Source organism: Pinus tabuliformis, chromosome 4_1 (assembly GCF_031772625.1).
Source record: "Pinus tabuliformis cultivar Carrire ecotype Pingquan chromosome 4_1, CPIR1, whole genome shotgun sequence".
NCBI classification, from domain to species: domain Eukaryota; kingdom Viridiplantae; phylum Streptophyta; class Pinopsida; order Pinales; family Pinaceae; genus Pinus; species Pinus tabuliformis.
In genome coordinates, this window is record NC_142303.1 from 956,308,057 (window position 1) to 956,596,414 (window position 288,358).

A 288,358-nucleotide genomic window follows, 5' to 3' on the forward strand; every position below is an offset into this window, starting at 1 on the left:
GATCGATGATAATTATAGAGAGAGATAATTTTATTGTAATGGGGCATGCCTTCAAACTATAAAGAGGGAGTGGAAACCATATAAGGCTTCCATTTACCAATAATACGCAATAGATGGTGCAATATAATAGATAATCATCTAGTGTAGTGGCTAATATGATGCCCATGATCACTAACCATATCATATCCCCATGTAACATCTACATTCTCGATACTCGGTAGAAGGAATAAATATAAAGGTATTAATGATGCCTTGACCACAAGTAGTGCATCTATGAACTACCATATGAATACCCAACACAAGAATCTTGACATTGATGTGTATCCACAACCCCCCCCACCAACCTTATCATCCTTAATCTTCACAACTCTTAATACTATAAATTATCCCCAAAGACAAATGACATCATATAAAACCTTGGATTTTGGTCCTATCTGATGTTGTCACCCCCAACAACCATCCTTTGGATGCCAAAACTTGAACATATTGAACCATCAATCAACAAAAGATGACATAATCTATGTAATATTACACTACCATGTCTACCTTTTGGGTATGTACTAAAAGGAATAATACAACGATTCTAATGAGGCCACAATTGTTGGCACTATATTTTTCAACCACAATATGGTTACCTAACATGTTTGAGTCTAAGATCATGAACACAAACATACTAAAACGCCACAACAATACTACTTTGCATAGTGGAAAACATAAAACAATGAATCAACTAGTGCACATGACAATTTTTAAATTTTTAACCCACAACTTGTTATATTACAAACTTTAATACAACAATCTTAAGGCTCCCATACTAGGGAACATGGTCCTTACATACAAACCTGATACAAGGACACAACTAGGGCTTGGTTTCAACAACTATGACCACCGATATGCCCTGAACAAGATACACTTGACCTACTTTTCATGTAGCACTCCACATCCCTTTCAGTCGACGTACCTTGATCACATCCGACAGGTACTTTTCCTTCCCATTTGTTAATCATGCAGCTCCTGCCACTTCAAAACGCTTGCATCTTCAACCACATAATCTTCCACTATTAGCTCTCCTGGATACTCCAAGAGTGACTGAACATAGGCCCACTAATCTTCCCACTAAGATGTCTACTCATAGGGTCTTCACAAGTTTCCCACTAGCATTGATATGGCTACTCCATCATCACTATCCTTAGAGACTTCATATTTGCCATCTTATCAACCATTTGTCTCCTTACATTAGATGAACTAGGGCTCGCGTAAGTCTACTTCCTAACATCCCATTGGATCCTCCAATGAACAATGTACATGAGATATTCCATGTTTCCCACTTTTCAACATTCTAGCTACTCCAGAATGTTGCTACTAGTGCACAATAGATCTTCCCTCTTGTTGTCTCTTGGAAGCTCCAAGAGTGACAAACCTAGGGCTTGCACAATCAACCCTCTTATATATTAAATTCCTCTCGCATTCACTGATCTAGGGAGCCATAATCAAGATTCCCACTAATAGTCCTTTACCTCATTGTAAAAGTCTAATCTTAGGGCTCCACAAGAATACCCACACACGATGACAAATTAGACCCTTTGTCACTCTCCTTAGGGCATCCAAAATAAGCCTCTTAATTGTCACAAGTTTGTTACTTGTTGACAATATTAGGGCATCTCTTCAAAAAATCTATTCTCACCCAGAAAGACCTCAAAAATTCTGATGATCACTGCAATCATCAACAACAAGACACCTTATGTGCAACAATATATATGCTCCTCCTCGACCCTATTAGAATTCTTTGTGGTGACCTCAAGATAGCCCTAATGTAATGTTCCAAAATAGGAAAAATAGTGATATGTAAGCAAATAACAATTTTTATCACATGAATTTCAAAACAATTAGAAAATGCCCATAACTATTAGAAATATGGAAGCAACTGATCCATTTTATTATAAACTGGTGCAAGAGTACAAAATATGGAAGGAATTCACATGGTCTTGCCTCAAAGGAAAGTGGATAAAAGCCCAGGTTAAGCAATGACAAACCAGAGCTACAATCAACTAACCAACTGCTGCATTGTGCAGTCCCCAACAATTCAGCACTATTTGCTGCAAATATATGGTTGAAAACCCCTCCTCCGGTGCTCAGAAAATTCTACAAATTTATATCTAAGCTCCTCAGGAAAAACTTAGAAATGGTTTTCCCTGGTTTTGACCTCCCAAAATCGACCCCCAAAAGGCATTGCATAGTCCGCAACAATTTTACACTGTCTACTGCAAATATATGGCTTAAAACCCCACCTCCAGTGCTCAGAATTTTTTGCAAATTTATAGCTAGGCTCCTCAGGCAAAACCCACAAAAACCCAAAAATGGTTTGGCTTGATTTTGACCTCCCAAAATCGACCCCCAAAAGCCCTACGATTTCCAATAGTCGTTGAACCACGTTGTCTGTCAAACCACCAGCAAAATCCTCCCTAGACACTCCTGAAATGGACAATCAACTCCACTAATACTTCCCTTATTTCTCTCAGCAAGAAATAGCCCCAATAGCTGAAACTCTATCTCCCACGTATTCCCAGTTTATCTCTTCTACGCTGGCCACAAAGTCTGCAAAATCACTCCTGAATATTGTTTCCACTTCTAGCCCTCAAACTCACCCAATATCCAACAAATACATTGAGCCTTATTCTCCTAATTTCTCTCATAAATAGCCCTCCATAAGAATGTTGCAGTGGCCACACTAGATCCACTACTGCGTCCTCCAAAAATATGCATTGTTGGGGCGAACTGAATACAAATGTTGGAAATATCTCTACAAATCTCCTCCGAATGATAATGGATGAACCTCTTTAGGGTGGCACTCGAAGTCCCCCGAAGAAAGGGTGAGTTCTCCCCTTGTAGAACTCTTGCTAAACAACAAGTGACATGGCTAAACAGCTCAAGGAACATAATCAAATTCAATAAGCCAAGAATGCCAATTGAAGTGTGTTTCCTTCCTTTTATAACTTTCGTGGAGCCTTTCTTCTCACCTTTTCTTCCCTCTCATGCATTTCGAATAATTGGATTAGGGAGTGTGTATTTCTTATGTGGGTGGTCCCCACATATCATTAACAAAGAAAAATAAAATAAAATTAACTTGCCTCTAACTCCTAAGTCTTCTATAAAAAATCAAATGGTCCCTGTCTTCACCAAAATTGGCCCCCAAAATGTAGAAATTAATCATGTTCCAAAATAATTTAGGAAAGGACATTACACCTGAACATCGGCCACTACAAACCATACAACCTTGTTTGTACCCTTATCCTAGACCCAAATCTCTCATGCTCATCCTTGAGGCAATTCAACCTTCAATCACAACCCTAACTCATGTCACATGACCATCATAAAAAAAAAATAGGGACTCAGCCCTTCCTTAATGCGCAGTCCTCAAATGGACCCTAATAAAAGGAATAAACCATACCTCTATGCACATAATATTAGCCCAAACTCTTGTCCAACCTGCACATAAAATCTCCCCTCAAACACAGAGAATACTCAGCCTCACCTTCGACAATTAGCACAAAAAACTAGAGATACTCCTCTTCAAAATTTGTGGCCTTTTCTCCTGAGGTTAGATATCCACTTTAGGATTGTCTCACATATGATGAATTTCCTTGTATGTCCACCAACGAGTTCTCCTATATCCCTTCTTATAATGTTCCTTAGTGTTGCCTTTTCTCACCAAGATTATGACTTATAACTAAGCCAACCTTAGTCAATTTGCTTGAACAACATTTCATAAGGAATAAAACTTATTTATTTGGTATTTTCACCACTCCATCAAGTACATAGGTACCCCTTTGCCCTTGAAGGGTACACCACATGCTCTTAATGGTAAAATCATCCAAAACCCCACTTGATTTCATGACCACAACTTTGGGTGCAAAACCATATGCTTGGGTACACTTTCCCACAAAGCTTGTGTGGGTCAAACTTGTCACAAACCCAACACCTAGGGTTATGGAGTACCTCCCAAGCTACAAAAATAACACTCCCTCTTAGCAAGATATGTATTCCTACTACATAGAAGTAACCATCATCATCGTCAACAACACTAGCTAAATCTCTGGTGTTCATCACTACAACATACCCTGTAGAATGAATGACACTCTCGTCGGTAGTGTCTCTTCCTCATATCGTAAGAACTTGAAAATTCAAACTTCCATAGGGAAACTCCCTTTGAGTCTACACAACCTCCACTGGCTCACACTACTACTAAACTTGTGCCCTGCAAGGTTAGTCTGATCTATGGTCAAACATAGGCCACATCACTACCCCAACTTAGCCTTGCAAGTAATCTCATCCTCCTGTTAGTGTCAGTCTTTGCAGCCTTCCTCCAGTGATCAAACATGCTCTTACAAAGTGATTTTAAGGTGTCAAGGTCAAATTTTGTCATTTCGGTGAGTCTTCAAGCAAAATTTGGTCACTAGGTATTAGGTCTAGGGTTTGCTTTTACTCCTTTCAAAGTTGTCCAAATGTCAGTCCATGTCACCATTCAGTTGAGTGTACCATCATTCAGAGGGTTTTCATCATCATGTCAAGTTCCACTGGGTCATTTTACACCTTGTTCATGCTTCAGCTGTGCCTAGGTAAGGTTCATTTCCCTCTCCTAGGGTTTTGAAGGTAATTTTTCTTGGATGGTCAAATCATCAACAAAACTTGTATCCTGATGTTCATACACCTTCCACTATCCTTAATGTACCTTATTAAACACTTCCCATCACTGAAATCCCCCAAATTCCTCATTTTCGTACAAACCCTAGTTTCTTGCTACAACTTGACAATTTTCTAGGCTAGGCCTGTGTTTTGCCCTTTTGGACCCCTTCCCCTCACTCAATCTTTGAAATTCCACTTTCCCCTACTTCCTAACATCCCTCCCTACTTCCCAAAATTTTCTCAAGAATTTAGAAGCCCCTTATCCCCTTCATTTTGCTTCATTTCGACAAATCCCTTGTTCCACACATCGGGATAGGTTTTACTCCAATGATGTTTCTGAGCAATAAAAGATGAATTTTGGAAAACTGAGAGAGGTTTTTGTCCAAAATAGGCCAAGGACGAAAATTTTCCTTCACTTTTTACACAGGTGTCATGGTTTTAGAGAAATGTCAAAAATACAGTTGCCTTGGGAGAATTGATGCACTTCTGAAGTGACCTTGGGAGAATCAAGTTTTCTCCTAGCTTGGTTGGCCAAATGACTTTCTTGATGAGTCAAATGATAACTAGACACAAATATCTTTCGAATGAGATATCATGAGCTCAATTTGGGGTTGAGTAAGACCTTCAAAGGTTGATTGCAACAGCACTTTGCCTTTAGGAAACCTCATTTCGCATATTTTGACCAGTCTTGGGAGATTTGATTTTTTGACAGTGAAAATGAGCTCAAAATTGAAAGATTCCAGTTGGGTTAGAAAGTAGACTCAATAATATTTCCAACGCGCTATCCCACGCCCAATTTGGACACCAGGAAGGCCTCCAAAAATCTCCTGCAAAAGCATGACTAATTGGGTCTCTGGTGCGGCACATTGGGCCGCCCTCCAGAGTGCAAAAAATACACTGGCGCGGCGCATTGGGCCGCCCTCCACAGTGCAAAAAATACACTGGTGCGACACATAGAGCAGGCACGGTGCGTTGGGTTTGTGGTGCGGCGCATACAGCTGCAAACCTAATTTCACCCACGAAACTCATCCAATTGCCAAATTTGCTCGGTTGCCACCTGTCCAAGTAAGTCAAACGTTCTTCTAATGCCAATGAATGTGTATCTCTAGATGTTTATGATTATTTAGTAAAAAAAATTCAAAACCCTACCTCGCAATTTTTGTTCAAAACATGATTACTTAGGGTTTGTAAATTTGTCTTTGTTGCCATCACTCCCTCACCTTTTATTCCCTCACTTCTTTTCTAGTTTCATTAACCCATTTTGTTGTCCCCCATATCCCTAAATTCATTCACCCCTATCCCCAATTCCCATTATCCTAAACTATAGTTGAAAAATCCCCAAACCCTAATTTCTATCCCATAGCCTAAAAACTATCCCTAAAACCCTTCTATTCCATCAATTCCAGTCAGCAACATTCCCAAGCCCCTCTTACCCTCTCCCTTCATAGTCCCTCATATATTTTCATACACTTAGAAGCAAAAGATCAAAGACACCTAAAATCTCTTCATACTCATCTAAGACAACACAAACATTTGGAAAACATGGAATTTGATCCTTCATATGACCGACATGAAGAGACACACAGTGACTCTCCTACAAAAATGCATGCACCCAGGAGACCCCACAAGGGTGGAAAACATATACGAGAGGAGCCCACTTCACTTGCCGAGTTGCAGCAGCAGCAAAACGAGTACTATCTCCACCCGGGGTGGAAGGGGTCTCGTTTTCACCATCAGTAGAGTAGGTACAAGACAAGGGTAAGAAGCCCTTGCATGATGAGGGACCGTCAGGAGGTCAAGAGGCAGATTTCATCCTAATTCAGGATGATGACACAGATTTGGGCTCACAAAGCTCAAAGCTCAAAGTAGTCATTCAGGAGCAGCAAGATGACATTCATCATTTGTCTCTCAATCTGGAAAGAGCCAAGTGGATAATTAACTATTTGGAGTAGAGGAACAAACAACTAGAAGATCAGCAAATCATCATGGAGCTCCAAAACATGAAGGCAAAACAGCAAGCTGCCAAAAGGAGGAAGGTCAAGTTCACAACACTTGAACAAGAAATCAATGCTGATCGTGAGTCTTGGTTGGAGAGGACTAATATCCACTTGGAGAGGAGGTTAGAGAAAGCCATCAATGAGAATAATATGTTGAGAAACATGGCATATCATTATTTGTCAAGGAATATGGTGTGCCAAGCTAGAATCAGGAGCTTGAAGGCAAAATTGAAGAAAAGATCGAGGAGGAAAAAAGCGCAAGATAAACTTCAGATCTTGGCTGAGGCTTCCTTGGCCCAACATAGCTCTTGATGGAGGAGACTCAGCCCAAATTTCAAAAAATTTGGGGCACTTTTTGCATTTTTGGATTTTTTTGCTCAAAAAACAGGTTTTTCTGCTCTATGCGCCGCGCCACTTGGCGCTCGCTTTTGATGGGAGCCTCCAAATGACAAAAACTTAGCATTTTTGGATTTGGCATGGAAAAATATGCTTTCCTACCAATGGCCAAGAAATTTTGACAGGTTTTGAGCCCTCAAAAAGGTAAAAAACACTCAAAAAATGACCTTACTGCCCCTATTTTGACACACAAGAAGAAATGTTGGGAAAACTGAATTTTGGAGGGGAAAATGGAGGCCAAATCCAAAAATTCTACTTGGGTTGGAAAGTAGACAGATATACCTTTCCAACAAGCACACTTGGAGCAAATTTGGACACCAGGAAGGCCTCCAAAAGTAGCTTCAAACAGGCACTACGCATAGAGAATTTGGCGCGATGGATAGAGGAAATTTGGCCCATTTTGACCAAGAATGCTTTGTTTTTCGCCTAGCTTTTGCCAGTTTGACTTTTTCTCCTTCTTAATGTCAAATTTGTGATGTAATTTAATGTAAATTGATGGATATTGATGTAATTATGTCAAATTTTCACTCATGAAGGTAGATTCATCCATGAAAAGTTAGTTTGCAACTGAATGAATCAGTTCCCTAGTTTTTAGAGGCATGCTGTTCCACTGCCTAATTTGTAGTTCTCAGTTTATAATTAGTTGGAACAGCTCCTAAACTCATGAGCTCGACCCCTAGAGGCTAGGATGAGTTGTTGTTTGCCTATATCTTATGTTTTTTCAGTCATTAGCATGGTTGGACTCTAGAGAAAGCTTGGAGCTTCATTGTATATTCATATCAGTAGTTTTGGCTAAGGAATAGAGACCAGGGTTTGCAGCACTCTTTGGGATCCATGTGGAATTTTGCTTTGGTACAATTCTTTCTTCTGTAATTGTGAATTTACTTATGTGTTATGTATGTCATTATCCATATTGCTTTCTTCTTAACTAAAACAAACAAGGGAAAATGTAGAATCCATTGAAATTGCAGTGCTGTACCTAGGGTTTGCTTTAGCTTTTGATGTTTTCAGTTGTTTGAAGAGGATCCATGGATTTTCTTGCCCTCTTAAACTCCTCACCTGTCTAATCTCTCCATCTCATTCGATTTGAAGTGCCAAATCAGTTGCCTACCTTGCCCCATTGATATCTCTACCAGACTGAGCCTCATTCCCCGCACCCAAATGCTGCCTTTCCATTTGAGCCAACAAAAACATCATTTTATTCAATCAAATTCTTCCGCACACATACCTAGCCTAAAATTAGTCAGCATATCAGTCATCTCAAGCCCTTCTTGATCATATTTTTGCTGAGATTGACCCGGAGAGAGCCCTCTCCTGACTTGGTAGGGCTAGCTACCAGGTTAAGCGTGGTTTGATGTTGTCCTAGATCCTACCTTTCTCAGCCTGAGGTAGATTTAGGCACTAACATAGTGGCGACCATACTGGGTAAGAAAAGTTTATTTGTTTATTACTGTTCTTGATTTATAAACTACAGACGGAGCCTAAAGTTATGCCAAGAAGCCTTCGAACTGCACATTGCTTTGCGAGTGCATAAGTAGATAAAAGCAGCTTTAGTCAATCTCCGGTCTAGTATTATAAGCTGGACATGTGACTTGCAAATTTCCCTAGTACATGAATCAAGTTAGATCTGATTGTTGATGGTGGAAAACAGTTAGACACATATGGAGGTTGAAATCATTCACCTGGCGATTCCAAATTAGTTTTGAGATCAGATCCAAAGACTCCACTGGAGGATGAACCTGACCAACGGAAACATGAAAGGATAATATGGACAGATCAGGTATTCAAGTTGGAATTTCATCCAAGACATTTTGTTCTTTGTTATAAATTGTTTCTTCTCTTTTCCCGAGAATGTTAAGAAGTCTTTGCAAAGTATATTGTATTTGAGAAAAGATCCTCAGCCTGCATTTGATTCCTTCCCTTTGAAGTTTGTGAATACCAAGGAATTGCATGCCTTTGAGCTTGATCAAGACCCTTTTTCTGAATCTTGTGATGACCATCTTCAAACTGATGAACCTAAAGAGACCAAGACTGATTCTATACTTTTTGTACATACCCCTATACTTTGTAAAATTCCAGATCGATACAAGCCTTTGATTTTACCTCCTATATCCCATGCTTTCCCTAAAAATCATGACCTATATCTACCAAGATTTGATGGTGAGCACGACAACATCACTGCTAAGAGACATTTATTGAATTTTGAGTCTTTTCTTAACCTTTTTGAAGTTGATGAAGAAGATGTTAGTATTAGGATTTTTGCTCTTTCTTTGCAAGGCAAAGTCAAGAGTTGGTTCAAAACCCTGCTTGATGCGAGCATCTCAGATTACCAGCAGTTCGTCAAAGTTTTCCTCGACAGGTGGGTGGTCAGACAAAACCTTTTCTTGATTATAGAAGAGTATAACCAGCTAAAAAGATTGCCAGGGGAGACAGTACAGCAATTTTCTTCCATATTTAACCAAGTTTATTATTCGATGGCTGTTGATATAAGACCTCCTCCTGGATCTGCTCTCTTGCACTACCTAGGTGCCTTTGATCCGGAAATGGAGTTTCAGCTGAGAGAAAGGAACCTTGCAACACTTGAGGAGATGCAGAACAGTGCAGTAGATGTAGAGGCTCATTTGCTGATCTGAAGGGAAAAGTTGAAGGAAGAAGAGATGAAAAACATTGATCCAGAGGAATCAAAATATTTAGAGGTAAAGCTTGACATTTTGGTAAGTGCAGTGGAAGAGATGATGCAAAGGATCATCATAAGAAATGAGTATAATTTTCAAGCCCATGGCTCGCTGATTGAAGAGCAACAAGTTGCTGACCCAAAACATCTTCTTTCTTATCCTAGTTTTCATAGATCTGATAATGATTGTTTTGTAGATCATCTTGGAGAAGAGAGATCTACTGATATGACATGTATTCTTGATGATGTCTTTTATACTGATGATTTTCCTCAGTTTTATCAGTATGATGATGATTACGTTCTCCAAACAGAAGCTACTCTTGCAGACAAATCAGCAGCTAGTTTGTGGAAGGAGGAAGTTCACTTTCAGCAGCTCGAATATAGTGATCAAACGATGCATATCATCTATGACAGTGAGGAGGAAAGTGTAGCAAATTTTGAAGTAAGTGAAGGATCTTTGCCTTTTTGTTTTGCTTCGTTTTAATTCATCAGAGACAACATTCATGCAATCAGAAATCAACTGTCGACAAGTCTTGATCTGAACCTTTTTGAGGGCAATGAAAACCTTGTACAAGACTTCTCATATCCAGATTTGCAGCCCCCGAATGCCATGGATTGTCAAGTTGCAGATGAGGACTTGGAAGCTGGCACATACGATCATATGATACAAGATGATTCCGTACCTTTCCGTTTTCAATCATTTCAGTTTTTGAAGGGAAAATTGCATAGTATATCTTCAAATGAGTAGCCTGTAGGAAATCATGTAATCTCATCGAAACCAATAGAAAATGGGTTGCAACAATCTTTTCAGGTTTTTCACGATCCAATCGCTGATTTGTTGGATGATGTTTGCAGCCAAAGTCCTTCTCCATTGACTACATGTGAGATTGAAACGTGTGCTGATATAAACTTGACCAAACAGCTGGTTTCTTTGTCATTTTTAGCAGGAGTCTCATCACAAAGCTTAGATGAAAGTTTGCATTCATGGTATGAGGAGAAGAGAAGTAATCCATTGGATGAGCTAAGTCCTAGTGTGCATGAATTTCAAGATCCTTATGCAGTGTTTTTGGAGGCGGATAGAGAATCCATATTATTCAACGGATCTGTTCACAAGTTTTCATGGAAGTTGCCTTTCAGTAGTTCTCTCTTGTTGTACATAAGAAAGCACTTGCAGAGAATTCAAACAGCAGCTAGAATGCTTACTTTGTTGCATTGGTTGTTTCATTTCACTTGATTAGGTGATGAATGAAACTGTTAGAGTAGGTTTTGATAAATAAGCTCTACTTTGAGCATCATTTCTAGTTTGCCGGTTGTGTTTAAGTATCGAGTCAGTTTTTAGTTGAGTGAGAGTTAGTTTGTGTCATCAAGTCGTCAGTTTTCAGTCATGCATTTCAACTTGAGTTCTTGGCACCTTGTTGTTGGGAAAAGTATCCAATACGGAATGACCGTATCCCACTCTAAGGGTGATAGTTCCTTAGCAACAATCAAAGCAAAGCTATCTGAGATTACTTCTTTATGAGATGTAAAAGAGGGGAGAAAGAGATCCACTAACCGATGTCTTTCACTAATGGTTGATCCAATCTTCTCTCCTTGCTGCTTGCCCCCAGCTCCTTGCTCTTTCACTGGCCCAGCTACACCAAGATCATGCAAAATAGCAAGAGAGGGAAACTACAAGAAGCATACATTCATAATTGATTCAAGGATTAGAATAAATCAAATACACAAGTATAGCAATACACCATTGAGACACATGCATATAGAAGAACCTCAAATGCTTTATTAATGGAAGAAGTAAGGTTTAGGAAGTGATACAACCATAAGAGGCCCAATCCAGCATCACCTTCCCAGCAGAAAGAAATCTCCTCTTCACCTCCTTCAAAGCAAATCACCCAATAGTTCTAAACTCAAACCAACAGCAATTCTTTACATTCACCAGATTCCCCTCCCTAGAACTCATGAGAGAGATCTATATATAGGAGTTTTGGAGAAAGGATGAGTCAACTTGAGGTTGGCATGAAGCTGACTAGTGTCCTCTCCCACTTCAGTTCTTTAGTCCACTTGGAGGTTCTTGCTTCCACTTGGAGATTTGGAACCTCTTACTCATCAGCAGTCGAATTCCCTGATCCAAGTGTCATTTTGGAAGCTTCCTGGGCACTGACACCTTGAGGAATGACTCTGCCACATGTCCAAACTCGCTCAGCGCAGGTAGCCTTCTTTGCAGTTGACATTCAACGCAGGTAGACAGTGGAGCAGTTGACATTCAGCGCAGATGCTCAGTGGAGCAGTTGACATGATCCAGAATCGCCTTGTTTTTGAGTGTTTTCAGGTGGAGAACTTTTATTAAGTGCTGTGGTTTGCTGGCCTTGTTCCTCTAGGGGTAGGAACAACATGTTTAGGGACTTTGGATCCCTTAGATTATGGACATTTCATGCTTCATGCTGTAAGGCACAAAAATGTCTATAACACACCTCCAAGGAGCTACCATCCCCATTGGAGCTAATGTTAGTGTCAGTCTTTGCAGCCTTCCTCTAGTGATCAAACATGCTCTTACAAAGTGATTTTAAGGTGTCAAGGTCAAATTTTGTCATTTTAGTGAGTCTTCAAGCAAAATTTGGTCACTAGGTATTAGGTCTAGGGTTTGCTTTTACTCCTTTCAAAGTTATCCAAATGTCAGTCCATGTCACCATTCAGCTGAGTGTACCATCATTCAGAGGGTTGTCATCATCACGTCAAGTTCCACTGGGTCATTTTACACCTTTTTCATGCTTCAGTTGTGCCTAGGTAAGGTTCATTTCCCTCTCCTAGGGTTTTGAAGGTAATTTTTCTTGGATGGTCAAATCATTAGAAAAACTTGTATCCTGATGTTCATACACCTTCCCCTATCCTTAATGTACCTTATTAAACACTTCCCATCACTGAGACCCCCCAAATTCCTCATTTTCACACAAACCCTAGTTTCTTGCTACAACTTGACACTTCCCATCAGTGAGACCCCCCAAATTCCTCATTTTCGCACAAACCCTGGTTTCTAGGCTAGGCCTGTTTTTTCCCTTTTGGACCCCTTCCCCTCACTCAATCTTTGAAATTCCACTTTCCCCTACTTACTAACATCCCTCCCTACTTCCCAAAATTTTCTCAAGAATTAGAAGCCCCTTATCCCCTTCATTTCGCTTCATTTCGACAAATACCCTGTTCCACACATCGGGATAGGTTTTACTCCAATGATGTTTCTCAACAACAAAAGATGAATTTGGGAAAACTAAGAGAGGTTTTATTCCACAATAGGCCAAGGAAGAAAAAAATCCTTCACTTTTTACACAGGTGTCATGGTTTTAGAGAAATGTCAAAAATACAGTTGCCTCGGGAGAATTGATGCACCTCTGAAGTGACCTTGGGAAAATCAAGTTTTCTCCTAGCTTGGTTGGCCAAATGACTTTCTTAATGAGTCAAATGATAACTAGACACAAAGATATTTCCAATGAGATATCATGAGCTCAATTTGGGGTTGAGGAAGACCTTCAAAAGTTGACTGCAACAGCACTCTGCCTTTAGGCCGCCTCATTTTGCATATTTTGACCAGTCTTGGGAGATTTGATTTTTGACAGCACAAATGAACTCCAAATTGAAAAATTCCAGTTGGGTTGGAAAGTAGACTCAATAATATTTCCAATGAGCTATCCCGCGCCCAATTTTGACACCAATAAGGCCTCCAAAAGTCTCCTGCAAAAAGTGCGACGCATTGGGTCACTGGCGTGGCGCATAGAGCTGGCGCGCGCATTGGGCCGCCCTCCACAGTGCAAAAATTACATTGGCACGGCGCATAGAGCAGGCGCGGCCCGTTGGGTTTGTGGCATGGCGCATAGAGTTGCAAGCCTAATTTCACCCACGAAACTCATCCAATTGCCAAATTTGCTCGGTTGCCACCTGTCCAAGTAAGTCAAACGTTCTTCTAATGCCAATGAATGTGTGTCTCTAGATGTTTATGATGATTTAGTAAAAAAAATTCAAAACCCTACCTCCTTGCAATTTTTGTTCAAAACATGATTTCTTAGGGTTTGTAAATTTGTTTTTGTTTCCATCACTCCCTCACCTTTTATTCCCTCACTTCTTTTCTAGTTTCATTAACCCATTTTACTGTCCCCCATATCCCTAAATTCATTCACCCCTATCCCCAATTCCCATTATCCTAAACCCTAGCTGCAAAATCCCCAAACCCTAATTGCTATCCCATAGCCTAAAAACTGTCCCTAAAACCCTTCTATTCCCTCAATTCCAGTCAGCAACATTCCCAAACCCCTCTTACCCTCTCCCTTCATAGTCCCTCATATATTTTCATACACTTGGTAGCAAAAGATCAAAGACACCTAAAATCTCTTCATACTCATCTAAGACAACACAAACATTTGGAAAACATGGAATCTGATCCTTCATATGACCAAGATGAAGAGACACACAGTGACTCTCCTACAGAAATGCATGCACCCAGGAGACCCCACAAGGGTGGCAAACATATATGAGAGGAGCTCACTTCACTTGCCGAGTTGCAACAGCAACAAAACAAGTACTATCTCCACCCGGGGTGGAAGGGGTCTTGTTTTCGCCATCAGTAGAGCATGTACAAGACAAGGGTAAGAATCCCTTGCATGATGAGGGACCAGCAGGAGGTCAAGAGGCAGATTTCATCCTAATTCAAGATGTTGACACAGATTTGGGCTCACAAAGCTCAAAGCTCAAAGTAGTCATTCAGGAGCAGCAAGATGACATTCATCATTTGTCTCTCAATCTGGAAAGAGCCAGGTGGATAATTAACTATTTGGAGTAGAGGAACAAACAACTAGAAGATCAACAAATCATCATGGAGCTCCAAAACATGAAGGCAAAACGGCAAGCTGCCAAAAGGAGGAAGGTCAAGTTCACAACACTTGAACAAGAAATCAATGCTGATCTTGAGTCTTGGTTGGAGAGGACTAATATCCACTTGGAGAGGAGGTTAGAGAAAGCCATCAATGATAAGAATATGTTGAGAAACATGGCATATCATTATTTTTCAAGGAATATGGTGTGCCAAGCTAGAATCAAGAGCTTGAAGGCAAAATTGAAGAAAAGATCGAGGAGGCAAAAAGCGCAAGATAAACTTAAGATCTTGGCTGAGGCTTCCTTGGCCCAACATAGCTCTTGATGGAGGAGATTCAGCCCAAATTTCAAAAAATTTGGGGCACTTTTTGCATTTTTGGAATTTTTTGCTCAAAAAACAGGTTTTTCTGCTCTATGTGCTGTGCCACTTGGCGCTCACTTTTGATGGGAGCCTCCAAATGAAAAGAGCTCAGACTTTTTGGATTTTTCATGGAAAAATATGCTTTCCTTCCAATGGACAAGAAATTTTGACAGGTTTTGAGCCCTTAAAATGTCAAAAACACTCAAAAAATGACCTTACTGCCCCTATTTTGACACACAGGAAGCAGTGTTGGGAGAACTGAATTTTTGAGGGGAAAATGGAGGTAAAATTCAAAAATTCCACTTGGGTTGGAAAGTAGACAGGCATACCTTTCCAACAAGCACACTTGGAGAAAATTTGGACACCAGGAAGGCCTCCAAAAGTGGCTTCAAATAGGCGCTATGCATAGAGAATTTGGCACGACGCATAGAGGAAATTTGGCCTAGTTTGACCAAGAATGCTTTGTTTTTCGCCTAGCTTTTGCCAGTTTGACTTTTTCTCCTTCTTAATGTCAAATTTGTGATGTAATTTAATGTAAATTGATGGATCTTGATGTAATTATGTCAAATTTTCACTCATGAAAGTAGATTCATCCATGAAAAGTTAGTTTGCAACTGAATGAATCAGTTCCCTAGTTTTTAGAGGCATGCTGTTCCACTGCCTAATTTGTAGTTCTCAGTTTAGAATTAGTTGGAACAACTCTTAAACTCATGAGCTCGACCCCTAGAGGCTAGGATGAGTTGTTGTTTTCCTATATCTTATGTTTTTTCAGTCATTAGCATGGTTGGACTCTAGAGAAAGCTTGGAGCTTCATTGTATATTCATATCAGCAGTTTTGGCTAAGGAATAGAGACCAGGGTTTGCAACACTCTTTGGGGTCCATGTGACATTTTGCTTTGGTACAGTGCTTTCTTCTGTAATTGTAAATTTACTTATGTGTTATGTATGTCATATCCATCTTGCTTTCTTCTTAACTAAAACAAATGAGGGAAAAGGTAGAATCCATTGAAATTGCAGTGCTCTACCTGGGGTTTGCTTTAGATTTTGATGTTTTCAGCTGTTTGAAGAGGATCCATGGCTTTTCTTTCCCTCTTCAACTCCTCACCTGTCTAATCTCTCCATCTCATTCGATTTGAAGTGCCAAATCAGTTGCCTACCTTGCCCCATTGAGATCTCTACCAGACTGAGCCTCATTCCCCGCACCCAAACGCTGCCTTTCCATCTGAGCCAAAAAAAACATCATTTTATTCAATCAAATTCTTCCACACACATGCCTAGCCTAAAATCAGTCAGCATATCAGTCATCTCAAGCCCTTGTTGATCATGTTTTGCTGAGATTGGCCCGGAGAGAGCCCTCTCCTAACCTGGTAGGGCTAGCTACCAGGTTAAGCGTGGTTTGATGTTGTCCTAGATCCTACCTTTCTCAACCTGAGGTAGATTTAGGCAGTGACACCTCCTATATCAAATACTCACATGCACATGGATCCAATCTTGGATGTGTAACACCACGACTATAACTTCCTCCTCCCACATTTACCCAAGTTAATTGGTCCGTTGGGGTAAACATGTGACAAGAGACTACTACAATCTGATTCAACTCCCTATGTACAGTTAAGGAAGTGGAACCAACACAACACAACCAACCTGACCTTCTACACATGTCACAAAACCTACAAGAGCTAACCAACCCTTCCAGGTGATCAACTCCTGAGACAACTTGAAACTTCAATGCCCTAGGGCCTCAGTGGCTCCCATGACATGGACATGCATGTGACTAGGGCCCTCCAGTCACTCTCACGGTTTGGGCATGCAAGAAACTAATGTCTTTTTCAACTAGTTTTGAGCCTACAACCCTATATTTTGTGCCACTTTTTCAGGGCCAGGACTCGGACCACTACCCATAACTCCATGAAACCTCTAGGAATGAAAAGTATCATCGAGACAATGATACAAATGTAAATACTTGAACAAATACTTGACTGGACCCCTACTAGAAATGACTGGAATTTTGTCAAACATATCACGAATATGAAATTTATAGGTCATAATAATAGATCTAAGCATAGAGGTCTCATGCTTATTTGAGAATCATTAAGAAGCATTGATGTCTTATCACATCAGCTGCATTATCATCTATTAGGTCATATATTCATTGTTCATTCATTTATAAATCCAAACATGATGAGAACCATACATCATCATTGTCATAAAACATACTCATAACCAGCATATAAACAACATAAGTAATAAGGATACATTAGCCATAAATCCCACATATGAACCAATGTTTTTTCAGTATAAAATACCAAGGAAAGTAACTCTCATTAATGAATGCAAAATCCAACCATGTATGGAACTTCCACGAACCACTCGACCATAGATTGGCTGAACCAAATATTTATTTTAGCCAATCACCCACATACCATATTCCAAGAATGAATGTGGGACTCATAACCAAAACTCAATGAGGGATTCCCAAGGCTACACCACCTCACACTCATCAATAGAACCAGGATTTAACACAATCCTCACTAGATCACTAGGCCAAAACAAGCATGGATGCCATCCGATTTCTCCACCTACACCATGAGGAATTTTCCTATCTCCTAGTCTCTAAGCTTTGCCGTATATCCTTCCATTCACTGGTCAAGGATTCCCAGGCCTAATCGAGACACTACTCTTTGGGATTTACCGCAATCCACACTGGATCACTAGACCCTGACCGAGACTTCAACCTCTAGGATTTATCGTATATGAACAATATCATATATATTCTGACATGTGTTTAATCAATATTTATAGTGACAAGATATGGTTTTTGAGATGAACAATATGTAGTTTGGTATTCTCATGTATGGGTATATAGTGATATAAGTTGGTTTGGTTGTTTGAATAGGTTATTTCAATATTTTGTGATCCAGTTGGTTCAATGACTTGATATAGTGTCGATTTCAGTATTTCTATATGATATTTGGAATGGATCCAGTCTGAAATAGTCTGAAAAGTGATCCACAAAGAACAAAGGATAAGGGGGTTGTAGCTCCCTTCTAGTAGAAGTTGGAGATCAAGAGAAGGTTGTAGTATTCTGCAAGTGGGTACCTTCGTACTGGTTTGAGTCTGCGCCAGTACAATATTGTAATAAATTTATATTTATAATAAAAGAAGAAGACATAGATGACAACAACAATGGGTTTTTCCCACATTGGGTTTCCACCTAAAAAACTCGGTGTTCATGAGTGTTGATGTGTTGCTTATGTGTGATGGTTTATTCTGTTCTTGCTATACATTGCTACTATTTAATTAATGTCTAATGAAGTACTGATACACTGGTTCAACTTAAATAGTTGATGAATTAACTGAAAACTTAGTTAAATGGATATACGCTACTTGTCTTCATTATAGTTGCGTACATACGCAGGTTTACTTCTTAACAGTAGCAGACATAAATTTGAATGTGAAAATAAAAGGTTAAGTAGTTTAAAAATACTGATTCAACGGTGGCCACCCCCCCCCCCCCCCCTCTCAGTAATTTTCCTAACAATTGGTATCAGAGTGGGTCCTTCAGAATAAGATTGATTAGTTAAAGGAAGATTCATCAAGATGAGCAACCAAGAGGGAGCAACATCTATCAGGCCACCATTGTTTAATGGATCCAATCTAGTTTTCTGGAAATTAAGAACAAGATCTTACGTACAGTCACTTGGAGCATATTTTTGGGGAATCGTTGAAGGAGGCTATCAATATCCATCCTCCATTCCCACAGATGAAAAAAAGAAGAAAAATTATGAGACCAATGCAAATGTTGTCAATGCTCTATTAGGAAGCTTGGCATAATTAGAATTTGTCAGAGGCATGCAGCTGAATACCGCAAAGGTTATATGGGACAAGATCATCCAAAGTTATGAAGGCGACACCAAGGCAAAAAGTGCCAAACTTCAAACTCTTAGAATTCAATATGAAACTCTTAGAATGCATAATGATGAAAGTATTGCAAGTTTCTTTCTTAGGGTAGATGAGATCATTAATTCAATGAGAAATATTGGTGATGAAATAAAAGAATCATCATTGGTTGAGAAAATCTTAAGATCTCTAACCCCAAAATTCGATTTGAAAGTCTCTGCCATTGAAGAAATGTAGGATTTGAAGAACCTTACTATTGAACAACTTCATGGGATTTTAATAGCCTATGAAATGAGAAAAGGGGGTCCCTCAGATATTAGAGAAGTTGCATTCAAAGCTACTTCTAAAGGAAAGGAAAAGGAGGAGATTAAGGAATCAAGGTATGTATCAGATGAAGAAGAGGCAAACTTCATAAAGAAACTCCAAGTAGGCATTGGCAGATTTAGAGGTAAGCTTCCTTTCAAATGTTTTGCTTGTGGAAGAGTTGGTCACTATGCTGTTAAATGCCCTTATAAAGAAAACCATGAGAAAGGGAAGAATTCAATAAAAATAAATTTTAGAGGAAGGTTCGAAAACAAGAGAAGATTCTACACACACGAAGATAGTGATGGTCTTTCAAATGGTGCAGAAGGTGAGTTTGATCAAGAATATCAATCACTTATGGAATTTGAAGGTAAATTTATTGATGAGTCTGATGTTGTTTTTATGGATTCCATAGAAGAAAAGGATAATCTCATAGAAGAAATAACTCAGCTTAAAATTCATTTATATGAAGCTAAACTAGTAGAGGAAGATTTGAAGAAACAAATCCTAGAAAAGAGAGGCATAACGAAAAGTTAGAACTAGAAGTTGTAAGTCTAAGGAAGGAAATTGAGAAAGAAAAAAGTATAAATCTTAGATTTGCTAAAGGGTCTAAGACATTAGAAGAAATCATCAAAGTACAATGCTCTCCTCTTATAAAAACAGGTCTTGATACAATGGAGAATCATCAAAGATTGTAAAATCTTTTGAAACGGGTACAAGAAGTTATCTCAATACAATAAAAGGAAGCAATCAACAAAATTCCAGCTCTCAGGAAAGGAATAAGGGATCAAATGTTTCTTAGGTGAATCACCCTTATCAAAATCAAAGGGAAAGATACACAAGAAGGTACTACACTTCCAAGAAATTTTACTTTAATGGTCAATGCTTCACTTGTCATAATTTTGGTCATATGGTTGCTCAGTGTGTTTCTTATAAAACTATCACGACTAGTGATGAAAGAAAACAAAAGAATGAGACAGGGTTAAAGAAATCATATTACAATACCTTCTCACCTCTTCAAGATGAATCTAAATGTTCCTTTTTCAATAAGTTTGGGCATAGAGAAACTGAATTCAGAAGCAAAATACGATAAACTCTTCAGAATGAACAAAAAGCAACAACATCTAAGGGATGGAAAAACAAAACCATAGAATCTTAGAATTGTGGTTTAGCTTTATATGTAGGAGATCAAGAAAATCTTTGGTACATTGACACTGGATGTTCAAAACATATGATAGTTGATAAAAATAAGTTTATGCCCTTTAATGAAATAAAGAAAGAAAATAATGTAACATTTGGAAATAATTCACCTGTTGCTATCAAAGGAAAAGGAATTTTTTTGCTGAAAGAAAAGGTTAAAGATGGAAATGTTTTTTTTGTTGATGGATTAAGACATAACTTGTTTAGTGTTAGTCATGTGTGTGATCAAGGGAATGAGGTGGTTTTCAGATCAAAGAATTGTGTGGTATGAAATCTCGATATAGGTAATATCATAATAAAGGGAATGAGAACTTTAGGTAATGTCTATTTATTGTAAGGTGGTTTAGAACATTGTTACTTGATCAAATCAGAAGAAATTTGGCTCTAGCACAAAATATTGGGACATCTAAGCTTCAATCAATTACTTAAGTCAAGCAGCATGGGAGAAGTTCGCGACTTGCCTAACACATCTCTACCATAAAATACCATATGAAAATCATGTCAATTTGGTAATGAAACCAGGGTGCATTTTAATGGCAAAGAAGGTACTTCAAGTAATCCACTTGAACTTATTCATATTGATTTTTTTGGTCCTATGAGAAAGAAGTCTCCTTGAGGGAAACAATACTTCATATTATTCATTGATGATTTTACTAGTATGTGTTGGATTGGCTTATTAAAACATAAAGATGAAACATTTGATAAATTTAAAGTCTTCAAAGCTCTAGTAGAGAACAAATTATATTTGAAAGACAAATGTCTTAGATCTAATAGAGGAGGAGTATTTGGATTAGATGAGTTTTTCAACTTTTGTGAACAACATGGCATCAAGAGGCAGTTTTCCATAGCTAAAACTCCTCAACAAAACTGAGTGGAAGACATAATGAACAGAACAATCCAACAAATGGAACACGCCATGCTTGGTGAGTCCAGAACAGTTCATACCTTCTGGGGGGAAGCGTCACATACAATAGTAAATATTCTCTACAAAGCTCATATTCGGGTAAATAGTGACAAAAATCCTCATGAACTATGGTTTGTTAAGCCTCCAACTGTCAAGCATTTTTAGAGTCTTTGGAAGAAAATGTTACATAAAGACTAATGATGATAAACTTGGATTTGAAGCTATAGCCGATGAAATAATTCTCCTTGGATACTCCTTTGGAAGCAAAGGATATAAATTCTACAATAAAAGAATTCAAAATATTGTTGAATGCATTGACCTTGTGATTGATGAAGCATCCACAGGTACCAAAAGGGAAGCACCAACAGATGATGAAAATACTCCTACAAAAAGCTAAAAGGATGTAGGAGAGGGAATCAATGAAGCATCCGAAGAAGGAATTGACAACGCAGAAGCATCAGAAAAGACCATATCAAGGTATGTTCCGAAAAATCATCTAGAATCTCAAATTCTAGGTGATAAGGAAGTTGGAGTACAAATTAGAAGAACTCTTGTTGGAACTTCTAGTTATCTAGCCTTGCTGCCCACAATTGAACCACAAAATGTAAATCAAGCTAGCAAAGATGAATGTTGGGTTAAGGCTATGGATGAAGAACTTGACAAAATAAAAAAGAACCATACATGAGAATTAGTACCAATACCTCATGATAAAAATGTTATTTGGAAAAAATTAATATTCAAAAACAAACTAAATGAAAATGTAGAGGTAATTAGAAACAAAGAAAGACTTGTATGCAAAGGCTATGCACAATGAGAAGAAATAGACTTTAAAGAAACATTTGCACCTATATCCAAACTTGAAGCCATAAGAATGTTCCTTGCATTTTTATGCATTCATAACTTTAAAGTATATCAAATGGATGTTAAATCTACATTTTTGAATGGAGACCTAGAGGAATAAGTTTATATTGAACAACCTAAAGGGTTAATTCTAGGAAATGATAAAAATCTTGTTTGCAAACTCAAGAAGGCATTATATGGGTTAAAACAAGCTCCTCGTGCATGGTATTATTGCCTTAACAAATATCTTCAACAACAAGGTTTCACTAAGGGATCTACAGATAGAAATGTATATATAAAGATGGATGATGGTAAACTTTTGATAGTTGTTGTTTACGTAGATGACATCATATTTGGAAGCAATGAAGATTCTATGAGTCAAAGTTTTTGCTCAGTCATGCAAAAAGAATTTGAAATGTCATTACTTGGTGAACTAACATACTTTCTTGGTCTTCAAGTTCAAAAAACAAAGAAGATATCTCTCTCATAAACTAAGTACCTAAAGTAGATTTTAAAGAAATATGGAATGGAAGACTGCAAGCATGTATGCACACCAATGGTAACAGGATGTAACCACATTTCACATGATGATTCTCCCACAGTAAATCAAACATAATACATATATATGATCGAGAGCCTTCTCTACCTTAAAGGCACAGGACCAGACATCATGCATGCAGTTGGGATTGTTGGACGATTTCAAGAAAATCCTAAAGAAACTCATCTCCATGCAGTCAATACAATATTCAAGTACTTACAAGGAACTCAAGATTATGGTATATGGTATCCCAAAGATGCATATTTTTCTCTCCATGCTTACATAGAAGAAGATTGGGCTGGTAATATTGATGATCGAAAGAGTACTAGTGGAGGGTCATTCTATCAAAACATATACAAAAAAAATTCACTCAACTAACGAATATGGAAGGATACACAGCCTGCATCTGATCCACCATCTCCCATGTAGCTTCATCGGACCCAAAGTGCTTCCACTACACTTTAACTTGCTCGATTGCTCGGTTCCAGAGCATGAGAATTTTTCTCTGCAATATACACTAAGGTTTTGGCTGCAATTCTCCATTTGGCTCCACTTACATACAGACCAGTCAATCACATGATCAACATATTTAACATATTTTTTAAGAAATGACACACGGAAAACATCATGGACTTTCATTGTTGGAGGTAGTGCAAGTCGATAGGCTACTGGTCCAATCCTTTCAAAAATATTGAAAGGTCCACAAAACTGAGGTGCAAGTTTGGCACATGACCCAATACACAAGGAACTCTTTTTAGGCTTGATATGAAAGTACCCCTATTCCCCAACCTAAAACTCCTTAAACAACCTATTTTGATCTGCTTAAATTTTTTGTCTATCTTGTGATTTCTTCATATTCTTCTTTATTACCTGCATTTATTGTTCCATTTCTGCCAACATGTCTGGTCCAATCAACACCCTGTTAACTGGATCACTCCAACTTATGGGAATAATACAACTCCGCTCATACAATGCCTCAAACAGGCTCATCCTTAGATATTCCTAATACTCATTGTTGTAAGTGAACTCAACCAATGGAAGATACTCTTCCCACTTCCATTGTTGATGCATCCTCAACATATCCTCCAATATCATGTTGACCCTCTTAGTCTATCCATATGTTTGTAGATGATAAGTTGTATTGAAGGAAAAATCTATCCCTAAAACTGCAAACAACTCCTTCCAAAACTTGGAAGTGAACTTAGAATCCTTGTCTAACACAATCTTCTTCGAAACACCATGCAATTTGACCACATCTTTGATGAAAACCCGTGCTACATCACTAGCTGAATAATTAGACTTCACTGGAATGAAGTGCGCTACCTTTGTCAACCTGTCCACCACAACCATGATGGAATCATGCTGTCTAAATATCCTCGAAAAACCTGTGATGAAAGCCATGGAAGTGACCTCCCATTTCAACTCTGGAATCACAATTGGATGTAGTAGTCCACATGGATGCTTACATTAAAACTTTACCTGCTGACAATCCAAGCATCTAGCCACAAACTCTCCCACATCCTTGTTTAGATTCGACCAATAATAAAAATTCTTCACTGTTGTCAATGTAGATTGATATCACGGGTGACCTGAATACGACTTAGCATGAAATTCCCTCAAGATGAGCATCTTGAGTTCACTGTTGTCTGGCACATATATCATGTCCCTAAATATGATCAAGTCATCTACTATAAGACGATAGTCCACATCCTCATCCCCTGTACCCTGTTGTAACTTGTGCATAAGTTCCATGTACTTGTCATCCTACTAGCTTGCCTGTAATATTCGATCCTGTAAGTTCGTCCCATAAGAACTCATAGTTTTTATATGATTCACCTATATCCACTTGCTAAGAAAATTTGTAACCATGTTCTCCTTACCCTTGATGTGCCTGATCTCAAAATTGAACTCACTGATCATGGCCAACCATCTAGCTTACCTGTCATTCATATTCAGCTAATCAAACAAGTATATCAACCCAATGTGATCACTCATCAATAAAATCCTTCTTCCAAGAATATAATGCCTCCATATTTTCAATGCATGAATGATTGTTTCCAACTCAAGATCATGTGTCGAATAATTCTTCTCGTGCTCATTCAGTTTTCGTGATTCATAGCATACCACTTGTCCTTCCTACATAAGAACTCCATAAAGTACTATCTTGCAAGCATCTATGCATACCACAAACTCCTTGTACGGATTTGCAATCTTTAACATTGGAGAATTTGTCAATAACTCCTTTAACTACTCAAAAACGGATTTCACATTCCTCTGTCCATTCAAATTTCTTACCTTCCCTTTGCAATGATGTAATAGGATATGCAATCCAAGAGAAGTTCCTGATGAACCTCCCATAGTAACCTGCTAGCCCCATAAATGATCTTACCTCTTCCACATTTCTAGGATTTTCCCACTCGATGATAGCCCTCATCTTCTCTAGATTGACTGGTATACCTTCCTTAGAGACTACATGCCCCAAGTAATGTACCTTTTTCTTAAAGAAACTACATTTTCTAAGCTTAGCATACAACTAATGCTCTCTCAACAATCTCAAAACTGTTGCTAAATGCTCGGCATGTTCTTCCTCATTTTTAGAATATATCAAGATGTCATTAATGAACACAATAACAAACTTGTCCGGATAAGGATGCAACACACTCTTCATCAATCACATAAAGGTATTTGGAGCATTAGTCAAACCAAATGGACTACAACAAACTCATAATGCCCGTACCGGGTTCGAAAAGTTGTCTTGTATATGTCCTCTTCTTTAATGTGTACCTAATGATATTCGGATCTCAAATAAATCTTTGAGAACACTGCTGCTCCCTTCAACTGATCAAACAAGTCATCAATCCTCGGCAACGAATATCTGTTCTTGATGGTCACCTAGTTCAACTTCTTGTAATCAATGCATAACTTGAGAGTACCATCCTTCTTCTTCACAAATAATATTGGTGCACCCCAAGGTGATACACTTGGCCTAATGTATCCCTTGTCAAGCATTTCCTTCAATTGTAAATTCAATTCTACTAACTATGGTGTGCTCATCCTGTAAGGTGCCTTTGATGCTAGTATTGCCCTTAGTAACAACTCAATAAAAAATTTTACTTCCCATTGAGGCGACAAATTTGAAATATCTTCTGGAAACACATCTTGAAACTGTTGCAAGATCGGGTACCTTCACAATACCTCCGCATCCTCAACATCCTTATGTTTGTTACTAGAAATATGCACTGAAAATAATACACACCCTTTTGTGCGACTTCCCTACTTGCATAGCTAGAACCATTCTAACTGATGTTGCCTTCTTCTTACCCTGTAAGATTCTCTGTTCTCCATTATCATCCAAGCACTCAATGGATTTGTCATAAAAATCCACTTTGGTCCTATGAATATATAGCCAGTCCATACCCAATAACATATTATATGACCCCAACGACAATACATTCAAGTGTGTTGATGTAGGCATACCATTCAACTCGAATGCACAAGTTCTTACCCAGTAATATACTCTCTTCTTTGTACCAATAACCAACTGGATTAATGGAGATTATGCATGCACTTCTTTATTCAAACCACACTTATCCACCAAGTCAGGACTAACATAACTATAATTAGATCCAGGGTCAATCAAAATGGAAGCAACTTGATCACAAATCTTACCTTCCATATCGATAAAAGTTTCCTAGTGCTCTTCTTGCCTGTTATCCAGCGTTGCATAGATACAAGGAATGATCTTCCTAACATCCCCTACAGTATACACCTCTTGTGTATTATAGATATGAGGCCTACCACCCTGATTCTGTGGACAATCTCTCTTAAAGTTCCCTACCACACATCCAACACTCCAATCGTCCTGTACCATCACCTTTATTCTGTTGTTGTGACCCATGTCCTTGTCTAGCTACGTTGAACTTCTTGTATGCTGGAACATTCTCTTTCTCTTTTGCATTTTGAGGCCTTGTTCTTTTCAGTTGCCATTTAACTTTATCTTTCCCTTTCCATCCTTGTTTAGATTCATTGTTATGCTTTGACTGCTCATAACAATGCTTCTATTTCCCAATAACTTCCTCAAGTGACCGAGGCTCATCATACCTAATCTAATCTCTAAAAGCTAATGGAAATACATTAAAAAATCTTTGAACTTTAGCCTTTTCATCCTTAAGATATGATACATACCTCAATAGCTCCAGTAACTTAGTCATATACTCCTCATCTGTCATCGATCCCATCTTTAGGCCATAAAATTATTTTGCCTTATTGCCGTGATACCTTTCTGACAAGTACTTCTTCTTGAAAAGTATTTCAAATTCATTCCAACTCAACTCATCCATCTTGATGTATCTAACCCGCTTTACATCTTCCCACTAGATGTCTACTTTCCCTTTGAAGCTGAAGATAACTATTCTAGCCTTCATATTCTCTGTGTACTCATGCAACTCAAATAATTTCTTCATCCCAAGTAACCAAGCCTCTACATCCTCCGACTTCTTTGAATATCCATCAAAATTAGGTGGCTTATATTTCTTAAACTCATCTAGAAAATATCCCCTATCACTCCTCCTATAAGGATGATAACGATGACAATCATAGTGTCTATCAGAATGAGAACTATAATAGTACCTGTGTCCATCACCTCTCCTATACGGAGTGTCCAAGAACCTTCCATCTCTATCCATGTGATCCATATCCGACATGTGCCCACCATGAGATCTACTTCCATATGCCTCATTAGTTTTGTCCTCCTGTCCATGGTTGATCTGAAGGATTACTGTATCGACTTCTGCTTGCTTCTCTTGTGCCTGCATGATTTTGTCATTATCTACTTTGCAACTTCTTAATTTTTCCTTCAAGCTTCTCAATGTGTCTACTAAGTCAGAAGAGTGCCCAAGACCATGCTGCTAGATTGATCCATAGTAAGAGTCTCGTGAATTGTAGTCTACCATCTTGCTAGTCATCTTGATCTCTTTCCTGCCAAACATACCATGTGAGCTAAACCAAAATATAAACATAATCAACATACCTTAGTGTAGCTCCGGGAGGATATCTCGCTTGCAAGATCAACTAGATTAGAAAAGTACATGTATAAACATAATCATAACAACATATAGATATCACCTTAACCAGATTCTAGTCCTTAATGCATGACCCTATCAACCACACATCATGACCTCATACATGACAACTACAACCATGTCAATGTATGCATAATAAACATATGTACAACCTGTATGCACACATGATACATACAAACAACGACATGCATAACCAATGTATAACTGACCTATACTCATGATAAAGACATCCAACAACACACCATCAACTTCCACGTGGCAACACAAACACAACCATGACCAACACAATGCATACACAACAAGTGCATACAAGATGAGTATAAGGAAGACATATGAAACCGAAATGAATGCATGACCAACACATTGCCCATCCAGTCCAAAGGGGTGAACCATGCTCTGATACCACTCTGTAACACCCTCCTCCCACATTTACCCAAGTTAACCAGTCTGATGGGGTAAACATGTGATGAGAGGCTACTATAATCTAATTCAATTCCCCATGTACAGTTAAGTGGAACCAACAAAACACAACCAATCTGAACTTCTGCACATGTCACAGAGCCTATAGGAGCCAACCAACCCTTCTAGGTGATCAACCCCTGAGACAACTTGACACTTGTTGACCCCGCCAACATCCCACTTCATTGGCTCCGCCAACATCCGAATTTGCTAAGCCAACATCCGTGATGGTTCCGTGATGGTTTTTAACCTTTTTTGCTCGACCCATCACTACCCTAGGGCCTCAGTTTCTCCCATGACATGGACATGCATGCGACTGGGGACTTCATGTCGCTATCACAACCTGGGCATGCAAGCGACCGGGGTCTTTTTCACCTAGTTATGAGCCTATGACCCCGAATTCTAAGCCACTTTTTCGGGGCCACGATTCAAGCCACTGCCTAGAACTCCATGAAACCTTTAGGAATGAAAAGTAACATCGAGACATTGATACAAATGCAAATACTTGACTGTACCCCTACTAGCCATGATGGTAATTTCATCAAACTATCATGAATATGAAATCTACAGGTCATAACAACATATTTGAGCATAGGAGTCTCATACTTATCTGAGAATCACTAAGAATCATTGTTGCCTTATCACATTAGTTGTATTATCATCTATTAGGTCATATATTTGTTGGAATTATGACTAATGTGTTGTCCTTGATGGAAACCTACTTGATAAATTTGTCAACATGATGGTAGAAAAATGAGTATACAGGCCAGTACATATGTGACAAAGAGATTGGACAAAGGAATATCAGTTCAAAGATAGAGGAAGGATAAAGGTGATTCTTTAAGAAGTATACATTGGTCTTATGAACAAAGGCCACATATATACGCAGGTATGGTGAAGAAAGTCGTGTACAGTTTCTGCACCATAGTATTCTCAATGCCAGGGGTCTTTACCATAGTATTGACCCATAGTAATGAGCGTGACAACGAATATTTTATCTCGTTAGAGAATACCATCAACATAACTATAGAATTGGCCTAAGGTGTTGGCTATGTCTTAAGGTATTGGCTAGGGCCTAAGCTATATAAGGAGATGGAGATCAATGTGTTATGTGTGCATGTATTGGGTTATTGATGATTGACTTGATCTAAAATAGGTGTGCACCAAGGAGTATGATAATGTATAAGATCTATTAGATCTGAAATGACTATATATTGAATATTCTGCTTATGGTTTCATAAATATATGATGATGATTTTATGATGTGTATCTATTATGGTGAATGCCGAGATTTGGGTTGACAGGTGTTTTGGTGTGCAACGAAGGTTTGACTCAGTAATTACAGATATGTACATAGGTTTTCTTCAGAAAGGTCACGTACATACACAAATCTTCTTTTGGGTAGTCACGTATATATTATGTAGTATGGACAAATATGTACGCGAGTGCCAAGGATGAAAGGCACACATACATAGAAATAATTTATAAGGGTCGCGTACATCTGCTAGGGTTTCGTAGTATGAGATGATGATAATGATTGATTTGTTTTATTATGCTTGTTGTTGTCTGTCAATGAAGTCTTACATGATAATATGTGTTGGTTGGGTTGAAATGATGAATAGTAATGATGCTACTATGTGATTAGTTGTATGTGGTTCAAAGATCTGTGATGGGGTCAATATAAGTTTTAGTGTTTGTTTCAGTAGTGCAGTAATTCAGATTCAGATTTATGTGTTTTAAGATTTGTACGCAGGTCTTCCGAAGGGAAAGCACAAATATACGCAGGTAGGCTTCTAAACAATAGCATTGATATTTTGACATGTGTTTAATCAAGATTTGCAGTGACAAGATATGGTTTCTGAGATGAACAGTATGTAGTTTGGTATTCTGATGCATGAGCATACAATGATATAAGTCGATTTGGTTGTTTGAATAAGTTATTTCAATATTTTGTGATACAGTTGGTTCAATGACTTGATATAGTGTTGATTTCAGTATTTCTATTTGATATTTGGAATGGATCCAGTTTGAAATAATATGAAAAGTGATCCACAAGAACAATGGATAAGGGGGTTGTAGCTCCCTTCTAGTAGAATTTGGATAATGAGAGAAGGTTGTAGTCTTCTGCAGGTGGGTACTTGCATACTGGTATGAGTTTGTGCTAGTACAAGATTGTAAGAAATTTCTCTTTATAATAAAAGAAGAAGACAAATATGACAACAACGATGGTTTTTTCCCACATTGGGTTTCCACCTAAAAATCTTGGTGTTCATGAGTGTTGATGTGTTTCTTATGTGTGATGGTTTATTCTTTTCTTACTATACATGGTTACTATTTAATTAATGTCTAATGAAGTACTAATACACTGGTTCAACTTAAATAGTTGATGAATTAACTGAAAAGTTAGTTAACTGGATATACACTACTTGTCTTCATTATAGTCGTGTACATACATAGGTTTACTTCATAACAATAGTGTATATAAATTTGAATGTGAAAATAAAAGGTTAAGTAGTTTAAAAACACCGATTCACCCCCACCCCCCGCCCCAATATTTTTCCTAACAATTGGCATTCGAACGGGTCCTTTAGAAGAAACTTGATCACTTGAAGGAGGATTCATCAAGATGAGAAAGGGAGAAACATATATTAGGCCACCACTATTTAATGGATACAGTCTGGTTTTCTGGAAAGTCAGAACAAGAGCTTACCTACAGTCATTTGGATTGGATGTTTGGGGAATCGTTGAAGGAGGTTATCAACATCCATCCTCCATTCCCATAGATGAAGTAAAAAATTAAAAAGTATGAGACCAATGCAAAGACTTTCAATGCTCTGTTAAGAAGCTTGGAAAAATCAGAATTTGTCAAAGTCATCCAGCTGAATACCGCAAAGGATATATGGCACAATATCATCCAAAGTTATGAAGGCAACACCAAGGTAAAAAGTGACAAACTTCAAACTCTTAGAATTCAATATGAAACTCTGAAAATGCATAATGATGAAAGTATTGCAAGTTTCTTTCTTAGGGTAGATGAGATCGTTAATTCAATGAGAAATCTTGGTGATGAAATAAAAGAATCATCACTGGTTGATAAAATCTTAAGATCTCTAACCCAAAAATTTGATTCAAAAGTCTCTACCATTGAAGAAATGTAGGATTTGAAAAACCTTACTATTGAACAACTTCATGGGATTTTAACAACCTATGAAATGAGAAAAGGGGGTCCCTCAGATATCTAAGAAGCTGCATCCAAAGCTACTTTTAAAGGAAAGGAAAAGGAGTAGCTCAAGGGATCGGGGTATGTATTGGATGAAGAAGAGGCAAACTTTATAAAGAAACTCCAAGTAGGCATTGTCAGATTTAGAAGTAAGCTTCCTTTCAAATGTTTTGCTTGTGGAAGAGTTGGTCACTATGATGCTAAATGACCTTATAAAGAAAACCATGAGAAAGGGAAGAATCCAATAAAAGTAAATTTTAGAGGAAGGTTCGAAACCAAGAGAAGATTCGACACACACGAAGAGAGTGATGGTCTTTCAAACGACGCAGAAGGTGAGTCTGATTAAGAATATCAATCACTTATGGAATTTGAAGATAAATTTATTGATGAGTCTAATGATGTTTTTATGGATGCCATAGAAGAAATAACTCAACTTAAAATTTGTTTACTTGAAGCTAAATTATCAAGGGAAGCTTTGAAGAAACAAATCCTAGAAAAAGAGAGGCATAACGAAAAGTTAGAACTAGAAGTTGTAAGTCTAAGGAAGGAACTTGAGAAAGAAAAAATTCTAACCTTAGATTTGGTAAAGGATCCAAGACATTAGAAGAAATCATCAAATTACAACGATCTCCTCTTATAGAAACAAGTCTTGGATATAATTGAGAATCATCAAACACTATAAAATCTTCTAAAATAGGTACAAGAAGCTATCTCAATGCAATAAAAGGAAGCAATCAACAAAATTCCAGCTCTCAGGAAAGGAATAAGGGATCAAATGTTTCTCAGGTGAATCACTGTTATCAAAATCAAAGGGAAATATACACAAGAAGGTACTACACTCCCATGAACTTTTACTTTAATGGTCAATGCTTCACTTGTCATAATTTTGGTCGTAAGGTTGCTCAGTGTGTTGCTTATAAAATTATCATGTCTAGAGAAGAAATAAAACAAAAGAATGAGACTAGGTTAAAGAAATAGTATTACAATACCTTCTCAACTCTTCAAGATGAATACGAATATTTCTTTTGCAATAACTCTAGGCATAGAGAAACTGAATGCAAAAGACAAATACGATAAACTCTTCAGAATGAACAAAAAGAAACAACATGTAAGGGATGGAAAACAAAAACCATAGATGATCTGGATTTAAATAGGAACGCAACAAATTACAGAGATAACCGTAAACACAAAGATGCAATGGAAATAATACTTCATTTCATTAATGTAAAATATTGAGATATGCTTACAAACAGAAAATGGAAATAAATAGCTAGAGCAATGGTAGCTTATCTCTGAGAAGAGATGTGGTGGCTACATGCCTCTAAATTATGTTAAAATGAGGCTCGAAGGCCTATTTATTGTTGAGAAACAATGGAAAACCCTAAACATCCAAAAACCTAACCCTAGAAGATGAAACGCTAAACTGTGGGCCCCGTTTGGGTAAATTGGTACATCAACTTCCCGGGGTCGTAACTTTGGCATATGATCTCCGTTTGACGCGTACAATATCTCGTTAGAAAGATCTATTTGAGAACTACAACTTTGGGAAGAGAAACATCAGTCCATGGACCCATGTTTCTCCCAGTTTTCCCAAAAAACGTCGTTTAGGGCCTCAAAATGGCTCTGGAAGTTCAGGACTCGAAAAACTGCTAAAAATAGTAAATTGTGCTATAATTAAGAAAACTGAAAAGCTGAAAGAAACCATGGTGGGGGTCCAAGTGGACTTGGCGGGTGGCCACCAATATCCACCTGGATCATTTCTCCCCCATTAGGAAGCAATGGTTCCCATTGCATTTAGTTCCTCATGAGATGAGGAAACTTCTGCTGAACTTGGTCCCTCTTGAGTCACTTGCCCCGGTGAAGGAGTTGGCCTGCTTTGACAACTCGATACAGTTGGATGTTCTACTGGCGAGTGTGCTTGATCTATGTGTCCATGATCCGATTAGTTGCAGCTTGTTCCATGCAATCTGGATTTAACTCTGTGGGTGTGAGCTGTTCTGCAATGTCGGATGTGTCTAGTAATGGTGGAAAGTATGGCCAAAGGCGGTCCACATTGAACACTGGGTGTAGACTAAGGAATGGGGGAATGCTGAGCTCAAATGCATTGTCTCTGGTAAGGCGTTCCTTTTGCAAATGCAACCAAACTTTGTTGCCCACCTGAAACTTGTGTGGCACCCGATGTTGATCATGTCGCTGCTTATACTTGGCATTTGATTTCTCCAGAATGTCATGGAATTGTTGTCGAATATGTTGGATGTGCTCAATGAAGTTGTTTGCCTTATCTGTTTCGGACTGGACATGAGCCAAACCTGCATGAGTAGCTGCAAATGGCATGCCACATCAATGGGACATAGTGGCTAGAATCCCAAGCCCACCTGAAAAGGGCTGTGGCCAATTGAGCTATGGAGAGCTCGGTTTTAGCTGTGCTGAACATAGGGGAGGCTCTTGTCCCATGTGCGTGGATGCTTTGAGTTGTACATGTGCAGAATGTGTACAATCATCTTGTTGACAACCTCTGTCTGGCCATCAGTTTGAGGATGGAAGGCAGTGGACTTAGTGAGTTTGGTGTCCAACACCGACCACAGAATAGACCAAAATGTACTGGGGAACCTGCTGTCCCGATCTGAGATGATCGACTGTGGGATCCCAAAGTGTACCCACACTCATTCAAAGAAGAGTTTAGCAGTGGCTTCTACCGTGATATTCTTCTTGCAGGCTGCCAGAATGGCCATCTTCGAGAACTTGTCGATGACCACAAAAACACAGTCGTTTCCATGCTTAGTGGAGGAAAGGCCTGACATGTAATCCATGGAGATGGATTCCCAAGGTCGACTAGGGGTAGGCAGCAGGGTATAGAGGCCTTGCTTCTTGATTGTCGGTTTGGCAACGACGCAGGAAGTGCATGATCCGATGTACTTCCCGACATCCTGTCAAAGATTTTGCAAATAGAAATAATTTTGCAGTACTGCCACCGTTTTCTCGACCCCGAAATGCCCAACAACCTGACTGTAGTGTGCTTCCCAAATCATCTTGGCACGCTCGCTTGAAGGAACACAAAGGTGACCCAGGTGGCATAACAGGGCATCCTGGAGGTGAAAATCCGGAACATACCGACCCTCCAAGAGTGTTTGGTATGTGTGGCCAAATTCTGGGTCACTTTTGTAGAGAAGTGGCCAATCAGCAGTCTCGTGCCCACAAGAGTTGAGCAAGGTGGTTAATGACATGATCGGTGGTCGACTAAGGCAATCTGCAACATTATCGGTACTGCCCTTCTTATACTTGGTATTCAAATGGAACTATTGCAGATATGTGGACCACTTCTGATGGCGATCATTCTGCAGTTTCCCTTGGGTCTGTATGAACTAGAGGGGTCGGTGGTCTGTGTGGATGACCGTTTCCTTCCCCAAAATGTAATGTTTCCATTATCGGCAAGCCTGCACAATGGAATACATCTCTTTGTCATAAGTGGGATACTTCTGGACTGTGTCTGAAAGTGTCTCACTGTGATATGCCATTGGATGCCCGTGTTGAGTAAGGACTGCCCCAATAGCATAGTCAGAGGCATTTGTCTCGACCTCAAATGGTTGTTGCAAGTCTGGCAATGCAAGCACTGGTGCCGAGCAGAGGCGATCTTTCAACTCTGTGAATGCCTTTTGTTGAGATTCAGACCAAAATAATTTTTCTTTCGCTCCTCTTTTGGTGACTTGACTCAAGGGCCAAGTGATATGAGAAAATCCCAACACGAACCTGCGGTAGAAGTTAGCAAGACCTAGAAAGTTGCGGAGCTTCGTTAGAGTGGTTGGAGAGGGCCAATCCCGAATGACTTGGATCTTCGCTGGATCCACATGCACCCCTTGTTCATCAATAATGTATCCTAGATACTGAACCTGGGTCATGCCAAAAGTGCATTTCTCCAAATTGGCACATAACTTGTGTTGTCGCAGTGTTTGGAGAACCTGTTGGATGTGGTGGAGGTGCTCTTCCCAACTCTGGCTGAAGATCAAGATGTCATTCAAGTATACCATTACAAATGTGTTGGTGAATAGCCGCAAGATGTCATCCCTTAGCCTCATGAAGGTTACAGGAGCATTCGTCAATCCGAAAGGCATAACCAACCATTTGAAAAGGCCCTCCTTGGCTTTGAAGGCAGTCTTCCACACATCGGAGGGTTCAATTGGTACCTGGTGATATCCTGACTTCAAATCTATCTTGATGAAATACTTTTCCCCCTTCAATTGGTCTAGGAGGTCATCAATCCGTTGGGATAGGGTACCTATTATGGACAGTGATCTTGTTCAACACTCGATAGTCAATACAGAGTCTCCAAGTCCCATCCTTCTTCTGTACCAACACGATCAGGCTCCCACATGGTGATGAACTTGGAAGGATGTGACCTCTCTGTAGCAGCTCCTGAATTTGCCTCTTGATTTCATCGTTCTCCAAAATGGAGCGCCGATAGATTGGTCCATTGGGTAGCGGTGCACCTGGGGTTAGATCGATGGAGTGCTTGACTTGACAGTGCAGAGGAACCCCTGCGGGGGAGGTGAAGGTGTCCTCGTACTCCTCCACAACCTTGTCCATCTGGAGTTGTCATGCGGAGGGGCCCTGTCTAGAGGTTGTGGCCACCGTCTTCTTCTTTTCTTGAGGGTGTATCATCAGGAAAACAAATTTCCCGGTTTTGGAAATGAGCTTACTGCATTGTTTTGCAGTAACCAAAGAGATGGCGGTAGGCAGTGCTACCTTCGGTATCCTGTACAACTTATTTCCCAAAGTAATAATAACAGCACAGAGCCTTGATTCATACACAGCATGTCACTTCCACAAGTATGGTTGGCCTAATAATACATCACAAACTTCAAGGGGAGAAATGTCACACAATACCTCATCCATGAAGGGCTTGATGTTGTATGGAAGGCGACACTGCTGGCTCACGCGAAGATCCCGTCCTTGGTGAAGCCACCCGATGGTGTATGGTTGTGGATGTGCTATGGTCGGTAAGCCCACCTGCTTCACGACCTCTGCTGAAATGAGGTTCTTTTGGCTCCCGTTGTCGGCAATGAATTGCAGCGGGGATCCCTTTACCCATATCTGGGAGTGGAAGAGACGCTCCTCCTCCTCTGGATATTCGGGTTCCTCTTTCTGGATCTTCGTGGTGGCAACGGTGGCGTTGGGCTTTGCATCGATAATCTACTTCCCTTTGTCATTCCCCTTGTCGGGTTCTGACTCAGAGTCAGAACATGCATCTAATTTTGAAACCTTTAGCTCAGCCACCAGTGACTGCTTGGCTTGACACTTGCTTGTGTTGTGAGTAGAGCTCTTATGGAACTCACACCATTTTCCTGTGTTCTTTTTCGGCTTTGTGGCATTGTTCTTTGGTTACAGCTTTGGCAGGTTGTCCTGGGCCACCCCACCTTGGTTTTGTCCTTTGTTCTGCAGTTTGGGGGCACCTTTCCCTTGCTTCAGATTCACAGATCCAAAGTCTCGCTTCTTCTGTTTAAGCTTTTTCTCGACCCTGACGGCATATTGGTATGCCGTGCCAAGCAAGGAGATGTTTAGGAAAACTATTTCTTCCTAGACGTACTTGTGCAGGTAGCCGCGGTATTTGAGTATCAAATGCTGCTTTGAATCCTTGATACCCAACTTTGTGCGAAGGGTATGGAAAATATTGGTAAACTCCGGCATGTCTTGGTCCCTTCCTTGCTGCAGCGTGGTCCACTTTATGTATTGATCCTCATAGCTTCCGACAGGGTAGTACTGCTCCTTGATGGAATCTTGGAATGAATTCCAGGTGGGTGCGGCTGAAAACAGTGAGTCGGTATTTTCATCCTTCTGCTCGCAGTAGGTTTCCCACCAGTCCTTGACGTGGGGGGCTGCTTTGAGAAGAGCGAAAATAATCTTTTCCCGATTGGAAAAATCATGAACAGAAAAATAACCCTCTATCAGATTTAACCATTTATCGATAGTAGCTATATCTATCTGACCCTCGAATATGGGGATTTCAAAATTAACTTGTACCTTAAATTGTGTGGCGTTTCCAGAGTAGCTATGGGATGCCGATGTGTCGCCCCTGGGTAGCCGCTGAAGGATCTGGGCAAAGTTGTCCATCATCGCATTCCTTTGTCACTCGAGGGCTTCTTCGAGCAATATTTTGCTAGGATCTCCTACCCCCTCATCTTTCTTTTCATCCGCCATGGGAGGCCATCGGGTTTTGCGAGGCTGGTCTCGCAAAGGTTTGACCAGTTCAAGCCCTAACTCCTTATATCCTGACCTTGTTGGGGACATGCAAAGAAAAACAAAGAAAAAGAAGACCGCTCTGATACCACTGATCTGAATTTAAGCAGGAACACAACAAATTACAGAGATAACCATAAACACAAAGATGCAACGGAAATAATACTTCATTTCATTAATGTAAAATACTGAGATATGCTTACAATCAGAAAATGGAAATAAATAGCTAGGGCAATGGTAGCTTATCTTTGAGAAGAGATGTGTTGGCTACATGCCCCTGAACTGTGTTACAATGAGGCTCGAAGGCCTATTTATTGTTGAGAAACAATGGAAAACCTTAAACATCCAAAAACCTAACCCTAGAAGATGAAACACCAAACTGTGGGCCCCATTTGGGTAAATTGGTACATCAACTTCCCGATGTCATAACTTTGGCATGTGATCTCCGTTTGACGCGTACAATATCTTGTTAGAAATATCTATCTGAGAATTACAACTTTGGGAAGAGCAACGACCGATGTTGCTCCCAGTTTTCCGAAAAAACGTTGTTTAGGGCCTCAAAACGGCTCTGGAAGTTCAAGACCTGAAAAACTGCTAAAAATAGTAAATTGTGCTATAATTAAGGAAACTGAAAAGCTGAAAGAACCCATGGTGGGGGTCCAAGTGGACTTGGCGGGTGGCCACCAATATCCACCTGGATCAATAGAATTTGAGAATTGTGGTTTAGCTTTATATGCAAGAGATTGTGGTTTAGCGTTATATGTAGGATGTTCAAAGCATATGACATGTGATAAAGATAAGTTTATGTCCTTTAATGAAATAAAGAAAGAAAATAATGTAACATTTGGAAAAAATCACCTGTTGCTATCAAAGGAAAATGAATTGTTTTGCTGAAAGAAAAGGTTAAAGCTAGAAATGTTTTGTTTTTTGATGGATTAAAACACAACTTTTTGAGTGTTAGTCAGATGTGTGATCAAGGGAATGAGGTGGTTTTCAGATCAAAGAATTGTGTGGTAAGAAATAACGATACAGGTAATATCATAATAAAGGGAACGAGAAATTTAGGTAATGTCTACTTCTTGGAAGGTTGTTTAGAACATTGTTACTTGAGAAAATCAGAAGAAATTTGGCTCTGGCACAAAAGATTGGGACATCTAAGCTTCAGTCAATTACATAAGTCAAGTAGAATGGGAGAAATTCGCGACTTGCCTAACATATATCTACCAGAAAAAATCATATGCAAATCATGTCAATTTGGTAATCAAACTAGGGTGCATTTTAGTGCGAAAGAAGGTACTTCATGTAATCCACTTGAACTTATTCATATTTATTTGTGTGTACCTATGAGAAATAAGTCTCCTAGGGGGGAAAAATACTTCATATCATTCATTGATGATTTTACTTGTATGTGTTGGATTGGCTTATTTAAACATAAAGATGAATAATTTGATAAATTTAAAGTCTTTAAATCTCTAGTAGAGAACAGGTTATATTTGAAAATGAAATGTCTTAGATTTGATAGAGGAGGATTATTTATATCAGTTGAGTTTTTTGAATTTTGTGAACAACATGGCATCAAGAGGCAGTGTTCCATAGCTAAAACTCCTCAATAAAACGGAGTGGAAGATAATGAAAAAAAAATCTAATAAATGGAACGTGCCATTCTTGATGAGTCTGGAAAACCTCATACCTTTGGGGGGGGGAAGCATCACATACAATAGTAAATATCCTCTACAAAGCTCATATTCGGGTAAACGGTGACAAAACTCATCATGAACTATGGTTTGGTAAACCTCTAACTGTCAAGTATTTTAGAGTCTTTGGAAGAAAATGTTACATAAATACTAATGATGATAAACTTGGAAAGTTTGAAGCTATAGCTGATGAAGGAATTCTCCTTGGATACTCCTATAGAAGCAAAGGATATAAATTCTATAATAAAAGAATTCAAAATATTGTTGAATGCATTGATCTTGTGATTGATGAAGCATCCAGATGTACCAAAAGGGAAGCATCAACAGATGATGAAGATACTCCTACAACAAGCCAACAAGATGTAGGAGAGGAATTAATGAAGCATCAAAAGAAGGAATTGACAACGCAGAAGCATTAGAAAAGACCCCATCAAAGTATGTTAGAAAAATAATCCAGAATCTCAAATTCTAGGTGAAAAGGAAGCTGGAGTACAAATTAGAAGAACTCTTGTTGGAACTTCTAGCTATCTAGCCTTACTATCCACAATTGAACCACAAAATGTAAATCAAGCTAGCAAAGATTAATGTTGGGTTAAAGTTATGGATGAAGAACTTGACCAAATAGAAAAGAACCATACATGGGAATTAGTACCAAGACCTCATGATAAAAATGTTATTGGGACAAAATGAATATTAAAAAACAAACTAAATGAAAATGGGGAGGTAATTAGAAACAAAGCAAGACTTGTATGAAAACATTATGCCCAATGAGAATAAATAGACTTTGAAGAAACATTTGCACCTATAGCCAAACTTGAAGCCATAAGAACGTTCCTTGCATTTTCAAGCTTTCATAACTTTAAAGTATATCATATGGATGTTAAATTTTCATTTATGAATGGAGACCTAGAATAAGAAGTTTATATTGAACAACTTGAAGGGTTCATTCTAGGAAATGATAAAAATCTTGTTTGCAAACTCAATAAGGCATTATATGGGTTAAAACAAGCTCCTCGTGCATGGTATTATCACCTTGACAAATATCTTCAACAAAAAGGTTTCACTAAGGGATTTGTAGATAGAAATCTATATATAAAGATGGATGATGGTAAACTTTTGATAGTTGTTGTTTACGTAGATGACATCATATTTGGAATCAATGAATATTCTGAGTCAAAGTTTTTCCTTAGTCATGCAACAAGAATTTGAAATTTCATTACTTGGTGAGCTAACATACTTTCTTGGTCTTGAAATTCAACAAACAAAGAATGGTATCTCTCTCTCACAAACTAAGTACCTCAAGCAGATTTTAAAGAAATATGGAATGGAAGATTGCAAGTCTGTATGCACACCAATGGTAACAGGATGTAACCTCAGTTCACATGATGATTCTCCCACAGTAAATCAACCATAATACAGATTTATGATTGAGATCCTTCTATACCTTAAAGGCACAAGACCAAAAATCATGCATGCAGTTGGGATTGTTGGACGATTTCAAGCAAATCCTAAAGAAATTCATCTCCATGCAGTCAAGACAATATTCCAGTACTTACAAGGAACTCAAGATTATTGTATATGGTATCACAAAGACACAGATTTTGATCTTCATGGTTACATATATGCAGATTGTGCTGGTAACATTGATGATCGAAAGAGTACTAGTGGAGGAGAATTCTATCTGGGACCTTGCTTGGTATCATGGTTCATCAAAAAACAAATCTCCATCGCTTTATCTACTGCTGAGGCAAAATATGTTGCTGCTGCATCTTGTTGTACTCAACTTCTATGGATGATACAAACATGATAAGATATTCAATCACTTGTCCTTAACCTATACCTATTTTGTGTGATAATACTAGTGCCAAAATTATTTCTAAAAATCATGTCATGCACTAAAAAACCAAGCATATTGCAATCAAATATCACTTTTTGAGAGAACATGTGCTTGAACAAAAGGTCAAACTAGGATATGTTCCCTCAAAGGAACAATTTGCAGACATATTTACTAAATCACTTCCACGTGATTCCTTTGAATATCTCACACAAAAACTAGGAGTGATCTTTGCTTCATCACTTTGTTAACTATTCTGACAAATATTTCATGTTTAGGGACACCTGAGTCTGAAATTACTATTGTTTACTTTCTATACGCATATCCCATGAAGGATAGTCACGTATATACGCGGGTTTGGTTCTTGACAATAGCATATGTTTCTCTATGAAGAAGAAACTATGGAATAGAATCAAGGAGAGGTTCTGGTATACTTCAACTAGTGATTCTTTGGCCCTCTGCTTTTGATATTGACTGGTTACAATATTTTTTTTGCTCAAATGAAACTTAGAAATAATATTGGCTTATGATGATTGCTAAATGACATTGTTGCCTTGACAACTTTTCTAATTGATGAAATTGCTTTGATGACTTTACTGGTGAATATAATCAGTCCTGACAGTGAACAAATGACACATGATCAGGGGGAGCATTTTCTATATCTCTAATAGTGCACATTGTTGGCATTTGATTTCTTGAGCATTCCTTGTTGTATAATGATGATCATATTCCTGCTGACAGCTTCTCATCCTTATATGGTAAATGATGGTTACTAATGACTATCATGGTCTTGCTACCTCCCTATTGAGGTCTTTGGTTTTGGTTATAAATGTCATATTTGTCTCTTAATGTGAAGGTCATATAAAAACCTTGTTATCACCAAGCCATTTCTAACTAGGTGGATCGAAATACACCATGCAGATTTAATTTACCATAGTAAAATCACTTTCACTGTGGAATTTTTTTGGTAAAACACTTTTATTAAATTATTTTCTGATTTAAATAAAAAAACCCCGTGAGAATAATTAGATAAATAATTATTTATTTTAATTTTCTCTAGGAATAATTATTAAATCATTATTTAAATAACCATTCATTATCACATTTGACTAAATCTCTTAGGAATATTTAAATAAATCATTATTTATTTAATTTTCCTTATTTTTGTTATTAGAATAATTATTAAATCACTATTTAATAATTATTTTGATTTCACACCATTCTTAGTTCTCGCGAAATAATTAATAAAACATTTTATTTGTTAGTTATTTCTAAATAAAGATATTTAAACATTTTAAATATTTTTTCCCTCTCTAATAAATATAATAAAATATTCCAAGCAGTTAGATCTGAATTTGGTTAATATTATTTTATTATTCTCCATTTTCGATACTAACTCCATACTTTTTTATAAATCGGAGGGTTTTTCATTCATTCTTCACCATGATCATAATCATCGCCAACATTATTGTCTTTTTTCTTTGAGCTCCCATTTTGAGTTCTCCATATTTTGTCTGGGTTTTTCACATATTGTGAGAGAGAATAATTTTCTGAAGCATCAAGGACATCAAAAGACCCATTCCATAGAGGGGGATTTGCAAACCCATCTCTAGATCTCCTTCACCAGGTGCTATTAATAAAAGATATATTCATTAAAAGTCTTTCCAATTAGGTTATTGCATTTGATATTTTACATTGTTGCTTTCTATTTTGGTTTGTCTCTACTTTTATTGCAAGTTTTCTATTTTTATTACAGATATGAATCGATAGAAGCCATCAACTTGTTTTTAGGGTCACTTTTCATCTAGTGACTTAAGTGAAGTGTTTTTAGCCTCTCAATTTCTATTTATATTATTAAACCTTATTTTGTCAAATTTTCAGATTCTGGTGGTTTTCTGGTCTTTTTCGCAGGTCACAGAGACCAGCCGAGCAGGAGACGGAAACATGTGTCTGAGATATGCCGACCAAGAGTCACGGAATAAAAAATCACTTTTCATCCCCTTAAGTGAGTTACAAAGCGCACTTTTTGGCCCACAATCTACGTTTTCCACTGTTTCAGGTCGGTACCTACTTTTTGGAAATTTTCCAGAAATTTTCCATTTTTTTAGGGTTGTCGAGAGTGTTTTCTCTAGATTGGTTTGGGTACTTCACATCTGTTTTCAGTGTCCCTTAGGCATGGATCCACTTTATTTTTCTCTTTTAGGAAGGAAAAATCCCTTAGGGTTTAGAGTACACCTCCACATTATTAGGAAGAGATTTGTTAAATGAGGAGTCTAGGGTTTTCAACATTTTCAACCACTATTTTTCAGATCTGATACATTAATTTTTAGATGTTTTGGATAGGTTTCTTTTACCTTTTCTCCCTTTAGAGTTTGGGTTTTCCTTTCCCCCCTTAGGATCCCCTTGAGCATCCTAGGTCTTAGAGCTTCACACCTATCCTTTGCAACATTTTTCACCTCTGGTTTTTGTTGTTTGTCTGCGTCATTTACAATAGATTAGGGCCTTTAGATCCAAATGCCTTAACATTAGATATTTTTGGTCTCTTTATGTGTCTTTGAGTAGCTTGTTTTCCATCTCTTTCTTAGCTTCTTAGTAGCCCTTGTGGGTGGGGTTTTGTGTGCTTGATTGGCTGTTTATTTTTTTGTCATTTTCAAATTTATTTACAATATTTCAGCATTTTATTTTCAGTAGGATGTGGCATCGTGAAACATGCTTAATTAACTCATCCACTTGACACATTATTTTCAAACACTCACACCTTAAACGAATGTGAGCTTGGTTAACACCGCCAAGCCAAGACTTGAAACACTACACCTTAATAAATCAACATACATAGATTAAGCCCACTTGGGCATCATGGCCAAACAATCTTTGTAGTGTTGGTGTAGCTTCAGTGGGATAGGCTTCCAATAAAACCTATCGGTCGCTTTCATTGAGACATATAAGTCAACATATTAGGAAGCTTAAAATCCTCCACCATCCCATGGTCAAAGCCAGAGTGCATCAGAAACCCGATTTAGAGTGGGTTAGGCTAGGTCATCGTGCAAACAGTTCTTCTCGGGTCTACCCAACCCGTGGAAGGGAAATCTGTGTGGTGTCTGACTGCCACGAAGCTCAAGACTTGACCACCCCCATGGGACGAATGTAACTGTAGTGACCAATCTTAGGGAAACACCCTATAGGACTGGCTGTGGGAACCAGTTGGTTCTCTACCCCACCTTTCTTTGAACAGATCTGCTCGCGGGGATCAGAATTCGTCAAGTAAGAAATTATTTGGAAGGCAATATGAAACAATAAATCTATGATTTTTTGAGGATTTAGATCACCTATAGGCTAGAGGTATTTTTCTTTGATAGGACGTGTTTTCTTATATTAGAGTAACATCGTTAAAATATTAGATCTAAGATTTTTGTGATCCATAGTGTATATATCAGTCTTTCAGATTAATCACATAGTTGAGATTGGGTCTTAAAAAGACATTTCGAACGAGCTAATGTGGTTCATCTTCAGGACAAGGTGAGAAATCAGTATATCTGAGGTAATAAATAGCAAGGATGCATCACTACTCAGAGTTAGCCGTTAGGTAATTTGTTAAATTGTTTAATAATTTACACTTGGCACCACTACACTAGGTGTTTGCTTGCTATTTGTCACTCTTTTATTCCTATCATAACCCTTTATTTCTTAGATTGTCATTGTCTAGACATCATTGCACCCCCAGGGCGTTTGTCGTGTCAAATTCGAGGTCTTCACCCTCAATTCCCGTTAGGAGATATTACTCCTCCTTGTCGAGTTAGAGTACATCCTCCCCGTCCTCCATCGAGTCATCGTTATGATTCTGTTGATTCTTCTAGTTCATCCTCTGATTTTGTGTCTTCTCAACCTCATATCACCACCATTTCAGGTACTAATGTGGGTGCGAGAACCCAGGGTGGTAACCCAGGTGCTAATCACGGTACCCCCACTAGTGTGGTCATTCCTAGTCCCTTGCTTCCTTTTATGGCTGGTTTAAGTCTCCCATATTTTAGCTAGCTTATCAATGATCTTGTTCTCCACGATCCCACATGGCCAACAATGCTTACTAAACTCCCTTCAGATATCCCAAAGTTTGAAGGTAACTCTGGAGAAGATCCAACTAATCATGTTCGCTCATTCCATATGTGGTGTTCATCAAATTCCATTATTGAAGACTCCATCCGTCTTCGTTTGTTCCAACGCACGCTCACTAAAGCTACTGCTAAGTGGAATGTCGACCAGTCCAGAGAAAGCGATTCCACTTTAGCAAATCTTACCACAACCTTTCTTTTGTATTTCTAGTTACCTCTCCGTTATGATACCGGTACCAAACTTTTGACTTATTTCTATTAAACCTCTGACACTTGCCTTTCCGACCATTTTTAAGGATGTCGTAGAAGGGTGAGCATCTGTAGAGTTATTGACTTCGAAGAGCGAGCCTATATGGATTGGTTCCTTAGATCATTGTTGGCCCCCATTGCTAAATATATCGCGTCACACTTCCCCCAGTCTAAGGAAGAGGCACTCCAAATAACTTTAAAATTTTATGTTATTTACGCCCAATTAGGTTATGTTTACAATATCATCGTCGATCTGCCTTAACCTAGTGCGGGTAATGCACTGGGGGAATCTCATGTCGTGAATGGCATAATTGGAACCATATCACACCCTCAACCATATGTTCAACCTTAGATGAGTTATGGTCCACCTTAGGGAGGGACCAATTCCACTTACAATTATCCCTCCCCTAATCCCCCTCAGGGAAACTCTTATCCAAGTCCCAGCACACCATATGCATATCCCCATCTGCATCAACAGATTCCAGGGCCAACTATTGCAAAACCTGTTTATATCAATGTTTACCCATCTCCTTATTATTAGTATGCACATCCTAGTGCTCCAGCTCCTCCGGCACTAGTGCCCCAACCCCCATGCCTGCTCCCCCTTTATCACAACAACCACCTCCTCTGCAAGGAAAAGTGTATGCTTAGCATAGTGGACCCAATCCCCCTAACCCCAAGAAAAGGAATAAGGGGAAGGGTAATATGAATTAGCTGTTTCTAGGTAACAAGGCAACCAGGGTCTTCCACCCAATGCCCCTTAGGGTCCTTAACCTAATCCTGCAACCTAGCAAAAGGGCAGTCAACCCAAGCAGAAAAAGGGTCTTTGTACGGACAAACCTTGTGCCTATTGTAGCGTATATGGTCATTATACCCATGAGTGTCCTCTTTTAATTCATATGTGACAAGTATGGGAAGCTACTTCTCGAGGATCGCAACCCACCATTCCTCCTCCCCCTCCTGCTTCATCTCAACCGACAATGCTTACCAATCCTTTTCCCCCACCAAGGATACATAACTTCCCAACCTACACAAGGTCAGGAAGCTCAACCAGCTCCACCATCTAGTCACCATGATTATTAGATTCTTATGATGAATTCTGATGAGGTAAATACCAAGCAAGTCAACCTTCAGACTCAATCGCGTAGTATGAAAAGCCACTCGCTAAGTCCCAAACCAAAGTTTCCACCGAGCCTCTATCGTCACCCAATGGTACCTTACAGATCCCTCTGCCTAAGGCCAAGGTTACTCCCAAAATCCCTAAAGGTCTGTTATGTTGAAATGTTACTTCTGTTAAATCCGCCCATACATATAACAAAGTAGATGACTTGGCGTAGTCTCCCGCTGCCATGTCAACGCTGGAAGTGCTCCAGATGTGCTCATCAAAATGAAAAGCTATACTATCTGCTATGGGTGTCATGGATCCCCAATATGATTAGATGATTGTCTTTCATGTTGACAGGTCAGAAAATCCTCCCCTACCTTCATCTGTTGCATTTCAAATACTAGTCTCCATTAGAAACGCCATTGTTCAATGGTGTATCATCAACGAAGGTGCCTCCACCTGTGCGATGGACACTAGTGTTTGGAAGAAACTTGGTTCCCCTGACCTATTCCCATCCACCATCACTCTTCGGGCCTGGGATGGTCATCCTTCATAACCCCTTGGCTTATATCACAACTTCCCAGTCACAGTTGCTGGCAAGACTGTTTGTATTGAGATTGAAGTCATTAATGCTCCCTTAGACTATAACATCCTTCTGGGTCGTATTTATACTTATTCCATGTGAGCTTTCACATCTTTGGTTCATCATAATATGTCTTTTCCCCACAATAGAAAGATCGTTACCATTGATAAGTTGATGTACTATGATCCCAAAGTCCAAACTTCACCTCAGTCCAACATTTCTTTTGTGTTTTCCAATAAGATCGTCTCATCTGTCTCTCCAAGAGTCTACAAAGATTCCAATTTGCTTGGTGCTTACTATGGTCCACTGCCTACCCCTTTTGAGCCTAGCTCGTCTAGTGTTTGTATGCTCCAAGCATCACGGGCCGCCCACAAATGGCCTGGTATGCTTTCATAGCAGACCGCACCTCCACACTGTTGTGCCTAACTCAACCCAGCTCACCAGTATTATTCCTCAAGGATCATTCCCTTCTACTGGTGTCTCTCCTAATCCATTTCCACCCGGAACCATTCCCCCAAGCCATAGCCATTGCAGAGCCATTCATCCTTCTAGTCAGATACTGTTCTTATTTCCACCTCCTGGATTTTATTCTACACCTGTCATGCCTACGTTGAGTTTACCCAACATTACCTTGGGTATCCTAGTGTGGTACATCGGTTCCCCCCACAAACACTCCACCCAACCAACTCAAACCTTACACTTATTTGACCCTGGTCCAACTAATTGTTCCTACCCCTGCCTTTGCTTCAGTTCCACAACAACCTCAACAGGATCCTACTCCTATTGTGAAAGCATCTAGCAAGGGGGGAAATCCTAGAAAAAGGGAACCAAAGACAAGGCTCCCCCAACAACTCCAGCCCCTCCTAAGCTGCCAAAGCCTATTCGTCCTTATGCTTTGTGTGATGTTGTCGGTCATGCCACCAATAATTGTCCTGAACTCCCTCATGTTAAGGATGTGGTCGCTAATACCTTTCCTGATTCTAACATTCCTGAGTTCCATGTCACCTTACCTGAGTCAGCTAAGAATAACAAATCGTTACGCACAAACCACCCATGCACTTTGTGTGATAACTATGGCCACTATTATCATCACTATCCCTGTCTCAAAGATTTTCGCGATACACTTCAAGTGATTTGTGAATTAGAGGCCACTCATAATGAGTCCACCTCTCCTTTACCTACAGATTCTGGTCCCACTCTTACACCAGAATAGGAGGTCTCTCAAACACCCATTGTGATCCCTCCCCCTGATGTTGAGATGACGGATAGTACCGCTCCTATTCTCTACCTGTCATCATCCATGCAATCAATTCCTTAGAACTCATTTGATGTCTCCTCTTGTGATTATGTTGAACCTTCTTCGATGAACACCTCAGTCTCAACATCGGTAGATATTCCATCTACTAGTCATATGTCTCCCAACCTTGACAATGCGTATGTGAACCTTGTCTCTCATGAAGATGCTTCAAGTATCTCTTCACCATCATGTGGTATTTCTCTCTCCTGTCTACCAATCTTCCATTCTAATGAAGATATCATGGAAGTTATGTCCACCCCTGATTATTCTTGGGATGATATGTACCATCGTGCATACTTCCTCCCATAATAGACCCATGACCAATATGCTGTGGCGTCTAAAGACTTCATTCATGGTGAAGTCGATTGGTTCAAAAGTCCCATTCCTACACCAAATGCTTTTGAAAGAAGGAAATATGGCTAACATTTCCCCCACCATCAAAATAAAAATTTTGAACAAACTTAGGGTCGAAGAAAACATTGTCTTGCGGGCACAGTGCACCCTAGAAGAAATTGATGCTTACACCAAGATATTTAAGGAATTTCGTGATGCTTTCACCTAGTCTTATTATGAAATGCCCAGACATGATCCCACCATTGTTGAACATCACATCGAAACTTGGCATGATGCCATATCCATCTGCCAAAGTTAAAGGCCTCTCCATCCTTCCAAACGTGAAGCTATCAAAGCTCAAATCGATAAGCTCAAGCAGGATGGTTTCATATATCCCATTGAATACATCACAAGGGTGTCCAATACCATTCCCGTTCTCAAGAAACAAGGCACCATTTGTGTTTGCACTGACTTCCGCGATTTGAACAAAGCTTGTCCCAAAGACAACTTTCCCACACACTTCATAGACTAGGTCACTGATGAGTGTGTGAGGCACAAGGTTCTATCCTTTATGGATAGATTCTCTCGATATAACCAAATACATATCTATTATGCCGATCAGTTGAAAACCACTTTCACTAGTCCGTGGGGAACTTTTGCTTATAAGGTCATGCCTTTCGGTTTGAATAATGCTAGGGACACTTTTCAGCATGCCATGCCCTATTTCTTTCACAACTTGCCTCATATTATCCTTGCATATCTCGACAATCTCACCGCTCGTTCCAAAATTTGGTTACAACACCTTCATGACTTGCGTATTATGTTTCTACGATGTCGAAAGTATAACATTCACCTTAATCCCCTAAAGTGTGTCTTTTGCATTCCTGTCAGCCACCTTTTAGGCTTTATTGTGTCCAAATACGGTATCACTCTTGACCCACTTAAAGTTCAAGCCATTCTTGAACTTCCTTCTCCTCATACCCTTCGCCAATTACAAAGCCTCCAAGGCAAAGCTAACTTCCTTCGTCAATTTTTTCCTGATTATGCCACCACGGCTCATGGGTTCTTTATACTCCTTCGATCTACCGTTCTATTTGTTTGGGATGACCAAGCTCAACAATATTTCGATGCCCTAAAAAGTTCTCTCCCTTCTACTCCCTTGATTAGTCCATCAAAATTTGAAAGGGATTTCATCTAGTACATCTATGCATCCACCTATTCAGTTGTTGGGGTCCTCATACAAGAAGATTCTATAGGAATTGAACATGTCATATACTATGTCAGTAAGAACCTTAATGTCCCCCTTGTGTCCTATTCCCACAAAGAAAAGCTAGTGCTGGCTGTTGTGTTCTCTGTTTAGAAACTTTGTCATTATATCCTTACGCATACCACCAAAGTTGTGCTTTCTTGTTGAGTCGATGGATCATTAGTGAGAAGTATGGTTGTTGGATCGTTATCCTTCAAAAATACAATCTCGATTTTGTCACACCCAAAAGTAATAAAGGTTTGGCCCTCATCAAACTCATTCCCGAATTTCTCACTGGTGCGCCTGATCCACTGGCTAATGACGATCTCCCAAATAAACACTTGTTCACCATCACCTCAGATGATCCATGGGATGGTGACATCCTTACATATCTGCGAACCCATAAATTCTCCCCCCACATTACTTGTGATGATCGATGACGTATTCGACATCAAGCCCCCCGCTACCTCCTCATCAATTATGATCTATATCATCGCAATTTCGATACTATCCTTCGTCGTTGTCTCAACCATCCTTAAGTTGAGCAAGTGCTCAATGCCTGTCATGGCGGCGCTTCTAGTGGTCACCTCTTTGGAATGGCCACTGCCTAGAAAATCATGCGTGCTTGGTACTTTTGGCCTTCTCTCTTTAGTGATTGTATTGAGGAAGTCAAACACTATGCCAATTTCCAGTTATAATCCCCTAAGGTGCAAGCTCCACCTTCTTCCCTCCATCCAATTGTCGCGGCCGGTCCTTTCTGTAAGTGGGCTATTGACTTTATGGAGTGTCGAACCCCATCCACTAATAACCACAAGTATATTATTGTGGTTGTTGACTATTTTACCAAATGGGTTGAAGCCATGCCAATGTTAAATAACACCATGCCTACTGCAACCCTCTTCTTTTTCAACCATGTTATCGCTCGATTTGGGGTTCTGAAATAATTGGTCTCAGACCATGGCCGACACTTTGAAGATGAGATATGGTGTGAGCTATCCTCTTTGTTGGGTTTTGAACATCAATATTCATCGTCTTAGTATCCCAAGTTGAATTTTTCAACAAGATCCTTAAGAATATCCTTCAGCATATGGTGAATAAACACAAGACCAATTGGCATTTAATGTTATTCCTTGCTTTGTGTGCCTATAGAACTTTTTTCAATACCGCCACCGGGTTCACTGCTTTCCACCTTATTTTTGGATAGGAGGCAGTTTTACCAATCGAGTGCGAAATCCCTTCCCTTCACCTTGCCTTTGAACTCCTCCAGGAAACCCAACCCTTAGAATAATGACTCATCATGCTTGAGCATGCCACTAAAGACTGTTGTGTTGCATTTCAAACCATCGAAGAGGCAAAAAAGCAAACCAAAGCTCAGTATGACAGCAAAGTCCACCCTCGTATCTTCCATGAAGGTGACATTGTTCTCGTGTATGACCAAGCTCATGATGTCCTAGGGCATGGACAATTTGAACCATTATGGCTAGGGCCTTATATCACCCATAAGTGTTTTGGCAAGGGGGCATACCTATTAAAGGATACAGAAAGAGAAATCCTTCCCAATCCTCGAAATGCACTCTACCATTTCAAATAACATTCTAAATTTGCATTTATCACATGTAATAAGACATCCATAAAAAAACTGGTGAACCACAGTCGTCACACAAAAGACGCAAAATCATAAATATGTATTGTCATACAATGTTTTGAGTCCACTACTCTAAATAAATATGACATGCTCACTAGCATGTTATCATAAAACAAAAATGGGGACCCACATGTCCCTATGCATAATCATTATCGTCTAGAGATTCCCGAGCCAATGGCTCCATTCCCCCAACCCATAGATCTTGTATCCCCTGATCGACCATCACCATGTGCTGCATGATTCCTGGCCACTTCGAGGGAAGACCCATGCACTCATCTGTATACCAATGTTATAGCTCATGCCACCCTCACTCTATCACCTCGGTCAGTAATATGTTTCATCTATGTCGACGATCCTCCAGTAGAGCACCATTATCTAGTCTCTGTCGTGATGAGGTACCACCCTGATTTGCTGCCCAAGCATTGCGACACATTCCGTGTATCTTGCCGACCTCACCGATGTTGTATCTACATACCAACAAGTTTAGAAATCAGTACCGCATACACATATTTATTAAACTATAAATGCATCAAATATATAGAAACTTTCACTTACCGTTTGAGCCCCATTCTCGTCTTGGTGGAAGTGGTAAGCCAAGATCCCCTGATAGTTCATGTTGTTGTATGGATAATTGTCTATGTATAGTGGCATCTTATCCCAATGAAAAAAAAATCATGTCGGAACACTCGTCTGGCTCTCCCTACACCTCCTTGTCTCAACAGCTGCCCCCAGTGGCGCATCCTGGGCTCCCATAAGCCCCCATCACGAATCTGAACATGAGGTCGCATAATGGGGATGTTCTCAAAGAAGAGTGAGCATAAAACTGTCCCAAATGAACATCATTGGTCCTCTGTCTGCATAATGTCAATTGTCATTTCAACGACGACAACATCATTGGGGCCCACCCATAGTAGGTCCCTCCCAACACACTCTCCACCAACATCATCTACCCTCTAGTGATATGGTGGAGGGCATGGCTACCACATATTTGTAACACCATTGGGGATGTAGCTCGCGTCTCAAGCCTCTCCAAGTCATTGATCTATATGGTCGTGCCCTTTGCACGACTAACATAGTTACCGATCAAACGATAAAATGAACTGGTACCCATTTTTTTGAGGTAGCAAACAATCACCCGATTTTGAAAAGTGGTGAAGCTAGAATACACTTTTTTAGCATATTTTTGGCACTTTAAATTTTCTTATATATCAAGTATGAACATTTTCTTTTAGATGTTAGTGATTTTCATGCTGATTTTGAAAAGTGCTGATACAACATCAAGCCCTTGTTTTTAGAGGATTGATTTTTGACACTTTAAATTTTTTAATGCCTTCTTCTTCCTGTAAGATTTTTTTTTTAAGTGTATTTTTTGTGCTTGTGTGTTTTCATTTTTCTTTTCAATTTTGTTTGTAATGAAATCTTAATTTTTTCGCGTAGTTAAAAAAATAAAAAAATGGTCAATATTTTAAAGTTAGTATTTTCTATATGTTTATGTAATGTTAATTAATATTTTAATGGACATCAAATAATTGTCACTAAGACACAATAATTTTAAACATTTGAAAAAAAAACACATTTTCTATATAAATATAATGAAAAAAATACACATTTTTAGAAATTTTGTCAAAAATGACATGTCAAATAAATGATTTTTATGGGAAAATCCTAACAAAAAAACTTTAAAAAATAACATTTTTATGAATTTTATGTTAAAAAATAATAGTAATCACAAGTTTTTACAAAAAAAAATGATTCACATAAAAATTAAAGTGAAAATTAGATAATACAAATATTGAACATATAACAACAATAATCAAATGTTCATTCTTCTCATAAAATCTCAAAGTCAAAACATTACAAGTAAAACTAATTAAGATCTCTCAAAATTGAGTTTGATTTGCAATCATAACTTAAATGTCATCAAGAATATCATATAATCCATGTTTATCGTCTTCTTCAGCTTCATTATTTTCTTCTTCCACAATATTTCCTGCTTGAGTTTCCTCATTTTCCTCTTCTAATAGATCTTTCATGTCTGCAAATCTCCCAAAGTGTCCTTTTCCAATCATTTCATATAATGGTGGTTGAGGTTCCTTTGCCTTTTTTTCCAGACGTGATTCATTAAAATCTCCTTTCCTCAAACCAACTTCTTGCATTGCATCTGGAAGAAAATGTTGCCTACAAAGAGGAAGAAATTGCATTGTGATTGAAAGAGACCCACTACAATGCTAGTGTTGTACCTAATCATCAAGCACAAAAACAATAAGTAAGTAAATTAGTATGAACACATAAAAACAAAAAAACAAAATATTAAAATTCAATTTTATATAATAAAACTTATGTGAACCTAAAAATAAATCCAAGATAGTTAATCAATGTTTGTGGTTTTTGATAAATGTTAACTATCTCTCCTTTTGCATCTTTATCCTCATATGTTAACTTTTTTACGACAGCATCATGAACACGTACATGTCTATGACTCTTTCCTTCTACTTGGTTCAAAAGAATGGACTTATAGCTATCATCTTTTGCCCAACATTCAACATGGATGAACTCACATTCACTTGAAATTGGTTGATCTCTTAAAGAAATAAGATTTGGCTTTTGCCTGTAACATGACATAGTAAAAGTCCAATCCACTTGTACATAAAAAAAATTACATTAATCAAACATACAATTTCAATGTCTTACCATGTAAGTTGCATCCTTGAGTTTGATTTTCCCTTGGAGCTTGTTAATAACATTGCAAATTGTGTGTCTCAATGAATGTCACAAATCTCCAAAGTGATGATGTTGTGAATTCTTGAAAGCTTATAACCACTTTATTAAAAGCTTGATAAGTGTAAGGCTCACTATCATATTCAATGTTTGGGAAATTGAAACCATGAGGAATGTCTGCAATAACTAGGGCATATTCCCTTTTAGGTATGAGTTTTGCAATGTCTTGACAGTCACTTTACATTATTTGATATTGGATAGTGTCCAACCCATTCCAAATGAATGAGTAAGAGTAGGATCAAGTTCAACATTCCTAAGACGTTGCTTTCTCAACCTTTCCAACTTAATTTTTTCAATGAAACTTTTGAAAGTATTTGGTACTCCATTCACATCCTTCTTCGACATCTTTAATGAAATAAATAAATATAAGTATAAGTAATATAATAAAATAAAAAATTATATGAATAAAATGAATGTAAAAATCAACATACATTTTTGAATGCAAGATAAAAATCTTTAAGTGTTGCTATAGAACTTGATTATGGGTAGTTGAGTACAACATCATTCCAACTCTCTTCATTCAACATTTTAACCATATGTTCTTGTATTTTCATATAAATATTATGACTGAATAAATAAAGTAAAAATTGTTAATATAATGATATGTATAACAAATAATACCAACAACAATATGTTATATTTAAAAGAAAATTATAATTCAAGAAAAAGTAAAAGTAATTCAACAAACTTACTTTTGAAATTTCGAGCAAATTTCCTCCAATGAAAATTCACCTGACTTCACACGAAATAATATTGATTTGACTAGTTTGTCATCTTTCACACCTTGCAATGTTCTCCAAGGTGTGATAGTCATATCATTTAGAAGTTGCTTCATTTCAGGACCAGTCTTACTGTTGGTACATATTATGGGTTTAGACCTTTTAACCTTCTCATTTTTTATGGCAGTATTCTCCCACATTTCGAAAATGTCATCAATCAATTCCCATATCTCCCCTGTTCTAAATTCCAACTGGAAAATGTTATCTATTCCTTTGAATAGTTCTGAATTTATTTTTCCACCTTTTGATTTGATTCTATCATCAATTTGATAACTTGTTTCCGTACAACATTTCTTCCGAAAGCTTAAACTGACCTTTGTCTTATCCCCACCACATCTTTTTAAAAATTCATTATGAATAAATCTGACCTTTTGAACAAAAGTCATAGATATTCTATACTCATTATTTGCATTATGATCCCATGCCAATAACTTTGCCTCTGTTTCTGTTAAACCAATATAAATGATGCATTTCACTATTTCAAAAAGATAGCTTCCAGGATATTCCTCGATCAATTGTCTTTTGGCCTCTGTTGAATGGTTCCATCCAATTACATAATATTTTTAGTCAAAACATTGTGTCCTATCAAATGCCTCCTTATTGGGAACTTGATTTGGATCAACAAGAACCACATAATCCACCACATGTGCATATGGATTGTACCTGAACAATGTTTTCAAATTATGGACATGTAGGTGATGTGCCTTTCTAATTTGATATTGAGATTGTCCTTCATTTGACCTATAGAATTGGGTGACATTAAGCTCAAATGTTTTGCCACCATTAATTAATTTATTCTTCCTCAAGTGATTCTGAATGACATTTTGTTTTGTTTTCATAATTCCATCATTTAAATCAGCACCTGGTGTTATGATTTCTTTGCTGCTTTTAGAACTTTCACTTTGTTCTTGATTGTTACTTATATTTTTAACAGATTCACCAATTTTTGATTTCTTCCTCTTACTAGTTAACATATCTTCTTCTATAGAAATATTCTCCTCATCATCAAGTGGAAGAGTGACATCCATGGGCATTTTTTTCGGTGTTTTATTTCTTTTCTCATTTTCAACAACAATTCTAACCTCCTCCTTACTAATGGAAACCTATTTCTGAGCTTCATCTTGAGCTACAACTGCCACATCTTCAAAAGAAACATGTTTACCTTTGTTAGATTGACCCACCATATGGATTCTTTGTTGATCCCTTACATGTACCATTGCAGTGTCATGGATGATTTTTGCTTCATTCTCTTTTCCTGTTTTGACTCTATATGGAAATTGTTGATCACATGCATAATATTTGGTTCCATATAATAAATACCCTCCAACATCATTGAAAGACTCTTAGAAAAATCCTATCAAATAAAATACAATATGTCAATGATTAATCATTTATAAAAGAATTAATGATCATTACAATAATACATTATACATAAATATAAATAAGCATACTTACAATGTTATTTGAAATGTTGGATGAGATTTCTTCACACAATGGTGTAGACTATTCATCTGTGTCATACTTGTTCTTTGAAAGACGATATCTAATATTTTCATGTGACTTGGGCAATTTTGCAAGAACATAAACAATGTTTGAATTCCGCACCAAACATATGTCTCATACTCTGGCTGTCGCCTCATACGGTTCATCCGTGTAAATCATACTACAGTATAGATAGAGATGTGTACTATCATCAAATTCAACATCTTTAATGTGTTGTCTATGACAATGCAGCTCCTTCGTAGTTCCTCTGCAAAATCGCTTCAGTCTTTTTAACAAGACCCAGAAGACTTAATGTGATGTGATGAATAGAAACGATGAATTTTATTTTATAGCGATGATTGTGGGATTGATTTATTGTTACTTGAACGTGGGATTAAACATAAAATTAAAAATAAATAAATTATAGTTAATATTATAGCTTTAGGTTAGTTTTCATTCATTACGGGATAAAAAAAAATATTAATTATAAAAATTAATTTACTTACATAGTCAATGTTAAATAATTTAAATAGAAAAATTATTTTTAGTTTCTATCAATATTTTAAATAGAAACTAGGGTGAAATTTTCTAAAACCAAAAGTTTAGTAATATGTTTTCAAGTAAATTATAGATGAAAATTTTGGAGGGAAATATTTAAAAACAAAATTTTTGGAGGGAAAATTTTCAGAGAAAGTTTTTGGGGGCAAACTTTGGAGGGAAAATGTTTGGCGAAATTTTTTTGGCAGGAGGGGGGGGCACTTTAGAGGGAAATTCTCAATCTCTAATTTATATATTGTCATTGGGAGAGAGTGCATTTGTGTCATTCGACATCTTCTAGTTGAAGGTCATGTATTCTTCTGATAGTGAAGTTTTTCTTTCTTTAGCATCAACATCTTCATCATGCAACAACTCTATTCATTTTGATGAATGTAATAGGAATTATTTCACTATGAATAGAGAGAGACAAATTTTCCACTTGGTCTTAATCCTAAGGATGATGAGAGCAACATTGATGAAGGGCAGCAAAAAGAATTTCCCGTGAATAGAGAGTCAATTTTTCCACTTCCTCATAATCCTAAGGATTATGAGAGCACCACTGATGAAGGGGTATGAAGAATTTCCAGAGTCAAAGTTTCCACATTGTCCTAATCCTAAGGATTATGAAACCAACACTGATGAAGGGGGTGATGAATAATTTCCCGAATCAAAGTTTCCACTTCCTCCTAATCATAAGGATTACGAGAGCAACACTGATGAAGGGGGGATAAAGAATTTGCAAAGTCAAAGTTTCCACTTCCTCCTAATCCTAAGGATTATGAGAGCATCACTGATGAAGGGGGGGATGAAGAATTTGCAAATTCAAAGTTTCTACATAGTCCTAATCCTAAGGATTATGAGAGCAGCACTGATGAAGGGGGGGATGAAAAATTTGTAGAATCAAAGTTTCCACATATTCCTAATCCTAAGGATTATGAGAGCAGCACTGATGAAGGGGGGGAAGAAGAATTTGCGGAGTCAAAGTTTCCACATATTCCTAATCCTAAGGATTATGAGAGCACCACTGTTGAAGGGGGGGATGAAGAATTTGCAGATTCAAAGTTTCCACATCTTCAATTCATAATCCTAAGGATTATGAGAGCACCACTGGTGAAGGGGAGGGTGAGGATGAACAATTTCCAGTAAATAGAGATTCAAAGTTTCCACTTAGTCCTAATCCTAAGGATTATGAGAGTACCACTGACGCAGGGGGAGGATGAAGAATTTCCATTAAATAGAAATTCAAAGTTTCCACTTGTTCCTAATCCCAAGGATTATGAAACCACCATTGATGAAGGGGAGGATGAAGAATTTCGTGCAAATGATAATTTTACTATGAATAGAGAGTCATATTTTCCACTTAGTCATAATCCTAAGGATTATGCGAGCACTAGTGATGAAGGGGAGGATGAAGAGTTTCTTGCAAATGATAATTTTAGAGGCACAAATGTCAATAATGCATTTTCTCTAAGTGAGTGTTTCAAAGGTATTCATGGTGATGATGAATTGAGTCCTCCAAGGAAGGTTTTCAAAAGTAGGGATGAAGATGGTGAAGAATTTCGTCTGAGTCAAGATTTCAAAAGCGTAGATGTTGGTAGTGAAGAATTTTCTTCATGTGAGGATGGTAACGAATATTTTCCAAGCAATGATGATGATGAATTTTATAACTATCTTCGTCAGTATAATATTCCTCCCACTGATGATGAAAATTCTTCTGCAGATAATAATGAAAAGAGGGAGACGTTGCAAGAAAATATTGTATCTAGGAGTAGGATTAGGCCTTTCCATATCAATCCAAAATATTTTAGTTATACAAGGGCTAGGATGGAATATCTCACAAGTAGAAGTTCTGTCGGTGATTTGATTCCAAGTGAATGTTGTCGAAATGATTGCTTGAAACATATGGATTTCAATTTTGCTTTGGAGAAAAGGAAGAAATATTTTTCAATGAATAAAAGCATGCAAAATTCATTTTTAGTGGGTTTCATGCAACCTACACTGGCAGGTTATGACTATCATATTAGGAATGTATTGATATGTAGAAAGTCTTTCAAAATGTTGCATTCAGTTGGTAATTTTTGTTTGTCAAGAATCCAAGAAAGATTGGAAAAAGACCCTACATATAATTTATTCAGAAGTACGTTATAAAAGAGAGGTTGGACCATCAATAATTACTACAATGTCATGGATGAAAGACTTTTTTTCAAAGCATGGAGAGTGTATGCCAAATAAAGACACAATACATATTCTAGATAATTTCTCAAGACGAGAAATCTACAACTTATACAAAGAATATGCAGAAGGTGTTGAAGGAGATGGTAATTTTATTACATATTCATATTTTACAAGGATATGGAGGAACAGATTCAAGAATGTTTGTATTCCTAAGAAGACAAGGATGGGGATTTGCAGTACATGTGCTTCTCTTAAATAAAAAAAGATTTAAATTTCAAGGGGCAGAAAGAGGTATGCATTCATAACATTATTTTTAAAAATTGGATAGTTATCAACTATGAAAATATATTTATTAATAGATTTCTTTTATTTTATGTGCAGATTCCATTGTCAAAGCACTTCAAGAGCATCACAATCAGCAAACAAGTGAAAGACAAAAATTGTATAAACATAGGAAAAAGTGTTATGATAATCCAAATAACTATTTGGGTTTGATAATTGATGGTATGAACCAAAAGAAAACACTTCTGCCACATTTTGTCTGCACACCAAAAAATTTATGGGAAGAAAATTTTATTCAGTTTCACTTGGTTGGCTGTATGGTCTTTAATGGGAAGATGTTTCCAAGGTTTTACTTCACAGCTCCAAGTATTCATAATGATGCAAATATTACCATAACTATAATCCATGATGTGCTTTCTCATTGGTCTAGTATTCTTCTTGAAGTTTTGTATCTGCAATTAGACAACACAAGTTGTGAAAATAAAAATCAAGTTCTTTTTGGATATCTAAACATGCTTGTTCAATTGGGAATTTTTAAAAAGGTAAAGGTTGGTTTCCTTCTTGTTGGGCACACTCATGACCATATTGATCATATGTTTAGTCGTTTTTCAGTAACATTGAGGAGGAAGAATGTTGGGAGCCTTCCATCATTAATTGAATGTATTAAGAAAGCATATATTCTAGAGCTTGTTTTTCATGTGCTGGAAGAAACTATTGACATGCAAAGGTTTATTTTGGGATCGCATGGTGAGGAGAAATGCATTGAACAACTTAATGACATTAGCTTCCAGCATCAATTTTGTATCAAAAAAATTGATGGCAAAACACTTATATGGGGCAAGAAGTATTCAACTGTTGCAGAATGGGGGCCGTCATTAGGTTTAGCATTTTTGAAGTTCATTCCAGATCATCCAATATTTGCATCAAAGATAATATTATTACAATCAGTTGCTGAACTCAATAATGCACAAAGGCATAAGGGAGAGATAAATTATTTCTAATGTCTAGAAGAAATAAAAAACGTATTAGGGATACATATGACTACTTTGATGTTGTTGATTCAGTTTGGTGGGAGTATTTTTTCAATGATCAAAGTGATATCATCTCAATATCAGGAAATGAATATACACTTTTGAAGACTCCATTTATTTGGCCTCAAAATATGCCAAATGAACAGGAGGAAAGACACATTGTTGAACAACAACAATCTCAAGGCATTATTAATTCTCAACAGGAAGAGGAAAGAGAAATCTATATTGGTTCTAGAAGATCGTGTGCACAACGTGAAGCCATGGAAGACCTTTACAGGGGTTCTACGTAGGATGTTAAGGAGGGTTGCATGATAGCATTATTAGTAGATGGAGATCCACTTGGCTATCCATTTTGGGTTGCAAAGGTTATAAAAGTCATTAAAGAAAATGAAGATATTATAATTGTTGAGGTACATTGGTATGCCACAAATACCCACCCATTCAATGGTGTGTACAAGCCAGAGATGGTAGTTGATAAACAAATTCACAGAAAGAGAAAAAGAAAGGGTACAAATATAAATCGTCACCGCACAGACCTATTAAAATTGGAGGATGTTGACATACTTGTCTATGACTTCAATTTAACAAAGAGAGGAACTCTTCGCTTCAAGACCATAGATATTTTGAAGAAGTTGCTACCAGAAGGAACAATGTTGAGATGGGAGTCTACTGAACCTAGTCATAGATCTAGAAGACTTTTGAAACCTGAAATGGTGGGCATGCATGTTGACTCAGATGGGGCTCTAGTTGATGAAAGAGAAGAATATGGGTCATCTTCATCTGCATCTAGTCATTCATATGAAGATGTAGATTCTGATGGTGTGCCAGATCCTATGGATGATTTTGAATAAATGTCTAAGACATTTTATGTAAATGAAGTTTGCATGGTAACTTGAAATAAATATTTTGACATCCATATGATCTTACATGAATTTATGAGTCAATTCTATGTTGGATTTAATGTTTTAATTAAAAGAAATTCATGTCTTTAGAAATGTTTGCATGGTAATTTGAAATAAATATTTTTGACTTCCATATGATCTTACATGAAGTTATGGGTCATTTCTATGTTTTTTGGATTATATGCATTAATGTATGTGAAATTCAATCTACGAAAGTTGATATTTTGATTAAAAGTAAATAAATATTAGAAATTAATGTTGATTTTTAAAATTATACAGTGATATTGCCATGATATTATTTATTGTTATCATTTGGCATAAGATAGTTTTAAAATTGTTGAAATTTTAATGCCTCATTAAAAAGAACACTTCATTTTAATGGTTGATTTTTAGGTTTTTCTTACAATAGGATAAGTTGTCTTAGGCTAAAATTTGAAAAGAGCTATAATTTTATCCTTTGAAATAAAAATTACTCTTCGAATAATGAATCTTTTATTTACTTGTTCATTTTAAAAAATTGTTTTAGTCATATAAATTGTCCATAATTTCATGGTTGAAATGTGTTACAAACTGAAGGTTTTTAATTACAAGGTTGAAAATTTGTCAAAATGTTAAGGTGTTTCTGAATTATGATATTTTATCATTAATGCTATGGTTGAAAACATTTACAATTTCAAGATTTTTTAGAGTCGAGATATTTTATCTTTAACTCCATTGCTAAAATTTACCCTTGGAATAATGAATCTTTCATTTACTTGTTCATTTTAAAAAGTTGTTTTAGTCATATAATTTGTCCATAATTTCATGATTGAAATGTGTTACAAACTGAAGGTTTATAATTACAAGGTTGAAAATTTGTCAAAATGTTAAGGTGTTTTTGAATTATGATATTTTATCTTTAATGCTATGGTTGAAACAATTACAATTTCAAGGTTTTTTACAGTCAAGATATTTTATCTTTAACAACATGGATGGAAATAGTTGGAATTATGATTCGAGACATGATATTTTATCTTTAACATCATGCCAGAGAATTGTTGGAATTTTACAGTTTTTCATAGTTCGGATATTTTATCTTTAACCCCATTGCTAAAAATTACTCTTAGAATAATGAATCTTTCATTTACTTGTTCATTTTTAAAAATTGTTTTAGTCATATAATTTGTCCATAATTTCATGGTTGAAATATGTTACAAACTGAAGGTTTTTAATTACAAAGTTGAAAATTTGTTAAATTGTTAAGGTGTTTCTGAATTATGATATTTTATCTTTAATGTTATGGTCGAAAACAATTACAATTTCAAGGTTTTTTAGAGTCAAGATATTTTATCTTCAACAACATGGATGGAAATAGTTGCAATTATCAAGATTCGAGACAAGATATTTTATCTTTAACATCATGTCCGAGAATTGTTGGAATTTTACAGTTTTTCAAAGTCCGGATATTTTCTCTTTAACTCCATTGCTAAAAAATGTCAAAATTGTAACCCAATTTTTTTTTTTGTTATTCCATAATAAACATTTGTTTTAAGGGTTGTTTTTCATCTATTTTTCAAAACAAAAATGATTTTTACTTCCATTTAAAAAAAATGTTGAAAATTTACCCTAAAAAAAACAATTGTTCTGGCATAACCAATTTTCATTTTTGGGTTGTTTTTTCATGTTTTTTTAGGGTTTTTGGGCTTGGGTACCCGTTTTGAGGTAATAGTTCCCGTTTGATCGGTAACTAGGTTGACTCCCCGGTACATAGTGACGATCAAAAAACTCATCAATATGCCTCCCACAAGGCAGCGCTGGATGTATCCATGGAAACGTTTAGGGGCTAATATTCACAAGTGGGCTAATTTTCCATAGTTTTTCCAATAAAAAGATTCACCAATTTCCATTATTTTTTCAAAAAGATTCGCCCAAAATTTATGATAGAAAATTTGTTTACCTTGAAAATTGCCAAAATTGTATAAAGGCTATATATAAAACTATTATAAATTTGCATGTTTTTACAAAGATATCAACAAAAATTTTATAATTTTCAATTTTGGGACTAGTAAGATTCGCTAAAGTTTCTAAACTTTAAGACTATTTTTTATCCTTAAATTTTTCCTTGGATGTATCTCCCCTACCACCCCCAAGGGGCGTAGTCCTATCAGAAAATATATGTGTTGGATCGTGAGCTCGATTCTATGCCCTTGTACTACAAAGGCCTCTTGATCTAGGTCCTAGTAACTCGCTATCCTCGACATCAAGGGCTCACCATCCCTCATCAAGGGGTTCTCTAAGAACTTCAATATGCCATATTGTGCCAACATCCCTCTCACTGCTTGATTCCCCTGAATCTCAGCACCTAGGGACTCAAAATTTCGTTCTCGCCATAATATCTTTAACTTTGCCATACCTACAAAATGCCATTATGTTTTGTCAGCCAAGAGTCAAAGACATTCATTACCAAGACTTAGCTTCAAATTTCAACATACCACTAGTCTTGCCTATCCTCTCAGCCTAGAACGCAGTTTTTTCCCTCAAAACTGCGTTGGACGCACTTGTGGGCCCCATTTCTGCGCTCTAGAGCATAGATCATGCCCCCAAAAGTGCGTTGTGACCATGAGGATGAGTAAGAGTCCCACACAAAGAGATGAAGCCCTAATCTGAAAATCTAATCCACCAAAAATGATGAGTATGGTTAGGCCATCTACCTCCAACTTTCAGATCTTGATTTCGATGGTCGGTTTGTCCCCTATGATCTCCATAAGATTTAGGGCCTTCTCCTCCTCTCCAAATTCTCCACAACTCACTATGCAAATGAATTAGATTTGGAGGCCAAAAACCATTTTATAGGAAAAAACCTAGTTTTTTCGTCGCCCATTGTGGCCAAACCATAGCTCTGTTTGATGAAGTGTCAACACCATTGGAAAGTTCTCACCAAGTTCTATAATGTGTCTCTCTTTGTTTTTGGTAATTTGAAACTTCACCAAGAAGCCATTTTTTCCACGAGGTCTCACTTTGCCACCTCTTAAAACTGAATCTATTCATTTGAGCCACCCTTACTTTGGTACCACTTTACCTTTTTACTGGTTGACTCACGTGATGATTTTCATCATGATTAACAATCATTTACTCATGTTTTCTTGGTCCCCTCTGGGCCTCCCCAATGTGGCAACATCATCGAGTCACCCTTATTCAGAGCATCTAAGATGTGTCACCCTTGTTTTAATGGAGTCTATTCCGCGTCCCCTTGAGTCCAATTATAATGTTTCATTCATTGTTGTGTCACATCCCTTCCATTTTACTCATCTATGGCCTCCAGTTCTTTTTCTCCATCTTTTTCGAACCCCTATTTGAGTCATTGACCATCCCCTCTAGAATCGAGGCAGTCACTGCAAGTTCAACCATTTTTATTATGCTCTGACAAGGGAAGTCATCAGTTCACCACCCATTTTGTTTCCTTCCATCATCATGCTTGGTGTCATACCATCAGTCACTCTACTATGTTCCCTTGTGCCTTTGTTGAGGATTCCTCATTGCCTTAACTTTGGCGGGCTCTCTTCTGTCGACCTCAGCACATTTATTCCAAAAGAGTAGTCTAGAGGGTGGTGTACCCTAGTTCCAACTTCCATCTTTATTCGGCGTCTCATATTAAGCAAAGGGACTCATTATTACCCTTTTACTTAGTTGTTTCTCACGTGCTCAACATCAGCTCCTTATCACACGATTGAGATTCGTACACTTGACTGTTCAGTGATCCAGACGATTGTCCCAGTGATTCCCGGGTGTGTGTGAGATTTTTCAATCCTCATGAGGGAGTGGCCCTTCAGGTATCCCCCCACATTCCCGAATGACCATAGATGTTGATCCAGTCTCAGATGCAGTTAAGCAGATGTGATGGGTTTGGTTTTCGTCGCTTGCAGCGCCCACATCATGCAAGTCTCCTTCAGATGATCCATTTAGATCTTCAGAGCCCTTTCTTGTTTAACATGGATTCCTTGGTTGTGATCCCCTGTCCCCATGTTGTAGGTTTTAAACTCGTATAGAAATTACCTGCATATGAATTCTAAAAACATAAAATAAGCAATGGTGAGAGAATAAAACATAAAACATATATACACAAATATTTTCTCCTGGATCCCAAAATCGGGACTACCAGATTGATTTTTCATTATATTCCTCTCAATATTACACTACACATATATACATGCCGAAGCATCCATAAACCACAATCCATTAACGCTGGATAAGAACATAACCGTAGTTCCCTTGACTGGATCTACAAAATACCATGGGACAAAAACCATCATGCTCAAAACCATGTGCGAAAACCATGCACAAAACCATAGGTAGGTCTGCCCGATGCATGGGGCTAGTCGTGGAAAGAATATAACACACACCTAACACATGTCATCTTGAGGGGCATTATGTATCATGTACTCAAATGTTATTGTATTCAGTCCTTCCCTATGTTTTTCGAGGCGCATTATGTATATGGGATCCATTGTATTATTTTTTGACCCATTGATGCTAGTGTATCATGTATCATGTATTATGTACTTTGTAGCTTAGTCCCACATTGATGGGCTTATCATTATTCTTTGTACACAGTCATATCGATGGGTATGGGTATGCCTCCCCCACCTCATTTGAGATCATGTACTACCACATAAAAGGAGACTTATATAAGTTTAGTAGGTCTTGCCCCCTCCATTATTCGTTCGTCCTTGACTTGCTTCAGTTATCTCTCTCTCTCTTTGACTCTCCTTTTGGTGTCTCATGGAAGTGTAATCTACAATGTATTTAGGTCATATGATTTTCTCCTAATAGCCATACACATGGGGGCAATCTGTTATCACCAAAAAAAGATCACCTAACCGTTTCTAACTAGGTGGATCGAAATACACCATGTAAATTTAATTTTACCATAGTAAAATCACTTTCATTGTGGAAAATAATTTCACAAACCACTTTTATTAAATTATTTTCTGATTTAAATTAAAAAACCCCATGAGAATAATTATATGAATCAATATTTATTTAATTTTCTCTAGGAATAATTATTAAATCTTTGTTTAAATAATTATTCCTTGTCAGATTTGACTAAATCCCTTAGGAATATTTAAATAAATCACTATTTATTTAATTTTCCTTATTTTTGTTATTAGAATAATTATTAAATCAATATTTAATAATTATTTTGATTTCACACCATTCTTAATTCTCGCTAAATAATTAATAAATCATTTTATTTGTTAATTATTTCTAGATAAAGATATTTGACCATTTTAAATATATTTTCCCTCTCCAATAATTATAATAAAGTATTCAAAGTGGTTAGATATGAATTTGGTTAATATTATTTTATTATTCTCCATTTTTGAGAATAACTCCATACTTTGTTATAAATAGGAGGTTTTTCATTCATTCTTCACCACGATCATAATCATCGTCAACATTATCATCTTTTTTCTTTGAGCTCCCATTTTGGGTTTTGCATATTTTGTCTGGGTTTTTCACATATTAAGAGAGAATCATTTTTCTGAAGCATCAAGGGCATCAAAGGACCCATCCCACAGAGGGGGACTTGCAAACCCATCTATAGATATCTTTCACCGGGTGCTATTAATAAAATATTTATTCATTCAAATTCTTTCCAATTGGGTTATTGCATTGGATATTTTACATTGTTTCTTTCTATTCTAGATCGTCTCTACTTTTATTGCAGGTTTTCTATTTTTATTGCAGATTTAAATCAACAACAACCGTAAACTTGTTGTTAGGGTCACTTGTCACCTAGTGACTTAAGTGATGTGTTTTTTGTACACCTTCTAAGAAATTTCACACTAACAAAATCATGATGTAAAATTGTTATATTCAGTCATGATTGGACTATTGAAGTCAAGTTCATTATGTATGTAATCCCATTATTTTGGGCATTTGATGTAATGTTGACTCAAATATGTAACCCCACTGTGGTGGGTAATTGATGTAAGCACGAGGCGTTGGTGAAAATTCGATTGAGTAATAGCATCATGTACTTCTTTGTATATCTTCTATAAGTTTTAGCATATGCCCAGGGGGAGCATGGTTAGTGCTCATCCTCAGCAGCATTAGATCTATAGTGCTCATCGGCATTGGTCAACCCTTTGCCCTTGATGTCAAAGGGGAAGAGAAGCTTGGTGTTTGGGAATTCTTGGTGACTTGGGAGAGAAGCTTGTGTTGAAAATAGCAACAAGAAATGCTAAAAATAACATTCCTATAGATAGCATTTCAGGATACATTCCAATTTTAATTAGTCCCTAAATTAAAATTGTGAATTAAAATTCGAATTTGAGCTCAGCAGCTGTTTGTAAAATAATTAATTAATTCATCTTGAGTTAATTAGTTAGAGAAAATCAAACATGAAGTCTATGTGAAGACATGCAACAATTATCCCTTTGATTGAGGAAGTTATCCCTTAATTAAGGAGATTAGGATGAGTTGTACTTTGAGTTGTAATTAGTTAGCTCAGTTAACTGAGTTAAGTCCAGTTAGATTAGTTCCAACAGTTTGTGGAACTAATTGTGAGTTCAGTTAGTCAACGCATGCATGCATGCAACTAGTGTATTTCATATAACTAAATATTCTCTTATAAATAACTCATGCATGTCAGTTCAGACAGAGACCCAGTTCAGATCAAAGGATGGGACAATGTACTACCAGTTGAAGGAATATTCCCATGAGGATATCTCTTGCATGCAGAAGGAATTCTTTCCTTGAGGATTGCGTAGTTATTTATGAGTTTGGTGAGCAATGTGTGAGGTAATTACACAAAGGTGGCAGCTTGAGGACCTAGGAGAAACTGCACAAGGAAATAAGAGGCTTGGAGGACTGAAGGAAGGCATATGTGTTGTCTATTCTGTTTATGAGCAGCATTGAGGGATTGTACTAAGAGCTAGATAGCTTGTGAGCTAAAGCTTTGTTTAATCCTGAGATATTTCCACTTGTATGACAATACAGATAGCGGGGTTTTTAGCTAAGGATTTCCCCAGAGTATTTTTTTGTGTTTGTGTGTGATTGTTTCTTCTTCATCTATTATATGTGTTCTATTTGATCTTGCTCAAAATCGATTAAGCCTCCCCAAGTTTGTTTTTAGAAGTAGATCAAGTATTTTTCTTTAGTATATTGCATTATCAGGTGATCTACAGTGAGAATTTCAACATGGTATCAGAGCAAAGGTGATCAAAGTGGAGAACAATCTACAAAGAAGGGAGAAGTTCGAAGGTTGAAGTTCTTGATTATAGAAATCGAATTCTTATCACATCTCAAAGTTCACCAATGGCGTTCAATGGTTTGAGACTCGAGTATGCGCTGGATGGCAACTCGAATTATATAGCCTGGAAGGATCGCATGGAAGCGGTATTAGAGGACAATAGTTTGAAGGTCTTCATTGATCAAGAAGTCCTCAAGCTAACAGCTGCTAATGCACAAGAATTGGCGGAATGGAAGAAATGTGTGGCTAGAGCGAGGAGGATTCTTCTGGAGGGAGTTCGAGATCACATTGTCTCGAGTCTCCATGGGAAGGAGATACCATTTTCAATGTGGAAAACATTGAAGGATCTATATTAGAACAATAGCGATCAGAGGAAGCTGGTGCTAAAAGACAAGCTTCGGAAAATCAAGTGTGAAAAGGGCGACACGATCTCTACATATCTGAACAAGCTCACCACCTGCAGGGATAAGCTTGGAAGTGTAGGAATCACGACAACCGATGATGACATGGTGAGTCTTGCTCTCCTCGGTCTTCCTAAGAGCTGGCATAGCTACCAAGACTCAGTAAATGGAAGAGAGAAACTGCCAGATTGGGAATGACTATGGTCGGATTTGATGTAGGAGGAGATTAGGAGAAGAACCAGAGATGGTTCTTCATCAAAGCATGATGATGAAAAAAATCTAGCCTTAGTGAGTAAGGTGAGGAAAGGGAAAGGGAAGGCTTCCCATTCCAAATCGAGTTCTTCCCAAGGTGGGAAGAAGATTGACAAATCTAAAGTGTGATGCTTTAATTGTCATGAGGTGGGCCATTATGCTACAAATTTTCCACAAAAGAAATCCAAAAAGGGATCCTCGAAAGTATCAGATGGTGAGGCACTGGCCTCATAGTTCGAATTGGATTTCACCCTCATCACATGCATGGTTTCATCGATGGTGGGTTGTGTTTGGTACCTGGATAGTGGAGCCTCATTCCACATGACCAGCGACAAGAGTTTATTCAGTATCTTGGAGGAGAAGGACCTCCAAATGCACATAGAGATGGGTGATGATGGAAAGTACCATGTTTCAGGTGAAGGAACGGTTGTGTTTCAGAGTGAGCATGGAGCTCCTCTCACCTTGACTGATGTAAAGTATGTGCCTGGACTAAAGAAGAACCAGGTATCCGTTGTAATGTTGGAAGACAAAGGCTATGATGTAGTCTTTAGTAAAGGAAAGGCATTCCTGAGACATATTGGCATGGGAAAGACCAAGAGGATTAGGATTCGAGTGAAGAATCTCTACAAGCTAGAGGTAGATGACTGTGCTGCATTGAGTTCCAAAGCAGAGTTGGTGCAAAGCCAAGATATTGGCGAGCTATGGCATAGAAGATTGGGCCACTTGCACCATGGGGCCTTGAAGATCATGCAACAGATTTCTACCAGACTTCCCAAGGGTAAACTTGAGCAAGTGGATACATGCAAAGGTTGTACCTTGGGTAAGTATGCAAAATATTCCTTTCAGGATCGAGACAGTCGAGCTGGAGCAATCCTGGAGCGAGTTCATACAGATGTGTGTGGACCATTCTCGACAGCCTCCACCACTAAACAAAGGTACTATGTTATTTTCATTGATGATTTTTCTTGTAGATGCTGGATCTATTTCATGCAAAAGAAGGATCAAACCTTCTCAAGGTTTTGTGAGTTCAAAGCCTTGGTTGAGAAAGAATCAGGAAAGAAGATAAGGTCCTTGCGAAGTGACAATGGTGGAGAGTATGCCTCTCAAGAGTTTAAGGACTTCTATGCAACAGAAGGAATTAAATGGGAGTTGATGGCACCTCATAACCCATAGCAGAATGGGGTGGTCGAAAGGAAGAACATAATGATTGTGGGAGCAGCTTGGGCGATGCTGCATGACCAAGGCCTACCACTTCATTTGTGGGTTGAGGCATGCAATACAACGGTATACTTGCAGAATAGAAGCCCACATCGCACACTGGGGATGAAGACACCAGAGGAGGCTTTCTTCGAGAAGAGACCAGATGTGAGTCACTTCAAGATCTTTGGCTCATCGGTATTTTTCCATGTGACCAGAGATGCCTAGAAGAAGCTAGAGCCAACAACAAAGTTGGGGATATTTGTGCGGTACACTGATACACCCCACAACTATTGGGTGTTCTTGCCTATCAATTAGAGGACAGTGGTACGCAGAGATCTGAAGTTCAACGAGAAAAAGGCCATGTGAGTTTCCCTTGAGAGGGAGCTCAAGTTACATGGAGAGGAGGAACTTTTGGTTCCTAAGGAGGAGGAGCCTCAGACTGAATGTAGAGGATCCAGGAGTGGAGACATCCACTCTTGCAGAGTCTTCAAGAGATGGGTGGAAATGCTCAAGGGAAGCTGATAGATTGTTGACGGATGTGAGAGAGAATGTGGGACAACCATCCTCTCAGCGCAGATAGAGGAGGTCACCTGAGCGGTACACTGGGTACATGGACCTGGTTGGGGAATGTATAGAGACTGAACCATCTTCCTTCAAGGAAGCAGTGCATTAACCAGTCTGGGTTGATGCTATGGTGGAGGAGTATGACCCCATAGTTGAAAATAGTGTTTGGGATGTTGTTACAAGACTGGAGAACAAGTCAATGGTGAGTTCTTGATGGCTTTACAAGGTAAAGCAAGTAGCTGATGGTAGTGTGGAGAAACCTAAGGCAAGGTTTGTTGCCTGTGGTTTCTCACAGGTCGAGGGGATCAACTATGATGAGACTTTTGCTCCTGTAGCAAGGTACTCATCTATCAGATTGATGTTGGCACTATCAGCATAGATGGGTTGGAAGATCCATTAGATGGATGTGAAGACTGCATTCCTCAATGGCAAGATTGAGGAAGAGGTGTACATAGAGTAGCTAGAAGGATTTGAGACCTTCAATCATGAGTTGCATGTGTGCCGACTCAAGAGAGCTTTGTACGGGATGAAGTAAGCACCTTGTGCTTGGTACACCAGGATTAATAGCTATTTCACTGGGTTGGGCTTCACAAAGAGTGAAGCGGGTGCGAACCTATACCACATCATGGTATAAGGTAAGCCATTGATCATTGTTCTTTATGTTGATGATATAATATTAACAGGTGATGATTAGTTGATCAAGTCTTGCAAGGAGGACCTTGCAAGAGAGTTCGAGATGAAAGACATGGGTCTCATGCACTACTTTCTAGGCATGGATGGCAAAAGGATGGGGAAGTGTTTGTGTCTCAAGGCAAGTATGCCAATGAGATACTCAGGAGATTCCACATGGAGAAGTGCAAGCCCATGTAGACTCCTCTAGCAGGTTACTGGAGGAAGGAGGATGCTACTTCAGGTGAGGTAGTAGCTGCTACTGTGTATTGGCAGCTTATGGGCTCACTGATGTATTTAGTGAACACACGACCAGATTTGTGCTTTGCGATGAACCAACTGAGTCAAGCTATGGTTCAGCCTACCAAGTTGTTTTGGAAGGTAGCAAAGCATGTGATGAGATACCTTAGAGGCACATCTCAGTATGGATTATGGTACAGATGGATAGAGGGAGTGAATCTTCACGGCTTCATAGATGTAGATTGGGCAGGGAGTCCATCAGATTGGAAGAGCACTTCAGGAGGAATTTTCAACCTTGGTTCAGCTGCAATTTCTTGGTACAGCAGGAAATAGAGGTCAGTTGCACTTAGCTCAGCAGAGGCTGAATACATGGCTGCAAGCTAGGCAACATGTGAGGCCATTTGGATGCGGAAAATTCTAGTTGGATTGTTTGATCAGAGGATGGATCCAACTGTGATCTATTGCGATAATCAGAGTTGTATCAAACTCTCTGAGAATCCAGTATTTCATGACAGGTCCAAGCACATCGATATCTGGTATCATCATCTTCGAGACTGTGTGGTGAAGAGGATCATGTTGTTGCAGTATGTTTCGACCGAGGAGCAAGATGCAGATATTTTGACTAAGGCATTGTCAAAATGCAAATTCGAGTTCCACAGAGACAGGATCGGGGTGACAGATAATCCCTTTCTTGTTGAGAGGGAGTGTTGAAAATAGCAACAAGAAATGCTAAAAATAGCATTCCTATAGATAGCATTTCGGGATACATTCCAATTTTAATTAGTCCCTAAATTAAAATTGTGAATTAAAATTCAAATTTGAGCTCAACAGTTGTTTGTAAAATAATTAATTAATTCATCTTGAGTTAATTAGTTAGAGAAAAGCAAACATGGATTCTATGTGAAGGCATGCAACGGTTATCCCTTTGATTGAGGAAGTTATCCCTTAATTAAGGAGATCAGGATGAGTTATACTTTGAGTTGGAATTATTTAGCTCAGTTAACTGAGTTAAGTCCAGTTATATTAGTTCCAACAATTTGTGGAACTGATTGTGAGTTCAGTTAATTAATGCATGCAACTAGTGTACTTCATATAACTGAATATTCTCTCATAAATGATCCGGGAGGATCCATCGATCCAATTGTACAGATGTTCAAAGTGTCGTCATCAGTGTTCATGGGTGTCGTTCAGTGTCGTCTCTTCAGTTCAACTTTGACAAATCGACAATGTTGGTTATGATCAGGTTGTTCAAGTAATGTTATGGTTTCATGGCATTTAGTTGATGTGGTCTTGTATCTGGCTGTCGACTTATGTTCATCGACAGTCCCGCCAGGATTAGTCGACGACATGTGTTTTGTCGTCCGACTTTGTAGGTTTGGTGTGTCGACATCAGTTTCGTCAGTGGCATAGATTCATCATCCGAATTGTTGTTGCAAAGATAGTTGGAGTCGACGATGTGCCTGGGTTGTCGTCGTGGTAGAGGATCGATATCGTCGTGTGTCGATGATCAACATGGGTTTATTGTTGTCATGTGACGAAGTTGCAAACGTCGCATTATGACAATGTTTTACACATGGGTTTTTAAAATAAATCCTAAATATGTGTATTAATCCTATGCTACCTAACCCTAAAATCTACAAACCCTAACATATGCTAAACCATTTAAACCTTAGTCCTAAATCTATGAAACACATTAAAATGTATTTTAAATACATTAAACCTAAGCCTAACACCTAGCACTATAATGGTGGAAACATAAACCTAGGTCCTAACCAAAACCATGAAATAATCCTAACTCTACATAACCCTCGATCTAAATGTAATTACCAAAAACATTACAAACAATTTATAAACACTTTCCAAACTACGGGGTTGCCTAAACTGCATCGGGGAAGCATGTGGCAGAGTTTGGATAAGACCGACGGGTAACCACAGTCACTTGACCGTGTCGAAGTCATAACTGCAGTGGACAGGTAGGATATGAATGCTACAGGGGATTCACGTCAGTGTTAGCCTCAACGGGTTTGGTGGGCAGTTAAAGTTAGGTGTGGCACCGCTATGTGAATGCTAGGATAACCGCCACCACAAACCATTACGGTGAACGGTCAGTGAAACTACCAGACTCCTAACTGGAATTATGACCTATTCACATACACAGTCAATGACCTCTGCCCGGTTAACTGCCAACTAACGGTTTCAGGCTATTCTAAAGTGAAAAGTGGGTTTTTAGTGTTAATTTGTTTGAAAATTAATTAAAGAACCATGACTAAGCCCTAAGGTGGCCAAAAATAAAACCAAATCAACCTTGGAGTTAGCACATTCATCCCTGAGTTTAGCCCAAGTGGTTTTATGCATCTACAGGCTTATAAAAGGTAGGTTTTCTCATTGAGGAAAAGAGAGTGGTTTTTGAGTTTTCATGTGCAGATTCTGGAGGAATAGAGGCGATTTTGTTTTCAGGATTGCAGGAGCATCGAGAGTTGGATTTGGAAACCGTAAGTGGCGTTAGAAAGCTGGTTCAGAGAGATATCTGATGATAGAGGTTAGAATTTCTTGTGTGCAAGTTAATTCTATCCATTTCACTTTGTAACCGACTTCTTCTCTCTCATTCCTAATAAAACGGTCGCCCATCTTGAAAGCGGACCTGGAGACGTAGTCCATCAGGGACAAACTCCTTAATCAATATTGCTTTATGGTATATCTATGTTTTCACTGTTTTCACTTCTATTTTTCATCTTACTTATGGTTTATTAGTTTTCGTAAAGTGTTCTGATCCAACAATTTTCCTCGATTTCTGCGCTTTCAGTTAACATTCAATTCTAAGATGGATAATCACTTCTACATCAGTTTTTATATATGGTCATTTCAAATCATATAAATTGGTATCAGAGCAGGTTTCATTTGTAGAATGTGTCATTGAATGTTAACCAGGTCTAAGTCATAACAAGGAGAAGGAATCCTTGAGTAGATCAACCAGAGATTGGAAAGCAACGAGTAATTCAGAAATCGGCCATGTCAAGACTTGATGCAGGTGAAAACACTGAGACTAAGATGAGTGAGGAACAGTTTCAGCAGGCTTTCTTAACTATGCAATAGATGTTGGGAGAATTGTACAAAGACAAGAAAGCGAGAGATGCAACTTCTTTTTTGAAGGCGTCGAAGAAGGACAAAGTTAAAGGCAAGGAAGATAAACCTCCTTCACCTCCATCATCTCCATCATCCTCTTCTTCTTCTTCTTCTTCTAGTGAGCATTTGAAATGGATAAGAAACCTAAGAAATCATCTCTTTTGACACTTGATGTTAAATTTGAGTTACTTGTTTATGATGGTGAAATGAATCCTGAAAAGTTAGATAACTGGATAAAGCAGTTAGAAGTGTATAGTCACATTCAGAACATTTCTAAAGACAAAACTAAAATTCAGTTAGCTACACTTAGAATGGGGGGAAAAAATTTAATTTGGTGGGAAAGTAAAACTCAGATAGATGTAAAGCGTAAAGGAAAAGTCATGTCTTCGTGGTCTAAGTTTTTGAAAGCTCTTAGGAAATAGTTCTATCCTTTAGGATACATGCAGCAAGCTATTATTGATTGGTAGCACTTGAGGCAAGGTAAAGGGCAGAGTGTTCAGGAGTTTACTTAGGAGTTAAGAAAGAAAGCATTGGAGCTTGGTATTTCATTGGATACACATGAAACTTTGTTAAAATACATTGGAAGTTTACATTCATATTTGCAACATACTTTATTAATGTTTAATCTTGATGATTTTGACGAGGTGTGTGTTCAGGCCATACATATTGAATCAGGTGGCAGACCATTCAAGTTGTCATCTGAGTCATCCAAAGAGATGGAAACCAGAGATTCCAGTAACAGTAAGGGGAAGAACATTTTGAAGAGAAAGAAATCAACGATCGTTCAGAAGGAATGACCTACTTGTTGCCATTGCTAGAGAATCGGTCACGATGAATTGAAGTGCTGGAAACTTCATCCAGAACTTAAGCTCAAAAAGTTCCTTAAGGCGAAAGATGAAAAGAAGGCCATTACAGTAGTCCAGCAGGATCTAGGTTTAGATTCACGTGATGAAAGGAGGATAACTGCCATGGTTACGAAAGGTAAAACTTCTGATACTGGTTCAAGTTCGAAATCTAATGTTTCTTCTTCAAACATAAATCCTCCACATGAGGATAAATGGGTTGAACTCTTCCACTTAAGGATAACTCCTAAGCATACAAAGATTGACACAATGTTTGATAGTGGATAACAATCAAATTTAATATTTGAACATATAGTTAATCAATTGGGATTGGAAACACATAATCATCAAAGACCATACCCATTAGGTTGGATTAATAAATCAACTCAGATACATGTCACAAAGCAGTGTCAGTTAAAATTTGCAATTACATCTAAGTACATTGATGAAGTGGAGTTAGATGTGGTCCTAGTAGACATATGTGGAGTTGTCTTAGGAAGTCCTTATCTTTATGATAGAGATGCAATGTTTTACAGAAGAGAACATAAATATCACCTAAAGAAAGAAGGGGTTGAATTTATTGTTAGGGCACATAAAGTCAAATCAAACTTGGATTTAATTGTTACAAATCAAGTTAAGCAGTTAATAAGTTCAAGTAAATATGTACTCATGTTTATTAAGGAACAACATAAGGATGATTGTTCGAGATGCGAGATTCAATTTATAGATCAATTGGTCAAGGTGGTTAATTATTCTCCAAGAAATATTATTCATAAACATGATAAGAAACATGAGATACATTTAATGTCCTATGAACATATTTTTAAAGATAGAATGAATTTGGGGGTGGAGGAAGCGATGGCGGTATAGGGTTTTTGTCAGACCCTGCAACGGCAAACCTGCACAGACCACGACATCACTGTAACAACTCTCTAGCAATACGAGCAGTAATACATGACAAAGAATAGAGTACAAGTCATGGATAACCTCCAGGAGGAGGACACAACGCCTCCCCCCAATGATCAAGAAAATACTCAGATGCACACGGAAAATGACGGGAAAATCCCCAAGAAGAGGCGAAAACGATTCCTTTTGCACATACAGATAATACATGAATAAATGAGGTTCCAAAAGCAACATCGTCCACCTGTAAACCTATTGCAGTTGAAATACCTAAGATTGAGCTACCAAGTCAAAGAATCAACTCCCAAATCCAATACATGAAGGATCATGCTTTAATAGGGAAATTTATTGGCTTCTGGCCCATAGAGAAAGCCTTGTATGGTTGGATCGCAACCAAATGGAAACCAAAAGGGCACATCACCTTGCAGATGGGACCAAAGGGCTTTTTCACAACAGTTTTCAACTATATAGAAGACCGAAATAGGGTCATCGATAGAGGACCATACTTCTTCAATGCAGCTGGTCTTTACCTGAGAGACTAGATTGAGAGATTCAACTCGGACAAAGAAGACCTAAGCTGGGCACTAGTATGGATCCATCTTTATTCCCTTCCATTGGAGTACTGGGATGAAGATTCACTGAAAGATATTGGAAATGGATTGGGGGACTTCATTAAAATTGCGGAGGAGACAAAACTCAGAAGATATACTTCCTACGCCCGCATTTGTGTCTATATGCATCTAAGCAAAGCTCTTCCGGATGCGGTAAGTTTATATCATGATGATTTTGAGTGGATTCAGTTAATATATTATGAACATGTCCCATTTCGATGTAGAAAATGTCATGCCCTTGGCCATCTCTTTCGTGATTACCTGTTAAATCTGAAACCCCCGACTTATACCTCAGAAAACCTGATTTTGAAGGTTTCACCAAGGTTAACAATCGCAAAAAGAACCACAAAAAACCTGCATCAAACCCTAAAAAGCCTTCTACCAACACTTCAATGCCATCCACCAGTAATAGATTTTAGATCTTAGCTCAACCAGAGTCGACCACCAAGGAGTTCCCCTTACCCTCTGAGGAGCCTCTTAAGGCACCATCCAAATTCAACCCCTCAGGCTCAGGGAAAACCCAAAAGCATTCGCAATCCATAGATCTAACCACTTCCTCACCTAGTCTGATACCGATCTGGAAATCTCATGGCATGGATATAGACATTTTGCAGCAAGAAACCACCGTTGCAACAGAATTTGCAGAAGAAAATAGCGAGGCTAAGCATATGGAAGAAGAGCATGAAAGTATAGATATAGGAGATCTGGACATATTAGGATTGGAACAAGCTTGCAAGAAAAAAGAATTTGACAGGATCCCAAAAAGACAACTGGAAAACTTGGAAGTCATCCTTTCTAGAGCACAACAGCAAAGATCTCTAGGCATTCAACCCTAAAGTCAATGGGATGGAAAAAACATTCCTAAAGATAATAAAAAATGGGGGAGGAAAACAAACCTCCAAAGAACCATTCGTATTGGGGAAATGCTAGTGGAATCAGGAAGATACTCCAAGCTTACAAAATATTACAGTCCCCTACCCAATAATGAAACATGAAGCTCACATCTTGGAATATAAGAGGGCTAAATAGCCTTGGGAAATACAGAATGATAAAAAACATGATTCAGTAGGAGAAACCCCAAATATTCTTCATGCAAGAAACAAAATGTAACTCTACCACACTTGGTCAAACCCTTGCAAAAGCATGGCCAGGCAGTCAAGCAATAGCAATGAATGCCTTAGGAGCTTCAGGAGGACTAGCAATAGCCTAGGATGAACAAGCTATCACACTTACTAATATCCATGCGAGTAAGCATTTCATTCAAGCCACCTTTCATATAATAGGGACAAATGTGCGTGGTCACCTAACCAACGTATACTTTCCCCAGGAGGAAACACATAAGATAGACATTCTGAATACATTATCTTTGATCAACTCCACCAAAACACATCCACTCTGGATCACAGGAGGAGACTTCAATATGATTACTAAACTGGAAGAAAAAAGTGGAGGTAGGAATAAACTGGATAGTGAAAGCATCCATTTAAAGAATTTCATCCAAAATAACTAGCTTATAGATATGCCACTCAATAATGGAATCTATACTTGGAATAACAGAAGAGCTGGCAGCCGACAAATTGCCTCTTGACTGGATAGATTTCTGATTTCAGACAATGCCATCCATCTTGGAGGAGATTACTCTGCCTCGATCTTACCTCTTATAGGCTCAGATCACTGGCCTATCTCGCTCTAATGGCAAAGACCCAGGAGAAACACACAGAGACCCTTTCGCTTTGAAGCTTTCTGGTTGATGCATGCAGACTTCAACAACCTGATAAATACAGTTTGGAAAAGCTTCAACCCCCCGGAAGGTTCAAAAATGTACCAATTCCAACAAAAACTCAAACATCTCAAAAAGAACATCAAGCAATGGAATCAAATGACCTTTGGAAATATCTTCCAAGCTCAGAACGCTTTAGATCAGGAAATGAAAAGAATCTAGCAAACGATCATTACTAAGGGAAGAATTGAAGCACTCTCAGAGCAGGAATAGCTCCTTCAGACACAAATATGAAAAAGAGAAAAGCAAGAGGAAATACTCTAGAAACAAAAATGTAGAGTTAGATGGCTTAAGGAGGGAGAAAGAAATACAAATTTTTTTCATCGCACTACTATACAGAGAAGAATGCACAACAACATCACTTACATCCAGAATCAGCAAGGAGAATGCTTGGAAAACCATGAGGACGTAGAACAAGAGCTTCTTACTTCAAACAGGTGCACCAAGAACCACAAGTCGATCGACAGCCAACTATAGAGAAGATTATAAAGAACATTCCGAAAATCATAACAGAAGAACACAATCAGCTCCTCCTTCGCCCGATATCTTTACATGAAGTCGAGTATGCTATGCGACAACTCAAGGAAGGAAAGGCGCCTGGCCCTGATGGTTTTACCTCTAATTTCTTTCACAACTACTAGAATCTCATTAAAGAGGAGGTATGGCAGGTTGTTGAGGAATCTCAGACTACTCGATGGATGCTTCCCTCTCTGAACGCGACTTTTATTGCCCTTATCCCCAAAGAAGCGCAATCTCTGACTCCGGACAAATTCAGGACTATTGCTCTTGTAATTTCATTTACAAAGTCATATCTAAAGTTATTGCCTCTTAATTGAAGTCGTTGCTACCTTTACTCATCTCGCCAGAGCAATCAGGGTATGTGGAAGGTTGGCAAATCACGGATGGCATCATTCTCACCCATGAGATTATACATTCCCTGAAGCAGCTCAAAAAAGCAGGTATGCTCCTAAAAATTGACCTTTCAAAAGCTTTCGATAAATTAAGCTGGACTTACATTCAAAAGATGCTGATAGCCTTTGGATTCTCCCCTCCTTGGGTTAGATGGGTTATGAGTCTTATATCCTCCACTTTTTTCTCCATTCTAGTTAATGGCATCCCTTCCACTCCCTTTCATCCTTCTAGAGGAATCAGACAAGGAGATCCTCTTTCCCCCTTTCTGTTTGTTTTAATGGCGGAAGGGCTTGGATGAAGTATCAAAAAAGCTCTTCAGTCCTAGCATCTCAGAGGTCTCTCCTTCCCCAACACCCCTGCTTTTACCTACCAACAATTTGTGGATGATAACATGTTGTTTGGCCATCCCTCGGTTCAAGAAGCCCTCAAAATAAATCCCTTCTGAATGAGTTCTCTGATACCTTTGGTGGCAACATTAATAACGCTAAATCCCAAATCTTTTTCTTTCATACCCCTTCCATCACTCAATCTTCCATAGCTCACATTTTTGGATTCACGGTTGGAACTCTCCCCTCTAAATATCTGGTGCACCTATGACTGACTCTACTTTAAAGCATTCTACCTAGCAACTGCTCTTGGAGAAATTGGAAGCTCACCTTTCCTCCTGGACTTATAGAGCCCTCAATATGGCTAGTCGTCTAGTATTAGTCAAAGCTGTCCTACAATCCATGCCTCTTTATCTTTTTTCAGTACTAGTAGCACCAAAATGGGTGCTTAAGAAAATCAAAATTCTTCAGAGGGATTCTTTATGGGGATCCTCGGGACAAAATAGAAAATGGGCACTAGTCAAGTGGGCTACGGTCTGCCTTCCAAAAATTTTAGGGGGCACCGGGCTCCGTGATCCTCAACACAACAATGCAGTCATGGGAGCATGTTTATGGTGGAATTGGATCTCTGCACCACATGCTCCCTGGGCCATCCCATTGACAGCCAAATATGCAAATAAATGACCAAAAAATGAGTTAATTTGACTCACAGAAGCAAGAAAAGGGTCCTTAATTTGGAACGCGGCTAGTCAGCACAAAGATATAATCCAACAACACAGTTTCCGAGAAATAAGGGATGGCAACAATGCACGTTTTTGGGATGACTCATGGCAGCAAAGACCCAAGCTGAGGGACCTGATCAGACCCCACAAAATACAGGAATGGGAAGAGCATTAGATGGATAGGGTTAGTAAGCACTGGACACCTACTCTCATGCAGGGATACAGACAATGGATAAACACAGCCCACATCATCAGGCAAGGCACAAAGTCCATTCAAAAAAATTTGGAGGCAGAGCTTCTTAATAGAAAAATTTGTTTTTTTGATAAGAAGGATATAATACGATGGGGTTATAATGCACGAGTAACTTTCACCACTCAAGAGGCTTACAAACTAATAATTGGCAATCAAGCAGTCAAGGATCATCTATGGGACAAAGTATGGTCCCCCAACATATGGCCAAAAGTCTCTACTTTCCTCTGGTTGTTATGTCAAAACAAAATACTCACTTGGGACAATCTAAGGAAAAGAAGTTTCCACAAGCCCTCCATTTGCCCCAACTGTAAACAACAGGAAGAAACCATTTTGCATCTCATGAACTCCTGCCCTTCGGCAAACAGACTCTGGGAAAAAGCAAGTTTAAGATGCCAAAAAGAAGGAAGAATTAAAGAGGACATTACCAACACCATATGTAGTTGGGCAATCAATCCGTATAAGAGTAAACTGTTAAACTCTTTATGGACAATCATCCAAGGTCTTCTCATGTGGACTATATGGAAAGAAAGAAACCGCCACATCTTCAAAGACCAATCTACACCATTAGAAGTCCTATGGAACAATGTTTGCAAAAACCTTCAAGAAACATTAACGCTCCAAACTTGGTATGAAGAGGACTTTCCTTCCCTTCCATAGGAGCAGAACATATGGACAAACTGGAATCTTCGGCTGAACCAGGTACAGGCAAAACATAGTAAATTCTCTTTACACCACAGTATACCAAACAAATGGCTCCCTCTGTCCCATAATGTAATCCAATTAAACTTCAATGGAGCTTCCAAAGGTAACCCAGGCAAAGCAGGCTATGGAGGAGCATTCAGGGATCATATGGGCAAACCTCTTTTAATTTTCCTAGGCTCAATTGGTTGGGATACGAACAATTATGCAGAGATAGAAGGGCTATGGTAGGGGTTTCTTTTAGTTCAACATCACAGTTTCTTCCCCCTAATAATTGAAGGCGACTCTCATATTCTCATTAACATGGTTAATCAGATTCTGCAGGGGACCCCGACATACAAAGTGGTCAACAGCTGGAGATTGGAAGAAAGAGTAGAGCTCATCGAACAATGGCTCTCCACCAATAGAGCAGTCACCTTCAAACATATTCGAAGAGATTGCAACAAAGTGGCTGGTCTCTTGGCTAATATAGGGGTTGATAGTGATTAGACTCTACATACAGGTTCGCTCAACAGTATTGCCACCACTTCCGAGATATAGGATTACAATGAATTGGTATAGAGTGAAGAGGCACACCTGGATGTGGGTGATCATGATGAAATTAATGAATATTATACTGAAGGACGACAGGCGGCTTGGCCACATGGCCACCTGCATCCCCTTCCAGGCCAATTTATGGCAAATTATTGTTGACTTGCAGGCACCATTACTTTGGTGCTCAAGTTGAGAAATCTGGAGCAAGCATATGGCTATGGCCTCCACAAGCCACAATTCATCCTTCCCTCCCTTGCTAAACTACTCATGCCCCCCTCAAGCTGCGGAGTCGAGCTCTCGTACCATCACTGGTAAATGTTGTTGGATACTCAGCTGTGTTGATTTGGGAAATGGTTATCACTTCTCCCAACCGACTCACTGTGAGTTGAATTGCGCTAAGAATCCCTCTATTTTCCTTCTGAACAGCCACTCTAGTCCCAGAAATACCTCTACCTCCCCAATTGATAACTCTGAAATTAATACAGTCATGGCGCGCACTCGCCACCGAATGCACAGTAGAAGAGGGGGTAGTCGTGGTGGAAGCATTCCCCCCTGCTATGCCCAGCCCTAAACCTACTTCTCCTTCCTCTTCTCCTTCTATTACTCATTCCCATGGTCCCTTCTCTGGAAGATACCCCGATACTCACAGTGGCAGAGGACGGCCACGGGCCCATGGTGTCCGTAGAATGAATGTTGCTACCCAAACTGCCAATCTTCCCCTCCCCCCTCATCCCTCTCAACATACGGCCCAATTCCGCTTCCATAGTTCTCTGCCTTGGCCAGTCATCATATCCACTGTTACCATTACCTTCAATGAGGAAATCAACCCGCAGGAAGCTTAGACAAGGAATAGTGGTGAGTAGCAAAGGGCCGCTCAACGGAACAGGGATGATCGAGACCCAGGCAAGTAGCAGATGGTAGAGAAAATTGGCACTCTGCATGGCGAGGAGCTAGCTGGAAGCAAGCATGCCACCAAAGGCAGAGCGGGTGGCACGAAGGCAACTGGTGGTGACCCGGGCGACACGTCAGGCAAGCACGCAGCTGAGGGCAGCTCAGTAGGCATACAAACAGTTAGTGGCATCCCGCACGGCACGTCAGCATAGGATGATGAATGGTACGAGTACACGTGTCACATTGTAGAAGAGCCCACTCCAGACAACATCCAGGGGTCCATCCTGACTGAGGACCTGGCTGCCAGGTGTCGCTTTGCCACTCGTTGAAGGTTTCAAGAGTTGTTGTCTGAGGTTTTTCTCTTGTGTTTTGTTTTTTTATCATTCCTTCTGGCATGGTCTGCTTGCTTTTAATCTAGGACCCATGTGCGGGCATTTTTATGTTAAAACTCGAGACCCCTGCGTGGGCTTTTTCTTGTGTTCACTCGGACTGGTTTCCCCTCGTTGGGCAGTCATGTTTAGGCTTGTGATATTTTTTGACAAAAACTCTGTTCAGTACCACAGAGGCCGACGCCTCACTGTATTTTTATTTTGTTTCAGATTAATAGAATAATGTTACTTAGAAAAAAAGACAGAATGAATCTCAATTCATTCATTCAACTAAATTCTAGAAGCTATCAACATCAGCAATGTATTGCAGGGAATGGTACATGTGTCTAATTAGAGACTTGTTTCAGATGCAATGTTTATTTTCAGTTTCAGGGGTGCAGGTCAGTATTGGGGAAGTCAGTGTTACATTTCTTTGGTAATGCATCATCATTTCATGCTTTAAAAAGTAATGAAGCCTCTTTGCAAGTGGAGAGGAAGTCTATAAGTTTTCATGACAAAGAATTTTCAAAAGTAGATCTAAAGTTTCCTTACCATGGTTTGAAAACTAATGCATTAACTAAAAGTGTTAGTCAATGGAAATATCAGTTAATAGACGAAGAAATAGTGATTCAAGTAAATCAACAATTACTTAGATACTTTCAAAATCAAACTAAGTTGTAGCGTGTTTACATCACAACTCGATGAGTTCTGTGCAGCAAGTTCACTTAGTAATGAGTCAACAAGAAAGTAAATCAAGTCAAGTAATTGATATGAAGTCAAAATCAAAGGAGTCTTTGAATATTTCAGTTATTCAGGAAAGTAGATTGTCAATACCCATAAGATGTATTGAACAAAGTTCTACAAACACTGTTTTCAAAGATGTTTTTGAATCACTAACTCATGATTCTTTGTGGAAAGAATACAATTGCCATGTTGATAACCGGTTGTTTGCTCATCGTCGCAAGTTGTTCATACTATGGATGGAAGAAACAGGTCACCGAATAAAAAGGTATCATGGTCAACATCATCAGGGTCATCACATGCAGGTGATTGATCGAATGCATTGGTACATCATCAGGTCAAGGTGGAAAGAGAGGGAGTTCTACCCTCATCAACTAATTGATTAGTCAAACTTTTGTGGTCCAAAAGCTTTCAAGTGGAGAGGGATGATCCAGGAGGATCCATCGATCCAATTGTACAGATGTTCAAAGTGTCTTCATCAGTGTTCATGGGTGTCGTTCATTGTCGTCGCTTCAGTTCAACTTCCACAGATCGAAAGTGTCGGTTATGATCAGGTTGTTCAGGTAATGTTATGGTTTCATGGGATTCAGTTGATGTGGTGTTGTACCTAGTTGTCGACTTATGTTCATCGACAGTTCCACCAGGATTGATTGACGACATGCGTTTTTCGTTTGACTTTGTAGGTTTGGTGTTTCGACATCAGTGTCGTCAGTGGCATAGATTCATCGTTTGAGTTGTCATTGCAAAGATAATTGGAGTCGATGATGTGCATTGGTTGTCGTCGTGGTAGAGGATCGATATTGTCGTGTGTCGACGATCGGCATGGGTTTATTGTCTTCATGTGACGAAGTCGCGAATGTCGCATTCTGACAATGTTTTACACATCGGTTTTAAAATAAATCCTAAAGATGTGTATTAATCCTATGCTACCTAACCCTAAAATCTACAAAATCTAACCTATGCTAAACCATTCAAACCATAGTCCTAATCTATGCAACAAATTAAAATGTATTTTAAATACATTAAACCTAAGCCTAACACCTAGCACTACAATGGTGGAAATGTAAACCTAGGTCCTAACCAAAACCATGCAATAATCCTAACTCTAAATAACCCTCGGTCTAAATGTAATTACCAAAAACATTACAAACAATTTATAAACACTGTCCAAACCATGGTGTTGCCTAAACCGCATCGGGGAAACATGTGACAGAGTTTGGATAAGACCGGCGAGTGACCACAGTCACTTGACCATGTCGGAGTCATAACCGCAATGGACAGGTAGCATGTGAATGCTGCGGGGGATTCACTGTCAGTGTTAGCCGCAACGGGTTTGGTGGGAAGTTAAGGTTAGGTGTAGCAACGCAATCTGAGTGCCAGGATAACCGCCACCACAAACCGTTATGATGAATGGTCAATGAAACTTCTAGACTCCTAACAATAATTATGACCTGTTCACATACACAGTGAACGACCTCCACCCGGTTAGCTGCCAGCTAATGATTTCGGGCTATTCTAAAGTAAAAAGTGGGATTTTAGTGTTAATTTGTTTTAAAATTAATTAAAGAACCATGACTAAGCCCTAAGGTGGCCAAAAATCAAACCAACTCAACCTTGGAGTCAGCGGACCCGGAGACGTAGTCCATCAGGGACAAACTCCGTAATCAATATTGCTATTTGGTATATTTGTGTTTTTGCTGTTTTCACTTTTGTTTTGCATCTTAATTATGGTTTATCAATTGTCGTAAAGTGTTCTGCTCCAACAGTTTTCCTCGATTTTCGCACTTTTAGTTAACATTCGATTCTAAGATGGCTAATCACTTCTAGATCAGTTTTTAGTATATGGTCATTTCAGATCAATAAATAACTCATGCATGTCAGTTCAGATAGAGACCCAGTTGAGATCAAAGGATGGGACAATGTACTAGTAGTTGCAAGAATATTCCCATGAGGATATCTCTTGCATGCAGAAGGAATTCTTTCCTTGAGGATTGTGCAGTGATTTTTGAGTTTGGTGAGCAGTGTGTGAGGAAATTACACACAGGTGGTAGCTTGAGGACCCAAGAGAAACTGCGAAAGGAAATAGGAGGATTGGAGGACTGAAGGAAGGCATATATGTTGTCTATTCTGTCTATGAGCAGCATTGAGGGATTGTACTGAGAGCTGGATAGCTTGTGAGCTAAAGCTTTGTGTAATCCTAAGATATTTCCACTTGTATGATAATATAGATAGCGGGATTTTTAGCTGAGGCTTTACGCAGAGTATTCTTCTATGTTAATGTGTGATTGTTTCTTCTTCATCTGTTATATGTGTTCTATTTGATCTTGCTCAAACTCGATTAAGCTTCCGCAAGTTTGTTTATAGAAGTAGATCAAGTATTTTGCTTTAGTATATGCATTATCAGGTGATCTACAGTGAGAATTTATACAACTTGGTATATCTAAAGATGTGGTTACATGTATCTACAGGTGGTGGTGACCAAACACCAAAGTGATTTCCATCAAATCTATAGGGGGATATTGTTGGCATTATGACTAATTTATCATCCTTCATTGCAACCTACTTGATAAAGTTTTCAACATGATGGTAGCAGAATGACTATACATGTTAGCACATATGTGATAGAGATATTGGACAAAGGAATATTATTCCAGAGACATAGGAAGGATAAAGGTAATGTTTTAAGAATTATACGTGGGTCATGTGAACAAAGGCCACATACATACATGGGTATGGTGAAGCAAAGTCGCAATTTCCGCACCATAGTATTATCAATATCAGGGGTCTTTACTATGGTATGGGCCCATAGTAAGAGCGTGACAATGGATATTTAATCCAATCAAAGAATACCATCGACATAACTATGAAATTGGTCTAAGGTATTGGCTAAGGCCTAAGCTATATAAGGAGATGGAGATCAAAGTGCTGTGTGTGCATGTATTGGGTTATTGATGATTGGATTGATATGAAATAAGTGTGCATGAAGGAGTATGATATTGGATAAGATCTATTAGATATGAAATGACCATATATTGAATAATCTACTTATGGTTTGATAGATCTGTGATGATGATTTTATGACGTGTATATGTTATAGTGTATGCCAATATTTGGCTTTGACAGGTGTTCTGGTGTGCAACGAAGGTTTGACTCAGTAATTACATATCGGTATGCAATTTTACTTCAAAAAGGTTGTGTACATACGTGAATCTTCTTCTGGGTAATTGTGTATATATTCTGCAGTATGGATAAATCTCTACGTGGGTGTTAAGGATGAGAGGCACGTACATACGTGGAAATAATTTCTAATGGTCACATACATCTTCTATGGTTTTGCAGTATGAGCTTATGAAAATGATTGATTTGTTTTATTATGCTTGTTGTTGTTTGTCGATGAAGTCTTACATGATAATATGTGTTGGTTGGGTTGAATTGATGAACAGTAATGATGTTGCTATGTGATGATATGTATGTGGTTCAAAGATTTGTGATGGGGTAAGTATGCGTTTCAGTGTTTGTTTTAGTATTGCAGTAATTTAGATTCAGATTTTTGTGTTTTGAGATTTGTACGTGGGTCTTCGAAAGGGAAATCATGTATATACTTGGGTATGCTTCTAAACAGTAGAATATATATTTTGACATGTGTTTAATCAGGATTTGCAGTGACAGGATCTGGTTTCTGAGATGAAAAATATGTAGTATGGTATTCTAATGTATGGGAATATAATGATATAAGTTGGACTGGTTGTTTGAATAAGTTATTTCAATATTTTGTGATCTAGTTGGTTCAATGACTTGATATAGTGTTGATTTTAGTATTGCTATCTAATATTTGGAATGGATCCAGTTTGAAATATTTTGAAAAGTGATCCAAAAATAACATAGGATAAAGGGGTTGTAGCTCCATTTCAGTAGAAGCTGGAGAATGAGAGAAGGTTGTAGTCTTCTGCAGGTGTGGGCCTGTGCATTGGTATGTGTCTGCGCTAGTACAAGATTGTAAGAAATTTCTCTTTATAATAAAAGAATAAGATAGATATGACAACCGGGAAAAATTTAAGGACGGAAATTTATTTTAAAGTTTGGAAAGCTCAGCGAATCTTAATTGTCCCTAATATGCAATCTATAAAATATTTGGTGATTTATATGTAAAAATATTCATATTTCTAATGATTTTGTATGTAGTGTCTATAGAATTTTAGCGATATTTAAGGTAAAATAATTATATATAAAAAATTTTGGTGAATCATTTTTAGAAAAATTGAAAATTGGTGAATCTTGTTTTTGGAAAAAGCATGGAAAATTAATCCACTTGCGAATATTAGCCCCTAAAATTTTCAATGGAAACCAACAACGGTGGTTTTTTTCCACATTGGGTTTCCACCTAAAACACCTGGTGTTCATGAGTGTTGGTGTGTTGCTTATGTGTGATGGTTTATTCTATTCTTACTGCACATGGTTACTATTTAATTAATGTCTAATAAATTACTGATACACTGGTTCAAGTTAAACAATTGATGAATTAACTGAAAACTTAGTTAACTAGATATATGCTACTTGTCTTCATTACAGTCGCTTACATACACAGGTTTACTTCATAACAATAGTGTGCAAAAATATGAATGTGAAAAGATAAGGTTAAGTAGTTTAAAAATACCGATTCACCCCCCCCTCTCATTATTTTTCCTAACAATATTAATTGTTCATTCATTTACAAATCCAAACATGATGAGAGCCATACATCGTCACTGTCATAAACATGCTCATTACCTGCATATAAACAATGGAAGTAATAAGGATACATCAACCATAAATGCCACATATGAACCAGTACATTTGCTCATAAAATACCAAGGAAATGAACTTTTATTAATGAATGCAAAATCCAACCGGGTATGGGAATTACACGAACCACTCGACCATAGATTGGTTGAACCAAATATTTATTTCAACCAATCACACTCGTGCCATATTCCAAACATGAATGTTGGACTTATAACCAAAACTCAACCAGTGTTTCTTGAGGCTACACCACCTCACCCTCATCAATAGAACCAGGCCTTACTGCAATCCTCACCAGATCACTAGGCTAAAATAAGCATGGATGCCACCAGATTTATCCACCTATACCGTGAGGAATTTTCATGTCTCCTAGTCTCTAGGCTTTACTGTATATCCCACCATTCATCAGTTGAGGATTCCTAGGCCTAATCAAGAAACCATTCTCTGGGATTTACCACAATCCACACTGGATCACTAAGCCCTAACCAAGACTCCACCCTCCAGGATTTACTATATATCCCATCCCAGGATTCCTAGGCCTGATGGAGAACACCCACCTTTAGGATTTACCATATATCCTGCCATTCACCTGTTGAGGATTCGTAGGCCCACCAAGGCAACACAAAATCTGGCTTTACCACAAACCATAATTCAGTTCAGGGATCACTAGGCCATGGATTTACCGCAATCCGCAGTCTGGTTCAGGGATCATTAGGCCATGTGTTCTTCCTTTCATAGATCCACCTCACTCAGCTTCGAATCCATGCGACAATCCAACTCAACCAAAAACATGAGAACTCATCACACCATGGGTATCCGGAAATGGAAACACAAGGCTGAATAACACTATCACACCTGGAAAAACCCATGCCCATGACAAAAAAAGAACCAATAACACACATGCATAACCATGCATTCCAAAACTAGCAAGGAAATCACATATGCAAATCGGTACCTGCAAATAATCATGATGTAGTTGCTTGATCCTGCTCTTCCTTGCTTGATCTTTTCTTCCCTTTTCCTTCTTTTCTCTTCTTGATCCAATGCTAGAGTGATTCAAGAAAAATGTAAGTGTCCAAGAATGTGAGAGAGAGAATAAATAAAGATTTCCAAAACTGAACTGAAAAAAAATGTACCAACTGATCCTCATAAGCCTTTTTATTAACGAGGCCTCTATTTTCTTCAATTTTCCATTATTTTCCTTCATTTTCCTCTTCACATGCAACCTGTGCCCTTTCACCTTCCTCTTCTCCTAATTTCCATTATTTTCATAAATAAATTGCCAAAAATGCCATTTTTCCTTTCCAAAGCCTTTTACATTGCCTTTTCCAATTTCCTTAGCCATAATAAACCAAAGGAACACCCACACTAAGATGTCTTTCCCAACATTCAGCTTGGAATACATGTCCCATAATCGTGGTTGTTATTTTTTCTTTATTAACTTTAGTTACATGGAATTTTCACGAGGGTTGATACAACAACCCAATGACCAAACTAATCTACAATCATCTCATCAATCACACGAAGCCAACTTATCCATGCCAAAGAAACCCATGAGCAGTCCCAATGATCCATGAAAAGTCATTGAAAGTCCACGATCAACAAACTACCACACAACAAATTATTGTTCACCAAAGTTTACCACCAATCCACTAGAACTCCTAGGCCATCTAGCCACCTAGCCAGTCAAGACCACATCTCCATGTCTTCAGTTGAATCTCCTACTCCATGCTCTAGACAATTTCTCATCTCCATTTGAGTTGCTTTGTTGTGCACGCTTTAATCCAATGTCCCTTCAAAGTAGCTCTAAAACCATGTTGAATTTTCCATGACACTTCAGAATGAGGTTTGAGTCTAATATCATGAATATAAATACACTAAAATGCCCCAACACTACTACTTTGCACAACATAAAACATATAGAATTGAATCAACTAGTGCACATGACAATTTTTAATCCTTTAACCCACAATCTGTTATATTACAAACATTAATTCAACAACCTTAGGGTTCTCGTTCCAGGGATCATGGCCCTTACATACAGCCCTAATACAAGGATGCAACTATGGCTTTATCTCAACAAGTATGAACACCAATCTGCCCTGAACAAGACACACTTGAACTACTTGTTGATGTAGCGCTCCATAAGCCTTCTAGTCCACGTACCTAGAACACATATGGTGAGTACTTTATGTTATAGACATATTTGGGCACTTCAACCCCAATATTATATGTCGATAAACTAGGGCTCTTTAATCCCTAAAAGTTTTGTTTCATACCCTAAAAGATCATGGTCAACTGATTACATCATTCCCCAAAAGTTCCACCTGAAAAATGATCCAGAACTAGCCTAAACTGGACCATACTGAAAGCTCCACTATCAGGGTGCGATGCATACTGACTTCTACACTATCCAGGTGTGATGCATACTGAAGAGGCCTTCTGTGAGGTGTGATGAGTGAGAATGGACAAATGTCCGAGACAGTTTTCTAAGTGGATGCTCATGGAATCTACTAGAAACTTCTCCGATGACACTTGTTTCTCTGAATTCGCCGAGGGATGAGTAAGAGATCCAATAAATCTCCAAGTGGAACCAAAAACAACAAGTGGAATGACACTAATAAAAAACCCAGAGATGACTCACAACCTTGCAGACATCTATAAATGGATCCCTCATCTAAGAGATCTCGAGGTTGGAATATTGTAATTTGTAAGGAAGTGCTGATAGTTTATATCTGAGAAAGAGCATTGTATTGTTGGGTGATCTTGCTTTTCATGAGGTGAAGAGGGCTTTGATGTTGGGAGGATGATGCTGGATTAGACAGCTAGGTTGTAATTCTCCCTTCTATTTTAATAAATTTCTTTGAGTTTTCCTCCATACAATTGTGTATTTGTGAATGCTATTGTATGTTCATTGTATTTCTAATTCTGCAATGCTTATGATATAATATATCAAGATGCTTTGATGGTGTTTTGTTACAGTGTTTCTACAAGTACTCTCTAAGCGGGATAAGTACGGAGAGGAGTTGCAAGCTCTGTTAAGGGGGAGAGAGATCAAACAAGGAGTTAAGCAGAAGATCTAGGTTGGTTCCTTTGCCTCTCTCTTATCTATCATACATAGAGGAAATCGCAAATTGCTTTAAACTATTTGTTTCTAGGATAGCTGCCAATCCTAGAGGGCTAGTCAATCAAAAAGACACTAGTTTTCCTGGAAACAAAATGGCAACTCCACTGGGGATCAAATAGATGTCTGTTGGTTATTGTTGTTTGTTTTATAAACTATATACGGAGCCTGAAGTTAGCTAGATAGCCTTCGAACTACTCTTGCTATGCAATTGCATAGTAGATGAATGTTGCTTCAGTCAATCTCTGGTTTAGTTTATGAACTGAACATCTGAATTACAAACATTATATATGCCCTTGTGGTAGCTCAATAACCTCCCAAGATCATACCTCTGTACTTTGCTTTTTACTGTCTATCATAGCTCAGTTTAACTCACTGAAATCAGCTGCAAATTTGAGCCAAAACTCATCTCAGTTGCGCTCCTTGGCCCATCGCACTGTTTGTCACTGTCTGCCAGTATGCATCGCTCCTTGTGAGTCTGAAAAGTGTGATGCATCCTTGTTTCTGTGAAGCCCAGGTGCGATGACTAACTGAGTCTATTTCCCTTCTTGAAATTTGGGGATTTTGTCCTTGTTTTCAGCTCTGTTTAGTTGTTTGCTGCTTATGAACAATACCTCATTACTGAAGCCTCCTTGCATCAGATAGATCAGCCTCCATTGATTAGGATTAGTAAATATTTTTATGTATTTGTCCATAATTTACGATCCTTTGTCAAAAAGTTTCTTAAATCGAACTGTCATTTTGGTGCAAAAAGTGTCATAACTGTCGTTTTGTGTCAAAAAGAGAAGTGTCGTTGAGTCTTCCTTCCTTGGATAGTCGATTGAACTTTTGTCATGTATTTGATTTGTTTTGTTGATATTTGAAGTCTCGAAAGCATTTTATATTCGAAATCGAAAAGTGTCGTTTAGTCTTCCATTCTATTTTGAAAAAGAAATTGTTGAAATGTCGCTTTGAGTAAAAATATTTCAGATCTTTACTACATTTAGTTTTCTTTTTTGGCATTTTCACATTAAAGAGAACGAAAAAAAATACATGCATTTGCATTTGCATTTAGACTATGTGCGAAAAATGATCTAGGAAAAGTGCATTTAGTGTGTGCTCTTTGCTCTTTGTTTGAAAGAAATCATAATCTTCTTTCCTTAGTAGCTAGGATTTTCATTGATCAAAATAAACAACGATTGTTTATCATTGTAGATTTCATATTTAGGAATTTTTAATCGACATCACGCGGTGAACCATTGAAAGGAAAACTTTTAAACAAGATCAACTCTAAAATAAAATTCAATGAACTCAAGAACGCTTTGGAACCTAACACAACACATCTAGAGGTCTAGGCTAGAGACGTGTTCTGGCATTGTAAAAACTAGTAACTATCATTTTCATTGAAGGTTGGGTGATTCCTCCTCTTTGAAACGACAAGTGCAAGCATGGACTTGTGCTCCCCGTACCGTCGAGTATATATTGGAAGACCACAATAGGCTTATATCATTTATCCATAGGAAGCCATGTCTGATGCCCTATCGATCGTAATGCACTGAACACAACATTTGGGAAGATTGACTGCCGTACATAAATCCTTGGTAATTTCTCTTTAATTTATCACCAAGGTGTATTTTGCAGTTTTGCGATTGGTTTTGTAATCCCTTTGTCTAGATTTCCATAGTAGTCACTTTCGTTCCTTTTCGACTCTTTAAAAGAAAAGGTCCATCTGAGCACTTGTCACTTCAGGCTCATTAAAAATCGAAGGGGACTAGAGTCATCTTTAGCTTTTTCTCGACTCTTAAAAATTTAAAAAGCAAAGTTCTGTCAAAGCATCATTAAAATTTATTAAATTCAGAATAACATCCCTTTTCCTTCATTGATCTTAGGTTGAGATAATGGAGTCCACCAATCATGGAATCCCTTTTGAGGGGAATCCTAGTCCTTTTTCATCTTGGGGAAATATTGGTGCTCCTCATATGGCCACATTGTCCCTTCCGGGACTTACTATTAGCCTACCAGTATGGCTATTCTCAACCTCTATGGTTCAAAATAATGTGATTCTTCAGTAATCTAATCAGCATCCAGTTGATACTAAAGTTGACTGTGCGCCTTCTTCTTCGTTTGTTCCTCCTTCCCCTTTTTCCTCTTCACTTGGTGAAAGTAGTGATGCTAATAACCAGGTGGCTAAGGAGAAGAAGAAAGGTAAGGAGAAGAAGAAGAAGCCAATTCAGCGAGGGGGCAACCAAACAACCATACATTTGGATGCATCAACTGGTGAAAATCCACACATTAAAGCTCCTAAACCCAGATTTCTGTGCGTAATCTGTAGAGGAGATCATTTTCATCGAGTTTGTCTGTGTTTTCCTTGGATCTTGAAAGAATGGTCTTCTCGTTCGCACTGTCCGGTGTCATCAACCTTTGATGATCATGTTGGTAACACTCCATCAACTAGTAATAGTGAAGTTCATGGACAAAAAGGAAAGGTCAAAGTTCCATGTAGGTTATGTGAAGGGAACCATACCCTTCACCGTTGTTGTTTTTGGATGAAGCCAAAAGAGTCTTGGATAATCGTCCTGCTTCACCACAACGACTTCCATCTAGTTACTAGAAACTCTCCCCAAGTCCTTTATTAGTTAAAAAACCGACTGAATTAACTCAACCGTTGGTCGAAATGCCTATCACTGAAAGTGAATCCTCTGAGTCTATACCTGACGAAAGTCAATAGATCGAGATGATAGTTGACCTAGTTTTACCTTTAGAAGATCATACACTTCCTGAAGAGAGTGAAAACGATACCACTCAAGTTCTTTCTGTTACCTCAGATTCAAATGAGCTTGGGGGCAGTCCACATGCTCTAGCATGACAGGAGGAAAATCCTCCAGTTCTCATAACTCAAGGGGTTAATTCTCTCGTTTCTATGGTACCCCCTCCAAGTAGTCTAGTTACTTCCTTCGATTGGAATCAACTGGCAGGATCCCGCCTTCCTTTTTATGTGCCTTTCCAGATCATAGTACAGGTTTGTAATATGATTGTATCTGGCACTATTATAGATGAAGGTGCATCTGTGAGTATCCTTTCTCAACTTCTTGGCAAGCGCTCGGTTCGCCATCGCTTGTGCATGTTACATAGAATCTGTTGGGCTTTAACAAAGGAACCAATCGATCGTTAGGGATCCTTCCTCAGTTACCTATCACTTTGGGAAGAAAAACCGTTTATCTGAATGTGATGGTAGTCCCAGGACCTTTATATTACAATTTACTTTTTGGGCGTGACTATGTTTATCGCATGGGAGCTAGTGTTTCAACACTCTTTTGAGTGATTTGTTTTCCGCATGAAGGCAAGATTGTCACCGTTGACCAACTTTCATTTCCCGGTCCAAATATAGCTCCTAGTCAGCCATCATCCCTAAATAGTCCATTTATACCAATGGTATCATCCTCGCCACGGGTTAATTATGTGGCAACCTGTTCCATACCTACATTAACTGACGATCAATTCAGTGATTTTGTACATTATGTACTGGGAGCATTGGAACCGGATCTGCCTTTCATGACCACTTATGAGTTATAATCAGAGTCTATAAGGATAGTTCTTTTGTGTCAACCTCATTAAAAAATGAAACCAAGGATATGAGCAGAGTTCCTTGTCTTGTGTCAAGCTCGTTAAAAAATGAAACAAGGACCCCTGGAGCAAAGTTCCAAGTCGAGTCATTCACTTGATCTCGTAAAGGAACCTTCATTCCACCCACCTGATAGCCATGAGTAGTCTACTTAGGTGAATGTAATGAAGCTTGGGGGGCATGCACCCTTGTCTATTCTATAGACGAACCCAACTGAAAAGATAGGTTTCCCTGTAGGTTGTGTGATTGGTCTAAGACACCACTCACCTTTGTCTATTTGGCAGACGAAGCCAAGGAAGTGTTTTGTCTATTTTGCGAATGAACCCAGCTAAAAAGATAGGTTTCCCTGTAGGTTGTGTGATTGGTCTGAGACACCACTCACCTTTGTCTATTTGGTGAACGAAGCCAAGGAAGTGTTTTGTCTATTCTGCGGACGAACCCAGCTGAAAAGATAGGTTTCCCTATAGGTTGTGTGATTGGTCTGAGACACCACTCACCTTTGTCTATTTGGCGGACGAAGCCAAGGAAGTGTTTTGTCTATTCTACAGACGAAACAATCCTACATAACCACAGTGATTTCCATATGGTTACTGGATACTCTCATTTTCATTATGATGGGGGCATGCAAACCATTTTCAATTTTTAGTTTTGTCATTTCTAGCTTGTGTAAAAATGAAACTAAAAACTGAGCATATGTTTCCCTAGAGTTCAAGCTTGTTAAAAAATTAACCTACCTTCTGAGCATATGTTTCCCCAGAGTTCAAGCTAATTAAAAAATGAACCTATCTTCAGAGAATATGTTCCCCCAGAGTTCAAGCTCGTTGAAAAATGAACCTACCGTCGGTAAATAACCTTTGTGATTGCCATTACATCAGCCTTTTGAGCCTTGATTGTGTTCCTGCCATCACCTCCATTCTTTTGGCCGATCATATGCTTCCACTTGATTGTTTACCTTTTTGAGGAACAACTGCGACAAGTGGTCCTATTAGCCACCCTCTTCACACCACCATGTTTTGAGAAGTTCCAAGCTTACCCGGAACCAGTTGTTATCTTAGACACCACTCGTTCCTAAAAAATGAGTCCTCTTTAAACCCTTTTCAGACTCGTTAAATATGAAAAGATTGTCGAGCTATTGGCCTTTCCAGCTTGCTAAAGTAATCGAAAGTGCCATCCCTCATGTAGATTTTAATATTTTTCGGACCTGAGGGATTATCTCACGAAAAAGTTCGAGCGTTTGTCTATTTCGGCTCGCTAAAGTGATCAAAAAGTCATCCCTTTTGTATTATTTTAATCTTTTTCGGACCTAAGGGATTATGCTATGAAAAAGAACTACTGGAGTTTTCTTTTCGTCCCTTTTCAAACTCTCTAAACATGAAAAGGACCGAGTTATCTTTGTCGTTAAACTCGTTAAAACAATAGCGACAAACTTGTCCACCAAGACAAGAACGAGTTTCACTGTCGCTAGACTCGCCAAGAACATAGCAACAGGTTTGCCCGAAGGGGAAATTATAGAACAAGCATATGTTATCCTCCTTAAGCTTGAAAAAAATAAAGAGGTACTGATCAGCAATGACTGGGGAAAAAGGGAAGAAAACTTGAAGAATTTTATGGTTGCAGGTCGCTCTTGAACATGACACTTTCACTCCATCACCATGATTGAGTTGGGTTGGGTTTTATTGTTCACGGTCATTTCACCATTGGTCTTTCACACCATCCATCTTTGGGGCTAACGCTACCAATCCATCTCAGTGTTGCCGATATGTTCAAGAGAAGTCATTCAATTGAGAATTCACCATCCGGTTAATGCCTCATCCACTGCAATACCTTCAACTTCATGACCACCATTCCTGAACCTTGTGTCGTCGATCGTTTTCACCTCCAGAAAATCATTTGCTTCATTTCCTGTCGTAGATGTGGGATACATTAAGGCCCTCCTATGAAGAGTCACTTCTTTTCGACATCAACTCATTATCCAAGAAGTTGACTTAGAAACAACCCTTTTAATACTTTGAAGTTTGCATGCCTTAATGGCAAGTTTCTCACTTCCGGCGACAGGTTGACATCAATAGCCTTCGATCGAAGGATTTTGCGTGGTGTTCGACATCGGATCATATATTCACACCACGTGAATTGTACTGTAGTACCTTGAGGGTCATTATCATTATCGGTGATTCCTCTCGCGTCTGTTAACAACTCACATTATTGGCTGGTAATCAGGCGACGTCTTTCCATGTTCGACTTCAAAACATCTTTTCACATGGATTGAATCGTACATCAGGCAAAGATTGAACGAGTTTGAAGACCCCAGATCTAGTCTCATCCATCCAGGCTATGATATATTCAGGAATATAAAGACATCAAATGTACACAGAAGCTACACATATGGTCATCCAAGCCAGGGACGATGACCCTACATATGAAGAATCACCAGTCTGCAATTGCAGACGATTATCTGTTCTATGTACATGAAATGAATTTATAAAGCTGAGCATGGGAATGCCCGCCTCAGCTAGATCATGAAAATTATATGATGATGATGTATTTTATTGTATCTTATACAGGTCACCTTCCAATTTCGAAAACCTCGGATCCTCATGTTAAAGCATTTCACCCGACATCAAAGATTTACGACTTCATGATTTAGGGGGAAACTGTTATAGACATATTTGGGCACTTCAACCCTAATCTTATATGTCGATAAACTAGGGATATTTAATCCCTAAAAGTGTTGTTTCATACCCTAAAAGATCATGGTAAACTGATTACATCATTCCCCAAAAGTTCCACCTGAAAAACCATCCAGAACTGGCCTAAACTGGACCATACTAAAAGCTCCACTGTCAGGGTGCGATGCATACTGACTTCTACACTAGCCAGGTGCGATGCATACTGACTTCTACACTAGCCAAGTGCGATGCATACTGAAGAGGCCTTCTGTGAGGTGCGATGAGCGAGAATGGACAAATGTCCGAGACAGTTTGCTAAGTGGATGCTCATGGAATCTACTAGAAACTTCTCCTATGACACTTGTTTCTCTGAATTCGCCCAGGGATGAGTAAGAGATCCAAGAAATCTCCAAGTGGAACCAAAAACAACAAGTGGAATGACACTAATCAAAAACCCAAAGATGACTCACACCCTTGCAGACATCTATAAATGGATCCCTCATCTGAGAGATCTGGAGGCTGGAATATTGTAATTTGTAAGGAAGTGCTAATAGTTTATATCTAAGAGCATTGTGTTGTTGGGTGATCTTGCTTTTCATGAGGTGAAGAGGGCTTTGATGCTGGGAGGATGATGCTAGATCAGACAGCTGGGTTGTAATTCTCCCTTCTATTTTAATAAAGTTCTTTGAGTTTTCCTCCATACAATTGTGTATTTGTGAATGTTGTTATTTGTGAATGCTATTGTATGTTCATTGTATTTCTGATTCTGCAATGCTTATGATATAATAGATCAAGATGCTTTGATGGTGTTTTTTTACTGTGTTTCTACAGGTACTCTCCAAGCAGGATAAGTACGAAGAGGAGTTGCAAGCTCTGTCAAGGGGGAGAGAGATCAAACAAGGAGTTAAGCGGAAGATCCAGGTTGGTTCCCTTGCCTCTCTCTTATCTATCATACATAGAGGAAATCGCAGATTGCTTTAAACTATTTGTTTCTAAGATAGCTGCCAATCCTAGAGGGCTAGTCGATCGAAAAGACACTAGTTTTCCCGGAAACACTTTGCCTCCCCATTTTCTGATCACATAACTTCTGCCACTTTAGAATGCTTGCATCTCCAACCACACAATATGCCACTATAAACTCTCGTGGCTATTCCAAGAGTGTTTTAACATAGACTCACTAATCTGCCCACTAGCAACCCTCTTACTCCACCAAAATGTCTTATCTTAGGGTCTTCACAAACTTCCCACTAGCATTGATATAGCTGCTCCAGAATGTTACTCCTTAGGCACAATAGATCTTCCCTCTTGTTGTCTCTTAGCTGCTCCAAGAAAGACAAACCTAGGGATTTCATAATCAACCCTCTTATTTTTGAAATTCCTCCTGCACTCACTAATCTAGGGAACCACAATCAAGCTTCCCACTAACTATCCTTTACCTCACTACAAAAGTCTAATATTAGGGCTCTACAGGACTACTCACACATAGTAACAAATAAACCCCTTCGTCACTCTCCTTAGGGCATCCAAAACAACCCTCTTAATTGTCACAAGTTTGCTACTTGTTGATAGTACTAGGGTATCTCTTAAAATAGTCTATTCTCACCTAGATCATACCTCAACACTCCAACATCACCTGCAATCATCAACAACGAGACACCTTATGTGCAATTGTATGTCTGATCCTCCTCAACCCTATCAGAATTCTACGTGGTCACCTCAGGATGACCCTCACCAAAATCCACTATAGACCATAGAATTTTACCCCAATCCTGGATCAATCTCTTGTTCTTATCCTTGAGGCAATGTAGCCTTTAATCACAACTCTGACTCATGTCACAAGACCAACATCCAACAACCAACATGTACTTGACCCTTCCTCAATGCATAGTCCAGCTCGACCCTAATAAAAAGAATAAACCACCTTTATGCACAAAATATTAGCCCAAACTCTCATCCAACCTACATAGAAAATTTTCCCTCAAACATAGAGAATACTCGGCCTCACCTTCAACAATTAGCATAGAAAACCAGAGATACTCCTCTTCACAACTATAATCTTTTCTCTTGAGGTTAGACATCCACTTTAGGCATGTATCACATATGATGAATTTCCTTGAATGTCCATCGACGATTTATCCTATATCCCTTCTTATAACGTTCTTTGGTGGTTCCTTTTCTCATTAAGGGACATGGAACTACAACCCCGCCCCTTTTGTCCTTCATTATTCATAAATCTCAATACTAAAATGACCCCAAAAGATAGATGCACGGACTAAGATTCAACATTTTGGTCCTATATCATGTATTTATCCCCAAGAACCACATCTAAGACACTGAGCCTTGAAATGACCTCTATATCAACCTTGTGCGCAAAGAGTCTCTATTTAGGACATGTGTGGTGGCATGGTGGCCCTCACTTGGTACATGATTACCACACACAAATATTATGTCATAAAACATTATATTTTAGCCATAAAGCATGGAGTGGATACCAAGAGCCATCTTTGGTGTGCTGATCCTTAAAATGATGAGCACATCTCACTTGTAGTGTAAAGATTCCCTAGGTAGAGCTTGTGTGGTTTCCTAAGGCATTTCACATAGACCATGAATCAAAGGAAATTGTTTAAGTCGGACAATAGCTATTGATATTAAAGCATGGCCTAAGGACCAAGAACCATCCATGGTGTTATAAATATTGACATGGAAATAGTATTCCATTTGTAGGTGAAATATTCTCTATAGGGAATGTCCGATGAATTAGGACCCTATGTATGGGCCACAAAGACACATCATGTCCCTAATCCACACACGTAATAAACACACATAATGATCCGGATTTAAACATGAATGCAACAAATGACATATATAACCATAAATACAGAGATGCCACCGAAGTATACTTTAGTTTATTAATATCAAATACTGAAAATAAGCTTACAAGTAGAAATGGAAATAAATTAGCTAGGGAGATAGTAGCTTATCTCTTAGAAGAGATGTGGCAGCTACATGCCCGAAGGCCTATTTATTGTTGAGAAATAATGGAAAACCCTAAAAATCCAAAAACCTAACCCTAGGAGATGAAGCGCCAAACTATGGCCCCCGTTTGGGTAAATTGGTACATCAACTTCCAGGGATCGTAACTTTGGCATAAGATCTTCGTTTGATGCGCAAAATACCTCGTTAGAAAGATATATCCAAGGAATACAACTTTCGAATGGCCAACATCAGCCAATGACTCATGTTAACCCCCGTTTTCCCAAAAAACACCGTTTAGGGCCTCAAAACGGCTCCAGAAGTTCAGGACCCGAAAAACTGCCAAAAATAGTAAATTGTGCTACAATTAAGGAAACTGAAAAATTGAAAGAGACAATTGTGGGGGTCCAAGTGGGATAGGTGGGTGGCCACCAACATCCACCTGGATCACATAAATAATACACATGGCCTATGCACATAAGTGATGATAGAATTACTGTTAAGTTTAGGTATGTTCTATGCTAGAGCAATTTATTTAATTTCTTTTCCATATGAGCAATCACATCAACATAAAGTAAACTGCAGATAGAACATAAATATAAATTGCAGAAGACAAGCTAAGACAAGAGGACACAAGATGTGGCGCAAGCCAGGGACAAACCCCACCATATGTGGGGAAACCCTTCGATCAAATCTTCTTTTATCTTCAAAGTTCAGCAGAGAAAGAGAGAGAGAGCACATTTACAACAGAAGTCAACACTTTGACTTATCTAGATCTAGCATAGATCATTTCGTATAGCAATGAGATCAGTTGAAGACATTTTGCTTCAACTAATTCTCAAGGTGACTCCTTCACCTATCATCGTGCTGCATTTGGTCCTCTAGTTGCACCACTGCATACTGCACCATGCTGTACTTAATCATGGTTATCATCATGCTACCCATGTCCATGATCTTATCCATCATCATGCTGCTCACACTAATGTGCATCATCATGATGCTGCTGCCTCTACTCCATGTATCGTTGTGCTGCCCATGCACATATCATCATGCTGTGCTGTACCCAAATATCACTGAGTTGTTCTCAACATCATGGATCTGCACCCATCTGATGTATACTCAATGACTGTTATGCTGCTCTCATCATACAACATTACATTGCTACCCCAAATATGCTGAGAATGACAGATCCGGTCTTCTCATTGTAATATACTCCTATGCTGAGTTAGTACTGTTGTAGGGTTTCATAAATCTTCTTTGTCACAGGAATACGTTGATTACATGTGCCAAGAATTTCCTCATCGAATCCTTATCTCATCATAGAGTCATAGCAAGACAGTAATACTTGATGCCCTTAGACAAGTTTTGTTGTCTTCTTCCAGCAGCTTCAAGCTTTGACTGCGGCTCGATGTCTATGGTCTCATTACATTGATTCCCCTTTAGTGAAATTTTAGAACCACTTGAATATTTTCATGCATGAGATCTATGCTTTTATGGCTGCATGAACAGATCTTCTGGACAGCGTATTAGAGCTCCCGTGACTGCATTCATAACTGTTCCATTGACTGCGTGTTATGACCCTTGACTACGTTCACAACATGACTGCGTGTTTTGGGCAGTGTATGACCGTGTCTCATATATGACTGTGTGAATACAGTGTATCACATTCACACGTTGACTGTGTCTCATATATGACTGCGTGAATACAGTGTATCACATTCACACGTTGACCTGCGTGTGAATATGAAAACGTATAACCCACACGTTGACGTGCGTATATCATATGTGACTGCGTGAACCCAACGTTAACTTCCACACGTTGACTGCGATGATGCAGTCCACGAGCAACGTTTATCATTGACTGCATTGCGTTGATGCGTTCATTGCCTGCATAACGTATAGGGTTTCCATAGCTGTGCGTATATTATTTTCATGACAACATGTAATCCATTTGTGAATTGTGTTGCATTCCTCTCATGTACAACGTGTAAGTCTCCATCATGTTTTGCGTATAAATGGTCACCATTAACCAAGGTCTAGCATATAAGGTCTTGGTGTGCATCCTCATAAGCCTGCGGCTTATTGCGGCTAGGGTATTATAGCAGTTAGGGCATCATAGTGGTTAGGGCATCATCTTTAGTCCAGTGTATCTTTTGGTTCTCTCCTTCCAAAAACCTAGACGTGGAGAGGAGATCACCTCAAGAATACATGTCCAAATGACTTCAAATCCTCACCAATTTATACTAAAATGTGGATGATGAATAGACACGTGTTATTGGGATTTTGAGCCTACTCAAGTGTTGGTTGGCTTGATAATAATTACATAATCAAAATAAATTCATATCTCCATAAATACTTATCAGAATCGGATGATCTTAGGATCAATCCTACACCTCTCAATGAGAGGGATCCAATAAAAATATCAGCTGCCATTAATAAGCTGACCCACATGGAGTTTGGCTCTAGTTGCCAATTTTAACACTCCCTCTCAACTAGGGATAACTACATTCGCTGATCCATATGTTCGACTGTACTATCTCTGTCATTAGTGCCTTGCACTGCTCTGCCTAGCTCTGCTCAACTTTGCTGGCTCTGCTTAGCTTTGTTGGCTCTACTCAACTCTGCTTAGCTCTACTGTCTCAGCTGGCTCTGCTTAGCTCTGCTATGCTAAACTATGAAGAAGAAGAATTGATCGAGAATGTCTCATACCATTCTCCATTGACCTGAAGTCAGTCTCAGAGTGCGTACCATTGGTCCCAGACCAGTCTCAACCGACCCAAAGTTAGCGTCATAGTGGGTACCACTGGTCCCAGACCAGTATCACACTCTCAGAGAGTGTACCACTGGTCCCAGACCAGTCTCAACCGACCCGAAGTCAGCGTCATAGTATGTACCACTCTCATTGGTCCTAGACTAGTACAACACTGACACGAAGTCAATCTTAGAGTATGTATCACTGGTCCCAGACCAGTCTCAACCGACCCGAAGTCAGCGCCATAGTGGGTACCACCCATACCACTAGTCCCAGACCAGTATCGCAGTCTCAGAGAGTGTACCACTAGTCCCAGACTAGTCCTAGTCGACCCTAAGTTAGCGTCATAGTATGTACCACTCTCACTTGTCCCAGACCAGTACTGCACTGACACGAAGTTAGTCTTAGAGTATGTACCACTGGTCCCAGACTAGTCTCAATCGACCCGAAGTCAACGTCATAGTATGGTACAACTCCTACCACTGGTCCCAGACCAGTATCATTGATCCCAGATCAATGGAGGTCATCCTAGCGTAGGGAGTACGATAGATACAACGATGCATCCATCGGTACTACTATGGTCCCTAACTTCATTTCCTTGCTCATTGATCAGATGAGAGGTACTTCCCATGAGTCCCAGACTACATGGGTAGGATGCCTCGACAGGAGAACTAATCAATCCTGTCCTCACAGGAGAACACATCAATCCTGGTACAATCGCCATGGAGAACACATCAATCCAGGCTGCCATGGAGAACACATCAATATAAGCCTCACAGAAGAACACATCAATCCTGCTACAATCGACATGGAGAACACATAAATCTAGGCCTCACAGGAGAAATAGTCATCCTGCTACACAGGAGAGTGAATCATCCTGTTCCAAAAGAGAGCGAATCATCTTGCCTCACAAGAGAGTGAATCATCTTTTCCTAGTGCACACCACTAGGGGAGGGTGAGTCACCCTATGGTCGTACGTTGCTCCAGTAAGAACTGGAATCCCCTAGAGCTCCTAGAGCTCAATGTATGCAATATGCAGGACCCTTGTACAAGGGTCTCTTGACGACTCCAAGTCGTTCGGGAAAATCATAGATTTGATCTTCCCCCCTAGGGCTTTAGCGACCTGTACATCATCTCAGTGCGATGGAGCCTCCTTGCTCATCGACTTACCACATACTCGATAAGGTAGTATCTGATGTCTATCTACTGGAGCAATCGTCAAATACGGGATTCCTCAATAATCAAATCCCACCTCTAGTTGTCACAGAGAATCACAATGGTATTCATCATGTGTACAAACAGCTCACTGAAGAGCTTCCGTAACCAGACTGCCTCTCAAGTAGCCATGCTAGCAGCAATATACTCTGCCTCAGTGGTGCTCAAAGCCACCGACTTCTGCTTCTTACTCAACCAGTATATCGAAGCAGATCCCAAGGAGGACCAGCACTGAGAAGTGCTCTAGTGATCCTCTACACTGCCTGCCCACTCAACATTTGAAATATTTCGGCAGTGTATCTCAATCCATGAGAGATTGTGCCCTGAAGATATATGATAAGATTATAGGCACCAATCCAATGAAGCTCAACCAAATATGAGCTCACCATACTAACGGCAAAACATATGTCCGGACGGAGGTTCACCAAGAAAATCAACGCGAATGAGTTTATGATACTCAGAGGCATTTCCCAAATCTCATCCGACATCATTACCATATAACTTCTGAAAGTTAAGATCCTCGACGTAGTCACAGGCTTGCAATTTATCTTTCCACATTCAGAATCCAACTCCCTCTGTCTTCTACAAATGAGAGGGTTTGCACCTGTTAGACATAGGTGCCAGTATGAGAGGACTGTCATCCACAACCTTCGGATGGTTTGGATCGATGAATCTCGGCTTCATCATACAGCTGTTGATCCTCTCATAATATGCCCAGGGTGTTTTGCTTCAAGCCATAGAGGGCTTTCTACCACCTGCATACGTGAGATTCCCGATCATGAATCTCAAACCCCCCGAGTTGTTTCAAACCTGTGGACCTGTGGTATGAGGGGAATGGTCCCCTTATAAGATTTTCCTTCGGTACATCTCAGACATGTACCTTCATGCTCTTTTTGAATTCAGGCATCTTGGTCACAATCTGACTCATAGACCTCCGATGTTGAGTCAATGGACATGGTCCCCAGTGGACTTGATACAACCATGAACTCTAAAATATCTTTGAAAAATCTATTTTCAAACATGTACCTTTCCATCGACGAATGCCACCTTAAAACCTTCGACTTCAATTCCTGGGGTTCCTTGCTTCCATGAAGGGTTGGCCATGTCCTTGATGACCTGCATCTCTACCATTCGGACAGTCCTACGCATAAGGGCCGAATTTATAACCAAGGCATCTGCCTTTCCTTCCACCCTTAGATCCGAACTTCCCAATGAAGTGATCTTTAGGTAGGCCATCAGAAATTCCGCTGCACCATTATGATAATATTCTCTGCTTCGACTTCACACTTAGTGAAATAGAAGAGGGATGAGGAACCCATTGATCCTTTTGTCTTGTCCCAACTGTCTTTGGTGATTGCTCTTACACTCTTGCTTGGGAATTATCTTCACCTCACCTCCGATACCATGTTAAGTTTTGGTATGTTCTGTGTTAGAGCAATTTATTTAATTTCTTTTCCATATGAGCAATCACATCAACATAAAGTAAACTACAGGTAGAACATAAATATAAATCGTAGAAGACAAGCTAAGACAAGAGGACACAAGATGTGGCGCAAGCCAAGGACAAACCCCACCATGTGTGGGGAAACCCTTTGATCAAATCTTCTTTTATCTTCAAAGTTCAGCAGAGAAAGAGAGAGAGAGAGTACATTTAAAACAGAAGTCAACACTTTGACTTATCTAGATCTAGCATAGATCATTTCGTATAACGATGAGATCAGTTGAAGACATTCTGCTTCAACTGATTCTCAAGGTGACTCCTTCAACTATCATCGTGTTGCATTTGGTCCTCTAGTTGCACCACTGCATACTGCACCATGCTATACTTGATCATGATTATCATCATGCTGCCCATGTCCATGATCTTATCCATCATCATGCTGCTCACACTAATGTCCATCATCATCATGCTACTGCCTCTGCTCCATGTATCGTTTTGCTGCCCATGCACATATCATCATGTTGTGTTGCACCCAAATATCACTGAGTTGTTCTCAACATCATGGATCTACACCCATCTGATGTATACTCAATGACTGTTATGCTGCTCTCATCATAGAACATTACATTGCTACCCCAAATATGCTGAGAATGACAGATCTAGTCTTCTCATTGTAATATACTCCTATGTTGAGTTACTACTGTTGTAGGGTTTCATAAATCTTCTTTATCACAGGAATACGTTGATTACATGTGCCAAGAATTTCCTCATTGAATCCTTATCTCATCATAGAGTCATAGCAAGATAATAATACTTGATGCCCTTAGACAAATTTTGTTGTCTTCTTCCAGCAGCTTCAAGCTTTGACTGTAGCTCGATGTCTGCGGTCTCATTACAACGATTCCCCTTCTGTGAAATTTCAGAACCACCTGAATATTTTCATGCGTGAGATCTATGCTTTTATGGCTGCGTGAACAGATCTTCTGGATAGCGTATGAGAGCTCCCGTGACTGCATTCATAACTGTTCCATTGACTGCGTGTTATGACCCTTGACTACGTTCACAACATGACTGCGTGTTCTGGGTAGCGTATGACCATGTCTCATATATGACTATGTGAATATAGTGTATCACATTCACACGTTGACTGTCTCATATATGACTGCGTGAATATAGTGTATCACATTCACACGTTGACTGTCTCATATATGACTGCGTGAATATAGTGTATCACATTCACACGTTGACCTACATGAATATGACAACGTATAACCCACACGTTGACCTGCGTATATCATATGTGATTGTGTGAACCCAATGTTAACATCCACACGTTGATTGCGATGATGCATTCCACGAGCAACGTTTATCATTGACTGCACTGCGTTGATGCGTTCATTGCCTGCACAGTGTATAGGGTTTCCATAGTTGTGCGTATATTGTTTTCATGACAACGTGTAATCCATTTGTGAACTGTGTTGCATTCCTCTCATGTATAGCGTGTAAGTATCCATCATGTTCTGCGTATAAATGGTCTCCATTAACTAAGGTCCAGCGTATAAGGTCTCGTCATGCATCCTCATAAGCCTGCGGCTTATTGCGACTAGGGTATTACAACAATTAGGGCATCATAGTGGTTAGGGCATCATCTTTAGTCCAACGTATCTTTTGGTTCTCTCCTTCCAAAAACCCAGACGTGGAGAGGAGATCACCTCAATAATACATGTCCAAATGACTTCAAATCCTCACCAATTTATACTAAAACGTGGATGATGAATAGACACGTGTTATTGGGCTTCTGAGCCTACTCAAGTGCTGGTTGGCTTGATAACAGTTACATAATCAAAATAAATTCATATCTCCATAAATACTTATCGGAATTGGATGATCTTAGGATCAATCCTACACCTCTCCATGAGAGGGATCCAATAAAAATATCAGCTTCCATAAATAAGCTAACCCACATGGAGTTTGGCCCTAGTTGCCAATTTTAACAATTACACACTCTTAATACATGCTCATAAGTGATGTGCTTAATGCACACCTCACCCTCACTCTTTAACAAACTTAAATGGGTTTGTTGTAGTTATCTAAACCTTTATCACAAACTTTCTATTCCTTAAAATTGCATGTTACACAACATCTACACATCCATATAATCTTGGTTGTAAGAATTTAGGTAATGTTGGGGTTGTTGATATATGTTGTGTTACCATAATTTGTGATTGTAGATTCCTTCATGGATATAGTTCAATGTGATATCACCATAGTATAGTTTATGTATCTATCATAAAACACTATCATCTACATCGTAATAATAATAAGGTTTATAGCCTTATCTTTTCTTATAAATGTGCTTTAAAGACATGTTGATGAGTGGAGATTTTGTGCTTCACTACAAGCACCCTCAAATCTCACTGGGATGGTGCGATAATGGAACTAGGCCTGAGATTTAATGCCCAAAAGTTATGATACAATTATTTACAGTAACTTCTTACAAGTCAAAGAATGAAAATTATCTATGGAAAATTTGTACAACAAAATCTGAGAAGATTGATTACAAAAGCATAATAAACAGAAAATAATCTAAATAAATAATCACATATTATGTTGCAAGTTAATCAATTAAAATTAAAGCGAAGAAAACAAAAAATAAATAAGTTACTTTGCAAATAGATTCCTTAAAAAATCATACCCTCTCGGCCATAAGACTATACAAGTATGTGTTTTAAATCTGATATAAAGTTTAATAATAATTTTCTATCATAAATATCAGATAAATCTACCTCAAATAATGAGGAAATATACAATAAATTCACTGGAGTTCAACATACTAAAAATATGAGCTGTAAAAAATGATGAATTTATTGACAAAATCTAAGTACAACTTGTTACTTAAGTTGATTTATGTGAAAATTAGGACCAAAATCCACTTAAAAATGTCTAAAATGCAACATAATTTATACAATAGACATCAAAATGTTAAACAATAAAGCGAGATATAGTGTTGGGAAGCATGGGCTCTTTTTTATAAGGTTGGACAACAAAGTTTCTGCAAAAATAATACCAATTAGCACTCATATAAAGAAATATTTGACCTTCTAATAGAAATAATTGATGCAAAAAAATAAAAATTAATAAAAACATTAAGAAAAAGGACCATAATTAGATGAACTCCCTTTACTCCTTGTCACTCCTGAAAGGATTTCTACTGTAACCAAAACAAGTAAGCTCTACTAGTTTTGAAATAATAAATCAAAGGAAGAAATGACAACTTTCAGATTTTATGCATACCTCTCCTCACTAGTTTTTTTCCCTTCTTTCCTTTCTTGCCTTCAATCTAGTTTTATACCTCCTAGTTTTTAATTAATTTAATTTCATAAAGTAGGTGGGGTCCTTGACTATGTCAGTGAAGTATTAACATTGGCCTTGTAACTCCATAATAAACATATTAAATACATCATTTCCACTACCACTACCACCACCATCATCATAATCATGTGTGTGAAGTGAACCATCAACTATATATATATCTATATCTATATCTATATATATATATATATATATATATATATATATATATATAATCATGACAAAGTGCTATCCCAACATATACCAATGTCAAAGTCTGAGATACTGCAAGTAAAATAAGGTAAAACCATATTAACACAAAAAAACTCAAAATAACTCAAGATCTCTGCTTGGACCAACCCAGTAGGGAGGTCTTTTCTCTTCCTTTTCTCTTTCTCCTTGTGTCTTTGGATGCATATCAGTGAAATAAATCTCCTTACTTTTCCCTCCTTCAACTGTTAGGGTGTTAGAACGAGTATGGGATGAGGTGGCCTCACAAGGAAAGTGTACATGAATAACAAACACATGCAATTTTCCTACTACCAAATATTTATGAGATTTGACAGGTTGTTGTGCGTGAAGTGACAGAGCATGAGATAGAGCAGAGGATATTTGAGGGGGAGCAATGACAGGATGCACAAAGTGATGAGAGAAGGTGGGCCAATGAGAAAATCCTGAGGCGAGATTGACAAGGTTAGCTTCCCATTCATCATTCTGAACTAGCTATTATTGCGGAGCTTGAGGTTCAAGAAATTATACTATGATTGGGTGAGGCAATGCCATGTTTTGAGATGTATGTGGTGTGGGAGGAGGGGGATCTCCAAGGTACAAAATATCATCCTAATTTAATTGGTTAAACACCTATGAATCTACATCGAAATGGGTAGAAAATTTGATCTTCTTATTTCTACTTTCTCTTTAAATGTCATGTTAGTTCTTTTGTTCTATCCCACGTGTGTGTATATATATATATATATATATATGGACTATTTGAAATAATATTTCACACAAATCTTGGAGTATTTGTACACACTAGGGAGATATACAACAAAAGGAAAGGATATTGTACATGCATGTAAATAAGGCCAATTAGATGAAAATATGTATATGATGTGGCAAGATGAATGACACTATTTTGCAACTACTGATAAAAAAAATATGTTATAGCATGCAACAAATATATTCCATAGATAGGAAAAGGTCATATATAGAGACCATCATGTAAAGGAGACAATAATACTTTATTTTTTATTTTCGTTGCTTTATGACCATAATTTCTGGTGTCACTATAAATGCTACTTATCTATGAGACCATATATATATATATGATCAGCAAACATACGAGGAAAGAAGATCCAACCTGGCATTTTCTTGAATGGTAATTATGAAAGGGACTTGAAATGAGATGGAAAGTGGAAATATAATATGGAGTGACTTTATCGTGCACACATATGTATCTCAGCTTTTTATGAGAGAAATTTGTCTGGCTAAAAGTAGAATAAAAAACATTTTAAACCCTTTATATGTAACAAAGAAATGTAATTTTATATATTGGGATAAACAAGCATAGCACACAATAGTTACAAATTTTAAACAAGAATATGTGAATTAGTCTACAAGCATGAGATAGACCATGATGCTTGAGCGTACGCCATCTGGAAGAACACAACTTATGTGTTTAAATAGGTATTTGAATAGTAGCATTCTGTTGACCTAGGCCAAGAAGTGATTTTAAGTGAGAGGTTCTAATCATGAATAGTAACTGACAAGGGGATGGGTATTACACCATGTTTTTCTTCTTTTGCATTGTATGGAGCATGTCCCTCATGGAATCGAAAATGATAATTTAACTATTGAGGGAATAAAGACGAGTTCAATATGCACTAGCAAAGGGAGATTGAGCACGAAGATGTGCATACTGAATGCTAGGGAGATAAATAAAATATGTGCCAACTATGTTGTGAGAAATATTATGCGAATTGGGAACAGGTAAAATCAGAGATTGATTAAGAGATAATGAGTAATGGTAGTATTTTTGTGCTTCTTGTATATGATTATAAAGGCCCTTTGAAATAAACAATGTTCTGTCCTTTATAATGGAATGTGTTAAAGTGTTGAGGTATACGGTCAGATAAGCTGATCAAATCAATAGGGATGTGAAAAAAATAAATTAAAAACGAAATGTATAGTTCATTTATGTCCAGACTCGATTATTATACATTTTTCTCCTAAGAGATATAGTAGTTGGAAGGTCGGGCACCACAACAAACTTATTCAAACTAATACGACATCAAGTTGAGCGTTAACTCACTTTACAAATTGAATTTGTATGATGGTCAATAGAGTAAACTCAAATGAGAAATAGTCTAAGTGAGACTTATTTAAGGGGTAGGGCTCGAATGCTTAATAGCTTAGGGGAGGGTGGTAAGATCATGAGTCTTTTATCATAGTTACGAGAGTGTATCCCTCAAATATTGTTTGTCAATAAACACTTCTTGAAATTTGACCTTAGGTCACGAGAGCAAGGGATAAGGCAACATGTAATATTTTATGTTTGACGAACAAGGTTGTGGGTTGAGTCATTCATCATCATGAATCCATAGTGGGATGTCTGTGTAAAGTAGGAGACATAATAACATGTGGAGCAACAACCCAAACCAAGTAGATTCCTTCTGTATATTGTTGAAAATGGCAACAAGAAATGCTAAAAATAGAAGTGCTAAAAATAGCATTGCTATAAATAACAGTTCGGGTACCAGTGTTAGGCATAGCAACAAGGAATGAAAAATGGAAGTGCTAAACATAGCACTGCTATAAATAGAATTTCGAGATACCTTCCTATTTTAGTTAGTCTCTGAACTAAAATAGAGAAGTAAACATTCGAATTTGATCTTACCAGTTGTTTGAAAAATAATTAATTAATTCACCATGAGTTAATTAGTTGTAGAAAATCAAACATGAAGTCTATGTCAAGACGTGCAATAGTTTCTCCATTGATTGAGGAATTTATCCATCAGTTAAAGAGATAAGGATGAGTTGTATTTTGAGTTGTAATTAGTTGGCTCAGTTAACTGAGTCAAGTCCAGTTATATTAGTTCAAATATTTTGTTGAGCTAATTGTGAGTTCAGTTAGTTAATGCTTACATGCATGTAAATACTGATCTCCAGATAATTGAATATTCTCTCATAAATAACTCATGCATGTCAGTTTAGTCAGAGACACAATGGAGATCAGAGGAAGGGACATTGTACTATTAGTTGGAGGATTTTTCCTATATAGGAAACTCATCCATTCAGAAGGAATTATCTCCTTCAAGTTTGTGTAGTTATTTTTGAGCCAAGTGAGCAGTGTGAGGTGGGAATTCACACTTGTGGAAGCACTGGACCCTAGGAAAAACTGCACAAGGAAATAGGAAGCTTCGAGGGCAGAGGAGAAGGTTTGTGAGAAGCCTTTGACTGTCTATGAGCAGAAGAGGGATTGTACTGAGAGATGGATAGCTTCCGAGCTAAGGCTTTATGTAATCTGAACATATTTCCACTTGTATGATATTACAGAGATTGGGGTTTTAGGCTGAGGCTTTCCCCATGATTATTCTTCCGTGTTCATGTGTGTTTGCTTTCTCTTCATTGGTTATATGTGTTCTTATTGATCTTGCTCAATTGATTAAGCTTCCACAAAGTTTATTGTAGAAGTAGATATAGTATTTTGCTTTAGTATATTGCATTATCAGGTGATCTACAGTGGGAATGTCTACATGTTTTCGGAGCAAAGGTTATCAAGGAGAGAACAATATACAAGAAGGGAGAAGTTTGAAATTTGTGGTTCCTGAATATAGAAATCGAGTTCTTATCACATCTCAATTTCACCAATGGCGTTCAATGGTTTAAGGCTCGAGTATGCCCTTGATGGCAGCTCAAATTATATAGCCTGGAAGGATCGCATGGAAGCATTATTAGAGGATAACAATCTCAAGGACTTCATTGATTAAGAAGTCCCCAAGCCTGCAACGGCTAATGCTACTGAATTGGCGGAATGAAGAAATATGTGGCTAGAGCAAGGATACTCCTTCTGGAGGGAGTTCAAGACCACATAGTCTCGAGTCTCCATGGGAAGGAGACACCATTTTTGATGTGGAAAACATTTAAAGATCTATATCAGAATAGCAGTGATCAAAGGAAGCTGGCGCTGAAAGACAAGCTTTAGAAAATCAAGTGTGAAAAGGGCGACAGAATCTCTACATTCCTAACAAGCTCACCACCTGCAGGGATGAGCTTGGAAGTGTGGGGATCATGACAGCTGATGATGACATGGTGAGTCTTGCGCTCCTCGGTCTTCCTAAAAGCTGGCATAGCTACTAAGACTCGGTTAATGGAAGAGAAAAACTGCCAGATTGGGAACGACTTTGGTCGAATCTGATGCAGGAGGAGATAAGAAGAAGCACCAGAGATGATTCTTCATCCAAGGAGGATGAAGAAAATTGCGCCTTAGCAAGTAAGGCGAAGAAGGGGAAGGAGAAGGATTCTCATCCCAAATCGAGTTCTTCCCATGGTGGAAAGCAGTTTGACAAATCGAAAGTGCAATGCTTTCATTGTCATGAGGTGGGCCATTTTGCTACAAATTTTCCACTGAAGAAATCCAAGATGGGATCCAAGGAAGGATTTGAAGGTGAGGCATTGGGCTCAAAGTTCGAGTTGTATTTCACCCTCTTTGCATGCATAGTTTCATCCATGGTGGGATGTGGTTGCTTTCTTGACAGTGGAGATTATTTCCACATGACCAGAAACAAGAGTTTGTTCAGTACCTTGGAGGAGAAAGATCTCCAGATACTCATAGCGATGGGTAACGATGAAAAGTATAGTGTCTCAGGTGTAGGCACGGTTTTTTTCAGAGGGAGCATGGAGCTCGCATTACCTTGATCGATGTCAAGTATGTACTAGGACTGAAGAGAAATTTGGTGTCGATCACAATGCTGGAAGAAAAAGGCTATGATGTAGTCTTCAGTAAGGGAAAGGTTTTCCTTAGACACATCACCACGAGATAGGTGAAGCAGATCGATTCACGGGTCAAGAGCCTGTATGCTCTTGAGGTTCAAGATGCATGCAAAGCCTTGAGGAGCAAGGCATCTGTTGGAGACTTAGTGGTTGAGAGGGAGAGTACATTACCTCTCAACATGCAGTGCTAGAATAAGTCTGAGACAATTGTGGAGGAGCCATGATCGGTGAAGTAGCTTCAGGAGGTTGTGGAGCAGCCACAACTGGGGAAGTTGAGAGGAGACAAAGTGGAGGCATCCACTCATGTAGAGACATCTAGTAGGGGGAAATTTCGAGCCAAGTGAGTAGAGGGATCAAATGCATCCATACCTCCAGGTTAGAGGTGGGGCAATGTGGAGTGATAGTCCCAAGAAGGTTGGAATAGGGGCAGGATCATTGAGGTACCCAACCTCTTTGATTAGACCTTGCTACGGGAGCCCCGATGAGGAGTAGCAAGACTGGCTGAGTGGGTAGAGGCAGATGCAGATGGAGCGATAGAGAGAGATATAGTGCAGGAATCCCAAGACAGTGTAGAGCTAGCAAGCTACAACAATGCGAGAGGCACAGGAGTGTTGCACCAGTGCAAGATGGCACAAAGAGGTGTGCAACAGTGCAAGATGCATGGAGTGTTGTAGCAACTCAGAGGTCAGAGAGGGAGCACTTGTTAGTGGCAGATGGAGCTTCAACATCAGAGGATGTTTCTAGCCCAACAGAGAGGTCAATTGGGAGTTTTTTTGTTTCTAGAGTTGCTGGAGCAATAACACTTGGGAGAAGTGTTGCATGCAGAACATTCCAAAGGTTCAGGATCGGGTTCAAGTTGAATGCCTTTCTTGTTGAGAGGGAGTGTTGAAAATGGCAACAAGAAATGCTAAAAATAGAAGTGCTAAAAATAAGACTACTATAAATAACAGTTCGGGTACCAGTGTTGGACATAGCAACAAGGAATGAAAAATGGAAGTGCTAAAAATAGCACTGCTATAAATAGCATTTCAGGATACCTTCTTGTTTTAGTTAGTCCCTGAACTAAAATAGAGAAGTAAAAATTCGAATTTGATCTTACAAGCTGTTTGAAAAATAATTAATTAATTCACCATGAGTTAATTAGTTGTAGAAAATCAAACATGAAATCTATGTGATCAGAGGAAGGGACAATGTACTATCAGTTGGAGGATTTTTCCTATATAGGAAACTCATCCATTCAAAAGGAATTATCTCCTTCAGGTTTGTGCAGTTATTTTTGAACCAAGTGAGCAGTGTGAGGTGGGAATTCACACTTGTGGAAGCACTGGACCCCAGGAAAAACTGCACAAGGAAATAGGAGGCTTGGAGGGAAAAGGAGAAGGTTTGTGAGAAGCCTTTGACTGTCTATGAGCAGCAAAGGTATTGTATTGAGAGTTGGTGTTGGGTCCCTATAATACTAGTGATTACCCCATTACTATTGTAGTTATACCCCTTATTTATATTGTTGTGCCCCTATTACCCACATATTGTTATTTCTGTGCCCCATAGAATCCCTCTATTATTATTTTTGTGGCTTTATATTATTATTGTTAGGTCGGCTGGATTATATTGTGACTCCTTAGACTCCTATATATAGAAAGGAGGTTTTGTCATTTGTATCATCCAAGAATTGTTCATTTATGTAATGTAAAGGAGGTTGCCCCCTCGAAGAGGCTGAATCCTAAGGCGTTGATCTTTCTTTTCTATCTTTTCTTGAGCTGGTTTCATAACATTTGGTATCAGAGCTTTGGATTCTAGGGTTTCGCTGCTCCAAACAAGTCATCGTGGAATTTTCGCTATAACTTTTTTTCTGTGACGTTTCAGAAGTCGCAAAAAAAACCCATTTGAGAAGAAATTGCGTTGAACCTTGGGTCCGAATTTCAGATTTTTGCGCGCGATAGTTTCGGAGATATGATCTGAGGAATTTGGTCTTTTTGCAGACTCCTGAATTACACTCAAAACAGGTGACCTGGGGAAATCGTCATAACTTTCTTTCTGAGCATCGGATTGAAATTTCGTAAGAAGGTACAGAAAGAGGACGGACTTTAGTTTTCTTGTATATATTTTTCAGAGTCAAAGGTTGAAACAGTGACACGTGGCACGTCGTACAACTTCACTCTACTGAACTAGTCTATAATCAAGTCAGTGTGGGAGATTTCGCATAACTCTTCCTTGGAGAATCCAATTTGGGTCAGACTTGTGGCATTGGAAAGAGGACACAGAGAGCTACTACAGGTCACAAATTCAGAACTAGATAATCAGAAAGTACAGAGATACATCGGAGGCAATATCGAGCTCCTACAAAGTGAAAAAAGGTGTGTAGATTTTCTTTAATTTTTGCTTAAGCTTGGTTTGAAAATTTATTTTGAAGGAATTCAAAGGGAATATTAGAGAATTATTATCAGTAACTGATGCCCCGAGGAAAGAAAATGCAAACACCTAGTAAGGAGCCTGAAAGCTCTAGCATGACTCATGAAGAAGAAGAAGAAATGCTATATGATATATGAAAATTACAAGAACAAGTGCAACGAGTGTCACTTGCACAAAAAGCAACAAAATCTAAAATGGATGGTTTAAGGAAAGATGTAGAAGCTAAGATGGATGGTTTAAAGAAAGGTGTAGAAGCTAAGATGGATGGCATGGAAGCTAAGGTGAATGGCATGGACGCTAAAATTGATGGCATGGATGATAAGATGGATAAGTTGCTACAAGAAATAGTCACTAAGGGTGAAAGAGTACTAAAGGAAACTCATGATGAGAACAAAAGAAATGTTAATCATGATTCCATAGACTCTAATGTTGGATCGAAGACTCACCATGTTCCAAAAATCGATATGAGGAAGTTTGATGGCAAGGATCCCGCCACATGGATGTTACAGATGGAGCAATTCTTCGATCTCAATAATGTGCAAAACACACAAAAGGTACGTATGGCAACTTTATATTTGGAACCAAATTAGTTTGTATGGTATCAATGGCTTTGTTCTCGTAAACAGTTTATCACTTGGGCAATTTTTACGGAAGAATTGATAGCACATTATGAGGATACAAAAAGCAACACTTTTTTTAGCCAATTGATAAGTCTCAAACAAAAGGGTTCAATAATGGAGCACATTGAGGAGTTCCAAAAATTGAACATAAGGGTAAAAGATATTCCAGAGGAGCATAGGATTGATGTGTTCATAGGGTCTTTAAAGGATAATATCCAACATGATGTGCGCCTTTGGGAACCTGATTCATTAGAAAAGGCATTCAGGTTAGCAAGAAAAATGGAAAGCAAAATTATGGCAACTAGGAAGCATACCATTCACAACTATAAAGACGGAAGTGTTGTTGCCCATAGTCTTCCACAACCTACAAGGTTGACACCACAACAATTGGAAGAAAAAAGAGCAAAAGGGCTTTGTTACAATTGTGATAGCAAATACACAAAAGGTCATAAGTGTGCTGAGAAGAAATTATTCTACATAGATTGTGAAGAGGAAGAAGAAAAGGAGCAAGAAAGGTCAAAAGAAGAGGATATATTCCAGGAACAAAGCCTAGATGAAGAACAAATAAACCCAACCATATCTTGTAATGCATTGGCGGGAATTACCACTCCTCAAACCATCAAGATAGAGGGACAAATCAAGAAGAAAAAGGTAATAGTGTTGATTGATTCAGGAAGCACCCACAATTTTATTCATTGTAGGGTAGCAAAAGAATTGAATTGCTTCCTATATCCAGCACCAGAGTGTCAAGTGATGATTGCAAATGGAGGAACAATAAATTGTTCTGGAAAGTGCCATAATATCAAGCTATCCATGGGAGAATATGTATTGACTAGCCCAATGCTTTCCATTCCAATGGGAGGTGCTGATGTTGTACTAGGAGTCCAATGGCTACAATCCTTGGGTACAATAGCTTTTAATTTTCAAGAACTTTTCATGAAATTTTCTATGGAAGGAAAGGAAGTTGAATTAAGGGGTATTGCAGGGAAACCAGGAAAGATAATCAGCTCTAATGGCATGACAAAGCTTCTAAAAAAGGAGCAAAGAGGTGTAATTGCACAATTATGTTCGCTAGATGTTTCCACATTGGAATCATCTATTTCTCCAGATCTCCAAAAAGTCCTGGACAATCATTCAAAGGTATTTGAGACTCCCAAAGGTCTCCCACCTATGCATGATCATGATCATGCTATTCATCAGATTCCAGGAAGTGTTCCTCCAAACATCAGGCCGTACAGATATCCATATGTCCAAAAAAGTGAAATTGAACGTATGGTTGCAGAAATGCTAGAGGCTGGTATAATTCAACCGAGTCAAAGTTCTTTCTCAGCTCCAGTAGTATTGGTGCACAAGAAGGATGGATCATGGCGCATGTGTCCAGATTATAGGGAGCTCAACAAGCTCACTATTAAAGATAAGTTCCCCATTCCTGTCATTGATGAATTACTGGATGAATTGCATGGATCAATTTACTTCACCAAGTTGGATCTTCGTTCGGGATATCATCAAATCAGAATGAAGATTGAATACATTCCGAAAACGGCATTTAGAACTCATGAGGGTCATTATGAATTTTTGGTCATGCCTTTTGGCCTTACCAATGCACCTTCAACATTTCAAGGTTTGATGAATTCAATTTTCAAACCATTCCTTAGAAAATTTGTGTTAGTATTTTTTGATGATATACTAATCTACAGCAAGTCTTGGAAGGATCATGTTGAACATGTTGACAAGGTGCTACAACTATTGGAGGAGAAACAATTATATGCAAAAAGATCCAAATGTTTCTTTGGAGTCCAGGAGGTGGAATATTTGGGTCATATTGTATCTCATGAAGGAGTTAAGGTAGACCCTAGAAAAATTAAAGCCATTAAGGAATGGAAAATCCCCACATCCATAAAGCATCTGCGAGGATTTCTTGGGTTGACAGGGTATTATCGCAAGTTTGTTAAGAATTATGGGAGAATAGCAGCACCTCTAACAACATTATTGAAGAAAGATTCATTTTCATGGACTCCGGAAGCAACAAAGGCCTTTAAACATCTTAAGGAGGCAATGTGCCAAGCACCAGTCTTAGCTACACCGGACTTCACAAAAACCTTTATTGTGGAATGTGATGCTTCAGGAAATGGAATTGGTGCTGTTCTAATGCAAGATGAAAGACCCATTGCTTTTGAAAGTCGTCCAATCAAGGGAAAGTTTTTAAGCAAAGCTATTTATGAGAAGGAAATGTTGGCAATACTCCATGCACTTAAGAAATGGCGACCCTACCTAATGGGAAGACACTTCAAGGTAAAAACGGATCATGATAGTCTTAAATACTTTTTAAAACAAAGATTATCCTCTGAAGAGCAACAAAATTGGGTCACAAAGATGTTGGGTTACGACTTTGAAATCATCTACAAAAAAGGGAAGCAAAATGTGGTGGCAGATGCACTCTCAAGAAAGGATGAGGATATGTAAGCATTGTTGTGTGCCATTTCTATTATCCAACCAGATTGGATAAATGAAGCAAAGGAGGAATGGAAGAATGACAAAGAAGTGTGGGCACTTATTCGAAAGCTACAACAAGATTCAAGTACTTCTGATACATTTAGCTGGCAAAATGATTCGTTATGGTACAAAGATCACTTATACCTCTGTAAGAATTCCCAGCTAAAACAAAAGATTCTTATGGAATTGCACACTTCTCCCTTAGGAGGGAACTCAGGATTTTTAAAAACTTACCACAGGGTTAAGAAGGAATTTTTTTGGGATGGCCTTAAATCAGATATTCAAAAGTTTGTAGCGGAATGTTTGGTTTGCCAACAAAATAAAGTTGAAACAATTAAGACACCGGGTCTATTACAACCTTTATCCATTCCAAGCCAACGTTGGGAGGAGGTTTCAATGGATTTTATCACAGGTTTACCCAAGTCTGAGGGAAAGAGTGTCATCATGGTGGTAGTTGACAGACTTACCAAGTATGCACACTTTTGTGCATTATCACATCCATTTAAAGCCAGTACAGTTTCGACTGCATTTATGGAAACAGTTCAAAAGCTACATGGAAACCCAAAGATTATTGTAAGTGATAGAGATCCCATTTTCACTGGAAATTTTTGGACAGAATTATTTTCTTGTCTTGGTACTCAGTTAGCTCATAGCTCATCTTATCATCCTCAATCTGATGGGCAAACTGAGATAGTAAACAAATGTTTGGAAGGATATCTTCGTTGCTTTGTATCTGATAAACAAACACAATGGGTCAAATGGTTGCCTCTGGCTGAATGATGGTATAACACTTCCTTCCATACAGCAACAAAAATGACCCCATTTATGGCACTTTATGGGTACCAACCACCATCAATCACATCATATTTAAGAGAAAATTCTAAGGTTCAGGCAGTGGAACATCACATCAAACATCAACAACAAGTCCTCCAACTCTTAAAGGATAACCTCGTGTTGGCACAAAATAGAATGAAACAACAGACAGATCAACATCGCAGTGAAAGAAGTTTTGATGTAGGTGATTGGGTATTCCTACGGCTACAACCATATAAGCAAATGTCCCTAAAGCAAGCTAAGAAGGATAATAAATTATCACCAAAGTATTATGGTCCGTACAAGGTGTTGGAAAAGATTGGTACTATGGCATACAAATTGGAGCTTCCTGCAGCTTCTCGATTGCACCCAGTTTTCCATGTTTCATGTTTAAAGAAGGTTATAGGCGACAAGCTCCCAGTTCAAACAATATTGCCAGAACTTGACGAGGAAGGAAAAATTATATTGGAACCGGAAGCAGTCACAGAAACAAGAACTCGACAGCTACGAAATCGATCAATTTGAGAGTATCTTATCAAGTGGAAGAACTTATCCGCTGAAGATTCCACATGGGAGGATGAGAATTTTATGCAGAAGTATCCAGAACTGCTCAAGCGTTGAGGACAAAACTTTTTTGAAGGAGAGGGGCATGTTGGGTCCCTATAATACTAGTGATTACCCCATTACTATTGTAGTTATACCCCTTATTTATATTGTTGTGCCCCTATTACCCACATATTGTTATTTCTGTGCCCCATAGAATCCCTCTATTATTATTTTTGTGGCTTTATATTATTATTGTTAGGTCGGCTGGATTATATTGTGACTCCTTAGACTCCTATATATAGAAAGGAGGTTTTGTCATTTGTATCATCCAAGAATTGTTCATTTATGTAATGTAAAGGAGGTTGCCCCCTCGAAGAGGCTGAATCCTAAGGCGTTGATCTTTCTTTTCTATCTTTTCTTGAGTTGGTTTCATAACAGTTAGATAGCTTCTGAGCTAAGGCTTTATGTAATCTGAACATATTTCCGCTTGTATGATATTACAGAGATTGGGGTTTTAGGCTGAGGCTTTCCCCAGGATTATTCTTCTGTGTTCATGTGTGTTTTCTTTCTCTTCATCAGTTATACGTGTTCTTATTGATCTTGCTCAATTGATTAAGCTTCCGGAAAGTTTATTGTAGAAGCAGACCTAGTATTTTGCTTTAGTATATTGCATTATCAGGTAATCTACAGTGGGAATTTCTACATAAATGCTCTCGAAATCTATAGCTATAACCAACGTAGTGAAAGGGCAGTAAGAATCAACTAAAAACAACAAGCCTAGAAGCTTGAGTTAGAACTTATCAAAACAACACTTTGACCATGTACATGGATGACAAAGAATAAGCACAAAGGGGAATCATGTGAAGGGTAATTTTGGTGAGGCTTAACTCCGAGAAAAAGGCTTAATTTAAAAAAACAATCTAAAATTTTGCAATAAAATTACCAACAATGAAAGCCAAGATTAAAATAGTGCCCATACATGTGTTGAAATGGTTTTGTGTTTTCTAGGAGCGGTTATTTTCAGTTCCCTTCGGCCATTGCAAGTGCATATGGGGGAGTTCTTAGCAAGGCTCTAAGTTGGTCCTCCTACAATAAGTAGAGTGAATGGCAACCACCATTGTTCAATTACAACCAAGACATGCCCCTTGAGAAATAATGGGATAAGCTGAAGTCATGTCCAATAACTCTGACCAACACCCAAATCTCACTTTTTATGATCTAATTAGTTACTCTCGTAGTCTAGTGTTTACGAACTCATAAATGTCAGTAACACCAAGTGTATGCAAAACAAATCCACGTAGTAAACCTCCAATGGTGTTGTTATATGTCAAGTTTTTTGCAGTCATGCATTGTATGTGTTTCATTATGGCCACATGCATGACATTGACGATTATTGCATATTTTATATTTACATGTAGGTTTCGATACATAACGTGGTGCATTGAGTGCAATCCTACGTAGAGCCGAGTTGGCCCCAACCATGACATATAGGTTAAGTCGTATATACATTAACTACTTTGATGGTGTTGGGGATCATGCCACAAAATTAAGTGCCACAATCAAATTTTGTTGACAATTGTTTTATATCACTATACTTGCTTGAGGTCATAATTTACATTACCACATTTATTTTATATATGTCTTTGGTGCATTGGGAGGGCACAAAGGAGGAAATACTCACATTAGAAAATATCAATATATATGTATACATTCTCTTGGTCCAAAGCATAAACAATCACTTGAGGAATGATCCTATTATGCAATTGATGATGAAGACAATTAGTGGAATTGTAATGTAGAAAAAAAATACATATGATGGAACTATTTTCATCACCCTTATAAATATATCAATATTTCCATAATAATCAAATCCTTTTGAACCACGTGCGAAATTGTATATATGTATATATATATATATATATATATATATATATATATATATCATAATTTATAATATTTTTGTTATGCTTTGAATTTTCATAAGAATATGAAATGAAGGTAACACTTATTTCTCAGGGGGACCCCACCTACCTTATGTTTTAGGCTATTAAATGAGCATTATCTTATTAATTTTTTATAGGAGGAGAAATCATAATAGTAGTGCAATGGCTTGCACAAATTTTATATGAGTGGCTCAATAAGACAATGAATTGTTACTGCCCAATCTATGCTAACTAGTATACATGTCTTTTTCTATACTGTTAAAATTTAAGTGGTTGATAAGTTACCACCTTAAATGAGGGAACACTTACACATATATCTTGATATATTTAAGAAGCTAAAAGTTTCAATCTTTGTTATGTGTATAACATTAATCTATTAAACTAAGTCTAATATTTAGTTTTGAATAGAGTTGTATATTATGTTTGCACTAAGAGCTCACAATGGTGGAATATAACCTATGCACATAATCTATGCATATAAACACCACATCTAATTACACACACATAAATGATGCACTTAAGCCACACATATAATCGACACACTTAAACCATATAAATACATAATGCACCTAAACCATACATATAAATGACACATCTGAACTACACACAGTAATGTACTTGAACACAAATATAAGTGATGTGTCTAACCCAAACACATAAGCAACATGCATAACCCACATACGCAATGTGTGAACACACACACACATAAGCGATACACTTAACATATGCACATAAGAGGTACACATAAGAGATCACCCAACCCACACTTAAGCAACTCATTTAACCCACAAAAAGAAATGATGTGGATACCTGATAAGCATGAAGGACACACATAAATATAAATGATGGACTCACCCACACAAATAAATAATACCCATTATAAACAACCCACCTACTACCCACATATAAACTTAAATGATGTATGTAAATATAAGCACCTAAAGGATACATGTGAAGCATATAAACCAAACACTAATCCACCCAAATAAATAAAACATGCAATTATAATTGACACACATAAATTAATCACATATCCCATGATGAACATAAATGATGCACATAAGCAACACAAATAAATAATGCACCTTTTAATCCGTGCACACAAGAGATGCATCTATATAACTCGCATAAAAAAACACAATTGGAACATGAACATAAGCAACACAACTAAACTATGCACATAAAAAAAATACACCTAATACACCCCTAATAATTGACACATATGAATGACTCACTAACTCATATACATATGAACCCAATAATGCACATACAAAACACGCCTAACTGACACATTGGAGCACCAAACCTACTTATATAAAAGTTGCGCCTAACATACACATAAACAATCCAAATATTAAACAATGCATCTAACTCATGCACTTATCCCCACACATAAATGATGCATCTAATATATGAACCTAATCAATTAACATAAATAATGGTACACTTATGCACACTTAAGATTCCATGCACATAAGTGACATGCTCATGTGCAATGAACACACAACTAATAAACTTAAATAAATTTCTTGGAGTTTATTTTGCCAGCATTCATCATTTATTATTGAGTGCTTAAAGTTTCATTATATATGACATTTAGATCCATCTCATCTTGGTTAGCTTAAAGTTTTTATTTTTTTTTTGGGAAATTTGGAGTTTTATAAGTATTGTTGTGTTACCTTTGTGATTGCACATAAGGCATCATAGATATAGCTAAATGTGATATTTCTCCAATCAATCACTATGACATTATATTAAAGACTCCATACAAATATAACCATACAGATAATAAGATATGTATATTTGAGGTATTATCTTTATAATACATAAAAATTGTTAAACTAGTAAAAATAGATAAGTATACATGATTCTTTCCATAGTGTTATAAGTTCACTAGATGGTAATTAGATTACCTCCTAAACAATCAGAAAGTGTTTACATTGATATTATAATATTGATATGTTTGAGAATGTAATTAAAGGTCTCCATCTTATCTAGTCTAAGATAAAAATTCCATTGATTGTTATATAAGTTTATTTTTTATTCACGTTGTATATAGTGTTGGCTTTAAGATCTTACAAAATATAACATATATGAACATAAGTGGCCCATGTAAATGACACACATAAATGACACTCTTAAAACACACATATAAACAATTAATTTAATCCATGCACTTAAATGATGTACACAGCCAACATAACAAACATCAACATAAGTGGTACATGTCAATGACACACATAAATGACACTCTTAACCCACATATATAAATTTAACCTGTGCACTTAAATAATATATCTAACTAATACCCACAAGTGAATCTCCTAATCTATGTATATAAACAATACTTAATTCACACACATACATGATAAACATGATCAATATATCTAACATATAAATGATGTGTCTAACTCACAAAATTCAAAATACATGTATAAACAACACACCTAAGTGACACACCTAACCACACATAAATGAAAAAAAAAAAAAAACAAACAAAAACAAAAACAGCTAACCTGCAAAAATAATCAAAATACTTCATATCCTTGACGAACTACGTTTTCAATTCAAACTCAACAACCTTAACCATTATAACCTTAAATACATAATTACTAAATAATAATAAATTATTAACTTAAAAATGAAATATAGTGAAGCCACATTGAGTTATTAAAAACTCGCTCCAATAACATCATATATGTGCAGATCGGGAAAAAATATTATTACCAAAAGCACAATTGTAGAAAGGTATTTGTGTGGGCATTAATGTAATGTCCCAAATTTGACCTCCTAATTACTTTGTAATTAATTAATTAGGTTTAATATTGGTTTTATTTTAGCATGGATATTTTATTACTATGCATCCATGGCGATATGAACCTATTGAACATTATATATTTCATTTTTAGTTATTAAAAAAATTTGTTGACTCAAAATGGGAATTTATAAAGGTCATGATCTCACAAATGGGGAAAAGTGAGGTGGCCTAAAAGGGGTTTTACATGTCAAAAATTCCAAACCATCTTGCTAAACTATTTTTGTGATAAATTATTTAATTTTTTTTTTGACTTATCCCTAACTCAATTATTGAATGCATGTAAGAGGTTGGCAGGAAAGTTATCTCACCTAGTTATGTTATATGTGCAAATAACTCTCATGACGGGAATTGTGCCATTCAATGCATGTAAGATGTGGGTGACAAAATTGACTCACCTAAGTCAGGTAGATATGGGCTTAATACAATCAATTTGGGGAATTATGAAAGCCAAACATGCATGGGAAAACGGGAGAGGAAATTTGACTAAAGCAGAGAAATGAGTTTTTAGAAGGGAGGAAGTAAGCAAAATAGAGTTGATGGAGAGAAAGGAAGTCAACCATAGTGTGTGAAGAAGAAAAATTGTGGAAGCAAGTGTTTAGAACCTTGAAAAGATCAGGAAACCAATATAAACTACTATTTTATAAGGCCCCAGTTGGGACCTTGCTAGGCACACACTAGAGACAATTGGACGGGGGAGTCTTCTAAGGGATTGTGGAGCATAAAAGGGGGTTTTCTCGTTATGTTGTGTGGGGTAGGCATTAAAGGTTCCCAATATTTGTTTTTTTTTCCCTAGGAATTGTAGTAAGAAAATTGACCAATAAATCCTTTCTTTGAGTGATAGAGGCTAACTACAAATCCTTGAGATTGCAATTTTTCCCCTTCTATTGTAGAGAAAATGACATGCATTAGACTCTAAAGTCGGGTAGAAAATCACTCACCCTTATTCAATTATGTGGTTTTCAATTCATAAACAGATAAGTCCCTCCTCTATAGTCTATAATTTCATATGAATGCTTAGTTTAAGAAATTTATATGGTTTATGAAGAGAAAATCAAGGTAAGAATTGAATGAATTTGTTTATGAGTTTACTATGTGTGACATTGAATCCTCTTGTTGGTCATTTCTCCTTGAAGGATAGGCTACAAGAAGACTTAGATTGGAACTTGAAAAATCACATTGTTTAAATATTTAGAAATGAGGAAATTGATGCTTTTTCTCTTATTGAAATTGAGAAATTATTTAAATAATTTGCGATGTTTCTCTTTATGAATTTGCCATTATTTTGGGTATGTTGTGTTGATTTATTTATTTTATTTTATTTAGAACACATAATTAATTATGATTCTGTGTTTTGCATTTTTAGCACTCATCCTTTATTTTAACCTACAAGTTCGAGTTCAACAATAATTAATTTCAATTCCAATTCGAATTCGAATTTTCTAATAAAATTCACATTAAATTCATACATATACATAATTTATTTACCTTTAATATATAACCTAATATAATATTCTTATATTAATTTTTTTTATATTTTTAACGAAAATAAAATAAAATTGCTACTTATAAACACACATATTCTCATTAACTTAACTTAACTTTCGCATAAAATTTAATTAAGCGTAAACTGTAACTCATATATATATAAATTATAAAACTATCTTAACCATATTCAAAATAAATAAAAAACTATGAACTTTAGTTAAATTCAATATATAATTCATTATAATATTAATATATTATTTTTTTAACATATAACAAAGACAGTGTATAAAGCAAATTATACAACGATTTCAATATGATTCAATTAAAAAGCGATAATACTTATTGCTGCCAAAGGGACAATCCTCTTTATTCGAGTGCAACTCCGTCGATTTTCTCAGGGAACACACTTTACATACAATGCTTTTATTTTGGAGGCATCACGGCCCTTCGTTGGATGCCTACGCTCGTTTTCATTACATTGATGGCTATGCATGTTTTCGTTTTCATTATAGTGGTAAAATTTGAATAGATATGACTACATTGGCTATCATAACAGCCCAAATTGAATTATTGGGGTGAACTAAGTTTGAATTTAAAGGAGACTTTAAAATTAGAACACATTAGAACACATTTGAAGTAAAATTAAAATATTGGAGACATGTAACATAAAATAAAAATAAAGTAAAAGTAGAAGAAAAAGCAATTTAGTCGAATTTTATCAAGCGTAACTTGAACTTGAAAATATTTTTGAAGTGTGGGGGACTTCTTTGGATGTGGTCCTTTTTTATTTTCCCATCATGAAGTTTCAAGATGAGTTACCTATTAATGTATAGTTATTCTTTTTGTTTCTTGAGTATGATTTGGCATCCTTAGTTGTCTATCTTAGGTTCCAATTACGTGATTACAGGGGGGAATACTTATAGTATCTCAGACAAACATTGCATCACCATTATAGTTATCCTAGAGGGTTCCCCATGAAGTGAGGGTATTTGGACTAGTAAATGTCATGTTTGGAGGTCAGTGTAACTATTTCTCAAACCTTTGTTGGTAGATATTGGGCCCTAGTTATATCAAACTTGCCTATTGAAGGCCATTTTCTCGGCTCTTATCTACTCTAGTATTAGGCCCTAACCACCTCAGGTAGAATCTAGCAGAGTAATTTGCTTTTTGATTATATTTAGGACATTTTTTTAATAGAGTAGTGTGATCATTATTTCTAGTATAGCCTAGGGAGTCTTTGAATTGCCACTTTTGAGTCTTTTATTGAAAATGGTTGAGAGACTGCTCCATCAGTCTAGAAGGGTATATTGCCTTTCTCTTGAAAAGATGGAGTCACCTCCTCAAAGGCACAAATTGGATGAAATTGGTTCATCATAGTTAGTTCAACCAACTCAGGAAAAAATAAACCCTCATGTGGAGGAGACATGGAGTGAAGAAGATCTTGAAGCTCAATTTTATCTTCACGATCTAAATGGTTATATCCCTATCTCTAGGCAAGCTATAACCAAATTCTAGGATGATCTTGTACGAATCAAGATTGTTGATATCCTTGGCAATAATGGGCTAAATTTCAACTCGATCACTGGGCCCAATATGCTAGTTGTTATGTTCATTAGGCTTACTTAGGATCCAACTCTTCTTCATGCCCTTTCTTTTTAGTGGTCTAATGTGAAATCTTTTGGTAATTCTTTTGGGATGGTGGGAATTCAAGTTCCCTATTCAAACATTAGTGGGGGAAAAGCTAATCCTCATGTCCTAACTTCTTAGGCTACTACTATAGTTGCTCTTGTGGTCGATACCACTTCTATTTCTATATTGTATCAGAGTGGGGGCACTCAAACCTCTACTTCTTATGGTGGGAATTCCTTCTCTTTTGGAATGTCATTTGTTTGGATTGCAATTATTTATTTGAATTCTTCCTACGTTTCTTCTAGTTCAGGCTCAAATGTCAGGATTTCATCAACTCTCGTTCAAGCTTTCCGATTTTTTTTTTTTTTGGGGGGGGGGGATATTCCTACTCCAAATCCTTCATTAGGAAGTGGGAATTTCCTATTTTCCGGTGTATCAATGGGGGAAACTTCTTTCCCGAGATTTGGAATTCAAATGGGTGGAAACGTTCCATATTCTAGTGCACCATTTAGTAATATTCTTTTTTCAATATTTTGATAATAGGGGACTAATGTCTTCCCTTATTTTGGGATGTAAATAGTGAGAAATCACTATGCTTCTCATGGCCCCCCTATGTATGGTGCTTTAACACCTTATAGGGGTCAGTAGGAGGAAATTTATTTTATTCGCTTATGAACCCAATGAGTGGAGGCTTTCCTCATTTCAACCAAGGGATACCAAGTTAATTCAAACCCTAGGGCTCCATGACTGGAAGTGGGAACTAGATTTCTCACTATAAAATTACTTTCTTGGTTATGTTAAATATCCCTAATTTGATGAAGTTAAATAATGATATGATCATGCATTACCCACATTGGCCCCCAATCACAACCGAATTTCCTTATGATATACCAAATTTTGAAGGTAAACTTCGTGAGGATCCAGGGAATCATGTGATGACTTTCTACTTATGGTGCTCTTCTAACTATGATAAATGATTCCATCAAGTTCAAAGTCTTTAAATGGGCTCTAAGTAGATTCATTGCTAGATGGTAGATTGATCTTAACTCTACTTCTTATCACAACTTTAGTGTGTTAGCTAACACATTCTTAAACCATTTCTAGTCACTTATTAAACATACAATGAGCACCAAATTGCTTTTGTCACTTCAATAGGATAATGCCACACACATATCTAATAACATTTAGTGGCATTGATGCCAAATGATCAAGGCTTTGATCCCAAAGGAATTATTATTGCAATGGTTGCTAAAATCATTATTTCCACAAATATTGAAAGATGTGGTTCTAACCAGAGTCTACTCATAACAAGCGACGATATTTCATGCTCAACAATTTGATCTAGTCTACTCATAGTAATGGGTTTTGTACAAACCTTTTCCAAATGTGCCCATGTTGGATATTGATCCATCCAAGCTAAATATTACAACAATCAATGGTGTAGTTGGTTCTATTTCTTCTACTAGAGTTACTCAATTAACGAGTTAGTTAGAGTAGAATTTTTCTACAAATCATCTAGCTTTGATACCATGTAGAAATTCCCACCCGTAGATCACCTGATAATGCAATATACTAAAGCAAAATACTTGATCTACTTCTACAACCAATTTAGCGGAAGCTTAATCGAACATGAGCAACATCAATAAGAACACATATAAATGATATGGAGAAATCAAACACACATAACACAGAAGATATAACCAGGGGAAAGCACCAGCCTAAAACCCCATCTTTGTATTATCATACAAGTGGAAATATAGCTATTATTACAAAAAGAACCAGCTCAAAAGCTATCCTGCTCTCTTTGCAATACCTCTGCTGCTCATAGACAATCAAAGGCCTCTCTCAAACCTTCTCCTCTGCCCTCCAAGCCTCCTATTTCTTTGCAAAATTTTGATTGGGGACCAATGCAACCACTTGTGTGAATTGGCCTTTTCACACACTCACTAACCTCTGATCCAACTACGCAGTCCTCAAGGAGATAAATCCTTCTCCATGGATGAGCTTCCTTTATAGGAAACAATTCATCCAATTGATAGTACACTGTCCCTTCTTTGATCTCAACTAGGTCTCTGTCTGAACTGACAAGCATGAGTTATTCATGAGAGAATCTTTAGTTATCTGAAGTGCAACAGTTATATGCAAGCATGCATTAACTAACTGAACTTACTTAATTTAAACAAACTGTTTAAATCAATCTAACTGGACTTGACTCAGTTAACTGAGCTAACTAATTACAACTCAAATTAGAACTCATCCTTATCTCTTTAACTGATGGATAAATTCCTCAATTAATGGAGAAACTGTTGCGTGTCCCCACATAGACTTCATGTTTGATTTTTCACAACTACTTAACTCATGGTGAATTAATTAATTTATTTTCAAAAAGCTGTTAAGTTCAAATTCGAATTTTACTTCACTATTTTAGTTTAGGGACTAACTAAAATAGGAATCCATCCTAAACTGATAAAAATAACAATGCTATTTTTAGCACTTCCATTTTTCATTCCCTCTTGCTCAATCCAGCACTGGTACCCAAACTGCTATTTATAGCAGTGCTATTTTTAGCACTTCTATTTTTAGCATTTCTTGTTGCCATTTTCAACACTCCCTCTCAACAAGAAAGGCTTCAACACGAACTGGATCTTGTACCTTCGGAATGTTCTGCATGCAACAAGTCTACCAATTGTGGTTGCTCCAGCAACTCTCGGAACAAAAAACTCCCAACTGACCTCTCTGTTGGGCTAGAAACATACTCTAATGTTGAAGTTCTACCTACTGCTGACAAGTGCTCCCTCTCTGACCTCTGAGCTGCTGCAACACTCCATGCATCTCGCACCGTTGCACACCTCTTTGTGCCATCCTACACTGATCCAACACTTCTATGCCTCTCGCATTGTTGTAGCCTACTAGCTCTACACAGTTCTGAGACTCCTGCACTGTAGCCTTCTCTGCCGCTCCATCCACATCTGTCTCTACCCAATCAGTCAGTCCTGCTACTCCTCGTCGGGGCTTCTGTAGCAAAGTAGAATCAAAGAGTTTGGGTACCTCAAGGATCCTACCCCTCCTCCTTGGGATAATCACTCCACATCGCCCCACCTCCTACCTGGAGGTATGGTTCCATGTGATCCCTCTGCCCACCTGGCTCGAAGTTTCCCCTTATTGGAGGTCTCTACATGAGTATATGTCTTTACTCGATCTCCTCTCACCTTCCCATGTTGTGGTTGCTCCACAACCTCTTGAAGCTGTTTCACCAATCGTGGCTCCTCCACAATCGTCTGAGACTTCTTCAGTGGCTGCATATTGAGAGGTAATTTACTCTCCCTCTCAACCACCAAGTATCTAACCTTTGCTCCTCAAGGCTTTGCATGCATCTTGTACCTCAAGTGCATACAGGTTCTTGGCTAGCACACCAATATGTTTCCACTTTCCTGCCGTCACGAAATTTTTTGGAAAAGAGCTGATTTTAAATCAGCGATATCTCCCTCATCTGAACTTCGATTCAGTTGTTTTTTTTTTTTTGAATTTGGGTCTTTTTCGGCAAGGAATCCAAATCTGCTATTTGTTTCTAAAAATTTTGTACAGAAATTTTTAGATATTCTCTGCAAACTCTCGGCCCAAAACTCAAAACTTTGAAATCTCCTCTTATTATATTGTTCTCTCCTTTGATCACCTTTGCTCAGATACCATGTAGAATTTTTCCTACAAAACCTCGCTTTCATACCATGTAGAATTTTTCTACAAATCAGCTAGCTCTGATACCATGAAGAAATTCCCACTTGTAGATCACCTGATAATGCAATATACTAAAGCAAAATACTTGATCTAATTCTACAACCAATTTAGTGGAAGATTAATCGAACATGAGCAACATCAATAAGAACACATATAACTGATATGGAGGAATCAAACACACATAACACAAAAGATATAACCAGGGGAAAGCACCAGCCTAAAACCCCATCTTTGTATTATCATACAAGTGGAAATATAGCCAGTATTACAAAAGGAATCAGCTCAAAAGCTATCCCGCTGTCTCTGCAATACCTCTACTGCTCATAGACAATCAAAGGCCTGTCTCAAACCTTCTCCTCTACCCTCCAAGCCTCCTATTTCTTTGCGCAATTTTGATTGTGGTCCAATGCAACCACTTGTGTGAATTGGCCTCTTCACACACTCACTAACCTCTGATCCAACTACGCAGTCCTGAAGGAGATAAATCCTTCTCCATGGATGAACTTCCTTTATAGGAAAAAAGTCATCCAACTGATAGTACACTGTCCCTTCTTTGATCTCAACTAGGTCTCTGTCTGAACTGACACGCATGAGTTATTCATGATAGAATCTTCAGTTATCTGAAGTGTAGCAGTTATATGCAAGCATGCATTAACTAACTGAACTTACTTAATTTAAACAAACTGTTTAAATCAATCTAACTGGACTTGACTCAGTTAACTGAGCCAACTAGTTACAACTCAAATTAGAACTCATCCTTATCTCTTTAACTGATGGATAAATTCCTAAATTAATGGAGAAACTGTTGCATGTCCCCACATAGACTTCATGTTTGATTTTTCACAACTAATTAACTCATGGTGAATTAATTAATTTATTTTCAAACAGCTGTTAAGTTCAAATTTGAATTTTACTTCACTATTTTAGTTTAGGGACTGACTAAAAAAGGAATCCATCTCGAACTGCTAAAAATAACATTGCTATTTTTATCACTTCCATTTTTCATTCCCTGTTGCTCAATCCAACATTGGTACCCAAGCTGCTATTTATAGCAGTTCTATTTTTAGCATTTCTTGTTGCCAATTTCAACAGTTAGGACAACTCTCATTGTAGTCATTTGTGGCCCTATAATCAAATGCTTAGAACTCAACTCTTCTCCAACCTTCCAATGTACTCACGATACAAACTTTGAATGATAAGAGACACCAACAACCTAAAGGGAATAAAAGAGGAAATATAAATAAGATGAAAAATACCAAAGGTAATAATAACAACAACAATAATAATGATCTCGGTGGGTTGAAGAAGGATAAAAATATGTTCAAGTTTCTTTACAAGTTATGTAAGGTTTACCATCTTATTCATCAATCCGATGAACTTGAGGAATCACAATTCATGTTAGGTTAGAAGTATGCTACTTACTAGTCAATTTTGTTAACAAATCATTTTCCTCAAGGCTAGCATATGGTTGTTGGTTTGATTAGTAACGTTACACCTCTGTAAAGGCATAGTTGGGGTTAGCCCTAGAAAGGGAGCATAATTCCATCAAATGTATATATGCGTGACATAGAAGTGAACCTTGAAACCAAGCCTCATAATTAAGATATTCTTGAGCACTCATTAGGAAAATAATATAACAAGTCTCTGGAACACTTACATTTTGAAAACCCTTCATATAGCTAGTGCCATGCATGCCTAAGGGTGTGCTCAAGGTGATATGAAACCATAGTGCATGAGTAGCTCAAAACTACTCCATTATAGAATATATTACTCATAAACCTTGTGTTATTTTGGAATTATAATCCTTTAAATCTACGCAATGCAAATAGGTGTACTAATTACTGCGATTAGAGTCATAGATCCTACTAGTTCTGAGGTTATTGTGCTTGACACTATCAATGTAAAACCAAATCTCCCACCTAAATATCCTTCCCATATTTTTTCCATTTCCTTGGAGAAGAATCTATTCATGACATTAGTCAGAAAAGAAACCACCACATACATCATGTCCAAAGAAAATTGGGAAATAATTGTGTCTCATGAGATTGTTCCTTCTCCTAGCATGTTAACTTCATTTGATAGATATTCTTTTTGGTATCATGGAATTATCCCTTCATTTTTTATCCAGTTAAGTGGTAAAATGGTTTCAATTGTAGTTGGAGTGGTTGATGATCTAGCCAACTACAATTTATTGCTAGGATGCAATTGAATGTATGCTATGATATTAGTCATATCCTCAATCTTATGAGTCCCTTGTTTTCCTCACTAAATATCACAATTAAACAATTGCCTTGCATGCCTCCATACTTGTCTCTCTTGAAGGAACCTAATTTCCCTTTCATTGATAATCTTGATAAGATGTTGAAAAGTATGGGTCTTGGACTATATCCATCCATTATGGGAACATTTAGCTTCTCCTCACCTGTAAATTATATCTATGTTACTCCTATGAACCCCACAGTTAGCGATTCCATGACCTAACCTCATATTTGTTACTTTTGAACCTATTATTTTGAGGACCCACGGATTCTTCCCTCTCCTATGGAAGTGCCATAAGAGATAAGGAATGAAGGAATGATTGTACCTCTATCTATAACTAATATTTCTTATCAAGAAATTCAAGTAGGATATGTAAACCCTAATCCAAATCCTCTTAGATGGAAGAGTTGGAACATCTAAATACCCTTGTGTTTTCTTTCCACTCCAACCACACCATCAATTTTTTGGACTTAGTTTTACCATATCATGAGGCAATCATGGAGGTTATGAGTGGTCCTAAACAACCATGGGAGGATTTTCATCATTGATCATATTTCTTCCCAAAAACTAAAAAAGTCGAAAGCAATGAGTTCAAGGGTACTTTGGAAAATGAGATGGTATGGCCTACAAACCTTTTAGAGAAATAGGATATGTATGTTGAAGGGAATATGTTGAATATCTCAAACGCCATTCAGATCAATATATCAATTTATATAAATGTCATTGTAAATGTCTTCATTGGGGAGGATTGTACTCCTGAAGAGGTTCAAATTTATACCAATCTCTTTAAGGAATTTCACGATGTTTTTCCTTGGTCATGCAAGGAAATGTCTGGGATTGACCCTAGGATTATTGAACATGAAATAAAAAACTACAATAATGTCAACCATGTTTGACAAAGTTTCATCAAGTCAATCCTAGGAAGGAAGTAGCAATAAAGGTTGAGGTGGAGAAACTTCTCAAGGTGGGTTTCATCTTCCTGGTTCCTCTGACATAATGGGCATCAAACTGTGTTCCAACTGATGACTAGCAAAAAATTGTTTGCATATGCATGCACTTCCATAATTTGAATAAGCCTTGTCTAAAAGGAAATTATTTGACCCATTTCATCAATAATATTATTAGTGAGTGTGCTAATTATAATATATTTTCCTTTAAGGTGGACTGTTTGGATACAATCAAATTCAAATCAAGCTTTAGGACCAACATAACAAAACATTCATATGTCCTTGGGGAAGCTTTGCATACAATAAAATTTCTTTCAACCTTCAAAATGTTGGTGCAACATTGTGGTGTGTCATGTAGTACATCTTCCATGACATGAAGCAGATTGTTGAACCATACTCGGATGACTTGGCTACTCACTCTTGCAAGATGATGGAGCATCCTGCATCTACCTACAATATTTAAAAGATGCATGCATCAAAATACCAAGATACATCCTCACAAATGCATCTTTGTTGTCATATCAAGACATTGTTGTGGTTACGACAACCACCCCTTTTATTTTTTCTTTACGAAGTATAATAAAATGGTTCCCTCATCCAATATTTTTAATTTTAATTCCTAATATGAGTTTACTATTTATTCTTTGACTACATTTAATTTTCAAGTTTGAATCTTTGTGAAGTTTCATTTCATGTCACAAGAAACCGAATGTTTGATTTCACATTTCCTTTTTTCACATTTCACTTCTTTATTTTTATTTGAATTTTATTTTAGTTTATTATTTTGATATGATAACTATTATCAAACTTCTAATTTTCTCTATTTTTGCTTGTTTGGTGTTGAATTGGATATATAAATTTTCAATTTTTTTTTCTACTTTTATAACATTCATTATTTGTGATAGGTCATAAATTGGTGTGAAATTTAATTTTAATGCACTAAGTAGTATTTGCTTTATCCATTAGTTCATTTATCCAAAATCCATTATAACACACACATTAGTTCATCTTGTGGAGTTAGAGTATATAAAAATTTTGCTTCACTCAATTTTATTGTTTCCTTATTTTGAAGTCATCATCATCTTCTACTCATCTAAAACTTTCTGGATATATAACGTCTATCTCATTATGAGTTCGAGATACAAAGGTATAGCCCCATATTTTTTTTGTACTATCGCCATATTTTAGTGATGTATCAAATGACATGTCTCCGAAATCCACATTTCATTACAAGATTATTTCTGGGTAAACATAAATGCCATGTGTAGTTAAAAAATTGGTGGTGGTAGATGATGTGTCTTGTGATGTGTGTTGTGTTCATCTTACTACATGGATGAGTCCACCAATGGGTTGAAAATGTTTATTGGTATCATGATATGGATGTATCATGGATTTCCCAGGTCCTAGGTATATCCAGATCCAAATTTTCAAATTTTATTACTTAATTTTGATTTTGTTTTTCTTTGACATTTTTTAAAGATTTTTATTTATTTTTAGAATTATTAGACATCCAGGCATCCAAACCTTTTCCCACTACATGACATCTAAATATTTGAGATAATTATGTTTTTTGGAGGGATTCGATGATCCAATAATCCAAACCTTCTCACACTGCATGACATCTAAAGGTCCCATGTGTCTGGATTTTCTAGAGGTGCTTGAGCATCTCAACATCCAAACATTTTCACACTGCGTGATATCTAAAGGTCTTGGCTATCAAGATTCCCCAGAAGTATTTAGGAATTTGAGTATCGAAGGTTGTCACACTTGTGACATTTTTGGGTTTTCTAGATATGCTAGCTTATAGATTTTATGGATATCAGATGTGCACATGTGTGTATTTAGATAAAAATTTGGCAAATGATCCACATTCCATACTACCTATTGCTTCAAATACAAATTACTACGGGCAACAAAAATAATATAAGCACTATGTAATGTCTTTCCACAATTCATTTTCAAAAAATAATAAGCCTGCAAATCATTAGTCCAAAATTAATCTAAGGGAAAAATCAACAATTGCTTAGTGTCAACTTGCATGAGCCATTTCTTGAGTTTTAGACGACCAAATTAAGGAAGAAATGACTTGTTAGAAAGTTGAGAACGTGAAGAACATTTTGAATAAATAATTTTTTATAAATCTACCATAAAAATTCCTAGGAAAATTAAAATAAAAAGGGCCATGAATTTACTTTATCAAAATTAGCAAATAAAATACAAAGAAGCAGGGTTGAATTTTCTATATATTAGAATATGAATGTAACTGCTATATCAAAACCATTAAATTAACATGCAAAGAAGAAAATAGTGAAGGTTATGGGAAGATTTTTAAATTTTAATCATTATACTTTACTTTTCATAATTATTTTGTTTTGTATTTTGAATAACAAATTGTATTAGTTTTACTTATTATTTGATTTAATCAATATATAGGTAAGTTCTATATGATATAAATTTATTTTATTGATATTATAGTGATTATTTCAGTTATTTAAGGAAAATAAAAGCGATAATTCTAAAGTAAAGGAATAAGCTGGCAAGAAGGTTCCTCATATTAATTTATTTTCTTCCATAAATATTTATTTTAAATATAAATACAATTATTATCTCAAAATTGTTTAGTGTAGGGGATAAGGAAATGAATTAAAAAAGAAAAAAAAAACATGCTCACATTGAAATAAAAGAAAGTACAAGTTCAACATCCTCAATCATGTGAGGTCACATGTATAACATATTGAAATTTGTTATACAGTAGGAATCCTTGAATTAGAAAATAAAAAAGATTATAACAATTTCATTAATGGAAAAAACATTGTACCTATTTCGTATATTGTTCCAACTATTTTTAGTAAAATTATCAAAGCATGAGATGGAATATAGAGGCAAATGTAACCAACAAGGAGACAAAGGAAAAAGTGGTTGAATTTTCTTACCCCATGTTTGGACTCCTCAGAATATGCTTGTATATTTGTATTAAGCTAAAAGGGAGGAAGAATAATAAATCCTTTATATTTTTCTTGCATATTACAAGAGAAAAAGGGGAGTTTTGTCCAATGGGAAAAGTTCTTACTATCAAGAATTCTTAAGGCTGGAAACCTTTGGATTGAGTCTTTGTAATTTTTTTTATCTATATTAATAGTAAAGAGAAAGCCATATATCTCTTCCATAAGATTATTTAATCTACATTTTTTAAGTTGAGATGTATACATGTTTTTTCTTTTCATGATTTTTCTTTCGTAAATTAGTGATTTATTTCATATATATTTATTGGATATAAAAATACTTATTTATTTTTTAATATCTATTTATTCAAAAAATAGAAATATATGCATATGCATATGCATGTAAGTCTTTAATAAATGAATAAATTTCCTATATTTAATTATTAATATTTTTTCTTGTGCTTGATTTGAATAAACTAATTACACACATATATATTAGAAAAACATACACAATATATATGATAGATATTAAGCTTTTAGATTAGATATATTCTCATTTCGATTGATATTATATAATATTCAAAATCTTTTTTGGTAGCAATCGGGTCCATATATTGCTGAATATCATTGCACCAAATGAGAATGGGTCTAATTAAGGTCTGTCATGGTGATCCTCCCTCATGATTGTTGGTAGATTTTTTCCAAGTGTTAATAGAAAGATTTACTATGATTCATAGTTTCGAACAAGGGGATCTTGGTAGATACAATTAAAGTGGAAGCAGTAATTCAGTTCCCTCCCTCGCTTAACATTCGTTAACTTCGGAGTTTACAAGAAAAGGTTAATTTATTTTGGTGTTTTATCATCAATTATGTTGAGCATCATGCACCTTCTTAAAAAAGAGACCCTGTTTGTCTAGAACAATTTCACCCAAAGATTATTTTATGCCTTGAAAAAGGAGCTTATATACTTATATCAGTGTCTCTACTTAGTTCTCCAAATTATGGTAGAGACTTTATTTTGTATCTCATATCATCTAGTCTCACTATTAGAATTGCACTAGTTCAGGAAGATGACATGAAAGAAGAACATGTCATGAACTTAACTATTCTCATGCTATGAAACTAGCCTTAGCTTTCATTCATGTGGTACAATTTCCTTGTCATTACATTCAATAAGAAAAACATTGGTGGTTTGTAAAGTCAATCAATTTCATTATGTCTTTACTAGGTTATTGGCAGTAAATACAATAAATGGATTTTACTCTTCATCTTTCAAATCCATCACATTGAGATATTTATTGCCAACATTTTGAACCAGCCAATGTGGTTCATCATCAACACTAAATGATGAGGTAAATTTGATCATGCCAGGGAATAAATAAAAGAAGAAACATGGAATTAAAAATATAAAGTCCAAATGTAAAAAATATACCTATTAAAAGTAAAAATAAATGATAAGATAAAAACCAAACAAATCTCATTAAAATGAAATACCATAAATAAAAAATCCAGTGAAAAAATAATAATTAAATTATAATTATAGCTAAATTAATATATATATATATATATATATATATATAAATTATAAACTATTGAATTATAAAAATTAAAGTTATAAAAATCCAAAATAAAATAAAAATTAATATCCAAAGGGGATGGAATTATATAGAAACTAATAATTAATAGAATATTAATGATTAGGAATCCAATATACATGCCTATTATTAATAATAATTAATTGTTACTATAATTATTAATTATTATGTAGAGAGGGATACGATAATTAATAATTATATAGAGAGGGATACGATACATTACGCAATAAATATAATAATTAATAATTAAAAAATTCCTAAATGATGACAGTAAAGAAAAGAAATGAAATTATAAAACTAAAATATCAAATAATATGATAAAGATTTATATATAAAAATAAACATGGATGAAAATCCAGATCAATGGATCAAAACCAAGAAACAAGGAAAATTAAAGATGATTCAAGATGAAACAAACTTGGAGGTGAGAGCATAAATACAATTTTTGCTAAGTTCTATCCAACATCCCTGTTAATATTATTGGCCTACTTCTCAACTTCAATTGGTTCCCTAAACATATAGTGATGGTAATTATCTACTTTCACTTGGACACTAGAATCTTCAATACAAATGTGGTGCCTAGTTTTTGCAGAATGTTCGGAAAGGGTTGAGGAGCAATAAAGTTTGTGTTTAATGTTAGCAAAGTTCTCCTGAATTCAACATTTAATTGACTGGTTGGTTCACATATATAAGGTTTACCACATGAACACAAGACAAGGTAAACACCTTTCATGCTTTAGAGGTCAATGGGGTCTTTAACATACTTAAGGGTGGCATGTAAAGTGCATAATGTTTTGAAGGTAGCATGGATGCTATTCTTTCTCAACATGTGAGCAAGCTTGTTAGAAGTTCCTTCGATGTATAGAAGATGAAATTTAGTGATGGGACCAACAAGGTCTGGTTTTTCTTTAGGTCCATTAAAATCCTTTTGGAAGGCTTTAAGGCCTTGGAATTTCATGTAACATTTGTTCTCAAACACCTTCAAAAGATGAGCTTTCTCGGCATCAAGGTGATTATTATAAGAAATTATTAGGGCTCTGGTGGAAAGGGTGTTTAAGGCACACCATTTTTGGGTAGGATGATGATGGGAGGTGGCATGCCGATATTGTTCAATATGAATCTTTTTCCTGAAGACCCGATGGGAGATGTAGCCATATCCATTCCTGGTGATGAGTACATCAAGGAACGACATACTACATCCAATCTTGACTTGCATAGTGAATTTGATGAAATCGGATTGACTATTAAGATTATTTTTGAAAATTTCTAACTAGTCAAGGTCATGGGGCTAGATGATGAAAGTGTCAGCAACATATCGTTTCCATATTTTAGGGTGGAATGGATAAGAGTCTAAGGCTTTGGTATAAAATTACTCCATTAAAATATTTGCTACAATTGGGAAACAACAGGGATCCCATGAAAACTCCACAGGTTTTCTCATAGATCTCATTTTGAAAGATGAAAAAAATATGGATTTTAAGCAAATGCTAACTAATTTGGCAGTGTTATGGTTGGTGATATTGTTAATGATATCAATAGCTTCATTAATGGGGATATTTATAAAAAGAGAAACAACATCGAAACTAACCAAAATATCATTAGGTTCTAGTTTAAAGTCTTTGATTTTATTGATGAATGAGGATGATTCATTGATGAAGGAGTCAAAATTACCAACTAGGGGTTTAATCTTGTGAGATAAATATTTGGCTAGAGGATTTGCAAGCCAATCGATTGATAGTGTTAATTACTATGGTTCTAAGGGGAGCACCACCCTTATGGATATTTGGAAGGCCATAGATTTTAGGGGTGAGTGGGTTTCTTTTGATGAGCTTCTTGCTAATAGTTCAACATTCATTATAAGATCATATGGAATCAAAAAATTCTTCTAAAATATTCATTAGGCACACATTTTTGTTCAATTTTATGTAGTTTTCATTGTTTAGATGGTTAAGCATCATAGTGATCCGAACTTAAACAAGAACGCAACAAATTATAGATATAACCATAAATACAGAGATGCAGCAGAAATATCACTTCATTTCGTTAATAGAAAAATATTGAACTATGCTTACAAACATAATGGAAATAAACTAGCTCAGGTGATGGTAGCTTATCTCTGAGAAGAGATATGGTGGCTACATGCCTTTGAACTGTGTTACAATGAGGCTCAAGGGCCTATTTATTATTGAATAACAAGAGAAAACCCTAAAGAACCAAAACCCTAACCCCAAGAGATGTAACACCAAGAGTTTGTGGGCCCCATTGGGGTTAGTTGGGAAACCAACTTCCTGAGGTCGTAACTTGGTCATATTACCTCTGTTTGGTGCGTACGATACCATGTTGGAAAGGACTCTCCGAGTGATCCAGGTGGATATTGGTGTCCACCTGCCAAGTCCACCTGGACCCCCACCATTGTTTCTCTCAGCATTTTCAGTTTCCTTAATTATAGCATAACTTACTATTTTTAGCATTTTTCGGGTCCTGAACTTCTGGAGCCGTTTTGAGGCCCTAAACGACGTTTTTTGGGAAATCTGGGGGCAACATGGGTCCATGGACCGATATTGCCCTTCTCAAAGTGGTAGTGCTCGGATAGATCTTTCTAACGAGCTATTGTACGCGTCAAACAGAGATCGTATGCCAAAGTTACGACCCCGGGAAGTTGATGTACCAATTTACCCAAACGGGGCCCACAGTTTAGCGTTTCATCTCCTAGGGTTAGGTTTTGGAATGTTAAGGGTTTTCCATTGTTTCTCAACAATAAATAGGTCTTCGAGCCTCATTTAAGACAGTTCAGAGGCATGTATCCACCACATCTCTTCTCAGAGATAAGCTACCATCGCCCTAGCTGGTTTATTTCCATTTCTGGTTGTAAGCATATTTCAGTATTTTCCATTAATGAAATGAAGTATTATTTCCGCTGCATCTTTGTGTATATGGTTATCTCTGTAATTTTCTGCGTTCCTGTTTAAATCCGGATCACCGAGTACTACATGATTTGTGGAAAGCCCTTGCTTATGACAATGGGCTTGTAGCGGACCTCAAAAAAACGTCGTTTAGGGGGTCAAAACTGCTCCAGAAGTTCAGGACCCAAAAAACTACTAAAAATAGTAATTGCTGAAATAAACAAGGAAACAAATGAAACCAACTGGAGGTCTAGGTGGAATAGGTGGGTAGCCACCAATATCCACCCAGATCACACAGTGATGTAATCTTTTCTATCTACGATTATGAAAACTCCCCCTTTGTCTAATTTTAAAAGAGTAATGTGCTCATTATTATTAAGGGCCTTAAGAGATAGGAATTCCTCCTTGGTGATGTTGCTCTTAGGGGTTTTAGCTTTCCTAAGGATAATAGCACAATATTGCCCAATTTCTTCTTTGAGGTTATTAGGAACGTCCTTGATACCAAACTCAATATTACACATAATATCCTCAATAGGGATTTTACGAGGGGCGATGGTAAAGTTCAACACTTTCTCAAGAAGACACAACAAATAGGAATCAATATCAAAGCTAGAAAGGTTATCAAACTTCTTCTTAGGAAATTCAGTGCAGATGGTAGGGGAGGGGGAAGGGAGAATGGAACTAGGGTTCAAAATTAACAAAGTTAAAAATGGAGAGGTCAAAAGCAAGGGATTGGAAAGGGTAACATTGTTGAAAGAATGAAAGGAGTCAAAAGAATTAATACAAGAAGTAGAAATCCTTTAGCTTTCAAAATAAGATCTATGAGAAAACTTGTGGAGTTGTCATGGGATTCATGTTGTCTCCCATTGTGGCAAATATTTTCATGGAATATTTTGAAACCAAAGCCTTAGCCTCTTCTCCATTTTTCTCTAAAATCTGGAAACCGCATGTTGATGAAATTTTCATCATCTATACCCATGGCCTGGACTAGTTAAATTTTTTCAAAAATCATTTTAATAGCCAAGTAGATTTCACAAAATTCATTATGGAAGTTGGTGGGCCCCAGTATTGTAGCAATAATGCTACAACTCCTGGAACTCCCTTCTTTAATTTTATCAACCCGGTAGTTCGTAACAAACTTGGAAGCGACGGTGCTGTATGCACAAGTACTAGCTCTTGCCGCAGCTGTCACTTGGTCAGCTGGCACAAGTCCGCTAGGGGCTCAAGCCAACTTCTATGAGCTCTTAGAAGAAGCTTTTTAACTGATGGATGAAAGCTAACTCGAAAGAAGCTAATCTACTTGCGAAAAGAAACTGAAAGCCAAAAAGAAACACAAACCCTAGCAAACCCTAATTCTACCAGCTAGTCCTACTGATGCAAAAATGAGAATGCAAACTACGAGAAGAGATGCCATTACTTCTAGGAAGGTAAAATGCATGTGTCTAAGTTATCACTATCTGAAGAAAACATCTTTTTGTATTTTTGATTAAGTTATTAGAATTATCATGCATGTGCTTTTAACTATTTTTGACTGTGCAGAGGTGGATCAAGGAGGAGAAATGCTTGGGAAAGTTTGGGAAGGTTCAGAGAGGGTCTAAGGGGTCCTAACACCCTTCCAGAGAGTCTCACAAATTTTGGCTGCCACGAAACCGTGTTTATGAGCTTCTACAGGAAGTCTGCAGGGGTTCTACAGGATGTTCAGAGATTTCTACAGGATGTTCTGAAACGAGGATTTTGGAGAATGGATGGAGGGAAAAAGGTGGATGAATGAGTATGGAGGTGAAATATGGGTGTGAAGAGGCCTAGGACTTGGTGGATGAGGCTAAGGAGCGATTGGATTTGTTCAAGGATGGAGGAAGTGATGATGCACAAGAATGTAGTAATTAGGGCAAGGTGGGGAAAGTATGGCAAATGAAGGGTACGAATCATGGGCTAAGGGTTGGAGCAGATTATCAGATGGATTATGGGTAGATAGAGAAGGATAACAGGTACTCTGCAAGTGGTTTTTCAAACTGGACAAACAAAGACATGCAAGAAAACAAAGATCTAGTTATGCTACCCTAATATGACCTAGCTAACAGTAACAAGAATGGACAACAGCTTATTCAAAATGAAATGCATGAACTAACTTATGCCACTAAGAAATCATCAACTGAAGCATTTAACACTACTAATATTAACATCTACAAACGAGGATTCCAACACTAAGAATTGCATGGCAAAGCAAAATAGCGTTTTTGTTGGCAGCAAAGTCACATTGGTCCCAACTCATGATTCCACAAAGGGGGAGGTGAGATCCAAGGTGTTTGGAAGCCTTTTTCTAAAGATCTTCCCTGTGATTAACCTATCAAGCAAATCTAAACATTAAAAACCTTTTCTAATCATCAAAAGCAACCTAAACAACAACACAACATTTAAATCTAAATAGCAGATTTTATTATGAGAATGCAACAAAGACACATAAAGATAAACAAAGGAGGTACTGGGCGCTTGAGATGGGCCCAAACGCAAGAGCTACAACCTCCTAAGAAAGATTTAGAGCTGGTGCAAAGTTGGATTCATCTTTATTAATCAAGAATGAAAAGTTACATCAAAACTGTCCACAAGGAGAGCTTGAGAATGAACTGAAAGAAAAGCTAATCTATTGCATAAAAATCGAACTACAAACTAGCTAACTAATGGCTAAAACAAAATGACTAACTGGCTACAAAATGACTAACCACTAGCTAACCAAATTGACTAACTGGCTACAAAATGACTAACCACTAGCTAACCAAATTGACTAACTGGCTAACCAAAATGAGGCCCTAAGCCTTCTTATTTATACAATTTGAGGACCCAACAGTCCTCCTAAAATTTAGGGACTTGGCTGCCCAAGACTTGTAGTTAACAACAATCCTACTTGACTTGCTTGGCTGCCCTTGTGCTCATTGATTTGGTGGCCTTTGAACTCCGAGCTGATGGTGGAGAATTTGAGGTAAGGGCCCATAAATGAGGGGGACACCTTCCTACAAATCCTCTAGCTTGTTCTCCCACGAATTTGGCTGCCAAGTGCTCATTAAGACCTTCCATTTTGTCTCCAAGTTGACCAAAAAGGCTACACAAAGCACCCATTAGACTTGTTGGCATAATGACTAACCAAATTCACTCTATTAACATAAAAATAATCAAAAACATGCAATAAACAACTGAGAATGGTGGACTAAGCCAAATTAGGAGGTTGAATGAGCCCAAATAATTGTCCATTTTTGGGGCTCATCATCACCCCCCTACTGAAAGTGTTGCTCAGAGGAACCAATCTCTCTCCTCGTCTTTGATGGCCCTGGTGGCTTCTTTGGCTAACATCTCGGCCGATTCCTCCTTTGGCTTCCCTCTTTTCAAACTTCCTGTAGAAACAGTTCGCTGTCTTCCTGTAGAAACAGTCTGCTAGCTTCCTGTAGAAACAGTCTGCTAACAGTTCTCTGTCTTCCTGTAGAACTGTCTCTGTCTCTATCTCTGATCCTGTCCCTAAAGTGATTTTCTCGAGCAAATGTGGCCCTTGATGACTTACTCTTTACTTCATTCACTCTTACAGTCCTCCCACCAATTGCCTTTCCATCCATGTCATTGATTGCATTAACTGCAGTTCTGGGATTAGTAAAAGTGACAAATCCATAGCATTTGCCCCCAAACTCTCGGTCATTCACAATCATCAGGCTCTCCGCATAGAATTTATCACAATCCAGACAGTAATGATCATAAACAATAAAGCTTGACAATTAGGTCTACTGCCCAAGTTTTCCTGAAACATTGGCACCTTGATAATTTCTTATAATGCAGTGTATGATGCCTCTGTTATTAGGTCTGGCACCAGGGACCACTAGTGGACCTGACCAATATCTGATTAGGTCCAACAATAACACCGCTGCACTCTTCAAGCCGAGAATAGAGTCCCAATAATGCGCAATTAGAACAGTAATGAAGTATACATATATCGATGAAAGCCCAGAAATACCACGTTTCAAATAAAGATAAGCCATATGTTGCCGGACTAAAAGTGATATTAGAGCAAAAAATTCCCGTTGATAAGCAATGATCGTTTTGAGAAGAGATGTGTATTGATGTCAAATTCACATGTGTAGAAGCCCAACTATCTCGGATAAGGATGCATGATGAGGCAAATCTGGAATATGAATATCTGGATAGAGCCTTTACTGCAATAATAGTGCCATAAATCTCAAAGGCCATTTGAATGGAATCTTCAGTAGAATCATATGGAAGGCCACCAACATATACTGAATTTTCATCATCAACCATCATCTTTCTAATACTTTGGATGCTTGATAACCGGTTTTTCACTTCAAACTTGAAACATCGAAGAACTTAAAGAAGACCAAACACTGGACATCCTCGAATTTTCAGCATCAAAGGTGCAAGAATGCCTTCTTATGAAATAGGAAGTAAAGGAATTGAACTTGTGATATTTTTCTTGAAAAGGAAGTGATAAAGTTCCCAAAATGTTAATAGGCCATTTGTATTTGTTGGTCCCGCTGAAATTAGTCACAACATCTAAAACAAGCCAACAATATGGTGATAGATCCCTTTCTCAAGGTCATCCTCCAATTGATATCAAGGTTCTGCAACCCAAGCTTTCATGCAGACAATCACAGTGTCTCGTCTGGAGCTCCAAATTCAATGAAAATTCTGGGTTTTCCTTCCGCAGAGCTGTTCTCTGCCTTTCCTATAGACGCCTTCCTGTAGGCGGCTCTCGTTTCCTATAGAACGAAACAGTGCTCCCTGTAGAATGCCGATAAGCCGAAGGGTTCTGAAAAATGGCCGAGAAAGATTGGTGGAGGATGAAAAGTTAATAGATTGTGGAAACTTCAGTTGACGATGTGGCAAGTGCAGATGACCAGCAGTTCGTGAGTTTCAGCTGAGCGCTCAGATTTCTGCGTGATTTTTGGAGTGAGGTGGCACATACGTGTGCTGGCTTATGCGACTGTTTTGCAATCATGAACTGCAGTGGTCACTATTTGTTCTCTGCTTGAAATCTCATCGATTCAGTTGCACTGGAGTTAGACTGCCCATACTGTCCGTTTTTTTGACTTTCACGTGCATGGCTGACCCATGCATGCTGCGTGACTTGCTAGAGAACTGGACATCAAGTGAACCTTCCTAAATTCGTGGCTTAATTCCATCTCTCCATTCGTTCATGCAGTTCTTGAATTAGATTCATGCAATAGAGGAATAGGTTTTGTCACGTACCTGAAGCCAAACGGCTGCTTGTGAAGCTTCTTGCTGCTGCATGCTTGGATCCTTTGATTGCATGAGGCTTGGCTAATGATTTTTGATTTCTTTTCCTTGTGCAGGTGTCCTCTGGCCAGATCTGAGCTGCATGCAATCGTTTCCACGCTCAACTCTGCCCGTTCAAGCTGCTGCTGCTGCATGGTCACAAAACCAGAACTTCTTTTTGCCATTTCTCCCAAACGGTAGATTGGATTGATCTGAAACTCGGTGAGCATGTTCCTACCATCATTATGCATCTGCCATAGAAAAAGCGTGATCAATGGATGCACGGATTTCGAGAAAAATGGAAAATGGCTGAAGATTTCAGAGCTCGATTTCTCGGAAACCGTGCATCGGAATCGGCTGAAACTGCTTGGATAGGCTACTATCACCCATGCGCATCTCCCCATGAAACAGGTTTTAAAACGGATGCACGGATATGGAGAAAATGCAAAAATGGCTGATGGTGATGGAGGCTGATTTCTTGGAAACCGTGCATCAGAATTGCATGAAACTGCTCAGGCATGTTGTCATCAACCTTGTACAATTCCCCATAAAATGGTTTGTCAAATGGATGCATGGTTTTCAAGTTATGGCATAAACAAATTCTTCTCTATGTGTTTTTGCTTCAAGGCACTTTGCATTTTGGTTGCATGGTATGACAAAATGAATTTTGGCTGTGATGCAGGTATGGAGATGATGGAGGAGGAGTTGGAAGATTGCATGAGGGCTTCTGAACCCTTGAGGAAGCTACCATGCTCGCCAAACCACTTTTTGAAATGCATGCCTAGTTTCCCACAATTTCTACAGGAAGTTCGTGTAGAAGCACAATGAGAAGCACAAGGAGGTGGAAAAATGATGGAGAAAGGCAAGGGATGGACACACAAGTGCTTGTAGGCCTAATCAACAGATTCCCAGCATCAGATTCACTTTTGAAATTGGATTTGGCTCGTCCAAAGGTTCTACAGGATGTTTCCTGTAGAAATACAGAGCTTCCTGTAGAAGGCACAAGAAAAATTACTTTGACCTTGATTTGCATGCTCCTCCTTTCATGAAACGTCCTTCTTGCAACCTGCAATGTCATTGCTGCAACATGAAATTATTCAATGGAGATTAGCTTTATTTTTCTTTTTCTTTTTTTTTTTTCTCTTTTTTTTTTTTTGAAAAACAACTAGGGCGCCTCATGGAGGTTTTCACCCTAATTGCCTGCCCTGGGCGCCTCCAAGGGAGGTTTTCACCCAAAGATCTTATTCTCTTTTCTCTTTTTTCCCTACCCATTGACCGCCTCATGGAGGTTTTCAATCAATGAGCCAATCTAAGGCGCCTCCGAGGAGGTTTTCACCTTAGATTTCTATTTTCCTCTTTTTTCATTTTTTTTTTTTTTTTTTTTTTTTCTTTTTTTTCTACCCTACCCTACTTGAAAAACAAAATCATTTTCAAGTATAAGAATACTTCCAATGGAGCCATGTGCACATCGAGATTAGAGAAAAAATGATGTGAAGGCTCGAAATGCATGCTTGGACAAGTATCCAGATCTCAGAGACCAAAGTATCTGGCTTTGAAGGGATCAAACGAAGTTGAGGAAGAAAGTACTGCTGCAACTTAGTGACCTTCTGAAACCATATCTCAATATAGCTTTGATATCCTTGGTTCTTTTGCTGATCTGGATCATTCTTCATGTCACCTTCTATCATGACCTTCTGATCTTCCTCTTTTTGTTGATCTTTCTCTTGAATACATGGAAGATTTGATGGTAACCATGAAGGAACTCTCTCGATCTCTGATTCTGATCTCTTCTCTTCATTAAGTGCAGCCCATGGTTCTTTGATCTCCTCTTTGGAATCTTCTTTTGCTTTTGGTCCTTCAATGTTGTCAATAGATTCTCTCTTTTGCAACACTCTTCTTGAGCTTTGGTGAACATCATTGAGCTCAAAAGGAGTCATTTGCACATGTTGTGCCTCAGCTTTGCAATTGGGTTGAGCTGCTCCATTGCAGGGTTTTGGAAATGGAGGTACGGGTAGCTGAGTGGGGGTGTGAAATTGAGATGGAGATGGATGGCATTGTGGTTGGATAGGAATTTGGGGTTGCCTTGGTGGAGGAGGAGGCGATGGTTGTGGATGAGCAGGTGGTGGAGGAAAACAAGTGGGATGAGAGTTGTACTGGGGCCTCCACTCCTGATAAGGTGCATTCCACTGAGGCTGTGGCTGAGCATAAGAGTGAAACGAATGAGCAGCTGGTTGGGCATAATATGGATCTGTGAAGGAATAAGGAGGAGGTGTGAACCAGGAAGGATGAGCAGGGGGACCCCAAGAAGGCATGAAGGTGGCTTGGTAAGGGTCATAATAGGTCTCGGGTGTCCCTTGTAGTTCCTGCTGGTAGGGTATGAGTCCATGTGGCCTCCTTTGGTTCATATAACAGAGTGATTCAGTGGCTCCCTTGGCTCTTTGATATGTAGCTTTGATTCTGGGCAAGGAAGGGCACTGATCTGTAGGATGGTATTCTTCACTGATGAAACACACTTCTAGAGGGTGCAATGGACATTCGTTCCTAGGATGCTTTCTAGTGCACCTAGGACAAAAAATGGCCAAAGCCCTCTTGGCTTCTTCTTGCTTCTTTTGGATCCGCAAGGCATCCAGTTGCATGGCAAGAAACTGCCTCATATCACTCTTGAAATCTTCGATCTGATTTGCAAATTCATCTTTGGACAAGGGACTGCTCCCAACAGTTCTGCTTGTAGCCATTTGCTTCAAAGGAATGTTTTCTTCTTCTTCTCCCCTAGAGGTTCTTCAGATATGTCTTGATGTCCACCCAAGGGTTCTTTCATCACAGCCATCGAAGAAGAACGTTGGCTGTGTGAAGCAGTGGGGGTGTTGTGCAATCATTTTTCTAACTTATCTCTACTCCTACAAAGCATGCAATGAAATCTTTTTGGTTGTTTTTTTTCTTTTTTCTACTTCTACTTGCAAAACTGAAATAGATTGAACTGCAACTAACTGTCTTGCTAAAATGAAAATGCGGAATTGAAATGAAAGCAGGAAAGGACTAATCTATTTTGCTCAAATGAAATTGCAGGAATGGAAAGGCTAGTCTACGCTTGCATAATTGAAATACTAATCTACGCTTGAAGGAATGGAAAGGATAATCTAGGAAAGCAGGAAATGCTAATCTATGAAAGCAGGAAATGTCTATGCTACTTTTGCAGAATGAAAATGAAATAAACTACTGAGCAGAAGGTTGTAGTAGAAAATAGAAGAATAGCAACAATCACCAATACTCTGCCACTTCCCCAGCAACGGCGCCAAAAAGATGGTGGGCCCCAGTATTGTAGCAATAATGCTACAACTCCTGGAACTCCCTTCTTTAATTTTATCAACCCGGTAGTTCGTAACAAACTTGGAAGCGACGGTGCTCTATGCACAAGTACTAGCTCTTGCCGCAGCTGTCACTTGGTCAGCTGGCACAAGTCCGCTAGGGGCTCAAGACAACTTCTATGAGCTCTTAGAAGAAGCTTTTTAACTGATGGATGAAAGCTAACTCGAAAGAAGCTAATCTACTTGCGAAAAGAAACTGAAAGCCAAAAAGAAACACAAACCCTAGCAAACCCTAATTCTACCAGCTAGTCCTACTGATGCAAAAATGAGAATGCAAACTACGAGAAGAGATGCCATTACTTCTAGGAAGGTAAAATGCATGTGTCTAAGTTATCACTATCTGAAGAAAACATCTTTTTGTATTTTTGATTAAGTTATTAGAATTATCATGCATGTGCTTTTAACTATTTTTGACTGTGCAGAGGTGGATCAAGGAGGAGAAATGCTTGGGAAAGGTTGGGAAGGTTCAGAGAGGGTCTAAGGGGTCCCTAACACCCTTCCAGAGAGTCTCACAAAGTTTGGCTGCCACGAAACCGTGTTTATGAGCTTCTACAGGAAGTCTGCAGGGGTTCTACAGGATGTTCAGAGATTTCTACAGGATGTTCTGAAACGAGGATTTTGGAGAATGGATGGAGGGAAAAAGGTGGACGAATGAGTATGGAGGTGAAATATGGGTGTGAAGAGGCCTAGGACTTGGTGGATGAGGCTAAGGAGCGATTGGATTTGTTCAAGGATGGAGGAAGTGATGATGCACAAGAATGTAGTAATTAGGGCAAGGTGGGGAAAGTATGGCAAATGAAGGGTACGAATCATGGGCTAAGGGTTGGAGCAGATTATCAGATGGATTATGGGTAGATAGAGAAGGATAACAGGTACTCTGCAAGTGGTTTTTCAAACTGGACAAACAAAGACATGCAAGAAAACAAAGATCTAGTTATGCTACCCTAATATGACCTAGCTAACAGTAACAAGAATGGACAGCAGCTTATTCAAAATGAAATGCATGAACTAACTTATGCCACTAAGAAATCATCAACTGAAGCATTTGACACTACTAATATTAACATCTACAAACGAGGATTCCAACACTAAGAATTGCATGGCAAAGCAAAACAGCGTTTTTGTTGGCAGCAAAGTCACATTGGTCCCAGCTCATGATTCCACAAAGGGGGAGGTGAGATCCAAGGTGTTTGGCAGCCTTTTTCTGAAGATCTTCCCTGTGATTAACCTATCAAGCAAATCTGAACATTAAAAACCTTTTCTAATCATCAAAAGCAACCTAAACAACAACACAACATTTAAATCTAAATTGCAGATTTTATTATGAGAATGCAGCAAAGACACATAAAGATAAACAAAGGAGGTACTGGGCGCTTGAGATGGGCCCAAACCCAAGAGCTACAGCCTCCTAAGAAAGATTTAGAGCTGGTGCAAAGCTGGATTCATCTTTATTAATCAAGAATGAAAAGTTACATCAAAACTGTCCACAAGGAGAGCTTGAGAATGAGCTGAAAGAAAAACTAATCTATTGCATAAAAATCGAACTACAAACTAGCTAACTAATGGCTAAAACAAAATGACTAACTGGCTACAAAATGACTAACCACTAGCTAACCAAATTGACTAACTGGCTACAAAATGACTAACCACTAGCTAACCAAATTGACTAACTAGCTAACCAAAATGAGGCCCTAAGCCTTCTTATTTATACAATTTGAGGACCCAATAGCCCTCCTAAAATTTAGGGACTTGGCTGCCCAAGACTTGTAGTTAACAACAATCCTACTTGACTTGCTTGGCTGCCCTTGTGCTCATTGATTTGGTGGCCTTTGAGTTCCGAGCTGATGGTGGAGAATTCGAGGTAAGGGCCCATAAATGAGGGGGACACCTTCCTACAAATCCTCTAGCTTGTTCTCCCACGAATTTGGCTGCCAAGTGCTCATTAAGACCTTCCATTTTGTCTCCAAGTTGACCAAAAAGGCTACACAAAGCACCCATTAGACTTGTTGGCATAATGACTAACCAAATTCACTCTATTAACATAAAAATAATCAAAAACATGCAATAAACAACTGAGAATGGTGGACTAAGCCAAATTAGGAGGTTGAATGAGCCCAAATAATTGTCCATTTTTGGGGCTCATCAGAAGTCAAGGTTGAATGTAGCATGTTTTTCCTTGATTTCCTCGTCACCGAGAATGGAGATGGCTCCATATCCCATCAGGTATTCCAAAAAATACTCACACTAAACAATATATTCATGCCAAATTCCATCATCATCTTGCCTAGAAATTTGGCGTCTTAAACACCCTTGCCACCAAAGCCCTCAGAATTTATGATAATAATCACCTTGATGTCGAGAAATCTCATCTTTTGAAGATGTTTAAGAACAATGATTTAAATAAATTATAAGGCCTTATAGCCTTCCAAAAGATGTTTTATGGATCTAAAGAAAAAGTGGACCCTATTGGTCCCATCGCTAAAGTTCATCTTCCATACATCGAAGGAACGCCTGACAAGCTTGCTAGCATTTTGAGAAAGAATAACATCCATGCTACCTTCAAACCATTAGGAACTTTAAGTGCCTCCCTTAAGTATGTTAAAGACCCCATTGACCCCTCAAGCATGAAAGGTGATTACCTGGTCTTGTGTTCGTGTGGTAAACCTTGTATAGGTGAAATTGACCAGTTAATTAAACACAAAATTTAGGAGCACTCTGTTGACATTAAAGAAAATCATTCTCACACCTCAACCCTTTATGAACATTCTGCGAAAACTAAGCACCACATTTGTATTGAATATTCTAGTGTCCTTGGTAAAGTAGATCATTACCATCATTGTAATTTGAGGGAAACTATTGAAATTGAGAAGTGAGCTGATAATCTTAACAGGGACTATGGATGGAAAATTAGCAAAGATTGGATTCCTACTCTCACCTCCAAGTTTGTTTCATCTTGAATCATCTTTACTCTTCCTTGTTTCATGGTTTTAATTTTTTGATTTGGATTTTCATCCATGTTTATTTTTATATATAGAGATTTATCTTGCCATTTGAATTTTTAATCTAATAATTCCTTTTCTTTTCTTTACTATCTTTATTATCCATAATAATAATAGGCAATATTTTTAATTGTTAATTACTATATTTATTTTGGATAAATTGTGATATCCACACACATATATATGGAAAACCTTTCATAATAATAATAATATTACAATTATTATTATATTTTTACTATTAGCATTTATTATTATTAGTATAGTAATAATTAATTATTAATAACAATAGGCATGTATTGTTGAAAAAGGCAGCAAGAAATTCTCAATTTGATTTTGCCTTGATTAAATTGAGAAAATTCGAATTTCCGCATTGAAAGACAACTGGGATGCAGTTAACTAAGGTGACATGACTCTTGTCACTCAGTTAGCTTAGTAAATTCAAGTTAGAGGAGTTAGATTTCAGTTAAGCATGTGTGATTACCAATTTGTAGCAATCAAATTCATTTATTTCAAGTTGTTTTTAGTTAAACTAGTGCTAACTATTCGAGGAACTAATGGAAGGTCAGTTGTGCAGTGGGAATTCAGTCAAAATCAGTGATCATCTAGTTAATTGATCAATCAACCCAAAATAGATAGTGCATGTAGAGAATTTGAGTTCCCCAATTATGGTGGAGATTCGAAGACAATGTAACTTGGGAATTGCACAATCATTTTGGAGGAATTTCCTAGATAATAGGGGCCTCATTTCTCAATGGATAGTGAAAGGAAATAGGGGATCAAGCAGAGGTAGAAATTGACTAAGTCTAGGTCATACATTCTTAATGAGCAGAGAGACAGGTTATTCACTTGCAAGTTGTGCTCAGTTGAGAAAATAAATTGTAATACATTTCTATTCATTAGATTAATACGAGCAGGCAAAGGGATTTTTAGCAGATTGCTTTCCCCTGGAAAAATACCATGTGCATGTGTGTTATCTCTCATTGCATGTTTGTGATTGATGTTCTAAATTGTGAATTGAATTCTGCAGAGTAGTAGAGTAGGTTTGTGTCTTGTGATTTTGATTAAAATTTCATGAGCATTTGCAAATCTACATCATAATTTCTACATTGTATCAAAGAAGGATTCACATTAGAGCAGGAATTTCAAAGTTGTTTCTCAAGAGGATTGAATTTTCAATTCAGTGTAGCAGGATCTCTATAGAGTTAGGAAGATGACCTTCAATGGGCTGAGACTAGAGTATGCCTTGGAAGGAAACTATAATTTCATTTCATGGAAGGATCACATGGAGGCGGTATTGGATGATAATGGTTTGTTATAATACATCAAGACAGATGTTTCAAAACCACAAGCATTTGATGCCCAGGACATTGCTCAGTGGAATAAAGATGTAACCAAATCGAGGAAAACAATCTTGGAGGGAGTGTGAGATCACATTGTCTCAAATCTCCATGGGAAAGAAAATCCTTTCGAAATGTGGAAAGCACTAACAAAATGGTTCGAGAATAGTAGTGATCACAGGAAGCTGGCACTCAAGGATAAACTTCGAAATATCGAGATGCAGAAGAGTGACATTATTCTGCATTATCTAAGCAGGTTCACACAAGAACTTGGTGTGGTTGGTGTAAATGTTGCAGAAGATGACATGGTAAGCCTAGCCCTTCTAGGCTTTCCCAAGAGTTGGCATAGGTACAAAGATTCGGTGAATGGTAGGGAGAAACTACCAAATTGGGAACACCTATGGTTTGATTTAGTATAGGTGGAAATAAGGTAGAATACCATAGATGAGAGTTCATCCAAGGGCGAGGATGAAGAAAAAATTACACTAGTTGGAAAGGGAAATAAGGGAAAAAGGAAGAAATCTCAAACCAAATCAGAATCCAACCAAGGGGGCAAGAATAATTTTTTTCCAAAATGAAATGCTTCAATTGTCATGAATTTGGGCATTATGCCACGAAGTATCCACACAAAAAGGCAAGCAAGGAGACCTTAGGAGGACCAGAAGGTGAAGCCTTAGCTTCACAGTTCGAGCTTGACTTTACCCTTATCGCATGCATGGTCAACACAATGATGGGGAGCGTGGTAGTTGAACTCAGGTGCATCGCTCCACATGACAGGGTGTCAAAAGTTTTTCAGTGACTTGGAGGAGAAATATTTGCAGATGCCCATCGAGCTGGGGGATGACAAAAGTTACAGCGCAATTGGGGTTGGTATAGTCACCTTTCAGAGGGAGTCGGTATCCCCTCTTAGACTCAAGGATGTCATGTTTGTTCCGGGCCTAAAGAAAAGTCTCATATCTGTTGCAATTTTGGAAGACCGTGGTTGTGATGTGATCTTGAAAAAAGGAAAGGAATTCCTGAGACACATAGCCACGGAACATGTGAAGTAGATTGGGATTCATGTGAAGAACATATATGAGCTAGATGTGGAAGATTGTGTTGCATTAATAAGTAAGGTGAAGAAAGTGAAAGGTCGAAATGTCGGTGAACTTTGGCACAACAGACTTTTCCATTTGCATCATGGTGCCTTGAAGATTATGCAACAAATAACCATTGGCCTCCCTAAAGGAGCACTTGAGCAACATGATGTTTGGAAAGGATGTACCTTGGGGAAGTATACAAAATCCACATTCTATGATCAGGAAAATAAAGTACATGTGGTCTTAGAAAGGATCCACTCTAATGTCTGTGGACCTTTCTCTACAACCTCCACTTCTAGACACAATTATTTTTTCATTTTTATTGATGACTTCTCATGGAAATGTTGGATCTTCTTCATGTGGAAGAAATATGAGACATTCTCCAAGTTCATATAATTCCAGGCACTAGTTGAGAAAGAAACCAACAAGAAGGTGAAGGCTCTTATGAGTGATAATGGAGGTGAGTATGTGTCAAATGAATTCATGAATTTCTATGCAAAATATGGCATTCGATGAGAGTTGACAACACTCCACAACCCACAATAGAATGGGGTGGTCGAGAGAAAGAACCGTAGCATTGTGGGAGCTACGAGGTATGTTGCATGACCTAGGCCTACCACTGCATTTGTGGGAAGGGGCATGCAACACAGTAGTCTATTTGCAGAACCAAAGTCCTCATTGGGTTTTGTGCATGATTATACCAAAGGAAGCTTTCTCAGGGAAAAAGTTGGATGTGTCACACTTTAGGATTTTTGAAGCCTCTGTCTACTGCCATGTCTCCAAAGAATCAAGGAAGAATATTAAGCTGATAACAGAATTGGGGTTATTTGTGGGTTACACAGAAACTACTCACAACTACCATGTGTACTTGTCATCCCTAAAAATCACATTTGTGTGAAGGGAAGTAAAATTTGATGAGGAGAAAGTGATGCGGTGCTCTCTTGAGAGGGAGATTTGGATCCCACCAAAAGAGGAGATTTTAGCTCCAAAGGAGGAGCCTCAAGAAATTGTGGAGCAGCCAAAAATTGAGGAATAGAGCATAGAGACATCCACTCAAGTAGAACCATCCAGAGAGGACAGAAAAAGAAATAAGGAAGCTGATAGACTTGTGTAGGGCGCGAGGGAGAATGTGGGAGCTCCTTTAAATTTGTGCAGGTAGAGGAGGTCACCTAATCGGTACACTGGCTACAGGGCTCTAATGACTGAGCTTGTAGAGACCGAGCCACCTTGTTTAGAGGAAGTGGTAGAGAAACTTATATGGATTGATGCAATGGTGGAGGAATATGAATCCATTGTAAAGAACAATGTTTGGGAAGTGGTCCCAAAACAAGTAGATAAATCAATTGTAGGTTCGAGATGGATCTTCAAGGTTAAGCAGGTAGTAGATGAAATCATAGAGAAGTATAAGGCTAGATTTGTGGTCAAGGGGTATTCTCAAATTGAGGGAAATGACTATGAGGAGAGATTTTCTCCTGTAGCATGACACACATCCATTAGATCAATTCTTGAACTAACTGTGCAGATGGGGTGGAAGATCCACCGGATGGATGTAAAATCAATATTTCTCAATGGGGTTATTGAGGAGGAGGTGTACATTGAGAAACCAAAAGGTTTTGGGACATTTGAACAAGAGTCTCACGTGTGGAGACTGAAGTAAGAGTTGTACAATCTCAAACAAGCACCTCATGCTTGGTACACTAGGATCAACAACTATCTCACTGGTTTGTGCTTCACCAAAAGTGAAGTGGATGAAAACGCCTATCATATATTGGTAGAAGGTAAATTTCTTGTTATTGTCTTATATGTTGATGATTTAATTTTAACTAGTGATGAGAAGTTGATTAAATCTTACAAGAAGGACCTTGCAAGGGAATTTGACATGAAGGACATGGGTCTCATGCACTACTTACTCAAGTTAGAAGTATGGCAAGGTGATGGGGAACTATTTTTGTCTCAAGGAAAATATGCAAATGAGATACTACATAGATTCCACATGGCGAGTTGCAAACCCATGGAGACACCTCTAGTGACCAACTGGAGGAAGGAGGTTTCCACTTCAGGTGAAGAAGTGGATGCTACCATTTATCAACAGTGAGTGGATTCATTGATGTATATTGTGAACACATGACCAGATATGTGCTATGCAGTCAACCAGCTGAGCCAAGCTATGGTTAGGCCAACAAAATTATTTTGGAAGGCGACTGAGCATGTTTTAAAGTACCTCAGAAGCACTACCTAGTTTGGAGACTGACCGAGGGAATGAATTTGCATGGCTTCACGGATACATATTGGGCGGGGAGTGCATCAGATTAAACGAGTACATGAGGTGGAATTTTCATTGTTGAGTCTGCAGTGGTTTCCTCGTACAACAACAAGAAAAGACATGTGGCGCTCAACTCGGTAGAAGTAGAATACATTGCTACAAGTCAAGCAGTACGTGAGGTGATCTAGATGAGAAAGATACTTGTGGGACTGTTTGGTCAGATGATGGATCCAAATGTGATCTACTGTGATAATTAAAGTTACATCATCTCTCTGAGAATCCTGTATTTCATGATTGATCGAAACATATATATATCTGGTATCACCATATACAAGACTCTGTGCATAGGTAGATAATGTTGCTACAATACATTCTGAAATAGGAACAATATGTTGACAATTTGACAAAGGCTTTTTCAAGAGGGAAGTTTGAGTTCCACAAGTGTAGGATAGGGGTGGTTGATAATCCCTTTCTTGCTGAGAGGGAGTGTTGAAAACTGCAACGAGAAATTCTCAATTTGATTTTGCCTTGATTAAATTGAGAAAATTCGAATTTCCACATCAGCAGACAACTTAGATGTAGTTAACTGAGGTGACATGGCTCTTGTCACTCAATTAGCTCAGTAATTTCGAGTTATAGGAGTTAGAGTTTAGTTAAGAATGTGTGATTGCTAATTTGTAGCAATCAAGGTCATTTATTTCAAGTTGTTTTTAGTTAAACTAGTTCTAACAGTTGTAGGATGTATTGGAAGGTTAGTTGTGCAGTGGGATTTCAATCAAACTCAGTGATCATCCAATTAACTCATCAATAAGCCCAAAATAGCTAGTCATGTAGAGAATTCGAGTTGCCAAGCTATGATGGAGATTCCAAGGCAGTGGAACATCAGTTGTTAACTAGTCTTGAGTGTACAAGTATTGCATGCAATCAAATGATCAACCTTGGGAATTTCACAATTATTTTGGAGGAATTTCCTAAATAATAGGGGCCTAATTTCTCAAGGAATTACGTAAGGAAATAGGGGCTCAAGCAAAGGCAAAAATTGACTAAGTCTAGATCAGAGCTTTTAAGTGAGCAAAGATATATGTTATTCACTTGCAGGTTGTGCTTAGTTAAACAAAGCAATTACAATACATCTCTATTAATCAGATTAATGCAAGAAGGTAAAGGGGTTTTCAACAGATTTCTTTCCCCTGGAAAAATATTGTGTGCATGTGTGTTATTTCTCATTGCATGTTTGCGATTGATGTATTAAATTGTGAATTTAATTCCATAGAGCAGTAGAGTAGGTTTGTGTCTTGTGATTTTGATTACAATTTCACGAGGAGTTGCAAATTTACATCATAATTTCTACATGTTTATTGAATTCCTAATACATAATATTCTATTAGTTATTAATTTCTATATAATTCCCCCAACTCTTTTTTGTTTTTGCTTTGGATGTCATTTTTTTTTTGAATTTTTATACTTTATCTATATATATATATATATATATATATATATTTTAATTTATAATTTTATTTTTTATTTGTCTTTATTTTTATGATTTTTCTCTTTCTTTGTGAATTTTGAATTAAATTTAATTCTAATTTCATTATTATCTTTAATTATTATTAGTTTTTCATTGGATTTTATATTCGTCTTATTCTCCCTTATTAAGATTTGTTTCAGCTTTGATTTTATAATTTATTTTTACTTTTAATTGTTATATTTTTGACCTTTTGACTTGATCCTCTCAATTTTAGGTTTCCTTCGTTATTTATTCCTTGATCAAATTTACCTCATCTTTTCGCCCGGATGATGAACCACATCAGCTGGTTTGAAATGTTGGCAATAAATATCGCAATGTGATGGATCCATAATATGAAGCACAAAATAATTTGAATCACAGAAGCCTAATTTCAGAAATAAATGGATTGTGATTTTACAATAATTCAATATCGAGTTCACGTCAACCAAACCTAACAAAATATTTAATCTTCACAAAGTCAATTTCAACTCTTCCTCGAAGCAATGAGGACATTGTTGAAGATCACTTGTTACCATAAAAACATATCTTCCTTATCGATTTCAACAATCCTTATGTAATATCCCCATTTTTTGTTTCCCTTATGATGCGATTAGGGTGGATTTCTAGGATTTGTGTTAGCCATGTCATAGGAGCGACATTACGTCATTAGTGGTCCCAAGGGGTATTGGAGGAGTTTTATGGGATCCAACAAGGTTTATCTACTATATTTCATCACCAGGGTCAGTTTTTCATAGTTCATTTTTTGTTCTGTTGCATTCTAGTGATTCCTGTAAAATAAGATTATTATCAAGCAAATTTTAATTAAATATGCTAAAGGTGTTATTTGGAGTTGATTATTTGGAGAAACACCTTAGTGTAATAGCTCGTTGGAACTAGGATGAAGAGATATATAGGATGGGATGATGAAAGGTGAATTTTAGTGGCTCGAGGAATCATAGAGGTAGATTAATCATTTTATGGGATTAAAAGTGACTTAAATAAAATGAAATAAAAAGAGTCACTAATAAATAAAAGTGCTTCTAGAAGGTTGGAGAGAGATCCATCAAATATTTAAAATATGGGAAAACAAGAACTTGGTTTTCAAGTTTAGAGAGCCCTAGGATGAAAACCCTTGGGTTTCTTGGTGTGGTGGAGATTTCATTTAGAAATATCATAAGATTTCATCAACATCAGTAGGTGAACATATCTAGAGCACATGTGTGGGTTAGAAGTGGGGATCACCCAGATCTCTAATTTGGGCTTCATTTCCAGTAATGTAATGGAAGATCAAGAGTTATTATTAGCCATTTGTTGGTGTTTGTAACAAGTTCTCATAGCCTTATTTAATATAATAATGTTGACTATTTTTATTTTGCTGGAATTTCACGTGTGTATTTTTGAGTTGCAACATTTCATTAATTTTATAACACTGTCCTCCCACATCTACCCAAGTAACTAGCCAACCGAGGTAAACATGTGACGAGAAGCTACTATGATATGATTCAACCTCCTAGGTGACCTTAAGGAAGTGGAATTGATGGAAACACATCAAACATACCTCCCACATCAACAACAACACTCCCAGGAGCCACCCCAACCATACATGTATCATGCCCTTGGTCCCACGAAGTTTTTAAGATATCAAACCTCTGGACACAACCATTTTATGGGCATGCCAATTTCCATAGAGCTCTGGACGCTCCCACAAGCCTGCATACATGCGTCCAAGGACTATTTCTAGTAGACATGTGCTAGAGTACGTGGAATTTAAGGCACTTTTCAAGTCCAGAATTCCAGCCACTGCCCAAAACTTGCTGCAACTATTGGAATCCATTAAACACATGATAACAAGACTAATAAACCAAAAAATAACTCCAGGACTAGGCCTGACCATTTCCAACTAGCACTGAAATTCTGTCAAACACTTTGCATGAATTAGCTACATTATCATCTATTAGGTCATAGATACATTTTCCATTCATTACAAGTAAAAACATGATGAGATCCATACATATCCACCATCATAAAATATACACATAACCAACATAATAACAACAGAAATACCAAGGAAATCACAACCATATGATCCACATATAAACAAATACATTTTTACATAAGAAATCAAGGAGATAACCTCTTATTAATGAATGCAAAATCCAACCCAAGATGGGACTATCATGTTCCATCCAACCATAAAATGGTGTGGCCAAATCTCTCTTAAGCCATTCACCCCCATGCCATATTCCAAGCATGAATGTGGGACTCAAACCAAAAGAACCAACCAGGGCATTTTGAGGCTAAACCACCCCATCCTCATCAATAGAAACCAGACTTTACTGTAGTCCATCCCGAATCACTAGGCCAACACAATGAACATGTAATAACATGCATTACCATGATCTCCTCTAGATTAATTGGCCAAAAAAGCATGGATGCCACTAGATTTCTCCAACTACACCGTGAGGAATTTTCTTGTCTCTTAGTCTTTCAGGCTTTACCAAAATCCACACTGGATCACTAGGCCCTAAAATGAGACCCACTCTCCAGGCTTTACTGCATATCCCAACTCAGGATTACTAGGCTCAATGGAGAGAAATACACCTCCTGGCTTTACCATATATCTTGCTAACCATCGACAAGGATTCCTAGGCACACCAAGGCACATAATCTTGGCTTTACTGCAACCCACATTCTGGCTCAAGGGTTACTAGGATAGTGGCTTTACCATGTTCCACAATCTGGTTCAGGGAGCATTAGGCCATGTGTTCTATCATTTGGAGATCCACCTCATTCAGTTTCAAATCCTTTTGACAAGTCATCTCAACCAAAACATGAGAACTCCATCACACCATGGCTATATGAAAATGGAAAGGCTAGGTTGAAAACACTATCACACCTAGCAAAACCCATGCCATAACAAAAAAAGAACTACATGCAATGCCATGCATGCCAAATATAGCATGGAAAACACATGCAAATTGATACCTACAAAGAATCTTGTTGTAGCTACTTGATCCTGCTCTTCCTTGTTTGCTCATTCCTTCCTCTTGCCTTCTTTTCCTTTCTTGATCCAATGCAAAACTTGAGCAAAATCTTGCTAATTAATCCTCGAAAGCCTTTTTATTAATGAGGCCTCTATTTTATTCGATTTCCATTATTTTCCTTCAATTTCCTCCTCACATGCAACCTATGACTTTTCACCTCCCTTTTCTCTTAATTTCCTTTATTTTCATAAATAAATGTACCAAAAATGTCATTTTTCCTTTCGAAGGCCTTTATCCATTGCATTTTCCAATTTCCTTAGTCATAATAAACCAAATGAATACCCAGACTAGGATGTTTTGCCCAACATTCATCTTGGAATACGTGTCCCTGTTGGAAATACTGAGAAGGGGGGGTGAATCAGTATTTCTTTTCAACTGTTATTTTACCAATTAAAACATTTATATTCAGAACACAAGATGAACAACAAGAATAAATGATTTTATTAATATAATCTTTGCAATAAAATAGATACAATATATATTTGGTTCCAATTTGTTGCCAAGCACCAACTTGGACTTTTGTGAGGCTCCAACCTCCAGAGCACCAACTCTATTTTTTCAAGGCACCAACATTGGACTTAGGGGCACCAACTCCCAGGACACCAATCCTTCCAGTTCTGAGGCACCAACCTCAAGGGCTCCAATCCTCTGCTGTCAAGGCACCAACCTTGGATATAGGAGCACCAACTCCAAGGACACCAATCCTTCCAACTCCTGAGGCACCAACCCTAAGGGCTCTGACCCAATATTGTCAAGGCATGTTTGATAGTAATGTTCTGCTCCCAAAACTCTTCTTTACTGAATTTTGTCTATTTACAGCTTCACTGTAGTCTCCATGCTACAACATCAATGGAAACCAATATTCATATGAAGAAGTCTTTACAACTCTTCATACTGTCCACACAGAGTCTGCAAAAGTTATCTCATGATGATATCAAATAGCCATCATGATCTCTGATAATGTCTCCACACAGCTTTAGTGAGTCTACTATTAGCTGCACTAAGCTCTGCACAAGAACCAACTCTCTGTTTCAAGCCTCTGTTCTCACTGTCACGGTGAATGCTTCCAGCGTGACTACTGTGCACTGTTCTTGCTATTGCAATCTCTTACTTCCCAAAAATACATTCACATATGCTTCAATACTGGTGCTGGCTACTGTTCCCTTCAAGCGATATCAAATGAAACTTTATTTATCTTTTCACAAAATTGTTCTTCAGGTTGTGTTATGTACCTGATTAATTCATTACTGGTTTGAGCCTTTCACAGGTTAGCCCTATCAATAGAGTTGCTCGTCCGTCAGCTTCCTCCTATCCTGTTAGACCTTCGGCCCTTTTCTTTCCTACTAGACCTACGACTTGCTCCTTGCTTCCAGTTCACCAACCACAACCACTTTTTTCTCTATTATATAAACCTGATATGCTGACCTTTGGCTTCCTCCTTGCTCGCTTGAGCTTCGGATTCCTCAACGCTCGCTCGACCTTTGGCTTCCTCAACGCTCTCTCGACCTTTTGGCTTCCCTCCTCCGGTCGCTTTATCTTCCTTTGCGCTCGCTCGTCCATCTATGCTCGCTTGATTCTTCGGCTTCCCGGTCCATGGCTTCCTCTATCTATTTGAGTGTTCCAATACTCACAGGACACGTAAATTCAGAAGAGAGGCCGAATTACAAAGAAATGTTTCATATTAAAAAATATCATAGAGGCCCTTTTTCTTTAATATTTTTACAATAGACTCAATCATTATTTACGAAGGATTTCATTGGAGAGGCTATACCAACAGAGAGGTCCCACATGCCATGTCACTATCCAATTGCAATCACAACTTTCTGGAGGTCTTTTATAAGTCGTGCCTATACCATCACCGATGGCCGATTGCTCCTACTGGATGCAATATTATATACATCGTAATCGAAGGTTGCACATAACATGGCCAATTCCCTTCTGCCGATGGAGCGGATGTGATATGATATTAAGCAATAGTTAATATACCCGTCGGGCTTGTATGTATATATCTCAATCACAGTTTATAGTGTGCCATCCATTTATAACTTGCGATACATACCTTCCGATACAATAGACATGATATAACATTAGGGCATGTTAAAATAGTGGTCCTCATTTTGCACTGTCGTTTTCTTCTGTATTAGATCCGATGATCAACACTCGGTCTGATCAACACAATCCATCAGAAGCTTACTATGTCGTAGATCTCTTCTCTCCAGATCTAACAGTCCCGACTTAACCCGATCAACCCATAATCATCCGTTGATCCTTCGCCGTCAATCAACCCATGCTAGATCCAACGGCCTACATGCATTTCAGGCGAGCCACTTGCAAGGGAAATAACCACCCGAAAAATGTGGTTTTCTCTCTCCACTTGAGTGCTATGTGTCGCTCGGTTAATGGAATCGGGGGAGCTCCTCTAAATACCACTTACTGCCTAACATCCACCCGATAACCACTGCCACTATTACAAACCTGATTTTTGGAATATAACCACGCACATTCACTCTTCATCCGTCTCCTCACTTTGACTTTAACCCATTTCTTGATTTCTACTGATATTATATACTCCTCCATTCTTTTCTAGTCTGATATGGATCCTCTATTAACTCCTTTGGATTTTGATAGTTATTCTTTGGCATATATTACATGCGATACTCCCGGTGTGGCTCCTCCTCAATCTCTCGCTCTTACACTTACTTGGCTTTCCTGTGGCTTCCGATACCGCTCCAATACCTCTCATCTGCTTTGATAGCTCTGCTCTGATAGCTCCTATGACTTCCGATATTCTATCCAATGGCTTGACTGTCTTGGCTTTCCTCTGGTTTCTCCTCATGGCTTCTTGCTCCTATTTCTTCACAGATCTGCTCTACTTCTCCTTGGCTTCATATCATCATTTAATGTCCTATAATATTGCCATATTGACATCAATGACAATCTAGGTCAACAGCCCCATCAACTGTGGTATTATATTTTTATATTTACATGTATTTTTAATGAGGGTTGTTACAAAACCCTCCCCCTTGCAGGAACACTTTCCTCGGTTTTCAGTGACACCTTGTAGTGGTTCCAGCTAGGGTACTAGACTGGACTCTATATTTAATATCGACCGAGGTGCGTAAGCTTAGAGGCGTGGTCTAAAATATATAGACATAAAGAATTACCGACCAGGTGATTATGAGGTAGGTTACAAGGCTTCTTTACAGAAGACTGGGATTTGCAGCCTATCATTCACACACCTAGATTACCCTACTGATATACTTGATTACAATGCTGGTTATGAGATGTATCTATCAAATCAAATCATGAATCTAAGTACTGTGTATGACTGTGGCAATGATTCTAACCTCCTTACAGAGGTATCACTTAGAAAACCCTTGCTTGGTAAACACACACATCATGCAAGATATTTACACTATTAAACTATATAAAGAGAACATAAATGCACTGTGAAATGAAGCAGAGTTTATGAGAATGCATCTATAAGTCACATAGGGACCGAATCCCTTACAAGACTCCCTTCCAGATCCTAGTGCTGACCATTCAACATAACCATAAACCGTTCATAAGCGCACACCATATCTATGTAATGAAGTTCAAAGGCTGTAGGAATTGAAAGCTTATATAAATGTTATGCAACTCGTATGCTATGTAAATCAACAACTATGTAAATCGAAACTGTGATGCAAACCATGTGATATAGAAATCGAATCAAATATAAATGCTGTGCAACATATAAGAACTGAAATGTAACAAAACGAATGGACAGTATACCAATCGAAGAACGCAGGGCCCGTCCGCGTCCTAAGGATATACTGGCTATCACCGTTCAGCAATCAAACCAATGCAAAGGGTATACACACTTCGTGACTGTAAATATGTCCTTGTATTAAAACTAAAACTCTGTTCTGAGAAAACGATTCAACGATTAACCTTTAAACATTAAACTAACTGTATTTACATATGCGTACGCACAGCCATGTCATCGATACAATGAATGTACATAGTGCTGTTGCCGCGTTTATTACATAGCCTTTTCAAAATGTTTCCATGCTATATGTTTCAAAAAGAACAAAAATCAAAAATGAAAAATAGAACGATGTTGTTGCTGCTTTTATTTGCCAGAGTACCCTGCTTTGACTTAAGTTGACCGCATGCATAGGAGGCTCGATTTGGCTGGGAGATAGGTGTTTGTCCATGCTTGGACATTCTGCTTTTCGCCCATGCCTTTCGTTCTAGCTCATCTGCTGCGCCACATGTCAAACGGTAAGCTCATTACAGGATGTGGGTACTTCCTGTAACCATGTCATCAAAAACCTCTAATTCTGGAACATAAAACCCCTAAATTAATTTCTATGCAATTTAATAACTATAGAACGATTAATAATCAATATTCAAGGATTTTGAGGGATATATGATGAAAATGTATGGATAAATGATATGTTTTTGGGAAGGAAAAAGGGTCTTAGGATGATACCAACATCTCTCCCCGACTTAAGGACTTAGCATGTCCTCATGCTACCCCAGAAGTACTCCCCTTGAACTCTGTGCCTGCATGGATCTCTGCTGCCTTGAGCAAGGTATCTACATTCTTCTTCACCTGGTGATCCTTCTGTCCCTTTAGCTCCTTCTTTAACTTTTTATATTTCTCTTTAAGAGCCTTCTTCTGATTGTACCACTTAGTGGCCTAGTTGGAAATCTCAGATTGCTCAGTCTCTAACTCATTGATTCTTTCCTTTAGCTTTTCATTTGTCTTCTGTGTTTCTTTGCTTTGCGCCCTAAGCATTTCATTTTCTCTTTTAATAACCTTTTCCAACATGTTAGCTTCCATGAGCTCTTCTTTCAATTCTTCAATTTGTTTTTCTAACTTCTTCTGTCTTTTGGTGGGAGGTGGTGAACATTTTTCCTGTTTGTTATGGCTTTCCACCTCTATGTCAACTTCTGGTGCTGGTGGTGAATGATCACCACTTTCAACATCCATTTGTGCAGGGGCATGAGATTCAAATTGGTCTTCTTGCAGCTGAGTTTTTGGTGTCCTCCTTGTTCTTCGGGAGTAGGTGGTAAAATTTTTGTCTTTCTCAGCCCTCTTGGCATCCTCTTTTTGCATGTTCCTGGTCCTTATGCTGCCCACAGGTTGAGGTGATCTGCTGGCCTTGGACACTGGAATTTCCTCATCTATGTCCTTCATAAACCCAGAATCTTCTTGCACTTCTTCTTTTTCCTCCTCATCTCTGATTTGGTTGACAGCTATGAATTCTTTCCATGGCTTCCCTCGCTTCTGCAACTCATGTTCAATGAGGATTTTAATCAGGCCAAAATGGTACAGGCTTTTGTCCTCATTCCCTTTTTGTTTCTGGATAGTTTTGGCCATCTTTGTTAAACTTTGCAGCAGAAAATATGGCACACTGATTACTCATTGTTTCTTTAAATGGAGGAGTAACTTGATGTGGTATAGATAAACAATGATGTATCTACCTTCACAGGTTATAAACTTCTGAAGAATGTAAACCATTTCATCCCAAGGATGAACTAACCAGCTTCTTGGAACTCCCTTCTTCCAGTTTACTGAGGAAACTCTAGATCTGGACATGAACTGTGTCCATGATTTCTCCTTGAATTGCTTGGTTTTGAAGTACTTCTCTCCTTCAGGACTAATTCCAATTTCCTGAGCTATAGTATCCTCTGAGATTCTGAAGGAGAAGTTGCCTATTAGGGCCTTTTCTCCATTAAAGGTAAAGGCAAATTGTTTTGTGATTTCTTCATTACTCCCATGGAATTTTTCCAGAAAAGGTAGCCACTGTGTTTCTCTAAGAATCTCAATACAATCCTCATGGTATTGTGAGCTATCGAATGTACTGGGTTCGACCCTATTAGTCATGGTGATGGCAGAGGGTTGTGCCTCTAACCCTTCTCTGTCTATACCCTTAAAATTTTAACACAGAAATGTCAAGTTGGTTACCTGGCATATATCGCTTCCTTCAGTCTTCAATTATGGTGCTTGGCTGGTCGATGTGACTGTGGTGGGAGTTAGAGATAGAATGGTGATGCTTCCCTTTTCGGTGCTCACCGGTTTCACTGTGTAAACTGACCCCAAACAGTGATACTCTCCTCGGCGCTCCTTGTTCAGATTTTCACTTTGTAAGTTATGGGAACTGAGGGTGGAAAGGATGTGAAATAACCTGTACTCGCCTTACAATGTAATCATTCATTTAAAAACAGAGTGTTGTACGCTTGTATGCATGTTAGCATAAGAACGCTGAGAGCGTACCCATATTGCTGAGCTATAATGCTGGGTGGCGAGGTTATGATTCGGGTGTGTGTGCTGTAAAACATATAGGCCGCTTATTATGATTTGACTGTATGGGGTGAAGAATATATATATATATATATATATATATAGGCCGCTTCTATCTCATCCTTTGTATTTTTTTAAAAACAAACACACAGCTCACCACGTGCCCTTTTCAATTATACTCGGTCATGTAGAGAATGTTGGTATGCCTGTAGGGTATATGACATGGTGAATGTGTTGGTGATGGGTTTTAGGGATAGGTTGATGTAGGGAAATGATGAAACTTGGTGGGATACGGGTGATAAGTGGATGTATGAAGGTGTCCTTGAAATCAATTACAACAGCTTATAGTCACCAAAATTACATTAAAAACTAATCTAGGAAATTAAATGCCCAAGAACAGAAATACATTACTCTTTTGTTGATCATTTGACATGCTGAGTTGCTAATCCTTTTGACTGTTCTTTTTGACAGGTCCTCTGAGGGAGGTTGAATACACAGGTCCTTTGAGAAAAGTTTTGAAGATGTAACAGGTCCCTTTGAAAAATTGGAATGTACAGGTCCCTTTTTGAAGACTGAAAATGTAATCGGTCCCTTGGAAAACTGAAGATGCAATAGGTCCCTTAAGAAAATTTGAAGATACAGGTCCTTTGGAAAAACTGAAGATGTTCATGCAGCTCTTTGTATTGTTACAGGTTCACTGAGCTTGCAATTTGCTGGAAGTCTTGGTGCCCAAATCCTTGTAAAAGCTTGGTGGAAGTCTGTTGAAGTAGCCTTTGATGTCAAGAATTTTTTAACAGGTCCCAACTGAATGTTTTAAACAGGTCCCTTTACTGCTGGTTGGAATGTCTCAAACAGGTCCCTTTACTGCTGGTTGGAATGTCTCAAACAGGTGTCAATTGCTTTAACAGGTCCCTTCTGAATATCTTAAACAGGTCCCATTGCTGCTGGTGTTAATAGCATAGATGTCTTGAACAAAATAGGTCCCCCTGCAAAATATTTATAACCAGGTCCCTCTGAAAATCATGACAGAACAACTTATTTGTTAAAGTCTGGAATGCTGGTAACAAGCTGCTGTTGGAAATTTACAGTGAAATATAGAATAAGAAATCTGAAGAATTTACAAGGGAGAGATAAAAGTAACAGAACAGATGTCTCCCTCTCCCCGACTGAAAGTTTGACTTGTCCTCAAGTCATGATGCAACTAAGAAATGAAATAATGAACAACAGAAAGAGAATTCATACCCGCCAATAAATTGGTTTTCAGGTAGGAATTCGGGGTTAGATTGTGCCAGATACTGGTTTTCACATCTAACCCATTATTATTTTTTTTAGTTTTAGTTTTATTTATTTATTTTTCTTTTTATTTTTATTATTTTTGTTTTTTTTTTCTTTTTATTTTTCTTCTTGATTTTGAAATTGAAAGGAAATAAAACTAAGGCAGTGATACTGCAGCTGAGGGCTGCAGTACCTCAACCTCTTCTTGCTGAGATAGTGTATGCAGAAAATCTTGCTTGCTGATGGGCTTGTTGTACAGCTTCAGGCGATGACCATTGACTGTGAAAGAATGACCTTTGCCATCAATAGTTTGGAGTTTTACTGAACCATTGTCATAAGCCTGAACAATGTCATAAGGGCCCATCCAATGGGTGGTGAACTTAGCTTTATGATCCTTGAATTTTGAATCAAAAAGCAGAGCCCAGTCACCTTCCTTGAAGTGCTTCTTCTTAATGTGTGAATCATGCCATTGCTTCCTGTGCTTTTGCATGAGGGTGGCGGTTTGTTCTGCTTGCTGCCTCATCTCATCCAGCTGGTTCAACTGCTGGATTCTCTCTTTTTGTGCTTGATCCAAATCAATTAGTAAATCTGCAGCTAATTTAAAAGTGTGAATTTGGAATTCAATAGGAAGCATGACATCCTTACCGTACACCAATTGGTATGGTGTAAATCCGGTGGTATCTTTCCAAGTAATCCGGTAAGCCCAGAGTGCCTCCTTGAGCTTTTCTTCCCAGTTTTTGCGGTTCATTGCAACAGTTTTGGTAATGATCCCCTCCAAAGTCTTGTTGGTTGATTCCACCTGCCCATTGGCCTGTGGATGGTAGGGGGTACTTTTCCTATGCTTTATTTGTTACTTGTCTGTGATGTCCTTCATGAGCTTTGAGGTGAATTGGGTACCTTGATCAGTGACAATTTCTCTTGGCACTCCATACCTCACAAAGATCTCCTCAAAAAGGAAATTGACTACTGTGTGTTCGGTTGCTCTTACCAGTGCTTTTGCTTCTGCCCACTTTGTGACATAATCAGTACATACTAAGATGTACTTCTTACCATTAGAGGTTGGGTTGATAGGTCCTATGAAGTCCAGAGCCCACTTATCAAATGGTTCCAAGTGAACTTGGGGCTGAAGGGGCATCTGATTGGTAGCTATGGGTCTGCCTATCCTTTGGCAGCTGTCACAACTCTTTACATAATTCTTGGCATCCTTGAAAATGGATGGCCAATAGTATCCAAGAGTAAGAACTTTGAAGGTTGTCCGCTTCGCTGCAAAATGCCCACCACACGGTTCATCATGGAAAGATTTTAAAATGTCAATTACCTCATCATTTCGTACACATCTCCTAATGATCATATCAAAACCAGTGTAAAAGAGATCGCCATTGAGCCATGAATATCTAACACTTTGTTTGATCAGTCTTTTCCTTTCCTTTGCAGTGAAATGTGGAGGTGTCCTACCTGTAGACAAGTAATTAGCTAAATCAGCAAACCAAGGAGTTACTATGGAAATTGCAAATAAGTGCTCATCCAGAAAAGAATCCTCAACAGGAACAATCTCACCTGGATTTTGCAGTCTAGATAGGAAATCTGCCACCTGGTTTTCTTTGCCTGGTCTATCTAACACTGTGATGTTAAATTCTTGTAACAATAGTAACCATCTGGTAACTCTGCCACTAGTTATTGGTTTACTCATGAGATGTCGAATGGCAGAGTGATCAGTATGTACAAAGACTTCATAACCAGTTATGTAATGGCGAAATTTATTCACAGCATAAATGATGGCAAGTGTTTCCTTCTCTGTAACTGTATAGTTTAGCTCGGCAGGTGTGAGATTTTTACTAATGAAATAAATTGCATATGTACAAGATTCTTCTTTTTGGCCTAAGCATGCACCTATGGCAGTGTCAGATGCATCGGTAAAAATATGAAATGGTAAGCTCCAATTAGGCCCTCTCAGGACTGGTGTAGTAGATAGTTTCTTCTTGAGTTGTTCAAATGCATGTTGGCAGTTCTCAGTCCAATTGAAAAATACATCTTTGGCTAGAAGTTTAAACAAAGGTAAGGCCATCTTGCTAAAATGTTCAATGAATGTGCGGTAATAGCTAGCATACCCGAGAAAACTTCTTACCTCTCTCTGGTTCTGTGGAATAGGCAAATCGGCAATAATCTGTATCTTGGCTGGGTCAACCTGGATGCCTTGAAAAGAGATATAATGGCCCAACACTATCCCTTCATTTAGCATCATGAAGCACTTTTCGTTGCTGAGGGACAGGTTAGCTTCAATACACCTTTTCAAAACTCTCTCTAGATTTTCTAATGCATGTTCAAAAGAATTGCCATATACTGAAAAATCATCCATATACACTTCAACACAATCATGAATCAAATCAGCAAAGATAGCTAACACAGCTCGCTGAAATGTAGCTGGAGCGTTACAAAGTCCAAATGGCAAAACATTGTAGGCATAGGTGCCCCAAGGATAGGTGAAGGTGGTTTTGTCCTAGTCTTCAGAGGCAATCTGGATCTGGTTGTAGCCACTGAAACCGTCAAGAAAGGAAAATGATGATTTTCCGGCTATGGTGTCTAACACTTGGTCGATGAATGGCAGTGGGAAGTAGTCTTTGAGCGTGGCTTTCTTCAACTGTCTGTAGTCAACACAGATACGCCACTTGCCATTCTTCTTAGGCACAATAACCAATGGGGATACCCACTGACTGTCAGAAATAGGATATATAAAGTTGACTCTCAAAAGTTTTTGCAACTCCTCTCTGACAATGTCTTGGAGCATGGGGTTCATTCTTCTTTGTGGTTGCCTCACCGATTTAATGGTGCTATCAGTGTAAATGTGGTGAGTGCATGTGTCGGGGTGAATCCCATGCATGTCAGTGTAATCCCAAGCAAAGGCTTTTTGGTACTTCGTCAAGAGCCTAATCAATTTTTCTTGTTGAGATGAGTCTAGGTGGTTGCCTATGTTCAAAGTTTTGCCTGGACTGATCTCTATGACTTGACTCTGTGTATTGGTGATGGATTGAACTGGAAAGATGTCATGAAATGTAGATTGCAAGGAATGGATAGTGCATGTTTCTTGAAAGTTTTGAGCTAGAAGTACATCTGCAGCATTATATTGTTCATTTCTCAAATTTTCAGATATATCAGGCTGTGAGAGAAATAATTCTACCAAATCAGTATTGTCTTCATGGAAATCATAGATCTGGTCAATGCTAAAAACAGATTGTACCTCCTCTTTGTCATTAAATTTGTCATCAAGCCACAAGTTATGTGTCACTGCAGGTGATTGTGCCGATGGATAGAGGGTGAGTTGTTTCCTTTCGGTCCCTCTAGAGATAATCATGTTACCTGATCGACATCCAATAAATGCATCAACAGTCGCTAACCATGGTCTACCTAGAATGATAGGATGTCCTCCTAGATTGGATTTGGGTTGAAGGACTAGGAAATCCACCGGATACTCCCAAGAGTCTAGTGAGACGATGATATCTTCCAAAATCCCCTCAGGAATGACTTTGGACCTATCAGCTAATTCAAGAACAATTGTGGTATGTTGCAAATTCATGAGTTGGAGTGTTCTCATAGTTTCAAGGGTCATGACATTGATTGCAGCTCCAAGATCTATCAAAGTGTTTGGGATCCGTATGTTGTTAATGATGGTGGTCACTTTTGGAATGCCTGGATCAACATACTTCTCCATGGAGACGGTATTGGTCATAAGGCCTGCTAAATTTCCTAAAACATGAATGGTCTGAGGATCAATCCTCTTTCTAGCAGGTTTCTTGAGACACATGTCTTTGATGGCTTTGGTGTAAATAGGAATGTCCTTTATAGCTTGCAGCAAAGGGATTTTTATGTAGACATTTTTAAGTTCATCCAAGACATCAAATTGTGGTGGAGGCAATGGTGGTTTTACTTGGACCAAACAGTCTGGAAAAGGTGGTTGCAGTGATTGCATCTGTTTGTCTTTGGTTTCACTGCTTGGTTTTGTTTGAGTTGTCATTTCATTTTCTTTTTCTAAGTTTTCTTCTTGCTGGTCTGTTATTGGAGAATCTTTTTGGAGTACCCTACCAGACCTCAGATTAATGTTTTGTAAAGGCAGTGTGGAGTAGGAAGTTCCTTCCTCTACATTATAGGCTGGCCTCTCTGCTCTATTGTTCGGATTTGGGACAGTTTGAGCAGGTATTTGTGTGGGTCTGGGAGGTTGTGGATTAGTTGGAAATTGAAGTTGTGGTACATTTATTTGTGGAGGAGCAGGCAGAGTTTGTTGAGAAGGTTGGGGCTGATAAACAACTGGCTGAGGGTGCTGCTGATATGACTGTGAATGTGATGGATATGGCTGTGAGTAAGGTGGGTATGATTGAGGATACTGATGGTAGGATTGGGAATAATGTTGAGACGGTCTCCATTGATTTTGTGATTGGTTTCCATGCTGCCATGGCATAGGTATATTCCATGAGTTTTGTGCATACATCTGATCATTCATAGGAAATTGCATATTTTGATTAGGAAACATACCTTGGGGTGCTTGCCTTGGCTGCCATGGTCGCTTTGCACCCATGTAGTACACGTTCTCCATCTCTGTGTTGGCTGCCATGTTACAGTTCTGCACAATTTTAACTTTAGGACAGTTAAACATATCATGATGCTCAGTACAGAAAGCACATACTTGGATATTCTCTAGAGGACAGTCTTTTAATGCATGCTTCTTGCGACACTTGGGGCAGAAAATAGCCATGATATTGTCTTCTTCCTCCTGTTTCTTTTTGGCTTTTAAGGTATCAATTTGGTTTCCTAGAGTACTCAACAAATCTGTTTTGAACTCTTCTAAAAGATTACCAATTTCAGCCCGGGTGACACTAGCAGAGGCAGTTTTTGTGACCCTAGATGACAAGGTTCTCTTTCCCATTTTGGCTTTACTTCTTGAATATTTTTCACACAGTTCAGCTATTTCTTCAAAGGGTAAGGCAGAGATATCACCTTTGCCCATTAAGTTGAGATCATCCATGTATTCTTCCCGGATACCTTTCAAAAATATTGTGCGGACTAGATCAGGAGGCATTGTTCGGTGTTTAGATTTTTGCAAGTTATAGACAAACCGTTCTAGATATTCTTCTAAGGTTTCATCCTCCTGCTGACTCATTCTAAAGATGTCATCTTTAGAGTCTTTGGATCTGCAATAAGGCTGATATTTCCTCAGAAATATTCTCCTCATCCATCCCAATCCACTATGGCATGCTCACCTAGCCCCATAAACCATTTCAAGGCTGCTGCCTTTAATGTGGCTGGAAACAATCTCAGTCTGTGAGCATCATTAGTATAGCCATAAGTTCGACACACAATATCGAACTCGAATAAGAATGAGTCCGGATCCTCTGAAGCCATACCATAGAAATTGGGTAGCATGGATGGGGGTATATTTTTCATTTTGATCTCCTCATCCTCCTATGGTTCTTGTATAGGGAATTTAAAAGTTGATTCCTCCTCCTCTTGATGGGGAACTGATCCAGATCCCTCCTCAGCCATTCTACTTGGTCTCTTAGTGTCTCTTGGTGGAAAAGAGAGAAAGGAAGATTGTTTGGTAATGGTGCTACTTTTCCCTTGTATAGAAGATTTAGGAAAGGGTTGCTGCTGTGATTTATGTGCAAACAGAGTTTCCCTCTCAGCAAGAGTAATGTGCTGTCCTGAATAAAATTTCTCAGCTATTGTGTGAATATCCTCCTCAGTTGGTGTTGTATTCCCTGGAGAGTCTGCTCCTGATGATGATGGGTTAGTGTTGAGATGGTGGGGGGTTCTTACAAATCTCCCTTGATTGTCTCTAAGTCTAGGCATAAATGAACATGATTTCTAACTGTGTTTTTGGTTGTTTTTGTGTATTGAAATTTTTTTCTTTTTGTTTGAATCCTTTACGTACGCCTCCCCGGCAACGGCGCAAAAATGTAGTGGTTCCAGCTAGGGTACTAGACTGGACTCTATATTTAATATCGACCGAGGTGCGTAAGCTTAGAGGCGTGGTCTAAAATATATAGACATAAAGAATTACCGACCAGGTGATTATGAGGTAGGTTACAAGGCTTCTTTACGGAAGACCGAGATTTGCAGCCTATCATTCACACACCTAGATTACCCTACTGATATACTTGATTACAATGCTGGTTATGAGATGTATCTATCAAATCAAATCATGAATCTAAGTACTGTGTATGACTGTGGCAATGATTCTAACCTCCTTACAGAGGTATCACTCAGAAAACCCTTGCTTGGTAAACACACACATCATGCAAGATATTTACACTATTAAACTATATAAAGAGAACATAAATGGACTGTGAAATGAAGCAGAGTTTATGAGAATGCATCTATAAGTCACACAGGGACCGAATCCCTTACAAGACTCCCTTCCAGATCCTAGTGCTGACCATTCAACATAACCATAAACCGTTCATAAGCACACACCATATCTATGTAATGAAGTTCAAAGGCTGTAGGAATCGAAAGCTTATATAAATGTTATGCAACCCGTATGCTATGTAAATCAACAACTATGTAAATCGAAACTGTGATGCAAACCATGTGATATAGAAATCGAATCGAATATAAACGCTGTGCAACATATAAGAACTGAAATGTAACAAAACGAATGGACAGTATACCAATCGAAGAACGCAGGGCCCGTCCGCGTCCTAAGGATATACTGGCTATCACCGTTCAGCAATCAAACCAATGCAAAGGGTATACACACTTCGTGACTGTAAATATGTCCTTGTATTAAAACTAAAACTCTGTTCTGAGAAAACGATTCAACGATTAACCTTTAAACATTAAACTAACTGTATTTACATATGCATACGCACAGCCATGTCATCGATACAATGAATGTACATAGTGCTGTTGCCGCGTTTATTACATAGCCTTTTCAAAATGTTTCCATGCTATATGTTTCAAAAAGAACAAAAATCAAAAATGAAAAATAGAACGATGCTGTTGCTGCTTTTATTTGCCAGAGTACCCTGCTTTGACTTAAGTTGACCGCATGCATAGGAGGCTCGATTTGGCTGGGAGATAGGTGTTTGTCCATGCTTGGACATTCTGCTTTTCGCCCATGCCTTTCGTTCTAGCTCATCTGCTGCGCCACATGTCAAACGGTAAGCTCATTACAGGATGTGGGTACTTCCTGTAACCATGTCATCAAAAACCTCTAATTCTGGAACATAAAACCCCTAAATTAATTTCTATGCAATTTAATAACTATAGAACGATTAATAATCAATATTCAAGGATTTTGAGGGATATATGATGAAAATGTATGGATAAATGATATGTTTTTGGGAAGGAAAAAGGGTCTTAGGATGACACCAACACACCTATAACCAAAAATACTGCTGAAAACAAAACATACTGCCCATGGAGCTTTATAACATAGCTCGTTGCAGTATTTACAATGACCTCCTGCTAAAACATGACAAACATACCATTTAGTGGAGATTTATAACACAACTCATTATGGTATTTACAATAATAACCGCATATACACACATACACATATGCACATTTTCTCAACCAGAAAATAAAAGGATATGATGCCTGCATCTGCAACAAGGGAATCTAAAGGCTCACACCTCCACCCTCAAAGTAATACTAGGATTCACCTCCTTCCCAACAAGTTCAGAATCTACTGCCAAAGTCAAAACTACATCAATGTATAGCACTGCAATCCTGCGCCACTTGTCCTATTAGTGAACAGTTATTAGATCATTGTTCCAGGGATCACTCACAATATGCATCTGATTCCATATGGAAATTGCTAATGACCAAAATAAATCCATCCTCGACCTTCCCTTCTCTGTTACATAGTCCCTCGGGCAATCCAGTCACCCCTTCCATGCAGTCACTCACCTTCCAAGTTTTCCGACATCCCCTATCCCGAGAAATCCATCCCTTGGCAAGGATTCCTCACATTGGAAGGTCAAACAACCAAGGCATATACCTGCCTCAAAACCATCATACCGGTCATAACATGCTCATGGAAATCAATGGACACTATTGGGTACCAGTGTCCCACAATGGCCCTACTCCTAAAGTGCTTTACCAACTTACTGCTACCCATTCCAATTTCCTTCACTATTGCTGCTAATTCTTGTAGTCAATTTCAACCACCCAACCAAGCATTTTCGTGCTTTTCTGTGCTTCCTGTACTAAGCACATAACTTCCATTATATTTTAAATGAATTGAAAGAAATTCACATCATACCTCACTGGTAACTCGTCAATAAGGTACACTTGCAATCATGTTTACTTCCTGTCACAACAAGTCAAACTAGCATCTTTGATCAAACCATCATCTCTAAACACATCACAGCAGGTTAGCTCAAAATATAACCATCATAGATTAAAATCATAAATTACATGTAACTATCATAAACCAGAGTCATAGATCACATGTAATCATCATAGACCAGAATCATAAATCACATGCAGAATAAAAATGAAATAAAATACTGATACTTTAATTAATCCTTAGCTTCTAACTTTGTCCTTATTATGTACGCACTCTGGATCTGTTGCCACACCCAAAAAACACCCAGTGCCTTCTCCTCAACCATGTGCATATGCATATAGTTTGCATCACACACATACAACCACACACGACATAAAACACAATGCAATACACACACCTACACCTAACATACCACACATACACTGACACCTAGTGTACAACAAAACACAATACATACTCCTACATCCGATGTACACCACAACATAAATACGTCCACAGAGTACAACACAATGAATACATATGTCACGATACCACGACTACACAATGCACATATATGCCTGCAACCCAACATGTACGAAATGCACACAATACCACATGTACACCAGTACCATATGTACAAAATGTACACAGTACCACCTATACACAACACCACCCACAGGACGTGCACATCATCACATGTAAAATGACACCACTTGCATAATGTGTACATAACGCCACATGTACATCTCACCACTTGTATAACATGTGCACAATACCACATGTACACAGTACCACGTGCACGACATGTACACGACACCACATGTATACAACACCCAATGCACGACATGTACACAACACAACCTGCACACAACGCCACTTGTACAACATGCACATAGCACCACATGCACACAAAACCACTTGTACAATCATGCACACAACATCATATGTATATAACACCACATGTACAACATGATCACAACACCACATGTGCATAGAATTGCATAACCATCAAGTACATAACATCATATGCACACAACACTGCATATCCAACATGCGCACAACACCATATGCACATAATGCCACATATCCATCATGCACACAATACAATATGTAGACATCACAACATATTCAACATGTACATAGCACCATCTATACCCAGCACTGCATATGTGATATTCACACAACACTATTTGTGCCACCTTGTACATAACATTGCATAAACAACATGTACACACACAATATATACATGACACCGCATGCACACAACTTCATAAATGCAACATGTACAACATATACAACATATGCACAACAGTGGCACTACACATCCAAAACCACACTACCTCTACCAAGCAATCTTTCTTCCAGTGTCTCTATGCCATTCATGTTTATCTTCACATGCCACAAATCACATTGTTTTCATTCCGTTGATGTATCTCTCAACATTAGCTTGTCCATAACATAAACATAGGCATAGTATAATCACATAATACCAATTCATATCCACATGATACTAACCAGTTAGAGATCTATTAGGTTACTCTTCCCAATTGATTCCTCATGAACCAGGAACCTCTTCATGTCATTCACTTGCATAAGCAGTCATTCCTCCACGAGAATTATCCCTGACAACCCTGTCATATAATGACATAGATACATAGATACATATGCATATACATATAAACATTAAAATTAAACAATCATGATTCATGATGACTCTATCAAACATGACACACATACATACATACATGTATACATATATAAACACCAGCATAATCATGATCATAACCTAATTACTAGATAGCATAAGGTCAAGATTAAGAGAACTCCCTTTATCTGTACACACCATGAAAAACATTGAGAACAATTATTCCCAACATAGCCAAGGCATATGATGTCTCAGATCCATTTAATTCACCTTTCATGTTACCTTTCTCATGACTGTCCTATCACCATCAATTTACCTCGATGGACCCAACCAATCCAACTAGTTGGCATATGCTTGCCCTCAATTTTCCTTATACATGTATTGAGCTTAATCCAATCCTTACATGACCTCTTGGGTTTCATTAAGCTCTTCTCGAGCTCCATTAACTTTCCTCTGTCTCAACCAATTCCCAAGACCCTCAAAACATAAAAGGCAATACCAAGAAGCAAGCAAGAGAAAACCATGGAAACCAATAACAATACGACACCACAAACAAAGTGGTATGGCCATACACAAGACAAAGCACAAAAAATCACAAAATACCAAAAGCACAAGACTAAAATAAACACAACGACTCAATCCCCATGGTTCCCAAAGCCTCCAATGGAAAGATCAACCCAAGCCTTCTTTAAGATTTCATGGCAATCTATTTTTCCATGCAATCCCCTGCATCATACTGCCATAAACACATAAATGTCAGTCATAAATTAACATAAAAATACACTAGTTACCTTATCTTGTCGTGCCAAGCACGCTTCCTTGTAACCAAACACATATGTGCCATGTCTCAAGGGACTCCAATCCCCTTGACAGACCTAGCTATAACCAAACACCAACTGCTATAGCTGTCAAATACATGTCTATGAACATAGAAAATCCACATAATTTCATACAAATTAGGGCTAAGAAGACTTTTTGTATGCAAAGAAATCATTCATTTGGAATTAGGTTTTCCAAATATGGCCAAAGGAATTCTTACCCAATTCCTTTCTTTTACCATTTACCTTGCTGCAATTAAGTCTTATTATGCAATATCACATCATCCAACTGTTAGTTATATAAACAAATCAATTGTTACCTTATCACACTATTACCAAGCAACTGCTCATAGATGTCAACCACATGTTCCAAATATCAAGATAATCATATCTATCAATTTGATATCAACCTTTACCAAGATTAATAATCATTTCATAATCCATTGTCAACTCATAGTCATTAGAAATACTGCTACAATTGTCACCTACTACACTCAAGTACATATCAATTGTCTTAACACATATGTGTTAGTACAATCATCTTAAAACAATATCATTTATTAATCCAAACACATACTCATATTATGTAGTTCATCAAACATCAAACCAACTTGCAAACATACCATGTTAAATTAATAAACTAAATGACATAATCAAACAATCAAGCACCAAATATACGAAATAAGAAATCTCATACCTTAATGTATCTCAAGGGAGGCTATCTTGTATGCACAATCAATCTAGGTAGCATCATATAACTTCACGACATATCAACTCAAACATATATATATATATATATATATATATATATATATATTTTTTTTTAAATTATTTATTTATTTATTTATTTTCCACTGGAAAAATCGTAATTTTATTCAACATTGAGTAAAATTACATGTTGTAGACGCTGTAATAGCATATGCTGTAACAAAACTTGTCCCGCTAAGAACAGGATCTAATAATAATTAACTATCTATCTATGCTTTCCTACCTTTCTTTTTTTCCACTTTCTGCCAGCCTTCATTGTTGGGCGTGGCTGTTACAATAGTCATTTGTGCTTCGTTTGTGGCTGCCATGATTTATTTTTCAAAATCTGAGCTTGTTGTAGAGTATACTCGCTTTCTGCCTCTAATTTCTTGCCCCGTGGTCTCATATTGCTGCTGTGGGTTGCTTGCATTTGGATCTGTTGCATATTCAATCATATTTTCATCATTCTGTAAGTTGTATGGAATGCTTTCTTCGCTGATTTCTAGATTATTTCTTCCATCTTCAGCTTCTTGAAGTATAATAGTGGTTTCTGCATTCTTTTCCTCATTTATATCCTCTGCCCATGTGGCTGTAAACTTCCATCCTTTTGGCTTTGGTGGCTGTCTTCTTTTCCTATCTTTTTTGTTTTGTGGGCATGCAATCTGAAGATGACCAGTTTGTCGGCATATGCGGCAGTGAAAGGCAGTGTTTTCATAATCAAGTGGCTGTGCCCATTGCTTTCCATTATGGAGTAAGAGAATGTGACCTGGTAAGCCTTGACTAAGATCAACCTCCACACAGATCATGGCAAAAATGTAGATATCCTTGGATAGGCACTCATTGTCTACTTTTAAGAATGTCCCCAAGGCATTGCCAATTCCTTCCAATACTTTGTAATGCCAAAAGTGTATAGGTAAGTTAAATAATTTTACCCACACTGGCATTTTGGAGACCACCATGTTGTTTGGATTGAAATCTGGGAACCAAGATTTCATAAAAAGGCTTGCATTACCCCAGAACCATGGTCCCTCGTTCAATGCATATTCCTTGTCCTTTATGGTGTCGAATTTGACAATAAAAAATCCCTTTGAACAGAGATGGATATCACAATTTTCTGTCCATATGGAGTAAATCCATTGACGAAGGGCTTCCAGTTTTGGCCAAAAACCATTAAACATGCATATCACTGCTTTAGTTAAATAATTAGAGTGTATTTCATTTACCTCTGGTATGGCGATTGTTAATGCAGGGTTTTGTGTTGTCTGATCAACAATGTAGGCCCTTGGTGTTGTAGCTTGCTGTTCTGTTTTCGTTTGCGATTCCATCTTCCCTTTTACTGCATCTTTGAAGGAAGCAGGTCCTTTTGAGCTTGTGCCAGAATAGCCTCCGTGGAGTCTTGTGCTAAGACAAATGGTTGAGTCATTTCCTATACCGTATTCTATTAGCTTGTGCTCCTCCTATAGTACTTTCCCTGTGTAGAGGAGTTGTTTACATGGTGGGATTCCAATCCTTTCTTGTATCCTCTATTTGAGTGTTTTTGTCGCCTCCCATTTCCCTATCTTGATGCATATTGTGTTCCCTCCCATGGATCTGATAAAGAGAGAACTTTTTCTTCCTTCGAGCATATCCGATGCAGGTGCTGTTTGGATCTTTTGCTGATTCGACATAATCATCACATCTCTCTGTTGCCTGCTCCGATCTATGATCTGAGATTGTTATCCAGATCTATGAGGAGCCTTTTTGTTATCAAGCATCCAGATCTGAGTTTGGTGTAGACTGATTTGTTTATTAGGTATCAAAACCATTTGGTCAGTGATGGATCTGAGGTTTTTACCTGCATTCTATTTGCCGATCTGTTCTTCAACACATTTTAGCTGAAGCTCAGGCCAAAGGGGTATCTTGGCAGTTTCATGCCCCCAAATCTGTGCTGCATGCTGCGATCCATGGCCAAACAGAGGTTGTTGGTGAGTAGGTTGCGTGTCCCAGAACCAATCATGCTCATCCCCTTCCGGCGAGATAGCCATTCTCTTGCCTTTGTGCTTGTGGACGATTGGTTGGTAAGCTCCAGGTTCTAGCCTTGTGGTAGATCTATGTACCTCACCGTATAAATCACCCTGTTTCAGGAGGAAAGAGCGTACCCTGGGCCTGAATGGGGGTCAATCTTCCGTCGTGTATTCATTCTCTGGGTCGAATCAGAGCCAAATTATTGACGTCACCTCATATTCACCCAACTCTGTTATCGATTTCCTATGGAGACTTTGTGCTGTTCTATTATATCCCCCTTCTCTGGTTTGTAGTGCTATGGCAGCGCCGATCTCTGTTCCTGAAGCCCATAAACATAGGAAAGAACCAGTAATCAGCACAGGATATTTGTCTATGAAGTTCTGCGGCAGCTTCTCTATCCCCAAAAAGACGGCATTTTCGTCTTCATCAGTTGCTGCCACAGAGCAAATTGTCAAGGGCCCGATCCACGAGCGTTTCAAAAGCAAAGCTGACCCATTTAAGCCGATCGGGGGTTTATCAGCTATATGTGCTGCCTGAGGAACCACAGTATGCAACAGAGTCGGCCGGATTCACACCTCCGATATTATTATAAACCCTAACTACAACAAATAACATGAAATCCTTACTCTCGACAGCGCGAAGATGACCAGTGCTAGTCGTGCGTATTCAAACTTTTGGCTTATAGAATCACCGAAAGTTTGGCAGATGCAGGTAAGGCAAAGTGAAGCCATTTCCATCGCAGAGATCGAATCGCCTTGTGGTGGTTTTCAAACATAAATAATTTCATTATATCCATAATAGTACCTAACTAACATGTTCACATCATAAACTCATAAACAATTATCATTCATACATAATAATCACATATAAACAGTCAATCTAGATTAGTATGAAATAATATCACAACATATTAATTCATACATGAATGTCATAGGGCCTAACCAAATTTACATATACCAAATCAAATTAGTATGATACATATAACATCAAGATCTTAATGTAATAACTCTAATCATCAAGATACTAGCATATAACAACAATAAGCTATATATCATGCTCATCAGCAACATATAACCTAATCATCAAGCTAACTATCATATAACAACAATAAGTTAACCTATAACATACTCATCAACGATATATTAAATAATCATCAATTTATTTAACCTAAAACAACAATAGAAATGCACACCACCACAGGTTATTATCATTCATGACTATCTGACACATGTGCATATGACTACACTAATCAACTAGCATTTATCATACATGTAACCATAATAATAATAAAATTACAAGTAACCCTATTTCTTACAACAACCATTAACCACATACCTACATGCCCACCGTACAAACCTGTATGGTGATCTGCTCTTACCCCGAAGTTTAGTGTTGTAATCTCATTCTGGTGATCTGCATCTCCTACTCTATCTCAGCCAACACATTAGCTTCAAAACATACCAATATCATCATGATGACTTAATTGCATGCAATGATATTACGCACAACAACCTTAATTATGAAAATGCATGCATGACAACATATAAACACTGACATGCATAACAAATGCATAAACAAATGCCATGCATTCATGACAAACACATCCCAACAACAACATCATCAACTTCCACATGGTGACATCACTACAACCATGATCAACACCATGCAAATGAAATGAGCACATGGATTACAAGCATAAGGAACACATATGCCACTGACATGAATGGATGACCAACACACGGCCCATCTAATCTAAGGGTTGAACCATGCTTTGATACCACTCTGTAACACCCTCCTCCCACATCTACCCAAGTAATCGGCCAATGGGGGTAAACATGTGACGAGAGGCTACTATGACAATATTCAACCTCCTAAGTGACCTAAAGGAAGTGGAATTAATAGAAACACATCAAACATACCTCCCACATCAACAACAACACTCAGGAGCCACCCCAACCACATAGGTATCATGGAAAGAGCTAACCAGCCATATATTGGGTATTTAATGCTGAAATATATGCGCGCAAGTTAGCCCGATAACACGGGAGTGGGAAAATATTATTTAATGCCGAAATTTCCCACTCCCGTGTTATCGTGTTAACTTGCGCGCATATATTTCGGCATTAAATACCCAATATATGGTTGGTTAGTTCTTTCCTAGGTATCATGCCCCTGGGTCCCATGAAGTTTTTAAGATATCAAACCTCTGGACACTCCCATGCTATGGGCATGCCAACATCCAGAGAGATATGGGCACTCCCACAAGGCTGCATGTATGCATCCAAGGACTATTTCCATCAGACATGTGCCAAAGTCTGTGGGATTTAAGGCACTTTTCAAGCCCATAATTCCGGCGACTACCCAAAACTTGTTGTAACTTCTGGAATCCATTAAACACATGATGACAAGACTAATAAACCAAAAACTAACTCTAGGACTAGGCCTGACCATCCCTAACTAGGACTGAAATTTTGTCAAACACTTTGCATGAATGAAATCTACAGGTTTAAATAATAGATCTGAACATAGGGATCTCATACTAATATGAGAATCACTAAGAAGCATTGTTCCCTTATATCATTTGCTGCATTATCATCTATTAGGTCATAGATACATTTTCCATTAATTACAAGTAAAAACATGTGAGATCCATACATATCCACCATCATAAAATATATATATAACCAATGTAATAACAATAGAAATACCAAGAAAATCAGAACCATGTGATCCACATATAAACCAATACATTTCTAGATAAGAAATCAAAGAGACAAACTCTTATTAATGAATTAAAAATCCAACTTGGGATGGGACTACCATGTTCCACCCGACCATAGAATGGTTGATCCAAATCTCTCTTCAGTCATTCACCCTTGTGCCATATTCCAAGCATGAATGTGGGACTCAAACCAGAAGAACTAACCAGGGCATCCTGAGGCTAAACCACCTCACCCTCATCAATAGAAACTAGGATTTACCGTAATCCATCACGTATCACTAGGCCAACACAATGAACATGTAATAACAGTCTTTACCATGATTTCCACTAGATCACTAGGCCAAACAAGAATGGATGCCACTGAAATTCTACACCTATACCTCCAATTTGCAGGACCTCCTTTATTCCATGACCTTCAACATTGCGATCATCGATGTGCTGGGACCTTCGATATTGCAATCACCAATATACCATGCTACCTGATTCTCCAATTTTCGATTTGCAACATTTCCCAGACCTCCAATATGCTCTTCTTCTTCATTTCAAAGGCAACACAACCCTTAAATTTCAACAGACCATACCTTTTGATCCATAAGTCCATTCTTGGACTTCCACATACCATTGGAAAGCTTATTCTAACCTAAAACAACAATAGAAGTCCATATCACCAAAGGTCACTATCATTCATGACTATCGACACGTGCATATGACTACACTAATCAACTAGCATTTATCATACATATAACCATATCAATAATAAAATGACAAGTATATAAGTAACCCTAATTCTTATAACAACCATTAACCACATCCTTGCATGCCTATCATACAAACTTGTATGATGATCTTCTCTTACCCCGAAGTTTAGTGTTGTAATCTCATTATGATGCTCTGCATCTCTTTTTCTATCTCAACAAACACATTGGCCTCATAACATACCAATATCATCATGATGACCTAATTTTATACAATGGTCTTACACACAACAATCTTCACCGTGAAATAGCATGCATAACAACATATAGACATCGACATGCATAACAAATGCATATACAACTAACATGCATTCCATCATCAACTTCCACATGGTTATATCACTACAACCATGATCAAAACCATGCAAATGCAACAAGCACATGAACTACAAACATAAGGAACACATATGCAACCTGCATGAATGCATGACCAACACATCGCCCATCCAGTCTGAGGGGTGAACCATGCTTTGATACCACTCTATAACACCCTCCTCTCACATCTACCCAAGTAATTGGCCAACTGGGGTAAACATATGATGATAGGTTACTATGATATGATTCAACCTCCTAGATAACCTTAAGAAAGTGTAATTGATGGAAACATATCAAACATACCTCCCACGTCAACAACAACACTCCCATGAGCCACCCCAATGACACAGGTATCATGCCCCTAGGTCCCACTGAGCTTTTAAGCTATAAAACCTCTGGACGCTCCCATACTATGGTCATGTTAGCATCCAGAGAACTCTAGATGCTCCCACAAGCCTGCATGCCTGTGTCCAGGGACTATTTCTAGCAGACCTGTGCCAGAGTCTGTGAGATTTTAGGCACTTTTCAAGCCCATAATTCTGGTCACGTCCCAGAATTTACTGTAACTTTCGGAATCCATTAAACACATTATGAGAAGACTAATAAACCAAAAAATAACTCTAGGACTTGACCTGAACATCCTCAACTAGGACTGACATTTTGTCAAACATTTGGCATGAATGAAATCTACAGGTTTAAATAACAGATCTGAACATAGGGGTTTCATACTTATCTGAGAATCGCTACAAAGCATTGTTCCCTTATATCATTAGTTGAATTATCATTTATTAGGTCATAGATATATTTTCCATTCATTTACAAGTAAAAACATGATGAGAGCCATCCATAGCCACCGTCATAAAATATATACATAACCAACATAATAGCAATAGAAATACCAAGAAAATCATAGCCATATGATCCAAATATAAAACAATACATTTTTACCTAAGAATTCAAGGAGAGAACCTATTTCTAATGGATGAAAAATCCAACCCGAGATGGGACTACCATGTTCCACTCGACAATATAATGGCTGAGCCAAATCTCTCTTCATCCATTCACCCCTGTGCCATATTCCAAGCATAAATGTGGGACTCAAACCAACCAGGGCATCCTGAGGCTAAACCACCTCACCCTCATCAATAGAAACCATGTTTTACTGTAATACATCTCGAATCATTGGGCCAACACAATGAACATGTAATAACAGGCCTTACCATGATATCCACTAGATCACTAGGCCAAACAAGCATGGATGCCACTGGATTTATCCATCTACACCTTGAGGAATTTTCTTGTCTCCTAGTCTCTTAGGCTTTACCACAATTCACCACAGATCATTAGGCCCTAAACTGAGACTCACTCTCCAAGATTTAACACATATCCCAACCCAGGATTAATAGGCCCAACGAAGAGCAATCCACCTCTTGGATTTACTGTATATACTGCCAATTATCGGGAAGGATTCCTAGGCCCACCGAGGCACATAATCTTGACTTCATTGCAACCCACAGTCTGGCCTAGGGGTTACTAGGCCAGCAACTTTACTGCAATCTACAATCTGGGTTAGAGACCACTAGGTCATGTGTTCTATCATTTAGAGATCCACCTCACTCAGCTTCGAATCCATCTGGCAATCCAGCTCAACCAAAACATGAGAACCCCATCACACCATGGTTATCCAGAAATGGAAAGGATAGGATGAAAACACTATCACACCTGGAAAAACCCATACCATAATAGCAAAAGAACCACATGAAATACCATGCATGCAAAATCTAGTAAGGAAAACACACATGCAAATTGATACCTGCACAAAATTATGTTGTAGTTTTTTGATCCTGCTCTTCCTTGCTTACTCTTGCCTTCTTTTGCTTTCTTGATCCAATGCAAAACCTGAGAAAAAGCTTGCCAACTGATCCTTAGAATTTTTTTATTAATGAGGCCTCTATTTTATTCAATTTCCATTATTTTCTTTCAATTTCCTCCTCACATGCAACATGTGACCTTTCATCTTCCTTTTCTCCTAATTTCTTTTATTTTTATAAATAAATGTGCCAAAAATTCCATTTTGCCTTTCCAAATCCTTTAGCATTGTCTTTGCCATAATAAGCAAATGAATTTGATCCTGCTCTTCCTTGCTTACTCTTGCCTTCTTTTGCTTTTTGGATCCAATGCAAAACCTGAGAAAAAGCTTGCCAACTGACCCTTAGAATTTTTTTTATTAATGAGGCCTCTATTTTATTCAATTTCCATTATTTTCTTTCAATTTCCTCCTCACATGCAACATGTGACCTTTCATCTTCCTTTTCTCCTAATTTCCTTTATTTTTATAAATAAATGTGCCAAAAATTCCATTTTGCCTTTCCAAATCCTTTAGCATTGTCTTTGCCAATTTCCTTAGCCATAATAAGCAAATGAACACCCACACTGAGTTTGCCATTTTCTTTAGCCATAATAACCTTTGTGGGACAAGGGACCCAAATCCACACAAGCATTTGAATGCTAAGTCTACGAAAGCATACATACTCTACCCCCCTCTAGTTTTGAACATGTAACCTCTTAGGAACAAACACACGCTCTTAACCATTAAGCCCACTGAATTTGTATATTAATAAAAAAAGATATTAAAATGATATCAATTCTCATTTTCATGTCATCTGAGAGAGGTTTCGCAGTGGAAGATCTATTTCTATTCCCGGAATGTGAAATTCTAACCAGATTAAAACCCTAGACAAGTCTTTCAATTGACACGTGAAAAATTGAGATTTCGTTTTTGGAAGAGTCGCGGCCAAGAAGGTAGTAGTGTATCCAACAGGGACCAATTATCTTTTCTCAAATTTGAATTGAAGTAGTGGAGGGTCCGAATCAAAGCATCAGACCAGATCCAATCTCCTATCAAGGCCACTCATTATTATAATTGTTGGATCGAGCTCCTATCCACCCTCAGAGAGAAATAGGAATTGTGCCACTTTGATGAGGGATGAATTCATTAGCGCCACCAGAAATATCAGCAATTCATAAGTGACTTTTAGCAGGCCAGGAAATCAATCTGAGGCACGTATCCATCATGGTGGGTCAGGAAATAAAATTTCTTGCAAATCGAAAATTGTTAATTCATATGGGTTGAGTCTGAAGGTTTTCACTGAGTCTGAGCTAGCTTTCTTTCCTAGCCCAAAATTAATTGTTTACTGGGGTCAAATGCATTGAGAATTTCACTTTGCAAGAAGGTCAAGTAAGACTTTTCATTTCTGGACTGCATTAGCAGTTGAGTTCAAGGTTGTGTTTGTATGGCAACAACCTAGATCGTTTATGCTTGTCAGGGATGAATTTCTCAAGATGTTGAGTGAGTGTCTTAAGGGCCCGCATCATCTTATTTATCGAAATTCATTGTCATACTAGAGGGTTGAATAAAAGAAAATGGTGAGTCCTTCCTGTAGCAGTGAATTGGGAGACAAATTAGCAAATTTATTTTTCTAAGACCGGAGTTCCATTGCAAACAAATTCACGAGGGAGACCATTTCAATTGTTAGAGGGCCGACTTAGTCATTCAGAGCCCAAGTGCATATTGAGCTAAAGCCAAGTTCATGGATAGATTTCTAGTTTGGCCTAATTTCCCATCTTCCAAATCCGCATCAGCTTGAAGTCACAATAGTGAAATCATGTGTGATTTGATTTCATCATTAAGCAAAGACCTGGAGTTGAAAAAAAACATAGGACCGAATCTCCTCCATTTTTGAGGTTAGGCGTGATTAATTTGGGTAGGTTCTTTCCCATAGAGGATCGAGTTCATTCTCATTGAAATGGGTCTGAGCTTTGAAAAGGGAGACAAATCTAGTTTCTTCTGAGTCATATTTGCGAAACCAAACTCTTTGCAGGTGTTGTGAAGTTTCGAAAAAGTAGAACGTAATGGTTAATCTGTTGGATCTGGTCATGATGGTTGGATCGATTAGATTCATACAAAGTTAGGTGAATTTATCTGGTCTGAAGGTTGATTTGGTCTCCAAATTGTATGAACACAGTAAATGTTGATGTGATCGTTGATTTGATCTTATCGTGCTTCTTGGCCCAATTTGGTGTTTGTTGATGTGTTTAAATTGTCATGGCCATGGATTGAAAGTCGATTTAGAGAGTATGCGATCTAACTTCTTGTGGATAAGAGAAATTGGAAGTTGAACGTGAAATTTGAATGTTTATGTCTATGTGTCAATAATAAAATGCCTAATGCATATCACATTGATGCGTAGAAATCAAAATTGTGATTGAGACCTGAATGAAGTGCACACTAGTAACATTGGGTCAATATGAATGGTGACCAATGCGTATGGAAAAAGGGAGAGGATCCCATAAAAAATCATGTAGCATAATTAACGAATTTAGTGTTGGTCGATGCGATGAGCCTCATATGGAATGTGATGCGTATGGTTTAGCATGGCCGGTGGATTTGTGAAAAATTGGTCGTGGTCTAAACATGTTGTATTGACAAAACATGAGAATTGATAGCCTGTGCGTAGCTACTGTTATATGGAGTTCAATGGCAGATTTTTGTGGCTATATTCGTCTTGAATATAGTCTTGTTTGTTTGGTTGTGTTGTAGGGATTATGTAGCTATATATTTTGTATTTTTTTGGTTTCTTGTGTTTTTTTTGAAGGGTTGATCATATAAATGTATATACACGTGTGCAGTGAGAGTATGAGTAAATTTTTGTGATTGGAGGTAGGGGACTGCTAGGTCATTGTTGTAGCTGTTGTGTACTATCTTGATCCTAGCTACAGTAGGGTTAAGCATGTTGACCTGTAGGTTGTTTCTATGTATGATTTCATTGTTGCTAGTTTGAATGAGTTGAGTCAAAGTATTGGATAGTGTTTAATGCAATGTATATCTGCCATTGATGTATTGATTGAGGTTGAGAGTGAGTTTTGTGGCTGAGTGAATAACGTATATGTTGTTGCTATCTGTTGTTGGTATTTTTGTATGGATAAGCTAGATTATGTGAGTATGAATGCTAGGGTTTGATGCATATGTTGTGGAAGATCGATAATATAGGCCGAGCTTGTTTTATTGCTAGGTCGAGTTTGTTACCAGGACTTTTCAATGGTTGTTGAAAATTTTCTCATCAACAATAGATGGAAAACAACCTTGGAAGACCTCACAAATTCCATGAACAACTTAGAGAAGACAACAATAGTTATGTAAATTAATTGGTTCTTTAGAATGCAATGCTTTTATAGACCAGAGAAAAAGGCAAAACAATAGATCCTTCTGAAGAGGATTCCATGTTATTCTATTGTTGGAGGACCCGAGGAATATGAAGAAAGAACATGAAATAGGAAATGGGCTCTTTGCACTTGGGTTGGACTTGAATATCATGAAGATTATAGTTAAGGCCCTTTTCAAATTTTAAGAAATAGACTCACTTTTTTCCAAGGTGAACCAATCATATTAAAGGAGTTTAACTGGGACCTAAAACCATCAATGCTTTCCTTTGATACAACACAGTTTCTTGGAGCACCCTTGTGGAGGGGTAAGACTTATAGTTTCCTCCTATTTTAGTGAGATAGTAAGGTTAAATTCACCTATACCTCCTTACAATGATGAAATTATGGCGAAAGTTTGACAGTTGATAGTTGAAATCTTTCAGGGGTTGGATTACAGCATGGGTCCTACCTTGGGAAAGAGACTTAAGATTTTGGAAATCATGGCCGGAGCCAAAGAATAGACCATCATGCTTGATAGAGATTGCAATGATTTGATTCTTCAAATGTTCCAATGCTTCTTCACCAACATTAAGGAACATTATCCAAACATTGTCAAAACAAGCATGCAGACCATTTTGTCTTCAGTTATGGGTGACTATGATGCCATTTCTAAGCAGCTGCAATCAAAGTTGTTGTCCATTTGGAGAAGGTAAAAAATTGTCTCACTTGCTTCTTATGAACTAAAAGAAAGTTTGGTTGAGTAGAACATGAGACTGTTCAAAATGTATTTGACTAAGGAAGAATTGATGAGGATGCAAGTTACAAGAAAGGGGAAAATTTGTTCATTTGACCACTTGAGTAGTGTTGGTAAAAACAAGGATGCTTCTTGTACAAAGGTTCAAACAAGAGCGACGAATGAATTAAGGAGGAAAAATATTTGCTTTAGTGGCAAGGGAGCTTGGAAGCCTAATCACCCATGCTCAGGTAAAATGGTAAAGATGACAAGGGTAGAATAAGAGGGCATTCCTTCTGATAATTCTAATGAGAATGGGATGGGTTCTTCTACTATAGTTGAGTCCATTTATTTTCACGAGAATACCCTTGAAGGGCATGAGAAATCATGTGAATATGTTGACAACAGTTCACCTATGAATCGATGTTTGCTGGTTGAAAATGGTCAGGATAGGGAGGAGATAAATTAAACTCCTAGTAAGCAGCAACTTGTTCCCATGTGTGAATAAGGCCAAGGAAAAGAGCACTCAGAGATGCATGAACATGATGGGGAGTATAATATACATAGTATGAATTATGAGTTATCTCTGGAGAGCCCATTGAAGGCTTAAGTTGGAGCCATCGTCGAGGGAGTTAAGCATCCATATTTGGGCCCAACCATTGATGAGGTGCAAGTAGATGCAAAATCATCTAGCAGGGCTAAAGGAATTCTAGGTTATAACCACCAAAAGAATATTGAGCATTTAAGGATAGATCTTATGGTGATGAAGAAGAAGACCCAAACACTATGATGCACCATCTTGCAGTAGATAAGTGAACTTGAGGAGCTTGGAGTTGTGTATTCTATGTCAGCGACCAAGTTGTCTAGTATTGGTGGACAACTAAGGTTCCTAACTAGGCAATCAAGGGAACATATTCTGGATTTTCACCACATCCCTCTTCAAGGGTACATAGATAGGACTTGCAGCACTATTGACCAACCTTTGTATATTGGAGAGAGGGGTACATTTTCCTAGATGGATCTTATGGTTTTACTAGTTGTAGATCAACATGAGTTGAGCATGGTGCAACATTGGCATTGTGGACTTGTTCCATGTACAATTGTCCATGCATTCGATCCTTCCCATAGGATGGATTGGTGATAGATTAGGAGTTGGTATTCTATTATTGGGGTGATTCTTGGGAAGATATTATTGTTCAGGGGAATAACACAACAAGATCCTTTTGACATGAGGTATACGAGATGCTCGATTTGGAAATGGGAACCAGGTGGACCTATTGGTGGCAATATGAGTCAGAGTTTTGTTTGGGATCCCAACATCGAGAGATCCATTCATGATTAGATGGAACGACATGATGTGACACAATGGTTCATATGGGATCAACGTATTGGTGTATAGATGTCTTTACAATTGATATATGTGGATTGTTTTAGGGAATGAAATATCAAGGCAGGGGGACTTGTAATATCCCCATTTTTGGTTTCCCTTATGGTGCGTTTAGGGTGGATTTCAAAAGTTTGTGTTAGCCAGGTCACAAGAGCAAGATTACATCATCGATGGGATCAGAGGATTTTGGAGGAGTTTTATGGGATCTGATGGCGTTCTCCTACTATATTTCATCATCAAGGTCAGTTCTACACAATTCATTTGTAGTTCTATTACATTATGGTGATTCCCATAAAACGAGGTTATTATCAAGCATATTTTAATTAAATATGATAAAGTTGTTATTTGGAGTGGATTATTTGCAGAAACACCTTAGTGTAATATCTCATTGGAACTAGGAAGAAGAGATCTATAGGATGGTGTTAGGTAAAATTGACTCGGGTTTAGAGTCAAGGTTGACCAGGTTAAATAGTAGTGGCTTTTGGGCACATGGTATAGTGTACCCATGGTATTACTTCCCATGGTATTGCATGTAATGGAGCCTATAAAAGGTTGAGAGGACTTCATTGTAATGTAGGCCAGGGATGTAAGTGGTAAAGGTTCACTTAGCCGGGTTGTCTAGGGTTTTGGCAAAGGCTAATGAAATTTCACTGGGTTGGGTTTTTCCTTGGATTTGGGGTTTTCTTGGATAAACATTTTTGTTTATGGTTTATGGTTGTTGTTGGTTATTGTTCCTCTTGGTAAATATCATTAAATAATTTATCTCTTTGTGGTAAATTCTTAACAATCGGTATCAGAGCCATTTTGGCTTTAAAGGGATATTTCTATTTCCAAGGGTTTATATTAACCGTAGATAGAGAGATAACTGAGTTTTCTTGCATATATGGAGATCTGGATCAAAAGCCATAGCTTGTGAATCAAGATGCAGCCAACCCTAGCAGGGTTGTATTATTCTTTCTGTTTGGTGTGGGTTAGATCGGATCAGTTTCGAGAAGTAGTCAAATATGATAGGTTATTCTACAACACTGGGATTTACTTGTGTTTATTATAGTTGTTGTGTTTCAGATACCTTGTTTACGATGTATGGTGATGAGTTATTGAGCATTAAATCTTAGGGGATCATGGTAGAACCAATGCTAATGGTTATGAAAGTGACAAAGGTAAATATGTTGTTTGGCTACTTGGATCTGCAAAGAAAATCATGGATTTATATTGAAGCTCAAGTTTTCTCGAAGTGGGGAGACTCGATCAATGGACAAGAATGTTGTGTAGGCTTCCAAGGCACGTGGCCTAAAGGAGTAAGCTCGAGCTGAACACTTACACACATGCAATTGGGTAACGTGGGCTTTCAAAAATTCCAGTCTAAGTAGTGAGGAAATGTGGGCCGAGTGGTAGGTGCACGCTATGTAGGAGTGGGAGAGCCACCACAGTTGTCAGCGCTATAGAAGCTTTAGGTTTATGTGCAGGTGTTCTTAATTCGAGAATTGGGTGATGTTATAGCCCCTCTTATTGTGGGAACAAAGGAAAATGTACGCTTCATGAAACAAGTATTTGATTTTGTTGTACATGGAAAGCAAGAACTAGCAAGTTCATGCTCCAAGAAGCAAGGATTGATTCACCGCTTTGAAAGCTAGCAAAAAGCGTGGTTAAGGAAAGGGAATTGTTACAAGAATGTGTGGAATTGGTATCTAATGCATTGTAAGGGTTTACGATGCTTGCAAGGGTCTAGTAGTGGTTGCAGAGGCTGCTCATAGTGATAGCCCAAGTCTTGTTGAAGCAAATCGAGGAGTAATCATGTGTTCAACATTAAGGCCGTAGAAACCAACCATAAGCGAAAATCTTGTTATAGTCCTCAGCAAAATATGTGAAAGACCATGTTAAGGGAATCCTTAACACTATACCTTAGCAAAGGGGGGTGAAGCGATGAGATGTCTGGAGTGATGTGTGAATTCAAAACTATTACTATTGGATAAGAAAATAAATTAAGGTCTCCACGATAAAAGGTATAAAAAGTGGAGCCTTGTGGAGCTGTGAGAGTATTTGAGTTGTGGTGCCGCCTATGTTAAACTACTTGTCTTGGCACTTAGATTGATGATTATTGATGGTGATTATGGAAATGGTCCACACAAAAGGAGAACACTCAAAGGCTGCAAAAGCGAGAGAGGATGGTCAAATAAAAACAACAACAAAGGTAAACAATTTGTTTTATAATGGAGTCATACAATGTTTATTGCATGTAAATGGGCATACTACTGTAAGATCTGGTAAGGCATGTGTACCCTTGGGTAATCAATGGTAAAGTTTGGGTTAGACCTAGGCGATAGGGAGATTTTAGGTTAACAGATACCCTCGATAACTTTTTTTGAGGGGGGTCAGGGCTAGAGTGAGCGGGATTGTCTCACTTAGAATTTTTGGTTGGATTTAGTTAAGGAACCCCAATTCAAGTTTAAGGGGGGTAGTTTTAGGTAAAATTGACTCAGGTTTAGAGTCAAGGTTGACCAAGTTAAATAGTAATGGTTTTTGGGCACCTAGTATAGTGTACCCATGGTATTACTACCCATGGTATTGCATGTAATGGAGCCTATAAAAGAATGAGAGGACTTAATTGTAATGTATTCCAGTGATGTGAGCAGTAGAGGATCACTTGGCTGGGTTGGCTAGGGTTTGGGCCGAGGCTAATGAGTTGGGTTTTCCCCCAGATTTGGGGTTTTCCCAAATAAACATTTTTGTTTATGGTTTATGATTGTTTCTAGTTATTATTCCCCTTGGTAAATATCGTTAAATAATTTATCTCTCTATGGTAAACTATTAATAAGTGGGATGATGAAAAGTGACTTTCAGTGGTTGAAGGAATCATAGAGGAAGATTAATCATTTTCTAGGATTAAAAGTGACTTAAATAAAATGAAATAAAAAGGGTCACTTAATAAAATAAAAGTGCTTCTAGAAGGTTGAAGAGAGATCCATCAAATCTTTTAAATAGGGGAAATAAATTCATTTGGGATATCTTGGGTTTGGAATATTCTCTCTTGGGAAGTTTGAGAACTTGGTTTTTGAGTTCAGAGAGCCCTAGGACGAAAACCTTGGGTTTCTTGGTGTGTTGGGTGAAACCCCAACTCACTATTGTGGAAATTTCATTTACAAATATCATAGGGATTCATCGTCATCAATTGGTGAATAGATTAGGAGTAGATCTATGGGTTGGAAGCTGGGATCACCCAAATCTCCAATTTGGGCTTCATTTCTAGTGATGCACTGGGAGATCAAGAGTTATTGTCAGCCATTTTTTGGTGTTTGTAGAAACTTATTAGAACCCTATTTGATATAATAAGGGTAATTTTTGTTAATGTTGTTGTCATTTCTCATGTGTATTTTTGAGTTGAAACATTTAATTTAATTTTTGGGTCTTTATTGTAAATTTTATTAATTTGTTGGCAATATTATCATGTAAAATTATGCACATTTTATGGCGTTTTTGGATGTAATTCATGGAATCGTTTTTCCAAAGTAAAATACCTAATATTTTAATGAAAATAATAAAAAATGATATTACACCTTGGTATGTTGATATTATGATGTATCTCTAGAGTCCTAAGTTCCCCTCTCACTTCTCACGAGGTAGATCGACATTTTGTTTTACATCTAGCAAAAGTTTCTCTCATTAGCAATAATACTTTATATCATTAAGGCTTAGACTCAATTTTCTAGTATTATGTAACTCATGAAGAAGCTAAGAGAATTCTAGATGGATTTTATATGAGTGGATCTTGTTGTGGTTATCATTTTTGAGTTGGAAACAACCTAGAAAAATTTATGTGCAAGGTATTTACGTCCCATGATCTTTTAAAATTGTGTCGGGGTTGTTAATAAATTCCACCAATGTCAAGTTTTTACTTGTAAGATGTGACTATCCTACTCCAATGTATCCTTTCATCACTATCATCCCATTCATGAAATGGGGGGTATATTTCACGATGTACCACCTAGCTTTATCTATGGGGCACAAGTGCATCATCATAGTTTTAGACTACAAAAAGTGGGATGAGGCTATGCCTACCTTTTAAAACAATGGTGATACATCTACATTCTTCATATTTAGTCAAGTGATAGCTCATTTCAATGTTCCTAGGGAGATTTTCACTGACCATGGAAATCATTTCCAAAATAAGATGATGTCGTAACTGATGGTTAAGTTTGGTTTTAAGTAGAAGTATTCATCTCCTTATTACTTGTGAACTAATGGAAAAGTGGAAGCAGTAAATAAACCATTCGAAACTATCCTCCAATGTACTATTAATGCAAGTAAAACTAACTTACATATCATGTTGTCTATGGCACTCTGGGCTTATCATACATTAATTAAGACTACCAAGGGATTCACTCTCTTCTAACTCATTCATGAGGGGGAAGTAGTCTTTCCAATTGAGTGTGAAATTATCTCACTCAAGCTTGGAATTGAGTTCCTCCCTAATACTACTTCAATTGAAGAACACCTTATTTACTCAAATAAACTTGATGAGCACCATGGATATGTGACTACTAGAAATGAGGCACATAAAAGGTGTGTCAAGTTCCATTGCAATAAGTCAATCCAACCTCAAATTTTCTATGAGGGTGATCTAGTCATGGGCTATGACAAAGAAAAATATTCGTTATGGGAAGGGAAGCTTAAGGCGGTGTGGTATGGACCCTACATCGTTAGACGTGCCCTAAAGAAAGGGGCTTATGAAATTGTTAATTATGTGGGAAATGTGTTGAGTGAGCCCTACAATGGGCTCTATCATAAAAGATATTATGCTTAAGCCCAAGGAAAATTTTAAGAATGGAAATTTGTCTTAAAGTTTAGAAACCTTGGTGAATCTTACTAGTCTCTAGTCACCATGCAAATTATAAACTATTTGATGATATTTTTGTAAAAATATTCAAATTTATAATGATTTTATATAGTATTTATAATTTTTTTGCAAATTTTAAGGTAAAATAATTTTATAACATAAAATTTGGGAGATTAAATTTGATAAAAAATGGATATTGGCAATATTATTTTTGGAAAAAGGGCCCACCTTTGAATATTAGCCCTTGAACTATTCGTTGCTTAATCCATGGTGCTTAGGCATTTTACCCTTGAAATTATTGTACATTAGTAGTATTAGGCAAGTTTGTAGTCCTCCTTGTCAATTTCATTTTTCATTCTATTGAATTCATTGGAAAATGCCAATGTATTCAATGATGTTCACAAGATTTGCAGATGGAATGATCCATCATACTCAAAATATTGATTCGACAGCCTGGGTGATTTATTCCCCCACTAACCAATGTGTCTTTACAAAAGGTGCTTATCTTGTACCTACCATTAATAATGTGGTTGAGTATATAATCATTAGTAAATTGCTTTTGAATGTTATTGGTCATGGTGTTTGGTTTTTGGTAGTTCACCTAGACTCTTATTTGGTAGTGGATTAGTTGAATGGTGAATATAGTGTTCGCTATCCTTTTTTACTCCAACAATTCTTATGAGTAAGGTTTTTGGAATGATAATTTTATTTTTATCACATATATTCATGTTCTAAGGAGCGTTAATTTAGCACTTGATGCATTAGAAAACCTTGTATTAGACTGGAATTTAAGTCATTAAATTAAATCATAGCAAGAATGCACGTAAAGGAATCATTCATTTCCACGTTATCCATTCACACATTTTTTTTAATAGTTGACAACCTTTTTTTTATATTACTTTAATATTCATCGAGTACATAATCATGGATCGTCATGTAAGGAATTGGGCATTTAGTCCCCAGTCATGTCTATGATAGTTACACAATACACAAAATATAATATATGGGTAACTAGGTTGACGACTTGTTGAGATTATGAGTATCATGGTAGCACACTATAGTAGTGGATACTTGGTGATATAACTATTTCCAAGCTCCTCGTACTCCAACCACTTTCTTCTAGTGTCACTCTAGAAGATCCTCTATGTGTGTCATGAATATTTGAAAGTGAAAACCTAAAAATTCCATTGAACATAATGTATAATCCTCTCAGGATCTCCATCAGACCACTCCTCTCCTCTACTATAACATCCATGGTGAGGGTATCCCTTTGGTCTCACTAATCCAATATATGCATATTGGAATATTTTGTGAATCCATGATTTACATAAAAATCAAGTCTTTGTTTACTACTTAAATTTTATAAAATAAAAAATCATAAAAAATAAATAATATTAAAATCAAAATTGAACCTATGTTTCCCCATCCGACATTAGGAGTTAGTGCTAGCTAGCATATGGGTAGTCCTCGATTTCAATGATCAATTTCAACCACTAGGTGAAGAAATCATTATCAAAGGTGTAAATAATGAGTCATCCATCCCCAGACTCATCATCATCTCAACCCATCGAGCCATGCAAGGCCTTTGTGGATCTGATATGTTGTTTTCCATATGTGGACTAAGTGATAAAAATTACTCAAAGAAGAAGAAGATTAGTATGCTCCCATATCCAAAGTTCGTCATATTTACCAACTTGCACTCTATAAGTTGTGTTTTCATGTTGGATAAGAGTGCAGTGTAGTAGTTAAATATTAGGTTCCTACACTAGACTGCATAACACATATGTGGGTGCAATGCATGATGTAATGATTGAGAGGCAACCACTCAAGCTATGGTGGACATTATATTTCAAAGGCAATATTCTATGTCTTGGATTAGTATCTGGGATACCACTTTTTGAGTCCCAATGATACAATAGAGTTCAATCAATGGTGTTTCAACCTCTGCTTCCAATTTTGAGGATCACCATCTCTCCACACTGAGAGAGACTTATTATGAAGTAAATATCTCTACTTTCATCTTGAATGATTGGTCATCTAGCATGAAAGCATCATGGTTAGGTATTTAGTATCCATTCAATATCTACAAGAGACATTGTTTGCTTGCATATTGGGCATTCTAAAACACTAAGTTTCCGTAATATTGAAGGGAATTTAGTGCCTTTTCATCATTAAGCACTTGATTATGAATGTCCTCATGCTCTCTTTCTCTCCACATGATCATAGTGCTACATAAAAATCAATTTTGACATTAAAATTCCATTTTTAACATCATTTCATATACATATGTTGTTTTACTTAAAGGCAAGTGCATATATAGGTGCACTTCCTTAAGGTAACATACATATAGAGTTGATCACACATGGGAGCGACCTATCCCTTTTATTTTGTTCAGCGGTTCAATTATGTTTATTTCTAGTTTTCGGTTTCGGTTGGTGGATTCTTGATCTGTTGAGGTTCTAGTGATTTTATTTTAAGATGATGGCTTCGATTGAGGTTGAATATTGTTACTTCATTGGTAGGCTCACTTGGGCCACTGATGATAGAATCATATAGGAAGCTTTCATCCCCTTTGGGAAAATTTTGGAGTCAACATTTATAAGTGATAGAGAAATTGGAATATATTGCAGATTTGGATTTGTATCCTTTTCCAATGAGCAGTCAATGAGGTATTCCATCGATGTCATAAGTGGAAAAGAACTTGACAACAAGAACATCACTATTAATATGGCCTTGTCCAGAGGAAATAGAGGTGGTTGTGGCGGTGGTCATGGCTATTGTAGTAGTAGCGATGGCAGTTAAGGAGGTGGTTGTGGTGGCAGCGACGGTGGTTAAGATGGTAGGGGAGGATATGGCGATAATGGTTGATCATGCTATGGTGCTAGTGATGGTGGCTTGAATGGTTCCTAGAGGAGATAAGCACGGTGTTTAGGGATTTATTTGATTTGGTTCTTATATTTTATGTGGCTATAATAGTTTTGTTGTTAGCAAGGGGCTATGCTTATTATAGTTGTTGGTGGGGATCTCAATCGTGGTTTGGTGTAAAAAAATGACTTCTTTTTTTATTTATTTTTTATTTTTTTATCTTTTATCATGGCTCCAAATGAGCAAAATATTTGATATGTTAACTTGTTAATGTAACTTCTAATATCACTACAATAAATCCTTGTAATTAGCTTCCTCCCTAGATCTCTTTTTTGCTTCCACTAATAGTTTTAGTGTACGTTTCTCCACTTTTTTGAAAAAATCAGTGCTATTTATCAGTTTGACATTATTTTCACTAATCACAACCAGTCAACACTAAATATGTGGAGTTTAGTGCTGACATAAACAATCACTTTAACCTCTTCTTTAGTTCTTAATCTAGCTTCATGTATAGCTTCCTATGTAATTTCCAATTTTGCTCCTTGTTATGGCATTATTTTTAGTGTCCACTTTAGCTTCCTTTTTAGCTTCCTATGTAATGTCATATTTTTTTCCTCGTTATGGAATTGGTTTTAGTGTCCACTTTAGCTTCCTTGTTAGCTTCCATTTTATCTTCCTGTTTAACGTCTTATTTTTCTCCTCGTTATGGCATTGTTTTTAGCGTACACTTTAGCTTCCTTTTTAGCCACACATGAAATCTTGTACAACATTAATCGAGACACTTTTCTTGTACAACCCTACGTCATCATAATGGTAAGCCAAGGCATGTACAATTGATTGTCATTTACTTGTAAGATTTGGATTTAAGGGATGGTATGTCTTTTTCTGTTACGCATGCTGAGGACAACTTTCATAATTAAGTTGGGGGAGGAGTGTATCATATCTATCATATGATATAGTATGATTATACCCAAATTTGGTAATGACCATCTGGCTGATGCACAATGCACTTATCCTAAAAACATAATTACCCACTGTCGTCATTACTATTGCTGTCATTTCTGAAAATCAATGTGACTGCTTGGAAATCATTCTTGGTAGTTGTCATTTATGATGAAAAGCCTCAATTCATTCAAAGGGTAACCTTAATTATTCCTCACCCATTGCCAAATTTCATTCAACCGATATTCTCTACCCAAGTGTCTGTATTGACCAAGTGTGGTCCTGTAATAGTCTCTGAGTAGTAATAGTCTCTGAAACAACCATGGGAGGAGTGACAGTCCATCATGAGCCAGACTCCATTGATGCACTGGTACACCATCCAAAAGACCTAGAAATATTTAGGAATGCATGGTGGTTATTCTACTTTGAGAAGCTATAGAATTTCAATGAACATATTTCTATGGAATTTGCACAAGCTTTGCAAGAGCAACATTCATAGGTTAGAGGATTAATAATTGTTGTTACAAAGGACATAATTTCTAGTGTGACAAGTTTACCTTGGACAAGGTCTCATTGGTTTTCTAGGAAAATAAAAGTTCCAATAGCTAGGGAAACATTTTTACAGCTAGGAGAGGAAGTAAGGAGCAAGGGGAGAGGTATTGCTATAACACCCTTTCCTCACCCTTGGGATGATGTGGCTTTCTTTATTCAAAATTTCATTACTTGCGAGGGACATTTTGGGATAGTATTCAATTATTATTTTCAGTTATTGACACATCTTCATAATGGACAACTAATAAATTTTCCTATTATTTGCTGAGATATTTACAACATATGGAAAAGGCAGTGCGCATGGAAAAAAATCCAAAGACCTGCTTAACCAACCATGCACTTATCAAGTTAATTATAATTCATTCATTACAACAATAAGGAAATACATGGACCCGTTTATTAGAAAGGTCACTTGCACAATCCACTAAAACATAGGAAACTGAAAGTGAAGAATATGAGGTAAGTGTTGAAATAACACTAGAAGATAGAGCAGTTGCACCTCCCATACAAAGTAGAGAAGCTACACTTCCTAGAAAAATAAGAGAAATTTCACCTCCTAGACCATGTTGTAGAAACCCTGAGAGACAGAGTTCCATAAGAACATCTACTAGTACATCCTTTGAAGGAAAAAGAGAATGCACTAAAGAACCTATGGATATATAGAATGGACAATTTGAGGATAGTTATTATGGATGCCCTATTGAGGAAGAAGGCCCTGAGCCAAAGACTATTGAAATAGGGGTACCTTGAACAAAGTCAATTGAAGCAGGGGTTTTTGAAGTAGAAATTCCCATGGAATCTAAGGAAGTATATGAAAAATATAATCTTGTACAAATTGTGGTGCAAAAGGGGAAATTTTAGAAGCTATTGGGTGGAAATTATCCCAAGAAGAGAGTGTGGGTAATTGTTACACCATCAACTACCCCAATATCTAAGTAATGTAATAATATAATAGAATGAAAGGAGTTTGAGGGATATCATAATGAAGATAAAGACGAAGAATTTGTAAAAGAACATACCCCAACACTTGAATTTCATGTTGTTCCATTTGAATCAAAGGAACCTAAGGAACAACAAAAATAGGAGGAGATGAAAAAGGAACAAGAAGATGTCTCTTTACCAAGTATGTTTAAAACTAACCTCCTTATTAAGAAAATTAATAAATTGAAGGAGGAAAATGAAAATTTAAGGAAATAAATTACCATGGTTGAAGGGAAGCTTCATTCTAGAAAACAAAGTGGACTAGAAACCTTGGCAGAATTGACATAAGTAATGTCACTTAGATTATGTGATGGATGTAAGGAAGTGTTGGAGGAAGAAGATTGTGAAAGGAAAACCACTATTTCTATTTCATTTATTGGAGAAAACTTGGAATATTGTATGAAATTTGAAGCAAAATTATTTAAGGATCAAAGTAAACATATAATAATTAAAAAGTGTGTAAAATAATTAAATAAATAGTTTACAACTTGAATAAATTGGATTTTCCAATAAATGAAGACTTAGCATGCATTTTAGTGAAGCAAGGGAATTTTGGCCTACTTCATAAAAATGCATGCCCAACCTTCATTACAAGGCCAAATCAAATGTTTTAGATTGGAGAGTACTTTTTTACTCATAATTAACAACAATTTCGCACATAGAAATTTCTATTGTGCAAGAATATTCCAAATTGGATCGATTTGGTAGGGTTAAATTCAAGGTTTGTGTGCCTCAAATAAATGCATACCAAGATCTGCACTTAATTGACTATGCGATAATGATCATTCCAACCTAAATATAAAACCATTTTATGCAACATATTATATTCATTTTCATAAAGGAAATGCTATACACTGATAATCCAAGTTTGCTGGAAAACCAATTGATCATATATGCCAATGATTAGAGTTGAAACAAATATGCAATCCTAGGCCAAACCAATTACACTCTTGGTAATGAAATTTGAAATAGGACATGATTCGACAATTCCTAACCTAAGGATATAACATTGTATCATCTTAGAGAGATATCCTACATAACTATGTTTCCCACTTACACTCAACTTTCACATAAGGAAAATCAAAGAAAAACTTAGAATGTTGTCTGAAATCAGAAATATAAATATTTAAGCTCAAAGTAAAGATATAACAATGTAAAAGTGTGTAAAATCGTTAACTAAACAATATACAATTTGAATCAATCATATTGGCCAATAAATGAAGCTTGGGCATGCATTTTAGTGAAGCAAGATAATTTTGACCTACTATACACAAATGCAGGCCCAATCTTCATTTCAAGGCCAAATTGAATGATTCAACTTGGAGAGTATTTTGTTACTCATATGTAACATTAATACAATTAAATATTTTTTATTTTTTCACATATATATTTATGTTGTTCAAGAATACTTCAAATTGTATGGATTTCCTAGGGTAAAAGGCAAGGTTTGCATGCTTAAAATAAATTCACACCAGGAATGTTTGGGAACAAGGGGATGGACAAAGAAAAATAAAACTTGAATTTTAGTAGTTGAAACTTGTAGTTTCTTCGTTGAAACGCTATAATTAAGGCAAGATAGATGTTATTTTAGTAGTAATTAGGTTGAAGTGTTGCCAAGGGATATATAAAGAGACAACACAAAGGGTTTGCAAGGTCTATTTTAGGCTTTTTCTATATTTGACATATTTTTTAGAGTTTTAAGTTTAATATTAGGTGAAGTGAACTTGTTAGGGTTTGAAGATAAATAGATAGGGATAATGGAGACAAATATGACTATTTGTTATTTGTTGTTTGGCAATGAATTCTAAGTAGATCTAGGGTTTCAATGCCACTCATTGATTGGAAAAGTCCTGAAAAGGAATTCCAAACACACATGAAAATGGTGACTATAATTCTAGGGTTTAAGAGAATGAAGAAAATTATGGGATTCACTATCAACTAGGACCTTTCTGCTAGCATTTATTATTTAAGATTCACCCAGGGGTTAACATGCCATGATAATCCCTCGAGAAAATACATAGCATTTCAATGTTAAACAAATATTAAAAGATGAAAACTTAAAACCAATCTTAAAAAAACACATAGTACCTCACAAACCAATAAATTTCATCATCATGAGCATCAATTCCACAATAGTGCTACTCTTCCCCAATAGTAGTATAATTTCATAAAATAAAAATCAAAAGGTAAAAGAGAGTGAACTCCTTCCTCTTGTCACTAATGTGTTATGATTTACAAATTAGAAGTATCTTCCCATTTATACATGACCTAAGAGGCGTTTGAAAAGTGCGGGGAACATGAATCCCCACATAGCGTGAAGTACCTCATTAAATTTGGGTGACAATAATTCATCCTCATTAAATTTTTGTTGTGCATGAATATTCCAAATTGAATTTATTTTATAGGACAAAAGGCGGGGATTGTGTGCCTCAAATAAATGCACACTAGGACTTCTAATTAATTGATAGAGCCACAATAATAATTCCATCCTAAAGATACAAGCATTTTTTACAACATACCATACTCATTATCCTAAATGAAATCTTACTCACTAAAATCCAAGTTTGACAATGTAGCAATTCATCATATCTGCCAATGTTCAAGTCGGGACAAATGTGGACACCTGGTCCAAACCACTTACACCCTTGGTAATAAAATTTGAGATGGGACATGATTGGAAAATACCTAATCTTAGAATATTAACCTTACATAATTTCTAACAAATATACTAGATAATTATGTTTCCCACTTATACACAACTTTCACATAAGGCAAGTCGAAGAAAAACTTAGAATGTTGTATGAAATGTGAAGTGTAAATATTTAAGCTCAAAGTAAAGATATAACAATGTAAAAGTGTTAAACTCATTAAACAAAAAAATTTCAATTTGAATCAATCAAATTGTTCAATAAATGAAGCCAGAGCATGCATTTTAGTGAAGCAAGACAATTTTGGCCTACTTAACAAAAATGCATGCCCAACCTTCATTTCAAGGCAAAATTTAATGATTCAACTTGGAGAGTATCTTTTTACTCATAAGTAACATTAATACAAATAAATATTTTTAATTTCTCACATATATCTTTCTTTTGTTCAAGAATGCTCCAAATTGCATGGATTTCATAGGGTAAAAGGCAGGGTTTGTATGCCTCAAATAAATGCACACTAGGAATGTTTGGGAACAAGGGGATGGACTAAGAAAAATCAAACTTGAATTTTAATAGTTGAAACTTGTAGTTTCTTGGTTAAAACCCTATAAGTAAGGTTGGATGACCTTATTTTAGTAGTAATTAGGTTTAAATGTTGCCAAGGGATAGATAAAGAGATATAAACACCTAGGGTTTGTAGGGTCTATTTTAGGGATTTTATATATTGTACATATTTTTTAGGGTTTTAAGTTTAAGATTAGGTCAAGTGACCTAGTTAGGACATTTACTATAAAAAGGTTTGGGTGTCATTTTAATACAAAAAGGACATTTACTATCATTTATCAATAAGCAGTTGCATGATGGAAATTTGGTCAATTCTACCTATGAGAAAGAAGTGATGGTCATCTTACATGCCATCAAAATCTTGCAGCCCTATTTTTAAAAGTGTTATTTTTAATAAACTATATATTATATCAAATATTAAATTTGAATTTTTAATTTTATGTCTGAGAAAAAATATGAGTAAAGGAGAAAAGTTAAATCACCTTATAAATAATTTTATTCACTTAATAAAATTTTATTTTCTTTATAAAAGTGATTTATAGAAAAATAAAGCAATAAGTTAAAAAAAGAACTCATTTGTGCGTGCATTCATCACAGTTTATTCATCACGCATTCTTGCATTCAACATGCATTCAGTTAGTGTGCCTTGAACCCAAACAATGATGGCCTCAATTGAAATAGGGGTGTCCTCTTCCCCGCAAATAGTTGACACATGGGGTTCCCAAGAGAAGTTCACAGTCAAAAAATTCAAAGAGGGTGTCGATACATGGAGAGATACAAACAATTTTCCACCAAGTATGCTAGATATCCTAAGAAGAGTAGAGTTTTATAAATTTATATTTAGACAATTCGATTTCCAAAATGATGAGATAGATAAGGCCATAGAAAATTATGATGATAAAGCCATGGAATTAAAAATATTTGGGCAGAGGATTTCTCTGGACATTGATCTGGTTGTAAGAGAAAAAAATCCACGCAGAGGGGGAGCAATATTTAACTCCAAGAAAACACCTAATCTAGAAAAGATTGAAATGGGTAGTAAAATATGTGGGAAAAAAGTATTTGTTCCGAGGAATGGATTAAAAATGCAAGATGTACCCCAAGGACTATATAAATTCTTGATTCAAGTTGTCCTTAGGACAACTACGAATCACCACAAGCTTGATATTTTTGGTGACTACATGAGGCTATTTATTCATTGGGTTGAAGGTAGGGCTATAGATGCCCCTCATCTATTAGCTAAAAAATTACATTATGCCTTGCAAGATATAAAATTAAGAAGGTTAAGTTCAGTTTCTAGGGAACATTATAGAAAATTGTTGATTTGTATTCACCTGACACTCAAACAGGGCCTCTTAAAACTTACATTATGAGATCAAAACCAAAGAAAACCATCGAGGAAGAACCTAAATAGACTCCAGTTGAAGGTGTGGAAAATTTTGTTGATACAATTTTTTATGTTGAAGGTATATATAATAGTGTTGTAGCAGTCTTACATGTATGTATGGATGAAGATGAGGAGTAGGAAGGTATGGACCATTATATGGAAACATGCAATGATGATTTTTCTATAATAGACAAAATTCCTTCTAAACAGTTGGCACCTGAGTATAATTTACCTTTTATGGGTGATTCAACATCTACATCTACAAATTTAAATGTGCACATTCCACCATACAGTCTCAACATATCTGTTTTCTTAGTATATAATAGAATAATCCATTACAAACAAGTTGCAATGGAAGACTCTTCCTCTATATACAACTAGAAGGAAAAGTATGAACTATAGGATAAGGGTATTGTTGAATGCATGAAGAAGAATGTAGTGTTTTAATCAACAATTGTGTAACAAACACAACAATCAATGAAAGGCATAAATGCCAAGGATACAATTATTGATGAATTGCGTAATCAAGTATCCATAATGAGCGACAAAGGTATGAGGGAGATAGATGCACTACAAGAAAATTTCAAAGAAGTTGAGGCTACATATGATGAAAAAATTAATGAACTTGAAGAGGAGTTGAGAAGAAGACCAGAGGTTCTTAATATACCTCCATTGGCAACTTCAAATACTTCTGAGGCTAAATTAGTCAAGATATTGAATGAAAAATATAAATTTATTGAATATTTAAAGGTTGAATTTTCAAATAAATCAAGACAAATAGAAACATGAATCACAGGTTGAAGAATACAAGAAAAAAGTGACTACGTTGGAGAAAACTTGTCATAGGTAAGCTAATAAATTGAAAGAGATATATCTTGAAATTATCTAGGTAGAACACAATATTAAAGAACTTGAAAAGGAAAAATATTGGCATAGTAAAGACGGTGGTACTGAGAGTGGGGTTAAAGGTAAGGGTAAGGCTAAAGGTACAAGTGGGGATATAGGAGTAAAACAAATGCCTTCAATGGACTTGGATAAATCCCAACTAAAAGCACAAGTGAAGGCTTTAGAGGACACTATCTCAGCCATGAATTATGTGGGTGATTTGTATGCCTCACCACCACTTGTTGAATCATTGAAGAAGAAGCTAGCTAAGAAAGAAAAAAGAATTACATAGCTATAGAAAGATCTCGTGAGCGACCGAAAAGCATAGAATTTGGGATGTGATATGGAGATACAAACTTTGAAATCCTAGATTTCTGATTTGTAAAATCAATTACAGAGGCCCATACATGAGGCAATACCACTTATGTTTATTTCAAATACGCAACAATAGAGGGAAAAATAACTTGAGGATAAAGTACAACAACTCACTAGTGAATTGGTCAAATCTACATATCAATTGAAATGTACAAACGAAGATCTTGAAAGGAAGGAAACTTGGCAAAAGGAGAAATATAAGAAGAATATGGATTCATTGCACAAGCAAAGCCAAGAAAAAGCCAAATTGAGAGAAAATTATGAAAATAAAATTCAAGAGCTTCAACAAAAATTAAAGAACGTGTCTGTTGTAGCGTCAGAACAATCACAGGTCTCCATAGAAGGAAATAGACACTTTTCTTCTCAAGAGGATGGCTTGCAGAAATCTCCCAAGCATCTTAGAGTTTGAAAATAACAATTTTAGGTGTTGTATCTATGTAGACACATTTCAATATGTAATATATATATCATTATTTTTTGTTAACATGCATTATATATCATTCTATTTTTCGTTAACATTAATTTATGAAGAAACTTCTACAATTTTTTGAGGACTTACTTTTTTGTTTCCTTTATGGACTTTTTACTTGATAACAGTCTCACTGAGATCTAGTTACTCTTTTATATTTTAGACAATGTAATGGACTTTTATAAGCTGATAGCTTACTGAACCAAGAAATCAGTGTTATGGAATGTACTAAATTTCTATTTGAAATATAAAATATGTCATTTTCCATAGTAGAACAAATTTACAATATGCTTAGTGCATCATATGGAAAAAACTACCATAGGGTGCCACAAAAGGAAATTTGGGGGTTGCGGGAGATGGAGGTGTAATTTTTAATCAAAATGGTAAAAATATCTTGTCTAATGCTTGGGGGATTAACACTGCCTCAATTAATCAGGCAGAGATGTGGGATACCTAGAAATATCTCTTCATTCTTCTCGAGCTTGGTTTTAAGTCTGTTGTTGTAGTGGGAGACTCCAATATTTTTTTCCATAGGAAAATTCAACTTCTATTAATAAGAAAATTGCATAAAGCTTAAATGAGATACAAATTTAGAAACATAAAAAAATAGCTAAATACTAACACTATATATATCAACATCACCAACAATATAATCCACATATCCTTATCTCACCAAACAAAATATCCTTCTAAGACTAACAAAATAGTACAAAAATAAGGCTTCAAGTCTCAAGAAATTACCAACTCTAGCTCCAACATTCCAAAGAATCAAGTAAAAGACATAATGTATTTATTTAGTTAGTAAATAAATGATATACAATTTGAATCAACCATATTGGCTAAGAAATGAAGCCTAGGTATTCTTTTTAGTGAAGCAATGCAATTTTGGTCTGCTTGGTAGAAATGCACGCCCAACCTTCATTATAAGGCCAAATTGGATGATTTAGTTTGGAAAGTATTTTTCTACTCATAAAGAACATTAATACAATTATTTTTTTTCTATTTTTTCACACTGAAAAGAATTTTGCTTAGGATTAGTGAAATATTTCAATTTGTTTTATAATATAAATTAATGAACAAACTTTGGATACATTTAGCATAATGTGTTGGTTTTACATTGTTTTACATATACGATATATGTAATTATATTTTCTAACAATTGCATATTTAATGTATTGTTATTCAATAGGCTCTTCTCCTAGTACAATCTGAGTGTAACCAATAAATTGACAACACCTCTAAATCATTATCTACCAATAAATAACCACTCACCATGCTAACTCTTATCCAAGTAATCCTATTTTTTCTTCCAGTAATTCATACCAAATATTGAACACTTTAAGGATATTGCAGTAGTTAATTTGTATCGACACAAATAATACAAAAGCATTTCAAAGTTTGGGCCATAAAAACCATCATTTCTTAAAAGTGGATTACAAATATTCTAAAAATTTAGAAGCCTTGCTCATTAAAATTATTGTCTGCAACAATGTCATCTAGTGTATCATTGTCAATGTCCATATGTTCTTTCAAGTATTCAATATTATGATCATCCTCATCTTGACTTGCATCATCTTCATTATAATTGAAATTTCACTATAGACCATCTATGTTGTTACAATATGTATTTGGATCATCATTTTCTATACCATCCATATTATTGTCTTCTATAACGTCATCTAACTCTGGATTGTTGTCTTCTTTTGTCTGAACATGATTAGGTGCTCAATATTTAGCTCAAAAATCAAAGTTCTCAGAATGGCTTGAAACCTAAATGATCACGTTCGTCTCATAAAAAATGATCCTAACGCAACTCGTTTCATCGAAAACCGAGTTTGTATGAGAAAGTTATTGTGTTCTGATAGCTTTGCTAAATAGGCGAAATTTGAAAAAAAAAATGCCCAGTCACTGTATAGTCAACAGTTCGTATTGCTGACATGGAAAGTGGCTAGGCAGGGTCAATGGTGGTCAACAATGAATCACACATGGACAAGTGGCATCATTTCTTTGGGTTACACAGGTGGTGTGTTGGCACAATTCTATTGGTTCATTTTTGGGCCAATGAAAGAATGCCACATGGCAAGCCTGAAGGCTGCCATGTGGCACCTCCCAAAGGCCTTGACAATATCAATAGAGGATAAATTTTTTATGGTGGAGGTTGGGATCGAACCCACGACCTCCAACATACCGTCTACATGTCTTAACTACCCTCGCTACCAGTTGTTGCTTACCCCATTAGTTCTCCATTACTATTTAAAGTGCAATGGTTACAGGGTTGGAGGTTAGGGGAGGGACAGCTTGCAGGCCAACCCTCCCCATGTGAACACAATGGGTGTTACATCAAATGCTTAGTGCGATAGTTATCCAAACAAACCTGCGATGGTTAGTTCTAACCATATGTGAATAGGGTTGCGGTTAATTCTACGATCAACTAACCCGACGGAGAAATGTGAGGTAACCACAACATGTGATCCCTTTGTAGAAACTGCCAACGGTTTCATAAATGGTTAGGGTTATATGCATAATTACGTGCTAATCCCAGTTTAACAGTCCACTAATCCATGGTTAGCCTAATTAATTGCGCAGTTAGAGTGGCGGGAATTTGGCATTTCCACCATTTTCAGGCTTGCCTCTAGATTTAGCGGCCCTAACTAGAGTTATTCCAGAATTAGTGGAACTTTTCTAGGAAAATACTGTATGAGTCATAGAGAAACTAATTTTCAACCAAATTAAGCTCAGGGAGAGGTTTTCTTGGCTAATTTGGACATTATAAACACATTGGTGCAGGTATCAGGAGCCATAGAGATTTGTAAAACAATATTTTCCCATATTAAGCTAATAGAGAGGCATAAGCCATGGAAGCTGGACCAAGGAGATGTAGCCGAGGAGGGGTGAACTCCTTCATCAAAACATTGTGTTAAAGTGTCTCTTTGATGGTTTTCTGTACTTTGAATGTCTGTTGCTCAGTACTTTCTTTTGAAGCTATTTACTTCATGAATGTCATTTTAAACTTAAGGAAATTTACCTAATTACATAGACAAATAAATAATGAAGCCTCAGTACAAGAAGCAATATGCAAGCACATGTTTAGAAATCTGTAATTGATATTAGCACATCATAAACTAACAATAAAAAATAGATCAATTTGGTGTCAAAGAAAAGGTTGAATTGATTGATTTCTTGAGTTTGTGCAATTAGGGTTTTAATGGTTGCAAAACTGTGATGCTTACAAGGATAAATTTGTAGAAAGGAGAAGGGAACCTATTGGATACAACTTCTGAGGTAATGCCCAGAAGAAGGAGAACCACAAGGCCACAATCTCTACCACCCAAAGTTCCAATTCTGCTGCACTTGAAACTCTTCAAGTTTTGCCTTCAACTGAGATTGAAGAGTTAAAAGCAGTACCAGTTTCTGAGCCTGAATCCACACCCATTATGTATAGAGAAAGAGAGTCTGAAGGTACTTCTTCAAAAGAGGAAGAATTCAAGAAATCTTTCTTCACTTTAACTAAGATGGTTAAAGTCCTCTATGAAGAGAGGAACACTAGAATGGTTGGAGAGAGTTCTAAACCTCCACATGGAGAAGGAAGCTTAGAGGATAAAAAAGATGAGAAGAAGGATTCAAAAGGGAATGGTGGAAAGCCACCTCCATCTCCACCATCCTCATCATCTTCCTCATCATATTCATCATCTTACACATCATCATCTTCCACTACCACCATTGAAACTGCCTGTCGGCCGGATAATTCATTCTTGCGGACAAGACCGACCTCCCTAGTATCTAATGATATCTAGCGACAAGCAAACCAAACAAATTTTATCTTTCTCTAAATATGCAATTTATAGATAAAGGCAAACAATTGTTTTAGGCCTACCTTGGATCCAGTGCAAGTTTGTAGAAGCCACACTCCGTTGGTCCAAATGAGCTTCCTTGTGAAGAATCTGCAAACACAAACAAGCACACACATTAAATAGCACCTGAAAAGCCAATAAATAAAGCATACTTATCATGATGATCAAGGTTCATGAAACAAATCACATAAGACAATTTGTTGAGAAAAATGAATCTGATTGTATTAACTTTAATAAAAGAAGAACTTTACAACCTTGGTGCCTTGATGCTGTACAAGCTCCTCCCAGGGTCCAGCAAGAAGTCTCCTCTACTTTGACAAGTTTCACTCTCTACCCAATGAAGTCAAAAGGTATGTAATCTCTCCTCTCAAGCTTAACTAGGAAGTCTCAATTCCAACAGCATTTACCCTAAAAAATGTTCAGCTTCTAACCTCCCTAGCAACCATCCCAATGCCTTAATTTATAGTGCAATGGAGGGAAGTTACTAGGTCCACCTTCAAAGGGATAAAGCCCTCCTTCAAAGGGATAAACTCCCCTCATCAAGGGATTAGCTCCTTCAGTTTTGGGATGCATGAACCACCTAGGAGCGAACCATCCACGTCAAGATTCCTTCTAGAATCATCTAGAATTAACCACAAGTGAGTTTTTAAGAATAAACTTACGCATTTTTTACTTTTACAGGGGTACGCACCCACTCCTTTAGAGACAGAGCGGGCAGGTCCACAGGTAATATGAACAAGGGGTGTGGGACCGCAGGCAACAGTGAGAGAAAGTGCAAAACCAGAGCTTTATTGATTTTTAAGGTCTTTTTCTCATTTTCAAAGCTTGACATGAAGAGCTGAGGTTTGAGACTTGCTTAGGAGGACAATATGAATGATGATAGACCCATACTGACTGCAGATAGTCATGGTGACAATATTTTGTGTAACAGATTGCCCCCTAAAGTGCGAAGTCTATAGTAGATGAGGATTTCATTTATCATCTAAGAAGAGTGAAGTACTTTATCATTTCGAGGATCATCTTGTGGAGAGCCCGGTTGGAACCTGTAAAAACATTCAATGCAAAATATATATATGAGATCATATCATCGCTGAGGTAGGCATTCCCATACTCAGATCAAAACTGACTAGAAAACTAACTACTACTCTGATATAGGAATGATCTTGTAATACATCACAAGTATAGACACATGTAGACATAGTATGGACGCAACCATCTGTTTATGAATAGTCCACTGTATAATGAATACAAAATTCCTCACAGCCTGGATGGTGGAAACTAGATCCAGGGTCTTGATTTCTACTTCCCAAAATAGTACGATTCTAACCATGTGAATGAATGTGTCGAAGTCGAACATGGTAGAAACCACTTGATTACCAGTCAATGATGTAAACTGTTAACAAGTGTGAGAGAAACCACCAGTAATGTCAATGGCTCTCAAAGTACTCAGTACAATCCATGAGATGTGAATAGATGTGTTGATGTCGAACATGTCACAGAATCCTTTGATCGAAGGTCAATGATGCAACCTATCGTCGAAGGCGAGAAACCTGCCATTGAGGCATGCAGATCCCAAGATACTGACGATTTCTAGATCATATTTCTAGATAATGAGCTGAAGTCGATAGAAAGCGATCCGTCGTAGGCAAGCCCACAACACGAAATCATAGATCAAGTTTGAAGAAATTTAGTTGCAAGGACTGACTTAAGGATGGTCAAGATGGATGACAAATATTTTGCAGATGAATGGTTTATTTGCACTGACCTCTTGAACACATAACGACACAACAGATGGTTTGGTGAAAGTTGACCCAAAGTTAATACCCAGAAACCAGCTGAAGACTTTCAATATGTTTTGATCAACTGTTAGGCAAAGGATTTCCCAACCCAGGTGAATAAAAGTGTCATGTTCAAGAGTGGTTACAAAGTATGACAAACAGGCTCATTTTTCTCTCTTTTCCCCCACCATTTCTGGCAAGTACCTCTTTATTTTTGACAAGCTTGAGGAGGATAACATTTGCTTGATTATAAGCTCATCCTTCGGATGAGTCCAACTTAGTTTAAATTCGAACCCTAAGAAGGAGTGGTCCGTTCCTGTTTGTAATTGAACAGGTCCTTTACTGTTAAATTTTAACGAGTCCAGTATAGGAGAAACTCGGCGTTTTTCAATTTTAGAGAGTCTGAAAAAACTTAAGAAGACTCCATGGTTGTCCTTTTTCGTAAATTTGTGTCTCCCAGGCCCGAAAAAGTATAAAATAATACTTGAGAGAACCACTTGATCATTACGACCAAGGGGTACTTTTCATAATTAGTGCCTCTGATCCGAAAAAGTAAAAAAGCGATCAATGACACGTCATTTTATAACCAATATCGAATTTGAAACGACAAAAATACGGTAATCTTTTCGTGTTTTTACGGTCAAAAAAGGGCTGTAAGTGGACCATATTTTTAGTTATGTTTTAACGAGCTTAAAAAGAAAAACTCGGCAATCTTTTCATGTTTTAGGAGTCAGAAAAGAGCTTAAAGGTGACTCTAATGTTTTTTCGTAAAAAATGACCAGCTTTGCCTGAAAAATCCATTATCCTGCACAAAAAACTCAAACATTACTCATACCTGTTTAAAATAGACAAAAATGCTTCAAAAGTTACCTCTTTAAAGTGAAAAATAAACAAATAAACAATTCATTTATTCAAAAACACTTATAAAAAGGGCTTCCGTAAATTCATTTTTACCGTTTGACTTCAAAGTGAGAAAAGAGAGCTTTTGGTCAGAAACTTCCCGAGAAGATTGTGGAAAATCCGTCTGTTGGAATCGAACACCGTCTCCTCCAGGTAATCCACATCATCCTACTCTTTCATTTTATCCGTTTAAAATTTTTTTTAGGGCTTCATTTTTTTCTTAGGAAAATTTTTAGGTTAAAACCCGCGCGTGGGGGTCCACAGGCATAACATAGGTAACTCGCGGACCCCGACTTTTTCGTAAAAGGAAAAAATTCAGGGGTCCGCACCTGCCGTGAAGGCAGAGTGCGGACCCACGCACTGTCTCTAACAAAGAGGGTGCGGTCCCCGCAGCAAAGGTTTTTAAACCTAAATTTCTCAAATTTCACCCAAAAATTTTGATTTTAGATATTCTAATTCGCCTTTTTATTGAATTTAGGGTATACATCATGCTTGATTGTTGAGAACGGAAGCACGAGGATGTAGATCTCACCGCGATAAATCATCAACCTTTGATTGATGCATTGAAGGCATGTCGCTTATACAAATTCTGGGCCATACCTGGCATGAGGGCCCGAGTGGACTTTTTGCAGTGGCTAGTAGACAGGTGGAACATACAGGACCAGTGCTTCTTTATTGGTGGTCACTAGCTCGAAATGGAGCCGGAAGACATTTAATTTTTGACTGGTTTGCCTAAGAGAGGTGAACATTTGACTCTATTCGGGACTAGGCCAGGTGGCTAGTCTGTCGATAGCCTCCGGCTAGAGTTCTGCAACGACCAAACTAGAGACAAAGGGATAGATATCAAAACCATATCCCTTCTTGAACTGAAAGTGATTGCGTTTACTGTTACCAGGCTCTGCGGAAGCGCAACACTACATATAGCCACTGGATCCCAAATGCGGATGGCAGTAGACTGCTTTCGAGGCACCATCTTCAACTGGTGCGATGCTGTGTTGGCTAATATAAAAGGCCAACTGACTAGAGCAAAGAACGGACAACTGAAGACCTTTGGATATGGTGCTTTAGTTGTGAGCTTTGGTCTGGAGAGGGTTCCAATGTTGGTCCCACAGCATCTCACTATTGGAGCTGGACTTCCCCGAGAGCCCAAACTGATGCGTTGGGTTGCAGTTATGGCCCGTCATCCTAAGGAGGGAACAGAAGTCGTTCGATTCACTCCTGAGTATTTTCATTGGTTGGAGAACCAATTTTTTGCTATTCAGGACTTTCCTTATGCTAGGGTAGATTATCGTGGTGACCCAGACATGGCTCTTCCACCAGGAGAGCAATGGGATGACTAAGGTAAAATCATTTTCAACATTTTCTAATTTTTTTTGTTTTTTTGTTTTTATCTCGTCCCAAAATTGATAGTAAAAGTTTCAAATGCAGATGTAGGTCCACGAAGACCAGCCACTCTCTGGCCCTATGAGAGGAAACAACTAGCTGCAGCAGCACCAACCCCACAGGACGAATCTACAGAGACCTTGGCCAAATTGGAGAGTCATCTAGAGCGTTTGACAGCAGACATTCCGGAGACCAGCATAGATGACATTCCTCTTAGGCTACAACGCTATGTGATTGGGGTCCCAGGACCTTTCAGGAGGTTCCTTTGTAGGGTGGCCCGTACAGTGGTTTCTTATCGTGATCATCACCAGTGATAGGATGATCGCCTATTGTAGACACATATGACATTTTTTGCTTTTTGTACTATCATTTTTGCTGATCATAAGGTGTTTTTCAACCTATGATCGAAGACGATGTATATTTGACACACTTCTATGCTATACTATATCACTATTACCGGCTTATCTTGTAAAACATGTTATGGAATGTTTTTAAATTTACTTGTATGATTATTGCAAATGTCTACTTAACATTCGAGAAGCAATTGCATCTGCTAATGTATTTAAATATCTTGGAATATGCTGATATTCAATATAGTCAAATTCACGTTCCAAGAGATGAACTCTCAAAAATAATCTCAATAACACTGGATTTCTAATGGCATATACTCTATTAAGCTGTAATACAACGAGTTCAGAATCTAACCTCACTATCAAACTCTGAATCCCAAATGAGATGGATTCAGATAATAACTCAATCATTGCACTATACTCTGCAATGTTGTTCGTTATTTGACCAAGGCTTACCCCATGCATAGATACCAACTCATTAGAGGGCGAATAGATAACCCAAGCTGCCGAAGAAATGTTTCGTGTATTACGACAAGCACCATCAGCAAAACCAATGTATGTTTGGAGAGGCGTCGACATCTGCAATATCAAGAGTAAAATCAAGATAAGCAGGAATAATGACAAAAAACACTCTCTAAACTAAGCACACTTTTTAATCTAAAACACACCAGCTAGAAAGAAAACTAACCTAACTAAAAATCTCCACACCCAGATTTAAGCATAATATCTCTTAAGGTAAAGACCATTTCTGGGTTTACCTAAAGAGACCCCGTCAAAGTCTACCAATTCATAGGCCCCTTTTGCCAGCTTTCGCTTAACAACATAAGGACCATGCCACATGGGTACAAATTTTCTAGCGCCTAATTTATCATTTGCTTGATCGTACAATAAGACTAGGTCACCTTCCGAGAAATTACGAGGGGTAACATTTCGATCATACTGAGCTTTAATACGTTTGGCATGAGTTTCGATTGCTAATGCAACATCACGTCGATTCTCATCTAGCTGAGCCAAGTATAACAAACTTTTTTCCTCTTCGGAAGTGGCTGGAAGTAATTTGATGGCCATTTGCAATGACGGGATTTTGCATTCAATGGGTAACACAACTTCCAGACCATAAACTAGTTGGAAAGGAGTGAAACCGATTGACGTTTTTACTGAGGTTCGATACGCCCAAAGCACTGAAAATAGCATGTTATGCGAATTCGACCTATGAATCCCAATGATTCATCAAATCATGATGACTAGAACTTTGTTGATGGCTTCAACCAGATCATTAGCCTGTGGATAATATGGAGTTGAACTATCGTGACGCAAGCCAAGTTGGTCTGTAAGTTCAGTCATCATAATGTTTCGAAAATGACGCCCATGATCAGTGATAATCGCTTGTGGAACACCAAACCTAGCAATTATATGATTGAACACGAAAATCGCAGCAGTTTTGCCATCTGCCTCAAATGTAGGCATCGCCTCGGCCCACTTGGTAAAATAATCTACCACAAGGATGATATACGCATGCCCCCTGGCCGAGTGAGGGTTACATGTAATAAAATCGATACCCCATTTCGCAAAAGGACTGACGACAATTATAGGGTGGAGAGGAGCAGGTGGAGCGCGCATCTTTCGATAAAAAATTTGGCAGTTGTGGCATTTTCGGACCGCGTTAATACAATCTTTAAACAAAGACGGCCAGAAATAGCCAGCGTGCAATATCTTTTGGGCTGTGGCAAACCCAGACATATGACCGCCACACGCTCCAGAGTGACAGTCATTTAGAACCCTTTCAGCTTCCTCATGAGTTAAACAACGTCGGAAAACAGAGTCTGCCCCACAACGATAAAGTGTATCTCCAATAATTTTGAATTGTTGGGACTGGAATCGTATTTTCTGACGTTCTGATCTTGAAATTTATGGCCGAAAGGATTGGGTCTGGAGATAAACTATGATATCCCCATACCATGGATCTAAAGTGCTGATTAGAAACAAGGATTCATCCGCAATGGGCTCCTCTGCCACAGTTTCCGTGTCAGCACGCGGGAAGTCACACATTAACTCCGCAAAAACTAAAGATTTCTTCGACTTAGACTTTTCAAATTCCAAGTCGAACTCCTGCAGGATCACAATCCATTTGGAGTACTTGCCCCCTAGCAATTGTTTGGTCAAAATATAGATCATAGGGTTGCAATCGGAAATTACTGTAGTTTTGCGTAGTAAAATGTAATGACGAAAACGTTGGACAGCTTGAACAACTGCCAATGCCAATTTCTCCACATGTGAATATTTTAACTCAGTTGGATTTAAAGTTTGACTAAGGTAATATATCACATGTTCACTACCGAATTCATCTTCCTGAACTAACACCATTCCAATGGTGGAATGCAAGGCGACGAGATATAAGAAGTAGTCCTGGTTGTAGTTGGGAGGATGCAATAACGGTGCATGGGTCAATGCGTGTTTTAGTGCATCAAAAGATTTTTCAGCTATCTCATCCCAAAAGAATGGAGTATTCTATTTCAACAACCGGGTAAAACCCTTTGTCATCTCGGCATAGTTAGGAATGAATCGACGTAAAAAGTTTGCTTTCCCCTGCAAACTTTGGAGTTGGCGAAGACTCGAAGGAGGAGGCAATTTTGACAATAGCTTCAACCTTCGAGGGATCGACGCGAATGCTGGCTTTCGAAACAACAAACCCCAGTAACCGACCCGTTTCTATACAGAAAACACAATTGTGTGGATTCAACCTAATTCGCTAATGCCTACACCTCATAAAGATTGCTCGTAAATGGATGAGATGATCAGCTCGATGTAATGAATGAGCAGGTAAATCATCAAGATAGGGTTGCACAATGTGCTTGATATCATGAAACGTGTAAGACATGGCCCTTTGAAAAGTTTCCCCGACATTCTTGATCCCAAAAGGTAATTTGCAATAAGCAAATGTCCCCCATGGACAAATGAAAGCCGTTTTTGGTTGATCAGCAGGTAGAATATTTATTTGATTGTATCCAGAAAAACCATCCATGAAGGAGAATATTTCACTGTCGGCACAATCATCAATGATTTGATCGATATAGGGAGTTGGGTAATTGTGTTTTGGACAGGCTCGATTAATATCCCTATAATCGATACATATTCTTATTGTTCCTTGCTTTTTGTTAACAGGAACGATATTCACTACCCAATCCGTTAACGAAATTGGATAAATGAAACCTGCTTTAAGTAATTTTTCAACTTCTGCTTTAATAGCAGCAACTTTTCGCAGGTGGATCTGATGCAAACGTTGCCGGACGGGTTTAGCATCCGGGTAAGTTTTGATTTCATGAACAACAATTGCTAGGTCAATTCCTGGCATTTCTTCATATGACCAGGCAAACACGTCGCAGAATTCTTGAAATAGGGCCTTATATGTTTGAATTTCATCTTCCGTACAAGAGGCACCTATATGAATGTTTTCAACAATTCCAGGCTTAACCGAAATATCAATAGGAATAGTTTGAGAATTTTTTCCTAAATTTAACTCAGAATCAGGATTTTTCATTGGATTCTGAGGTTCCTTGACATATTCAGTCGTAAAAATAGATGAAAAAACATTTTCAAAGCGATCAATCTCAGGTAAAAATGAAGATCTATGATGAAGATCTTCCCATGGTAAATCATCGACACACAGGATTTCACGAATTTTCTCATCTGTGTGAACAAGTTCGGAAAACGTTGTTGAATCTGAGTTTGATGTTGAAAGTGATTCTTCATGGACCACATTCATTAAGTCAATTTCGGTTGAAGAAGGGTCGGAAAACGACTGCACGGCCTGATACGCAATTTCATATGGACTCAAAGGCATAACATCACCAAATGAATCTATCTCAGATTCGAAAGGTACGATCCAAGGATCATCATAAACAATAGTGTCTGACGAAATCATATGAATGGTTGCAGTAGAAGACGATGCGTTGATAGGAGGAAAAGGAAAAGTTCCTAGTAAACCAGAATCTTTAACTAGTCCTACTCCAACATCCTTATACGGGATAGTTGTTTTGCCGACATGCTGAATACTTTAAGAAGAGGCTGGGTCAGATGAAAAGTAAGTTAGCTCGTCTATAGTTACGATCTTTCCGTTATGAGGGAACTTTATAAGCCGAAAGACTGATGAAACAACAACTGTCATGGCGTAAGACCAACTACGACCCAAGAGAATGTTGTAATCTAGAGGGGCATCAACCACCTCCACATCTAGATTAACAGTTTGCCTTCTACCCCTATAGGTAAATCCTGTAGAATTCCAAAAGGATGGAACCCATGACCATCAAAGGCCTTTAGAATCGTCGGGGATTGGTTAAGTGTAGGAGAACCAAGTGATCTCCAACACTGGATCGACATAATACACGTTGAGGCTCCCTCATCAATCACAGTCCTATAACAAGGTCTGTTTTTGACTAACACTGAAATCTGGAAAGCCATTTGATGAGGTAAGCGAGGTGTACTATTTTCTAGATCGAAAATTATAAGGTTCGAGTCCTAAACGTCAACAGCTCCTATAGCCGACAATAGCAATTTATGCTGTGCTGGACATGATTGCAGCACTTCCAAAGCCATTTGATGAGAACCAAGTGATCTCCAACACTGGATCGACATAATACACGTTGAGGCTCCCTCATCAATCACAGTCCTATAACAAAGTTTGTTTTTGACTAACACTAGAATCTAGAAAGCCATTTGATGAGGTAAGCGAGGTGTACTATTTTCTAGATCGAAAATTATAAGGTTCGAGTCCTGAACGTCAACAGCTCCTATAACCGACAATAGCAATTTTACTCTGTGCTGGATCGGAACCGGGAGTTGAATTTGATGGGTTTGAATGAGAAGATTATGCTTCCTTACCATCAACAGGACTTTTATTTCCATAATCTTGTGATCGAGTCGCAATCCTAACATGGGACATCATCATTATGGGTTCTTCGAAGGCATTTGAGGAAGAACCTATCATCTTACTATCTTGACTAGGAAAAGGCTCCTTCAAAACAGCAGGCATTTGAGAACCTTTGACAATTTTCGCAACCTCTGCACTATGAGGGTAGTCTCTTGTAAAATTCTCTTCATCACAAATGAGACAAGCATAATGAGGTTTATGTTTCTCATCAGTTGATTCCGTTTTTTTCTCCTTCCCTTTCTTTTTACCGCCGGATTTTGATTTGGCTGTAGATGACTCTACAACATGAATATCGGCGGAAATTTCTACGGAAGAATTTCCTGTCGGGGAATCTGGTAAAGTTATAATAGGAGAAGAATTCTTGGAAGACTTCTTCTTACTCTTGGTATTAACTGTACCAATCATACCATCAGCGGCATGAGACCCTGAAGGATCTACAATTTTTTGATTTTGTTTAGGAAGGTCAGGGATTTTCTCGTGTAACGTACCTGACTGCGTATAAACTGAGTCAAGGTACTAAGCTTAAGCAATTATTTGCTCTTCAGTAACGACTCCTGCCTTAGCTACATCCTCAGTGATCTTCGGTAATAAAGATTCTACAAACCATTCAGCTAAGATTTGATCCGGGATAGAAACTTTCACTAAACACCGTCGACGTCTCCATTCATGAATGTGACCTGAAATGTAAGTGGATGTTGACTATTTTAATGAAGTTAATAATTCCGTGCCATTGTCATATCTGACTGGAAACTGAAAATGAGTTTAAAACGAAGTAGCTAACTGACTAAAGTTATAAAAAGTGGCTCGCGGTAACTCAATGTACCACTTGGCTGCAAGACCAATTAGAGTGCGTTGAAAAAGCCTTAAATGGATTGAATCATCTGAAATGGAATTAGATGCACACCAGAGGTGATAAGTCATCACATGGTTCGACGGGTCCTCTCCTAATTTTCCTTCAAACTTAGAAATATCACTAGGCAACTTATTCGGCATTGGCGGCCAAAACAGAAGATAATTGGATCGTTCGTAAGGCGCGACAAGTTAGGCAAGTCCAAAGTTGCAATGAACGGTAACTGACGATTAGGGTCCCTGAAACCCTGGGTCATGAGACCAGCCCCAGGAGGAGGATATCCAGGATAACTAGGAATTGGAATTGCATTTGGGATATTATATCCTCCCGGAAAACTAGGATTAACCAGACCATAATAGGGTTGTTGAGGTTGTTGATATGTATATCCAGGGTACAGTTGATACTGATAGACTGGCTGCTGCACAGTAGGACCGAATTGGCACTATCCCTGGTATGGTTGATAAGTAAATTGAGGTTGACTTGTGACAACCGTACTTGGACCAGGTTGTCCTACAGACATTTTAACCGAAGTCTGAATTGTGGATCCAGACTGAGGTAAAGATGCTTGAGGAGTTGATACAGGAACATTAGAAACCGGAGCTGTCAATACTCTAGAAGTAGGTGGGGTAGATTGAATAGATGTTGCAGCAGTCGTTTGAGGTGGAGTACGAGGCGTACTAGGCCCAGGCTGAGAAACTACAGAAGGTGCAGAAGTTTGAATAGTAGACTGGATAGGTTGCTGGGGTGAACCAGAAACCAAAGGTTGTCCAGTTTGAGATGAAAACTGCACGTTCGGTTGCAAGATCTGTTGAGATTGAGATGGATCCCACACTAAATTCATTCCAGGGTATGGACCCATAGCAGGTTGAGAATATTGAGGACCATAACCGGGTTGAGGGTAGGGTTGATAATTCAAAGGTACATTTCCAGCTCCTTGAACAAATGATTGATTGGAAGGTGGTTGGAAACCTTGGGTTGGATACTGACCTTGAGGTTGATAACCTTGAGGCACGTACTGATACTGGGGTTGACCTTGAGGTACATATTGATACTGGGGTTGACCTTGAGGTATGTACTGAGTCTGGGGTTGACCTTGAGGAATGTACTGTCCCGTAGGTATGTACTGTCCTTGAGGTTGCCCCCCAGGCGAAAATTGGGTACCTTGAGGTTGCGGATTAGGAATAGTACCTGACATCATGAGAATATCTTCTACACTCAACGACTTAGTTCCGTTATTACCAGTTAATAACCCTTGTTCAATAGGTTGAGGAGATGCTCCCGAAAAAGTACCAATAAGAGACTGATACCCAGAGCGAACAGAAGGACCGCCGTATAAAAAGGTTTCTGGAGATTGAGAAAACATGGACGACTGTCTTGACATATTTAATGGAGGATAATAACCCCTAGGTGTTGGGTGAAAAGGAATGCGAGGTGGTGAAAAACTTAGTCCTGAGTTTTCCAAAAAATTGGTCAATGAAAGATACCAAGCGTCGCTCCTAGGTGGACTGTAAAAGATCGATTCATGCTCCCTAAGTTCTATAGCTGGTTGATTTTCAGGGATAGGGATACTTTCTTCCGGAGTAACAAGTTCTTCAATAGCAATAAGTCCAGAAGGAAGATTTTGGGTAATGACTCTTTCTACCCTGGGTGAACCAGGACCACTGGAAGTTGGAGAGGCAAATCCTGATGTTGGAGTAGTAGCAAATTCAGTTTTAGGTTCAGATATTTCAGGTTCCTCAGCTAAACCACTAGTAGATGAAAAACTACCAGTAACTTCGGAAAATGAAATAGATTATGGATTATAATCTGTTACTAGAGATTGATAATCAGGATGTACAACCAATGAAGACTCTCCTTCTTCAGGTGACCCAACTCTACTGTCACTAGGAGTTACAAGGACTCGAAGCCCTTCAAGCTGGCTTGGTGAAAACTCAAGAGGTTGGCCCCGAAGTCTACAGGACTTCCTCGGTAATTCAGCCACGATTAAATATTTTAACTACTTCACACGCAAACAAAGAAAAATCTCAATGAAAACCACCTAAAGCCTATAAAGAACCAAACAATTTTGAATCACACACCTAAAGAATTTAGGAGGTCAAACCACACACAAACAGTAATTTTCCATACCGAAAACACTAGTTGGTGATGAAATCCAACGTCGCAGAATTCAATACAGAAACGGCGGTTGGAATAGTTACCTCGACAACCTGCTTAATGAATAGACTGGCACAAGTTTCTCCACTAAACCGTCTTGAGTGAAGAGAACCCCGCAGAAAATCCAAGTGAGTCTAGTCGACGTCTGCTCCAGGTACAGTGGGATCTTCCCTCCACCATCACCTTAGGAAAGAATCATATATAATATGGTCACTATGGTTACCAACGGAAACAAATATACCTGGGGGAATAGTCTACGATACAATACGCAAGGGCAGAGTAACAAGCTCAATCCCCTTGAAGGCTCCTTGAAATAATCCAAGGTTTACCAACAAGTGACCCCAGGCTCCTCGACAATGGTTAATCTGAGGTTTACCATTTTTAATACGTGAATATCTTCTATCGTTCCTAATGAGGAAGGATTGATTCCCACACTGGTTTAGATATGATCTCGTGCTTCTCCTTTAAGAGGAGCTTTCCTAGAGCATAGATGTAACAATTGGAATTTATCTCCTACCACAAGATACAACTAATATCCATTTAATTTTTAATTATTATTTATTAAAAATTTCCATTTAATAAATAATAATAATTTATAAAAATTAAAAATTAAAATTAAGAATAAAAATAAAATTATTCTAGCCGACCTGTGCTGTTCCTTAAAATTGTCTCCCTCATGAGTATTTATTATTTCCAATCTGCTCTTCTTTTATCATCATTCTCAAACCCTGATGATGGATCCCATTTGGATTTGAAACGTTGGTGTAAAAATGCTCTTACTGTGGATTCTCCGGTCAAAGATTCAAAAAGATACAACTACTTGTTTGTTTTACTATCTTGGAGAGTTAATTACTCCCTACTCCAAGATTCCAAGATACTAGCCTAAGCTATGTTGGTGATAAAGAGCCGTAGAAATAAAAAGATTACTAGATAGATTTTACTTTAAGCGTTATTTTTATTGGTTTTTTCTTAAGTCAAAAGGTGCGGAGATGAAACTTATGGTGTGAAGACTCGACTCCAAATCACTAAAAAATGCACTTAATATGATAAGCAATCTTTTCCCTTCAATGAATTTCTAGCTAGGAAAGAGTTGAGAATGCAAATGCTTGTAAAAAAAAATCTTTCCTTAACAATCAAATCAAAAGAAGAGCTTTTTGTCTTTTCCAATACACTCAAAACGAGACAACTAGTTATGCTCACGAAAATTTCCCTTTCTTTTCAAACACTCAAATACTACAAAAACAAACTTTCTCCAAAAGAGATTTTTTTATTTTTATAAAACACTCAAAACTATGGAAAAATATAATCTTGAGATCTATAAATTCTAAAAACTATTTGAAGTAAAATCTTAGAAGATTTCTTTTCAAAGATGTTTTACTTAGCTATAAGCAAACTAAGGACTAATTTGTCCAGAATCACAAATCAGTCAAAAAACAACCAATTTTTGTTTTCTTTTCTAAAAATGAAATCAAAAACTTTCAACACAAGTCCTTTCGAAGTTTCGCAAAGAGAAAAATAAGATGGATTCCTCAACAAAGGCATATTTTGCAAACGGTCAGACTCATAAGAAGGCCAGTAAAAACCAAGGTGATCTGAGGCTTCTAAGGCTTCTAAGCTCTGAGCTACTACAAGACCAAAATGAAAATCAAGCCTGGTAACCAAAACTTCTAGGAATTTCACCTAAAACCCTAATTCCAATGGAATTAACCTAAGAAAAGTTCTTGACAAGTCACGTGCAGATCTGGGTAGAGGCTAAAAACACCTAAACAAATCCTAAGTTGACTGAAAGAGAAAATCTTAATTTTTTTCAAAATTTTGACAGGGTCCGCATGCCCGCAGTTCACACAGGTGAGGTACCGCTCTGTGTGTAAAGAAAAAGTGCGGATAGGTCCGCACTGTGTTACAAGCAGAGGGTGCTGTCCTCTCCCAAAAGTATGAAAAACAAAAAATAATTCAAGATCTACTAAACCTACCCAATCCCACACACATCAAGCCAAAAACAGAAACAAAAACACAATTTCTCAAGTCAAAGTAAAAGCAAAGGAAAAATAAAAGTCCCCAGCGGAGTTGCCATTTTGTCGGCCGGATAAGTCGTTCTTGCGGACAAGACCGACCTCCCTAGTATCTAATGATATCTAGCTACAAGCAAACCAAACAAATTCTATCTTTATCTAAATATGCAATTTATAGATAAAGGCAAACAAGTGTTTTAGGCTTACCTTGGGTCCAGTGCAAGTTTGTAGAAGCCATGCTCTGTTGATCCAAATGAGCTTCCTTGTGAAGAATCTGCAAACACAAACAAGCACACACATTAAATAGCACCTGAAAAGCCAATATAATAAAGCATACTTATCATGATGATCAAGGAATTCATGAAACAAATCACATAAGACAATTTGTTGAGAAAAATGAATCTGATTGTATTAACTTTAATAAAATAAGAACTTTACAACCTTGGTGCCTTGATGCTGTACAAGCTCCTCCTAGTGTCCAGCAAGAAGTCTCCTCTACTTTGACAAGTTTCACTCTCTTCCCAATGAAGCCAAAAGGTATGTAATCTCTCCTCTCAAGCTTAACTAGGAAGTCTCAATTCCAACAGCATTTACCCTAAAAAATGTTCAGCTTCTAACCTCCCTAGCAACCAGCCCAATGCCTTAATTTATAGTGCAATGGAGGGAAGTTACTAGGTCCACCTTCAAAGGGATAAAGCCCTCCTTCAAAGGGATAAGCTCCTCTCATCAAGGGATTAGCTCCTTCAGTTTTGGGATGCATGAACCACCTAGGAGCGAACCATCCACATCAAGATTCGTTCTAGAATCATCTAGAATTAACCACAAGTGAGTTTTTAAGAATAAACTTGTGCCTTTTTTACTTTCACAGGGGTCCTCACCCACTCCTTTAGAGACAGAGCGGGCAGGTCCACAGGTAATATGAACAAGGGGTGCAGGACCATAGGCAACAGTGAGAGAAAGTGCAGAACCAGAGCTTTATTGATTTTTAAGGTCTTTCTCTCATTTTCAAAGCTTGACATGGAGAGCTGAGGTTTCAGACTTGCTTAGGAGGACAATATGAATGATGATAGACCCATACTGACTGCAAATAGTCATGGTGACAATATTTTGTGTAACACTGCCCATACTCATTCAAAAACCCCAAAAGGAAAAACTCCCTTACTTAAATTGGACATTAAGTTTGAACTTCCCATATACAATGGAGAGGTGAATTCATAGAAGTTGGACAATTGGATTCGACAGTTGGAGGTATACTGCATAATTAAGAACCTTCAAGAAGACAACATAAATATCCAGTTGGCTTCATTGAGGCTAGAAGGAGCAACACTAGTTTGGTGGGAAGCAAAGACTTAAGAGGAAATGTGAATCCATGGTAAGATATCCATTACTTGGGTTAAATTTGTTTCTGCAATTAAAATACAGTTTTATCCTTGAGCCTATATGAAAAAATCCATTATGAGTTGGCAAAATTTTAGGTAGCTCAAAGGCCAAATAGTCAAATATTATACACGAGAGTTTAGGAAAAGGGATTTGTTGTTAGGAGTAAATTTGAATTCCCAAGATAAACTACTGAAATATATTGGGGGTTTACATTCCTATATGAAACATACTATTCTTATGTTCAATCCAAACAATTTAGATGAGGTATGTGTACAAGCAACACACCTTGAATCTAGAGGAAGGAACATTCAAGAAGAGGGTAGGAAGAGGAAGCCATTCAAGGGCAAGGAGAAAGAGAATGGTGGAAAATGGAAGGGAAAGAAAAATGCAAGTGTGAAGAAAGAAGGGGAGAAAATCACATGCAAACATTGTTCCAAAGAGGGGCATGATGAATCCCACTGCTGGAAATTACATCCCGAATTAAGGCCTAAGAAACAAAACAATAAGGGAAAACAAAAGATGACCAATACCACACAACATGACCTTGGTTCAGATTCTAGTGATGAGACCAAGATTTCAGCCATGGTGACAAAAGGAAAATAAACTATTGCAAGCACTAGTTCATCACATAGTGAAACAACACTCTAAATGAAGAGTCAAGAATAGAGTTGTTTCATGTAAGAGTGATTTGAAATCATACAAAGATTGATGCATTATTTGATAGTGGGTCACAATCAAACTTGATTTCAGAAGAATTGGTTAAAAAACAAAACCTTGAAATTGTACCTCATCATAAGCCATATCCATTGGGTTGGACAGTTAACAATGAAAACTTACAGGTTACAAGGAAGTGTTTATTCAAGTTCACCATTACTGAAAAGTTCATTGATGAAGTTGAGTTATATGTAGTTCCACTTGACATCTTAGAAATCATTTTGGGTAGTCCTTATTTGTATTATAGGAAAGCATTATTTTATTGCCATGACAACAAATACATATTTCTCAAGAATGGGGTGGAGTACATTGTGAGAGCCCATCACAAAATATGAACATTTCTTTGGTTAATACAAGGTAGATGAAGAGACTAGTAAATGCAAGTAAACATTTTGTGCTTCTCATGATCAAGAAAAAAATGGTATTGATTATGAATCTTTTTGAAAGTTGTGATGATAAATTGAAATCTGATTTGTTTGATGTGGTAAGCAAGCACAGTGAGATGTTTTAGGAATCAATGGGGTTACCTACCAAGAGGAAAATTCAACATGAGATTCAGTTGCAACTGGACGTTCCACTTCCAAACATAGGCATGTATCGCATGTCGATTATGGAGATCATGGAAATCAAAAATAAAATTCAAGAATTGCTGAACAAAGGTATCATATGCACATCCACTTCACCATGTGGTTCGCTGACTGTCTTGGTGCCAAAGAAGGATGGAACTTGGTGCATGTGTGTGGATTTCCATGCACTGAATAAAATCACGGTAAAGAATAATTATCCACTCCCAATAATTGATGATTTTCTTGATCAGTTGAGGTATGAAAAGTATTTCACTAAGTTAGACCTACGAAGTGGTTATCATCAAGTTAGGATAGCTGAAGAAGACATTTGGAAAACCGCATTCAAAACTAAACAAGGATTGTTTGAATGGCTTGTTATGCATTTTGGTCTTACAAATGCTCCAGATACTTTCATGAGGGCAATGAATGATGTGTTGAGACCATTTCTAGATGAATTTGTCATTGTCTACTTAGATGATATTCTCATATTCAACAAGTCAAGAGATGAACATGTCATGCCTGTAAACAAAGTACTAGATGTCTTGAGAAAATAACAATTGTTTTTAAAGATGTCGAAGTGTGAATTTGACAAGACTTCTTTAGTGTATTTGGGACACATTATTGGAGGAGGTGAATTGAAGATAAACCCCTCTAAGGTTGAGGTAATTCTGAATTGGCCCAAGACCAATACAGTTATAGAGGTAAGAAGTTTTTTAGGGACAGCACAATATTGGAGAAATTTTAATGCTAACTTTTCTTCCATTGCAGGTCCATTACATGCATTGACAAGTGTCAAGAAAGACTTCCATTGGGGAGATGTATAATAGAAAACATTTGATGCTTTGAAGCAAAAGATAAGTTCAACACCAGTATTGGCTCTTCCGGATATTAGATAACCGTTCAAGATTCAAACAGATGCAAGTGATTATGCTATGGGAGCAGTTCTATTGCAACAAGGTAAGCCCATTTCATTTCATTCTGAAATTTTTAATGGAGTTGTAGCTAACTATCCCACCTATGACAAAGAACTTTATGCAATGGTACAAAGTGTTAAGAAATGGAAACACTATTTGATGGGGAAGGAGACCATCATCCATACTGACCATCAACCATTGCAGTATATACAGTCACAGTCAAAGTTGCAGCAGTCACGACATTTCAGATGGATGGGTTTTCCACAACAATTTCATTTGGTTATCGGGTATAAAAAGGGAGTCTACAATAAGGTAGCTGATATGATTTCAAGGCCTATTTTAAATTCATATGTTATACTCAAGCATAATTCTATTTTGCATGAAAGTTACATAGAACAATATGCAAATGATAGTGACTTTCAAGAAGTATATGAAAGCTTGAGTCAAGGAAATCAAATTGAAGAGTTGTATTATCATGTATATAAGGATTTTTTATATCACTTGGGCAAGTTGTGTATTCCACAGGGAGAAATAAACAGTATCATAAGGGAGGCACACACTTCATTGATTTCTGGACACTTTGGTGTAGGCAAGATAATAGCGAATCTTCAAAGGTATTGTTATTGGCCACACATGTTAGATAATGTTTCTCGTTTCATAAGAGGATGTTGTTTATGTGCTAAAAGTAAGCCTATAAATAGGAAACTTGGTTTATACACTCCACTTCCGGTACCTTCACATCCATGGGAGAGTATCTTAATGAATTTTGTAGGAGGTCTTCCATTGTCAAGGAAAGGTCATGATTACTTGTATGTAGTTGTAGATAGGTTCATTAAGATGTGCATACTAACACCATGTAAAAAGAAAATTACAATTGAACAAACAACCTATCTTTTCTTCCAAAACATTTGGGTTCATTTTGGTCTTCCTACTTCTATTGTAAGTGATTGAGATTCTTGATTTGTTGGGAATTTTTGGTCAAATTTGTGGGAGATGATGGACACAAAGTTGAAGAAGAGTATAGCCTTTCATCCACAAATAGATGGACAAACTGAGGTGGTCAATCGAATAGTCATTCATCTTCTTAGAGGATATTGCAGAAAACATCCCAAGTTGTGAGATGAACAATTGCATTACATACATCATGCATACAACAGGGCAAAGAATTCTTCCACAAAAACATCACCATTTGAGGCATGTTATGGTTACTTGCCAAGATCATCATTGGACTTCATCTTTGAGAAATATGTCTCCATCGATTGCCACAGTCACATCGATAAGGCAAGGAATTTCATAGAGAAAATTCAGTTGATACATCATACAGTGCAGGAACAACTTGAGAAAAGTCAAAGTAGCTACAAGGCAAGGCATGACAAACACTGGGTTGATCATAAATTTCAAGTTGGCGATGAAGTTTGGTTATATATTAGCAAAGAGAGACTTCAAGGGGAAGGTAAAAAGCTTAAACCAATCTGTTATGGTCCTTTTAAAATTCTGGAAAATATTGGTAATAATGCTTTTAAGCTTGATTTTTCTCCTTACATGAAAATATACTTTGTTGTTAATCTCCAGAATTTGAGATTTCTTGAGCCTCCTTTGGTTGATGATCAAGGAGATCATGTTCAACTGCCATCAATAGATTATTTCTCACCATAATATCTTAATGAACTTTAGCATGATCTCATACTTGACATAAGAATCAAAACTTCAAAGAGAGGGGATGTTGAATACCTTAGAGTGGGACTCAAGGGAAAAAAACTTCTCAAGCCAAATGGTTGCAGATCAAGAAGGTGAGGGAGTTGTACCTTCACCTGCTGAACAATTGATAGTATCTTTTGGGGTCCAAAAGGCTTCTAGTTGGGAGGAATGATCAGGCGCTCAGTATTTAGCTCAAAAATCAAAGTTCTCAAAATGGCTTTAAAATTGAACGACTGTGTCCGTCTCGGAGAGAAGATCCTAACGCAACTCATTTCGCTAAAAACCGAGTTCGTATGAGAAAGTTATTGTGTTATGATCGCTATGCTAAATAGGCGAAATTAGCAAAAAAAAAAAAACCCAATCACTCCACAGTCACTAGTCCGTAATGTTGATGTGGCAAGTGACTAGGCAGGGTCAATGGTGGTCAACAATGAACCACATATGGACAAGTGGCATCGTTTCATTGGGTTACACAGGTGATGCGTTGGCACAATTCTATTGGTTTGTTTTTGGGCCAATGAAAGAATGCCACTTGGCAAGCGCGAAGGCCGCCACGTGGAACCTCACAAAGGCCTTGACAGTCTCGACAGAGGAGAAATTTTTTATGGTGGAGGTCGGGGTCAAACCTGCGACCTCCGGAATACCTTTCACATATCTTAACCACCCCGCTACCATTTGTTTCTTACCCCATTAGTCATCCATTATTATTTAAAGTGCAACGATTATTGGGTTGGCGGTTAGAGGAGGGCTAGCTCACAGGCCAACCCTCCCCATGTCAACACAATGGGTGTTACATCAAACGATTAGTGTGGCAGTTATCCAAACAAACCTACGAAGGTTAGTGCTAACCATATGTTAATAGGTTTGCAGTTAATGCTACAGTCAACTAACCCGACAGAGAAATGCGAGGTAACTGCAGCATGTGACCCCTCCGTAGAAACCACCAACGATTTCAAAAATGGTCAGGGTTATCTACATAATTATAAGCTAATCTTGGTTTAACACTCCACTAATCTGCAGTTAGCCTAATTAATTGTGTAGTTAAACTGGTAGGAATTGTGGTGGTTCCACCATTTTCAGGCCTGCCTCCAGATTTGGCGGCCCTAACTGGGGTTATTCCAAAATTAGTGGAACTTTTCTAGGAAAAGACTATATGAGTCATAGAGAAGGAAAATTTCGACCAAATCAAGCTCAGGAATTGGTGTTCTTGGCTAATTTGGACATTCTAAACACATTGATGTAGGTATCAAGAGCCATAGATCTTTGTAAAATGACATTTTTCCATATTGAGCTAATACAGAGGCCTAAGCCATGGAAGCTGGACCAAGGAGGTGTACCCTAGGAGGGGTGAACTCCATCATTAAAACACTGTGTTAAAGTGTCTCTTTGATGGTTTGATGTACTTTGAATTTCTGTCGTTCAATACTTGTTTTTGAAGCTATTTACTTCATGAATTTAATTTTAAACTTAAGGAAATTTACATGATTACATACACAAACAGCCAATGAAGCCTCAATACAAGAAGCAATATGAAAGCACATGTTTAGAAATCTGTAATTGATATTGGCACAACATAAACTAACAATAAAAAGTAGATCAGAACATAACCACCTTCAACATCATCATGGATGCCAATTTATTCGATGTTCTCTAATTCCTCTCTCTCTCATTTTGTTGGCCATCATTGTTCTGCTCAATATCCACTAAAGCATCATCAAATACATGCCTTAATCTTGGATCATAATGTATGACAAATATCCATTTCAGGTCCAAAATATCTTCATAAAAAAATACCTGCACATGAATGACTTACATATATTAGACCTATGTTATAACAATTTTATAGATTAATAAACACACACATACACACACACATATTCACAATAAACTATGAATTCATAGATTAATGATCACTATTACTTCTTGTTTGAGTTAAAGAAATATTTTCTCACAATGAAATGGAAGAACATAAGGCTCCTTATCCTCTGGTAGGAACCTTGAGGAATCTATAGAAAACAATCCACTATGGGTATCATGTCTTTGTGTCCTCTTAAATGCTTCATACCATCTACACTTAAAAATACAACATTTAAAAGAGCGGTAATCCAACTCAATAATTTCTTGGATTTTCCCAACATATTGTAGATTCCCTTCAATAATATTCTTATATTTTGATCTTGATTGACTGGATTTCTTGAAATCAACCATGATTCCACAATCAAAGGATTGTCTCTTTACATCTACACTTTCTACACAATTATGTTGACCATATGTCCGCATTGCAGGATATTTCCTCGCCTGTGAAAGACCATTTATTTCAGTGAAAACAAATATAATGACAAATATTAAAATAATTAATAGTGTGAAAATTGTAAGGAAAGAACATTTTATAAAATTCCAATTGTACCTTTCTTTCACATCCTCTACACATGTTGATTTCATCTTTTGTTACACCTACATCTTCTATTTGATTTTGAATTTATTTAGTAGTACATTGTAGTGTGCAATATTTTCCCCATTCCCAAGCATATTAGTTGGAAGTGGATTATTCCTTGGGTTTGATCTCTTAAAATGTCTCCTTACCTCTAACACTACTTCTCACTTTTTATCATATAAATCAATACATTTTTTCTAAATTCCATGTGGTACAGAATAAACTTGTCAAGTATAGCACTTTGGTCTACACCTATTACATGTCAACATGTTTATTTCAAACTCCAAATTTTATGTTGTTAATTTGACAAATAAAGTACAGGGTAAATTAATGTTTGCAAGGAAAACAACCACACCGATCATGAATTTACTTACTAATTTCTACTTCAAAACCATTAGATTGTAGTTTTTCTCCATTGATAATATTTGATGCTCATTCTTCATCCCAAAAGCATGGCTCATATTCAAAATCCTTACTAAGGAATTCACATAGGAAGAAAAATGCTTCATTCAATACATACACTTCAACCATGCAACCCTATGGATGTGCCTTTTGTCGGGCATATATTTTTAGTTTTTTCATATACCTCTCAAAGAAAAACATCCACCTCATTGATACAACACTCGCTAATTCAATGAGATCGACTAGGTGCATAATTAAATGGACTTGTAGGACCACAAAACTTGTAGGGACGTCATTCTCAAATACTATAACACCCTCCTCTCATGCCTACCCAAAGTAACCATGCCAACTGGGTAAACATGAGACGAGAGGGTACTATGATAAGATTCAACCTCCTATCTAACCTCAAGGAAGTGGAATAGACGAAACATCACATGCAGTCATCCAACATCATCAATAGAGCCCTCAGGAGACAAGTCATCCACTCAGACAACCTATCCCTGGGTACCACTACTGTTTTAGGTCTCTTATGCGATAGTCGCTCTCATGCTATGGGAAATGGAGCGGCCAGAAACCCAAAGTCACTCTCATAGGCCTGCCTTCCAGGGACTCTGGACTAAACTTGTTAGTTCCATGCCAATGACCCCGGGAATTAAGCCACTCTTTCAGGCCCAGAGCCTAGGCCACTGCCTAGAATGGAATGAAAGCTCAGAATCAAGTAAAGTACATGGAAACAATAACGAAAAAGTGAATAGTTGATCAAGACCTTAACCAAACCCCTACTAGCCATGACATGCATTTCGTCAAACATATCATCGACATGTGCATATAACCAACAGAGTATGAACATAAATACAATCAACATATCAACCATCAAAATCCACATATACATCAGTACCTTTACACATGAGAATCAAGGGAATGAATTTCTCATTAATGAATGTAGTAAGGCAACCGAAGATGGGACTACCACATTCCACTTGACTGTAGAATGGCTGAGCCAAATCTCTCTTCATCCATTCACCCCCATGCCATATTCCAATCATGAATGTGGGATCTCATAGAGCACATAAATAAAAAATCATCCAGGGATTATAGAGGCCATCCACCTTAACCCATCAAAAAGTGATTCCACCTCATAGTAGGACATCCAAAAACCATCATTAGATTGATATCCATCCAAGCCTTCCAGGGCTTCTAGAGCGTTTTTCCAGCCAAGTCTTTCAGGACTAGTAACTCAACCAACAACCTATACAAGGCTTTCAAAGTGTCTGTCCAACCAAGGTAGTAACTCAACCCACCAAGTGCTTCCAGAGAGTTTTTCCAACAAAGGCTTCCAGGATTAATAACTCAACCCAAGCTATTATATCACTTCCAGAGTGTTTGTTCAACCAAGGCTTCCAGGACTAATAACTCAACTTAAGCTAAGGAACCATGAGAACCAACTAAAAACAAACAATGAAAGTAAACCCACAATCACTGTGGCTATCTAGGAAATGGAAAGGCTATGCAATCCACTGTCGATCTAGGAAATCCTCCATGCTAATAACGGATCACAACCAAGAAATCACATGCATATGACATGCATTCCAAAACTAGTGAAGAATTCATACATGCAACTTGATATCTGCAATAAAATATGACGTAGTTGTTGATGTCGATGCCTTCTTGTGCTTTCTTGCTCTTCATTTTCCTTCTTTCTCCAAGAATCCAAGTATGCCACACGCTCCAAGAGTGCTCCAAGAAAAATCTAACTATCCAAGAGTATGAGAGAGGGCTCCAACACTAAACTAACAAAAGGTTACCAATTGATCCTCAAAAGCCTTTTTATGGATGAGGCCTCTATTTTCTTCATTTTCCATTATTTTCCTTCATTTTCCTCCTCATGTGCAACCTGTGACCTTTCACCTCCCTTTTATCCTAAGTTCCATTATTTTCATGAATAAATGTGCCAAAACTGTCTTTTTTCCTTTTAATGCCTTAGCCATTGCCTTTGCTAATTTCCTTAGCCATAAACAACCAAATGAACACCCCCTAGGATGTCTTACCCAACAATTAACTTGGAATAAGTGTCACATTGACCATGGTTATTGTTTTTAACTTTTATTACATGGAATTTTCACCAGCGCTGTTACAGAACCCTCCCCATTGTTACAAAATCCTCCCCCTTGGGGGACACTGTCCTTGGTGTTCAATCACACATATACCTTAACAACCTACTGAAAGAAGAAACACTACTCATGGAGCTTTACAACATAGCTTGATGCAGTATTTATAGTGAAAGATATGCTCAAGAGAAAAACATCGTAACATCATGACAACATACGACATAGTGGAGCCTTATAACACAACCCATTATGGTATTTACAATGCTCATCTTGCTGAGTTCCAACTCACATAACATCATAAAATCATGATAACATAACCACATGATAGCATAATAACATGACACTGATACCGCATAGTAGAGCTTTATAACATAGCTTGTTACGATATTTACATCCATACACAGGTGTACATATAGTAACATCATCCAAATATAGATACCAAAACATATGCCAAATCATATACCAAAGTATATATCAAAACATATACTAAACACCATGTATAAAAAAATATCAAAACATCATATAGCATATATCAAACCATCATAAAGCATATATCAACCATCATAAAGCAAATACCAGACCACCATAAGCAAATAACAAACCACCATAAGAAAATACCAAACCACTATGTCAGGATGCTTTGCCTCAACCGAAAGACAAGGAAGGATACATGGCCCACATATGATCCATCATCTCCCATGTAGCTTCATCGGGCCCAAAGTGCTTCCATTGCACTTCAACTTGATCGATTGCTCGGTTCTGGAGCATGAGCACCTTCTGCAATATACACTGAGGCTCCAGTTGGAATTCTCCATTTGGTTCCACTTGCAATATAGACCAGTCAATTACATGATCAACATATTTAACATACTTCTTAAGCAATGAGACATGGAAAACATCATGGACTTTCAATTTTGGAGGCAGTGCAAGTTGATAGGCTATTGGCCCAATCTTCTCAGTGATGCTGAAGGGTCCACAAAACCATGGTGCCAGCTTAGCACATGAGCCAATCCACAAGGAGCTCTTCTTTGGTTTGATGTGCAAGTACACATGTTCCCCAAATTGAAACTCCTTGAACAACTTTTTCTTATCATCATAACTCTTATTCCTATTATGTGATGCCTTTATATTCTTCTTGATTACCTGCATTTTCTGTTCCATGTTTGGCAACATATCTGGTCCAATCAATACCCTTCTAACTAGATTACTCCAACTATTAGGAGTGTTACAAGTCTGCCCATATAGTGCCTCAAAAAGACTCATCCTTAATGACTCCTGATAACCTTTTTTATATGCAAACTCTACCAAGGGGAGATACTCTTCCCACTTCCATTGTTGATGGATCACATATATCCTCAACATGTCCTCTAATATATTATTGACCCTCTCTGTCTGTCCATCTATTTGCGGATGATAAGATGTGATGAAGGCCAAATTTGTGCCCAAACCTACAAATAACTCCTTCCAAAACTTGCATGTGAACTTCACATCCTTGTCTGATACAATCTTCTTTGGAACACCATGCAATCTAACCACATCTCTGATGAATACCTGTGCCACATCATTAGCTAAGAATATAGACTTCACTGGAATGAAGTGTGCAACCTTTGTCAACCTGTCCACAATGACCATGATGGAATCACACTGCTTCACTGTCCTCGAAAACCCTGTGATGATGTCCATGGAAATGACCTCCCATTTCCATTCCGAAATCATGATTAGTTGTATCAGTCCACCTAGATTCTTACACTCTGCTTTCACTCGTTAATAATCAAAACATCTAGCCACAAACACTACTACATCCCTCTTCAAGTTTCCCAATAGTAAGATCTCTTTACTACTGTCAGTGTCTTCTGGTAACCTGGGTGACCTGAATACGGTTTCTCATGAAACTCCCTCAATATCACCTTCTTGAGATCACTGTCATCTGACACATATATACTGTCTCGGAACCTGACCAATCCATCTGCTGTAAGACAATAGTCCAAGTCCTGTGCACCTGCACCTGTACCTGTATCACTACCTGTACCTGTATATGTTCTTGTACCATCCATGTACCTATACCATCACCTGTACCTGTACCTGTACTCTGCTGCAACATGTTCACAATCTCCATAAATCTGACATCCAGTTGTCTTGCTCGCAAGATCCTAACCTGTAAATCTGTCCCATAAGATCTCATAGCTTCTAAGTGATTCACCTTTACCTACCTGCTAAGAGCATTGACCACTCTATTCTCCTTGCCTTTGATGTATCTGATCTCAAATTCGAACTTGCTGACATAGCCAACCATCAAGCCTACCTACCATTCAGATTTGGTTGGTCAAATAGATACCTCAACCCACTGTGATCACTCATTGATCCAAAGTGGATCTTGAAGCCTCTGAGTCTTCATGTATATTAACTATTGGAAACACTATCACAAGGGAAAATAGTGAAAGAATGGAGGAAAACAAAGCTATCGAAGGTTCAAATGCCGCTACACCAGAGCCGTTGGATCAGACAGATCAAAGACCCAGATTGAATTGGGATATTGCAATCGAGAGAGGCCAAGTGGAGTATATCGGAGGCGGCCCTATGGAAATCACGATAGCGATAAGTGCGATTTAATGGGGACCGTTGATCGAGCGTGTAGATCAATGGTCTAGATCAACTCGCAATATCGCATCGCTATAACACAAAGGAGGACTTATCGAGGACTTGAGGATTAGTTATATGCGATTGCCAATCGCGATATTGCATCACTATAATACAAACGGAAATGACCCGAAGACTACATAGACCCAAAAGGCATATAAATGCAGCTTCATAAAATTTGAGTTTCGATATAAAAGTGTTTTGTTTGGCTTTTTCAGTGTATTGGTGTATTTTTGTTATAAAACCGAAATACAAAGGAGACATGGCATATGGCGCTACAATGATAAAACACGGACCCGAAAGGATTTATGAATGCAAATTTATGTTATTTGGGTTCTGTAGTAAATGGTATTTCGGGCAGGCTTCCGGTGGTAAGTGGTATTGGACAGGCTCTGCCCGATCCCATACACTGACCGACACGTAGCATGTAGCAAGAAGAGAGAAAACCACTTTTTCAGGCGGGTGATCTCCGCGCAAGTAGGCCACCCGAAATGGATGTCAGTCATTGGATTGGGAGATTGTGGATCAACAGTGGACTTGCAATAGCGATTAAACGTAGACTCGAAAGGTTTATAAGGCAAACTATGTTTCCTTTTGAGATCTAGCTTAGTCCTTTCGGATGGGTTTTTCATGTTTTTCTTTGTATTTCTGATAAAATGAAATAAGGCCCAAATATGTATTATGTCGGGGGATTTTTCCGAAGGAAGACCAAACGGTCGATTTCACCACACCCGTCGATCCTTCTGTTTCTAAAAGAAATTGTTCTTGTGCCTTAAGAGTTTTTAACAAAATGTGTCCACACCAAGAAGAGAGGTGAACGAATAAAAGAGGAAGACAGAGATCCTGAAGAGGGAAGGTGAACAGACAGGGCCGATAAGCTTAAAAAGCCATCCCATAACAGAACATAAACAACTCGGAGTTAAAGGGGTTGTTCAGAAGCAGTTGCTCAGAGACAGAGTCTCATAGAAAGTGTAGCTATGAATAGTTGATCCGAGGCACTAAGAGGGAGAGTATGTGTACTATTTAGACTCGAGGTTTTCGAGTAAATCCCTGTGTAATATCACTGTTGTTGTGTTATGGCTCTGATTGAGACCACTCTTGTAAAATCTGTTCTTGAAGAGTTGTGTTGAGACTCTGATTGAGCTCACACTTGTAAACTCTATTATTGAAGACATAATATAGAGGTCGACACTGGAAGCTGGACTAGGAGACGTAGCCAGGAAGTCTGGTGAACTCCTTGATTATTTGTTGTGTTGATGTGTGTGTTTATTATGTTTTATAACTGTTCATTGTCTATATTATTTGCAATCTTTTCGATCTGTTGCACTAAATAATATAGGCATTCCTACAAATGAGTCTTTAATACCTTAATATTGATTTAAGATTGCATTTTCAGATCAAGTGGTATCAGAGCATTTGGTTTTGGTTTTTGTTAAGGTTAGACAAGCTTGTGCTAGATTTTGAATGCTAACTAGATTAAAGCTCAGACTAGGAGAAGGAGAACTTGTTGAGGCTAATCCAGAGATTGGAAGAGTCTTTTCTCAGAGAAGAATGGCAGAAGACACTGCATTGGGATCAAAATCTCAATTTATGGAAGGTTTTAAGACACTCCAAGCCATGGTGGAAGAGATGTATTTGGAGTCTAAGAAGGGTCGAGGTGAAAGCACTTCAACACCCAAACCAGACAAAGGAGCAGAGGAACCTTTTCTAGTTGCCTCTCCAGAAGGAAAAGGATGAATGACTCCTCCACCATCTCCTGCATCATCATCTTCTAGTTCTTCTAAGAAGAAGAAGAAAACTTCCTTAATAAAATTAGATGTGAAGTTTGATTTGCCAATTTATGATGGAGAACTTAATGCAGAAAAGCTAGATAACTGGATAAGACAAATTGATGTATATTGCAGGGTACAAAACGTTGTTTTAGAAAGGAAGAAGATTCAGCTGGCTATCCTTTGACTTGGAGGAACTGCACTAGTATGGTGGGAAGGCAAGACACAAGATGATCTGCAAAAACATGGTAAAATCATTTCTACCTGGAATGAATTTGTTTCTGCTATCAAAAAGAAATTCTATCCTTTAGCTTATATGCAACAGGCAATGATGAGTTGGAAAACTCTTCGTCAGTTGAAGGGTCAAAGTGTACAGAGTTATACTCAGGAATTCAAGAAGAGAGCTTTAACTCTAGGTATATCATTAGATTCACCTGAGACTTTATTGAAGTATATAGGTGGTCTTCATAGCTATTTAAAGCATATTATTCTCATGTTTAATCCCACTAGCTTAGATGATGTATCAGTTCAAGCCACACATCTAGAAGCTAGAGGTAAGAATGTAAACCCAGAGTTTGGGGGATCATCTAAATATTCTATAAGCAAAATCAAGGAAAAGAAGAAACTGAAATGGCAGGAGAGGAAATCAAACACTGTAAAGAAGGATAAACCCTCATGCACTCATTGTAAGAAAGAAGGACACGATGAGGCACACTGTTGGTTTCTGCATCCAGAACTGAAACCTAAGAAGTTTGGTGGTAAGAAGAAAAAGAATGCTGCAACTATTCAGAAGGACTTGGGATCAGATTTAGGCGATGAAACAATAGTTACAACCACAGGTATTAAAGGTAAATATTCTGAAGCATCCACAAGTAATTCTACACAATTTGTTGAGAATGAAAATAATGAGAGAGAAAGAAATGAGTTTTTTTCGTATTAGAGTGATTTCCATGCACAATAAGATTGATACTTTGTTTGATAGTGGATCACAAGTAAATTTTATTTCTAAAACAATTGTAAAGAAGTTGGGATTACAAACAAAACCTCATGAGAAGCCATATCCATTAGGTTGGGTGTGTGATAAAACAAAGCTACAAGTAACGAGACAATGTAAACTTAGGTTTGCTATTGGATCAACATTTGTAGATGAGGTTGAGTTAGATATAGTTCCATTGGATATATGTGGTATTGTTTTGGGAAGTCCATACTTGTATGATAGGAAAGATATTTTATATAGAGCTGAGAATAAGTATCAACTCACTAAAGATGGAATAGAATATATTGTAAGAGCTCATAAACTCAAAGATAACTATTCCCTCATAAACTCAGGACAGATGAAAAGAATTGTGAATTCAAGTAAGCAATTTTTACTAATGGTTGTAAAGGCAAATGATCCTGAAAAATCCAATGCATTTGAAGGCTGTGATTCTAAATAGAAAGCTGATTTAGTTAAAGTTGTTTCAGAGTATGATGTTCTATTTCAAGAACCAAAAGGTCTACCACCCAAGCGAGAAATATTACATGATATTTATTTGCAGCAAGATGCTCCATTACTTAACATTGGAATGTACAGGTTGTCAGCTTTAGAGAATGCAGAGATAAAGAAGCAGGTACAGGAGTTTCTCGATAAAGGGTTTATACGACCAAGCACATCACCATGTGGATCTCCAATCGTGCTGATGAGAAAGAAAGATGGTTCGTTGAGAATGTGCATTGATTATAGAGCATTGAATAAAATAACGATCAAGAATCGTTATCCTCTTCCTTGTATTGATGATTTATTAGATCAATTGAAAGAAGCAGTTTACTTTTCTAAGTTAGACTTGCGAAGTGGTTATCATCAGGTCAAAGTTGCAGAATAGGATGCATGGAATATTGCTTTCAAGACAAAGCAAGGACTTTATGAATGGTTGGTTATGCCTTTTGGCTTAACTAATGCTCCTGCTACATTTATGAGAGTTATGAATGATGTACTCAGACCATTTATTGATGATTTTGTAATTGTTTATTTAGATGAGATTCTTGTTTTTAGTAAGACATGGGAAGACCATGTGAAGCATGTAAAGCAGACTTTAGATGTTTTAAAAAAGAAAATATCTATGTAAAACTGTCAAAATGTGAATTTGGCAGAACATCTTTAAATTATTTGGGTCATATTGTACGGGGTGGTGAATTGAAGATAGATACCTCTAAGGTTGAAGTCATTGTGAACTGGCCTAAGCCCAAATCTGCTATAGAGGTTAGGGTTTTCCTAGGGGCAGCACAATACTGGAGAAAGTTTATTGCTAACTTTTCTTTGATTGCAGCTCCATTACATGCTTTAACATGATTGAAACAGGTGTTTAAGTGGGGAGGCAAACAACAGAAAGCCTTTGACACCTTAAAAGAGAAAATTAGTACAACACCAGTACTAGCATTGCCAGATCTTCGACATCCATTTTAGATTGAGACAGATGCCAGTGACTATGCCATGGGAGCAGTGTTGATGCAACACGGAAAACCCATATGCTACCATTATGAGACATTTACTTCTGTAGTAGTTAATTATCCCACATATGATAAAGAATTGTATGCATTAGTACAAAGTGTGAAAAAGTGGAAACATTACCTAATGGGTAAAGAAACAATCATTCATACAGATCATCAACCACTTCAATATTTGCACTCACAAACTAAATTGCAGCAATCAAGACATTAGAGGTGGATGGGTTTTCTACAACAATTTCATCTTGTCATCAGATATAAGAAGGGCATACACAATAAGTTTGCATATATGTTATTAGGACCAATCATAAATGCATCTACTATACTTAAGTATAACTCAGTAATGCATCAGAGTTACATTGAACAATATGCTCAAGATGTAGATTTTAAAGATGTATATGCAACTTTAAGTCATGGCAAGAAAATAGAAGAATTGGATTATTATGTAAAGGACCAACTCTTATATCATTTGGAAAAGTTATGCATTCCAAAAACTGAAAGAATTAACATAATCCGAGAAGCACATACTTCTCTTATATCAGGTCATTTTTGTGTAATAAAACAGTTGCATAATTGCAAAGGTTCTGTTATTGGCCAAGAATGCATGAGACTGTTTCTAGATATATCAAAGGGTGTACAATCTGTGCTACAAGCAAACTAAGTAATAGAAAATTAGGCTTGTACACTCCACTTCCAATTCCTTCTTGTCCTTAGGAAAGTGTTTCCATGGATTTTGTTAGGGGATTGCCAAAGTCTAGGAAAGGTCATGATTATTTGTATGTTGTTGTGGATACGTTCAATAAAATGTGTATTTTTATACCATGTAACAAGTAGGTTACAACTGAACAAACAACAAAGTTGTTCTTTCAAAATGTATGGGTTCATTTTGGGTTTCCCACTTCTATTGTATCTAATCGAGATTCTCGATTTGTTGGGAAGTTTTGGTCAAGTTTATGGGAGTTGATGGACACCAGGTTGAAGAAGAGCACTTCATTTCATCCAAAAATAGATGGTTAGACAGGGGTGGTCAACAGGACAGTGATCTAGTTGCTCAGAGGCTATTGCAGCAAGCATCCGAAGCTTTGGGATGAGCATTTGTGTTATGTGAAACATGCTTACAACCATGCCAAGCACTCTTCTACTCATAGATATCCTTTTGAGACTTCTTTTGGTTTTATACAAAAGTCTCCCTTGGATTTTGTCTTTGGTAAAGACATAGAAGTTGATGGACACAGTGATGTGGACAAAGCAACCAAGTTCATTGAAAAAATCCAAGAAATTCACCAGGCGGTACCGAAACAGCTGGAAAGAAGTCAAGCTAAGTACAAGGCAAGACATGACAAGCATCGAGTTGAACATAAATTTCAAGTTGGTGATGAAGTCTAGATATACATCATCAAAGACAAAATTCAAGGTGAAGGTAAGAAGCTAAAACCAATAAGGTATGGACCTTTCAAGATACTTGATAAAATTGGTGAAAATTCTTTTCACCTTGATTTGCTAGCTTATATGCAGATCTATTCAGTCGTTAATGCAGAAAACTTGAGATTGTATGAACCTTCAATGATTGAATATCTTGAAGAGCAAAGTTAGTTGTCTTCTATTGAGGATTTTTTGCCGTAGTATCTCAATGAGTTACAAGAACACACAGTTCTAGACAGGAAGGTAAGAACTACGCATCGAGGGGATGTTGAGTACCTGAGGATAGGGCTCAAAGGTTCAAATCCAAGCAAGGCATGATAGATAGAAGTTAAACAAGTGAGGGAGCTATATCCTCACTTGATCGATGCCTAAAAACAAACTTTTGGTGGTCCAAAATCTTTTCAGTAGGAAGGCGTGATCCAAAATGGATCTTGAAACCTCTAAGTCTTCATGTATATTAACTATCAGAAACATTATCGCAAGGGAAAACAATGAAAGAATGGCAGAAAACAGAGCTATCGGAGGTTCAAATGCCGTTGCACCAGAGCCGTTGGATCAGACAGATCAACGACAAAGATTGAATCGGGATATCACAATCGGGAGAGGCTAGTGGAGTATATCGGAGGTGGCCCTATGGAAATCGTAATAGCGACCAATGCGATTTAATGGGGATCGTTGATCGAGCGTGCAGATCAACAATCCATATCAACTCGCAATATCACATCGCTATAACACAAAGGAGGACTTACCAAGGGCTTGAGGATTAGCGATATGCGATTTCCGATCACGATATCGCATCGCTATAATACAAAGGGAAATGACCCAAAGACTACACGGACCTGGAAGGCATATAAATGCAGCTCTATAAAATTTTAGTTTCAATATAAAAGTGTTTTGTCGGGCTTTTATTATTGTATTTCCATTATAAAACCGAAATACAAAGGAGACATGGCATATGGCACTACAGTGATAAAACACGGACCTGAAAGGATTTATGAAGGCGACTTTATGTTATTTGGGTTCCGTGGTAAATGGTATTTCGGGTGGGCTTCAGGTAGTAAGTGGTATTGGATGGGCTCCGCCCAATCCCATACATTGACTGACACGTAACACGCAGCAAGGAAAGAGAAAACCGCTTTTTTGGGCGGGTGATCACCGTGCAAGTAGGCCACCCGAAATGGCAGTCAGCCGTTGGATTGGGAGATCATGGATCAATGGTGGACTTGCGATAGCAATCAAACGCAGACCTGAAAGGTTTATAAGGCAAACTATATTTTATTTTGGGATCTGGCTTAGTCCTTTTGGATGGATTTTTCATGTATTACTTTGTATTTTCGATAAAATGAAATAAGGCCCAAATATGTATTATGTCAGGGGATTTGTGCGAAGGAAGACCGAACGGTTGGTTTCACCGTGGCCGCCAATCCTTTCGTTTCTAAAAGAAACTGTTCTTGTGCCTTAAGCGTTTTTAACAAAACGTGTCCACAACGAGAAGAGAGGTGAACAAACAAAAGAGGAAGATAGAGAGCCCGAAGAGGGAAGGAAAATAGATAGGGCTGATAAGTTTAAAAAGCCATCCCATAATAGAACATAAACAACTTGGAGTTTAAAGGGTTGTTTAGAAGTAGTTGCTCAGAGACAGAGAGTCAGAGAAAAAGCAGCTACGAATAGTTGATCCGAGGCACTAAGAGGGAGAGTCTGTGTACTCTTTAGACTCGAGGTTTTTGAGTAAATCCATGTGTAATATCACTGTTGTTTTGTTATGGCTCTGATTGAGCCCACTCTTGTAAACTCTGTTCTTGAAGGGTTGTGTTGAGACTCTGATTGAGCTCACACTTGTAAACTCTGTTATTGAAGACATAATATAGAGGTTGACATTGAAATCTGGACTAGGAGACATAGCCAGGAAGTTTGGTGAACTCATTGATTATTTGCTGTGTTGATGTGTGTGTTTATTATGTTTTATAACTGTTCATTGTCTATATTATTCACAATCTTTTCGATCCGTTGCACTAAATAATATAGGAATTCCTACACATGAGTTTGTAATACCTTAATATTGATTTAAGATCACATTTTCAGATCACTCATCAATGTGAACTTCCTTCCCAGAAGATAGCGTCTCCACATCTTCAGTGCATGTATAATTGTTGCCAACTCAAGATTATGAATGGGATAGTTCTGCTCATGCTCATTCAACTTCCACGACTCATAGAATACTACATGTCCATCATGCGTAAGGAATCCACCAAGTCCTTGCTTGCAGGCATCTGTGCACACAATAAACTCTCTGTCCGGGTTTGAAATCTTCAACATTGGTGCATGTATCAACAACTGCTTAAGCTGCTCAAAGCTAGCCTCACACTCCTCAGTTCATTCAAACTTCTTACCTTTCCTTTGCAAGGATGTAATGGGATAACCAATCTGTGAGAAGTTCCTGATGAACCTCCTGTAATATCCTACCAAACCCATGAAATATCTCACTTTATCCACATTCTTAGGAGCTACCCACTCCATGATGGCCCTTATCTTCTCTGGATCTACTGCAATGCATTCCTTAGAGACAACATGTCCCAAGTAGTTCACCTCAGTCTGAAAGAAACTACACTTGCTGAGCTTAGCATAAAACTGATGCTCCCTCAACAACCTCAACACTGCTACTAAATGCTTGAAATGCTCTTCCTTAGTTTTAGAATATACCAGTATATCATTAATGAACATAATAACAAACTTATCCAAATATTGGCACAACACACTATTCATCAAACACATGAATGTAGCTGCAACATTAGTTAAGTGAAATGGAACTACAACAAATTCATAATGCCCATACTTGGTCCTAAATGTAGTCTTGTAAATTTCCTCCTCTTTGATGTGTACCTGATGGCATCTGAATCTCAAATCAATATTCAAGAACACTGTTGCTCCCTTCAGCTAATCGAACAAGTCATCAATCCTCGACAATGGATATATGTTCTTGATAGTCACTTTGTTCAACTGCCTGTAGTCAATGCATAATCTGAGGGTACCATCTTTCTTCTTTACAAACAATACTGGTGTGCCCCATGGTGATACACTTGGCCTAATGGACCCCTTCTCCAACATTTCCTTCAACTACAATTTTAACTCAACTGACTCAGGTGGCTCATCCTGTAAGGTGCTTTTGATGCTGGAGCTGCCCCTAGCACTAACTCAATCGAAAAGTCTACCTCCATGTGAGGTGGAAAATCTGTAATGTCATATGGGAATACATCCTAAAACTGTTGCAACACTAGATACTTGTTCGACACTTCCACATCCTCAACATCCTTACCCTTATCACTATAAATGTGTACTACAAATAACTTGCACCCCTTCTCGTGGCTATGCTTTACTTTCAAAGTTGTCACCATCCTAATTGATGTGGCCTTCTTCTTACCTTGTAAGACTCTTGGTTCTCCATTGTGATCAACAAACTCAATGTCTTTGTCACAGTAGTCTACCTTGGTTCTATGTAGATACAACCAATCCATGACCAATAACATACTGTATGAACCCAATGCTAATACATTTAAATGTGTTGTTGTAGGCATACCATTTAAATTTAATGCACTCCCTTCTTTGTACCTATTGCCAACTGCACTAACCAAGAGTCTGTGTGCGACTCTTTATTCAAACCACACTTATCCACCAAGTCAAGACTAATGTAGCTATAATTACATCCAGGGTCAATGAAAATATAAATAAATTGATCACAAAGCTTACTATCCATCTCGATGATAAATGCCCGATGCTTTGCATATTTGTTATCCAAAGTTGCATAGATACGTGGAATACTCTAACCAACATCTCCAACAGTCTGTGCCTCCCATGCAATGTATATCTGAGGTCTACCACCCTGATTCTGTGGACAATCTCTCCTGTGATGATATTTTCCACAAGTCCAAGATTCTATAGCCTTCCAGTCTTCATCATTATTATTTTCTTTAGATCAATGTCCCTATCCTATATTTGATGCATTAAACCTCTTAGGTGCTGCAACATTATCCTTGTTATCTGTACCCTATGGCCTTGATTGCTTTTTATCCCATTTTCCTTTGTTCTTTACATTGCCTCTCCAACTTGGCTTAGTCTTAGTGTTGCGCCTCGATTTTTCATAGAAATGCTTTAGCTTTCGAATGACCTCCTCCAATGATATAGGCTCATCGAATTCAATCTTGTCTTTAAATGTAATCGGTAGTCCACTGATGAATCTCTCATTCTTGGCCTTCTCCTCCTTGAGGTAAGGCACATACCTCAACAGTTCCAAGAACTTACTAGTGTACTCATCATCTGTCATGGATCCCATCTTTAGTTCATAGAATTCTTTTTCCCTGTCATCAAAGTTCCTTTCCGACATATAATTTTTCTTGAATAGCCTTTCAAATTCACTCCAAGTCAGATATTCCTCATTTATGTCCTTGACATTCTTCACATCTTCCCACCAGATGTCTGCTTTACCTTTAAGACTGAAAGTAGCTACTCTAGCTTTCATGTTCTTTGAGTAGTCATGCAACCTAAAGAACTTCTTCATACCAAGTAACCAAGCCTCTACAACATGTGATCTCTTTATCCCTCCATCAGAAGTAGGTGGTTTCTCTTTCTTAAATTCATCCTGTAAGTATCTCCTATCACTCTCCCTGTAAGGATGATATCGATGATAATCATAGTGCCTATATGAATCAGAACTAGAATCATACCTATGTCTATCCCTTCTCCTCTCTGGAGTGTCTAACAATATTCCATCTTGAATTTTGTCCTCTCTATCTGATCGATTACCACCATGCGATCTACTTCCATATGCCCCATTAGTTTTTTCTTCCTTCTCATGATTGATCCGAAGTGGCCCTTGCAACTACAAATATGACAAGCTCTGGAGTATCAGTGCATTTACCTATGCTAGCTTTTCCTGTGTCTGTATGATTATGTCATTATCTTCCTTACAACTCCTTATCTCTTCCTTTAAGCTTCTTTGTGTCACTGCCAAATCGGAAGAGTTCCAAACACCATAATACTCTTTGGATTCATAGGGAGAATATCTATAGTCAACCATCTTGCTAGCCATTTTATATTTCTTCCTGTAAGGCATAATATGCCAGCTAAACCAAATCACAATAAATCAACGTACCTTATTATAGCTCGGGGAGGATACCTTGTTTACAAGATCACCAAATCAGTGTGATACATGTATAACATAATCATAACAACATATCAACATATGAAAGTAAATGTATCAACTCATAAACATCATTCTAGCTAGGGTCTAGTCATGAATGCAAGGCCATATCAACAATGTATGCTATGACCTCATGCATGAAAACAACCATTACTCCATTATACACATTGCTACATGCAATCGAAAATATGCATAAGCAATTCCTAATCAACTACAAATACCCATAAATGCATATAGTCGAACATAATCGATCAGTTCTTGCAATCAACCTACAATATTGATACATGCAATCCAAATATTCAAGAATGTAACCTAACATACAAGTATGTAAGTATGTGACACAAAATCAACATATAAGCGACATATAACCATATGCAACAATCACATGCTCATGACAAATATGTTTCATGAAACCAATATCAAATTCTCCATGATAACCATATTACAACACTAATAAATCATCAAGAAAATGTAACAAGTATATAAGTGTAAGAGACACAAAAGCAACTGACATTCCTGCATGAATAACAAATTCAATCCATATAGTCTGAGAGTTGAACCATGCTTTGATACCACTCTCTAACACCCTCCTCTCAGGCTTACCTAAAGTAACCATGCCAACCGGGTAAAAATGAGATGAGAGGCTACTATGATCATATTCGACCTCCTATGTGACCTCAAGGAAGTGGATTCGATGAAACATCACACACAGTCATCCAACATCATCAACAGAGCCCTTAGGAGACAAGTCAGCCACTCAGATAGCCTGTCTTTGGGTCCCACTGTTGTTTTAGGTCTCTTAGGCCATAGTCGCTCTCATGCTATGGGCAAGGGAGCGGTCAAAAACCCAAAGTCACTCTCATAGGTCTACTTGCCAGCGATTGTGGACCAAACTTGTCAGTTTCATGCCAGAGACCCCGAGAATTAAGCCACTTTTTCAGGCCCAGATCCCAGGCCACTGCTTAGAATGGAATGAAAGCTCAGAATCAAGTAAAGTACATGGAAACAATAATGAAAAATTAAATAGTTGATCAAGACCTTAACCAGACCCCTACTAGCCATGACATGCATTACTTCATGTTAGAAAATTATATATTACAGAGCAATGGAACACATAAAATATTGCAGAAATATAAACACATAAAACACATAAAAAAAGAGAGACACAAATATACGTGGTTCACCCAGTTTGGGCTATGTCCATGGAGAAACAGCTAGTCCTCCCTTTTATATTATCCAACAAACTGAAGAGATACAACCTACAACAGATCTGCTATAATTCCCTCTTCACTCTCAATCTCCTCCCTCTTCCTCACTAAGAATATAGATCTACATAGACGCAATACAATTCCCTCATATATAGTGAGGGGGTGCCTTCTAGGGCAAAAAACCCTAAATTAAACATAACATCTACTGTCAGACCTCTGCCTAATGAACGGCTCAGATTGACTACAAAATTACAACATTTTACAAGGCAATTTCACATTTATTTTTACCTTCGAGGGCACTGCCCCCGATCCCCCCACCAAGGGGGCTCTTAAAGGTCACAGCCACTCCTCCTTGTACCCCCCCTGCAGCGTATATTTTATGGGGGGTGTTTTGCCCCATTACGATATGGGGTCCAATGCGATGATACCTTTGAATACATAAGATAATTAGGCTCCACACCCAACAATCTCCCACTTGGAGACTAATTATAGCAACTCCACCGCTGCTTCATTTGCTGGACAATGACTCCACTTTAGACCTAGCTATTTCTCATCTTATTCATCATACTTGAATACCAATTGAAACTGAGCAGACTTTGAGTTTCTACCTAGTTACAACTTTTGTTAACATATCTGCAGGATTTTGGCTAGTGTGTATCTTTTCCATCTTCAACTATCCATCTTCCAATGCTGACCGTATGAAATGGTACTTGAGTTGTATATGTTTAGTCTTGGAATGAAATGCAGAGTTCTTTGCAAGATGTATGGCACTCTGGCTGTCACTGTATAACCTTTCCAACTCCTGCTTCTTACCCAATTCATCCAGAAACCTTTGTAACCAAATCATTTCTTTACTAGCCTCTGTAGCAGCAACATACTCTGCTTCTGTTGTTGAGAGTGAAATAACACTGCAGTTTTGAGGCCCAACTGACAGCTGTTCCACCTAGAGTAAACACATACCCTGTGGTTCTCCTCCTGTTGTCTCTATCACCTGCCATATCTGCATCAACATATCCCTGTAGAGCAATGTTTGAACCACCAAAGCATAATGCTTGATTTGTGGTACCTCTCAAATACCTGAGAATCCACTTTATTGCCATCTAATGTTCTTTTCCTGGATTGTTTATTTACTTGCTTACAACTCCCACTGCATGTGCAATATCAAGCCTTATGCAGACCATTGCATCCATTAATCTTCCAACTGCTGATGCATATGGAACTTTAGACATATCAACCATTTCTTCTTAAGTCTTGCGACACATTTCATTAGTTTGAAATGGCTAGCCAAAGGTATACTAACCGGTTTTGCATTCTGCATATTAAACCTTTTCAACACCTTTTGTATGTACTCACTTTGAGATAATGTTAATTTGCGATTCTTCTTATCTCTAGTTATTCTCATACCAAGGATTTGTTTTGAAGCACCCAAATCCTTCATTGAAAACAAGTTTGCCAATTTTCTTTTGAGCACATTTATTTCCTGCATGTTAGAACTTTCAACAAGCATGTCATCTATATACAATACCAATATAATATAACCGCCATCATTTTGCCTTTTGAGATAAACACAATGATCAGAGTGACATCTAGTATAACCTTTTTCATACATAATCCTGTCAAATTTTAGATACCACTGCCTTGGAGCCTGTTTTAAGCCATACAAGCTCTTCTTAAACTTGCACACTAGTTTCTCCTTGCCTTTTACCTCATATCCATGTGGCTGCTGCATATATATCTCTTCCTAAAATTCCCCATGGAGAATAGCTCTCTTTACATCTAACTGCTCAATATGCAAATCTTCAGCTACTCCTAGACTTAAAATAGTTCTCATTGAAGTCATTTTAGTAATAGGAGAAAATATCTCATCAAAGTCTATACCCTTTTTCTATTTAAACCCCTTCACCACAAGTCTAGCTTTATACCTTTGTCTACCTCCATCTTCTTCCTTCAACCTGTAAACCCATTTATTCTGCAATGATGTTTTACTTGTAGGTAACCTGAGTAAGTCCCAAGTCTAGTTATGTGTTAAGGAGTACATCTCTTCTTTCATGGCTTGCTCCCACTTCTTCTTGGTTTCTACCTGCACTGCTTCTTCATAACATTCTGGTTCACCAGAATCAGTCAATAGTACATAATATAATGAAGGAGAGTATCGTTCAGGGGGTCAAATTATCCTAGTAGATCTTCTAACACCATTTTCAGGTGTTTGAGGTGCTTGTTGCTGTTGTGGTTGTTGTTCTAGCTATTGATCATTATGATTTTCAGGCACCTTCACTTTTTCTGTGATCTCTTCAAGCACTATGTATTCTCTGTTTTCTTTTTCCTGTTTCTTTTCCTGCAGCTGATCCTTATACAAAACCTTTTCATTGAATATGACATCTTTGCTCCTAATGATTTTATGTTTTTCATAATCATAAAAGCGATAACCAAAATCATTAACCCCATATCCAATAAAGGTACATGTCTTTGATTTTGCCTCAAGCTTTGTTCTATTTTCTTTATTAATGTGATCAAAGGCTTCACAACCAAAAGTCTTTAAAAAATAGTAGTTTACCTTTTTAGCTGTCCATGCCTTCTCTGGAATACCACCATCCAAGGAACTTGAAGGCCCTCTATATATTAGATAAACAACAGTATCTATAATGTCTGCCCAAAATTGTAAAGGCAATCCTGCATGCAATCTCATGCATCTTTCACGCTCCATGATTGTCCTATTCATCCTTTCTGACACACCATTTTGTTTTGGTGTTCCTGGAACTGTCTTCTCTCTGCGAATTCCATTTTTTAAACAATACCTATCAAACTCTTTGCTACAATATTCACCTCCATTGTTTGATCTGAGGCACTTCAACCTTTTTCCTATCTCATTTTCAACCAAATATTTCCATTTCTTGAAAGTATCAAATACATTAGATTTATTTCGAATACAATAAATCCAGGTTTTTTTGGTTGCATCATCAATAAAAGTAACATAATAACGAGAGCCACTTAGAGATGATCCCTGAGCAGGTCCCCATACATCTGTATGCATAAGCTCTAATTTTTCGCTCTTCTTTTCTTTCCCAACTTTGAGAAATCTAACTCTCTTCTGTTTTCCATAAACACAATTTTCATAGAATTCCAAATCAACATGCTTCAAACCTGGAAACAAATTTCTTGAGTGAAGGATCTGAATCCTCTTCTCACACATGTGCCCAAGCCTATGATGCCACAATGTTGTACCTTCTTCTATAGAGGTTAAAACATTAACAAAATTAGAAATACCATTGCATAAATACAATGTACCAACATTTTCTCCTTTTGCTATTACCAGGGCTCCTTTAGTGGCCTTCCAGGTTTTATTTGTGAAAGTAGTTACGCAACCTTCAGCTCCCAACTGCCTTGTTGAAATAAGATTTTTCTTCAAATCTGGAACATGCCTTACCTCCTTCAATAGCCATTGGTTTCCATTCTGTTGTTTTATGAAAACTGTACCCATTCCAATGATTTTACAGGGTTTATTATCACCCAATTGAATCTGTCCAAAATCTCCTTGAACATAATCATGAAAACATTTCTTATCAGGTGTGACATGGAATGAGGCCCCTGAATCTACCACCCAGGCATCAATAATATTTTCTAATGAAAGAATCAAAGCATTTTGCAACACATCACCTATTACATTTGCTTCATGATTATTTTCTTGCTGCGCGTCTCCTTCTTTTCCCTTCCCAGACTTGCAGTATTTATTCAGGTGTCCTTTCTTCCCACATTTCCAACACACTATTCCCGATCTTGACTTGGATTTTTCTTTCCTTGACTTATTGCGATATCCTGGGCTCTTTCCTCTTTCCATTTTTCTTCCCCTAGTCTCTGAAGTCAAATCATTACCTGATGTCTCACCATAGATTTTCTGTCACATTTCCTCGCTAAGGATTGCACCGACAACAGCATCAAACTTTAAAGTACTAGATCCAGAGATAGAATTACTAATGGCCATAACTAAACCATTCCAACTTTCTGGAAATGAGCATAGAAATAACAGAGCCCTAACTTCATCATCAAAAGTTACCCCTACAGAACTTAACTTATTGGTAACTGTATTAAATTCATTTAAATGACCAGCAACATATCCACCTTCTAACATTTTCATATTAAATAAATTCTTCATAAGAAATACCTTATTTGAGGCCGAGGGTTTTTCATATAGTTTGGCCAATGTCGACATTAAACCCTCTGTTGTCATTTCCTTTGAAATATTAAATGCTACCGACGCCACTAGGCACACCATATGGTTCCAAGTGCCTTTCTGTCAAGAATATCCCATTTTGTGTCTATCATACTCGTCGGCTTCTTTGCCTTTCCGCTCAATGGTTGGTACATATCTCTTTGATACAAATAATCTTCCATCTACGTCTTCCACATTTGGTAGTTTTGGCCATTAAATTTTTTGACCCTAAACCTGACATCTTCAACCATTGCTCCCACTTGAACCAGGAACCCTTCTCTCCTGCGAGTTTATCAGCCAAATAGACCTTCGGCTCTGATACCAGTTGTTAAAAATTATATATTACAAAGCAATGGAACACATAAAATATTGCAGAAATATAAACACAGAAAACGCATAAAACAAGAGACACAAATATATGCGGTTCACCCAGTTTCGGCTACGTCCACGGAGAAACAGCTAGTACTTCCTTTTATATTATCTAGCAAACTAAAGAGATACAACCTATGACAGATCCACTGTAATTTCCTCTTCGCTCTCAATCTTCTCTCTCTTCCTCACTTAGAATACAAATCTACATAGACGCAATACAATTCCATCATATATAGCGAGGGGGTGCCTTCTAGGGAAAAAAATCCCTAAATTAAACATAACATCTTTCGTCAGATCTCTGCCTAATGAACGGCTCAGATTGACTACAAAATTACAACATTTTACAAGACAATTTTACATCTATTTTTAGCTTCGGGGCGCTATCCCAGGGGGGGGGGGGGGGCTCCCAAAGGTTGCAGCCACCCCCCTGGACCCCCCCTGCAACATATATTTTATGGGAAGCGTTGCTGCCCCATTACAAACTGGGGTCCAATGTGACGATACCTTTGAATACATAAGATAATTAGGCTCCACACCCAACACTTCAAACATATCATCGACATGTAACCTACATTTGTAAACGACAAAATTAAGTGTAGGGATATCATACTTATCTGAGAATTGCCATGAACCATTGTTCCCTCATGCAATTTGTTGCATATTCATCTATTAGGTCATAGACACATTATCCATTCATATAAAAGTAAAAACATACTGAGAGCCATACATAGTTGTTGTCATAAAATGTGCATATGACCAACATAGTAGGAGCATAAATAAAATCAACATATCAGCCATCAAAATCCATATATACATCAGTATGTTTACACATAAAAATCAAGGGAATGAATTTATCATTAATGAATGCAATAAATAAACCAAAGATGGGACTACCACATTCCACCCGACCATAGAATGGCTGAGCCAAATCTCTCTTCATCCATTCACCCCCATGCCATATTCCAAGAATGAATGTGGGAATTCATAGAACACAACAATCAAACTCATCCAGGGCTTCTAAACACCATCCAGCTCAACCCATCAAACAATGGTTCCACCTCATGGTTAGACATCTCAAAACCATCATCAGATTGATATCCATCCAAGCCTTCCAAGGCTTCTAGAGCGCTTGTCCAACCAAGGCTTCCAGGACTAGTAACTCAACCAACAAATTATATAGGGCTTATAGAGCATTTGTCCAACCAAGGTAGCAACTAAACCCACCAAGTGCTTCCAAGCCTTTTTCCAACAAATACTTCCCGGACTAATAACTCAACCCAAGTTGTTACAGGGCTTCCAGAGTGTTTGTTCAACCGGGGCTTCCAGGACTAATAACTCAACCCAAGCTAAGGAAACATGAGAACCAACCAAAAAAAAATAATGAAATTAAACCCATAATCAACATGGATATCTAGGAAATGGAAAGGCTAGGAAATCCATTGTTGATCCAGGAAATCCTCCATGCCAATGACAGATCACAACCAAGAAACCACATGCATATGCCATGCATGACAAAACTAGTGAAGAAATCATATATGCAACTTGGTACCTGCAAGAAAATCTGATGCATGTTGATGTTGATGCCTTCTTGTGCTTTCCTTCTCCTCCTTTTCCTTCTTGCTCCAAGAATCCAAGTATGCCACACCCTCCAAGAGTTCTCCAAGAAAACTCAAGTATCCAAGAGTATGAGAGAGAGAGAGAATAATGAGAGGGAGCTCCAACACTGAATTGACAAAAGGTTACCAACTGATTCTCATAAGCCTTTTTACAGATGAGGCGGCCTCTTTTTTCTTCGTTTTCCATTATTTTCCTTCATTTAACTCCTCACATGCAACCCGTGACCTTTCACCTCCATTCTCTCCTATTTTCCATTATTTTCATAAATAAATGTGCCAAAAATGTCTTTTTGCCTTTTAATGCCTTAGCCATTGCTTTTGCCAATTTCCTTAGCCTGAAGCATCCAAATGAACACCCCCTAGGATGTTTTGGTCAACATTCAGAGTGGAATAAGTTTCCCATCGACCGTGGTTATTGTTTTTAACTTTTATTACATGGAATTTTCACCAGGGTTGTTACAAATACACATGCAATTTCTACAATTTCCTTCTTCCATTTTGGCACTTCACATTCGTGGATCTCCTTGGAGGTCACCCACCGAATATAAGAATAAAAAATTAGTATGAAGCTTTATTCAAAAAATAAAAGGCAATATAATATCTTTACGTCTCTCACAAATGAACATTTCCTATCACATACCTTGAAAATGTTGACAATCCACGTATGGCATTCCTTAAGTCAATGGTAAGACATGAATCCCCCCTAATTTCCAATGACATGATATGCTATAAAACAATTTTCTCAAAGATCATTATTAGTTTTTCTCATAGACCAGAATATCAAAATATATTTTGTAGTTAATCAATGTTACTAGTAAAAGTTAAATGATAATAATACCTTCATGTAATTATGAAAATCATATGTTTTAAATCTTGTCACATGTCCATCAACTTGTAAAAGTTTTTTCCAATGATGACCCATAGTCAGTGGGTGTCCTCATTAAACATATGGATTTTTTTAGTTGGTCTAGATCTAGTTTTTTCAAAATCCATGGAGCTTCTTCATATGTTTCATTTTCCTTGTTTTTCCACAAATGTCTTCTATAAAATTTGGTATGTGAAAGAGCAATATCTCTCCTTGAAGATAAGGTGTCCTTATTTTTCGCTCAATATATGTCGAAATATAAAATCTAGGACATTTTCTAAGATGTGCATATGATCTAACATGTGATCTATCAATAGATACTTTTAGTAAGGGAGCTCATGAAATATGGATTTCCTTTTCATTCCTTCTGGCATTTTAACTACAAATTTTTTTGGTTCTTCAATTGAATCACCCCAATCAAAAAAATCCTCCTAAGCTTTCAACTTAACATCTTCATACTTCCTAAGCCAATCACTTGGACCCATAATCATGGGAGGGCCTCTATTTTCAACTTTTCCATCAAATTGATTATTCTGGTGATTTCTAAACTTATGATCTGGTGGTAGAAAAACTCTGTTGTTTGCATAAATAAGTTTATGTAGATCTTTAGAATAATTCCCTTGAAATTTTTCTGCACATCTTGGAAATGCAAATATTCCCTTTGTTTGAAGCCTTACAATTCTATAATTAATTTTAATAACATCAAAATAATAGTATTAGCGAAAGTATGAAAGTTGGGATGAAAATATATTATAAGTGTAAATACATAAATATCTTATCTTATCAGAAAAAACACCAAGTGTTGGGAAATCATGAATAGTCCAACATAGCACACCATAAAACATGGACTTATTTGATGGAGGGTGTGATATTTCATACATTCTTATTCCTTTCCATTGTAGTTGCATCTCATTAATAAAAGGCATAATATAAACTTCCATTTTTTTACTTGATGTTTTCTTGGAACAATGAGAATCAAAACAAGGTGCTCCTTTCTAACACTCATCCATGGGGGAATATTGTATACTATCAATCTGACTAGACAAACACTATAATTTCACCTCTCGAAAGACAATGTCCACATTCCATCAAATGCAAGAATGAACCTAATACTATGTGTTTATTTTTGAATTTTCTTGGCCATTTTTCCTCAATGTTTTTCATTTCTTTAGAGTCGATCATAATTCATATGAATCCATATTTACTCATATTCTTTGCATGCCAATCCATCAATTGTGCAAGTGACTTGCAATGAAATTCATTGAAGTCTAGGTATAATTGGGATGTGATGTAAAACCTTCTTTGGAACTGTAGGACCTTGTACATTGTATGATATATCTTCTCTTTACATACAAGGAATTATACCTTGTGTTGATATTCATCACTGTATAAATTGCAATCATTTTTACATGGATGATTTTTCTTACATTTAATCTTGAACTCAAATAACAACTGATGCGCTTCTTTGCAAGTTGATGGCAACATTGTTCTCTCTAGGGAATTCCTGAGATTAAATCAATTGAATGTTTTACTTATGATGAACATGTTTGATATGTCAATCTGCACTAGGTTTGTATGGTTTGAAAACCCTCTTAAAGAGATATAAATCGAGTTGATTAATGTTTATGAATTACGCACACCAATTGGCAATGCAAAGTAAGAAATAGATTTCAACTCACTTCAGTAGGGTGGTGAATCCTTTGTCTAAATAATCAAATAGTTATTTGATTTCTAATAACATTAACATGCATGCAAGTTTTGAGGTTATGCTTGCACTTGATTTGAATAGGATTGTCTTAGCTTCTGGCTTGATTGAGTATTTCAGGTTTTTATGATCAAGATTACATTGGTGGTACTTACCCATGCTATCATTGATACTGTCAACCATATGATCATTATCGTATCGTTGTTTCCATCCCCAAAGAAACCTGTAATAATTTCATTCAATCCTTCTTCATGCATTGCATTTTCACTATCATCATCATCATTAAGGCCAGGTAGCATGTCATCAATGTATGCTAATCTCATCAACTCTTCAAATTTCTTAGTTGGTAGTGTTATTTTCAATCTTGCAAGCCTTTCACCTTGGTATGGTTTAAAGGATGATTTTTATCATCCCTTCCAAATCTAAATAACCAAATTTGGTCTTGGGTATTAGTAGGTGTATCATCAATATTGTCTACCTATCAAAAAACACAAGCATTATTTAATGTTAGGAAACAATTGGATAAATCATAAATGTATCAATTTCAAAAAGATATAATCAAAGATGTCTTAACAAATAAAAATATAAAATGTACGAACACACACACACAGATATATATATATATATATTGACAAATGGAACATTATTTTATAGACTATATTTTTTGTACAATAATTTAAAATAAAACACAAATTTGACAACATAGTTTATAAAATGTCAATCCACACTCATTGATTATTCTTTGGTTTTTTTCCCTTATCCTTAAGGAGACCTTGTTCTTCCCTTTTCTTTCACACGGGAGTGCATTTTAAGAAGGGGCAATTAATCAATAGCTCATCCCCAATGGTAAGGTCCATAATAGCCTCAAACATTATCAATATATCAACCTCTCTTTCCATATATCCATATTTATCATTTATAACGTCAACAAATTGACAATTTGGTCTTACAATAGGGTCCCTTTCCTTACTACTATTTATCAGTCCTGCAATATTTTTGTGTGTGTATGCATGTCCATCTGTATACATAAGATGAACTATATTAATTTATTTTCCACTTTCCAATTGGAGATGATGTGTGTACATATTTGAATGTAGACCATATGCTCACATGTTATGCTTATATTATGCTAGCCTTCTCCATTCACCACTATAATATGACGAGCCATAATATGACATTAATCTCCTAGTGGTTTATTGTGAATTGTTTCTATGTTTATATCCCACTTGGAATTTTGGAAAATAAAGAGGCCTAAATTCACTCCATGAACATTGGAGGGTCTTATCATGTAGCGGTATCCCCAAAATTGAAACACCACATACAGTCTAAGTAGTTGATGATCACAGGGCCAAGCACAATATATTCGACGATCAAATGTCTCTTTGTAAATTGTTATCAAACTCAAGGGAAAGTCATCATCTCCATCACATTCATTCTCATAGGGTATGTGTTCTGCCTTCCCCTTGTATTTAAGAAAATTATGCATCTTTAAACTCATTCTTGTTTTGTTACTTGTTTTCATAAAATCATCATCTTCTGAGTTGGTTATGTGCACATACTTTTGTTAGATGTATTATCAGATAAATGATCATCATCCTCTAGGCTAGAAATCAGTTCTACATGAAACTTTAAACAAAGAAATTTATCCTACAAGAAATCATTAAGAAAAAAATCAACTATTTAAATAATATAAAACAATGTTTAAAAGAAGAATACATATTATTTATATCAAATTAGAAAATTCCTTACCACAATTCCTATTGGATTCAAATTTATTTTAGGAAGCATACTACCCACTGGAAGTTCATCATCTATGTAATGTATTTGTACAATCACTCATTTGAATTTTTTCTTTCCACACCATACAAAACATCCACAAACAACAATTTTCTCAAAGTATTCATCCCATGAACTATAGTCTTAACCAACCTCATGTTCAAGGTAATCATTTGTTGTGTCTACAAGATCCATTGTCATATCCTCTTCCAGTTGTTGTCCTCTATGTGATTTAACAGTTTTAGGTCCACATCCACATACATATATTTTTATTTCTAGTTGAAGGCCCGAGCTCTACATTTGCTCCAATGTCCATCTAAAATAATCAACAACATGCATTAATTTCTATCAAGATTGGATAATACACTATCAATTTTAATAATATCATAAAAAAATATGGACGTATCATAAAATTACATTATATCAAATTTTCCTAATTTAAGTCAAACTTTGATTACCTGATGTTTTGTGTTATCTCCATTCACTACAAGGAAAAGACCTTCCAGCGGAGGTTTTTGAGGAACCTCCTTTTAAAAAAGGGCCCAAAAATATGTTTGTAGTAGAGGTCACTACCAGAGGTGGGTAGGTGGATGTTTTAGCGGATGTTTTTTGGATGGTGCATCTACAAACTACAAATGAATCGATACTTTACTATTCATACATGCACTAGTGCCGCATAAAACATGTTGCACCATGGAAAATTTATTTTTATAAAATAAAAATTCATAGTGTGCTAAATAACACAATGCATCAATGCTTGAATAATTGATAACACAATAAAAAGGTTAAATTTTAAAATTTTTCGGTTCTATATACACGCGCAACATCGGTGCCCTTCATGTAGCAAAATGCCCCGGTGCATAACAAGAAGGAACATCGCTATAGTTTTTAAATTTCAAAAAAATGCGATGTGATTTTCCAATGATGCACTAGTGCTGTAAATGTATTAAAATTCCCTGGAGCGTCTTGTAAAGAGCACCGTGAGGAGGTTTTTAATTAAAAAAAAAAGAGTGGTGCTATAGTCAAACAAAGCACCGATGTGGTACCTGTATTAGAATTCCCTGGGGTGTCTTAACAAAAGCACCACTATATATTTTTTAATTAAAAAAAAATAGTGCTCTTGAATATATTCAGCATTGGTGTAGTTACAGTAACGCACCAGAGGAGGGTTAAATTAAAAAAACCTCTCGGCCATAAATTTCATTTTTACCATCTATAGTGTTGGAGAGTTTTGAAGCACTAGTGCCACTCTTGCCTCATGCAAGTGCCCTGATGTCGATTCTTCTCTTGCTCACCATCCTTCTGTACCATTCTCACTGCCTAACTTTCCAATTTTTTCAAATCGTGGTAATTTTTTTTTATTCCATTACGTGTCAACAATGACTCCCTAATGACAAAATGACCAAGTAATGCCTATGTTTCTCTCTAATTTATTTTTCTAGCATATTAGAATTGTAAATTAGCTTAAAATTTCCATTTCTTTGGGGAAAAAATCATGTGTTGTGGACTCTATATGTTCGGCTCGCAATGGTAGCAGTGCACCTTGTAAATTTACAGGGTGCACCACCAATCAGTGCATGAACATACCGCACCTCTATTGTTGCGGTGCATTTCATAAATGAAAATGCACTAGGAAAGCTATAAATTGTACGTTAGTGAGTACAATTTTTAGGCTATGCCTCATGCATTTATATTTACCAAATGCACTGCAAAAATAATATTTGAAAATATAGCTATAACTCGATGCGTTCGATAACCTAAATGTTCTGTACTAGTACAAAAAGGTTACACGTGCACATCGGTGCATAAATGTGATGCAACACGATGAAAATTTAAATTTGTGAACCAACATTAGTGTGTCATAAATATGTGCACATCGATGTTGGTGCAGTTGTGTTTGACAGTGCACTGGAGTTGGTGCATGACTGTTTTTTGGGTGCACCGATGTTTTTTTTTAATTGAAAGTTATGTTTCCATATTTATAAATACATTTTTCATTTAATAAAAAAAAATGTATTTTATGTATAAGGTTGATGTATTTTATATGTTAATCATGTAGCAGACGTCAACAAAGGGAGCAATAGTATGAGTCGGAGAAAATGGCGGACCAATACAATATGGTCCGAACATGGGAGGTCAGGGAGAGGGAGAGGGATTTATACCCTCACCCTATTACTACAACGACTCGAGCACTCTTAAGGAGTGTAGGCCTCCTCAAGTACTATGAGGAGGATACATCCCTGAAGGTGCACTTTATCTTATTGGTGCATCTGATCCACCGATGGAGTGTCCAAGAGTAGGGTTCCATGTCAGACTTGGGGCATGGTATAGGCACTATGAGGAGGACATATGTTTTATTACTGGCCTATCTAGGAGAGGGGAGGATTTTCCCTTGTTTCCCGGTGTCCCCCATGGGGTTTTTGTTGAGAGTCATCTTGCCTATGCTCATAGATATATCAGGCCTCATGCAATCCATCCATTAGATTTTTAGGTGCATGGTGGATAGCTATGGATTTATTATTTTTCTACATAGGAGGTTAGGTGCCTCTTATTATTATTCACCACCATTGCACACTTTAGTAGTGATGGGTAGTGCATTAGTTTCACTCTTTATATTATGCCGATTTTTTGATTCAGGTGCCACGTCATATCATATGGTATGCCATTTTTTTGAGGCAGTTTTGTATGAATTTATATAGATGTTGTGCGATGATACATGGGAAGGTGACCTTCCCTTTCACTTTAGAGCATTTTTGTTTATTTGTTGAGAATTTTCTAGATATGAGGCCTACATTTGACCCATCGCCCTCCTAGATTGATCACTAAGGTCCAGATGCACATGTGGGAGGAGATGATGCCCAAGAGGGGCCTATTAGAGTATCCAACCAAGATTACTGCCTAGGCACTGGTACTACTGGCTAGTGAGGATAACCATGCATTTATCTTTTTGTTGTTTTCGTACGTGGGGATTGATTGGAGACAATGTCCCAAAATCCTCTTCACATCAGCCTAGCCTCCAAATAATAGAGAATATTAGTGTTTTATTTAAATTAATCTAGTTTCATTTTCTTGTTTTAATTAATTAGAAATTTTTTTATTCTGGCATGTTGTTGTGAAACCAGCTCAAAAAAAGATAAAAAAGATAGAAAAGATAGATCAATGCCTTAGAAATAAGCCTCTTTGAGGGGGAAATCTCTTTTACATTACAAATGACTAAACCCCCCTTCTATATATAGGAGTCTAAGGGGTCACAATATAATCAAGCTGACATAACAGTAATAACATAAGGGCACAAAAATAACAATATTGGGTTTCTATGGGGACAATAGGGGCACAATAATAACAATAAAGGATACAATGAAAATAGTAATGGGGCAATCACTAGTATTATAGGGGCCTAACATGCCCCTCTCCTTCCGAAAAGCGTTGTCCACAATGCTTGAGTAGTTTTGGATGCTTTTGTATAAAATTCTCATCCTCCCATGTGGAATCTTCAGTAGATAAGTTCTTCCACTTGATGAGATACTCCGAAATTGATCGATTTCATAGCTGTCGAGTTCTTGTTTCTGTGACTGCTTCTGGTTCCAATATAATTTTTCCTTCTTCGTCAAGTTTTGGAAATATTGTTTGAACTAGGAGCTTGTCGCCTATAACCTTATTTAAACATGAAACATGGAAAATTGGGTGCACTCAAGAAGCTGTAGGAAGCTCCAATTTGTATGCCATATTACCAATCTTTTGCAACACCTTGTACGGACCATAATACTTTGGTGATAATTTATTATCCTTCTTAGCTTGCTTGAGGGACATTTGTTTATATGGTTGTAGCCATAGGAATACCCAGTCACTGACATCAAAACTTCTTTCGATGCAATGTTGATCTGCCTGTTGTTTCATTCTATTCTGCGCCAACGTGAGGTTATCCTTTAAGAGTTGGAGAACTACTTGTTGATGCTCGATGTGATGTTTCACTACTTGAACCTTAGACTTTTCTCTTAAATATGATGTGATGGATGGTGGATGATACCCATAAAGTGCCATAAATGGGGTCATTTTTGCTGTAGTATGGAAGGAAGTGTTATACCACCATTCAACCAGAGGCAACCATTTGACCCATTGTGTCTGTTTATCAGATACAAAGCAACGAAGATATCCTTCCAAACATTTGTTTACTATCTCAGTTTTCCCATCAGATTGAGGATGATAAGATGAGCTATGAGCTAACTGAGTACTGAGACAAGAAAATAATTTTGTCCAAAAATTTCCAGTGAAAATGGGATCTCTATCGCTTACAATGATCTTTGGGTTTCCATGTAGCTTTTGAATTGTTTCCATAAATGCAGTAGAAACTGTACTGGATTTAAATGGATGTGATAATGCACAAAAGTGTGCATACTTGGTAATTTTGTCAACTACCACCATGATGACACTCTTTACTTCAGACTTGGGTAAAACTGTGATAAAATCCATTGAAACCTCTTCCCAACGTTGGCTTGGAATGGATAAAGGTTGTAATAGACTCGGGATCTTAATTGTTTCAACTTTATTTTGTTGGCAAACCAAACATTTCGCCAAAAAAAAATTCCTTCTTAACCCTGTGGTAAGTTTTTAAAAATCCAGAGTGCCCTCCTAAGGGAGAAGTGTGCAATTCCATAAGAATCTTTTGTTTGTGTTGGGAATTCTTACATAGGTATAAGCAATCTTTGTACCATAAAGAATCATTTTTCCAGCTAAATTTATCAGATGTACTAGGATCTTGTTGTAGCTTTTGAATGAGTTCCCACACTTCTTCGTCATTCTTCCATTCTTCCCTTGCTTTGTTTATCTAATCTAGTTGGATAATAGAAATGGCGCACAACAATGCTTCCACATCCTCATCCTTTCTTGAGAGTGCATAAGCCACAACATTTTGCTTCCCTTTTTGTATATTATTTTAAAGTCACAACCCGACATCTTTGTGACCCATTTTTGTTGTTTTTCAAAGGATAATCTTTGTTCTAAAAAGTATTTAAGACTATCATGATCTGTTTTTACCTTGAAGTGTCTTCCCATTAGGTAGGGTCGCCATTTCTTAAGTGTATGTAGTATTGCCAACATCTCCTTCTCATAAATAACTTTGTGTAAATAGTTTCCCTTGATTGGATGACTTTCGAAAGCAATGGGTCTTTCATCTTGCATTAAAACAACACCAATTCCATTTCCTAAAGCATCACATTCCACAGTAAAGGTTTTTGTGAAGTCTGGTGTAGCTAATACTGGTGCTTGGCACATTGCCTCTTTAAGATGTTCAAAGGCCTTTGATGCTTCTAGAGTCCATGAAAATGAATCTTTCTTCAATAATGTTCTTAGAGGTGCTGCTATTCTCCCATAATTCTTAACAAACTTGTGATAATACCTTGTCAATTCGAGAAATCCTCGCAGATTCTTTATGGATGTGGGGATTTTCCATTCCTTAATGGCTTTAATTTTTCTAGGGTCTACCTTAACACCTTCACGAGATACAATATGACCCAGTTATTCCACCTCTTGTAGTCCAAAGAAACACTTGGAGCTTTTTGCATATAATTTTTCCTCCTCCAATAGTTTGAGCACCCTGTCAACATGTTCAACATGATCCTTCCAAGACTTGCTGTAGATTAGTATATCATCAAAAAATACTAACAAAAATTTTCTAAGGAAGGGTTTGAAAATGGAATTCATCAAACCTTAAAATGTAGAAGGTGCATTGGTAAGGCCAAAAGGCATGACCAAAAATTCATAATTACCCTCATGAGTTCTAAATGTTGGTTTCGGAATGTCTTCAGTCTTCATTTTGATTTGATGATATCTTGAACGCAATTCCAACTTGGTGAAGTAAATTGATCCATGAAATTCATCCAATAATTCATCAATGACAGGTGTTAGTGTTAGTCTTTGAAAGCTTCAACCAGTGATCAAATATTCTCTTACAAAGTGGTCTTAGGGTGTCAAAGTCAAATTTTGTCATTTCAGTAAGTCTTCAAGTAAAATTTGGTCTCTAGGTATTAGGTCTAGGATTTGTCTACACTCCTTTCAAGGTTTTCCAAGTGACGGTCCATGTCACCATTGAGCTCATTGTACCATCATTCAGAGAGTTGTCATCATCATTTCAGGTTCCAATGGGTCATTTTACACCTTGTTCGTGCTTCAGTTGTACTTGGGTAAGGTTCATTTCCCTCTCCTAGGGTTTTGAAGGTTGTTATATACCTAGGGGGGATAATATGGGGTACCGAGGGAGGTACCCAAGGTAATAATGTAATAATGGGATGGGCCATAGTAATAAATAAGGTGGTTAACCCATGTCATATAAGGGACCACAAGTAGTTAATAATAATGTAATGGGCCCATGGTATTAGTTTGATGGTATGAGGGAACCATGATAATGATCCATGGTATTGTATGTATGAGGCCTATATAGAGGCTAGAGACTCCACATGGGAGATAGTCAAGGATTATTGTATGAACAGGCATATGGCTTGTGGAGTGTTCTCCTTCCTTAAGGAGTGAATGTATGGTGTTGCCCTACCTTAAGGGTTTGATCAATAAAGAATCATTTCATATTATTTCTGGGTTTATTTGCATTATATTATATTTTCATATCAGATTTATAACAAGTGGTATCAGAGCTATAACAAGTGGTATTAGATATACAACAAGTGGTATCAAAGCTACAACAAGTGGTATCAGAGCTACAAATGTTATATACCTAGGGGGGATAATATGGGGTACCGAGGGAGGTACCCAAGGTAATAATGTAATAATGGGATGGGCCATAGTAATAAATAAAGTGGTTAACCCATGTCATGTAAGGGACCACAAGTAGTTAATAATAATGTAATGGGCCCATGGTATTAGTTTGATGGTATGAGGGAACCATGGTAATGATCCATGGTATTGTATGTATGAGGCCTATATAGAGGCTAGAGACTCCACATGGGAGATAGTCAAGGATTATTGTATGAACAGGCATATGGCTTGTGGAGTGTTCTCCTTCCTTAAGGAGTGAATGTATGGTGTTGCCCTACCTTAAGGGTTTGATCAATAAAGAATCATTTCATATTATTTCTGGGTTTATTTGCATTATATTATATTTTCATAACAGATTTATAACAAGTGGTATCAGAGCTATAACAAGTGGTATTAGATCTACAACAAGTGGTATCAGAGCTACAACAAGTGGTATCAGAGCTACAAATTTTATATACCTAGGGGGGATAATATGGGAGGTACCCAAGGTAATAATGTAATAATGAGATGGGCCATAGTAATAAATAAGGTGGTTAACCCATGTCATGTAAGGGACCACAAGTAGTTAATAATAATGTAATGGGCCCATGGTATTAGTTTGATGGTATGAGGGAACCATGGTAATGATCCATGGTATTGTATGTATGAGGCCTATATAGAGGCTAGAGACTCCACATGGGAGATAGTCAAGGATTATTGTATGAACATGCATATGGCTTGTGGAGTGTTCTCCTTCCTTAAGGAGTGAATGTATGGTGTTGCCCTACCTCAAGGGTTTTGATCAATAAAGAATCATTTCATATTATTTTTGGGTTTCTTTGCATTATCTTATATTTTCATATCAGATCTATAATATTTCCGGGTTAGATCTACAACAAGTGGTATCAGAGCACTTTCTTGGGCACAAAAGTGGAATTTTTTTTTTAATTTTTTGCAGGATTTCGGGGGCGGCGAGTTTGCAGATCAGATCTGTACGTTTTGGTGAAAGATCTGCAAAATCTAATTGTAGATCTGTATTCTGTGCGAAAAAATAGCCGATTTCAAAAAAAAAAATTGGTTGAATCGGAGTCCGGATGAAGGAGATATCGCTGATTTAAAAATCAGTGGGGTTGCAGACAATTTTCAGGGCAGCGAGTTTGCGGCGCAGATCTAGACGTCCTGGTGCAAGATCTACAAAATCTAATTGTAGATCTGAATTGTTTGAGAAAAATTACCCAATTTCAAAAAAAAAATCAGTCGAATCGGAGTCCGGATGAGGGAGATATCGCTGATTTAAAATCAGCTCTTTTTTGCAGAAATTTTGGTGACGGCGGGAGAGTTGCAGCGCAGATCTGGAATTCTAGTGCCTGGATCAGGATTTCTATCACATGGGCAGATGCAGAATGGTCATTCCATTTCCGAAAACAGGTCATAATAAAGATTCTGAGCAATATTGACTAAACTGTGGCCACTTTAAATTTTCGCCAAGTGAGTGAATTTTTTCAAAACCCTTTTCATGGCTTCTAGCAAGCAATATTTTACAGGGAAAGATAATGGTCTTACTATTGAAGAATACATAAAACAACAAAAGTCAGCATGGGAAAAAAATTGGAGGGATTCAGTGTGGTTTGGTTTCAAAGATGAGGCTTACAAATGGTATTTCTCACTTGATGACAAACAGTTGACCAAACTCTCAGATGCAGAATTTGAAAAAGTCCTTTTAGACAAATGGTCTCGTGCTAGAAAAAAGGAGAATGAGCCACGTAAGGGGTTATCTTCTACTGGTGTCTCCTTATTGCAGGTTCATGGATTGATTCAAAAGGAGAAGATCATTGTGTCTATAAATCCTAGTTGCAAGCATAATTTTATCAATGTTAATTTGGCAAAAAAATTGCCAGTTCCAGCAAAACACATTGAAAACACACAGGTGAATGATGAGGATGTTCAAGTGTATAAGGATTTGAAGATTTCTATGGATAAGTATGTGTTGCATGGTGATTTTTATACTTTAGAGATGGATAATATGGATGTTGTTTTGGGATATCCTTGGATGGAATCTGCGGGTACTATCAATATTAATGTGCAGAAGAAATTCCTGAAGCTATGGTATAAAAAGAAGAAAATTACATTACAGGATATTTCCATCCATAAACAGGTAGAGCACATGGAGGCTGAAGCAGAAGATGTTCTAGGGACTGACATATCAGATGATGAGCCTTTGATGATCAACAATCAAACACAAACAGAGGCTGAAGCCGAAAAGGTAACAGGTGCTGACACATATGAGGAGGGCTCAATGGTTGAAGTCATATTGAAAAAGAAGACACCACAACAACCACCACATCAGGGTGAAGTAAAGAAAAAGCCATCGTGGGTTAAAACTTCAACATATCATCACCCACATCACCCCGCAAGACAACCATCAAGATGGCAACCAATTAGCAACATGGACAACAACCCCCGCATGACAGATCGAGAGGAGCGGAGGTCCACCTACTACACATCCACACAGAAGAGCTACCACGGTCAACTTCCATCTCAAGCGAGTGAGGCACCAGCGAGATCGAGGGTTCACCTTTCTCTTGGATGGCTAGATGCACGTGCATGGTACCAGTGGACTACGCTTTTGAGTAGATCTTATTATTTGTGTTCTTCCCATGTTTCGGGGACGAAACATGCTTAGGGGGGTGGAATGTTATATACCTAGGGGGGATAATATGGGGTACCGAGGGAGGTACCCAAGGTACTAATGTAATAATGGGATGGGCCATAGTAATAAATAAGTGGTTAACCCATGTCATGTAAGGGACCACAAGTAGTTAATAATAATGTAATGGGCCCATGGTATTAGTTTGATGGTATGAGGGAACCATGGTAATGATCCATGGTATTGTATGTATGAGGCCTATATAGAGGCTAGAGACTCCACATGGGAGATAGTCAAGGATTATTGTATGAACAGGCATATGGCTTGTGGAGTGTTCTCCTTCCTTAAGGAGTGAATGTATGGTGTTGCCCTACCTTAAGGGTTTGATCAATAAAGAATCATTTCATATTATTTCTGGGTTTATTTGCATTATATTATATTTTCATATCAGATTTATAACAAGTGGTATTAGAGCTATAACAAGTGGTATTAGATCTACAACAAAGGTAATTTCTCTTGGATGGTCAAATCATCAGCAAAAATTGCATCCTAATGCTTATACACATTCCTCAATCCTTAATGTACCTTATTAAACACTTCCCGTCACTGATATCCCTCTAATTCCTCATTTTCCCACAAACCCTAGTTTCTTGCTACAATTTGACAATTTTCTAGGCTAACCCTGTGTTTTTCCCTTTTGGACCCCTTCCCCTAACTCAATCTTTGAAATTACACTTTCCCTTTTGTCATAACATCCCTCCCTATTTTCCAAAATCTTCTCAAGAATTTAGAAGCCCCTTATCTCCTTCATTTCACTTCATTTCGACAAATCCCCTGTTTTACACATCAAGATAGGTTTTACTCAAATAATTTTTTTGAGCACAACAAAATGAATTTGGGAAAAATGACGGAGGTTTTTGTCCAAAATAGGCCAAGGAAGAAAAAATCCTTCACTTTTTACACATGTGTCATGGTTTTAGAGAAATGTCAAAAATAAAGTTTCCTCAGGAGGGTTGTTGCACCTCTAGAGGGGCCTTAGGAAAATCAAGATTTCTCCTAGCTTGGTTGACCAAATGAATTTCTTGATGATTTAAATGATATCTAGACAGAGAGATATTTCCAATAAGCTCTCATGAGCTCAATTTGGAGTTGAGTAATACCTTCAAAAGTTTACTACAACAACACTCTGCATTTAGGAAACCTAATTTTTCACATTTTGACCAGTCTTGGGAGATTGGACTTTTGATAGGGAAAATGACCTCAAAATTGGAAAATTAAAGATGTTATGGAAAGTAGACTCGATAATCTTTCCAATGAGCCATCACATGCCCAATTTGGACTCTGGGAAGGCCTCCAAAACTGGTCTACAAAAAGGCATTGCGCATTAAATTGTCGCTACGCACTTGTTGAAAACACCTCAAAATTGCTATCAGAACACCTCCAAAGCTATTTGTGCCAAGTAATTTTACCATTCCTCCTTTCTAAGAAAGAAGTGTGCTTGATTTCTTGAGTGTGTTTGGCATCATTTCATAGCAAACCCTATTAGCATTTATATTTCTCTCATAAACCCTAAATAAGCTAACCTACCTCTCATAAGCCACTAAGGGTCATTGGCTGCCTTTCTCCTCCATTTACACTTGGTTTATCAACTCTTCCTCACTATCCATCACTCATCAAGCTTCATTCCATTAAACCCTAATTTCTACATCAAACCCTAGCCCTATACCCTATTCCCAAACCCTAACTCCCAAATCCTACATCTTCACTACACCTACTTCATTATCAAACCCTTATCCCACATTCTAAACCCTACTCGTTCCTCTCATTTCCAAAACCCTAAAATTCCCTCAAGCATTAACATCCCCATATATCTCACTTGCCTTATATTTTAAAATCTCTTCATACTCATCTTGGTCCCACTGCAATCCTTCATCTCATATCAACTATCACATCACCAAAAAACCCACGGAGAGAGACATAGACTATGAGAGGGAGGAAGAAACTTTCAGTGATACTTCCAGAGAAGAACATGTGCCAAGAAAGCCACACAAAGGGGGAAATATTATCCAGGAGGAACATATCAATCTCACAGAGTTGCTTGCTTGTCCTCTTGCTAGATCATGTTTTAGACATCACTCTTGCTATGATTTTTGTGAAATGGTGGAGAGGGTAAAGTTTCATCATGAGCTTGCCCGGTTGTTTGTCACTCATCTACATAATGGCTAAGTGAACCTTGTTGGTGTCTCCTTCACCTTGTCACCTACCACCATCTTAGAAGCAACATGCATTCCAAATGTTGGTGAATAGTGGAACAAAGGACAGTATGTTGACAGTATGATGAAGAGGCTTAAGGCTAAGTTGGAAAAGGCCTTAAGAAGCAAAAAAGAGCATGATAAACTCAAAATATTTGCTGAAGCATCATTGGCCCATAAAATCACTTAACAAGGGTCAATCATGCCAAATTTCAAGAAATTTGGAGAAATTTTTGTCATTTTTGAAATTTTTAATGTGAAAAACAGACTTTTCCAGTGGCATTATGCTTTTGTTGGGGACATCTTCTTGCAAAATGGTTCACTTTTTTGGAATCAGCATGGAAAAATATGAAATCCCAGAAATGGCGAGGAATTTTGGACAAGTTCTAGGTCTCCAAAAGGGTAAAAAACACCTAAAAAGTGCCCTCTCTGCCACTTTTTTGCCACACAGGAAGCAATCTTGGGAGAATCAATTTTTGGAGGCAAATGGGCTCCAAATTCAGAAATTCAAGTTGTTCCAGAATGTAGACTTGAAAATATTTTCAACAAGCTATCCTACACTTGATTTGGTCTTCAGGAAGCCTTCCAAAATTGGCCTAGAAAAAGCATTGTGCATTAAAATCTTGGCACTGCGCATTAAACTGTTTTTGCCAATTTTGCTTGATTTTCCAGATTTTTCCTAGTTTTATTGGGAGATCAGTTTTTCCTCATTTCTTGGTAAATGTAAGCATGGTAAATGATGAATTCGATGTAAATATGGTTGAAAATCACTTCATAGGGTAGATACATCAAATTCCAAGTGGTTTCGAGTTGTAATGAATTGGTTTCCTTGGTTTTAGAGGCAAGCTGTTCACTGCCTATATTCCTGTTCTTAGATTAGATATGGTTGAAACCACCCATTTTCTCATGGATTCGACCCTGATATCTAGCTTGAGTAGTTTCCTTTCCTATATCGTGTACTTTTTGATTCATTTGTAAAGGTTAGACATTGGCAGAAGTGTTGGCACTCATTGAACATTTGTATCAGTAGTTTAGCAAGGAATAAAACCAGGTTTCACAACTATTTTTGTGGAATTCTTGTGACAATGAGTTTATGTATCATTTCTTCTTTGTAATGAGTTTTTTTTGATGTTTTATATGTATCCACATCTCTCTATTTCTTCTAAACTAAATGAATCAAGGTGAATAGACAAAATACACTAAATTTACAGTGCTTTGTCTTGGGAATGCATTTGGTTTTCAATGTTTTCACTATTTGAAGAGGATTCATAGTTTCTTATGCCCTCCTCAACTTGTCACTTGTCTACTCTACCATCTCAAATCCATTGCTAGTACATAAACGCTTGTCTACCTCGCCCCACAGGACATGACTGTATCCCTGAGTTGATTTCCCAGATCCAATCTACCTTCTCCAATTGATCCAGCAACCAAAACCTAAAATCAAACCAGAAACCCTGAGATACTATACCTAGCCTAAAATATACATTAAATTAAGCCATCTCAAGCCATAATTACCAATATCCTACTTGATGTTGACAAGGAGAGAGCCCTATCCCAACCTGGTAGGGCTAGCTACCAGGTTAAGCGTGGTTTGATGTTACCCTAGACCTGCCTTCCTTCAAATTGAGGTAGATTTAGGCACTAACAACAGGAATTTGAAATTTATCTTTAATAGTGAGCTTGTTGAGCTCCCTATAATCCAGACACATGTGCCATGATCCATCCTTCCTGTGCACTAATACTACTAGAGTAGAGAAAGAACTTTGACTAGGTTGAATTATACCAGCCTCTAGCATTTCTGCAACCATATGTTTAATTTCACTCTTTTGGGCATAGGGATATCTGTATGGCCTAATGTTTGGAGGAACACTTCTTGGAATCAAATGAATATCATGATCATGATCACGAATAAGTGGTAGACCTTTGTGTTGAAAATAGCAACAAGAAATGCTAAAAATAACATTTCAGGATATTTCAATTTTAATTTGTCCTTGAATTAAAATTGAGAATTAAAATTCAAATTTAGTCTCACCACCTGTTTGAAAAATAAATAATTAATTCATCTTGAGTTAATTAGTTGGAGAAATTCAAAATGAAGTCTTTGTGAAGTCATGCAACAATTATCCCTTTGATTGAGGAAGTTATCCCTTAATTAAGGAGATAAGAATGAGTTATATTTGAGTTGTAATTAGTTAGGTCAGTTAACTGAGTTAAGTCTAGTTAAATTAGTTCCAAACTATTGGAGGAACTAATTGTGAATTTAGTCCGTTAATGCATGCATGCATGCAACCAGTGTACTTTAGATAACTGAATATTATCTCATAAATAACTCATGCATGTCAGTATAGGCAAAGACCCAGTTGAGATTAAAGGCAGGGACAATGTACTATCAGTTGCAAGAATTTTCCTATAAGAAAATCGCTTGCATGCAGAAGGAATTCATTCCTTGAGATTTGCGCGGTTTTACAGTGTGGCAGAGTAGTGTGTGAGATTAGTGTCACACAAGGTTACAACTGGAGCACCAAGGGAAAACTATGCAAGGAAATAGGAGGCTTGGAGGGCAAAGGAAAGGCATATGAGTTGTCTATTCTGTCTATGAGCAACTGTGAGGGATTGTACTGAGAGATGGATAGTTGTGAGAGCTAAAGCTTTGCGTAATACTGAGATATTTCCACTTGTATGATAATAAAAATAGCAGGGTTTTTAGGTGAGGCTTTCCCTAGAGTATTCTTCTGTGTTTCATGTGTATTGATTCTTCTTCTCTGTTATATGTGTTTTGTTTGATCTTGCTCAAATCAATTAAGCTTCCGCAAGTTTGATTGTAGAAGTAGATTAAGTATTTTGCTTTAGTATATTGCATTATTAGTTAATATACAGTGAGAATTTCTACATGGTATTAGAGTAAAGGTGATCGAAGAAGTAAATAGTATACTGAAGAAGGAAAAATTCGAAGCTTGAAGTTCTTGGTTGGAAAAGTAAAATCGAATTCTTATCATACCTCTAAGTTCACCAATGGCATTCAATGGCTTGAGACTCGAGTATGCATTGGATGGAAGCTCGAATTATATAGCATGGAAGGATCACATGGAAGTGGTATTAGAAGACAATGGTTTGAAGGATTTCATTGATCAAGAAATCCCCAAGCTAGCTGCAGCTAATGCCCAAGAATTGGCTGAATGGAAGAAGTGTGTGGCGAAGGTGAGGCGGATTCTTCTGGAGGGAGTTTGAGACCATGTTGTCTCGAGTCTCCATGGGAAGGAGACTCCATTTTCAATTTGGAAGGCACTGAAGGATCTCTGTCAGAACAACAACGACCAGAGGAAACTAGCGCTCAAGGAAAAGCTTCGAAAAATCAAGTGTGAAAAGGGTGACACTATTTCTACATATCTGAACAAGCTCACCACCTGCAAAGATGATCTTGGTAGTGTAGGAATAACTACAATGGACGATGATATGGTGAGTCTTTCTCTCCTCGGTCTTCCTAAGAGCTAGCATAGCTACCAGGACTCTATGAATGGAGGAGAGGAACTGTCGGATTGGGAATGACTGTGGTCAGATCTGATGCAGGAGGAGATCAGGAGAAGCACCAGAGATGGTTCTTCATCTAAGCATGATGATGAAGAAAATCTAGCCTTAACCAGTAAGGCACAGAAAGGGAAAAGGAAGGCTTCCCATTCCAAATCGAGTTCTTCTCATGGTGGGAAGAATATTGACAAATCTAAAGTGAGATGCTTTAATTGTCATGAGGTGGGCCATTATGAAACTAATTGTCCATTGAAGAAATCCAAGAAGGGATCCTCAAAAGGATTAGAAGGTGAGGCACTGGCCTCTTAGTTCGAATTGGATTTTACCCTCATCGCATGTATGGTTTCATCAATGGTGGGTTGTGTTTGGTACTTGGATAGTGGAGCCTCATTCCACATGACTGACGATAAGAGTTTATTTAGTACCTTGGAGGAGAAAGACCTCAAGATGCGCATAGAGAAGGGTGATGATGGAAAGTACCGTGTTTTAGGTGAAGGCACGGTTGTTTTTTAGAGGGAGCATGGAGCTCCTCTCACCCTGACTGATGTAAAGTATGTGCCTGGACTGAAGAAGAACTTGGTATCTGTCGCGATGTTGGAAGACAAAGGCTATGATGTAGTCTTCAGTAAAGGAAAGGCGTTCCTGAGACACATAGCCACGGGTCAGACCAGGAGCATTGGGATTCGAGTGAAGAATCTCTACAAACTAGAGGTAGATGACTGTGCTGCATTGAGTTCAAAAGAAGAATTGGTGCAAAGCCAAGACATTGGCGAGTTATGGCATAGAAGGTTGGGCCACTTGCATCATGGGGCCTTGAAGATAATGCAGCAGATTTCTACCAGACTTCCCAAAGGTAAACTTGAGCAAGTGGACACATGCAAAGGTTGTACCTTGGGAAATTACGTCAAGTCTTCCTTTCATGATTGAGACAGTCGAGCTGAGGCGATCTTAGAGCGAGTTCATATAGGTGTGTGTGGACCATTCTTGACAGCATCCACCGTGAAACAAAGGTATTATGTGATTTTCATTGATGATTTTTCTCGTAAATGCTGGATCTATTTCATGCAGAGGAAGGATCAAACCTTCTCAAATTTTTGTGAGTTCAAAGATTTGGTTGAGAAAGAATCTGGGAAGAAGAAAAAGGCCTTGAGGAGCAACAATGGTGGAGAGTATGTCTCTCAAGAGTTTAAGGACTTCTTTGCAGTGGAAGGAATTACACGGGAATTGACGGAACCTCATAACCCATAGCAGAATGGGGTGGCCAAGAGGAATAATAGAATGATTGTGGGGGTAGCTCAGGCGATGTTGCATGACCAAGGCCTACCACTTCATTTATGGGCTGAGGCATGCAACATAGCGGTCTATTTGCGGAATAGAAGCCCACATCGCATACTTGGGATGAAGACACCAGAAGAAGCTTTTTCCAGGAAGAGACCAGATGTGAGTCACTTCAGGATCTTTGGCTCATCTGTATTTTTCCATGTGACCAAGGATGCTGGGAATAAACTTAAGCTGACAACTGAGTTGGGGATACTTATGGGGTACATTGATACACCTCACAACTATCAGATGGGAGGATAATGGTACGCAGAGATCTAAAGTTTGATGAGCAGAAGGCCATGCGAGTTTCCCTTGAGAGGGAGCTCCGACTATAGGCTGTGGAAGAACTTTTGGTTCCTAAGGAGGAGGAGATTTAGACTGATGCGAAGCAGCCAAATGCAAAGGTTCCAGGAATGGAGGCATCCACTCAAGTAGAGTCTTCCAAAGATGGGTGGAAGCACTCAAGGGAAGCTGACAGATTGTTGACGGATGTGAGAGAGAATGTGGGAGAAGCATATTCTCAGCGCAGAAAGAGGAGGTCACCTGATAGGTACACTGGATACATGGCCTTTGTTTGGGAATGTATTGAGATTGAGCCATCTTCCTTTGAGGAAGCAATGCAGCAGCCAATTTGGGTTGATGCTATGGTGGAGGAGTATGACTCCATAGTTCGGAATAATGTTTGGATGTGGTTCCAAGATCAGAGAACAAGTCAGTTGTGAGTTCCCGTTGGCTTTACAAGGTAAAGCAAGCTATTGATGGTAGTGTGGAGAAACATAAGGCAAGGCTTGTTGCCCGTGGTTTCTCACAGGTTTAGGGGATTGACTATGATGAGACTTTTTCTCCTGTCACAAGGTACTCATCTATCAAATCGATGTTGGCACTACCAGCACAGATGGGTTGGAAGATCCATCAGATGGATGTGAAGACTTCATTCCTCAATGGAAAGATTGAGGAGGAGGTGTACATAAAGCAGCCAGAAGGTTTTGAGACCTTCGATCATGAGTCACATGTGTGTCGACTCAAAAGAGTTTTGTACAGGCTGAAGCAAGCACCTCGCGCTTGGTACACCAGGGTAAAGAACTACTTCACCGGGTTTGGCTTCACCAAGGATAATTTTAGGGGCGAATGTTCGCCCTTTGGCGAAATTAAGGGGTTTTAAATTTTTAGCGGGCGAATATTTTGTATCATAGTACATTTTTACAAATCACCTCAAATAGCCCACCTTATTTTAAGGGAGAGGGTAAAAAAGGTAAATTTAGCCCTTGAAATTAGGACTTACAACCTTCCATTCACCCATTTTCAAGAATAGGTTTTATTTAAGTGAATCCATTCGCCCATTTTCAAGAATAGGTTTTATTTAAGTGAATCCTATGGGCCAAATACCATATTTATAAAAGAGGTATGGTAAATTAATAAAAATATAAATAAATGAGAGGTATGGTAAATAAATAAAACATTTTTTATATTTACTCCATAAGTCACCTTATATACATGTAAGGGCGTAAACAAATAAAAATAAAGTAAAGTGGAGGTATGGTAAATAAATAAAACGTCTTTTTATACTTACTCAAAAGATATGGTAAATAAATAAAAATATAAATAAACTAGACGTATCGTAAATAAATAAAACCTCTTTTTATATTTAGTCCATAACCCTCGTTCTATTTATGAAGGCTCAAGAAAGAGGTTTTATTTAAGTGAATCCTATGGCCCAAATACCATATTTGTAAAAGAGGTATGGTAAATTAATAAAAATATAAATAAACCAGAGGTATGGTAAACAAATAAAACATTTTTTTTATATTTACTCCATAAGTCACCTTATATTTACAAACACTCAAAAAATGGGTTATATTTAGGTGAAACCTATGGCCAAAATACTATGGGACAAATACCATGGACTAGATTGTTATTAATACCATGCAAAAAACCATTATTAACCCTAATATTAGAATTAGTGAAAATAAAAATGGCACATGGTATTGACCCATGGTATTCACCAAAATGGCACATGGTATTGACCCATGGTATTCACCTGGAATGTAGCCTATTTAAATGGGGGAATTAAACCAGCATGTAGCCTATCCTAAGATTCACTAGGACTTTACAAAGTTTTATTATTTAGTGAAAGACTCGCCAAGATCTTACAAGATTTTATAATTGAGTAAAATATTCGCCATGCCTAGTGAGAGATTCGCCAAAAAATTATATATACATATTATATTATTGATAAAATCGCCTTCCATTTTTCCTATATGCCATGGAGATTCGCCCATTTATTATATTTATAAATTTAGGGGGGGTTCTTAAAATTTTCCCTGGGCTTCACAAAGAGTGAACCAGATGCAAACTTATACCACATGGTGGAAGGTAAGTAGTTGATCATTGTTCTTTATGTTGATGATCTCATATTGAGAGGTGATGATTAGTTGATCATGTCTTGCAAGGAGGACCTTGCAAGAGAATTCCAAATGAAAGACATGGGTCTCATGCACTACTTCCTTGGCATGGAAGTGTGGTAGAAGGATGGGGAGTTTTTTGTGTCTCAGGGCAAGTATGCCAATGAGATACTCAGGAGATTCCACATGGAGAAGTGCAAGCCCATGCAGAATCCTCTAGAAGGTAATTGGAGGAAGGAGGATGCTACTTCAGGAGAAGTAGTAGAAGCTATTTTGTACATGAAGCTTGTTGGTTCACTGATGTACTTAGTGAACACACGACTAGATTTGTGCTATGCAGTGTACCAGATGAGTCAAGCTATGGTTCAGCCTACCAAGTTGTTTTGGAAGGTAGCTAAGCATGTTTTGAGATACCTTAGAGGCACTTCTCAGTATGGATTATGGTACAGATGGGCAAAGGGAGTGAAGCTACAGGGCTTCACTGATGCAGATTGGGTAGGGAGTCCATCAGATCGGAAGAGCACATCAGGAGGAATTTTCAACCTTGGGTCAGCAACAGTTTCTTGGAACAGTACAAAATAGAGGTCAGTTGCACTCAACTTGGCAAAGGCTGAATACATGGCTACAAGTCAGGCAACATGTGAGGCCATCTAGATGTAGAAAATTCTAGTTGGTTTGTTTGATCAGAGGATGGATCCAACTGTGATCTATTGTGATAATCAGAGTTGTATCAAACTATTTGAGAATCCAGTATTTCATGATAGGTCCAAGCATATCGAAATTAGGTATCATCGTCTCAGGGACTGTGTGGCGAGGAGGATCATGTTGTTGCAGTATATTTTGACCGAGGAGCAAGATGTAGACATTTTGACTAAGGCATTGTCAAAGTGTAAATTTGAGTTCCATAGAGATAGGATTGGTGTGGCAGATAATCCCTTTCTTGTTGAGAGGGAGTGTTGAAAATAGCAACAAGAAATGCTAAAAATAGCATTGCTAAAGATATCATTTCAGGATATTCCAATTTTAATTTGTCCTTGAATTAAAATTTGAATTTAGTCTCAACAACTGTTTGAAAAATAATTAATTAATTCATCTTGAGTTAATTAGTTGGAGAAATTAAAACATGAAGTCTTTGTGAAGTCATGCAACAATTATCCCTTTGATTGAGGAAGTTATCCCTTAAATAAGGAGATAAGAATGATTTGTCATTAGTTAGGTCAATTAACTGAGTTAAGTCCAGTTAAATTAGTTCCAAACTATTGGAGGAAC